The sequence below is a fragment of the Chiloscyllium punctatum genome, chromosome 13 (assembly GCF_047496795.1).
Source record: "Chiloscyllium punctatum isolate Juve2018m chromosome 13, sChiPun1.3, whole genome shotgun sequence".
NCBI classification, from domain to species: Eukaryota; Metazoa; Chordata; class Chondrichthyes; order Orectolobiformes; family Hemiscylliidae; genus Chiloscyllium; species Chiloscyllium punctatum.
Window position 1 is genome coordinate 80,307,844 of NC_092751.1, and position 233,640 is coordinate 80,541,483.

General features: G+C 43.9%; 2 protein-coding genes and 1 non-coding gene across 6 annotated transcripts in view; 2 read left to right on the top strand and 1 right to left on the bottom strand.

The window, feature by feature from the left end:
- Positions 1 to 44,152: 44,152 nt before the first annotated feature.
- On the top strand, positions 44,153 to 165,545 carry LOC140484567 (serine/threonine-protein phosphatase 2B catalytic subunit beta isoform). 4 transcript variants are annotated; one of them, XM_072582949.1, is made up of 14 exons: positions 44,153 to 44,382; positions 97,743 to 97,943; positions 106,294 to 106,418; positions 116,091 to 116,202; positions 117,878 to 118,023; positions 131,853 to 131,992; positions 132,092 to 132,169; positions 139,055 to 139,149; positions 139,665 to 139,790; positions 139,909 to 139,986; positions 140,870 to 140,951; positions 141,615 to 141,712; positions 158,526 to 158,555; positions 163,936 to 165,545. In XM_072582949.1, the coding sequence occupies exons 1-14, from the start codon at positions 44,334 to 44,336 to the stop codon at positions 164,112 to 164,114; spliced, it is 1,539 nt and encodes a 512-aa protein (XP_072439050.1). In that variant the 5' UTR covers positions 44,153 to 44,333; the 3' UTR covers positions 164,115 to 165,545. The 4 variants fall into 4 exon arrangements, with proteins under 4 accessions (XP_072439050.1, XP_072439053.1, XP_072439052.1 ...); XM_072582953.1 differs by lacking the exon at positions 44,153 to 44,382 and adding an exon at positions 76,854 to 76,916; XM_072582952.1 differs by lacking the exons at positions 158,526 to 158,555; positions 163,936 to 165,545 and adding an exon at positions 142,397 to 142,689.
- LOC140484777 (small nucleolar RNA SNORA84) lies at positions 116,315 to 116,452 on the top strand. Its single transcript, XR_011962327.1, has one exon. It is a non-coding gene; the product is annotated as a small nucleolar RNA SNORA84 (small nucleolar RNA).
- A 4,885-nt stretch (positions 165,546 to 170,430) lies between the features above and the next one.
- Positions 170,431 to 233,640, bottom strand: part of LOC140484568 (annexin A7-like) — a 72,233-nt gene continuing 9,023 nt past the window's right edge. The window contains exons 2-13 of the mRNA XM_072582954.1: positions 211,209 to 211,292; positions 204,200 to 204,710; positions 203,235 to 203,471; positions 201,149 to 201,207; positions 199,258 to 199,381; positions 186,810 to 186,904; positions 182,589 to 182,702; positions 177,658 to 177,828; positions 176,025 to 176,195; positions 174,655 to 174,730; positions 173,793 to 173,905; positions 170,431 to 172,720 (exon numbers count right to left, since the gene is read on the bottom strand). Coding sequence (XP_072439055.1) covers positions 172,598 to 172,720; positions 173,793 to 173,905; positions 174,655 to 174,730; positions 176,025 to 176,195; positions 177,658 to 177,828; positions 182,589 to 182,702; positions 186,810 to 186,904; positions 199,258 to 199,381; positions 201,149 to 201,207; positions 203,235 to 203,471; positions 204,200 to 204,710; positions 211,209 to 211,244 — 1,830 coding nt within the window. The 5' untranslated portion in view covers positions 211,245 to 211,292 and the 3' untranslated portion in view covers positions 170,431 to 172,597. The remainder of the gene's footprint in view (positions 172,721 to 173,792; positions 173,906 to 174,654; positions 174,731 to 176,024; positions 176,196 to 177,657; positions 177,829 to 182,588; positions 182,703 to 186,809; positions 186,905 to 199,257; positions 199,382 to 201,148; positions 201,208 to 203,234; positions 203,472 to 204,199; positions 204,711 to 211,208; positions 211,293 to 233,640) is intronic.

Genomic DNA, 233,640 nt, shown 5'->3' on the forward strand with positions numbered 1-233,640 from the left:
CACATGCTCAGATATCCCCATACTCTCACTCCGAACATTACAATGTCCCTCACCAGCCCAGTCCCAGTAACAACACAACCTCAGACATCCTCATTCTCACACTCTGAATATCACACTGTCCCCTCACCAGTCCAGTCCCAGCCACAACACAACCTCAGTTATCCTCACAGTCACACTCCGAATATTACACTGTCCCCCCATGAGCCCAGTCGCAGCCACAACACAGCCTCAGATATCCTCATATTCACACTCCGAATATTATACTGCCCCTCACCAGTCCAGTCCCAGCCTCAGTTATCCTCACAGTCACACTCCGAATATTACACTGTCCCCTCACCAGTCCAGTCCCAGCCACAACACAACCTCAGTTATCCTCACAGTCACACTCCGAATATTACACTGTCCCCCCATGAGCCCAGTCCCAGCCACAACACAGCCTCAGATATCCTCATACTCACATTCCGAATATTACACTGTCCCCTCACCAGCCCAGTCAGAGTGACAACACAGCCACAGATATCCTCGTAATCACACTCCGAATATTACATTGTCCGGTCACCAACCCAGTCCCAGGAACAGCACATGCTCAGATACCCTCATACTCACACTCCAAATATTACACTGTCCCCTCACCAGCCCAGTCAGAGTGACAACACTGCCTCAGATATCCCCCAACAGACACTCAGAATATAACACTGTTTCACGAGGCCAGTCCAAGTAACAACACAGCCTCAGATATCCGCATACTCACACTCCAAATATTACACTGTCCCTCACCAGCCCAATCCCAGCCACAATACAGCCTCAGAATACCTCATTGTCACACTCCGAATATTACACCGTCCCCTCACCAGCCCATTCACAGCCACAACACAGCCTCAGATATCCCCATAATCACACTCTGAATATTACTCTGTCCCCTCACCTGCCCCGTCCCACTAACAACACAGCCTCAAATATCCCCATACTCACACTCCAAATATCACACTGTCCCTCACCAGCCCAATCCCAGCCACAACACAGCCTCAGATATCCTCATATTCACACTCCGAATATTATACTGCCCCTCTCCATCCCAGTCCCAGAAACAACCAAGGCTCAGATATCCTCATACTCACACTCCAAATATTACACTGTCTCATCACCAGCCCCGTCCAAGTAACAACGTAGCCTCAGATATCCCCATACTCACACTCCGAACATTACACTGTCCCTCAGCAATCCATCCCAGTAACAACATGACCTCAGATATCCTCATTGTCACACTCCAAATATTACACTGACCCCTCACCAACCCAGTCCCAGCCACAACACAGCCTCAGATATCCTCATACTCACGCTCCGAATATTACACTGTCCCCTCACCAGCCCAGTCCCAGGAACAACGAAGCCTCAGATATCTTCAGAGTCACACTTGGAATATTACACTGTCTGTCATGAGTCCAGTCCCAGAAACAACACGTGCTCAGAAATCCTCATACTCTCACTCTGAATATTACACTGTCCCCTCACCATCCCAGTCCCAGTAACAAAACAGCCTCAGATATCTCCATTCTCACAGTCCGAATATTACACTGGCCCCTCACCATCCCAGTCCCAGTAACAAAACAGCCTCAGATATCTCCATTCTCACATTCCGAATATTACACTGTCCCCTCACCAGCCCAGTCCCAGGAACAACGCAGCCTCAGATATCCTTATTCACACTTGGAATATTACACTGTCCGTCATGAGCCCAGTCCCAGAAACAACACATGCTCAGATATCCTCATACTCTCACTCCGAATATTACACTGTCCCCTCACCAGCCCAGTCCCAGGAACAACACAACTTCAGATATCCTCATTGTCACACTCTGAATATCACACTGTCCCCTCACCAGTCCAGTCCCAGTAACAACATAACCTCAGTTATCCTCACAGTCACACTCCGAATATTACACTGTCCCCTCACCAGTCCAGTCCCAGCCACAACACAACCTCAGTTATCCTCACAGTCACACTCCGAATATTACACTGTCCCCCCATGAGCCCAGTCCCAGCCACAACACAGCCTCAGATATCCTCATACTCACATTCCGAATATTACACTGTCCCCTCACCAGCCCAGTCAGAGTGACAACACAGCCACAGATATCCTCGTAATCACACTCCGAATATTACATTGTCCGGTCACCAACCCAGTCCCAGGAACAGCACATGCTCAGATACCCTCATACTCACACTCCAAATATTACACTGTCCCCTCACCAGCCCAGTCAGAGTGACAACACTGCCTCAGATATCCCCCAACAGACACTCAGAATATAACACTGTTTCACGAGGCCAGTCCAAGTAACAACACAGCCTCAGATATCCGCATACTCACACTCCAAATATTACACTGTCCCTCACCAGCCCAATCCCAGCCACAATACAGCCTCAGAATACCTCATTGTCACATTCCGAATATTACACCGTCCCCTCACCAGCCCAGTCACAGCCACAAAACACACCCTCAGATATCCCCATAATCACACTCTGAATATTACTCTGTCCCCTCACCTGCCCCGTCCCACTAACAAGTCAGCCTCAAATATCCCCATACTCACACTCCAAATATCACACTGTCCCTCACCAGCCCAATCCCAGCCACAACACAGCCTCAGATATCCTCATATTCACACTCCGAATATTATACTGCCCCTCTCCATCCCAGTCCCAGAAACAACCAAGGCTCAGATATCCTCATACTCACACTCCAAATATTACACTGTCTCATCACCAGCCCCGTCCAAGTAACAACGTAGCCTCAGATATCCCCATACTCACACTCCGAACATTACACTGTCCCTCAGCAATCCATCCCAGTAACAACATGACCTCAGATATCCTCATTGTCACACTCCAAATATTACACTGACCCCTCACCAGCCCAGTCCCAGCCACAACACAGCCTCAGATATCCTCATACTCACGCTCCGAATATTACACTGTCCCCTCACCAGCCCAGTCCCAGGAACAACGAAGCCTCAGATATCCTCAGAGTCACACTTGGAATATGACACTGTCTGTCATGAGCCCAGTCCCAGAAACAACACGTGCTCAGAAATCCTCATACTCTCACTCTGAATATTACACTGTCCCCTCACCAGCCCAGTCCCAGTAACAACACAGCCTCAGATATCCCCATACTCTCACACCGAACATTACAATGTCCCTCACCTGCCCAGTCGCAGTAACAACACAACCTCAGTTATCCTCACAGTCACACTCCGAATATTACACTGTCCCCTCACCAGCCCAGTCCCAGTCACAACACAGACTCAGTTATCCTCTCACCCACACTCTGAATATCACACTGTCCCCTCAACAGCCCAGTCCCAGCCACAACACAGCCTCAGATATCCTCACAGTCACACTCCGAATATTACACTGTCCCCTCACCAGCCCAGTCCCAGCCACAACACAGCCTCAGATATCCTCATATTCACACTCCGAATATTATACTGCCCCTCTCTACCCAGTCCCAGAAACAACATAGGCTCAGATATCCTCTTACTCACACTCAGAATATCACACTGTCCCCTCACGAGCCCAATCCCACCCACAACACGGCCTCAGATATCCTCATACTCACACTCTGAATTTTAAATTGTCCGGTCACCAATCCAGTCCCAAGAACAGCAAAACCTCAGAGATCCTCACAGTCACACTCCAAATATTACACTATCCCTCACCAGCCCAGTCAGAGTGACAACACTACCTCAGATATAAGACCATAAGACCATAAGACATAGGAGTGGAAGTAAGGCCATTCGGCCCATCGAGTCCACTCCGCCATTCAATCATGGCTGATGCGCATTTCAGCTCCACTTGCCAGCATTCTCCCCGTAGCCCTTAATTCCTCTAGACAACAAGAACCTATCAATCTCGGCCTTGAAGACATTTAGCGTCCCGGCTTCCACTGCACTCCGTGGCAATGAATTCCACAGGCCCACCACTCTCTGGCTGAAGAAATGTCTCCGCATTTCCGTTCTGAAATGACCCCCTCTAATTCTAAGGCTGTGTCCACGGGTCCTAGTCTCCTCGCCTAACAGAAACAATTTTCTAGCATCCACCTTTTCAAAGCCATGTATTATTTTGTACGTCTCTATTAGATCTCCCCTTAATCTTCTAAACTCCAACGAATACAATCCCAGTATCCTCAGCCGTTCCTCATATGCTAGACCTGTCATTCCAGGGATCATCCGTGTGAATCTCCGCTGGACACGTTCCAGTGCCAGTATGTCCTTCCTGAGGTGTGGGGACCAAAACTGGACACAGTACTCCAAATGGGGCCTAACCAGAGCTTTATAAAGTCTTAGTAGTACATCTCTGCTTTTATATTCCAACCCTCTTGAGATAAGAGACAACATTGCATTCGCTTTCTTAATCACAGACTCAACCTGCATGTTTACCTTTAGAGAATCCTCGACTAGCACTCCCAGATCCCTTTGTGCTTTGGCTTTATTAAGTTTCTCACCATTTAGAAAGTAGTCCATTCCTATATTCTTTTTGCCAAAGTGCAAGACCTCGCACTTGCTCACGTTAAATTCCATCAGCCATTTCCTGGACCACTCTCCCAACCTGTCTAGATCCTTCTGTAGCCTCCCCACTTCCTCAGTACTACCTGCCTGTCTACCTAACTTTGTATCATCGGCAAACTTCGCTAGAATGTTCCCTCATCCAAATCATTAATATATAATGCGAACAGCTGTGGCCCCAGCACCGAACCCTGCGGGACACCGCTCGTCACCGGCTGCCATTCTGAAAAAGAACCTTTTATCCCAACTCTCTGCCTTCTGTTAGATAGCCAATCCTCAATCCATCCCAGCAGCTCACCTCGAACACCATGGGCCCTCACCTTGCTCAGCAGTCTCCCGTGTGGCACCTTATCAAAGGCCTTTTGAAAGTCCAGATAGACCACATCCACTGGGTTCCCCTGGTCTAACCTACTTGTTACCTCTTCAAAAAATTCCAACAGGTTTGTCAGGCATGACCTCCCTTTACTAAATCCATGTTGACTTGTTCTAATCAGACTCTGCTCTTCCAAGAATTTAGAAACCTCATCCTTAATGATGGATTCTAGAATTTTACCAACAACTGAGGTTAAGCTGATTGGCCTATAATTTTCCATCTTTTGCCTTGATCCTTTCTTGAACAAGGGGGTTACTACAGCCATCTTCCAATCGTCCGGGACCTTTCCTGACTCCAGTGACTCTTGAAAGATCTCAACCAATGCCTCTGCTATTTCCTCAGCAACCTCTCTCAGAACTCTAGGGTGTATCCCATCGGGGCCAGGAGATTTATCAATTTTAAGACTTTTTAACTTTTCTAGCACTATCTCTTTCGTAATGGCAACCATACTCAACTCAGCCCCGTGACACCCTTTAATTTTTGGGATATTACTCCTGTCTTCCACTGTGAAAACTGACGCAAAGTACTTGTTAAGTTCTCCTGCTATTTCCTTATCTCCCATCACTAGGCTCCCTGCATCAGTTTGAAGTGGCCCAATGTCTACTTTTGCCTGTCGTTTGTTTCTTATGTACTGAAAGAAACTTTTACTATTATTTCTAATATTACTGGCTAGCCTACCTTCATATTTGATCCTCTCATTTCTTATTACACTCTTTGTTATCCTCTGTTGGCTTTTGTATCCTTCCCAATCTTCTGATTTCCCACTGTTCTTAGCCACTTTATAGGATCTCTCTTTTTCTTTAATACATTTCCTGACTTCCTTTGTCAGCCAAGGTTGTCTAATCCCTCCCCGGTTAATCTTTCTTTTCTTGGGAATGAACCTCTGTACAGTGTCCTCAATTATACCTACAAACTCCTGCCATTTTTGTTCTAGTGTCTTCCCGGTTAGCCTCTGCTTCCAGTCTATTTTAGTCAGTTCCTCTCTCATGCCCTCATAATTACCTTTATTCAACTGTAACACCATTACATCAGATTTCGCCTTCTCCCTTTCAAACTCCAGACTGAACTCTACCATATTATGGTCGCTACTTCCTAAGGGTTCCCTTACTTTAAGATCTTTTATAGAGTCTGGTTCATTGCAAAGCACTAGGTCCAGAATAGCCTGCTCTCTTGTGGGCTCCATGACTAGCTGTTCCAAAAAGCCATCCTGTAAGCATTCCATGAATTCCCTTTCTTTAGATCCACTAGCAACATTATTTACCCAGTCCACCTGCATATTGAAGTCACCCATGATCAATGTAACCTTGCCTTTCTGACATGCCTTCTCTATTTCCCGGTACATGTTGCGTCCCTGGTCCTGACCACTGTTAGGAGGTCTGTACACAACTCCAATTATGGTTTTTTTGCCTTTGTGGTTCCTCAATTCCACCCACACAGATTCCACATCATCCGACGCTATGTCATTCAATACCATAGATTTAATTTTGTTCTTAACTAACAAGGCAACTCCACCCCCTCTGCCCACCTCTCTGTCTTTTCGATAAGTCGAAAAACCATGGAGGTTTAACTGCCAGTCCTGACCCCCCTGTAACCAAGTCTCTGTGATTCCTACTACATCATAATCATTCACTATTATCTGTGCCATTAATTCATCGGCTTTGTTATGAATGCTACGAGCATTCAGGTAAAGTGCCTTAATGCTAACTTCCTTATTAGAGATGTTGTAAGTCATATGTCCTAAGTTATCCTTGCTTTTTTCTGCATTCTCAGTTTGCCTCAATTTTAAATCCGCCTGGAAACATGCTATCCTGCTGCTTATCTTTCCATTTACCTCCATACTCCCTGTTGCTTTCACTTTCCCTTCCCCCCAACTCAGAAGTTTAAAGTCCTACTGACCACCCTATTTATCCTCTTCGCCAGAACATTGGTACCTGATCGGTTCAGGTGGAGACCGTCCCAACGGTACAGATCCCCCCTGTTCCAAAACTGATGCCAGTGCCCCATGAAGTGGAATCCCTCTTTCCCACACCAATCCCTTAGCCACGTGTTTACTTGCCTAATTTTCTTGTCCCTATGCCAATTGGCACGTGGCTCGGGCAGTAATCCGGAGATTATGACCCTTGAGGACCTGTGCTTCAATTTCCTGCCTAGTGCTTCGTAATGCCCAAACAGGTCCTCCACCCTAGACTTGCCTATGTTGTTGGTACCAACGTGGACCACAACAACTGGATCCTCCCCCTCCCGCTCCAATATCCTTTCAAGCCGGTCAGATATGCCCCAACAGATACTCAGAATATAACACTGTCTGTCACGAGGCCAGTCCAAGTAACATCACAGCCTCAGATATCCTCATACTCACACTCCAAATATTAAACTGACCCCCACGAGCCCAGTCCCAGCCGCAACACAACCTCAGATATCCTCATACTCACACTAAGAATATTACATTGTCCATCACCAACCCAGTCCCAGTATCAACACAACCTCAGATATTCTCATACTCACACTCCAACCATTACACTGTCCCCTCACCATCCCAGTCCCGGTAACAAAACAGCCTCAGATATCTCCATTCTCACAGTCCAAATATTACACTGGCCCCTCACCAGCCCAGTCCCAGTAACAACACAGCCTCAGATATCCTTATTCACACTTGGAATATTACACTGTCCATCATGAGCCCAGTCCCAGAAACAACACATGCTCAGATATCCTCATACTCTCACTCTGAATATTACACTGTCCCCTCACCAGCTCTGTCCCAGCTACAACACAGCCTCAGATATCCCCATACTCTCACTCCGAACATTACAATGTCCCTCACCAGCCCAGTCCCAGCCACAACACAACCTCAGATATCCTCATCACTCACACTCTGAACATTACACTATCCCTCACCAGCCCAGTCCCAGTCACAACACAACCTCAGACATCCCCATACTCACTCCAAGAATTATACTGTCCCCTTACCAGCCCAGGCCCAGCCACAACACAACCTGAGATAGGTTCATACACACACTCCGAATATTACTCTGACCCCTCACCAGCCCAGTCCCAGTAACAACACAGCCTCAGATATCCTCATACTCACACTCTAAATATTACACTGTCCCCTCACCAGCCCAGTACCAGCCACAACACAGCCTCAGATATCATCATACTCACAGTCCGAATATTACACTGTCCCCTCACCAGCTCTGTCCCAGCTACAACACAGCCTCAGATATCCCCATACTCTCACTCCGAACATTACAATGTCCCTCACCAGCCCAGTCCCAGAAACAACACAACCTCAGATATCCTCATATTCACACTCCAAATATTATACTGTCCCTCTCCAGTCCAGTCCCAGAAACAACACATGCTCAGATATCCCCATACTCTCACTCCGAACATTACAATGTCCCTCACCAGCCCAGTCCCAGAAACAACACAACCTCAGACATCCTCATTGTCACACTCTGAATATTACACTGTCCCCTCACCAGCCCAATCCCAGCCACAACACAGCCTCAGATATCCTCATACTCACACTCCGAATATTACACTGTCCCCTCACCAGCCCAGTCCCAGCCACAACACAACCTCAGATATCCCCATACTCACACTACGAATATTACACTGTCCGTCAACAGCCCAGTCCCAGTAACAACACAACCTCTGATATCCTCATATTCACACTCCAAATATTATACTGTCCCTCATGAGCCCCATCCCAGAAACAACACATGCTCAGATATCCTCATCACTCACACTCCGAACATTACACTGTCCCTCACCAGCCCAGTCACAGCCACAACACAGCCTCAGATATCCTCATACTCACACTCCGAATATTACGCTGTCCCTCACCAGCCCAGTCCCAGCTACAACACAGCCTCAGATATCCTGTTACTCACACTCCGAATATCATATTGTCCCTCACCAGCTCTGTCCCAGCAACAACACAGCCTCAGATATCCTCCTACTCACACTCTATATATTACACTGTCCCCTCACCAGCCCAGACCCAGTAACAACACAGCCTCAGATATCTTCATTCTCACACTCCGAATATTACAATGTCCCTCACCAGCCCAGTCCCAGCCACAACAAACCTCAGATATCCTCATCACTCACACTCCGAACATTACACTATCCCTCACCAGCCCAGTCCCAGTCACAACACAACCTCAGACATCCCCATACTCACACTCCGAGAATTATACTGTCCCCTTACCAGCCCAGGCCCAGCCACAACACAACCTGAGATAGGTTCATACACACACTCCGAATATTACTCTGACCCCTCACCAGCCCAGTCCCAGTAACAACACAGCCTCAGATATCCTCATACTCACACTCTAAATATTACACTGTCCCCTCACCAGCCCAGTACCAGCCACAACACAGCCTCAAATATCATCATACTCACAGTCCGAATATTACACTGTCCCCTCACCAGCTCTGTCCCAGCTACAACACAGCCTCAGATATCCCCATACTCTCACTCCGAATATTACACTGTCCCCTCAACAGCCCAGTCCCAGAAACAACACAACCTCAGATATCCTCATACTCACACTCCGAATATTATAATGTCCCCTCACCAGCCCAGTCCCAGCCACAACACAACCTCAGATATCCTCATATTCACACTCCAAATATTATACTGTCCCTCTCCAGCCCAGTCCCAGAAATAACACATGCTCAGATATCCTCATAGTCACACTCCAACTATTACACTGTCTCCTCACCAGCCCAGTCCCAGTCACAACACAACCTCAGATATCCTCATAAGTCACACTTCAAATATTACACTGTCCCTCATGAGCCCCGTCCCAGAAACAACACATGCTCAGATATCCTCATAGTCACACTCCGAACATTACACTGTCCCTCACCAGCCCAGTCCCAGCCACAACACAACCTCAGATATCCTGTTACTCACACTCCGAATATCATATTGTCCCTCACCAGCTCTGTCCCAGCAACAACACAGCCTCAGATATCCTCCTACTCACACTCTATATATTACACTGTCCCCTCACCAGCCCAGACCCAGTAACAACACAGCCTCAGATATCTTCATTCTCACACTCTGAATATTACACTGCCCCCTCACCAGCCCAGTCGCAGTTTCAACAAAGCCTCAGATATTCCCATACTCACACTAGCCTAATCCCAGCCATAACAGAGACTCAGACATCATATAGTCAGAGACACACACTACTGTCAGAGTCAGAGACACATGCCTATCAGGGACAAAGACATGCACACATATATCAGAGACAGAGATACACTCACCTGTCAGTCAGAGACACACACCTGTCAGAGACAGAGAACACATGCTCAGATATCATATCGTCACAGACACACATCTGTCAGAGTCAGAGACACACACACATATATCAGAGACAGAGACACACATGTCAGACACGGAGACACACATGCCAGAGACACACACACACATATGTCAGAGACAGAGACACACATGGCAGGCACATACTCATACACATATCAGAGGCAGACAGACACACACACGTCAGAGACAGAGAGACACACATATCAGAGACAGAGACATACACACACATCAGAGACAGACACATACATGACAGGCACACACAAGACAGAAACAAATGTGAAACACAGAGACACGCATATCAAACACAGAAACACATGACAGACACACATTTGGCAGAGATATGCATGTCAGAGACACATACATAGAGACAGAAATGCATGACAAAGACAGATATACACTCCTATCAGAGTTAGACACACATCAAACATAGAGACACACATGACAAGAGACATATTTCAGAGACTGAAACACATATATGACAGAGTCAGAGACACACAAGTAGAGCCATACAGCACAGCACCAAACCCTTCAGTCCAACATGTCAAACATAATCCCAAAACAAACTCGGCCCACCTGTCTGTTCCTTGCCCATATTCCTCTAACCTTTCCTTTTCATGTACTTATCTAAGTGTCTTTTAAACATTGTAACCTTGTCCGCATCCTCCACTTCCTTGAGACATTCAATTCACACATAAACCCTTTTCTGTGTAAAAAAATTGCCTGTCATGTCTTTTTTAAACTCTCTCCTCTCACCTCAAACATATGCCCCTAGTCTTGATAAAGACACTACATCTAGTATAAAGACACTACCATTGTGTTCGAGACGAACACACACAACAGAGACAGGAGCACATATGACAGAGACACACACATCAGAGACATAAACACATGACAGACAGACACTTGTCAAAGACAGAAACACACGTGACAGACAGACACACGTCAGAAACAGAGACACACACATGACAAAGACACACATGTAAAATACAGAGAAACCCACATGATAGAAACAGAGTCACACATGACAGAAATGGAGACACACACACGTCAGAGACAGAGGCACATGTGTCAAATACAGAAAGACCCACATGACAGAAACAGAGACACCCGTGACAGCAATGGAGATGCACACATGTCAGAGACAGAGACACAGACACACATGTCAGAGACAGAGACACACATGTCAGAGCCAAATACATACATGTCAGAAGCAGACATATTCATATGTGAGATGAAGACATACACCTTACAATTTTAGGTTCCAACACATGCATGTCAGTTCCAGAGATACAGATCTCATATATTACAACCAAACACATGAATGGTAGAACCAGATGTACGTGTATTACAGTTTCGAATCAGATGTCTGTTTGTCACATGCAGACATTTGTTTAAAAACCAGAGCCACACCTGTTACAAATGCAGACATATACGATGTTACATAAGGCCTCATTACACACACAACAGAGAGCCTGTTACATACATGTTATATGTAGACTTATTTCAGATGCAGCTATAAAATATTCTATTTACACTTCAGTTTTCTGTGACTGTGATCATACAGTTCACTGCACTTCTGTTTTTAGAAACAATGCAACTGAAGTGGAACAGTGCATGAAATCACTGAGTTGAAAATGAATTGTGCATTGCACCTAAATGGCACAAACAGATTGACCCCTACCCATCAGATTCCATTTTAGGTAGTCAACTTTACCTTCAACGTCATTCTCTCCAGATAGCTTCGTGTCCACGCTTTATTTTGTTGATCCCCAGAGACCGTTGTCCCCAAAGACTCCATGGCACTCTTTGTCCCATCTCACAACATCTTTGTTCCTATTGTGTCCTTCAGATATTCTTGCCTCCGTCTTCCACCCACCTTGATAGCCCACTCCTGCATAGCTCACTCTGTCACTGCCATTGAAACGAGTTCTAAGTTCCTCAAATTGCAAGCATGTAATGCTGACAAGTATGATCCATGGCTGGAGTTATTATAGTGGCTCTTTGTGCTCGAGTGACATTATTGTTACACCACCAAAGAATTTACAAAATATTACAAATGTAGGCTTCCATTTCCAGTGAGTGTCACCTATGTTACCTTTGTGCTTTCAGTAGGTTTTCATTTGTTTCCGCCATACTATGTGCACTGTGAAGGACTGTTTGGAGCTGGCAGCACTTAACATGGTGTACAGCTGGGCTTTAAATATGGCACTGGGGTTCTGAATCTTGAAGGGGCTTGGCAGCACAGAGTACATCCATTGCTGCTGAGTAAATGATAACGTGGGCACAGTGCCTTGGGAGCGTGGTGCATAGATAATGAGGTGAGCAGCATGAGAACTGCATGAGAAAATTCACTGGAGCTCACAGAGAGAAACCCTCTATGATACTGAATGAATGCTGAGCCAATGTTTAGTAAAATTCATCCCAAAAGAGAAATCATGCTTAACCGGTTTATTGGAGTTCTTTGAAGAAATTGCGTATTGTGGATGAGGGGAGCAGGGTTATTCTTAGATTTACAGAAGGCATTTCAAAACGTCATATCAGCGGTTATTTTCATAGAATCCCCACAGTGTGGAAACAGGCCCTTTGGCCCAACAAGTCCACACAAACCCTCCGAAGAGCAACCTTCGCAGACCCATTACCCTACCTTATTATCCTATAATCACCCCTGACAGTGCACCTAACCTACACATCCCTGAACACGATGGGCTATTTAACATGGCCAATTCACCTAATCTGCACATCTTTGGACAGTGGGAAGAAACCGGAGCACCCAGGGGAAAAGCACGCAGACACGGGGAGAATGTGCAAACTCCACACAGACAGTCGCCCAAGGCTGGAATCGAACCTGGGGCCCAGGTGCTGTGAGGCAGCAGTGCTAACCATGCTGCCCATGGAGATTAAAAGCTCCTTGTGCAAGGAGCATATCAGAATGGATATAAAATGAGCTGGCTGACATAATGCAGTGCAGGCATAAATGGTTCCTTTTCAGGTCGGAGGGTGGTGCGTCATCGGGATCGATGCTCAGGCCTCAACTCTTCATCCAAATTATTTATATAAATTAGAAAACGATAGAAAGTATGGCTGCAAAATGTGCTGACAACTTAAAGAAAGGCAAGAAAATAAGTTGTAAAGAGGACATAGGGAGATTAGAAAGGCTAAAAGATTGGCAAGGATTTGCCAAATGAATCATTATCTGAGAAAATATGGAATTGTCCATTTTGACAGGAAGAATAAAAAAGAAGCATAGTCTGTAAATGGAGAAAGATCGCAGAACTCTGAGATGATCTGTCTACCGTTAGTATGCAGGAACAACAAGAAATTAGGAAAGCTATCAGAATGTTATAATTTACAAAAGTAGGAAAATTATACTCTACTCATTGGTCTCCCTATTTAATGAAGGATGTCAATGCATTGGAGGCAGTTCAGAGGAGGTTTTCCACACCAATCCTGGAATGGATGAGTTGTCTTATGAGGGAAGTTGGACAGGCTAAGCTTGTATCTACTGGAGCTTAGAAGAGTAAGGTGTGACTTGATGTAAGATCTTGAGTAGTCTTGATAGGGTGATGTGTGGATGATGTTTCTCTTTGTTGGACAATCTGGAATTCTGGGTGACTGTTTTAAAATAAGGGATTGTCCATTTAAGACTGGAGATTTTTTTTTCTCACAGTCTTGAACTTTTGGAATGGTTTTCCTTAAAAAGGTAGAAGAAGCAGATTCGTGAATATCTTTAAGGCAGGATGGATAGATTTTTGATCAGCAAGAGGATGAAAGATTATCCGAGTAGGTGAGACAGTGAAGTAGTTAAATCATCCATTAACATATTCGATGGTGGAGCAGATTCAAAGTGCTGAGTGGCTGACTCCTATCTCTAATTTGGCTGTTTGTTTAGTCATATGGTGGCTGAAAAAGAAGGTTGAGAGTTCCGTATTGTTTAAGAAATCAGCTCACACCAGGACAATTAGGGATGTGCAATAAATGCTGACCCAGCCAGACACACCACATCCTGGAAACAAATAAAACCACTGTCTGAAATCTTTGACACAGCTAGTTGTGAGGATCAAAAATGGCATCTGAGGACTATGGCAAAGTTGCACTGTCCAGTAACATTTATCATTATGGGATGGTGATTGCATGATGACAGATTGGCTCATATCCAGGACAATGTGGAGCTTTCAAAGACTTTTCCCATTCCAAAATGGCATGAAACAGGGCTGTCGAGTGTTTTCAGAGAGATGTTATCCACCAAGCTTTCTCAAACATTGCACTTTAAAAAGGTATGTCCACTTCTCCTGGGGTTCATCATAAATGAGACATCAGAACTCCAGTGATACTGACACCAGTGAGAGAGTAACAGTTAAGATACTGCTGGAAATCCCAAACCATACCAAGAATGCTGGAGAAACTTAACAGGTTTCAATGTTTCAAAATTGAAGCAGAGTCTTTGGACTCAAATGTTAAATCTGTTTCTCTCTCTACAGCGGCTGTGAGACCTGCTAAGTTTCTCCAGCATTCTGTGTTGTACTTTGAAATGTTTGTAATCTGTAAATTTGCAATTTCTCAACAAGAACAACATGAAAGATATTATTCATTGATGATAACACATTTCATTATATCAAATTTCTTTGACTGAGTAGAAGCTTTATTATCTGTACCTATATCTGTAGCTGAGTAGACATGTAGGCAAGCTGTTTTAGAAATTATTCTAAAATCCAAAGGGAAGCTAAAGACCTTGGGTCCAACCAATCACCAGTGAACTAAATATTGATCTCATTGTACAGAAAACATCAAGATATCTTCAAAGAATCAAAAGGGCTGTGAAACCAAACCGCCCAGTTTTGTGATTTTTATTGGTCATAGAGTCATAAAGTCATACAGCATGGAAATATGCCCCTCGGTTCAACCAGTCCATGCCGAACGTAATCCCAAATTAAACTAGTCCCAACTGTCTGTTCCTGGCCCATATCCCTCCAAACCCTTCATGTATCTATCCAAATGCCTTTTAAACATTGTAATTGTACCCGGATCCACCACTTACCTCAGGAAGTTCATTCCACATGCTGACTGTCCTCTGTGTAAAAACATTGTCTCTCATGTCTTTTTCAAATCTCTCTCCTCTTAAAAATGTGCCTCCCGCCCCAAGTCTTGAAATCCCCTAACCTAGGGAAAAGACAACTACCATTCGCTCTATCTATACCTTTCATTATTTTATAAACTTCTTTCAAATCATCTCTCAATCTCTTATGCTCCAACGAAAGATGTCCCAGCCAATCCAAACTTCCTTTATAACTCAAACCTTCCATACCCAACACCATCCTGGTAAATCTCTTCTGAACCCTCTTCAGTTTGATGATATCCTTCCTATAACTGGGAGACCAGAAGTGGACATAAGTATTCCAGAAGAGGCCTCACCAATGTCTTATATAACCCCAACATTACTTCCCAAATCCTATACTCAAAGGACTCAGCAATGAAGGCAAGTATGCCAAACGCCTGTCTATATGTGACGCAAACTTCAAAGAATTATGTATCTGCACCTGTAGATCCCTCTGTTCTACAATACTACCCAAGACCCTACCATTAACTGTATAAGCCCTATCCTTCTTTGTTATACCAAAATGCAATACCTTGTATTTTTCCAGATTGAACTCGATCAGCCATTTTTCAGCCTGTTGACTCATTTGATCAAAATCCCTTTGTAATCTTAGAACACCATATTTACTGTGTAGAGTTTGCACATTCTCCCTGTGTCTACGTGGGGTTCCTCCTACAGTCCAAAGATGTGCAGGTTAGGTGAATTAGACATGCTAAATTGTCTATAGTGTTCAGGGATGTGTAGGTTAGATGCATTAATCAGGGGCAATGTAGATTAATAGGGGAGGGGAATGGGTCCGGGTGGGTTACTCTTTGGAGGGTCGGTGTGGACTTGTTGGGCAAATGGCCTGTTTCCACACTGTAGAGATTCTATGATGATTCAAACCTTTAACACAATGGTAATCCCAGTCAATGTTTGGAAAACTAAAATCTCCCATTATTGCAACCTTATTATGCTTACATATATCTGAGATCTCACTCCATACTTGTTTCACAGTTTCCCTTTGCTATTGGGGTGCCTATAGTACAAGCCCATCAAAGTGATCTTTCTTATTTCTAATTTCTATCCATATATTTTCACTGGACAGTTTTTCAGAAATATCTTCTTTAGTTACAGCAGTAATGTGTTCTTTAATCAAAAACACCACTCCCTCTCATTTCTTACCACCATATTATCCTTCCTGCAGCATCTAAAACACAGCACATTGAGCTGTCAGTCTTGTCCATCTCTCAGCCAAGCTATGACCTCCCAATCCCATGTTTTCAGACATGCCCTGAGTTCATCAGCCTACCTTTAAAACCCCTTGCATTGAAACAAATACTTCAAGGTATTACACACTCTGACTCTCCCATGTCTTTCTTTTCTAATTGATGTGCTCTCTTCACATTCAGAATCTTCCCCATCAAAACCCTTGATTTGTACTGCTTAGACCCCTTTCCCCATCTCTATACTTCTTCTTTTAAAAGGGTGGTATGATGGCTCAGTGGTTAGCTCAGTTCCAGGGACCTGAGTTCATTTCCCACCTTGGGTGACTGTCTGTGTGAAGTTTGTAGGTTCTCCCTGTGTCTGTGTGGGTTTCCTCCCACAATCCAAAGATATGCAGGTTAGGTGAATTGGCCATGCTAAACTGTACATAGTATTAGGTTAATTAGTCAGGGGTAAGTATAGGGTAGGGGGATGGGTTACTCTTTAGAGGGTTGGTGTGGACTTGTTGGGCCAAATCGCCTATTTCTATACTGTAGGGAATCAGTATAAAGTCTCCCTTAATGGAATGAGAAAATTCCTCTGCTTACAGCACGGGGTGGCACGGTGGCTCACTGCTTGGCACCAGGGACCCGGGTTCAATTCCCGCCTCGGGCAACTGTTTGTGTGGAGTTTGCACATTCTCCCCGTGTCTGCGTGGGTTTCCTCTGGGTGCTCTGGTTTCCTCCCACAGTCCATAGATGTGCAGGTTCGGTGAATTGGCCACGGTAAATTGGCCGTAGTGTTCGGTGCATTAGTCAGGGGTGAATGTAGGTGAACGTGTCTGGGTGGGTTGCTCTTCAGAGGGTCGGTGTGGACTTGTTGGGCTGACGGGCCTGTTTCCACACTGCAGGGAATTTAATCTAAAAAAAAATATATTGCTCCCTTTCAAGTTCAGGTTAGAGGCATTCTTTTTTGAACAGATCTTCTCTATCTGAAAAGAAATTCTAATTGTCCAAAAACCTGAATCCCTGAACTATACACCAGCTCTTCAGCCATTGATTTATCTCCCTTATCCCTTTGTTCCCTCTCCTTCATTTGAGTTTGTCATTGGGAGTAAACCAGAAATTACTATTTTTAAGGTTTTATTTTGTAATCTTCTACCTAACCTCTTAAATTCACTCTGTACAGCTTTAATATTTTCTCTAAAAATGTATTTCCTACCAAGGTGTACAATAATTTCTGGCTTCTCAATCTCACCTTTAATAACGTGCTTGAAACGGTTAAGGACGTCCTTAATTCTAGCATCAGGAAAGCAGCAACTTACACTCACTGCCATAGAATCCCCTGTCTATGCCCCTGACAGAAGAGTTCCCACAACAATAATTCTATTTCATTTTGTCAAATGCTGTTTAACAATAAGAATCATTCCAAGTGTCCAAAGACTGACTGCCCCTTCCATTTTCTCTCTCTTTTTCTAACACATAACAGACGCACACACTCACAAACAGATATGAGTGGAGTGAAAGGAAATCATCAGGAAAACATAGTTCCACATCAATTCAGTTTTTTGAAATATTGAAGTCTCTCTTAGGAAAATGGAAGAGGTAGTTGGTTTTTGGACACTTGGAGTGATTCTTATGTTAAGCAGCATTTGACAAAATGTAATACAATTATTGTTATAGGGACTCTTCTGTTTGGGGCAGAGACAGGAGATTCTGTGGCAGTGATTAAGTTGCTGCGATTGTAATGCCAGGGTTAAGGACATCCTTAAACATTTCAAGGGGTGTGTGCATGAGCCCGTGTGCCAGGGATTTTTAAAAGTGATAAATTTTAAGTTACATAAAGTAGAAATCAGTTTCTTTTACTGTCATTGTTAAAGTCAGATGTATTACAAAGAACAGAGCTACTTTTTTTTTACAGCTACTGAAGAAGCTGGTGTGGTTTGCTTTTGCCCTGGATAGCAGTCAGTCAGAGGTAAATTAGAATTTTGGTAGTTTCATTGAATTTTCACCTTTGTAGCGACTCCCGGAAAAGCAGGAGTTGATTTCCACTGCAATATTCCAGTCAGTTGTGTGACTGCAAGTGACTCTTTGTGGGACTTAGGAATCATAGAACATTTACAGTGTGGAAAGGGGGGTCATTTGGCCCATCAAGTCTACACCAACTCATGGAAGAGCACTGCACCCAGTCCCTTATCCTATTCCCATAACTCTGCATTTACCATGGTTAATCCACCTAGCCTACATGTTCCTTGGACACTATGGGCAATTTAGCAAGGCAAATTCACTAATCTGTGCATCTTTGTGGGATTGTGGGATGAAACCAGAGGAAACCCACACAGGCATGAGGAGAATGTACAAACTCCATGCAGTCAATCACCTAAAGCTGGGATTGAACCTGGGTGCCTGGTGCTGTGAGACAGTAGTGTTAACCACTGAGCCACCATGCTTCCTGTAAAGAACAGTGCCAAAGCTGATATCATGAATGGACTCCTCCACTTTCAGTGCAAGTCTCCCCACTATCTTAGAGAACTCTCTCATATCTTCATGTGCCTCCCAATACTCCTCCTCAGAAATCCATTTTATATATAACCCACATCTAGTTCCTGCCCATACCCCAGCCCTCAGTAGCTCCAGCTATGTGATTATGGCTGGATTTGTCCTAACAGACTGGAAGCATCAACTCTCTTTCTCTTGCAATAGATGCTGCCGGACCTGCTGAGTTTTTACAAGTTTGTTTTGTTTTTGTTTCAGTTTTTTAGGATCCACTGTATCTTGCTTTTATGATGGTTACTAGCCCTCCTGTCACTCAGAGTGCATAAATTAGGAAGTTACTCCGCCTTCGTGAAACAGACCCTCTTTTGGCCAATGCCAGCCTTGCCCTACTGACTGCCTGGCATTAACACCTCCTTCCTCCATTGACCTAAGACTGCCAGGTTGGCCACTCTAGCCCAAGAATGGCTCCACCTTCTGAGCATTATGTGATCTTTTCTCTTGTTAGATGAAGAATTTTACAAATTCTACATGTTATAAGATTGACTTTATCCACAAGAGCCTCAGTCATTTATTCACCGTGCAATCCTGATGCTGAAATAGAACAAATCAAAGCCAATCTGCAAGATAATAGCTACGTTGATCATTCTTGCTAAATATCTCACAAACTCATGAATGGGCCTAAAGATGTTACCTTTGGTGCTGAAAAAAACCCCATATTATCTCATATTACCTCATATGGGGGTTAAAGTGTTTCAAACATTTGAGAAACAGGTGGAGGTAGCTGTTTCACACTGGTACTAGGCAGTAGCAATACAAATGGTGTTTATCATTCATATGATTCTGTAATTAAGCTAAACAGACTAATTAATTTTGACTAATTAATGTGGTATATGAATTTTAGTGTTAGTATGATAACGGGTATACAAGTCACAAGTCCCCAAGACTAAACACCCAAGGATATGTCACCTATCAAAAAGACAGCAGGTGGGCAGAGGGGGTTGGATGACCCCCCCCCACCACCCTAGGTAAGAAATGAAATTAAATCAATAGCAAGAAACAATGTATGGTCAGATGGTATAGAATCTGTGTTGGTAGAGTTGAGGAACCATAAGGTAAAAGGAAAAACCATAATAGGAGTTATTTACAGGCTTCCACTATACAGGATGTGGGGCACAAGATATACCAGGAGATAGAAAAGGCCTGTAAGAAAGACAAGATTACAGTGACAATAGGGGATCTTGATATGCAGGTGGACTAGGAAAATCAGGTTGGTAGTGAATCACAAGAAAGGGAATTTGTGGAATGTCTATGAGATGGCTTTTTGGAGCAGTTTGTGGTGGAGCCCACTTGGGAACAGGCAATATTGGATTTAGTGTTGTGCAATGAGGCAGACTTGATAAGGAAGCTTAAGGTGAAGTGCCTTTGGAGGCAGTGACCATAACATGATAGAATTTACTCAGCAATTTGCAAGGGAGAAGGTGGAATCACATGTAACAGTATTACAGTTGGATAAAGGCAACTACAGAGGCATGAGGGAGCAGCTGGGTAGAATTGACCAGGAGAGGAGCCTAGCAGGAAAGACAGTGGAACAGCAAAGGCAGGGGTTTCTAGAAGCAATTCAGAAGACACAGCAAAAATTCATCCTTAGGCAAAAGAAGCATTGTACAAGGAGGATGAGGCAACCGTGGCTGATTAGGGAAGTTAGGGACAGCATAAAAGCAAAAGAGAAAGCATAAAATATGGTGAAGGGCAGTGGGAAATCAGAGGATTGGAAAACTTACAAAGACTGACAGAGGGCAATGGGAAAAGAAATAAGGAGGGAAAAGATTAAATATGAGGGTAAGCTAGCCCGTAATGTAAAAGATATAAAGGGCGAAAGAGTGACAAAAGTGGACATTGGGCCATTGGGAAAATGATCCTGGTGCAGTAATAATGGGGAACAATGAAATGGTGGAAGTGAACAAGTATTTTGTGTTAGTCTTCAGGATGGAAGATAGGAGTAACATCCCAAAAGTTCAAGAGAGTCATGGGGCAGAGGTGAGTATGGTGACCATCACCAAGGAGAAGGTGCCAGAAAGACTGAAAGGGCTGAAGTTGGTTAAATAACCTGGATCAGATGGGCTACACTCCAAAGTTCTGAATAAGATTGCTGAAAGAAATAGTGGAGGCTCTAGTAGTAATCTTTCAGGAATCGCTGGACTCAGGCACGGCCCCAGAGGATTGGAAAATCACTGATATAACCCCTGGTTAAAAAGGGAGTAAGGTAGATTACTGACTAATTAGCCTGACGTCAGTCGTGGGTAAGAGTTTGGAGTCCATTGTGTAGGCTGAGATTTCTGAATACTTGGAAGTGCATTGAAAAATAGGACAAAGTCAGCATGGTTTCATCAAGGGGAGGTCATGCCTGACAAATCTATTAGAATTCTTTGAGGAGATAATGTGCAGGTTAGACCAAGAAGAGCCAACGCATGTTATCTACTATATTTCGAGAAGGCCTTTGACATGATGCCGCACAGGAAGCTACTGAGTAAGATAAGAGCCCATGGTATTAGAGGCAAGATGCTAAAATGGATAGAAGATTGGCTGTTTGGCAGAATGCAGATGAAAGGGTCCTTCTCAGGATGGGAGCTAGTGGTGTTCTGCAAGGATCAGCATTGGGACCACAACTTTTCACTTAAAGAACTAGATGGTAGAACTGAGGGCATTCTGGTTAAGTTTGCAGATGATACAAAATAGATGGAAGGACATAAAGTATTGAGGAGGTGGGGAGGCTGCAGAAGGATTTGATTAGAGTGGTGCTGGAAAAGCACAGCAGGTCAGATAGCATCCGAGGAGCAGGAAAATTGATGTTTCGGGCAAAAGTCATGATGAAGGGCTTTTGCCCGAAGCGTCGATTTTCCTGCTCCTCGGATGCTGCCTGACCTGCTGTGCTTTTCCAGCACCGCTCGAATGTTGACTCTAATCTCCAGCATCAGCAGTACCCACTTCTGCCTTGCAGAAGGATTTGGACAGGTTAGGAGAATGGGCAAAGAAGTGGCAGATAGAGTACAATGTGAGAAAGTGTGAGGTCATGCACTTTGGTCGGAAGAAGAGGGGCATGGACTATTTTCTAAATGGGGAGAAAATTCAGAAATCTGACATGCAAAGGGACTTGGGAGACCTAAACTAGGTTTCTCTTAAGGTAGACTTGCAGGTTGAGTTGGTAGTTAGGAAGGCAAATACAATATTGTCATTCATCTTGAGAGATCTAGAATATAAAAGCTTGATTTACTTCTGAGGCTACACCCCAAAGTTCTGAAGAAGATTGTTGAAGAGACAGTAGAGGCTTTAGTGGTAATTTTTCAGGAATCACTGAATTTGCTTCTGAGGCTCTACAAGGCTCTGGTCAGACCACATTTGGAATACTGTGAGCAATTTCAGGCCTCAAAGTTCAGGAAAGATGTACTGGCCCTGGAGCGAGTCCAGAGGACGTTCATGACAATGATCCCAGGAATGAAAGTCTTAACGTATGAGGAACGTTAGAAGACTCTGGGTGGATACTCAATGGAACTTAGAAGGATGCGGGGGAAATCTAATTGAAACTTACAGGATCCTGAATGGCCTAGTTGTTGGAAAGTTTAGATTTAGATTACTTACATTGTGAAAACAGGCCCTTCGGCCCAACAAATCCACACCGACTCTCTGAACAGCATCCCACCCAGACCCATTCCCCTACATTTACCCCTTCACCTAACACTACAGGCAATTTAGCCTGGCCAATTCACCTAAACTGCACATCTTTGGACTGTGGGAGGAAACCGGAGCACCCGAAGGAAACCCACACAGACACGGGGAGAATGTGCAAACTCCACACAGACAGTTGCCCGAGGCGGGAATTGAACCTGGGTCCCTGGCGCTGTGAGGCAGCAGTGCTAACCACTGTGCCACCGTGCTGCCCACAAAGCAGGAGAGACTATGACCTGAGGGCACAGCTTTTGAGTAAAAGGGAAGACCTTTTAGAAAAGAGGTGAGGAGAAACTCAGAGAGTGGTGAATCTATGGAATTCATTGACATGAAAGGCTGTGGAGGCCAGGTATTGAGTATATATAAGACTGAGATAGATAGGTTCTTGAATGTCAGGGGATTAAAGATTACAGGGAGAAAGCGGAAGAATGGGGTTAAGAAAGTTATGAGCCATGATTGAATGATGAAGCAGACTTGATGGGCCATATGACCTAATATGTTTATAGTCTTGTGGACAAAGACTGGTAGATCATAGCAAACAGCATATCCCTTCAACCACATTAATATTTGTAAAACTCAAAACAGTATCCAACGTTAAATACCATTTTGTGGTTGACATCATTTACTAAATAATCTTGAATGTGCCACTAATTAAATTGACAACTAATTTAGTATTATCAGTCGGGCTCAGAATGTGGCACAGTTGTACATACAGGAGGCTCTGTTAAGATGTGCAAAGACATAAGGCCTTGTTCTTTGCAGATAGAAAGGACCTGCCCCAGTTTCAACTCAACGAAAGAGGTAACAGTCATTCTCTGTTCATTTCTCAGGGTAATGCCTTTACCAAGCAGACTCCACTTGCCAACTAAGCAGTTTTTCCTCTCATACAGTCTAAATGTTGTGTTCCCTTTACTGTGCCATTTTTGTGAATTGTCCTGATGAGTGCAAGATGAAAAGTTTTGATAAAATGTGTCATTTTGCAGCAATACTCAACTTCTGAACTACCAACAATTAGGCTAATAAGTCAAACTGCTCATCTGGACTCCATGCGGACTTTGTGCGCGGCACAATGGCACAGTGGTTAGCACTGCTGCCTCACAGTGCCAGAGACCCGGGTTCAATTCCCAACTCAGGCGACTGACTGTGTGGAGTTTGCACGTTCTCCCTGTGTCTGCGTGGGTTTCCTCCGGGTGCTCCGGTTTCCTCCCACAGTCCAAAGATGTGCAGGTTAGGTGAATTGGCCATGCTGAATTGCCCGTAGTGTTAGGTAAAGGGGTACATGTAAAGGAATGGTGGGTTGTGCTTTGTTGGGTCGGTGTAGACTTGTTGGGCCGAAGGGCCTGTTTCCACACTGTAAATAATCTAATGCTTGCACATCCAGATGCTTTGATCTTGGCCTTGACCCTGGGTGTACCTGACAATCCTCCAAAAAGCTAGATTGAAGTGAGCCCTTTCATCAGGTAATGGGACATCCTCACTGTCTTCATCTACAAAACCTCTGTACAGAAAATCTGCTTTCTCTCTTCATTGATGCTGCCAGTCCTGTTGGGTTTCTCCAGCAATTTCTGTTTTTGTGTCAGAATCCAAGTGCTCTTGTCAAAATCCAGCCCACAGTGTCACCTAGTGGTGGAGCAGTGGCAGTTGCATGTTCTTGTTGATCATGACCATAAAGGTCAGAAAATAAACATTTATTGTGCCTCATTCAATCATAGAATAATTTCTCACAGAGGGAGACCATTCAGCCCATCAACAAAAGCAGCTAAATGAATCCAATTCCTTTCGCTAATTACTATCTAGTTTTTATGCTTCAAGCACTTATACAGTTTCACAGAATCGTAAATTCCTACTATGCAGATTGAGGCTATTCGGCCCATTGAATCTGTACCAAAACGTGAAAGAGCATCCCACTTAGACCTACCCCCTTGCAACCTCATAACTCCACATTTACCATGGCTAACCCACACTAACCTACACATTCCTGGACACCATGGTCAATCCGCCTAATCTGCACAACCTTTGGATTGTTGGAAGAAAATGGTGCATCCAGAGGAAACCCACACATGCAAGTCTCATACAGACAGTCACCCAAGATTAGAATTGAACTTGTAAGATAGCAGAGCTGACCATTAATTTCCTTTTGAAAGTTATTTTTGAATCTGCTCTCACCTCCTTTTCAGGCAGTCATGCTAATTTGCTGTGTCGAAACACCTTCTCTTCATCTTGCCATTGATTGTTTTGCATTTCATCTTAAATCTACGTCTTTCAATTCTTGACCATACTGTCGCTTGGAACAGTTTTTTATATTGTTTTGATTCACAGTCAGTGTGTTTTTAAGAAACACATTCATGACAGCATCACTGTATCATTACAGCACATGACCTGAAGGTATAAAGGTCTCGAACTCCATCTTAACTTAAGCCACTTGAAATAGGAGGCCAAAACTCACAGGACACTTGTTATAGTCCAACAAGCTTATTTGAAACCACAAGCTTTCAGACTGCTACCCCTTTGTCAGATGAAGTGGAGAAGGGCATACAAACGCAGAATTTATAGGCAGAGAGATCAAAAGATCGTACAAATTTTATGATTGGAGTGTTGAATAATAAGTCTCTGCAGGTAATCAATAATGTCGGATGGCGTGAGTAAAGTATCAACAGTGAATATCAAGTGAAGGGATGACCTATAATCCAATTACCTGAGATAGAGTGATAATGACAAAAAATTAAAACTAGGGTGGTGCTGGAGACAAACCAGATAGATGGAATTACACAAAGTATGACACACTGATGTAAGTATCCTACTGATGAAGTTGAATAGCCTAATAAGCCCTGACACTGTGTGTGAATCTCATGTTTATATATAAAACAATGAACTTAAATAAGTTCAAAGTTTGTGGGAAGATTTGTAGCTCGGGTGCTTGTTGTTGTGGTTCTGTTCACCGAGCTGGGAATTTGTGTTGCAGACGTTTCGTCCCCTGTCTAGGTGACATCCTCAGTGCTTGGGAGCCTCCTGTGAGGCGCTTCTGTGCTGTTTCCTCCAGCATTTATAGTGGTTTGTCTCTGCCGCTTCCGGTGGTCAGTTCCAGCTGTCCACTGCAGTGGCCGGTATATTGGGACCCAATATTTCCAGCTCGGCAAACAGAACCACAACAACTTAAGTAAATGTTCTGTTGAATTCTTCAAGGCCACATTTCCCACGTCTCGGTCTTTATGCTAACTAAAATCAATGATAATAATGTATCAAGTAGAGATACCTTGATGGAGGTAAAATCATGGTTAGCAGTGGTGACCATGTTTTCTTACAAGAATCCAAGTTCTTGTTGACAGATAGTTTGGAAATCTAATTGAAGATCAACTGGTCAACAACCTGGAAAATCAGAGTTTGGAGCTTTAACATTATCAGTTTCTGTGAGTGCAGAAGACAGATTTAATCCCTTCTGATCAAAATCTAACTTCTTTTAAGGCAGGAAGAAATGTTTAACAGGGTTGTGGGAAATACAATCAAGGCTGAAGGTTACAGTTGTGAGCTGAGGCAGCAAACATTTTCTTGATCCCTGTCTCTCTTTTTAAAAAATTACATACCCATTGTTTTGATTTTTTTTTAAAAAAAGGCACTTTAATGCTCCTCACAGCCGAGCTGCAAAGCCTTCCTGAAAAAAAACACAGCTAAAAAGCGACTTTCTACACTTAAACCCTCGCCTGTATCCAAAGGTCGATCAGTTCTGACAATTTTGTCTCTCCAAAATGACAGAAAAACAGTGTGAGGTTCTGTGATTCCTGATGAAGGGCTTATGCCCGAAACGTCGATTCTCCTGCTCCTTGGATGCTGCCTGACCTGCTGCGCTTTTCCAGCAACACATTTTTCAGCTCTGATCTCCAGCATCTGCAGTCCTCACTTTCTCCTCGAGGTTCTGTGATTGATTATTGACAGTGTTTGGTGACACTGAAACTTTGGGGTGACTGAAAATATGCGCTCAACACACATTTGAACATGTACAGGCCCTGTATATTGTGGTGTCATACGAGAATGGACCAGAGATAGGTGAGGGGTTTGGGAGAGAGAATGGATGGAGTTGGGAATAGGGGATGATTGGGTCCACAAGAGAAGGGAGAATGCAACCTGTCTGTTCTCTTTTTCCCTCCCCCTTCCCAACCACAGTACTATCTAATTCTCTTTTCTCCCAACTCATCTAGTGTCAAACCATTCAAATATTCTATGTTCTATTCCCTCTTTATGGTCATTTAAGTGGGCATTGGAAAAGCATATGGAGGTTATTGGGCTTCGGTCGGCGCAACATCGCGGGCCGAAGAGCCTGTACTGTGCTGTATTTTTCTATGTTCTATGTTCTATGTTCTATGTTCTATGACACGTGTACTAAGAAGTGAAGGACCCATATCACCTTGCCACCACACTGTCCACACCCGGTCTAGCAGAATGTATGGTACATAATGTCAAATCTATGATTTTCTATTGCATTGTTACATTTTTATGCAATTCTGATAGAGAAGGGATCACCACCCTCAGCATAACCAGGAGGGAAGTGCAAATGACCTTGTCCAGCAGTCTGAATGTTGAGAAATAGAAAGTTCTTCTTTAAGACAGGGGAGAGTGAAAGACAAGTGAACTACAGATCGGTGATCTTGACATCAGTGGTGGGCAGGTTGTTGGAGAGAATCCTGAGGGATAGGATGTACATGTATTTGGAATGGCAAGGACTGATTGGGGATAGTCAGCATGGCATTGAGCATGGGAAATCATGTCTCACGAAATTGATTGAGTTTTTTGGAGAAGTAACAAAAAGGATTGCTGAGGGTAGATCAGTGGATGTGATCTATATAGGCTTCAGTAAGACATTTGACAAGGTTGCCTATGGGAGATTGGTTCGCAAGGTTAGAACTCATGGAATACAGGGAGAATTAGCCATTTGGATACAGAACAGGCTTGAAGGTAGAAGACCTTTATATAAATGATTTGGATGTGAGCATATGAGTATAATTAATAATTTTGCAGATGACACAAAAATTGGAGGTGTAGTGGACAGCAAAGAAGGTTACCTCAGAGTACAACAGGATCTTGATCAGATGGGCCAATGGGCTGAGGAGTAGCAGATGGGATTTAGTTTAGATAAATGCAAGGTGCTGCATTTTGGAAAGGCAAATCAGAGCAAGACTTTTACACTTAATGGTAAGGTCCAAGGGACTGTTGCTGAACAAAGAGACCTTGGAGTACAGGTTCATATTTCCTTAGATAGGATAGTGAAGAAGAGGTTTGGTATGCTTTCCTTTATTGATTCGGAGTGTTGAGTATCGGAGTTGGGAGGTCATGTTGCAGCTGTACAGGACATTGGTTAGGCCACTGTTGGAATATTGCATGCAATTCTGGTCTCCCTGCTATAGGAAGGATGTTATGAAAGGGCTCAGAAAGGATTTACAAGAAAGTCTTCAGGGTTAGAGGATTTGAGCTATAGGGAGAGGCTAAATAGGCTAGGGCCGTTTTCCCTGCAGCATTGGAGGCTGAGGGGTGACCTCATAGGGGTCAATAAAACCATGAGGGGCAGGTTCAAGACTCACCTGCTCTAGAGGCATGCAATAGCATCTCTGAACAGGTGCAAAACACCTATAAACATGCCACAAGGCCAAGCTCTTCCCAACATTTGGGGAATACCGTGGTATAGTGCATATGTTATGAGATTAGTAATAGTGATACAACCAGGCTAATGTTGCCTGCAGATGGTGAAATGTGAATTCGATAACAGTCTGGCATTAAAAAAGGTGGCCCTGTAACTACTATTGATTCCATTCTAAAAAAATCCTGTTCACTCATGTTCTTTGACAGCTCTTGTGGTGCAGTGGTAATGCCCTTACGAGGAGGCCTGAGTTCCAGTCTCTGCCTGAATGTATGCTATAACATGTCTGAATTTTTACAATCAAAAACACTATTTAGAGGACTCTTGTGGTATTGTGGTAGTGTCCCTGTCTCTGGGCCACCTGCTCCAAAAGAGTGTAATTCCTCCAAATAGGAATATACATGCCTAGACTCTGTTGAAGCAACTGTTGGTCTCCAGGACCTATCCATAGAAGCAAAGAACGGTTAACTGTTTGCAAGCCCAAGTTAGAAAAAAAAATTACTCCAACAAAAACCGTGATTGGCAGAAAACCTCAAAGGTGGCTGAATCACGATCAAGAGTAATAGGATCCAGCCCATTTCTTGAGAGCAAATGTTCTGACCACTGGAAGCACAGAGTAACTATGAGGACCAGAGTTCTTTACTGAAAGGGAATCAAGGCTATGTCTTTGGCACTTTCCCTACCATCCCAAAGGATCTATGATGGCCAGACTGCTGCAATTGAGTTTGCTAATGAATAACTAATACCAAAAGTGGATAAGGAAGTCAACTATTTACCAGAAGAGTTTAGTGAACAGACTATTATTAGTGGAGAAGAGAAAACCACTTTGAAAAATATGACTATAAAGCTGGCTGAATGTACAGGATGAGGGCAGCAAGTTGGGCCTACAGATTAGAAACATGAAATGCAAACATGGAAGGGAGGAAAGCACAGTTTAAGCATGCACATTGGCTTTGGGGATGAATTTGCTTTTAGGAAAACCAGTGAATATACCATTGAAAGGAAGATGGGGAGGAGACAGGAGAATGGGGTTGAGAAACGTGTCCGACAGGATCGAATGGCCTAATTCTGCCCCTATATTTTATGGTCTAAGATAGTGGATCAAAATACAACAGACCAGAAAGTGATAGAAGCCAAGATAGAGGATGTGGTTTAACAAGGTCACTTAGTCTTTTTTGAGATTTCTCAAGACTGCAACTCGAGTTCATATGGAGGTTACATGACACAAGGATGGTCTCTGTCATCAGGGCCTCATCACTTTTTAGAGCAGCATTCCGAGTGTGTGTTACCATTAAAGAGGCTGAGAGTGTACCTTCACTATGGAAACACCATGAGAGAAGCCTTGATTGCCTTCAGCCTGCTCTTCCTCTGAACAATAGGGCTTCACATTTCCTCCTGTGGTTGCCTGGAGTGGCTCAGCTCCTGACGATGATGGGATACTTGAGTTAAACTATCTCATCCACCTAACTGACAGAGCATGTTCTGGGTGTCTCCTCAGAGCCCCTGCATTGACTTGGTTCTACAGTGCATGTGTCACACCATGAGACCTGGCAGTTCTTCAGTAGAAGATGACATTCATTCACATGCTCGAGATTGCAGAGCCTCTCAGGTTATGGATGGATTACACCATCATTTGTGCATTGAGAGTCCTCTCCCTTTGGAAATTCCGTACAACATTCACCTCTTTGAGACTCTGACACTTTGCTGAAGATGCCTGAACCTCTCTTTACTGGGTCTCCTCTTACCTGCTGCCACAATTGTCATTGACTCCATGATCTTCTCTTGCCAATCTGTGATTTGCTCATCAGATTGTGCCACCCATTCTACACACACATTGCAGCCATCCACGTATATCTCCCTGTCACTTGCATTTCGCCTTCACCTTAGTCTCTGGACTGTGGGCTGTCTACCTGAATCTGTGGCACTCAAAATATTGCCATCAACTATGGCAGCCTTGTCCCCAGTCAGTTAACACCCAGACTACCTGGTCCAGTATACAAGCCATATCCAATTTCTTTACAGTGAACTACTTTACTAAGTAGTCTCAGTCCTGGCATTGCCTTCCCAGTGAAATCTCTTTCTGTTCAGGCAGATCTGTCAGTCTTCACATCGCAACTTCATAAAATTAGCCTTTACCCAAAGTCAGAAGTTTTTAGTCCTGGTCTAACTTTGTCCCTTATACTAAATCAAAGTGAATAAATAATTTTGAGAGCATGTGATCACCCTATAAAGATTTACTTTGTTTCAAAATGCTTTTATAAAACAGTTGAAACAGTGAAATGTGTAATTTCCAAACCAAGGTTTGAATAACTGGTGTACAAGATAATGGATGTGACAGGGTTAATCTGAGTGGAGCTGCAGCTCCACCCAGTGTTATGTAACACTGGGGGCAGCATCAGGCAGTTCTGGGTAGTTGTGCTTGGAGACAATGCTTCTCACATTACAATCAGTACAACATAACCTTCACATAATTAATAAGATGTAATAAAAATATGAGTCTCTTTTGCTGGGATTTACCTGCGGTTTAATTCTGACCACAGACTGCGAGAGAGGACCTGGTCTGCTCCCATAAGCCACCCAGGCACCCCATCACGTCAGAGTATTTACCTGACATTAGCTTCTTGAATTTTAACATGTTTCTTCTCACCTTGATAAATCTCTATTATCCTCATCCTTTCCTTATCACCTCTCAAGCTGTCCTCCCTCACCAGTTTTGTCTTCTCAGTCACATTCCATTTCCAGCACGTAACTACCTCCCAAATATTTCATTATTTGTATTTCTTCCACTGTCAGTTACTTATGGTTAAAGCTCTTTGTTAAGACTAATTATTCAGCTGGTCTTTTTCCTCAGTAAGCTGCTGAACTGTGCTATTGTTCATTCTTGTAACTCCTACTTCCACACACTAACTCGCCAAAATAGACAATACTGGAGGAACTCAGTAGCTCTGACAGCATCTGCAGTAAGAAAAGCAGAATTAACATTTTGAGTCTATAATAAGACTCTTCTTCAGAATTTTTGAGCAGAATCCTATAGAGGGCTAAGCAATGTTGGCTCTGACGAAATTTGTGCTGGAATCAGACAAGATGTCTGCAAAGACCTATCTCAACCTCAGAAGCTTTTTGCTTTTTGATGAGTGGTCTGGTTTCTCAATAGGAAGCAGCAAGATTCCAATTCAGGGAATTGTTGCTTGTTAAACACTACATTTACATTACAACTCACCTAGCTTCCACCAGACTTCCTATTTTACATCAGACACTGAAGAATCTCAGTATGGAAATCAGCATAAATACCTGACAAATTCAACTTGCCCTGAAGTACCTCCATGTTGGATACCAGCCATCAACATCTCTGGGCATGCACCATGTACACCACGACCACATCGTCCAACATGTGCTACATCTCTGATTCACATACAAGAATCATAGAATACCTACATTTGGCACATCAAGTCTGCACTGAGCCTCCAAAGAACATTCACCCAGACCCCTATCCTAACACTCTAACTCTACATTTACCATGGTTAACCCACCAAGCCTGCATATCCCTCACACAATGGGGCAATTTAGCATGGCCAGTCCAGCTCACCTGCAAATCCTTGGACTGTTGGAGGAAATCAGAGCTGCCAGTGGAAGCTCACACATACATAGGGAAAACATGCAAACTCTACACAGACAATCATGCAAGGCTGGAATCGAACCCAGGTTCCTGGCGCTTTGAGGCAGCAGTGCTGGCCACTGAGCTATCATGCCGCAATTCAATACTGCACCTTAGGCTGCACTGGTAACTCTTGTAATGCTCCAGCAAGGCGACTGTATGCTTAGGGACACATACTCAGATACTGCATCTCCAGGCTTTTCACTTGGTCTGCCCAGTGCTCAATCACTCTGGGTTTACCTGGATGTTCACAGCACCCTTATCTTGCCTTTTACACTTTGCCCCCTCAGCCAGAGATGCTGTGTTACTGTGTTATTTAGCACTGACAGAAAGCCAGGAATCATGTCATCGTTGCTAGCTGTCCTCAGTCAAGTCAAAGATAGGTAGGATTCGGGCAGGGGGTCCCAACACAACAAGTCAAGGGCAGGGCATCCATCCATGAGCTTGAGTATGGCCAGCCAGCTGCTTGGTTCAGTGAGAGTCAGGGTGCTGTTCATGAAAGGTGTGAATAGCTGACTGTTGGACAACTTACACCCATCCTCGCCTTTTGCTCCTGGAATGCGAGACAAGTAAGTATTAAGGGAAATGAAAGTTGGTGACTCAATTGGTGCAGGTGGGAAGGTGGTCTGAGTGAGTGAGAAGGCAACAGAGGGGTTAGTGGTGTCAGACGGGGTTGGTGGAATGGGTGATGGCCAATGAAGAAGATGTTGCAAGCAATATTGAGAGTGGTAGAGCATGCACCTTAGTGGGAGATTGGTGGGGCAGCAGAGACAGAGTGAGTGTGAGGTATTGGAGAGAAGATGGTGTATTTATGCTGGTGGAGTGGAGTTGGATGTATAATTGAACATATACTGTATACCATAGTCTACAGTTACTGACAGTGCATTCACCATATCTAGCTGTTTCCTTTAATACCCTTGGAATCAAACCATCAGGTCCAGGATTTCTATTGACCTTTACCCCCATGGGTTTCCTAAATATTTTTTCTCTCGTGACAGATTAGATTCCCTACAATATGGAAACAGGCCCTTCAACCCAACAAGTCCACACTGACCCTCTGAAAAGTAACCCACACAGACCCATTCCCCTACTCTGTATTTACCCCTGACTAATGCACCTAACACTGTGGGTAATTTAGCATGCTCCTTGGATGCTGCCTGAACTGCTGTGCTTTTCCAGCACCTCTCTAATCTAGACTCTGGTTTCCAGCATCTGCAGTCATTGTTTTTACCTAGGTAATTTAGCATGGTCAATTCACCTGACGTGCACATCTTTGGATTGTGGGAGGAAACCGGAACACTCAGAGGAAACCCACACAGAACCCGGGTCACTGGAGCTGTGAGGCAATAGTGCTAAGCACCGAGCTACTGTGCCACCTCCATGGGATGGGTGATGGCTAATGGGAAAGATGTTGCAGGCAATATTGAGGGTGGTAGACCATGCACCTTAGTGGGAGATAGGTAGAGCAGCAGAGACAGAGTGAGTGTGAGGTATTGGAGAGAAGATGGCGTAGTAATGCTGGTGGAGTGGAGTTGGATGTATAATTAGACATATATACTATAGTTTACAGTTACTAACAGTACATCCACTATCTCTAGCTGTTTCCTTTAATAGCCTTGGAAATAAACCATCAGGTCCAGGGTTTCTATTAGCCTTCAGCCCCATGGGTTTCCGAAATATTTTTTCTCGAGTGATTGTTAATGTATTTATTTCCTCCTCCTTATTTGCCTCTTGAACATTTAATAATTGTGAAATACTATTACTGTCATCCGCTGTGAACATTGATGTAAAGTATTTATTGAACTCCTTGGCCATTTCCTAGTTCACCAGTATTACTTTCCCAGCCTCATTCTCTCAGAGGCTTATGTGCACTTTCCCCTCTTTCATCCTTGTTACAGACTTGGGAATACCCTTCATGCTCATTTTGATATTACTTAATTACTAGTTTACTCTCAAATTTTATGTTTTTCCTCTTTATCTTTTTTTTGGTCTTTCTATGTTGTTAAAAACTTTCCCAATCTTCTGGCTTATCACTAACTTTTGCTTTATTTTGTGTTTCTTTTCTGTCAATGTTACAATTCTGAACTTGCTTGGTTAATCGTGGTTGGTTTATCTGCCTCGTAGAGTCCTTTTTCCTCATTGGGATATACATTCATTGTCCACCATGACCTAATTTCTTAAACATCTGCCGTTATTCATCAACCGTCCTTTTTGCTAAATTTCTTTCCCGGTCTATTCCAGCCAATTCTGCCCCCATTTCTTTATAATTACCCTTATTGAGGTTTCCCGCATTGTTTCCAACCCAAGTTGCACTCTCTCAAACTGGATGCTAAATTCGACCATGTTGTGGTCACAGTTTCCGAGAGGATCTTTCATTCTGAGATCTTTTATTAAACCTGCCTCATTACACGTTACCAGATCCAAATCCACCTGATCTCTGGTTGGATCCACAACATATTGTTCAGGAAACTGTCCCAAATACTTTCTATGAATTCTTTCATCTTTGCCAATTTGATTTTCCCAATCATCTTGACGGTTAAAGTCATCCATGATTAGATTCCCTACAGTGTGTAACAGGCCCTTCGGCCCAACAAGTCCACACTGACCCTCTGAAGAGTAACCCACCCAGTCCCATTTCCCTCTGACTAACGCACCTACCACTATGGGCAATTTAACATGGCCAATTTACCTGACCAGCACATCTTTGGACTGTGGGAGGAAACCAGAACACCCGGAGGAAACTCACGCAGACACAGGGAGAATGTGCAAACCCCACACAAATAGTCACCCAAGGCTGGAATCGAACCTGGGACTCTGGTGCTGTGAGGCTGCAGTGCTAACCACTGAGCCCCATGCCGCGACAATGTACTTCCTCTTTTATATGACCTCATTACCTCCTAATTTAATCTCTGTCCTATCACACACTGTTAGACTAGACACTATTCCGCCAATGTCTTCTTCCCCTTGTTATCTTATCTCTAGTCATTTGGATTCTACATCTTCACATCCAAGGTAATTTCTTGCTATTGTACTTGATCTATTTTGTACAAAGACAGCTATTCCACTACACTTTTCTTCCTGCCTGGAGAATGTGAGGACTGCAGATGTTGGAGATCAGAGTCGAGAATGTGTGGTGCTGGAAAAGTACAGCAGGTCATGCAGCATCTGAGGAGCAGCAAAATCGACGTTTTGGACATAAACCCTTCATCCTGATGAAGGGCTCCTGCCCAAAACATCGATTCTCCTATTCCTTGATGCTGCATGACCTGCTGTGCTTTTCTAGCACCACACACTTTCCTGTACTTTTGAAAAGTTATATTCTCCTGAATATTTAATTCTCAATTTTGATCTCCTTGTAACTCATATACTTGTTTTTGTCAGATCACAGTATTTCTTCTACTCGTTCATTGAATGCTGGCTTTGCTGTCAGGCCTAGAATTTGTTGGACAAGATAGATAGTGAACTTGCTTCTTGAGCTACTGCAGTCTACTTGGTGTTAATAGACTCATAATACCACAAGGAAGGGAGGTCCAGAAGTTTGACCCAGTGACCCAGGAACGGCAATATATTTTCAAGTCAAAATGGTGAGTGGCTTGGAGAGGAACTGGCAGGTAGTGATATTCCTATGTATCTGCTGTCCTTGTCCTTCTAGATGGAAGTGGTCTTGGGTTTGGAAGGTGCTATCTAAGGAGCCATGTAAATATCTGCAGTGCATCTTGTAGATGGTACACAAATATAACCTCAACCCTTACCAGGTTGGTGGTGCAAGAAGAGAATCCTGCCACTAATGTGGATCCAAGTATTCTAGCCATTATAGCTCAATTTGAATATGCTGATCAAACAAGCATTAGTAAACAGTCACGGTGTGCTACGTGTACTTTGCGGGATGTCAAGTCTCGAGTAGGGAAATGTATAATGGAGCTTCAAACAGCAGGTGATAATGGTGAGGCAGGACACTAAGCAGGGTAAGCTCAAGCAGTTAGATGGATCCTCTCTGGAGCAAAGTTCCAGGATGCCAATGCAAGTGGAACACCTTGTGGCTGAAAGGGTTAGTCAGTTTTCCACCAAGAATATACCAAAATGTATTTGCAGACCAAAAGCTAGGGTTTTCTTGTACACTTTATCCTGTAAATCTGGAATCAAAAGATTGGAGAGAGAAAATTCTTACAGAACTGGCATAACTTGCATGGAGACTTATTAGGTGGGATGTGAAATTTCAATTTCCCAATGGCTGGCTGATATGTCGCAACAAAGATGCATTCTTTAGAGCAAGTTGACTATTAAACTGGTCTGCGGCAGATCCATACTTTGTGCTCCATTTGCTTGTCATGAAAAATCATTTGTGTAAAAGCTCTTTTTTTTTCTTTGAGTCCTTCCCTCGAGATAAAGTCAGACTTTCATGGCACACTTATAGCATGTGATTTATGATCTTTTTAAAGCAGGTACCAAGGACTCAAAACAGCAAAAGCCCGAGAGGCATACTATATGTGCAAGAAGAAAATTAGGAGAGCTAAAAAGAGACATGAAAGAACAATGGTAGGTAAACTAAAGAAAAATCCATTTGTTATTTTAGAAGTACATTAAGGACAACTAGGGAAAGAGTACAGACATTAAGGACCACATTGATAATTTGTGCGTGGAGCCAGAGGATGTAAAGAGAGTTCAAATGAACAATTAGTGCCAGTGTTCACGAGTGAGAGGGATATAGCTATAGAAATAAAGACGTATGTAAAGAAATTATCACAGAAATAGAGGAGGCTCTGAGTTGTCTGGTAGGTTTATAGATACATAAATCTTCAAAGCTGGATAAAACGTCATGGAGTCATGTAGCAATGAAAAAGTCCGGCTATATCTATGGTGACCGACAAGCACCAAACTACTAATCTTATCTACGTGCACTCTGTCCATAATATACTATGGTCTGGCATTTTAAGTGTTCATCCAGATTTTTCAAAAAATATTGTGAGAGAATCTGCCTCTACTACCCTCTCAGGCAGCACATTCCATATTTCTATCATCCTCTGGGTAAAAACATTTTTTCTTGGATCTCTTCCAAACCCACTTACTCCTCACCTTAAACCTGCATCCTCTGGTCTTAGGAATATCTGACATGGGGAAAAGACTCTCACAATGTATTCTGTCTTTGCCTCTCATAATGTATATTTCAGTCAAATCCCCCCTCAGCCTCCTCCAAGGAAAACAAACCCAGCTCATCCAGTCTCTCTTCACAACTGAGAATTTTCATCCCAGGAAACATTCTGCATTTCCTATATACCCTCTCCAGCTATATCCCAGATTGTTGAGTAAAGCGGGGGAGGAAATAGCAGGAGCACTGGCAATAATTTTCAATTTCTCTCAGCTGCAGGAGAGGTACTGCAGGACTGGACAACAGCCAATGTGCTACCATTATTTAAGACGTGAGACAAGGATAAACCAAGAAACTACAGGCTGGTAAGATCTCAGTGGTGAAGAAACTATTGGAAGCAATGCTGAGAGACAGAATTAATCTGTATTTGGAGAGGCAGGGATAATCAGCATGGCTTTGTTATGCAGAGGTCAAGTTTGACCAACTTGATTGAATTATTTTTGAAGAGGTGACTAGATGAGGGCAATGCATTCGATTGAAATGTATAAAATTATGAGGGGCACAGACGCCAATGTTTCCCTTTGGTGGAGGGATCATTGACCAGAGTGGGGGGAGGTTGTTAAGGCAGAAGGTAAAGAGGAAGTTAGAATCATAAGATCATAGAAACCTTACAGTGTGAAAAGAGGCCATTCGGTCCACTAAGCCTGCACCAATTCTCTGAAGAGCATCCCACCCAGATCCAGCCTCCCACCCTATCCCTGTAATTCCACATTTACCATGGCTAACCCATCTAGCTTGCACATCCCTGGACACTAGGAAAATTTTTTTCACCCAGACAATGGTGAGAATCTGGAACTCACTGCTTATAAAGGTGACAGAAACAGAAATCCTCATAACATTGAAGAAGTATTTAGATGTGGTATGTCAAGGCAAACAAGGTTATGGGCCAAGTGTTGGGAATTGGATTAGAATACCTGTGGTTAGGTGGATGTTTTTGACGAGTTGGGTTCAAGAGTGTTTTTTACTGCTGTCAGCTTCTACGACTAGCCCTTACACTCTCAAACCCTTCTCTCTCTCTCTCTCTCTCTCTGTGCCCCAAATCCCCTTATCCTCCTGTCTCCCTCCAATTCTCACTGCATGTTTCCTCCTCCCTATCTCCCTCTCACACACCCCTCCCTCACTAGTTACCTCCGTTTGCCTCTATTGCTCTCTCAGCTCAGTACATCCTCTACCACTTTTAAATCCTCTGTACTGCTATTATCACTGTCAATCAACATTGTCCTTGCACCTCATCCTATCATTCCTTGCAACCTTCACCACCAGATATCCTATCTCACTTTCTCCATTCCCCATAATTCTTACCCATTATTAGCCCTCTCGAGTCCAGAACCAGAGGACACAGTTTAAAAAATAAGGGGTAGGCCATTTAGAACAGAGTTGAAGGGAAACTTCTTCACCCAGAGAGTGGTGGATATATGGAATGCTCTACCCAGAAGACACTGAAGCCCAAGTATCTGGGTACTTTCAAGAAAGCACAGCAGGTCAGGCAGCATTCAAGGAGAAGGAGAATCGACGATTTGGGCATGAACCCTTCTTCAGGAATCCGAAGAAGGGCTCATGCCCGAAACGTCGATTCTCCTGCTCCTTGGATGCTGCCTGACCTGCTGCGCTTTTCCAGCAACACATTTTCAGCTCTGATCTCCAGCATCTTCAGTCCTCACTTTCTCCTACTTTCAAGAAAGAGATGGATAGAGCTCTTACAGGTAGTGGAATCAAGGATTATGGGGATAAGGCAGGAACAGGATACTGATGATCAGCCATGATCATAATGAATGGTGGTGCTGGCTCGAAGGGCCGAATGGCCTACTGCATCTATTGTCTGTTGTCTTCCCTTGATACCCCCTCTCCTGTGTTTAACAGAACTTCAATTCATTCTCCCTCCCCTTCCCACATTACCCAGATGTTCATCGTACTTTTGGTAAGAGGGCGGTAGAGTAGGTCTTCTGAGCTCAATGCTTGGCCCCCTCCATTCACTTTTCTTTTAGTTTTTCTCTCTCTTTGTTTTCTCATTTTTTTTGACTTGCCTCTTGTTGAAGAACTTGGTCATGGCAACAGCATTAGCTGCGAGTGGGCCCAGTAGCACAGACTCCAGTGGACCCAACAGCATAGACTGATGGTGGTACCGCCAGAATCAAGATTGGTTTCCTGGCATTTTCTGCATGGTCGAGGTATGCCTAGCGCCAACTTATGGCTGCTGCAGCAGAGGCAAGTTTGGGTTCCTGACGGAGTTTGTGACCGACACAGATTCATGGAGGTGAGTTTGGGCCCACTACAAGAACTGGCGGCATCAACAGAAGCTTCAATGGTGATGTAGGCTCAAAGCAGTCTCATGGCTATGGCAGTGGAGTCATGTTTGGACTAATACAGTACCTAGCAGAATCAGTGGTATTTGGATTGGTGAGGCCCATCAAGAATTCATAGTGGCAAAGGTGTTGGTGGAGAAGAATTGTAACTTTTGTTCCAGCAGTGGCAGCATGGTGAAAGGGACTTGTGGATTGCCACCATGCCCAGGGCTCATGGCAAAGCACTTAACAAACAGTTAAACACTTTTTTTCTCTATTTCTTCATTTTTCTACATTTATATTCAATATTTTGATTTACTTTTCTGTGTTTTAAGATGGTGCCAGAGAGTGGTGAACTATACTTTTCACTATATTTTGTTACAAAATACATGTGACAATAAATAAATCAAATCAAATAGCACAAAACTTGGTGGGAATGTGATTAGTGAAGGGAGTGCAGAAAAGCTTAAAGGTGACTTGCATAAAGAGGGAAAAGTATCCATTATGGAGAGATATGAAATTGTCACGTGTCAGGAAAAACTGAAGTGCCGAACATTTCTTAAAGGTGAGAGATTGGACAATCAAGCTGCGCAGAGATTTGAGTCACTAAGAGCAAGCAATGCCGGTGACCTTCAACAACATAAGTGGGTTTCAATGCAAAATTAAACATTTTCAGTACCACCAACAGAGACAACTATGTAAACTTCCGGCCCCCTCGCTTGGTCCCGCCCCTTCACTCTGACCCCGCCCCAACCTCTTACTCTGACACGGCCACTCACTCAGACACCGCCCCACACACTGACATCACTCCGTCACACTGACCCCGCCCCCTCACACTGATCCCACCTCCACAACTGACCCCGCCCCCTCACACTGATCCCACCTCCACAAATTGACCCCGCCCCCTCACTGATCCAACCTCCTCACACTGATCCCACCTCCACAAACTGACCCCGCCCCCTCACACTGATCCCATCTCCACAAACTGACCACGCCCCCTCACACTGACCCCGCCCTCTCACACTGATCCCACCTCCACAAACTGACCCCACCCCCTCACACTGATCCCACCTCCACAAACTGACCCCGCCCCCTCACACTGATCCCACCTCCACAAACTGACCCCGCCCCCTCACACTGATCCCACCTCCACAAACTAACCCCACCCCCTCACGCTGATCCCACCTCCACAAACTGACCCCGCCCTCTCACACTGATCCCACCTCCACAAACTGACCCCGCCCCTCACACTGACCCCGCCCTCTCACACTGATCCCACCTCCACAAACTGACCCCGCCCCCTCACACTGACCCCGCCCTCTCACACTGATCCCACCTCCACAAACTGACCCCACCCTCTCACACTGATCCCACCTCCACAAACGGACCCCGCCCTCTCACACTGATCCAACCTCCTCACACTGATCCCACCTCCACAAATTGTCCCCGCCCCCACCTCCTCACACTGATCCGGCCCCCTCGCTTGGCCCCGCCGCCTTCTGACCCCACCCCTTCACTCTGACCCCGCCCTAACCTCTTACTCTGACACTGCCACTCACTCAGACACCGCCCCACACACTGATATCACTCCGTCACACTGACCCCGCCCCCTCACACTAATCCCACCTCCTCACACTGACCCCCCCACCCTCACACTGCCCCCGCACGCTCAATCTGATCCCGCACCTTCAATCTGACCCCGCACCTTCAATCTGACCCCGTACCATCCCTCTAACCCCGCCCCTCACACTAACACCACCCCCACACTCTGACCCCTCTCCTCCCCAACTCTGAAACCCCCCAATTCTGAACCCCGTCACCACACCCCACACTCTGACCCCTCCCGTCACTCTATCACTGCCTCACACTGACCCAATCCCCTTACTCTGACACATACACACTCTGACTCCATGCTCCCTGCCTGACTCCACCCCCTAACTCTGCCCTGACCCCTCCTTCGCCCTGACCCCGCTTTCTCTCTGACACTGCCCTCTTAAACTGACCCCACCTCCTCACTCTGTCACCGTCCCACACTCTGTCTCGACCCACCACACTATCCCCGCACCTACTCCATCCCTACCAGTCCGACCACTTACATTAACTCCGCCCCTCACACTGACCCCGCCCCTTACACTGACCCCTCTCACACTGACCCCTGACCCACATTCTGGCCCCGACTCTCACTCTGACCCCGCCCCTCACTCTGGCCCCGCCCCTCAACGTGATACTGACTCACACTGGTGGCATCGCCTCTCACACTGAACCCGCCCCCGCCCACGTCCCCGCCCCCGACCACGCCCACACTCTGGCCCCGCCCCTCACTCCGCTCCACACCTTCACTCCACCTCTCACCCTGACCCACCCCATCATTTTGATCCCGCCCACTCACTCTGACCCCCGTACACGCTAATCCCACCCCATCACACTGACCCCGGTCTTCCCCCTAACCACTCGCCCTCACTCTGACCCGACATATTACACTGACCCCGCCTCGCACTCACTCTGACTCCGCCCCTTCAAGTTACCCCCGCCACTCACATTGTCCCTGCCCCTCACATTGGCCCCGCCCCCTCCCACTGACCCCGCCCTTCTCGCTCATCACTCTGATCGAACCTCTCATTCTGATCCCACCCTGATCTGGGCCCCGCCTCACACTAACCCCGCCCATCATGCAGACCCCGCCCCTCTCACCTACATCACGCAGACCCCGCCCCGGCCACCATAATGACGCATTCAATCTTCAATCTGACCCCGCCTCTATCTTGGCCACGCCCCCGGCCCGTCAAGTTCCGGCTTTTGCCTGAAACGTTGATGTTGCGGCTCTTGGGATGCTGCCTGACCTGCTGTGCTTTTCCAGCACCACTCTAATCTAGACTCAAGTTCTGTTCGAATGTAAAGAATAATTTGGAGGGGTCAGTGTTGGACTGGGGTGGACAAAGTTAAAAATCAACTCCCAGAAAGTGAGGACTGCATCTGCTGGAGATCAGAGTTGAGAGTGTAGTGTTGGGAAAGCACAGCAGCAGGTCAGGCAGCATCTCAGGAGCAGGAAAATCGACGTTTCGGGCATAAGCCCTTCATCAGTTAAAAATCACGCAACCCCAGGTTAGAATCCGCCAGGTTTATTTGGAAGTACGAGCTTTCAGAGTATGAGATCATAAGACGCAGAATTTATAGCAAATGCTTATAGTATAATGCAAATGAAATTATATATTGAAAAATACCTGGATTGTTTGTTATGTCTCTCATCTTTTAGAATGATTATGTTGGTTTCCGTTCTTTCATAGGTAAATCCCAGAACATTTTTTTTAAAGTTACATTCTCAAGTGAACTTTAACAATAGGTGCCATGTCAGCTTAGATAATGCATTGAAGGTGTGAGGTATATGAGGCTGTCTGTGCCCCAATGTTCAGACTGATTTAATTTTTAAAATGGTATTTACAGAATCGTACATGGATGCAATGCAGTTTTTGAGCAATATAAAATATAATTCTGCAAGTGTGTATGGTGGTGGGGAGGGGTGAGTGTCTGTGAGAGAGTGTGTGTGAGTGTAAAGGTGCATAAGTCTGTGAGAGGGTGCACTTGTGGGTGTGCGTGTGTGAGCGTATGAGAGAGGGTCTGCATTAGTGTATGCGTCTATAGGAGTGTGTGTGAATGTGTGAGAGAGAAATAGTGTTAGTGCAGTGGGGTCACCTGTAGTGTGACATGAACCTAAGGTCCCAGTTGAGACCAGACCAATGGATACCGAAATTCTGTGTGCTCACAGCGCCAGCGATCGTGGGGATGATTGTCTGTGTGGAGGTTGCACAGCTTTACTGAGTCTGGCCTCTTGCAGTTCAAAAATGTGCAGTTTAATTTGACTGGTCATGCTAAATTTCCCCTTGCACTCAGCACCACCTCACCATTCTGCCCTTCACCCCACTCAAAACTCCGCTCCCCCTCTCTTTATCTGCAGCTACCCTACCCCCCAACTCCATTTCTGAAGAAGGGTTGTACCTGAAACGTTGGACCTCTCTACCTCTTGATGCCACCTGGCTTGCTGTGTTCATCCAGGCTGCTTCTTGTCTAAATTGCCCATAGTGTCAGGGAAATGGGGGCCATGGGAAATTCAGGGCTCTTAAGGAAGTTGGTCGAGGCAGGACGTTTTTTTAAAGGGTCGGTGTTGATTCGTTGGGCTTCCATACAGTAAGGATTCTGTGATTCCTCGAGGAAGGGTTACTGGACCTGAAAGGTTAACTCTAAGTTCTCTTCACATACTTTGCCAGATCTGCTGAGTTTTTCCAGCAACTTCTCTTTTTTTTATCTATGATTGTCTCTTCCTTGCCAGGTAGCCATGGCTCTGGGCACCACCCTCACTGACGTTTTTGCCCTGTCCTTGCCATTCTTCCTTCCCACCCTCCCCTGAGCCCTACTGACACCGCCCTTTTCCCTTTGACCCCATTGGCTATGCTCCTTTCCCTTTGACCCCGACCTTTCCCGCTGGCCCCATTGACTCCGCACTCCCCATTGGCCGCGCCCCTTTCATCTGACCCCGCCTATTTCTAGTGACCTCAAATGTCCCCGCCCATCTCCCTTACACTTAACCCCCGCCCTTTGGTCCCGCCCATTACCTTTTCCCCGCCCCCCCATCTGATGTAATGCTTGGCCCCGCCCATTGGATCATGCCCCGCCCCTTCCCCGCGCTGCACTCTGGTCCCGCCGCCATGTTCTGATGCCGGAGCCGCCGCCGTTACTAGAGGCCGAGGCTGTGGAGAAAGTGAGGCCCGGGAGCAGGAGCGAACGGCACGGCAGGAAGCCTGAAACAGAGCCTCGGCCGAGCCAGGGAGCCGCCACTCCCCTCGGAGCGGTGCCATGGCAGCTCGGGATGGGAAGCTGCCGACCGCCGATCGGGTGGTGAAGTGTGAGTAACCCGGGGTTCAGGCCGCGGCCCGGTAAACGGGGCTTGGGGCCCCTGCCCATCGTCAGGGAGAGAGAGGGTCAGGCTTTCGGCTTCCCCTGCTGTAGCTCGGCATTGGGACGAAGCGTCGAGTGAATGTGCTGTCCCGGGGTGAGGGAAGGGGATCATGAGGCATGGGGGTAGAGGTAGGCGGGGTATGCTTCCCATTGTCAGAGAACCCCTTCTGGCTTTGGACCCGTGGGATCTGGGGTGGGTTCTGCCAACCAGAGCCGAATTTGAGGAGCCTCAGTGCCACCTGCTCTGAATTCATACTCCTATTCATGGGTGGCTGAGTTCATTTGACCTCAACTCTCAATATTCCTCACCGTGCTGCAAGATCGTTTTCTCCTCGTTTCCTCTCCATTGCAACAATTCTCTAATTGATAGTTAAATATTTTTGGATATTCAATCACTGAAATGCGTTGTGTTGGCGAATACCACCTCGTAGACTGCTGGCAGCCATTTGACTTGTTCGGAATACTGAAGTTTGCCTTCTTTTAAGTTCAGGTGTACCCAAGGGCGGGGTAGGTGTGCAGAGTTTAGAAGAGGACTGCAGAAGACATTTGTGACTGAGTCAGTTGAGAGGAGAGAAAAAAATGTCCACTGTATATAATGCTGTGCATTATTAAGGGAGTCTGTGTTGTCAGATATGTTTGACACTTGGCCCTTGGTACGTTCTCAATGATCTGATGGCATCCTTTGGGGACCTAGCAGTGTTCCATTGGTGCCCTAGCCAGCATTTACCCTTACAAGCACCAAAGACAGATGTTGTTAATCTTAGTGTGTGCTCACTTGGCTACTGGGCTCACCTACATTACACCAGCGAGTAACTGACTGTGAAGTATGTTGACAATAAGCTGATGTAAACACCACTATGGTGATCCAAATTAATCATTTAAAGTTCTGCTCTGCTTAATTAGTCTCTTGAATTGATGATAACACGTCTTTGTGACCAGACTCTGTTCTCAACTGTGGATGAAACCTCAATGTGAATTACGTCCTTTGCAAACATATTCCACAGAATAAGCTTCAAACGCAGAAAAGGGGAAAGCAAATATTTTAAGTTCCATAGCTGAGTTAGGTGTTTAATGATTGTGAATGGTCAATGGTAATTACTTTTTTTGTGAGACATTGAAGAGTGATGAAATGCAGCAGTTATGGTTAACAAAAAGCTTCTATTGTAGGCTCATCTGCTTTAAGAATCTGTTTATTTTTAATTCCATAATTCTGGTTTGGTAACTTTGCTTTGGTTATATAACACTTGTAGTGAATTACTCATGCTGTACATGGAAGCAGAGCTCTTGTTTATGAAACACCAAACAATTGTACTGACCCTGTGCTTGTGGGTAAAAGTTTGATTTGGGATGAATCCAGATGCTTGAAATCTCATTTGTATCTGTGTTGCCATATTCTTCACTTTGATGAGCTCTTCGTTTTGCCGAAACTAATATTCAGAGATGATTTTTTGATCTCTTTTAAAACAAGAAATTGTTAGTCGCAGTTTAGCATTTTAATTTAACCAGCTTCTCTGCTTAAATGAATTTTTAACTTTGCTTCCCAGCAAGTACTCTTCAGTCAGGTTTCTGTCTTTGCTAGCCTGAGACAAACTTGATTCAGGGCCCCACCCCCAGAGCTAAGCAGATCGTATTGCTGGGAAGATTTGTATGCCAAACATGTGGAATGGTTTTCCAGGGTTGGGCAGCGCTTGGGTTGTTTGGAATCAGTTTGCACAGCAAGTTGAAATTCTGCAGGCCCTTCCCATGAATGGTGCTTCCGGGTGAAAGCCAATTCTGATTGTTTTTGTCTTTGTCTGGCAAAAAAATTTATAACCGATGAGGCATTACTTTTATTCAATATATTAAGACAGTTTGAAACCTTTTTCATGTCCCCAACCTATCCTTGTGCTACTTTGGTTAAAAGACATTTTGATTCTGAAAATTGTGAAAACTATAGAAATGTACTTGAGCAAGGGTTTATACTTAGAGAAGAGATTAAGTGGAGAGAGAAATGAGAACTCTGAAGTTAGGTGATGGTTTCAGTCCATTTTTCTGATAAAACAATCAGTTCTCAGAAAGCAGCAGCATTGTATTCTATGGCCAGATATTTTGCATTTTTCTACATAAAACATCTCAGTATTTCTTTTCATTTTGTTTACTATGTACTGGCTTCAGTTTTTGAATATTAAAACGTGTGTTATTATGCAAACTGCTTAAATGTCAAGTGGGCAGTTTATAATTACTGTAATTTGAGGCAGATGAGCCATTGGACATTCTGTACCTTCATCAGTTTTTCTAAATTTCACTCAAACACATCATAACCTAATTTTTAAAATCACTTTGTGCTCTGAAACCAGTTTATATTCCTGTGACATTTGTTTGAAGAAGTAGTGAGACCTACTAAATTCCACTTGTTTGTTTCACTAAACTCATTAAAATTAAGCAGGCCTCAAAAACTGCTTCAGCTAGCTGGCAAAGTTCACTGCACTAAACCACAAAGGCCAGACATTCCCAAGTCTGATTCCAGCTCTGCTGAGTTAGCTATCTTGGCTGTGGCAGCAGGTGAGGCACTACTATTAGCTTCAACATCCCTGTGCCAGGAAGGGGGAGGGGAGGAGAGGCAGGGCTCCAGCTTATCTAGTGACCCTGGTGGTAAGAGTGTGTCATGACAGTTTTGCAGTGATCCAGTAGCCATTGAAGAGTATCCAAATGAGTAGGAGAACTTTCGGGGAATTTTAAGTTCTCTCATTTATTGAGAAATACCTTGACTATCATACCTGATTTCTCCTTGTTCACAACAATATTGTGTATAAATTACCTGCCAAGTTACCCACTTAACAACCAAGATTATAATTTCAAAATTATTCAATTTGCTGACAAGCACTTACTTACAAAATGTAATTTGTCTGCCTGTCAGCATTTGAATTTAAATTTATTCCACTGACTTGCTGATATATCTAATTTAAATTTATGAATTGGAATTTAGTCCCATAAATCTTCAAGTGAAAAAATTAAATTGCAAACAGGGCCTTTTTGAGGATAGGGTGGGGGCGGGTGCTTCTAAGTTGATAGAATTTTTTATGGTTTATAGACAAAAGATTTGTGACATGATAAAGACATGATAGTACACACGGACTTGTTCAACTTTATCATCAAATTGTCACTTTGCCTTCTGTGAAGGCTTTACGTGGCTTTGTTTCGATACTTACCCTCCTCAGAATTGTTGCATATTGAGTTGAAAGGGGTTGGAGCAGTAACTTGGAGGGTAAAATGGAACGAGATTCATGTTTCTTCCAATTATTTGAAAAGAAACTCCAAATTGAATTATCCAGATGTTAATTTATTGTTAATGGCCTTAGTTCAGAGTGACAGATTAAGCTAGAGATAGGAAAATGATTTGTGCTGCTTTTCAAAACATAAACTAAGCTGCAATAGAATTCTGAAAGGTAAACATTACACCATGACACAAGATAATTACAGACAACAAAGCATTCTTTGTTTATACCTCTCTGAAGTGTGTAATTAATACAGCTCTGTAGGGAAGGGTTCACAGTTTGTGGGAAAAATAGAATTGTAGAACTTTCTTGGGTTGGGTGGGAACCTTTGCTTAAGATGCATTGTGCTTGTAAGAAATCTGTGCTTTAGGAGATTAGCTTGCCCTCACAGTGAAGTGCTAACCTTGTATTGTCCACTTTATGTTCTCTGAATGTCTTGAGGCTAGCTTTGTGAGGAAAGTAATTAGACATCCTACAATCTTAGACCAGCAGTACTTAAATAACAGGTCTTAAAAACATTTTCAAAGCAATTTCATAGGTATAAAAATGGTTGCATGATTTTAAAATAGTTTCAAAGGTCAGTTCTATAATCATGTGGATGGTTCAAGTTACAAGTGCCCTTCATATTTTAATTTTTTACTCTTTTTTTTAATCATAGGGGCATTGGTGTGTATATTCACAGATCTCTGAAGATAGGATGGGTAGATATGTTTATGAAAGTATTGGGGCACTTTCATTTCTTAGCTGAGACATAGAATAGGTGTTTTGCTGGAGCTGTATACAATGATGGTTAGGTGACGACTAGAATAGTACTTGTAGTGCTGGCCACCACATTATAGGAAGGATGTAATTGCACTTGTGTCCAGAGGAGATCGACCAGGATGCTGCTTGTTCCTGGAGGGTCTGAGATATAATGAGGAAAGATTGGGTAGATGGGGGTTCCTTGGAGCAGTGAAATTTGAGAACTTGATTAAAGGTGTGTTAGGGGCATTGACAAGATGGATAAGAATGCACTTTTTCCTTCAGTAGAAGGGTTAGTAGATTTAATCCAAAGAGTAGAAGGTTGAGGATGAGGAGATTTGAGATTTTTTTTTCTTGGAGAGGTGGTGGGAGTCTGGAGCTCAGTGAAATTTCTAGCATGACTTGATTCTGCTCACGCCCACACATACACACCACACCACCCTCCCTTCCTGCAGGGCAAAATGTCACCCTCCAGCATCCACTGCATGTATGTACAAACAACTGATAAGCATTGAGCATCTCAAATGCATCTCACCCCACCAAATGCATCTTCTCCTCTCATTTACTTTCAGCTCTTGGAAAGGACTCTTATGTTCATGGCACCTTCCCACGTAATCACAGTAAGCTTAACCCTTACACATTCGCCACCTTCATTGAAGGCGTCTAATGGACCTTCCAGTAGAAGTTGTGATTCACAGGTACTTTCAATCAAGTTTGCTGCATTCACAGCTTGCATTGTTGTCTCCTTTACGTTGCCAAGTTCAGACTAGGTGACTGTTTTGTGGCTGTAGGAATGAGCCCACATCCCAGTTGCTTGTCACTACAATAAACCACTGCTCTCATGCAGAAATTGCAGCAGACCCAAGTCAGAAATGTTCCAGCAAAGCACATGCAAGCTGGAATAATACCTTTTTCCGCTTAATACGTTGCAGCCTTGAGGTCTCAACCTTGACTTGAATAACTTCAGAAACTGAACACTTTGTCTACCTTCTGTTTTTCTTAAATTCTCAACCATATCCTCCTCCTACCCCCCAAGTTAGCCATGTTTTGTTTACTTTGCACTTTGTAGCAAGGGCTAATCTCTCCCCTTACACCTTGAATTTACACCCCTGTTTTTCTTTACATCTTTTTTTCCTCAACCTCTTTGATTTTTGCATTGGGCCTCTATACCATCTGTCCTCTTGCTGCTCCTCTGCTCCTGCCAAAAGAATAAAGACTAACCACAACTTTCAATTCTGATGAAGAGGCATACCAAACTTCAAACACAAAGTCTGTTTCTCTCTCCACAGATGCTCCCTAGACCTGATGAGTTTCGCCAGTAGTCTTTTTCAGAATTTCACCAAAACTTTATCTTTATTGCGCATCTCTGTTTGATAAGCTTAACTTTCTGTGCTCCCTATCAATCACAAGTTTGAGCCAGCTGAAAATGTCATTACAAGTTGAGGAACAAGCTGGCCTTATTTTTTTTCTTGCATGACAGGAGCAGGTTGATACAGAGCGAGGATATGTTTGGAAGAGTTGTAGTTCAGTGTAGCATTGGCAAGCCTTTAAAGCTGGATGCTCACTTACCAAGTGTCAGATGATTGAAAACCTTCATCTTTAATCCTGCTTGAAAGCTTGGTTAAATAAATCTCAAAGAAACCTGTCTGCCGTCATCAAGAGGCAGGGAATTGATAGCAAACAATATTGGGGTGACTGCATTGTAAAACTTATGTTCTGTCTCTAAGAACCGCCCTGTGCTTCCAATTGCCTGCCACTTCGTTACCCCAGTGTGTCCCTATGCCAACGTTTCTTTCTCAGGCTTGCTGCAGTAATCCCGCAAAGCTGAATGCAAGCTGGAGAAACAACATCTCATCTTCCATTTAGGCACCTTTTATAGCTTTCAGGATTCAGTGTAGAATTCTACAATCTTAGAATATAAGTATCCCCTTTCTTATCTATTACCTACTTCAATACTGTAATGAAATAGGTTGCTTTCAATTTGGCTAATCCAATTTGTATTTGTTCCCATTATCTCCTATCTAGCTTCTCCTTTTCCTGTTATCAAAGATTTCTTTGTGTTCTAGATGTGAGTTTGTTCAATGAGCTGGAAGATTTGGTTTCACACGTTATGTCACCGTACTAGGTAACGCCATCGGTGAGCTTCCGGTGAAGTGTTAGTGTTATGTTTTGCTTTCTATGTGTATTTAGGTTTCTTTGGTTTGGTGATGGCGTTTCCAGTTCTTTTTCTCAGGATGGTAGATGGGGTCCAAATCGACGTGTGTGTTGATGGAGTTCCGATTGGAATGCCATGCTTCTAAGAATTCTTGAGCGTGTCTCTGTTTGAGAGAAGAGCAGAAGAAAATCACCTATACAGTGTATTCAAGAAGAATGGGTACCCAATAAACAGTCTGCCGATTTTCTCAGCAACAAACCCAAACAAAGAGACCATGCACCCAGGTACTCTAGCTACGCCAAAGATATCTCTGAAATGACTGCCACAGTACTCCAACCTCTTGGTATCATGGTAACCAACAACACACTAAAACTGCAACTAATGAACTTGAAAGACCCAATACACACAACAACCAATATAGACGTCACTTACAAAATATCTTGCATGGATTGTAAGAAACACTACATTGTTGAAACAGGCAGAAAACTAGCCATTGGATACGTCAACCAGCCACAAAAAGACATGACCCACTATCACTAGTATCCTTACAATCAGACAAAGAAGGACACCATTTTGACTGGGACAACACACCCATCCTAGGACAAACCAAACAGACACGCATGAGAATTCCTAGAAGCATAGCTTTCCAACTGGAAATGACATCACTGACCCAAAGAAACCTAAACACATAAATAGAAAGTGGGCCATAACACCAGTTCTTCACTGGAAGCTCACTGATGTTACTTAGTATGGTGATGAAACGTCTGTAACCAGACCTTCCAGCTCAGCGAGCAAACTCCCATCCAGAACCTCAACCTGAGTTAAAATCTCTTCAAAACTCACTAATTCCTTTGTGTGCCTACTCTTTTATTTTCTCTTTCTCTGGACTTCCCCTCTCATTGTCAGTTTAAATACCACTTTCCAAGTTGATTCTAGTTCTGAAAAAGGGCACTGGAATTAAAATGTTAACTCTGTTTTCCATCCACAGATGTTGCCAGCCTGTTGAGTTTCCCCTGCAATTTCAGTTTTTGCTTTTTCAGATGGCCACCATCTGCTTTCTTTTTTGTTTTATTCCACTATGGAATGATTCCTGTTTTTGTACATTGACTAGTATCTGTCTACCTACTTAACTTTCCAAATTTGACACTTCAGGTCTTTTAACTGCAAATAATATCAGTACTTTTGAGAATCTGACCCCCTTTAATTTTTGTACCTTTTGTCCTCCAGTGGAAAGCTTTAATTAACTGTATATACCACTGCTCAGAAAAGTTATGAAAGTATTTTTGTCCAGATATTTATTGATGGTGTGCAGTTTCTTTGTGGGGTCACCCCTCCGTGTTGTATGTATCCTCAAATGTTTGCTCGTGAAACCAGTTGCTGTTAAGAAAATGTGACCGGCCATTTGCAAACTTAAAGATCCCGTGAGCAAGCATGGTGAGTTATCGTTTTTTTGGTTATGTAAGTTGAGGGCTGAGTGTTGGCTCGCATGTTGGAAAAATTTCCTGCTTTTGGGGCTTGAACCCTCACTGACATAAAATCACTTGAGAACACGAAGTCAAGCAGATGCTTAAAGGGAGGCTTTTGTGCTTTTGAAAAAAAATGCCTTTGGATTTTCTGTCCTTTTGCACACTGTGGCTGATGGGTTACATTGTTTACTAGGTCCCAACAGTGTGTGACATACTACAGGTAGAATTGATTTGGTTGGTTAAGCTGTTGAGTTAATAAGAATTCTTTAAGTTCAAGATGTCAGTTTTAGTATTGTGGGATTTGAGATGTTTTAGTTTTGTATGCTTCTTACTTTTTGTATGCTTCTTCCTTTTTGTAGCCTTCTCTCTAACATTTTCTATTGTTCAGCATATAATTCACTAATATCATTTAAGCATGTATGCATTCCTAATTGCTCCTGGAGGGATTCACTCAATTGTCCCAGGTTTAGTGGGTGGGAGGTGGGTTAAATGTTGCGCAGTTAGACAATGATGTTGCTAGGATAAAGCACAGTGGTAGGCGTGTAATTTTTTTGTATTCTGTCTACTTGAAGCTGAAAAAACGCCCACTTATAGTTCTAGGTTATGCATAATGGAGATAGTGCTCCCTCCAGGCAGTTTTGAATTGTATATTATGCTTGTATGTGCAATTGCTATTAGCATTGTTACTGATAGAAACATTTGGCAGTATGAGTGAAGAATATCAACCAAGAAGCCCATCCACAACATTAATATCGCAGCCAAGCTACTCGCTTAAGATTAACTTTTATGTGGAGGACTTTTTTTTGTGCTGATGCTCCTGATCCCATTTCTGTTTTGTGTCCCTTTTACACAAGTTTGTTATCTTGAATTTGGTAGAACTGGAAGTCTCCGAAGCCAAGCTGCCTCTATGTTGCTTACTCATTGGTCAATAACTTCTAAATTCCCCACCTTTGACACAACCCTGAGAGTGGACTTTCCAAACTCAGTCCTTTTGTATTCTCAAGGGCAGCCTTTTATAGACGAGCACCATAGAATTCTATAACTTCTATAACATCTATGTACATTTCAATTCTACAGTTTTAATTTCACTGCCGTTGTAAAATATGCCTCCATTTCTATCATGGCATTTGGTTGATTGCTTTTTGTTTGTCAGTAGGAGCAGGATGGTATTCCGTAATTAAACCATGTGCTGACAACTTAAACACCATGGCAACAGTTAGTTATTCAGCTTTGTTCTGATGTGCAACCTGGCATTTCTAATGTTGATGCACATAGTTTTTGTTGTACTGATTCTGCCTTCACCTGATGTCCAATATATAGTAATTGGTAGTGGGGACTATGCCTTATTTAACCCTTCTTGGGCTGTGCACTAGATATCACGAAACAGGTACCACATTTCTTGCAATCATGGTTGATGATTTATGGTTCTAATCTGGTTAAAACAGTAATGACCCTGAGACAGAATTCTTGCTTCATGCGCTGGCAATTGTAGTTCTACGTGTCTCATGGTGGGCATTCACCTGCCTTCACTGAAGGCAGAAAAGCACTCATGTGACAAGACAACTTTAAACCATTTTAAATGAACTACTTGAATCAAACGAATAAAAGTTATTGCAGAGACCCATTCATGAAAGTCACGAAAGTGCAAATTCATCTGACCCCTGTGGGGACAATAGCACTTTTGGGCAAGCTAATCTTGAGCTTACTATTCTTAATTGACTGCCAAATAGTTCTTTATTGTAGTGCATTAACCAAACAGGGAGAAGAATCTATTAAAATAAAGCAGGGCCAGACTGTGGCGGTTTGGCCCACCAAGCTGTCAATAAAAATTATCAACTTGGTTGAAATAATTCCCTTTTGGGTGCAGGAGAAGTAAGCATCCAAATCATTAAGGTCAGCTTCTGCCAGATGCCTTGAATGAACCAATGTATCACTATTAGATGCTGTAAGGACATTACTGCCACAATGATGTATTGTTTACAAATTAACATTTCCAGATAGTTGTCAGCCATTTGGTTTCAAGACTGCTTTATTTAGGCAAAGTGTTGTTGTCTGAGAAAAAGTACTGTAAACTTAAAAGAAGCAAAATCTTTGCAGAGAACACCATAAGCATTGCTCAGAGGTTCCCTCTTTGGGCATCAAGGGAGATTTCTTCATTCTGAAGCTACAAGCATTAGTTGCTGCTTAATAATACACAGATCTCTGTGCGTTCAATAACATACAAAGTCGCAGATACAGTCACATAGGTTAGCTCTAGAAAAGGTAAGAGAGGTAGGCAAGTAGTGCAGGAATCTTCTGTGGCTCTCACTATTTCAAGCAAGTATGCTGTTTTGGAAAATGTAGGGGGTGATGGATTCTCAGGGGAATGTAGCATGAACAGCCAGGTTTCTGGTAGTGAGACTGGCTCTAATGCAATAAGGGGTATGTCGGCTTCCAAGAGATCGATGGTGTTAAGTGACTCTCTACTCCAAGGCACAGACAGATGTTTCTGTGGCCAGCAGCGAAAAATCAGTGGTGTGTTGCTTCCCTGGTGCCAGAATCAAGAGTGTCTCGGAGCGGGTGTAGAATGTTCTCAAAGGGGGGAGGGGCCAGCAGGAGGGCCACTCTGTACACATTGGAACCAATGATATAGGAAGGCAAAAGATTGAGGTTCTGAAGGGCGAACATAGAGAGCTAGGCAGAAATTTAAAAAGGAGGTCCTTGAGAGTAGTAATATCTGGATTACTCCTGGTACTATGAGCTAGTGAGGGGAGGAATAGGAGGATAAGGCCAATGAATGCAAGGCTGAGGAGCTGATGTATGGAGAGGGATTCATATTTTTGGATCATTGGAATCTCTTCTGACGTAGAAGTGACCTGTACAAGAAGGACAGATTACACCTGAATTGGAAGGGGACTAACGTACTGGCAGGGAGATTTGCTAGTGCTGCTTGCTCCTTGGGAGGATTTAAACTAGTAAGGAGAGGGGGTGGGGCCCAGGGGGATAGTGAGGAAAGAGATCAATCTGACACTGGTACAGTTGAGAACAGAAGTAATTCAAACAGTCCGGGCAGGCAGGGACAAAGCAGAGAACGAGGTAGGACTGATCATTTAAGCTGCTTTTCCAGAGCAACTCTGATTATCTGAATATCAATTATTCAAATATAGGATTATCCGAAGGAGATCTTGAGGTCCCGATAGAAACATTGCGCTGTTACAACCCTGATCGTGTCTTTTGTTTACAGGTACAATGATTAAAAACTGACTCTGCTCCCTGAAGTGCTGCCGAGAGCAGTCTGGGCACCATCTTCAAAATACTGGCCTCCTGCCCTTTTTTTTTTCCCCCTGCACTTTTTTGCCTGGAGATCTACACTGGTGTACCCTCAACCCCCCTTCACAGGATAATCTCTTCCACAATGTCCTGGACAGGGCAGAGGTGGAAAGTGTCAAAAGGCTGCAGTAAAAAGGTGTGTGTGTGCGCGCGCATGTGCACGCTATTTGGAGACTTAACTCACAAAGGCAGCAGCAGATTTACTGTTAGTGTACAGTCCGGCTGGGGGGTGGGAGGGGGAGGCTCATGCACGGTGTGCTGCTGCCTCGTTCTCTGAACGGGGAGCAGACTTCACAGTCCCAGAAGAAATCAATTAACCGAATATTCAACTACTTGAACGAAATACTGCCCATCCATCTCATTCAGATAATCGAGGCTGTTCTGTATTTCAATGCAAGAGGGCATGGTTAGGAACATGGGACTGGGATGTCATAGCAATTACAGGATGGCTCAAGGATGGATAGGACTGGCAGCTTAATGTTCCAGGGTGCAAATGTGACAGGACAGAAATGGAGGCAAGAGAGTAGGGCGAGTGGCATTTTGATGAGGGATAGCTTTGCAACTGTACTGAGAGGGGATATTTCCAGAAATATATCCAGGGAAGTTATTTGGGTGGAACTGAGAAATAAGAAAGGGGTGATCACTTTACTGGGATTGCATTGTAGACCCCCTAATAGTCAGTGGGAAATTAAAAACGCATTTGTCAGGTTATATGTAAGAATAATAAGTGGATATGGGAGGGGATGTTAACTTTCCAAACATCGACTGGGACTGCAATAGTGTTAAGGGTTTAGATGAAGTGGAATTTAAGTGTGTACAAGAAACTTTTGAGTCAGTATGTGGATGTACCTACTAGAGAAGGTGCAGAACTTGACCTAATCTTGGAAAATAAGGCAGGACAGGTGTCAGTGGGGGAACACTTTGGGGCCAGCGACTATGATTCCGTTAGTTTTAAAAGTAATGGAAAAGGATAGACCAGATCTAAAGGTTGAAGTTCTAAATTGGAGCAAGGCTAATTTTGATACTATTTGGTAAGGGTGGCATGGTGGCTCAGTGGTTAGGCACTGCTGTCTCACAGCACCAGGTTCCCAGGTTTGATTCCAGCCTCGGCGACTGTCTGTGTGGAGTTTGCACATTCTCCCTGTGTTTGCGTGGGTTTCCTCCGGTTTCTTCCCACAGTCCAACGATATGCAGGTCAGGTAAATTGGCCACGCTAAATTGTCCATAGTATTACGTGCATTAATTAGAGGGAAATGGGTCTGGATGAGTTACTGTTCAGAGGGACAATGTAGACTTGTTAGGCCAAATGGCCTGTTTCTACACTGAAGGTAATCTAATCTAATCCAATCTGATGTTATGAAATTATTTAAGGCTCCTTTTTCCTTTCTTTGACCTTGAGTAAATTTTAATCATTCAGTTGTATAAGTAAAAGAGTATGCTGGATACTGCCATCAAGGTTGAAGCAAGATAAAATGATGCCTACAGCTTGGATTAAAACCTGTTGCTCTTTAAAAAGTCAACAGGGGTAGATTGCTCTTCGGAGGGTCGGTGTGGACTGCTTTTATCCGAAGGGTCTGCTTCCACACTGTAGGGAATCTAATTTAATCTAATCTAAAAACTTTCAAAAGCTGACTGGGGTAGATGTTCACGGGTAGAGGGCTGGCTGGAAAATGGGAAGCCTTCAGAAGTGAGATAATGAGAGTTCAGAGACTGTATATTCCTGTTAGGGTGAAAGGAAAGGCTGGCAGGTGCAGGGAATGCTGGGTGACTAGAAAAATTGAGGATTTTTAAGAAAAAGAAGGAAGCATATGTCAGGTATGGATAGATCGAACGAATTTTGGAAGAGTATAAGACAATAGGAGTATACTTAGGGAAATCATGAGATAGCTTTGACAAATAGGGTTAAGCAGAATTCAAAGGGTTTTCAAAAATACATTAAGGACAAAAGGGTAACGAGGGAATGAATCGGGCCCTTCAAAGATCAGTAAGGTGGCCTTTGTGTGGAGTCATACGGGATGGGGGAAGATACTAAATGAGTATTTTGCATCAGTGTTTACTGTGGAAATGGAAGATATAGAATGTAGGGGAATAGTTGGTGACTTCTTGAAAAATCCTCATATTACAGAGGAGGTAGTGCTAGATGTCTTGAAACGTGTAAAAGTGGATAAATCCCCAGGACCTGATCAGGTGTACCCTAAAACTCTGTGGGAAGCTAGGGGCATGATTGCTGGGCCTCTTGCTGAGATATTTGTATCATTTGATAGTCACTGGTGAGGTGCCGGAAGACTTGACGTTGGGTAACGTGGTGCCACTATTTAAGAAAGGTGGTAAGGACAAGCCAGGGAACTATAGGCCAGTGAGCCTGACATTGGTGGTGGGCAAGTTGTTGGAGGGAATCCTGAGGGACAGGATGTACATGCGTTTGGAAAGGCAAGGACTGTTCAGTGATAGTCAGCATGGCTTTGTGCATGGGAAATCATGTCTCACAAACTTGACTGAGTTTTTTTTGACTAAGTAACTAAGGGATTGCTGAGGGCAGAGAGGTAAACATGATCTATACAGACTTCAGTAAGGCGTTCGACAAGGTTCCTATGGGAGACTGGTTAGCCAGGTTAATCTCATGGAATACAGGGAGAACTCACCATTTGGATACAGAACTGGTTCAAAGGTAGAAGAGACAGGACGATGGTGGAGGGTTGTTTATCAGACTGGAGGCCTGTGACCAGTGGAGTGCCACAAGGATCAGTGCTGGGTCCACTACTTTTCGTCATTTATATAAATGATTTGGATGTGAGTATTGAGGCATAGTAAGTTTGCAGATGCCACCAAAATTGGAGGTGTAGTGGTCAGTGAAGGAGGTTACCTCAGTACAATGGGATCTTGATCAGATGGGCCAATGCGCTGGGGAGTGGCAGATGGAGTATAATTTAGATAAATGTATGGTGCTGCATTTTGGAAAGGCAAATCTTAGCACGACTTGTGCATTTAATGGTAAGGTCCCAGGGAGTGTTGCTGAACAAAGAGACCTTGGAGTGCAGGTTCATAGCTCCTTGAAAGTGGAGTTGCAGGTAGATAGGATAGTGAAGAAGTCGTTTGGTAAGCTTTCCTTTATTGGTCAGAGTATCGATTACAGGAGTTGGGCGGTCATGTTGCGGCTATACAGGACACTGGTTAGGTCAATTTTGGAATATTGCATGCAATTCTGGTCTTTCTATTGGATTAATGTTGTGAAACTTGAAAGGGTTAAGAAAAGATTTACAAGGATGTTGCCAGAGTTGGAGCATTTGAGCTTTAGGGATGTTGTCCTGCTTCTTTGACCAACACGCCCCGCCCCGCCCCGCCCCGCCATGAGTTCTGTTCAGAGACGTGACTTCTGTCTCTTCTCTGGAATAGCAGTTTCTCAATGAATTGTATAGTCATTTTACAGGGAGGAACATCCACATAAGGCAACATAGATATTAATTGGGTGACTGTGGCAGTCAATGAGTATCAGTAGCAGACACCAAGCACCTTTTACTGTTATACAATGAATGTTCTTAATTTTTTTGATTGGAATTCATAAAATAGATATTTTTCCCCTTGTTAGCTGACCTTGCATTCTGAATGCTTCCAATATTGTTAAATGGCTTTACAAAATGACTGTGTTTTTCCACCTTGTTAACCCACTACCCTCACCTCCAGCACCTGATTGTTAATTGCAAGTTCTTATCTGATCTGAATCATGCTCAGCTGAACCTCTTAAGTTCTGAGTTTTGTGAAACTCTTTCCCTGCCTGCTTATACCCCTGCCTGCTTATACCCTATGCACATTCTCAGTGAGAAGTTGAATAGGCTGGGGCTGTTTTCCCTGGAGTGTCGGAGGCTGAGGGGGTGATCTTTTGAACTTTATATAATTGTGAGGAGGATGTATAGGGTAAATAGACAAGTCTTTTCCTTGGGGTGGGGCAGTCCAGAACTAGGGAGCGTAAGTTTAGGGTGAGAGAGGAAATACATAAAAGAGACCTAAGGGGGCAACCTTTTTCACGCAGAGGCTGATGCGTGTATGGAATGAGCTGCTAGAGGAAGTGGTGGAGGCTGGCATAATTGCAACATCTGGATGGGTATATGAACAGAAAGGGCTGAGAGGGATATGGGCCAGGTGCTGGCAGGCCGGACGAGATATCTGGTCGGCATGGACAAGTTGGACCAAATGATCTGTTTCCGTGCTGTACATCTGTATGACTCTATGACAAATCTGCGATTTGTTTTGATGCTGATAGTCACTGTCAATTATTTTTAAACTAAGTGTCTTAGGACTTGGAAAAAGTTGGTGCCCTTCATTTTTTTTAAGGAACAGTCTACAATTTGTGAATGTTTTCTTTGATCATAGTTTCTCCCTTTTGAAAATATGGGCTTCAGCTACAATAAGGTTCCGTAGGCATCTAAAAGGCCCTTCTTTATAGAATGTAATAACACAAGGAACCACTTTCATCAATTTCATACTCTTAAAAACAGTTGATACTTATTTCCTTTCCATATTTTCTAGTTTTTTCTTTTTTTTTTCCAAATTCTATTCCGATTTGGCTTCCACTATTCCTATTCAGTACGAAGTCCTTTAACCAACTTCATATCCATGTTCCAAACTAACATTATCTACCTTCATTTTATCAATAGGCTTTCCCTTTGGCATGTTACCAAACTCTTGTTGAAAATCCAGACACTTTATTTATTGTGTTTTGAGGAAAACGCCCAGTAATAAGGTAACTTGCCTAAATGTGTTCTGGCTATTCTTGATTGGGTTACATCTTCATACATAAGTATTAATTTTATGTTTATATTCTAGTCTATGGAAACTGACCCTTTACTGGTGTTGAGCTGTATAGTTCATAGTTTCTCAGCTTGTCCCTTCACCTTTCCACTAAAAGATTACTTTTACAGGTTTCTAATCCTTTGGTATAACTTCCACACAGCCTTGCTATTGAGTCGGCAGAAGTGGGTACTGCAGATGCTGGAGATTAGATGTTTCGGGCAAAAGCCATTCATCAGGAGGCTCCCTGGATGCTCCCTGGATGCTGCCAGACCCGCGGTGCTTTTCCAGCACCACTCTAATCTTGGCTCTTGCTCATTGGGTGTCAACTGTTCGAGAATTTGCTTTTCTTCTGTATTCTGTTCGATGCTACCAAAAACTTTGTGGTCTTATCTGTGGGCCAATTAGCTCATTACTTCACTTCATCCTTTTACATCCTTTGTATTCCCACACCCATAGATATCTGTAAAATTGGGATCCCTTATGAACGATGAGCTGGGTAATGTGGAACTTCCAAAGGATATTGATATGTTGGTAAAGCAGGCAAAGTAGTAGTCAGTGAAATTCAATGCAGAGGAATTTGAAGTGACACGTTTTGGGAGAAAGAACAGTGACAATATAGAACAAGAGATATGATTCTAAAGGGTTTGCATGAGCAGAGAGACCAGGGATACATTTGTGACAGTCAACGTGGATGATAGCACAAGTCGAGATCACAGTCAACGCATACAGTGCCCTGGGCTTTATTAATAAGCACGGAGTACAAGAACAAGGATTTTACTTAGATGAAACACTGGTTTGGCCTCAACTGGAGAATTTGCTCAATTCTACGTGCCATGCTTTAGGAAGGATTTGAAGAACAAATTCATAAGGTTTCCAAGGATAGATTTGAGAAATTGAGACTCTTTTCCTTAAAGAGTTGAGATTTTTTAGAGCTATTCAAATTCATTAATCATTTATGCAGACTAATCTGGAAAAGTGCTCTCATTGTTGAAAAGATCAAGAGCCAAAGGACACATTTAGGGCAGTTGATAAAAGAAGTAATTACAGTTTTTATAGAGTTGCAAAAAATGGTTGGTAACATGCCACATAATAGACTTGCCAACAAAGTTAAAACCAATGGATTAAAGGGGAAAGTAGTAGTATAGATGTGAAGTTGGCTGAATGACAGGCAATAGTGTTTTCTTTTTGGAGCTTGTGGAAACATAGTGGAGTCTCCAGGAGTTGATATTAATACTGTTGCTTTTGTTGATGTACGTTAATGATTTGGGTCTGCGTGACACAATTTAAATACTTGCAGATCATAGAATGGAACCATTAGGCCTGCCCTGTCTGCACCAGCATCTGAGCAATTCAGCTCATGCCCTCCTCCCTGTATCCTTGCACATTTTTACTTTTTCAGATAATGATCCCAGGTTCCTTCAGATGTGTCAAGTAAATCTGCCTTAATCACACTCCTATATGTTAACCGTGCTGTGCATGAAAACGTTTCTCCACTACTTTTGACAGTTACCTTTCAAATCTGTGTTGTCTTGTTTTTGATCCTGCTACTTAAATGAGCAGATTTTCCTTTTCTCCCGTCTGCAGCTTACTCATTCTTTTGAATAAGACTATCAAATCTCCTCTCATCTGCTTCTTCAAGGAACAGATTCCCAACTCTCCGAGCTGTCAGCTAAACTGAAGTTCTTCATCCCTGTAATGTTTCTCTGAACATTTTCTACACTGTTCACCTTGGCATATTCCGTAAAGTGTGCTACCCAAAGTAGTTGGCCAGTAGAGAGTGAGCCACTGTCCTATACAAGTTTCAGGCCCTCTGCTCCTGTACCTCCATCTACCATTCTACTAACTTACCTATGTCCTCTTCGTAGTTTACAATGTATCCGTGCTTTGTACCATCCAGAAATTTTGGAACTGTGCGCTAAGGTCAAGGCCATTAATATAATCATTAGGGCGAGTAGGCGTCCCCTGGGCATCTCTGCAACAAACCTTCAAGTCCAAAAAATTCATTAACCACTCCAGCTTCCTAATACTCAACTAATATTATTTCCATGTTGCTTCTGTTGTTTATATTCTGCACTACAGTAAGTCCCTGTTTAACATTTCCAAATATTACAATTTGTTATGAGCTGTATGGTTTTCATTGATAGATTTCAAGAAAGAAGTGGCTGGCAGATACTGATGAGACTTAGCAATGTATGACATAATGTATTTTTGTAGGAAGAATGGTGGGATAATATAAAATATACTATAATTCAATTCAGTGCAGAAACAGACTTGGGTATTTACTGTGAAAACACAAGAGGCCTGCCCACAAGAGTTTTAGATTAGGTTAGATTCCCCACAGTATGGAAACAGGCCCTTTGGCCCAACAAGTCCACACCGACCCTCTGAAGAGTAACCCACCTAGAACCATTCCCCTACCCAATATTTACCCTTTACTAATGTACCTCACACTACAGACAATTTAGCATTGTCAATTTACCTGACGTGCATGTCTTTGGGTTGTGGGCGGAAACCCATGTAGACAGTGGGAGTATCTACAGAGACAGTCACCCGAGGCTGGAATTGAACCTGGGTCTCTGGCGCTGTGAGGCAGCAGTGCTAACCACTGAGCCAACGTGCTGCTCTGTATGTGGAGTGTTGAGGTAGTGGCAAGGAGTTTGCCTACAAACATGCTGTCTGTGAAAGAAAATGAAAACTCAGTGACCAGAAACATTCACTATGGCTACTTAAAATGGACTGATCTTGCGCAATAAGCCCTCTGAGCTCCATCTCCACCTGTTGATTCATACTCCTTCCTGCCACCCCACCTTCAGCATATATACAAAGCTTTTTCTGAACTAAATCAGTTTTGAAGAGTCACTGCATCCAAAACGTTAACTGTTTTCTTTTGACAGATGCTGCCAGACCTGCTGAGCTTTTCCAGTGCTTTTTTTTTTTGGAGATATTAGAATGCTATTTTCCAATCATTTACATTCCAGTTTTCCCAGAACTATGACGCTGTGACAACCTTTCCAGTCTCCATTCTCTACATTAAGAATTAAAGCATAGTCAAATAGGCTGCATAAATAGTTGCCAATCACCAGCTATTATGACTCATTTTCAATTTGACTGACATCACCTGTTATGATCTCTGTTTCAACTTCAATCTGAACATTTAATTTGAAAATAGAGGAAAGGTTTGTTTGGTATAGGTCAAGCATGGAGCAGTGAGGATGGAAAACCTGTGATAAGCCTTGTATGAATGAGAAGTGCTAGGGGAGATTTAAATGGGATCACTTAATGTTGTACCAGTAATCTAGATTAGTTTAGATTCCTTACAATGTGGAAACAGACCCTTTGGCCCAACAAGTCCACAGTGACCCTCTGAAGAGTAACCTCCCCTCCCCTCCCCTCCCCCCACCACCCCACCACCGGCCTAACACCTATGGACAATTTAGCATGGCCAATTCTCCTGACCTGCACATCTTTGGAAAGTGGGAGGAAACCGGAACACCCACATAGACACAGAGAATGTGCAAACTCCTCACAGACATTCGCCTGAGGCTGGAATCGAACCTGGGACCTAGCGCTTTGAGGTAGCAGTGCTAACCAATGAGCCAACTTGTAAGTGAGCAAATATAAAAATATTCAAATATTTGGATCCTCTTCTGTATCTTTTTACCGTAGGTTGGTTTCACTGCTCAGGATAGAGTTTTATCGTTCACTCTTATTTGAGTTGTAAAACACTAGAGCTGTGGCTTTCACACATTTCTGTATGGGCGAAGGCTTGTTGCTGCACACCATCTGTCATCCTGCTGTCCTGAATTGTGAAAGAGAAGTGTTGACTGAAGGCAATAGCATTATTAATATGACACAACTTTCAGTTGGTTTGGAGGAATAAGTAGCGTAGTGGTAATCAACAAAATGCTAAAGGTACTTGTAGAATTGACTTATTTAATGGCATTGGAAAGGTTTGCATGATTCTCTTTAAAGATCTACATCAGGAAATGTGAGATAATAAATGAATATTTCATGTCCGTTTTTACTGTGGAGAAAATAAATGGAAGCAGGAGAACTCCAATATTGATGTTTTGAAAACTGCTCATGTTACAGAAGAGGAAGTGCTGGAAATATAAAGGTGGATAAATCTCTTGGACCAAATCTCACTTATCCCAGGATGCTGTGGGAAGTTAGACAGGAAATTGTGGGGCTTCTTGCAGAAATATTTCTATACATATAGGTGAGATTCTGCATGACAGGAGAGTGGCTAATGTTGTATCTTTGTTTAAGGGATGTTAGAAGCTTGGGAACTAGAAATCTGAAAGTATGACTTTGGGTAGGCTGTTGGAAGTGACTTTGAAAGAATGGATTTATATGCATTTGGAGAGGCAAGAAATGATTAGGGATAGTTAGCATTGTTTTGTGCAAGAGAAATAGTGTCTCTCAAATTTGATCATTTTTTGAGGAAGTAACAAGAAGATTGAGGGCAGAATGGCAGACAATGTTTATTTGAACTTCTGCAAAACCTTTGTCAAAGTTCCACATAGTAGACTAATTAATCAAGTTGGATCATGTGGGATTCAGAGTGAGCTTGCTAATTGGTTGCAAAATTGGCTTAATAGCAGGAGACAATGATTGTGGAGGGTTGGATTTTAGACTGTGGCCAATAAGGATTGGTGCTGGGTCCACGTTTGTCATTCTCTCAATGATTTAAGTGAAAATATAGAAGACATTGTTAGTATGTTTGAGGATGACATCAAAATTGATACAGTGGACATTGAACATCATCTAAGATTACAAAGAAGTCTTGATCAATGGGCTAAAGAATGGCAGGTGGAGCTTAATTTGGATAAATACGAGATATTGTCTGTTTTTACCAAAATGCAGGGGCAACACTACAGTTAAAAGTGGGCCCTTGGGTAGTGTTGTAGAACAGAGATCTAGAGGTTCAAGTACATGACTCTTTGAAGTGTGCGTCACGCCTCGGGTGTTTAAGGAACTTGTCTTCATTACTCACTCCTTCTGAGTATAGGAGCTAGAGCGCTATGATGAGGTTGTGCAAGATATTGGTGAGGCCTCTTCTACAGTACTGTGTCCAGTTCTGGTCAGCCTATTATAGGAAGGATATTAAGCTGGGGAGGGTTCAGAAGAGATTTACCCGGATGATGCTGGATTTGTAGCATTTAGGTTATCAGGAGAGACTGGATTGGCTTGGACTTTTTACTTCCTTAGAAGGTGGGAGGTTGAGAGTTGAACTTAGAGGTTTATAAAATCATGAGGTATAAATAGAGTTGATGGTAGTTATCTTAAAAACATAAGAACTAGGAGCAGGAGTAGGCCATTGGCCCTTTGAGTCTGCTCTGCCATTCAATAAGATCATGGCTGACCTTTTCATGGTTCAGCTCTGCTTATCTGCCCTCTCACCATAACCCTTAATTCCTTTATTGTTCAAAAAAAATCTGTCTTGGTTTTAAAAACATTTACTGAAGTAGCATCAAATACTTCACTGGGCAGGGAATTCCATAGATACACAACCCTCTGGGTGAAGAAATTCCTTCTCAATTCAGTCCTAAATCTGCACTCCTAATTTTGAGGCCATGCCCTCTTGTCTTAGTTGCATTTGCCAGTGGAAACATCCTCTCTATATCTAGCTTATCTATTCCTTTTATCATTTTATGTTTCTATAAGATCCCCCTTCATTCTTTTAAATTCCAATGAATGTAATCCCAGTCTACTCACTCTTTATAAATCAAAACCCCTCCGCTCTGGAAATAATCTCCTCTGTACCCCCTCTCGTGTCAGTACCTCCTTTGTCAAGTAAGGAGACCAAAACTGCATGCAGTACCCTCAGTGTGGCCTTGTCAGCACCCTATATAGCTGCAGCATAACCTCCCTGCTTTTAACCTCGATCCCTTTAACAATGAATAGACAAAATTCTGTTTGCCTTCGTAATTACTGTTGCACGTGCAGACCAACCTTCTGTGATTCATGCGCAAGGACACTCAGGCCCTGCTGCACAGCTGCATGCTGCAATTTTTTTACCATTCAAATAATAGTTCTTTTTACTGTTATTCCTATCAGAATGGATGCCTTCACATTTAGTAACATTGCACTCTATCTCCCAGACTCACATCTGCCCATCACTTAAAGTACCTATGTTCATCTGCAAAGTTTCAGTCCTCTGCACATTTTGCTCTGCCACTCGTCTTCATTTCGTCTGCAAACTTTGACACACTGCACGTGGTCCCCAACTCCAGATCATCTATGTAAATTGAGTAATTGCAGTCGTAACGTAGATCCCTGAGGCACACCAGCAGTTACTGATTGCCAACCAAAATAGCACTCATTTATCCCCACTCTTTGCTTCCTGTTAGTTAACCAATCCTCTGTCCATGCTAATACTCTACCTGTAACACCATGCATATTTACCTTATGCAGCAGCCGCTTGTATAGCACCTTGTTGAAGGCCTTTTGGAAATCTATGTCCACCGCATCTACTGGGTCCCCATTGTCCACCATGTTCATAATATCTTTATTGAATTCCAAAAGATTAGTCCTTCATGTCCTTCATGAACCCATGATGCGTCTGCCTAACTGGATAATTTCTGTCTAGATGCATGACATTATAGGTGAAGTATTAGCACGGATAGAGGATTGGTTGACTAAGCAAAGATGGGGAAATTCAAGACCAGGGAGTACATTAAGGTGAGAGGAGAGAGAACTAAAGACATGAAAGGCAAATTTTTTAAGAGGGTGGTTTGTGTGTTGAATGAACTGCCAGAGGATGCGATGGATGAGGGTACAATTACAATATTTTAAAAGATATTTGGACAGGTGCATGAATAGGAAAGAATTGGAGGGATATTGGTCAGGCACAGGCAGGTGATTTAGTTTAGGATTTTGGTCGGCATGGACTGGTTGGACCGAAGGGTCTATTTACGTGCTGTATGACTCTTAAGATGACTGGCAGATGTCTTTTCTATTAGGCTGGGAAATTTTAAGATAAGGTGGCATAATTTTAAGGTGAGAGGAGAAAGTTTTAAAGAAGGCATGAGGGGCAGTTTTTCGAACGGTATATGTGTGGAATGAACCTCCACAGGAAATGGTGCATGCGGGTTACAGTTAGGACATTTCTTAAAAAAAAAATTAGAAGTTTAAGAATAAGAAATATTTGGTGGGATATAGACCACTCACAGGCAGGTGGGGCTAGTTTAATTTGGGATTATGGTTGGCATGGACTAGTTGGACCAGAAGATCTGTTTCTATGCTGTATGACAGTAGGATGCTCCTACCAGAGCTCCTCTGCTCCACCTGTTCGTTTTTGTTTTGTTTCTTTTTTTTCTTCTTTAGCAGTCCCGGAGCAGCACGAGGGGAAACCCGGGTCCCGGAGCAACGCAACTTGCCTTGGTGCAGCTGTGTGTCAGTGTGGAGGGGACTGGAGGCTTGGCGTGGACCAGGGCAGTTGTTGGACTGGGGCCTGGCACGGGTGATCAGACCACGTGCTGAGTTGCTGCTATTTGACTGTAAGGTCAATCTTTTGGCTGTTCTAACGACCTGATTTCTAATTTTTTTTAGACACTAATGTTACTACTTTTTCTTATTCCTCTTTTGTATCTAAGATTTGTACCTTGGTACTAGAACCTAAGATGGTGTCATTAAAATCGGCCATTGTAAAAGCTTTTCACTGTGTGCCTGTACTACAGTACATGTGACAATAAAGGATATTCTATGATCCCAGGGTGCAGAGCCCCCAGTCAGAAGTCATATAGCTCTAATTCAGTTTGCTGTCTCAATTTAATATTGCAAAGGGAAAATCAAGATGTTTCATTTCAAGCAGACGTCTAGTTATTATTTCACATCTTTGTACTTCGCTGCCTTTGTAATTACATAGTGTACAGTTTCCACAAAAGATAGTGGAGGTGTTTGGGCTTTGAAAAGTAATCGCTGGTGGATACATCAACACAAATATCAAATGTCATGTCCTGGCTATTTGTAATTTTAGAGTAATTATTTATGTCAGCAACATGTGTAAAGGTAATGAAATTAATTTTGATCTTGATCCTTCTCTATGATTTGGGATCAGTTAGGACAGGCTGCAGCGTGAAATTCAAGTTGCTGATCTGTGACCGAGATGAATACTGTGGTCAATAAAAGCGAGAGTAATTCTTTCACTGGATGTGGGTGTCTTTGGAGAAAAGTATGGCCAGCTGCAGAAGTCTTTGACCATAAGATATAGAAACAGAATTAAACCATTTGGCCCATTGAGTCTGTATCATCATTCAATCATAGATGGTTTGTTTCTCAACCCCATTCTCTTGCCTTCATTCAATACTTCTTGGTCCCCTTACAAATCAAGAATGTATCTGTCTCTGTTTTAGCTATAATCAATGGTTTGACCTGCACAGCCTGAAGCAGAGATAATCCACCATTTGAAGTGTCGCCTGCCTATGGAGCATAAGACCTCAGCAATTTTAATGCAGTGCTGTAATGTGAATAGGGACTGAAAGTTATGAGTGAGAGGAAATTTTTGCTTTGGTTAGTAGAGGCTCCTGTGTTTACAGTTTAAATTAGGATTGACTTTGTATGAGCTTGCAGCACGAAAAAAGGCCATTCAGACCAACTCGTTTATTTTGCACCTGTACCTTCTCTCATATCTGTTTTTTTCATCTTAGCATTTTTTTCCCTATTTCTCCATGCTTATTTAGTTTAGCCCTTTATGCCTCAATGCAGTTGTGCTCCACTCCTTGTGATAGAATGTTTTATGTTGTTTGGTTTATTTTGTTCCTGAGCCCCTATTGGATTTACACGTAACTTTGAATTTATTGACTGAAGGACAATAAAAAGTTAACTTTTTTCAGAAGATGTAGCACTATATAATATAAAAATCCTTTTAATAGGTATTGGCAGTCTCTGCCTTGTGTTTGGAAAGGATCTGTATGACGAATAGCAATATGACAGCATTGCTGTAGTAGCAATTCACACATGGCACTGAAATCCTTTAGAGCAAGTTGGCACCAAATCCATTCAACTTAGACAAGTCAGAGCTTGACAGTGTGCAGCAATGCATTTCCACTGTTATTTTTTTGATTTAGACAGGTGTAATGTTTAGCAGAGTCTTTAGACAAAGTGAGAGCTTGAGAACTGGTTGACAAAAAGTTAATTTGTGACCATTTTCAGAATTGATTAAGCATTGCTGCTTAAACTTGCCATCCTATAGATGCCTCTGGTAACTTAGTTCTGATTCTATTTTACTTGCACTATTAATTGTTGAGTGTGGATTGGCCATTCATGTTGGGAAGTAGCAGACAGAGCACTGGGTTTTGGCATTTGCCTGACAGTTAATGTCCTTGAGTAGAACTTGAGCAATCTCAATCCATTTGCTTCTGTGCAGCATAAAGCCGAAGTCTAAACAGTTTTATATTCCCAGTTAACATTACAAATGGAAGAGTGCTGTAATAGTACAGCAGCTGCTTGACCATATACAGTAGTTGGGTTGAGGTACATTAATGGTAAAGAGGAGGTGGTTTTACTCTACTGCACTTACTATGAGTCTGCCTAAACTGTGAAGCACTGCATTAATTGGCACAAAGCTCTTGCAATGTAATAAGTTCCAGGTGTGAAAAAATCATGTCACCAATCAAATTGTACAAATTAAATTCTGCCATCAAATAGAATAGGTTTGGAAGTGATCAAACAACTTAAGACTGAGTACGTATGAGACATATTGGGCATTAACAACTGCAGAATTGTATTCCAGCACTCGTCCTGTCCTGGTCTTTCCTCCACTACCACTAGTCGGGAGACCAACCCTGATTCAATGAAGAGCACAGGGAAGCTATGCCAGGAAAAACACCAAAAATGAGGCGTCAACATGTTGAAGCTACAATCCAAGACTAAGGCATGTGAAGTGCTTTAGTGGGCGGCACGGTGGTTAGCACTGCTGCCTCTCAGCGCCGGAGACCCAGGTTCAATTCCTGCCTCAGGCGACTGACTGTGGAGTTTGCACGTTCTCCCTGTGTCTGCATGGGTTTCCTCCCACAGTCCAAAGATGTGCAGGTCAGGTAAATTGGCCATGCTAAATTGCCCGTAGTGTTAGATAAGGGGTAAATGTAGGGGTATGGGTGGGATGCACTTCGGCGGGTCGGTGTGGACTTGTTGGGCTGAAGGGCCTGTTTCCACACTCTAATGTAATCCAAAAATCTAATCTAATCTTTAGAAGCAAGTGTTGGACAGAGCTGAGTGTTTCCGCAAGCGCTGGACCACTGGATCCTGCCCCAACCGGTCATGGACAGTGGTAGATATATAAGCAACTCCATGGAGGAGATGGCTCTGTGCATATTCTGGTCCTCAAGGTGGGCCCCACCATGTTTCACAAGGTAGAGCTGATGCATTCATTGTAATGTTCAGTGAGAAGTGTTGAGTGGAAATTGACCTCGGTCACCGCCTCTGAAGATCTCAAGCCTCACAAATGTCAGTCTTCAGTCAGTGTGATTCACTCAATATGATATAAAAGGTATCAGATGCTGCAAATGCTGTAGACCCTGGCAATTGTACAGAAATAATGTTGAAGACTTATGCTGAGGAACTTCCCATTCCCCTGACCAGCTGTACCAAGACAGCTGCAACACTGGCATTTATCAGGCAATGTGAAAAATTGTCCCAGGTGTCCCCTGTCCACAAAAGGCAGGACAAATGCAGCCAAACCACTTACCACATCAGTACTCCATTCATGATCACCAATCAAGTCATGGAAAGGGTCAGCAACAAGTCTATCAAGCAGCCCTTGGCTAGTAACAACAAACTGAGTGAGTAGTTCTCGGTTTGTGCTCCTCCAGGACTATTTAGTGCTCAGTTCAGCAATGGATAAAAAGATCTTGAGGGGTAGGCTTGCCTGCTGTTGACACCAAGATTACATTTGACAATTGTGGTATCAAAGAGCCTTTGCAAAGTTGGAATCATTTGGAAACACTCTGGCTGGTGCTAGATCTAGCACAAAGGAAAGTGATGGTTGGAGGTTAATTCTGTCCGCTCCAGAACATCTCTGCAGGAATTCCTCTGGGTATTATCTGAATCCTAGCCATCTTCATCTGCTTCACCTTTGCTCCATATTAAGATCAGAAGTGAAGGTGTTATGTTCAGCACTGTTTGCACCTCCCCTTCGTTAAGGCAGTCTTTGTCCAAATACAGCAATACCTTTACCATATCTAGCTTGGCCTGACAAATGGTTAATAACATTTGCACTTCATTGATGTCAGACAATGATTATGTCCAACAGGAAATGAAAATGATTGAGGGCAGAGCGGTGGAACTGATTGAAATGGACTTCAGTGAGCTGTTCGACAAGGTTCCTCATGGTAGACTGGTTAGCAACGTTAGATCGCATAGAATAGAGGGAGGACTGTGACCAGCAGTGTACCATAAGGATCAATGCTGGGTCCTCCGCTTTTCATCATTTATGTAAATGATTTGGATGGGAACATAGGTGTAGTTAGTTGCAGTTGACATCAAAATTGGAGGTCTTGTGGACAGTGAAGAAGGTTACCTCGGTACAATGGGATCTTGATCGGATGGGCTGAGGAATGGCAGATGAAGTTTAATTTAGACAAATGTGAGGTGCCTGCTTTTTGGAAAGGAGATGGGGAGATACCAAATGAGTATTTCGCTTCAGTGTTTACTGCGGAGGAGGACATGGAAGATATAGAATGTGGGGAAATAAATGGTGACATCTTGAAAAATGTCCATATTACAGTGGAGGAGGTGCTGGATGTTTTTAAAATGCATAAAGGTGGATAAATCCTGAGGACATAATTAGGTGTACTCTGCAAGTCTGTGGGAAGCTAGGCAAGTGATTGCAGGGCCCCTTGCTGAGATATTTGCATCATTGATGGTCACAGGTGAGGTGTCAGAAAACTGGAAGTTGGCTAACACGGTGGTAAGGAAAAGCCAGGGAACTATAGACTGGTGAGCCTGACGTTGGTGTTGGGCAAGTTATTGGAGGGACACCTGAGGGTCAGGTATTTGGTTCCAGTCTGGCTCAATGTCCTAAGGGGTGCTTTTGCTAACGCTGTTGGGGACGGTTTAAACTAAAATGGTAGGGGGGTGGGAACCAAATGAGATGGTTAGTGGACAGTAAGGAGATAGTAACTAAAACCTGGAAGGAACTTGATAATGAAGTCAGCATGTATAAAGGGAAAGTAAGCAGGGAGCAGATGATGAACGCAAAGGAACACATGGCCTGAGGTGTATTTGTTTTAATACAGACAAGTAAAGTAGGTAATGCAGATGAACTTAGGGCTTGGGTTAGTACCTGTGAGTATGATATTGCTATTACTGAGACTTGGTTGAGGGAAGGGCATGATTGGCAACTAAATATGCCAGGATATAGATGCTTAATGTGAGATAGAAAGGGAGGTAAAAGGGGTGGAGTTACATTACTGGTCAGAGGATATCATAGCAATGCTGAAGGAGGGCACTATGGAGGACTCTAGCAATATGGGCAGAGTTCAGAAATAGGAAGGGTGCAGTAACACTGTTGGGGCTATACTACAGGCCTCCCAACAGCGAGTATGAGATAGAGGTTCAAATATGTAGACAAATTATGGAAAGATGTAGGAGCAACAGGGTGATGGAGATCGGTTTTAATTTTCCCAATATTGTCTGGGATTCACATAGTATTAGAGGTCTAGATGGAGCAGAATTTGTAAGGACCATCCAGGAGGGTTTTACAGAGCAGTATGTAAAAAGGCTAACCCAGGAAGGGGCCGTACCGGACCTGGTATCTGGGGAATGAGCATGGCCAGGTGGTTCAAGTTTCAGTAGGGGATTACTTTTGGGAGTAGTGATCACAGGTTCGTAAGTTTTAGAATACTCTTTTTGACAAAGATGAGAATGGTCCTAAAAGAAGAGTGCTAAATTAGGGGAGGCCAACTATAGCAAAATTCGGCAGGAGCTGGGGAATGTGGGTTGGGAACAGCTGTTTGAAGGTAAGGGTGAAATTTTTAATGAGTACTTTGCATCAGTATTCACCATGATGGATGTTGAGGTTAGGGATGACATGATGGATGTTTGATTATGCTAGGTCAAGTCAGGTGTAAGGAGGGAGGAAGTGTTGGGTATTCTAAAAAGCATTGAGGTGGACAAGTCCCCATGTTCAGATGGGATCTATTCCAGCTTATTGAGGGAAGTGAGAGGGGAAATAGCTAGGGCCTTAACAGATATCTTTGCAGCATCCTTGAACCCAGGTGAGGTCCTGGAGGACTGGAGAATTGCTAATGTTATCCTCCTGTTTAAGAAGGGTAGCAAGGATAATCCAAGTAATGATAGACTGGTGAGTCTGACTTCACTGGTAGGGAAGCTGCTGGAGAAGATGCTGAGGAATAGGACCAATTACCATTTGGAAGAAAGTAGGCTTATCAGTGATAGGCAGCATGGTTTTGTGCAGGGAAGGTCATGTCTTACCAACTTAATAGAATTCTTTGAGGGAGTGACAAAGTTGATTTGATGAGAGGGTTGTAGATGTCATATACACGGACGTCATTAAGGCTTTTGGTAAAGTTCCCTATGGTGGGCTGATGGAGCAGCTGACGTCGCATGGGGTCCAGGATGTACTAGCTAGATGCACAGAACTGGCTGGGCAACAGGAGACAGTAGTAGTGGAAGGGAGTTTCACAAAATGGAGAACTGTGACTAGTAGTGATCCGCAGGGGTCCGTGCTGGGACCACTGTTGTTTGTGATGTGCATAAATGATTTGGAGGAAGGTATAGGTGGTCTGATTAGTAAGTTTGCAGATGACACTTACATTGTGGAGAAGCAGGTAATGAAGGGGACTGTCCGAGAATGCAGCAGAATACAGATAGATTTGAGTTGGGCAGAGAAATGGCAGATGGATTTCAATCCGGGCAAATCTGGGCAAAAAATTGGAAGATCCACTTAGAGTGAACTATATGGTACATGGAAAAGCCCTGGGCAAAATTGATGTACAGAGAGACGTGGGTGTTCAGGTTCATTGTACCCTGAAGGTGGCAACTCAATAGTGGTCAAGAAGGTATGCTTTCCTTCATCGGGTGGGGTATTGAGTGCAAGAGTTGCTAGTATCATGTTACAGTTGTTATAGGACTTTAGTTTGGCCACATTTAGAATACTGTATCCAGTTCTGGTCGCCATATTACCAAAACAACGTAGATTTTTTTTGGAGAGGGTGCAGAGGAGGTTCATCAGGATGTTTCCAGGTATGGAGGGTGTTAGCTATGAGGGGAGGTTGAATAGATTAGGATTATTTTCATTAGAAAGAGGAGATTGAGAGGAGACCTGATTGAGGTCTACAAAATCATAGACAGGGTGGACAGCAAAAGCTTTTTCCCAGAGTGGGGACTCAATTACGAGAGGTCCCGGGTTCAAGGTAAGAAGGGAAAAGTTTAGGGAGATATGCATGGAAAATTCTTTACACAGAAGGTGGTGGGTGCCTGGAACCCGTTGCCAGTGGAGGTGGTAGAGGCGGGTCCGATAGCATAATTTAACATACATCTAGACATGTACATGAATGGGCAGGGTGCAGAGGGATGCAGGTCCTCAGAAAATAAGTTTATATAGAGGATCTGGATCAGTGCAGGCTTGGAGGTTCCTCTGCTATAATTTTCTTTTGTTCGAGGAAAGGGACTGGTTAGGGATAGTCACCATGGTTTTGTGCATGGGACATTGTGTCTCTCAAATTTGATTGGGTTTTTTTTGGAAGAAGTAATGAAAAGGGCAGAACGGTGGACTTGAACTATATGGACTTCAGTATGGTATTTGACAAAGTTCCTTATGGCAGACTGGTTACTAAGGTTAGATCACGTGGAAAAGAGCCTGAACTAGCCATTTGAATATGGAACCGGCTCGAAGATAGAAAACCGTGGGTAGGGGTGGGGTGTTGCTTTTCAGACTGGAGGCCTGTGGCCAGATATGTGCCACAAGGATCGGTGCTGGGTCTGCTACTGTTTGTCATTTATATAAATGATTTGGATATGAACATAGAAGGTAAAGTTAGAAAGTTTGCAGATGGCACCAATGTTGGACCTGTAGTAGACAGTGGTAAAGGGTTACTTCAGTACAACAGGATCTTGATCAGATGGGCCAATGGGTCAGGGAGTGGCAGACGGAGTTTAATTTAGATAAATGTAAGGTGCTATGTTTAGGAAAGGCAAATCAGAGCAGGGCTTGCACATTTAATGATAAAATCCTGGGGATCGTTGGTGAACAAAGCGACCTTGGAGTGCAGGTTCATTGTTGCTTGAAAGTGGAGTCTCTGGTAGATAGGATAGTGAAGAAGGTGTTTAGTATGATTTCCTTTATTGATCAGAACATTGAGTATAGGAGTTGAGAGGTCTTGTTGCGGCTGTACAGGACATTGGTTAGGCCACTTTTTGGAATATTATGTGCAATTCTAGTCTCCCTCCTATTGGAAGGATGTTGTGAAACTTGTAAATCTTTTCTGAACCCTTTCAAACACGTTGCCAGAGTTGGATGGTTTGAGCTACATGGAGAAATTTAATAGGCTGGTGCATTTGAGGCTGAGGGGTGACCTTATCGGGACTTATAAAATCATGAGGGCATGGATAGGGCTTCCAGATCTAGAGAGCATTGGTTTAAGGTGAAAGAAAAATTTAGAGGGGACCTAAGGGGCAATGTTTTGACACAGAGGTTGGTGTGTATGGAATGAGCTGTCAGGACAGCATGGTAGCTCAGTGGTTAGCACTGTTACCTCACGGCGCCAGTAACCCGGTTCAATTCCAGCCTCAGGTGACTGTGTGGAGTTTGCGCATTCTCCCAGTGCCTCTGTGGGTTTTCTCCGGGTGCTCTGGTTTCCTCCCACAATCCAAAAATGTGCAGGTTAGGTGAATTGGCTATGCTAAATAAATAGCCCATCGTGTGTTGGGATATGTAGGTTAGGTGCATTAGTCTGGGGTAAATATAGAGTAATGGGGAATGGGTTTAGGTGGGATGTCTTCAGTGTGTCCATGTGGACTTGTTGGGCTGAATGGCCTGTTTCCACACTGTAGGGATTCGAAGGAAGTAATTGGGACTAGATTGGGGTGGGGTATCTGATTGGCATGGACGAGTTAGACTGAAGGGTCTGTTTACATGCTGTACATCTCAATGACTCTGACTCTTTAAGTGGTGGAGGCTGGTACAAATGTAACATTTTAAAAAGCATTTGGATGGGTATATGAATAGGAAGGGTTTAAAGGGATATGGGCGAAGTGCTGGCAAATGGGACTAGATTAGTCCGGATATCTGGTTGGCATAGGCGAGTTGGACCAAAGGGTCTGTTCCCGTGCTGTATGTCTCTATGACTCTATAACAGATGTTTTAACGGACATTCGTAAAAAAAAACTTTAACATGATTAGTATTAGATTTTAATATTAGTTTTCAACACTTAGGTGATTATGCTCAAGTCAGTCCCATCATTCATCTCAACTAATATGATTAACTGGTCATTGATGTCATTGTTATTTTGTTTGTAGATTCATATTTGTCTTGTTTACTGACAAAGCAGCAGTGATGTTAATTTCAAAACAGTTTGCTGTGAGCTGCTTTGGTATATGAAAGAGTGGCTGCATTAATACGATTCTTTTTGTTTCTTTTCCATTTGAGTCAATGGCCGCTGATGTTGATTAGACACTGGCATGAAATTCTCCATCTTTTGGATTTTCAGGTCCCGCGCGAAACCAAATCCTCAAATTGCCAAAGTACAAAACAGTTCCAAATTCAGGACTACATTTTCACATGGCTGCAGAGGTCACAAACAGGTTTGTGTCGTGGGAATTGATGTCTCTTGGGAGGCGATAGTGCAGTGCTAATGTCACTGGACTAGTAATCCAAAATTTAAGGTAAATTTTCAGGGGAATGGGTTTGAATCTCTCAATGGCCAGTGGTGAAATTTATATCCAATAAAAAATTTGAAATTGAAAAACGGTGACCATGTAATCATTAGTAATTGTCATGGTTCGTTAATGTCACTTTTGGAAGGAAATCTGCCATCCCTAACTCCTCTGGACTTCATACCCATAGCAATATGGTTGACTCTTAACTGCCTCTTGGAAATTAGGAATAGGTAATTAATGTTGACCCAGCTAGCGATGCCCACATCCCAAGAATAAAAAAATTTTGGGGATGATGCATTATTTTTGCTGCTGTATAATTTTGCACCTTGTAAATACTACTGATATCAAACCAAAGCTAAACAATAGTCCTGTATTGAAGTACATCTATTTGTCTCATTTAATTCTACTGATGATAGTTAGAACAGCCAGTCCTTTTGCACTATGCAGACTCTGAAAATTATGCAGAAGCACTTGAGGTCACATTAATGTGCATGCAGAGGCTGTCAACACTGATTCAGGAAAATAAATTTACAGAGATTGGTGGAATAGTCAGGTACCATTACTATTTCTGGACTGAGGGTGCAGGAATAGACCCTTAAAAGGAAGTAATGGTAATAGTGGGCTCTTGCCAACTGCCAATGAAACAATGATAGACATGGTTGGGATTAAACCACTGACCTGTGGGCTCTCAGCAATCCATGAAATGCCTGAAGTAACACAGTCTTGATGGCTTCGGGATGGGGACAGGCTTGCATAATCCTCTGTTGCCTTCACTATCCTAATTAAACCTGGACTTTCAATTAAGTTGTTGGGGGCAATTGTTCTGCTCCAGTTGTAATTATTCTGAGTGCCTACAGGCCAATCGCTGGTCTGTCTTCATGAATGTGAAGCTTCATATTATAATGTTCAACAATATTTGACAAATAAAACATGCAGTTTTTTTCGTGTATTGCTTAAGTGTTTATCCTTTGGATCTAAGTACTGCAACTCCCAGAAAAGATGATGTAATTATTGGAGGCTATGCTCATCACAGCAGTTACTGGCACCTCTTTGATTCCCAATTCTCATCCTGAACAAAATTTGTTGGAATGCTGGTTCTAACTATAGGAAAACCTGTGTCAAGATTTTGATTATAGCTGTGTTCAAGCACTTCGTATTATAAACAACCCAAGATTATTGATCCGTAATTCCTAGACATCTGTTTTGTGTAAAGTACTTTTTCTATGTTGCTGCCACCTTCTCCATGTTCTTTTGCATTTAGATTGGTGCTAAGTCATTTGGAGAATAGCTTTTAAGGGGAGCAATCTTCACAGCTATGCACCATCCTCCTGTTTCTGTCTACTAGTATGCTGATCTCTTGGCTATTAGAAAGGAACCCTGCAGTTTCTGCTGACACTGATTATGCTTAGGTCCAGAAGATGTCTGGCTTTGGAAATTGCTGACTCCTCCATTGTGATGTGTCACCTTTGGCGGAACATCTGGTGGTGTAGGCAGACTGTGATTGTAACCAAACCCAAAGCAACATTGTAAAAACCAGTAAATTTATTCTTAAGAAATTGCTCGTGATTATCAGTTCCAGTAAATTGCTGATATTGCTCATCTTTAACCATTTGTGAACTGCACCATACCTTCTTTGATAGCACCTTCTGAGCCCATGACCTCTATGGTTAGAAGGGCAAGGCCAGCAGATTCATCACCACCTGCAAGTCTTGCCCTCACCACATGCCTGTGCGCACACGCACATACGCACGCCAAGTTCATGCCATCTGACCTTTTTATTTTGAAAACCATTATTAGTCACTTATGTGGATGTCGCTGACTGGCCAACATTTATTGCCGTTCCCCAATTGCTATTGAGAAGATGGCAGTGAACTGCCTTCTTGAACCAATGCAGACCATAGGAAACAGAACAAGACAGCACAGGAACAAGCCCTTCGGCCCTCCAAACCTGCACTGACGTGTGCTATTGGTAGAACTACGCTGCCCTTGGGAAGAAATTTCAGGGTTTTTAACCCAATGACAGTGTTCGCATAGAGATACATTTCCAAGTTAGGATAGTAAGTGGCTTGGAGAGAAACGTCCAGGTTAGAGAACACAGAAAAGTACAGCACAGAACAAGCCCTTTGGCCCACGATGTTGTGCCGAGGTTTAATCCTAATGTAAAATATAATAACTGCTGTCCATGTGCATGTCCTGCAGTCGCTTAAATGTCCCCAATGACACTGCGTCCACCACCATAGCTGGCAATGCATTCCATGCATTCACAACTCTCTGCTTGAAGATCCTGCCTCTGACATCTCCTGTATACCTTTCTCCTAATATTTTCAAGCTATGACCCCTTGTGCCAGGCAATCCTGCCCTGGGGTAAGGTCTTAGAATCAATAGCCAATCTGTTCCTCTCATTATCTTGCATACCTCGATCAAGTCTCCTCTCTTCCTCCTCCTTTCCAGAGAGAAAAGTCCGAGCTTATTCAACCTTTCTTCATAAGGCAAGCTCTCCAGTTCAGCATCCTGGTAAACATTCTTTGCATCCTCTCCAAAGCCTCTGTATCTTTCCTATAGTAGGGCGACCAGAACTGGACACAATATTCCAAGTGTGGTCTCACCAGGGGCTTGTAGAGCTGCAGCAAAACCTCGTGGCTCTTAAACTCGATCCCCTGTTAATGAAAGCCAAAACACCATATGCTTTCTTAACAGCCCTATCCAGTTGGCTGGTGACTTTGAGGGATCTATGTACTTGCACACCCAGATCCCTCTGTTCCTCCACACTGCCAAGGATCCTGTCTTTAATCCTGTATTCAGCATTCGAGTTTGACCATCCAAAATGAATCACTTTGCATTTATCCAGGTTGAACTCCATCTACCATTTCTCAGCCCAGCTCTTCATCCTGTCTGTCGCGCTGCAGCCTGCAATAGCCCTCGATACTATCAATGGCACCTCCAACCTTTGTGTCATCTGCAAATTTACTAACCTACTCCTCAACCTCCTCATGCAAGTTATATATAAAAACTACAAAGAGCAGAGACCCAGGAACAGAGCCCTGCAGGACCCCACTCATCACTGACCCCCAGGCAGCCAAATCTGAACGCACATAGCCAAATCTCCCTGTATGCCATACTTCCTGATTTATGAATAAGCCTACCATGGGGAACCTTATCAAATTCCTTGCTGTAATCTGTATACACCACATCCACTGCTCGACCTTCGTCGACCTGTCTTGACACCTCCTCAAAGAACTCAATAAGATTTGTGAGGCATGACCTGCCCCTCACAAAGCCATGCTGACTGCCTTTATTCACACTATGCTTTGCCAAATAGTCATAAACCCTATCCCTCAGAATTCTTTCCAAAACTTTGCTGACTGCAGACGTAAGACTGACTGGTCTGTAATTGCCAGAGATTTCCCTGTTGCCCTTCTTAAAAAGAGGAACAACATTCGCCTCCCTCCAATCCTCTGGCACGACTCACGTGGAGAGTGAGGAGGCAAAGATCATCACCAGTGGCTTAGCAACCTCCTTTCTCGCTTCCCGGAGCAGCCTGGGATTAATCTGGTCTGCCCCTGGAGACTTATCAATTTTACTGTTTTCCAAAATTTCCAGCACATCAACTTCATCAATCTTGATCTGGTTAAGCCTGTATCCCAGCTTCTCAAAGTTCTCATTCACAACAAGGTCCCTTTCCTTAGTGAAAACCGAAGAAAACAGAGTCTGCTCAGACTCCACGCACATATTCCCTATGCTACCTCTGACTGGCCCTACCTTCTCCCTGATCAATCTCTTATTCCTCACATATATGAGAAAAATGCTTTTGGGTTCTCCCTAATCCTTGCCCCCTCCTGGCTCTCCTCCGACCATTTCTGAGTTCATTTCTAGTATCCTGGGTAATCCTCGAAAGCTGTGCTAGATCCTTGCTGCCTCCACCTTACGTAAACTGCCTTCTTCCTTTTGACGAGAAGCTCCTCTGTTCTCGTCATCAAAGGTTCCTTAATCTTACCCCTCCTCACCTGTCTCAGACGAACAAATTTGTGCATCTCCCACAACAACTGCTCCCTAAATAGCCTGCACGTATCTGCTGTGCCCCTTCTGTGGAACAATTGCTCCCAGTCTGTACTTCCAACTCCTGTCTGATAGCGTCATAATTTCCTTTTCCCCAATTAAATATCTTCCCTCGGTAACTGCTCCTTTCCCTATCCAAGGCTATGGTAAATGTGAGGCAGTTGTGATCACTGTCACCAAAGTGTTCTCCCACCGCGAGATCTGGCACCTGACCTGGCTCATTGCCGAGCATCAAATCCAAAATGACCTCTCCCCTCGTCGGTCTGTCTACGTACTGAGTAAGGAAAGCCTCATGAACACACCTGACAAAATTGGCTGTATCCAATCTATCTGCATTTAAGAGATTACAGTTGATATTGGGAAAGTTGAAATCACCCATAACAACCCTGCTACATCTGCATTTTTCCAGAATCTGCCTGACTATGAGATCTTCAATCTCTCTACTGCTATTAGGTGGTCTGTAGAAAACTCCCAATGCGGTGGCTGCTCCCTTGCTGTTCCTAACTTCCACCCACACCTACTCCGTAGACAAACCTTCCTCAACAACCTTCATTTCTGTAGCTGAGATGCACATGCCGGTTAGCAATTCTACACCCCCTCCTCTCTTTCCATCCTCCCTGTTCTTTTTAAACATTCTAAACCCTGGAACATCGAGCAACCATTCCTGCCCCTGTGAAACCCACGTCTCTGTTATGGCCACAATATCGTAGCCCCAGGTACTGATCCATGCTCTAAGTTCATCACTCTTGTTTCTGACACTCCTTGCGTTAAAGCAGACACGTTTTAACTGACCCCTGTTTCATCGAGTGAGAAACCTTCCCGATATATTCACTACATCCTGTCACTGCCCCATCTGCAACTGTCACCCTCTCAGATATGTGGCTCTGTTTTCCACCCCCCTGCCAAACTAGGTTCAACCTTCCCGAATCACACGAGCAAATATCCTATCCAGGGCATTTGTGTCCCTCCAGTTCAGGTGCAACCCGTCCTTCATGTACCGGTCCCACCTTCTCCAGAAGGTATCCCAATGTTCTAAGGATCCGAAGCCCTCCCTCCTGCACCAGCCTCGCAGCCACGTGTTCGGCTGCATTCGGTGTCTGTTCCTCATCTCACTATTTTATGGCACCAGTAGTAAACCTGAGATCACTACACTACTTGTCCTGCTCTTCAGCTTCCAAACTAACTCCCTGTAGTCTCTTTTCAGATCCTCAATCCCTTTCCTGGCTATATCATTGGTGCCAATATGTACCACTATTTCTGGCTGCTCACCCTCCCCCTTCAGAATCTTGTAAACCCGATTGGCGACAACCTGGACCCTGGCACCAGGGAGGCAACGCAACTTCTGGGAGTCCCGTTCCTGACCACAAAATGTCCTGTCAAGCCATCTAACTACTGAGTTCCCTACCACTAGCTAGTCCCATTTGCCAGCACTTAGCCCATATCCCTCTTGGCTCTTCCTATTCATATACCCATCCAGATGCCTTTTTAAATGTTGAAATCTTACCAGACTCCTCTACTATTTCTGGCACCTCATTCCATACATACCACCCTCTACATGATAAAGTTGCCTCTTCGGTCTCTTTCAAATCTTTCCCCTTTCACCTTAAACCCATGCTGTCTGGTATTGGACTCTGCTACCCTGGGGAAAAGACCCTATCCTTGCTCCTCATTTTATCAACCGATTTAAGGTTACGCCTCAGCCTCTGACACTCCATGGCCCCAGCCTATTCAACGTTGTCCTGTACCTCAAACCCACCAATCCTGACAACATCCTCTTAAATCCTTTCTGAAGGCTTTCAAGCTTCACGACATCCTTCTAAAAGCAGAGAGATCAGAATTGAATGCAGTATTCCAAAGGAGGCCTAACTAATGTCCTGTATAGCTGCAACATGACCTCCAACCCCGATACTTAATGCACTGACCAATAAAGACAAGCATTCCGAATGCTGCCTTCATTATCCTGTCTACCTTTGACTCCACTTTCAACGAACTATGAACCTGCACTCCAAGGTCTCTTGTTCAGCAACACTCCCCAGAACCTTCCTATTAAGTGCATAAATCCTGCCCTGACTTGCCTTTCCAAAATACAGCACCTCCCATTTATCTAGATTAAACACCAACTGCCATTCCTCGGCCCATTTGAACCTGCACTTTGTAGTCTGAGTCTCTTTGTACTCTAAGGTAACCCCCTTCACTGTCCACTCCATCTCCAATTTTACTAACTATACCTCCTTTGTTCACATCTAAATCATTTATATAAATGATAAAAAGCAGTGGACCCAGGACTGATCCTCTGCCACACTGCTAGTTACAGGCCTCAGTGTGAAAAGCAACCCTCCACCAGAATTGAGCACAGTATTCATCAGTCCTCTTTGACTTTTTCTGAAGAAGTAACAATCAAGTTACTGAGCCATGTTGATTATCCCGAATCAGTCTTTGCCTTTCCAAATACGTGTAAATCCTGACCCTCTGGATTCCCTCACTGATGTCAGACTCACTGGTCTGTAGTTCCCTGGCTTTTCTTCACCATCTTTCTTAAATAGTGGCAAAACATTAGCCAATCTCCAGCTTCCGGCACATCGCCTGAGGCTATCAATTATGTAATTATCTACCACCATTTATGACTGGATGTGGCAGGATGCAAAGCTTAGACTGATCCATTAGTTGTGGGGTTGCTTAGCTCTGTTATTTGCTGCTTATGCTATTTGGCATGCAAGTAGACCTGTTTGGTAGCAACACCTGATTGACAGGAGAGATCCTGGTGATGGTGGTGTCTGGAACATAGTCATACTCTCACAATCATGCATTACAGGCAATGTCAAACTGGTGCTTGACTAGGCTGTCAGACCGCTCTCCCAATTTTGGCACTAGCTCCCAGATGTTAAGAGCATTTTGCAGGGTCAACAGGGTTGTTTTTGCTATTGTTTTATCTAGTGTCCAGGTCAATGCCAAGTGTATTGTATTTAAATTCCACCACTATGAATTGGTGAGATTCAAACCTGTGTTCTCAGAGCATTTATCGGTTGTCTGGATTAATAGTATAGCGATAATACCACTGGGCCATTGCCTCCCCTGCTTTGAATGATATCTTCACTTTTTTCTATTTGGGTTAAATTCCAGGCACATCCTATTAACAACTGTAGTAAATCTAATCATGCAAACTGGAGCAGTTTAAGAAGGCATCTCACTGTCACCTGTGAGGAACTTAGGGATGTGTGATAAATGCTGGTCTTGCCAGCAATATCCATATTTTTGTGACTCCTCTTTTAAAATGTTTTCAATGTTAATTCACCTGCTCCCTCAAAGCCTCCACATGAGCTAAAGGGATCAAGTCAGGAGTACACTGGAATACTCAGTTTGCATGGTTGGGGCCATTGTAACAGCACTTGAGACACTTAACCAGGAAAGAACAGTTCATTTGATTATTCTGTATTCATCCCCTTCACAGTGGCATGTTGGGGGTGTTCATCTGCAAAATGCATTACACTCAACAACGTAACTGCAGCATTTTCTTCCTTGTGACCTCTACCACTAAGAAGGACAAGTAACATGAGTTGTGTGAAAACCCATCGTCTCCAAGTTCCCTTTTCTGCCACAGTGCTCGTGACTGGGAATAGGCAATAAACTTAACGCTGTCAGCGTCAATTCCATTCTGAGAAAAAAATACTCAGCCCTTGCATGGTCACACAGCCTTTCAACACTGTCTGGTCCGTGAGTTTCTGAAAGTTTTCCATATAAAGTTGAAATGTTTTTATCAGCTTGCACAGATCAAGCTGCTAATGCTAACATGACTTAGTCATGCAGTTAAATCTCTCACTATTGGCTTACTCAATTTATGATGCATATACATCCTTTCATACATTGTTTCTTTATCCTTTCCCAAATAGGTGTTACGGTAGTCAATTTTTGGGTCCCATTTGCTTTGCTGAGAAGAGAATTTTCTAAAATTGTTCTAACTAATTGTACATGCACTTTTTTTTCCAAGTACTTTGCAAATGGACTTGTCACTTGAAACTTAGCTGGATTGGGTCAGCAAGATACAGCAACAACAATAATGAACACATCTTAGCTGCTTTTGAAGAACAGATTTCAGTGTAGTCAACTCACTCATTCATGGATTCTGCATCACAAAGCACCTTTAGGCAGCAGCTGAAAATGTGTTGTTGGAAAAGCGCAGCAGGTCAGGCAGCATCCGAGGAACAGGAGAATCGACGTTTCGGGCATCAGCCCTTCTTCAGGAATGAGGAAAGTGATGCCTGAAACGTCGATTCTCCTGTTCCTTGGATGCTGCCTGACCTGCTGCGCTTTTCCAGCAACACATTTTCGGCTCTGATCTCCAGCATCTGCAGTCCTCACTTTCCCCTCACCTTTAGGCAGCAGCAAAGTGGCATCTTTTAGGTTCTTGGTGTACATAGAATTGTCTATGTAATTGGTTTCCATGTTTGCTGCATTACAAGGTTGATAGATTTAAGGCATGGTTATCCAAAGAAAATGTGTTGGTGATCCCACACTTCAGACCCTTAAAATTAGTACAAGAGAGGTCCATTGGAAGAAATAATTGCAAGTGGAAAATGGAGTTGAATAGCAGACCAAGTATCATATCTTGGGGGCAATCCACATCACAGTAGAGGTGGTGTTGGATGTATTAGAATGTATGAAAGTGGATAAATTTCCAGGTCCTGACAAGATATAGCCAAGAACACTGCACGAGTCTAAACAAATAGTTGTGGGGACCCTGGCTGATATTTTCACATTGTTGTTAGCCATGCATGAGGTCCTGGAAGACTGGCGGGTAGGGAATATTCAGGAAGGGCTGCAAAGAAAAACCTAGGAACTGAATGTGTTTACGAAGATTCTGTGAGATAAGATATATGTGCATTTGGAAAGACAAGGTTTGATTAGGAATAGACAGCATAGCATTGTGCATGGGAGATTATGCCTTATAAATTTATTGGAGTTCTTTGAAGTGACCAGGAAAGTTGATGAGGGCAGGACTGTAGACTTGGTCTATATAGCTTTCATTGTAAGGCTGCTCTGGAAGATTAGATTGCATGGGATCCTGGGGAAGCTGGCAAATTAGATACATAATGAGCTTGATGGTAGGAAGCAGAGAGTAATAGTAGAAGGATGCTTGTTGGACTAGAGGCCTGTGACTAGTGGAGTACCTCAGGGGTCTGTGCTGGGCCCATTGTTGTTTTGTTATCTATATCAATGATTTCAATGAGAATGTACAAGGCATGATTAGTAAGTTTGCAGATGACACTAAAATAGGAGGTATCGTGGACAGTGAGGAAGGTTATCAGAAATTGCAGCAGGACCTTGATCAGCTGGGGAAGTGGGCCAAGAAATGGCAAATGGAGTTTAATATAGATTTTGACATCTTGCATTTTGGCAAGTCACATTAAGGTGGGAATTTTATGGTGAATGTTAGGGCCTTAAGGAGTGTAGTGGAAGAGAGGGACCTTGGAGTTCAGGTGCACAGATCTTTGAAAGTGGAGTCACAGGTAGATAGGACAGTGAAGAAGGCTGTTGGCTCACTGGCCTTCATCAGTCAGGGCATTGAGTATAAAAGTTGGGAAGTTATGTTGCAGTTGTACAGGATGTTGGTGAGGCCACACTTAGAAATATTGTGTTCAGTTTTGGTCACCTTGCCATAGGAAGGATGTTATTAAACTGGAAAGAGTGCAGAAGAAATTTACAAGGATGTTGCCAGGACTCTAGGGTCTGAGTTATTGGGAGAGGTTGTACAAGTTAGGACTTTTTCTTCAGAGTGTAGGAGACTGAGAGGTGAATCTTATACAAGTATATAAGATCATGAGAGGCATGGTTATGGTGGAAGCACTCAAGTCTTTCTCCCATGGTTAGGGAATTGAGGACTAGAGGGCATTAGTTTAAGGTTAGAGGGAAAGAATAAAAGAAATCCTGAGGGGCAACTTTTTTACATAGTGAAATTCATGTGGAATGAACTGCCAGTGGAAGTGATTGAGTGTTAAAATATTAACAACATTTGAAAGGCATTTGGGCCAATACATGGAAAGGAAAGGTTTAGAAGGATATGGGGTAAAAACAATGACTGCAGATGCTGGAAACCAGATTCTGGATTAGTGGTGCTGGAAGAGCACAGCAGTTCAGGCAGCATCCAAGGAGCAGTAAAATCGAAGTTTCGGGCAAAAGCCCTTCAGGAATAAAGCTTTTGCCCGAAACGTCGATTTCGAAGCTCCTTGGATGCTGCCTGAACTGCTGTGCTCTTCCAGTACCATTGATCCAGAATCTTAGAAGGATATAGGGCCTAGTGCAGGGAAATAGGGTTTGTGTTGATGAGCGTTTTGGTCAGCATGCACCAGCTTGGGCCAAAGGGTCTGTCTCTGTGTTGTAGGACTCTGACTCTAAGTAACCCCAAGATTAGTAGGGCATAGTTTGGATACCTCAGTTTGAAAACTGAGTCTTGCACGTAAAGATTGACTATCTGGGTGATGGTTTGGTGAACTGCGGTATTGATGGACCTGTACCCCAGCAAGGAAACAGAACTTTCAAAGCTTGAATGAAAGGAACATTTGTTTGTATCTTTGCAGATAACAGCAATATACCACATTGGACAGCTGCATTCAATGCTTGGGCTTCTTGGCAGGATGCATTGTTTTCTCGTGCTCCTTCAAATATGTCTGCATTGCATATTTTCTCATAATTACAATATTTTCAGTATCGTTGCACAATTTTTTTTTTCTTCCCTGACACCCTCCCCATTCCATCACACAGCAAACATATAATACAAAATATCTGGTCAGATCCTTCCCAGCAATATAATTAGAAACACTATATTCTAAATGTTATATGATACAATAAACAATCAGCCTGTCGACTAGTTTATATTTTAGGCTGCAATGATTTCATCTCGTGATGTTGTGATTGGTGTAATGCAGCAGCAGGGGTTCCCCAGTAAGGTCATCCTTGGTTTCCCTGTGCTGCTGGGATCCGTTTCCTGCATCGGTTTTGTATACCTGGTTTTGTGGCAGAGATTCCAAATCCATGGAAAAACTGCCTGGAAATGAAAGGCTTGAGGTGACAGCATGAAATTCTATTACAGCACTTGTCACAGCCATCTTGAGGTCTGCCTACTGGGCATAATGTCAGTTTATTATGCTGAAGTAGTACAGGGGACTTCTGAGGTGTTCTGGCCATTCTTTTTTGGCACTTCATATCACTAAATCTGATCTCATCTACGTCACCTTGTTATTTGGAGAGAGCTTGCTGCGCACAAGTTGGATACCACATTTCCTGTGTTGCATTAGTGATTGGTCAAAAGCACTTCATTGGTGATAAAATGTTTTAGCCTGTCCTGAGTTTGAATAAGATGCATGTAAATGACCTGTCTGTCTTCTGTTGTCTAGTGCAGTCTGCTTCTGACAATTTAGTCATTTTTGCAGTAAAACATTGAAATTAGTCACTGAGTTGAGGGCAATATAATGCAACAAATTCCAAAATGGAAATTGGTATTCCTTCATTGTCTTTGGGTCAAAATCACGAAACTGCACGTGTTGAATTCTAAGGGAAACACTTTCACCATAAAGACTGTAACAATTTGATGATTTTGAGGGGTTGGTGTTGAACTGGGGTGGACAAAGTTAAAAATCTCATGACACACCAGGTTATAGTCCAGCAGGCTTATCTGGAAGCACTAGCTTTTGGAGTCCTATTCCTTCAGGTTGTTGTAACAAAGGAGCAGTGCTCCAAAAGTTAGTGCTTCCAGATAAATCTGGTGTTGTGATTTTTAAGTTTGAGGATGAGTGACCATCACCACTTTGAGTGAAACGAAAGGTGGGTAACAAATGCTAGACTTAATTCAGTAAGCCACATTTCAAAGAAAATATTTTAAGATTCGTGTTCAAAAACTTTTTTAATCTGTCAACTTTGCAAAGTAGATTCTTTTGACATCTCTTTTTTTACATAAAGCTGACTTGTGAAATTGAGGCTGAGGGCCACTAAAGATGCAGACAAGGAATCTTTTTTTGCATATAGCTATACAAGGGAACCTCGGTTATCCGACATTTGGTTATCTGAATTTCGGATTATCTGGCAAGATTGCAAGGTCCCGATGCTTAGCTAAACTGTTATCTGGCATTCAATTATCTGGACTTCGATTAACCAAACAAAATAATTCCCGGTTGTGTACTTTGGATAATCGAGGTTCTTCTGTACTGTGTGTCACTCATCTGGGAGTATTTGCAGTTGCTCGTGATTGTCAAACTAAAGTCCTGAACTTGATGAACCCACAAATTTGCTAGAGAAACAAGAATTAGTGTGAGAGCACTGAATTGTAGCAATGCTATTCATAGTGCTTGAAAGAAGAGACAACTGTCCTTTTTTCCACAGTTGTAGATGGATAGTTCTCGAGTTCACTACTGTTACTGTAGACCTTCCTAACCTAGCATGTAAAGGGCATTTATTATTTTTATGCTCCTCCAGTCCTCAACTGTACTCAATATAGTCAACAGATTGTCTGAGTAATAATTTGGCGGGACATTTTCCATGAACACAAACATTTTGAGACAGCAGTTGGAAAAGGGCTGTGCAATAAGTATGTACAAACACAAGCACTTTGCAGTTGCCTCCTTTTAATACCTATTAAGGTTTGAGCACATATCAGTTATTAATTGTTGTTCCAACTACCCATCTCATCTTATTTGGTAAACAACTAAATTGATGTGTATTGCCATGTGTTGACAGATGTTGAAACGTAATGTGTTTTCTATTTCTTTTATAAGCATATAAACAGAGAAACAAAGAAGATAGGAGGAAGACATTTGGCCCTCCGAGTCTGGTCTGTCATTCATCACAATCATGGCTGATCATCCAACTCACCCTAATCCTGCTTGGTCCCCATTACCTTTGGTCCCATTCACTCCAAGTATTATATCTGGTCGCCCTTGCATGTATTCAATAGTTTGGCATCAACAACTTCCTGTGGAAATGAATTCCATAGACCCACCACTCGTTGGGTGAAAAGATGTCTCCTCATCTCCATCCTAAATGGTCCACCCAAGTCCTCACTCTATGACCCCAGGATGCACCCACCATCAGGACCATCCTCCCTGCACTTATGCTGTCTAGTCCTGTTAGAAAATTTTGTAAGTCTCTATGAAATCCCCCCCCCCCCCTCAGTCCTCTGAACTCCAGCAAAAACAATACTAACCTAGTCAATCTCCTTGTACGTCGAATCAGCCTGGTAAACCTTTTGCTGTCCTCCCTCAAAAGCAAAAGCATCATTCCTCAGAAAAGGAGACGAAAACTGCACGCACACTATTCCAGGTGTGGCCTCGCCAAAACCCTGTACAACTGCAACAGCACATCCCTGCTCCTGTGCTCAGCCTCTTGCAATGAAGGCTAACATACCATTTGCCTTCACTCGCACCTTCCAGTTTAAGCCAGTCAGGAAGCAATCTGCTGCCTTGGTTTTGCTTGCAAAGTGAATAAGGATATTGTGAAACTTGAAAAGAGTTCAACAAAGATTTATGAGGATTTTGCCAGGGTTGGAGGCTTTAAGCTATGGGAAGAGGCTGAATAGGCTGGGTTTTGTTTTTATCTGGAGCGTTGGAGGCTGAGAGGTGACCTTCAGATTTATAAAATTCATGAGGGGCATGGTTAAGATAAATAGTCTTTTTCCTGGGGTGGGGGTATCCAGAACTAGAGGGCATAGGTTTAGAGTAAAAGGAGAAAGATATAAAAGGGACGGAAGGGGCAACCTTTTCATGCAGCGGGTGGTGCGTGTATGGAATGAGGAAGTGGTGGAGGATGGTACAATTACAACATTTTAAAAGGCATCTGGATGGGTACATGAATAGGAACGGTTTAGAGGGATATGGGCCAAGTGCTGGCAAATGGGACTAAATTAGGTTAGGACATCTGGTTGACATGGATGATTTGGACCGAAGGGTCTGCTTCTATGTTGTGCATCTCTATGACACAATGAAATAGCCTTGCGTTTATCCAAATTATCCTGCATCTGCCATTGATTTTGTCCACTCACCCAGTCTGTCCGGATCATGCTGAAGCATATTTGCACCTTCGTCACAATTCACCCTCCCATCCAGCTTGGTATCATCTCCAAACTTTGAGATGTTACATTTTGTTCTTGCATCCAAATTGTTAATATATTGTGAAATTGCACTAATAGGACCTAGCACTGATCCCTGTGGAACCCCACCAGTTACTGCCTGCCAATTTGAAAAGGACCCATTAATTCCTACTGTTTCCTTTCTACCAACCAGCTTTCGACCCATCTCAATGTACTTCCCCAATCCTTTAATCTTGCTCAGAAATCTCTTATGCAGGACTTCGTCAAATACTTTGTGAAAGTCCAAATATACCATGTTGACTGGCTCTCCCTTGTCAACTCTACTCGTTACATTTTCATAGAATGCCAACAGACTTGTCAAGCATGATTTTTCCCTTCATAACTCCATGCTGACTCTGTCTGATCCTGCCACTTCTTTTTAAATGCTCCGCTGTGAAGCCCTTTAATGGACTTAAGAATTTTACGACTAGCGAAGTTAGGTTTACTGGTCTATAATTTCCTGTTTTCTCTCTACCTCCCTTTTTGAATATTGGAGTAACATTAGCTACTTGCCAATCTGAATGGAGTCTCTGAGGTGTAGAATCATGGAAGATGACTACCAATGCATCTACTGTTTCAAGAGCCACTTCCTTAAGTACTCCGAGATTTAGATAATCAGGCCCTGGGGACTTATCCACCTTCCATCTCCTCAATTTTCCCAGCATTCTTTCTTTACTAATATTGATCTCCCTTCGTTCTTACCTCTCACTGCATCTTGTATTCTCCAACATTTCTGATATCTATCTTGTTTTCTTTCCTGAAGGCAGAGCCAAAATATGTACTTTGATTGTTCAGCCATTTCTTTGTATATTATACCTCTTCCCGTCCCCAGCCCCCACCCCACACCCCACACCCGGCCTCACCATGTTTCTGTCCCTAGAGGACCTATATTTGTCTTCACCAATCTTTCTCTTCATGTACATGTAGAAACTTTTAGTGTCAGTCTTTATGTTCCCTGCAAGCTGACTTTTGCTCTTCTTAGTCAATCACTTCGTCCATCTTTGCTGAATTTTTAAACTTTTCCCAATCCTCTCAGCTATTTTTCTTTGGCCAATCTGTATGCTTTTCCTTGGATTGGACACGATCTCTAATTTCCTTTGTAATCCATGGATTGGCCCTCTTACCCATTTTGCTTCTGTGCCAGACAGGAATAAACAGTTGTTGCAGGTCCTCCATGCATTCCTTGAATGTTTGCTGTTGTCTATCCGCTGTCATCCCTTTAAGTAACTCTCCCAATCTATCTGTGTAGTTGTGTAATGGTCAGAAAGTTTGTTTTGATGATATGAATGTTAATTGAGAATTTATGTTGGTGTGTCTATACAGGAGAAATTTGAATTTAGTGTCTTGTCTCATTGTCAGCATCGTCCTGTTTCCCACCATCAGTCGAAGCAAAATGCTCAGACGCTTAATGGTTTTACCTCCATCTTTATTCCGGGCCCTCAGAGAGGAATGACTGCCCAAGTGCACAGAGACATGCATTCATGGTCTTCTCTGGAATAGCAGTTTCTCAATGAACTATATAGTCATTTTACAGGGAGGAGCATCCAGATACGGCAGCATACATATAATTGGGTGACTGCTACAATCAATGAGTATCAGTAGCAGAGGCAAAGCCCTTTAATGTTATATAATGAATGTTCTTAACCTTGTTAACCGGATTCACACAATAGATACTTTTCCCCTTGTTAGCTGATCTTGCGTACTGAATGCTTTCACTATTGTTAAATGGTTCTGCATAATGACTACTTTAGCACCTTGTTAACCCATTACCCTTGCCTCAGCACCTGATTAAGTGCAAGTTCTTATCTGATCTGAGTCATGCTCAGCTGAACCTCTTGTTTCACTAAACTCAGAACTAACTACTATTAGTTAGGAACTAGGGCGTCTAAATTGAGAACAGATGTTCTCAGGGAAATGCACGACAGAAGTGTGGAGGTTGTTTAAGAATCACTTGCAGGACGGCAGGGAAAGATTTAAGTTCTGAATTTTGTGAAACAAGAGGTTCAGCTGAGCATGACAGGTTTGTCCGACTGAGGCAAGGAAGGGGTGGTAGGTTGAAAGAACCTTGGGTGGCAAGTGATGTGGAACAGTGGTTAGCACTGCTGCCTCAGAGCGCCAGAGACCTGGGTTCAATTCCCGCCTCAGGCGACTGACTGTGTGGAGTTTGCACGTTCTCCCCGTGTCTGCGTGGGTTTCCTCTGGGTGCTCCGGTTTCCTCCCACAGTCCAAAGATGTGCAGGCCAGGTGAATTGGCCATGCTAAATTGCCCATAGTGTTAGGTAAGGGGCAAATGGAGGGCAATGGGTGGGTTGCGCTTCGGCGGGTTGGTGTGGACTTGTTGGGCCGAAGGGCCTGTTTCCACGCTGTAATGTAATCTAATCTAAAAAAAAATCTAATCTAATCTAAAAACATCCAGTCCAGAGGAAGAAGGAAGCTTAAGGTTGAGGAGGCAAGGATCAGACAGGACTTTGGAGATTTGCAAGGTAGCCAGAAAGGAACTGAAGAATGGACTTGAGAGTGAGAAAGGGACCTGAAAAAGCTTTAGTGGGTAAGATTAAAGACAACTCTAAGGCATTCTACACACTTATGTGAGCATCAAGAGGATGGCCAGAGCGAGGGTAGGGCCGATCAGGGATAGTGGAGCAAACTTGTGCCTGGTCATAGGGGAGGTCCTTAATGAATACTTTGCTTCATTACCCACTACGGAGAAGGACATTGACAGTTCGGAGGACAGTGTGAAACAGGGAGATAGGCTTGAACGGGTTGATGTTTGGAAGGAGGATATGCTGAAAAATTTGAAAAATATAAGGATAGATAAATCCCCTGGGTCAAACAGGATATACCCTGGGATACTACAGAAAGTGAGGGAAGAGATTGCTGCGCTTTTGGATATTATCCTTGCATCCTCATTGTCCACTGGAGTAGTGCCAAATGATTGGGGGGGGGGGGGGGGTGACAAGAAAGGGGATAGGGATAACTCTGGGAATTATAGACCAGTCAGTCTTAGGTGGGCAAATATTGGAGTGGATTCTGAGAGACTGGGTTTATGATTACTTGGAAAACCATGGTTTGATTAAAGATAGTCAGCATGCCTTTGAGAGGGGTAGGTCATGCCTCACAAGCCTTATTGGGGATGTGACAAAATGCATTGAAGGTAAAGAAGTGGATTTTAGCAAGGCATTTGATAAGGTTCCCCATGGTAGGCTCATTCAGAAATTAAGGAGGCATGGGATACAGGGAAGTTTGACTGTCTGGATACAGAATTGACTGGCCCATAGACAGAGGGTGGGGTAGATGGAAAGTATTCAGCTTGGAGCCCAGTGACCAGTGATGTTCTGCAGGGATCTGTTCTGGGACCTGTACTCTTGGTGAATTTTATAAATGACTTGGGTGAGGAAGTGGAAGGGTGGGTTAATAAGTTTGCCGATGACATGAAGGTTGGTGGAGTTGTGGATTGTGTGGAGGGCTGTTGTTAGTTACAATGGGATATTGTCAGGATGCAGAGCTGGGTTGATAACTGGCAGACGGAGTTTAATCTGGAAAACTGAAGGCATTCACTTTCGAAGGTCAAATTTGAATGCAGAGTACAGGGATAAAGTCAGTATTCTTGGCAGTGTGGAGGAACAGAGGGATCTTGGTGTCCATGTCTATAGATCCCTCAGAATTGCCACCCAATTGGATGGGGTTGTTAAGGCGTTTGGTGTGTTGGCTTTCATTAGCAAGGGAATTGAGATTGAGTTTGAGTCCTGAGGTTATGCTGCAGCTCTAGAGAGCCCTGGTTAGACCATACTTGGAATATTGTGTTCAATTCTCGTCATCTCATTTTGGGAAAAATGTGGAAGAGGGTGCAGAGGAGATTGACCAGGATGTTACTTGGACTGGAGGACATGTCTTATGAAGAAAGATTGCGGGGCTAGGACTTTTCTCATTGCAGCAAAGAAGCATGCGAGGTGACTTGATCAACGTGTACAAGATGGAGAGGCAGAGATAGTGGATAGCCAGAGACTTTTTCCCGGGGTGGAAATGGCTATCACAAGAGGGCATAATTTTAAGGTGATTGGAGAAGTGTTTAGACGAGGTGTCTGAGATGGGTTCTTCACACAGTGTGATGGGTGCGTGGAATGCAATGTGAGCAATAGTCATAGACTTGGATACATTAGGAACATGTAAGGAACATGATAGGTGTATGAAGGCTATGCAGGTTAGTTTGATCTTCGAGTAGGATAAAAAGTCGGTACAATATTGAAGGCTGAAGGACCTGTCCGTGCTGTACTGCTCAATGTTCTATGTAGATGTTGGTCAGCACACCAGGATGTTCAAGTGATGGCATGAAATCTTTTTCTTCCAATGACTAGGCAGTTGAAGCCTCCAATTAATAGCTTTTCTGAGAGATGGCACTGACCGTTAATGTGTTTGTGTAGAACATGTGTTTAAGGTGCTCAAGTGGGACTGACTCCATAGCTTTGTGACTCTGAAATTTGTGTGAAACCCTCCGAGGCTGGTGTGAGTCATATTTAAGAGCTTTATTGGGAAAGCATCAAAATTAGCCAATTTACGAGTGAGGGTTTGAACATATATTTCACATGCAGTAAAATAATACATTCTTAAGGCTGTATAGGAGACTTTTATAAAAACTGTAGTCAGTGTGTTGGTTGGGCGGGGGGGGGGGGGTGTAATCTCTCCCTCTCCCTCTCCCTCTCCCTCTCCCTCTCCCTCTCCCTCTCCCTCTCCCTCTCCCTCTCCCTCTCCCTCTCCCTCTCCCTCTCCCTCTCCCTCTCCCTCTCCCTCTCCCTCTCCCTCTCCCTCTCCCTCTCCCTCTCCCTCTCCCTCTCCCTCTCCCTCTCCCTCTCCCTCTCCCCTGTCTGTCTGACTCGCGCTCTCTCGCTCGCACTCACTCTCCTGTTAATACCAAGTGCTAAATGAGGTGTTTGTAGCTGTTGATTGCCCTCTGCAGGGGTTCCTCAGTGTAGTATCCCGGGCCCATCTGTTTTCAGTTGTTTTATCAATGACCTCTTCATAAAATCAGAAATGGAGCTGTTCTCTGCACTTCTGCTTGGCTACTGAAGCAGACTGTGTTCATGTGCAGCAGGACCTGGTCAACACTCATGCTTGGGCTCAAAATTGGCAAATAATTTGATCCATAGGTGCTAGCCAATTACTGTTTCAAACAGGAGATAATTTAATCATCTTGCCTTGATGTTCACTTGTATTACCATTGCTGAATTTCCCTCTGTCATCATCCTGTGGAGTTGCCATTGACGACCTGATCTGAACCGGAGAAGCCAAATAAATGCTGTGGCTGAAGGAGCAGGCCAGGCGCTAGGAATTCAGTGTGTGATTCACCGCCTGTCTTCCTATGCCTGTACACAAGTAGGGTATAAATCAAGAGTGTGACAGAGTGCTTTCCACTTGCCTGCATGAGTGTAGCTCCAAAAACATTTGAAGCTTGATACTATCCACACACGTTGGCCCACTTCCACCCATCACCTTCGATATTCACTGATGGACAAATAAACAGTACAATAACTGCTGTTAAATATGCACAACGGCAACTCACTAAAGCTCCTCTGATAGCACCTTCAAAGCCTGTGTTCACCTAGAAGCACAAGGCCAGTAAGTGCATAGAACACAGTGACTTCTAAGCCACATGCCATTCTGATTTAAAACTATTCTTGCAGATTTTTCACTCTTGAACTCCTTGAACTCCCTCCCTGACAGCATGGTGTTCCTACATCCTAAGAACTACAGTGGTTTAAGACCACAATGTCAGGTCAGTTAGCAATGGGTAATAAATGCTTGCTTAACCAATAATAGCCTCATCCCATGAATGAATAATCTAAAAGATAAGTTTTTTTTTCCTTTTAATTTTGGGTGAAAATTTGCAAATAGACATTTCAGCTGCTTCAAGAGGTTTTTCATATCCCTGGTTTCATGGAATATTGTTTTTAGATATTTTGTCCTTCCCCCTTTTTACTTCATGGATGACCACTGCCTTGGAGTACTTTGCTCATGTATCCACCTAAGTGATCAAGGTTATTGACAAGTTATTTTAAAGGTGGAACCTCATAACTGATTGCAATCATTTTTTCATTCAGTGTGATTGCTGATGCCCTATATTGTGAGCACTTCACTGGTCATTGTTCTTTTCCTTATCTCTGGTGCACTGAGCTGTAGGCTTCTGTTGCTGACATCAGACTTAGTCTAAACCGCAGATTAAGTCTATGCTGCTTGGACAGTGTGGCTTAGAACAATACTTGCAGTTTCATTATTTGCTAAACTGTCATAGCTTCCTGAGATCAATCGCAATTGAGAACAGATGGCAAACTGAGGAACAAACTTTTTCTTGTTGATCACTTGAACTGTCAGAATTTGTCAGTATTTAATGCAGAGAGATCTGTTGCAATACATTTTTGTCTTTAGTTCCTTTTTCCCTCTCCCACATTATATTAGTCCAACACCAAATTAGTTGCCAAATCTTTGTATTACTTTGATTTTTAGATCAATGTAGTAAATCAGTGCCAGTTGTCTGTTTTTGTTCAAAGTAATTGATGAATTTTACTTTTTCTTTGACTCCTTCCCTGCAGCTGTCCCCTTTCCACCAACCCATCGCTTGACATTTGACGAGGTCTTTGACACCAATGGAAAACCTAGGGTAGATGTTCTGAAAAATCATTTAATTAAAGAAGGTCGGGTAGAGGAAGAAATTGCACTTAGAATTATTAATGATGGAGCTGAAATCCTGCGAAGAGAAAAGACCATGATTGAAGTGGAAGCACCAATAACAGGTAAGGAGCCAGATAGCTTCCTGTGCTGTGGTATACACTCAGTAAATCTCTTGCTGATTTAAAATGTTGTTTTCCTCATCTCACTTTTCTCTCACCCATCAGTAGTCAAATAAAGACAAAACCAAGTTGGTGTGTGCGCCCATATGTCTGTCGGGTGAGAATCCCTATTGGAGCTTCAATTGGGTTTGATGCTGTCCTCTGAATGTAACAGGGTGAAATTAATGCCAAATATGTAAAACAATTTTATAAACTAATCTATAAATGGTCAGATAAAAATCCAAATGAAGGATAATTTTATGAAAGAAAGCAAGCACTTTCTTTGCTATAAAGAAGAAAGAAAATGTTACAAATATTATGTCACAAACAATAACTTGAATTGGTCTGTTGAAGCCAAATCCCTAAAATGATAAGAACCTTAAATTGGCTTGTTCCTGACTGCTCCCTATGAATAGTATTTTTTTCTCGATGCATTCTTCACCCATCTTCCAAATGATTGTACACAGGTTATAGGCCTATATACTGTAATGCATGGTGGCACAGTGGTTAACACTGCTGCCTCTCAGTGCCAGAGACCTGGGTTCAATTTCTGCCTCAGGCAATTGCGTGGAGTTTGCACATTCTCCCCGTGTCTACGTGGGTTTCCTCCGGGTGCTCCGGTTTCCTCCCACAGTCCAAAGATGTGCAGGTCAGGTGAACTGGCCATGCTAAATTGTCCCATAGTGTTAGGTGAAGGGGTAAATGTAGGGGAATGGGTCTGGGTGGGTTGCTGTTCGGAGGGTCGGTGTGGACTTGTTGGGCCGAAGGGCCTGCTCCCACGCTGTAAGTAATCTAATCTAAATGATATTGTGGAACTTGCTCCTTTTTCTAAATCGAGACATTAAACTTAATAATTTACTGGTTAATTAATTGTAAGATGACTTAGTGGGAGTAGGAGCCGCACTGTACAAACCAAAAGTTATTGATTGAAGGTCAGTATGGAATTAGCTAACTTAAAAAAAAGTTTCCATGAATTGAGTAAGACTAGCAAGGTCAGCATTTATCAATCCATGCTTGCCCTGGAAAAGGTGGCGTTGAGCCACATTCTTCAGTGCATCTGTATATGTGTTGTTAGGAAGGGAGTTCCAGGATTTTGGCACAGTGCATCAAAGCAATGGTGATAGCTCAAAGTTAGTGATGTGTGGCTTGGAGGATGCCTGCAGGTGTTGGTGTTCCCATACATCCGTCACCCTTGTGTTTTCTAACTGGTAGCTATCACGAGTTTGAAAGACATTTTAGAAAGTTTGGTTAATTCCTGTACTGCATCTACTTAGTTATATACACTGCTACCACTGTACACCAGTGGTGGATGGGGTGCCAGTTAAACAAGCTGCTGTTGGCCTAGATATGTCCAGCTTCTTGAATTTTGTTGGAGCTACATTCATCCTGGTTAAATGGGGAATATTCCATCACAGAAATGATTTGGACCCTGTTAATTACGGCTAAGCTTTGGGTTTGAAAGGAGGGGAGTTACTTGCTGCAGATTCCCAGACTTTGACCTGTCCTCATAGCCATTGTCTTCATATGGCTATTCCAGTTTATTTCTGGTCAGTGGTGAGTGTTAACCTCCAGCTTGTTCATAGTGGGTGGACTCAGTGTTTGAAACGTCATTTAATATGAATGAAGATGGTTAGGTTCTTCCGTATCTTGAGATGGCATGAATATTACTTGCCACTTAACCAATCTGGATGTCGTCCAGGTCTTGCTACATAATGGTGCAGACTGGATGAATTTCAAAAAAATGCTAAACTTAGTACAATCATCAGTGAACGCAACTTGTGGGTTTCTGCTGAAGGGATGTTCACTGAAAAGTTTGAAGATAGTTGGATCTCGAACAGTACTCCTGAAAAACTCCTGTAGCAATGTTCTTGGGCTGAGATGATTGAGCTCCAACAGCTGCATCCATTTTCCTTTGTGTTCATTATGACTTGAACCAGCAGAGAGTTTCCTCTTTGATTCCCATTGACTTCAATTTTGCCAGCATTCCTTAACATCAAAACAGCATTTAGAGTCATAGAGATGTACAGCACGGAAACAGACCCGTCCATGCCGACCAGATATCCCATCCCAATCTAGCCCCACCTGCCAGCACCCGGCCCATATCCCTCCAAACCCTTCCTATTCATATACCCATCCAAATGCCTCTTGAATGTTGCAATTGTACCAGCCTCCACCACATCCTCTGGCAGCTCATTCCATCTACGTACCACCCTCTGCGTGAAAAAGTTGCCCCTTGGGTCTCTCTCATATTTTTCCCCCCTCAACCTAAACCTATGCTCTCTAGTTCTGGATTCCCTGACCCCAGGGAAAAGACTTTGTCTATTTATCCTATCCATGCCCCTCATAATTTTGTAAACCTCTATAAGGTCACCCCTCAGCCTCCGACGCTCCAGGGAAAACAACCCAGCCTGTTCAACCTCTCCCTGTAGCTCAGATCCTGGCAACCCTGGCAACTTCCTTGTAAATCTTTTCTGAACCCTTTCAAGTTTCACAACATCTTTTCGATAGGAAGGTGACTAGAAATGCATGCCGCAACATGACCTCCCAACTCCTGTACTCAAAACTCTGACCAATAAAGGAAAGAATACCAAATGCTGCTTTCACTATCCTATCTACCTGCGACTCCACTTTCAAGGAGCTAGGAACCTGCACTCCAAGGTCTCTTTTCTGGATTAGTGGTGCTGGAAGAGCACAGCAGTTCAGGCAGCATCCGAGGTTTAGCAATAAAATCGACGTTTCGGGCAAAAGCCCTTCATCAGGAATAAAGGCGGAGAGCCTGAAGTGTGGAGAGATAAGCTAGAGGAGGGTGGGGGTGGGGAGAAAGTAGCATAGAGTACAATGGGTGAGTGGGGGAGGGGATGAAGGTGATAGGTCAAGGAGGAGAGGGTGGAGTGGATAGGTGGAAAAGATGATAGGCAGGTAGGAAAAGTCATGGGGACAGTGCTGAGCTGGAAGTTTGGAACTGGGGTGAGGTGGGGGAAGGGGAAATGAGGAAACTGTTGAAGTCCACATTGATGCCCTGGGGTTGAAGTGTTTCGAGGCGGAAGATGAGGCGTTCTTCCTCCAGGCGTCTGGTGGTGAGGGAGCGGCGGTGAAGGAGGCCCAGGACCTCCCTGTCCTCGGCAGAGTGGGAGGGGGAGTTGAAATGTTGGGCCACGGGGCGGTTTGGTTGATTGGTGCGGGTGTCCCGGAGATGTTCCCTAAAGCACTCTGCTAGGAGGCGTCCAGTCTCCCCAGTGTAGAGGAGACCGCATCTGGAGCAATGGATACAATAAGTGATATTAGTGGATGTGCAGGTAAAACTTTGGATGTGGAAGGCTCCTTTAGGGCCTTGGATGGAGGTGAGGGAGGAGGTGTGGGCGCAGGTTTTACAGTTCCTGCGGTGGCAGGGGAAGGTGCCAGGGTGGGAGGATGGGTTGTAGGGGGGCGTGGACCTGACCAGGTAGTCACGGAGGGAACGGTCTTCGCGGAAGGAGGAAAGGGGTGGGGATGGAACTATATCCCTGGTGGTGGGTCTTTTTGGAGGTGGCGGAAATGTCAGCGGATGATTTGGTTTATGCGGAGGTTGGTAGGGTGGGAGGTGAGCACCAGGGGCGTTCTATCCTTGTTACGGTTGGAGGGGTGGGGTCTGAGGGCGGAGGTGCAGGATGTGGGCGAGATGTGTTGGAGGGCATCTTTAACCACATGGGAATGGAAATTGTGGCCTTTAAAGAAGGAGGCCATCTGGTGTGTTCTGTGGTGGAACTGGTCCTCCTGGGAACAGATACAGCGGAGATGGAGGAATTGGGAATATGGGATGGCATTTTTGCAAGAGGTAGGGTGGGAAGAGGTGTAATCGAGGTAGCTGTGGGAGTCGGTGGGTTTGTAAAATATGTCAGTGTCAAGTCGGTCTCATTAATGGAGATGGAGAGGTCCAGGAAGGGGAGGGAGGTGTCAGAGATGGTCCAGGTAAATTTAAGGTCAGGGTGGAATGTGTTGGTGAAGTTGATGAATTGCTCAACCTCCTCGCGGGAGCACGACGAGGTGCCAATGCAGTCATCAATGTAGCGGAAGAAGAGGTGGGGAGTGTAATTACGGAAGATCGACTTCTATGTAGCCAACACAGAGACAGGCATAGCTGGGGCACATACGTGTGCCCATGGCTACCCCTTTGGTCTGGAAGAAGTGGGAGGATTTGAAGGAGAAATTGTTCAGGGTGAGGACCATTTCAGCCAAATGAATGAGTGTCGGTGGAAGGGTGCTGTTGGGGACGTCAGGAGAGGAAAAAACGGAGGGCTTGGAGGCCCTGGTTGTTGCGGATGGAGGTGTAGAGGGATTGGATATCCATGGTGAAGTTGAGGCATTGTCCCATTGACCCATTGTCTCAGCATGCTCCTGCCCCAGTGAACTCATCTCTACCTACCTCGACACTGTCCTATCCCCCCCTAGTCCAGGAACTCCCCACATACGTTCGAGACACCACCCATGCCCTCCACCTCCTCCAAGTCTTCCGTTTCCCTGGCCCCCAATGCCTCATCTTTGCCATGGCTATTCAATCCCTCTACACCTCCATCCGCCATGACCAGTGTATAAGTCCTGCTAAGATTTGCTTTCCCAAAATGCAGCACCTCGCATTTATCGGAATTAAACTCCATCTGCCACTTCTCACCCCATTGGCCCATCTGGTCCAGATCCTGTTGTAATCTGAGGTAACCTTCTTCGCTGTCCACTACACCTCCAATTTTGGTGTCATTTGCAAACTTACTAACTGTACCTCTTATGCTCGCATCCAAATCATTTATGTAAATGACAAAACGTAGAGGGCCCAGCACTGATCCTTGTGGCACTCCACTGGTCACAGGCCTTCAGTCTGAAAAACAACCCTCCACCACCACCCTCTGTCTTCTACCTTTGAGCCAGTTCTGTATCCAAATGGCTAGTTCTCCCTGTATTCCACGAGATCTAACCTTGTTTATCAGTATCCCATGGGAACCTTGTCAAATGCCTTACTGAAGTCCATATAGATCACATCTACTGCTCTGCCCTCATCAATCTTCTTTGTTACTTCTTCAAAAAACTAAATCAAGTATGTGAGACATGATTTCCCACGCAGAAAGCCATGTTGACTATCCCGAATCAGTCCTTGCCTTTCCAAATACATGTACATCCTGTCTCTCAGGATTCCCTCCAACAACTTGCACACCACTGAGGTCAGGCTCACTGGTCTATAGTTCCCTGGCTTGTCTTTACCGCCCTTCTTAAGCTGTGTCACCACGTTTGCCAGCTTCCAGTCTTCATTGAGTGTGTGATATCAAAATCAGTCACTCATCACCTCACTGGCCAAAGTCAATTCTCTTGTCCATGCTTGAGCCGAGTGGCCCTGCTGAATCCCAAAAAGAACATCAGTTGCCAAGTTATTGAATTGTAAGGCACCACTTGATAAAAGGATGGAAGGTGTTGCCAATAATTCTGTTAATGATCAAGGGGAGCTTGATTGTGCAAAAAATGGCTGAATTAGATCTGTGCTGCTTTGTCGGTTAGAGATTTATGCAGGTATATGAATGGGAAAGTTTAGAGGGATAGGGACCAAACACTTGCAAATGAGACTAATTAATTTTGGGATACCTGGTTAGCATGGATGAGTTAGACCGAAGGGTCTGTTTCCAGGCTCTATGACTGTCGATTGGATTGACTTTCCTCAGGGCATTACTATTTTTGGATCTCAAATCACTTATTCGTATTGATTAGCAAGGCCTACAATTACTTGTGAAAGGATACATATTTTATGGCTGTGGAAATAGTTGTTTGAAAGAACCAATGTAGGATGCACCAAATAATTACCTCCTGTATTGTAAGATTCTATTGTCAGAACTAAATATTCACACATCACTTTTCATCAGAGTCAGAGTGTGGTTCTGGAAAAGCACAGCCAATCAGGTAGCATCTGAGGAGCAGGCGATTCAACATTTCTGGCATAATCCCTTCATCAGGAATGTTGACGTTTTGGGCATAAGCCCTTCATCAGGATGCCTGCCTTGAAGTTCTCTTCCTCCCTCTACAAGGATCTCAGTGAATCTCTCTCTCACTGCACCCCTCAGGTCATCTCTTCTGCCCTGAAGCTCTTCAGCCATGTCCTGATGCGACCACAGCCGCATCTACTCCTTCAGTGCCTACCTACGGAATCTGCAGTCTGCACTTTGTCCTAGATATTTTTAATCAACCTGTTTAGATGTGTTATGACATAACTTTGGAGCAGGGCGGACTTGAACTAGTTCAGAGGGGCACTAGCACTGTCCCACAAGAGCCCCACATCATTTATATAAGCTGGCCGTTGGTTCCGAGAGATAATAAAATATATATATGTATAGTAACAAACGGCTATAAAACAGTGATGGTGGGGGAGATTTGTGTCCCATTCCTAGCAAGATTGATTATTTCTCTGGTAAGTATGCAACCTCAAAAATGGTGGCAGAAAATGTCTTGCCTCTTCTTTTTCTTGACTGAAGGAAGTGACTGAGTAGTCTGTCCCATTGGAAAAAGCAAATATCCTTTTGTGAATTGTTCAAAACGTAATCAGATTCTTGACAAAAAACACATTCCCTTTCCCTTTAGTTTCAGCAGCCTGCATTTCCCAAGTATCTTATCAATTCAGTCTTGAGCCCAATCTCTTTTTGTGAAAATGGTTTAACTGATTTTTGTTATGTGTTCTTTAAGGTAAATTCTAGTTGAATTGTCAAGTTGGACATTTTGTTTGAACAAATGCCTTGGTGAATGTAGCTAACTTAATTACAATTCACTTTCCAGTGCTGTTTTGTTTTAGCAAAATTGAAGTTAAAAAGATAGTGTATTTTGGAAACTTCAAAGTAGAGCCAGAAATTATTGCAAGTATGGAGAAAGTTATTATTTGGAAGAGTAGTTAAAATTTTGGCATCCAGTGCTAGTTTAAATACATTTTACAAAGGATGCATGGTTCTATATCCAACATCTTGTTGAGGCTGGTATTGAGAGAGTTCAATCAAGTCGGGTGACCTTGATTAACTTATTTTGCAATAATTATGTTCCTTTGAGCAAAGATCTGATAAAGCTGCAAAGGTTCACAGTATCGTACAAATAATAATTTAAGGTGAACCTATGTTTTGACACCATTCTAATGCTTTTCATCTTGCTCCAAGTTTACTGAAAAGTTGGTCAGCAAGATCAATCCTGCAAGGAACTATAGGTGCTCCATCAGCTGTCATGAGTCTAAACCCTTGTAACTAATTGAAAATGTATTTAATGTTAGCTAAACAGTTAGTTTTAGTTAAGTGATTATTGTTGTTGTCACTACCACGCATGCGCAATCTAGTGTCAGCCTCTTATGATAAACAATTATTAACTGCTATCTTATTAACCAAAATGATCATTTTACATTAAAATCGTTCAGCAGGTATTGCTGTGTGAGAGATGAATAGCAGCAGCTGAAGGTTAACATTCCTTCATCCATTTTGTTCAGGGTTATTTTCAGCATTATTTCCAGGTTTTGAAGTTCACCTTTGTAAATGGTAATGTCATGAAGAAAAGCAAACCACCTTTTATTGTTTAAACTGTAAATTTACCTGTACTAATAAGATTTAAACTTTGTGGCTATTTAGAACCATAGAATTCCTACAGTGTGGAAACAGGGCATTTGACCAAAAAATCCACCAACACTTCGAAGAGCATCTCATCCAGACTCATTCCCTATTACTCTACATTTCCTCTGACTAATGCACCTAACCTACACATCCCTGAACACTATGGGCAATTTAGCATAGCCAGTTCACCTAACCTGCACATCTTCTGGACTGTGGGAGGAAACCAGAGCACCTGGAAGAAACCCACGCAAACATACGGCGAATGTGCAAACTCCACACAGACAGTCGCCCGAGGCAAGAATTGAACCTTGGTCTGTGGCGCTTTGGGGCAGCAGTGTAAACCATTTCTGTGGAGTATTTTTAGACTTTTTAGTTTTGTTTATTTAACTGTAGTCATTGATTAATTCAGTTGGTTAGATGACTAAAGGGCAATACAGAATTACGTTAATAGAACAAGTTGAATCCAGCTTGGTTTATGGAGGCATGTCCCTGTGCTTTGACCTACATTTGCAGAATCATGTCCCCCCCCAAGCTGTATAAATCAGTGTGGTCAATCTAATAGTGATAAATGCCTAATGTCTTTTTATGGATTTTTGCTAATTGCCATCACTCCTTGTTGAGGCCACAAAATGGCAGTATTTCTGTGCACCAAATGTTCTGGATGAGTGTTTGAATGGTACATTTTGGTTTGAGTCTAAAATGCAGTTGTTCTCTTTTTCTAGTATGTGGTGACATTCATGGTCAGTTCTTCGACATGATGAAGTTATTTGAAGTAGGAGGGTCACCAGCCAGCACCAGATACCTCTTCCTTGGTGATTATGTGGACCGAGGGTATTTCAGCATAGAGGTAAGCAGGACTGTAATTCTGTCAGCAGACTTTGCTTTGCTCAATAGGTGGGAAAGAAAGGACTTAAGATGAGATGTGTTAAAGTTAAAATTTTCATTCTTGAATTAGATCATGTACCAGTTTCTTTTGTTCCCTTTCCAAAACGTACGTTTTAAGTTCTCCGGTCCCATTCAATATTATCAGATATTGATGAACTGTTAAACTACACAGGCTTTGTGCTACAGTTCAGGATAAAGTGTTTAGCTGCATTGAAGGATACTATACTGCTGGGACTCAGATGAAACTGAGCGTGACGTTAAATTGGAACACCGTATTCTGATCTTTGTCCAGCTGGCAGGTGGGTTCATACATTTTTTTCTGATCGTGAGTTAGGGTCATTGCTTCTAATTGTTTGTGCCTCTGATTTAGGTGCATGTTGAGCAAAATGGATACAGAAAGATTACCCCCTAATCCTGCAGCAGTGAATAGTCTGCAGTCGAAGCTCTTTAGTGAGGAGTAACTAATTGTTCAAGCACAGTATTACAGTTGATTACTTTGCTCCAGCAACATTGGAGAAACGCGAGAAAAAGTGGTGCTGATAGCCTGTCGATGCAGTTTTTTTTCAGCTTTAGTAAAGCATATATGCAACTGTGGTGTTACTCGGGGTTTCTCATGGAGGAAGTCACAATTCTTCAGGGAAACACTAACAATCTTTATTTTTAAATCACGTATTTTTTGCTGCTATTTAGAGGCTGCTGATTACATCAGTTTTGTTTTTAAATGTTCAAATCTTCTCTTAAATATGCCTTTTCACATTAGAGATTTTCAGTTTCTGTTGGTCTTGAGTAAGTTGCAGAACCTGGCTGGCAAATTTCAGTAATAAATGCAGAAACCGCATTGGCTGATTGTTGTTGTCAGTGGGAAAGAAAAAATGTCTGTCGTTGATGCTCAAGGATGTCCAGAGATTTTATGCAGGCTTTTACATGACAACTGATGGTATGTGGTGATTAGTTTTAGCGTGGTGGCCTGCATTAGGGGTTTGTGAGTTGGAGGTGGGTACTGCAGATGCTGGAGATTAGAGTCAAGGTTAGAATGGTGCTGGAAAAACATGGCAGTATAGGTAGCATCCAACGAACAGAAAAATCGAAGTTTCAGACAAAAGCCCTGCATCAGGAATGAGGCTGGGAGCGTTGGGTGGAGAGAGAAATTGGAGCGGGTGGGGTGGGGGAGAAGGTAGCTGAGAGTGCAATAGCTGAATGGAGGTGGGGATAATGGTGATAGGTCGGAGAGGAGAGTGGAGCAGGTACATGGGAAAGAAGATTGACAGGTGGGACAGGTCATGAGGACAGTGCTGAGCTGGAAGTTTTGAACTGGGATAGGGTGGAGGGAGGGGAAATGAGGAAACTGGTGAAGTCCACATTGATGCCATGGGGTTGAAGGGTCCCAAGGTGGAAGATGAGGCATTTATGAATACAGCAAGCAGCAGCATGACTCTTCAAACAATCAAATTGAAGAATCCCCATTGAGAGATGGTGACTAAATGAAGTGTAAATTAAAATAATCCATTGTAAAATTATACATAGGCAAAGTAAAGAGAGGGAAAAAAAGAGACACAAAATAAGTCTGTGTCCCATAATTAAATTCTTAGAAACTGAGCCTTCACACTTGTAAAATTTAGTTTTCCATGCCAGAGAAGTTATTTGCAAGTTATACATACATATATTGTCTTTGAAATTTCATTTGTACCTCTTGTGCCAGCCCTAACTTTCTCCTGTGTATTTAGTGGATGCATTTCAATGCTGGTTCTTTGAACAAAGTAATGTTTTAGGGTGGTTTGAGGAAGAACAAAGGAAACCTGGCACAAATGCTCAAGATATCTGTCAAAAAGCAAGAAAATGCAGATACCAGAAATCTGAAATAAAAACAGAAAATACGGAGGAGATTTTTACCAAGATGCTGTCTGGACTGGAGGGCATGTCTTATGAAGAAAGGTTAGGGGAGCTGGGTCTTTTCTCATTGGAGCAAAGAAGGAGGAGAGGTGACTTGATAAAGTGGATAGCCAGAGACTTTTTCACAGGGCAGAAATGGCTATCACAAGGGGCCATAATTTTCAGAGGTAGGTTCTTTACACAGGGTGGTGGGTGTGTGGAATGCACTGCCGGCAGTGGTGGTAGAGTCAGATAAATTAGGGATATTTAAGCAACTCGTGGGTGGATACATGGATGATAGTAAAATGAAGATTATGTGGGTTAGCTTGATCTTGGAGTAGGATGAAAGTTGGCACAACATTGAGGGCCAAAGGGTCTGAACTGTGTTCTAACTCTTCTTGGTACACTGATGATGGTATTAGTGCAATGTCTGATCCTCTCCCTGAACTGGGATTTCCATGAATTCTCCATTTCCTATTGTCCAACTCTGACTGCACCCTTCCTTAACTTCTGCTATTTCGGGCAATAATATAGAAACTAATATTCATTAGAAGCCTATTAACTTTCACAGCTACCTCAGCTGCTTTTCTTCACATCCGACATCCTATAAAACTCCATTCCATTCTCCTAGATCCTCTATCTCTACCAAATCTATTCTGATGTGAACTCCAAGCAGCACTTTACTCTCAACTAAAAGTTTCCCAACCATAGTTGACAATGCCCTCAACTCTGCCTGTCACATTAGCCACACTTATGCTCTCACTACTTCTCTTTTTTTGTTTCCTAGAATCATGATAGAGTTCCCTTCATCCTCCTCTTCCATCTCAAGATTTTCCATCTCCAGATTATTCACTTCAGAAATTTCTGCCACCAAACTTAATCTCTCCGCACCCCCCCCACCCCCCCCCCCCACCCAAAAACCACCCCTCTCCTTTCAGCATTCCAAAAGGACTGGTCTTCCACGATACCCTGCTGTACCACTTTTCATGGTACATTCCCATGGGAATGCTAATGTCGTATCTGCCTTTTTTTTTAATCTCTCCACTGCACAAGGCCCCTTATATCATTCTATATGAGACAGTGACTTAAGTGCACTCACAACTCAGTGTGGTCTTCTCTGCATTGGGGAGGCAAACCAAAAGTGTATTCCATGCACCCACCACCCTCTGTGTAAGGAACCTACCTCTGAAAATTATGGCCCCTTGTGATAGCCATTTCCGCCCTGGGAAAAAAGTCTCTGGCTATCCACTCTATCTTTGCTTCTCATCATCTTGCACACCTCTATCAAGTTACCTCTCATCCTTCATTCAATTGAGAAAAGCCCTAGCTCCCCCAACCTTTCTTCATAAGACAAGCCCTCCAGTCCAGGCAGCATCTTGGTAAATCTTCTCTGCACCCTCTCTAAAGTGTCCTTCGTATAATGAGGTGACCAGAGCTGAATATAATATTCCAAGTGTGGTCTATGTGGCCTAACCAAGAATTGCAAAGGAGACTGAGTAGGTTTGGAAATGTGAATGGTCCACATATGCCAAAAAATAACACAGGCGCAGCTAGAATCCATGTAGGTACACTTAGCAGCACTTTTTATTTGGAGAGTAGATTTTTAGATTTATTTTTATGTACTAATGGTAAATACATCCATACAGATGGTGAAAACTGATAGTATCATGTTCCTCTGCCCATAACTTGCAAAAATTAGCTGTGTCACTCTATATTGTATAACTGCTAAATGGCCAAAGAATATTTTTCCAGCACGATAGTGACTACCCTAATCAAAACATTATTCAATGTATAATTCACAAAAAGGCCTACACCAGCTCCTTTTCGCCTTCAATTGTACCCAGTTTACCTCATTACCCTGGAAGGGAATAGTGCCTCAAAAATGTGAAAATCAGGTGAATTTAGCGGTCTCAAGCTGCTACATGGCAATAAACTGATGAGTGTTTTTCTTCATTAACGGGAATTTGCAGTATAGCCAAACGGACATTGTCCCTAACCATACAAATGAGTATTGGGATGCAAGTTTCACCACCAATGTGATGCCAAGTATATGGGCTATACATCCCATTGACTGTTGGACTGTAACAAACAGCATGTTCTGTTCAATTGCAAAGGCTAGCATGTTGATCATGCTCAACCAGCCTGTGCTGGCAACCATGTAAACAACATATCCATCAATTGATGTGATTCTGTGATTGGACACGTGTCAGCAATTATACTGGAACCAAATTTAAAATGTCAGCAAAGTTCACTGACAGAGAGGTAGCTTTTACAGATGAGGGATGCCAATGTATTGCTCAAATCCTGGCCCACATTTGACAAGAGTATAGTTCTGCAGATTCTGCTCTGAACAATCAGCCTCATCGGCTTCTCAGTTAGTGCTCTCCCAAGTAGTCTGTGTAGAGTTTAATACACAGTGTTCAAGAATGGAAGCGCTCTGACTATATTGATCCTGGCTCCAGAACTGGCTGTAAAGCTCCAACCACATCTTAAATGAATTGAACCTTGTCTTTTTGGGACAGTTTCCCAGGTTGAACAGAATCTTTGCCCTCATACACTGGTTAAGGTACTGCTTGAAGTAGTCCTTGCATGTTTTTGTTACGTTATTCTCTCTTCCATGTTTAATCTCACTGTCTCAATTAATAAGAGCTAATTAAAGTCTCCCAAACAATTTTATTTCCCTTCATGTTTCTAGCCTGACTGCAGATGTCCTCTTTGATTCCATGTTCACAATTTGGAGATTGTAAAACACCCTTTTTTTAAAAAAAGACCTTTTTATAATCTTTGAACTTCTATGTCATTCTGTATTCCTTCCTTGCCTACATTGGCATAACAGGGAACATATGCCAGTGTTGCAACTCCATCTGTTAACTTACTTTTTCCATACTTTCTCCATCCCATCTGAATTGAATTTTTGTGCCAGTTTTTCTTCCCCCCCCCCCCCCCCCCCCCCCCCCCCGCCCCCGCCCCCTTTTCATCTAGTTTGGAGCCAGATTTTGTTTGAAGTCTAGATCTTCCTGTAATGTATAAATAGGAGTCAGCTATTTAGGTGATTTAGATATTTCCTCTATTAAATGAGATTATAACTAATCTGTGATAGAATTCCTCTTTTATGCTCTAAAACTTAATATCTTAAAATATCAGCAGTCTCAGATTTTAAATTCGCATAGCTGACGTCAATTGCTGTTTGTGAAAAATAGTAAAATGTTTGCTTGTATTTTGTCCAGTTTATTTGACTTTTACTTTATTAAACACAGCATTTTTAATGACTATTGTACTCCCTGTCTTCTCTTCAGTATCTCCCTGTTCATATATCACCCATTTGTTTTATTCCTCAGCCCCTTGACTAAATTGTTTCTGCATGAAAATTGTCGCTAATTATTTCACCTGTATCTGTTAACTGTTCCTGGTTGGTTGTTTCTTTCCAGATCTTGTCCATTTTAATCTAATACCTTACCACTTGCATTTTCAAGCATGTTGCTGTTTGCACTATCCCTGTTCTGATGTAGCTGTCCTCACAGAGGAGGACCCATCTGTCTTAGAATTAATGCCAAGGCCTAACAGTGAGCTCCTCTCCTGTCGTAGCTTATTAGTCAAGCATTAACTCCCCTTTCTAATCTCAAATGTGAATGGGCAAGTAAATCCGATATTGCCACCTGTCAAGTCCTGATCTACTGTTTCCTAATCTACAAACAGCTTTCAGGACTTGCAGATATCTTTGCTTACACTGTCCATTACCATAGACCACAACAGCTAATTGCTGTCTCACCTCTGAGAAAATTATCTCCAGTTTATACAATATTAATATATCTAAGCACTTCATTAACGGAAGACCAGAAAATTGCTCTTAATTCTACTTGACAGACAGTTAAGTGTCAACTGACCTGTAGGTACAGAAATTTAAATTTGAGAGTTTGAATCCTGAGGATGATTATGCCAGCTGCCTGCCATTTCTAGACTCAGTCATACAGTGTGGCAACATGCCCTTCAGTCCTCCCAATCCATGCTAACCATAATCTCAAACTGTCCCACCTTCCTGTGCTCCAAAAGTTTATTATTCATGTACCTGTCAAAATATCTTTTAAATGATGTAATGGTGGTGGAAAAGCGCAGCAGGTCAGGCAGCGTCTGAGGAGCAGGAAAATAGACGTTTCGGGCAAAAGCCCTTCATCAGGAATAGAGCTGAAATGTTGATTTTCCTGCTCCTTGGACACTGCCTGACCTGCTGTGCTTTTCCACCACCATTACATCATTTAAAAGACATTTTGACAGGTACATGAATAATAAACTTTTGGAGCACAGGAAGGTGGGACAGTTTGAGATTATGGTTAGCATGGATTGGTCTTGCTTCTTGGATGCTGTGCTTTTCCAGCGCCACTCTGATTTAAACTCTAGTTTCCAGCATCTGCAGTCCTCACTTTTGCCATTTAAATGATGTAACTGTATCTGTAAACACTGCTTCCTCTGAAAGTTCATTCCACTCATGAACAATTGTGTTTAAAAAAAAAAGCCACACATGTCTCTTTAGTTTTTCTCCTCTCACCTTTTTAAAGAAAAAACAAAAGCCTCCTAATCTTGAAAATCCCCCACCCGAGGGAAAAGACACCTATTCACTTTATACTCTCTCCTCATCTTATAAATCTCTAAGGTGGCCCCTCGACATCTTACGCTGTAGTGGAAAAATGTCCTAATTTATCTAACCTCTCCTTAACTCAAACCCTCATTTCTGCCAACATCCTGGTAAATACTGGACTAGGTGTGGCACGGTGGCTCAGTGGTTAGCACTGCTGCCTATCAGCGCCAGGACCAGAGTTCGATTCTAGCTTCAGGCAATTGTCTGTGTGAAGTTTGCACATTCTCCCCGTATCTGTGTTTTTCCTCTGGGTGCTACAATTTCCTCCTACAGTCCAAAGATGTGCAGGTTAGGTGAATTGGCCATGCTAAATTGCCCATAGTGTTCAGGGATGTGTAGGTTTGATGCATTAGTTAGGGTAAGTGTAGGACAATAGGTTAGGGGAATGGGTCTGGGTGGGTTACTCTTCAGAGGGTTGGTGTGGACTTGTTGGACCGAAGGGCCTGTTTCTATACTGTAGGGATTCTATGAATTCTCTTTGGTTTAATAATATCCTTCCTATAATAGGGTGACCAGAAGAGGCCTCCTAACATCCTGCCCTTAGGAGCCTGGATCACCTTTGGAATAGGATGACACTAAGTTTTCCGCAGTCAACGTTGCTAATCAAATCTGACTTAAATTTCTTTGCATGCATTTTTGTTTTCATACATTTTAACTGTGCCCACTGATATTGGTGGCATGCTTCTCTAAAGAGAAACTGTTCTGGAATCATAGTACTGAACGAGGGCGTTCAGCCCCTTATTTGAAACAGCTACCCCTTAGACTTTCCTGTTCTTTCCTTTAGCCCTGCTAATTTTCTTTTTCATTTGTATGCCTGTTTGTCTTTCTGAAAATTGCTACTGAATCATCATCCACCACCATTTTCAGGAAGTGTATCCTAGAACACCCTCAATCGTGAGGAGCTGCCGAAGAAGAACAATTTGATACATTTAGAACTAAATTCATGTCTCACTTTACTGGTTCTTTTGCCATTTATCCTAATTACGTTTTTCTGGTCACCTGGCAGCAAAGTTTCTCCATATAGAACATAGAATATTACAGGGCAGTGCCAGCCCTTCAGCCCTCAATGTTGCGCTGACCTGGGAAATCAATCTGAAGCTCATCTAACCTACACTATTCCATTCTCATCCATATGCCTTTCCAATACCATTTAAATGCCCTGAGAGTTGGCAAGTCTACTATTGTTGCAGGCGGTGCATTCCATAACCTTACTACGGAGTAAAGAAACTACCTCTGTCCTTTATCTATCATCCCTCAATCTAAAGCTATGTCTCCTCGTGCTAGCTGCCATAATCCAAGGAAAAAGGCTCTCACTGTCCAACCAATCTAACCCTCTGATTCTTACATCTCAATTAAGTCACTTCTCAACCTTCTCTCTAACAAAAACAGCCTCCAGACCCTCAGCCTTTCCTCGTAAGACGATACCAGGTAACATCCTAATAAATCTCCTCTGAACCCTTTCCAAAGCTTCCATATTCTTCCTATAATGGGGTGACCATTATCTATTAAAACTTCTCAACTTTGAACTCGTGTGGGATTTGCACATTCTCCTCATATCTGTGTGGTTTTCCTCCCACAACCCAAAGATGTGCAGGTTAGGTGAATTGGTCATGCTAAATTGCCCATAGTGTTCAGGGATGTGTAGGTTAGATGCATTAGTCAGTGTAAGGTAAGGGAATGGATCTGGCTGGGTTACTCTTTGGAGGGTCAATGTGGATGTGTTGAGCTGAAGGGCCTGTTCCCACACTGTAGGGAATCTATGAATCATATCTGCTAATCTTCCCTAAACTTGTCTGAAATAAATGCTACGTTAAAGTAGTTGACTCTTCTTAAAAATATATTTAATGTCTCTGGGTAGTTTGTGCCCTAAGGTCATAACAATGTTATATAATTAGAAATCTTTTGTCTGATCAGATATCTATTTTAAAAGTCATAATTCACTGTTTCCATCTCTCCAGTATTGGCACACTTTTTTTTTCTCTCCCTACTAGAGGAAGCTTCACCCATATCTGACCCATGCTGTGTCTGTCTTAGGACAGTAAAGGGACCTTCATGCTGTTTCTAACTAGTGCTGTACCTGTGCCAGGAGTATTTAGTGGAGGAGTTCCTAAATAGCAGTGCAATTGCAAGATCCAGTGCAACATTTTTCTCACACATGTAACATAGTCTTAATGTTTTTTGCTCTGTGAATCCAGAAGGATCTTCAAAACTTTTTTTTTAATTCAATCATGCGACGTAGATGAAATTGGCTGGACCATTTTCTCCCTGTACCAAATTCCTTTGAGAAAGTTAGTGTTGTGCTGCCTTTAACTACTACAGTCCTTTGTAAATATGCATAGTGTTGTTAAGGAAGTAAGTGTCAGGATTTTGACCCAGTGGTGATGAAGAAACGACAAGATAGTTCCAAGACTGGATGTTGTGTAGCTTGGAGGGAAACTTGTAGGTAGTGGTGTTTCCACGTACTTGCTGACTGCGGCTTCCTCGGAGATAAAGGTCGCAGGTTTGAAGGGCACTGTCAAATAAGCCTTGGTAAGTTATGACAGTACATCTCGTGGGTGGTGCACACTACCACTGTGCATTAGCGCTGAAAGGAGTGAACATTGAACGTTTGTGGATGAAGTAACAATCAAACCTGGTTGTTCTAATGGTGTCAAGTTTATTATTACAACTGCACCTATCCAGAAAATGAAGGGTCTGTGACTCTATTCCAATAAACCTCTATCAGCCACCTTCAAGGCTGAAGTCAGATGAGTTGTTAACTGCAGAATTCCTAGTCTGAGTTCTTCTTCAAAAACCATTTGTCCCCATTCCCTCATTCCTGGAAGTGGCTTGGAGGGCACTGTCAAGTAAACCTTCGTGGGACTAATTTATGCTGGTGTTAATGACTCGAAGACTAGGAAATGCTAAGTCTTTCCCACTGTCTGGCACTGGTATCCATCAACAATTTTTAAACAGAAGTTTGACACAAATCACCAGTCAAGTGTAAAGTGCAAGTTAAATATATATTGCAGCATCTGAAGTATTGAAGTTAAACTGTATCTTGTTGTAACTCCTGAGTTAACTTTAACAGTAGTTTGAGGCAAGCTGTTGAATATGCTAACCTGAATCCTAATTAGGTGTTTTTCTTTGCAGTGTGTACTCTACTTGTGGGCTCTTAAAATTCTGTACCCAAATACGTTGTTCCTTTTACGCGGGAATCATGAATGCCGACACCTCACAGAATATTTCACCTTCAAACAAGAATGTAAGTAACTGTTAAGTTCTGTTGCAGTATTTTGAGCCTAAGTTCATGACTTGTATTCTGTAGTTGTACCAAGTTCTAGATGGTAGGTGAATAGATCCTAATTCTAAGGTATGCCCTGTGGTTACTGTAGACTGGGAGGACTGTACAGTTCTGCAGTTGTTAAAAATGGGCAAACAGTAACACTGTGATATTTGCTTAGAGCCTGAAATGGTTAATCTTCAGTCTCCATAGCCCGGTCACAGAAACAGTGAATTGAATAATTAAGGTTGTTTTTCCAATTTGAGTTGCCTTAACTTTTATGGGGAAGGTTTTTGCCATATGGTTGATAACAACTGTATTGGATAGCTCTTTGATACTTGTGCATCCAAATCAAATTTTTGAGGGTTGCCTTTTAGTCTGGTCTTTGGGACACTGGAGCAGCTGTTGGTGATTGGCCTCCGAGGTAGAATAGTTCATAGTGGAGTTTCCTCTCCTTATGGGATGGGAAAATTATTTCTTGTGACGGGCCATAAAGTGTATAGCTGAGCTGATTTGCATCAGAGTGTGCCCATTTCACAAAAAATGGCAGGACCTTGCTTTTAATTCCAGTCTCTTTTGAAATTAATTGGTTGTGGTTGCAATGACGCTTGGCCTTTGTCAGGCTGTCAGTCCTGGAATGTTAGAATGCAAGTTGAGGATAACCTCGAGCAAGGCTGTTGGGTGCCTTGTGCTTGTGTGTCTTGGCTCACTCCCACTACCCATTTCCTACATGGGAAGTATTATTTTAGACCATTGTTCCTGCTTTTTTCCCCATACCCTTTGATATCTTAAAACCTAGAAACTGTTGTTTAACTCCTCGAAAACATTCAATTCTGTGGCAGAGAATTTCAACTTACCACACTTTGGGTGAAAACCTTTTTGTCCATCTCAGTCCTAAATTGCCTACCCAGTCCTTAGATTGTGACCCTTGGTTCTGGACTCACCAGTCATTGAGAATATCCTTCCACATTTACCCTGTCTAATCCTGTTAGGATGTTGTAGGTTTTTATAAGGTCAAACTTTTCTTCAAGCTCCAGTGAATATAGTCCTAACTGACTCAGTGTCTTGGGTTATTTGGGAGTTATATCACTCAACAAAAAAATGTCATGAGGGCGGCATGGTGGCTCAGGGAACAGGGTTCGATTCCTGCCTCAGGAGTTTGCATATTCTCCCTGTGAGAGTTTCCCCTGGGTGGTCCAGTTTCTTCCCATAATCCAAAGACGTGCAGGTCAGATGAATTGGCCATGCTAAATTGCCCATAGTGTTAGATGACTTAGTCAAGGGTAAAAGTAGGATAAGGGACTGGGTCTGGACGGGTTACTCTTTGAAGGGTCGGTGTGGACCTGTTGGGCCGAAGGGCCTGTTTCCACACCGTAGGGAATCTAAATCTTAAAACAAAAAGGGGGAAAGAGGAAGAAGAAACACAAACTATTGTCTGGTCATGACGTTATTATAGTAGCAAGATCTATGCAGTTGAAGCTGTCTGTTTGGAAACCCTATGAGTAAATATTACAAAAGATCTCCTAGTGGGAGGGGAAGAGGAATGTCAGAAATGTTACCAATGGTATGCAGATAAATATGAATATTTATTTATAGTAGTTTTTAATAAGCACAAATGCAAGACTAGGTTATTAATCTATCCTTTTTTAAAAAATAGGTAAAATCAAGTATTCCGAAAGAGTATATGATGCTTGTATGGATGCTTTTGACTGCCTTCCTCTTGCTGCGCTTCTAAACCAGCAGTTTCTTTGTGTTCATGGAGGACTTTCTCCAGAAATTCATAGTTTAGAAGATATTAGAAAAGTAAGTACTTTATCCTTTGATCATGTCCATACTGTATATGGATGTGCAGTGGCTGCACCTCAGGAGGGTATGAGGAGAAATTATTTTTTTTTAAAGTTGCAAATTTCAGAGCTTGTGTTGTTAATTTTAATCACTATTTTGATCTTTCCCATGGACTTGTGTTACGACATGGAGGTGAACCCCTCTTAATTAAACCAAACACCCAGGAAAGTTCACCTTGCCTCGTGGTTTGTGAGAATGAGTGACAGAACTCTCAAATTCCACTATGTAAAGAAAATAACATCAATTTATTTTTTAACTTTCACAGTGAACATTAAACAGCTATTCACAACTCTAAGCCCCTCTTTTTCTCTTAACTGCTTCTTCTATGCTTCCAACTCTGTAACAATACAATGTTCCCATAAGACACTTAGTAAAATTAGACCAACTTAAATTTCAAAGCCACACAGCTGCTGTTGTCTTCTGTGTATTTCTTGTGACTGAAGATCTCCCTGGTTGCTGTCTGTCTTTTTACTGCGAATATGTTTCAGATGAAAAGGTACCTTTTGAAAGTGTGTATTTCCTTATTTATTGGGGAGTAAGCTGTTAACTCTCCGTGCGTTTCTCTCTTGATGGTAGTTGCTCTCTGACCAATTTTTGAAAGGTTTACACCCCCCCCCCCCCCCCCCCCCCCCCCTAAAAAGCATCAGACTGTCTCTGGTTTGACATTGGCAAAACAAATTTAAACTCGATTGGGTTTTAGTATCCTGTGAGCAGCACGGTGGCACAGTGGTTAGCACTGCTGCCTCACAGCGCCAGAGACCCGGGTTCAATTCCCGCCTCAGGCAACTGACTGTGTGGAGTTTGCACATTCTCCCCGTGTCTGCGTGCGTTTCCTCCCACACACCAAAGATGTGCAGGTAAGGTGAATTGGCCATGCTAAATTGCCCGTAGTGTTAGGTAAGTGGTAAATGTATGGGTATGGGTGGGTTGTGCTTTGGCGGGTTGGTGTGGACTTGTTGGGCCAAAGGGTCTGTTTCCACACTGTAATGTAATGTAATCTAATTTAATCCTGGGGCATAATTTTAAGATGGTTAAATTCAATTTGTTATCAAAATTGCAACCAAAACTCAGGTATACATTTAACAGCCAAATGTTACATATTTTCAGTTTTCCAGTACGCTGTGGGACTGCCAACTAGTCTTATACACAGGTGCTTGTAATCTCAGTTCAGAACAGCATTCATTCTCTCTTAAAGGTACAGTACAAGTACTTCATAACACTTGGGTGATAACCAAAGTTCAAAAATTAGTTCTTTATCAATTGTTCAGCATTTATGTTTGAATAAGTTACTACTTCCATCCCACAGGGGTGAAAGCCCCTTGAAATTCCTCCTTCGGAAGTTTATCTTCTAATACAGTCCATTGAGTAATAGCTAATCAATGTTTATTTGTTGATCCATTCCCTCAATGTCTTGTAGATTTTACTGGTTTCCATAAGAGGGCCATAAAATGTAGGAGCAGTAGTGATAATTCTCAACTCCATTTTCTGCTTTATCCCCTAACCTTTGATTCCCTTTTGATTAAGAAATCTATTTACCTCCGCCTTGAAGAAACTGACCCAGCGTTCTGCCCCAAACCAATCCTCTGTAGTAAAGAATTGCTTAGGTACACTACCTTCTGAGAGGGAAATTCCTTATCTCTGTATGTAATGAGAGGTTCCTTACTCTGATCCTAGACTGTTCCACAAGGAAAAACAACCACTCTGCATCTACACTGTCAGCCCCCTCCACCTCAAGAATATTGTGTATTTCGAGAAGTCAACTTTATTCATTGAGCTCCAATGAGTACAGGCCCAAGCTACTCAATCTCTCATCATATACCTTCCTATCTGGGCTCAATGTAGTGAACCTTTTCTGGATTGTCTGCAATGTCAGTATATCTTTTGTTACATAAGAGTACCACAATTGTTCAGTGAATTCTAGGTGTAGTGAACACTAGATGTAGTGTCAGTAAGTCACTTCACTTGAATCCTTGTGACATCAGTCAGGTTCAGCTTGTGGTAGCTTGTGTACATGTTTAGATAAGCTCTTCAACACTGTCTGTCACGTCACGTAACCCTACTAGCAATAGAAACAAATTTAACTTGCATGATTTGAACTCAAGCAGATAAGCTGTTTTCTTATATTTTTAACTGTCATATGACATTGGTTCAATCTCAGTTTGCTTATATCCCCACATGCTAACACAATCAGAAAATGCCGGAGAAGCTCAGCAGCTCTGACAACGTATGTTGAGGAAAAAAGAGTTTATGTTCTGGGTTTGATAGGGCTCTGCATCCCTGTGTGCAGCACTTTTTCTCTGTAGGCTTTCTCCATTTGAATAATATTCATCCCCTCCCTTCCTTCCAAAGGGATGACTAGAGAAATTGAGTTTTTGATTAAAAAGAAGGAAGCAAATGTCAGCAGAGATCAAGTGAATCTTTAAGTATAAAGGCAGTAGGAGCATACTTAAGAGGGAAATTAGGAGGACAAAGAAGGGACGTGAGATACTTTGTCACATAGGGTTAAAGAGAATCCAAAGGGATTTTGTAATAACATTAAGGACAAAATGGTAACTATGGAGAGAATAGGGCCCCTCAAAGATCAGCGAGGCAGGAGATGGAGATACTAAACGAGTATTTTGCATCAGTGTTTACTGTGGAGGAGGGCATGGAAGATACAAATGTGGGGAAATAAATGGTGACGTCTTGAAAAATGTCTATATTGTATTGGAGGTGATGCTGGATGTCTTAAAGCATAAAGGTGGATAAATCCTTGGAACCTAAACAGGTCTACCTAGAAGTCTGTGGGAAGCTAGAGAAGTAATTGCTGGGCCCCTTGCTGAGATATTTGGATCATCAATAGTTGTAGCTGAGGTGCCAGAAGACTGAGGTTGGCTAATATGCTACTATTTAAGAAAGATGGTAAGGAAAAGCCAAGGAACTATAGACTGATGAGCATAACATCAGTGGTGGGCAAGTTGTTGTAGGGAATCCTGAGGGACAGGATTGACACGTATTTGGAAAGGCAAGGACTGATTAGAGATAACCAACGTGGCTTTGTGCATGGGAAATAATGTTTCACAAACTTGAGTATTTTGAAGAAGTAACAAAGAGGATTCATGAGGGCAGAGTAGTAGACGTGATCTAGATGGACTCCAGTCAGGGGTTTGACAAGGTTCCTCATGGTAGACTAGTTAGCAAGGTTAGATTACAGGGCGAAGTAGCCATTTGGATTCCAAACTAGCCGTTTGGATTCAGAGCTAGTTCGAAGATAGAACAGAGGGTGGTGGTGGAGGGTTGTTTTTCAGACTGGAGGCCTGTGACCAGTGTTGTGTCATAAGGATTGGCGCTGGGTCCACTGCTTTTCATCATTTACACAAATGATTTGGATGTGAACATAGGAGGTATAGTTAGTAAATTTGCAGATGACACCAAAATCTGGAGGTGTAGTGGACAGCGAAGGTTACCTCTGATTACAACAGAATCTTGATCAGATGGGCCCATGGGCTGAAGAATGGCAGGTGGGATTTAATTTAGATAAATGTGAGGTGCTGCATTTTGGAAAGGCAAATTAAGACTTAATGGCAAAGTCCTGGGGAGCATTGCTGAACAAAGAGACCTTGGAGTACTGGTTCATAGTTTCTTGAAAGTAGAGTCTCAGGTAGATAGGATAGTGAAGAAGGGGTTTAGTATGACCACTTAGATTTTCAGCATCAGTCAAGCGATTTCAAGTGCTTGGAGCGATTAATTCTCAGACCTCCCTGAGTCTGAGGTTCCTAACTTGTTAAGAAGTGACTATCACTGATGTGGCGATTTTTTTTTTTGCCTGTTGCTAATTGGTACTCATTCTGGGCTAGGTGGGACCTCTATAAACAGGATGGTCTACACCTGAACCAGAGGGTTACCAATATCCTGGGGGTGGAGGTTAGTTAAACTAATTCAGCGAGGGGATGGGAACCTAAATTGTAGTTCCAGTGTCCAGGAGGTTGAGAGTACTGAGATCAGAAATATGGTTTCAAGGTTATAAGAATTCACTGACAAGCAGGAAGGTGGGTTGAAGTGTGTCTACTTCAACGCCAGGAGCACCTGGAATAAGGTGGGTGAACCTGCAGCATGGGTTGGTACCTGGGACTTCGATGTTGTGGCCATTTCGGAGACATGGCTAGAACAGGGACAGGAATGGTTGTTGTGGGTTCCAGGATTTGGATGTTTCAGTAAGAGCAGAGAAGATGGTAAAAGAGAGAGGGGAGTGGCATTGTTAGTCAAGGACAGGGTTACAGGGGCAGTAAGAATGTTTGAGGACTCGTCTGCTGAGAGAGTATGGGCTGAGGTTAGAAACAGGAAAGGAGAGGTCACCCTGTTGGAAGTTTTCTATAGGCCTCTGAATAGTTCCAGAGATGTAGTGGAAAAGATAGCAAAGATGATTCTGAAGAAAAGAATAACAAAATAGTTGTTCGGGGGTCTTTAACTTTGAAAATATTGACTGGAAGTACTATTGTTAGAGTATTTTAGACAGGTCAGTTTTTTGTGCAATGTGTGCAGGAGGGCATCTTGACACAGTATGTAGACAGGCCAACAAGGGGTGATGCCACATTGGCTTTGGTACTGGTTAATTAACTCAGCCAGGTGTTAGATTTGGAGGTAGGTGCGCACTTTGGTGATAGTGACCACAACTCAGTTATGTTTAGTTTAGTAATGAAAAGGGATAGGTATATACTACAAGGCAAGAATTAGTGCTGGGGGAAAGGCACTTATGATGTAATTAGGCAAGATTTAGGGTGGGGATAGAAACTGCAGGGAGTGAGCATAATTATGGAGCTTATTCAAGGAGCAGCTACTGCGTGTCCTTGATAATTATGTACCTGTCAGACAGGGACGAGTAAGGGAGCTGTGGTTTACTAAAATAGTAGAATCTCTTGTCAAAAGGAAGAAGAAGGCCTATGTTGGAATGAGATGTGACGGCTCAGTGAGGGTGCTTGAGTTACAAGCTAGCCAGGAAAGACCTAAAGAGAGAGCTAAGAGCCAGGAGGGGACATGAGAAGTCATTGGCAGATAGGATCAAGGAAAACCCTAAAACTTTATATAGGTATGTCAGGAATAAAAGAATGACTAGAGAAAGATTAGGCCCAATCAAGGGACAGTAGCGGGCAGTTGTGCATGGAGTCAAAGGAGGTAGGGGAAGCGCTAAATGAATATTTTTCATCAGTATTCACTTCGGAAAAACAATGTTGTCAAGGAGAACCGAGATACAGGCTACTAGACTAGACAGGATTGCAGTTCACAAGGAGAAGGTGTTAGAAATTTTGGAAGGTGTGAGAATAGCTAAGACCCCTGGACCGGATAGGATTTTTCCTATGATTCTGAGGTCAAGCCTTTGGCTTTGATCTTTGTCCCCGTTGTCTGCAGGAATAGTGCCGGAAGACTGGAAGATAGTAAATGGATAGGAAAATGAGACAACCCTGGTAGTTACAGACCAGTGAGTAGTGTGTTCGAAAGGTTCTAAGAGATAGGATTTATAATCATCCAGAGAGGAATAAATTGGTTAGGAACAGTCAACATGGTTTTGTGAAGGTAGGTCGTGTCTCACAAACCTTAGAGTTCTTTGAGAAGGTGACCAAACAGGTGGATGAGGGTAAAGCAGTTGATGTGGTATATATGGATTTTGGTAAGGCGTTTGATAAGGGTCCCCACGGTAAGCTATTGCACAAAATACGGAGGCATGGGATTGAGGTTGTTTTAGCGGTTTGGATAAGAAATTGGCTAGCTGAAAGGGTGATGGTAGATAGGAAATGTTCATCCTGGAGTTCAGCTACTAGTGGTGTAATGCAAAGATCCGTTTTGGGGCCACTGTTTGTCATTTTGACAAATGACGTGGATGAGGGCATAGATTGATGAGTTAGTAAGTTTGCAGGTGACGCTAAGGTCAGTGCAGTTGTGGGTAATGCTCTCGAATGTCACAGATAACAGCGGAGCATAGATAAGCTTCAGAGCTGGGCTGAGAGGTGGCAAATGGAATTTAATGCGGATCTATATCCCTTTGCTCCCTGCCCATTCATGTATCTGTCTAGACATATCTTAAATGTTAGCAGGTTTTGAGAAGATTTGTAGCTCAGGTTGAGGTTCTGGATGTAGGTTTGCTCACTGAGTTGGAAGGTTTGTTCTCAGACATTTTGTCACCATATTAAGTAACATCACCAGTAAGCCTCCAGATGAAGCACTAGTGACATGGCCTGCTTTCTATTTGTATGTTTAGGTTTCCTTGGGTTGCTGATGTCATTTCCTGTGTTATTTCCTGTTCTTTTTCTCCAAGGATTGTAAATGGGATCCAAGTCAACGTGTTTGTTGATTAGAGTTCTGGTTGGAATGCCATGCTTCTAGGAATTCTCATACATGTCTCCAACTGGCTTGTCCTAGGATGGATGTGTTTTCACAGTCTGTTAGATGCAATGTATTCAAAAAGGACGGGTACCCAGTAAATATAGTCCGCCGATTTCTCAGAACAAATCCCAACAAGCGGGCAAAACCTGTCCAGAAACTCTAGCCACTCTCCCCTATGTCAAAGACATCTTGAAAATGACTGCCAGACTATTCAGACCTCTTGGCATCATGGTAGCCCACAAACCCACCAACACAGTAAAACAGCAGCTAATGAACTTGAAAGACCCTATACAGTAAACAATCAAAACTAATGTCATTTACAAAATACCTTGCAAGAACTGTGACAGGCATAAAACTAACCACTAAGGATACATGAACATCAACTAGCCACAAAAAAAGACATGACCCACTGTTATTAGTATCCTTACATACAGATGAGGAAGGGCACCACTTCGACTGGGACAACACATCCATCCTAGGACAAGCCAAACAGAGACATGCACAAGATTTCCTAGAAGCATGGCATTCCAACTGGAACTCTATCAACAAACACATTGACTATGATCTCAATTACCACTCCCTGAGAAAAAGAACAGGAAATGCAGTCACACTGAAGAATGCTGTCAGCCAACCCAAGGAAACCTCAAACACATAAATAAAAAGCAGGCATACCACCAGTGCTTCACCCTGAGTCTGACTGGTGATGTTACCTCGTATGGTGATGAAATGTCTGAAAATGAACCTTCCAGCGAGCAAACCTACATCCACATCTTAAATGACACTCTCGTTCCTGCCCCCACCACCTCCACTGGCATTCCAGCCACCCACCACAGTCTGCTTGAAGAATTTTCCACGTATATCTCCCCTAAACCATTCCCCTCTCATTAGATCGGATGGACAGAGAGAGCTTTTTTCCTTGGATAGTGATGGCCAGCACGACGGGACATAGCTTTAAATTGAGGGGTGATAGATATAGGACAGATGTCTTTACTCAGTAGTAGGGGTGTGGAATGCCCTGCCTACAACAGTAGTAGACTTGTCAATTTTAGAGGCATTTAAATGGTCTTTGGATAAACATATGGATGAAAATGGAATTGTACATGGGAGGTAGGCTTCAGATTGGTTCCACAGGTTGGTGCAACATCGAAGGCCGAACTACCTGTACTGCGCTGTTATGTTCTATGCCCTTGAACTGAGGTCAGATACAAGGCAACCACTTGTGCATGTGGATAATTTATGTAGGCCAGACTGGTTAAGGATAGCAATCTCCTTTTCAGAAGGGCATTTGTGAACCTGATGGGAGTTTTAAAACAATCAGATGATGGTCACCATTTTGAGACCAACTTGCAATTCCAGATCAATTGAATTAATCTCCATCAGCCATTATAATGTGACTTTTGTGCATGGCACCAGAACAGGTATTCAGAGATAGAAGTTGGGAAAATGTTGCAGCTGTAAGAATTCTTTTTTAGGTATTTTCAGTGTTGGAGCTGATATCCTCAAATTTTTGAGCAGTAACTACTGTTTTATAAACTGTTGTTTTGTTTCAGAACTTGGTGGGGGGGAAAAGGAGAGGAAGTTAGACAAAAGCTGTGGCAGTGACCACATGGGAAGGGCTTCAAACAGAGAAAGAAACTGACACTGCTGTCTGACCCAGCAGTGTCTGCACAGCTACTGCCTCTGCTTTTGATTTCAAGTATCTGTGGACATCCCAGTTCTTCTAAGAAAAATTAATAACAGCGAGATTCACAGCTGACCTTGATGAAACCTGATGTGGGAGAGCTCACAGCAGGGGAGCAGCAAAGTGGCTTTTTAAAGTGTAGCCTTACTGTGAACTTTGAAAAGCTACAATAGTCAGTAGAATGGGTTCTTTTTTATTATGCGTTTTATTGAGATCTGCCTCTTAATTAAACTTCAAAAATATAAAATATAGATACTAAGGTAGCCTGGAACTGTGCTTTTTAGAGCAGTAAGATTGTGCATTATTTTCTGGGCCTATAACTAGTTAAGGTGCAAAGAGGGCCTTAAATAGAGTGGTGTGTTCTTCCTGTCGGATATGTGAGATTAGGAAGAGTTTCCATGTTACTGATGATTACGCCTGCAGGAAATATTTGCTTGCAATTCCTATCAAATTGCATGAATCGGTTGGAGTGGTAGTTAGCGGCAATAATGAATTTACAAAAGCTGTGGGGTATGATGGATGGCAGTTGTAGGAAGGGAGAAAAACCAGATACAGTGAGGTTATGGCTAGGAACGGTAGGAAAGGGAGGCAGATCTTGCAGGAGTCTGCTGTGGCTATCCCCATCTCTCACAAGTATGCTGTTGTGGGAAATGTTGGCAATGATGGACTCTGGGTGGGTGTGGGGGGGGGGGGGGGAGAATGTAACATGCATAGTCAGATTTCTGGTACCAGGCTTGACTCTAATATAAAAATGGATGTGCCAGGTTCTAAGTAATCATTTGTGATAGGGGACTCTCAGTCATAGGCAGAGACAGACATTTCTGCAACTGATGCTGAGAGATCAGAATGGTATGTTGCCAGCCTCGTGTCAGGATCAAGGATATCTCTGAGAAGGTGCAGAATATTCTCAAAGGGGAGAGGAGCCAGCAGAGTGTAGCCGTACACATTGGAGCTAGCGACATAGGAAGAGAAAAGGATGAGAATCTGAGGCAAGAATGCAGGACGTTAGGCAGGAATTTTTTTTAAAAAGGCGTATCTGCATTACTCCTGGTGCCACGAGCTAGTGAAGATAGCAATGAGAAGATGGGGCAAATGAAAGCATGGCTGAGGAACTGGTGCAGGGGGAGAAAGGTTCACATTTTTGGGTCATTGGAATCTCTTCTGAGGTAGAGATGATCTGTTTTGGAAGGGCAGATTGCACCTGAATTAAAAGGGGACTAATGTGGTGGGGAGATTTGCTCGAGCTGCTCAGGCAGATTTAAACGAAGTTGTGGGGGTGGGACCCAGAAGCACCCAGATATAAATGTGAGGTGCTGTATTTTGGAAGGGAAAATCAGGGTAGCACTTACACACCTTAATGGTAAGGTCCTGAGGAATGTTGCTGAACAGAAACCTTGGAGTGCATATTCATAGTTCCTTGAAAGTGGAGTCACAGGTAGATAGGACGGTGAAGAAGGTGTTTGGTATGCTTCCTTTTGTTGGTTAGCACATTAGTATGTGAGTTGGAATACCTGTTGGGCTGTGCAAGATGTTGGTTCGGCCACTTTTGGAATGCTATGTACAGTTCTGGTCTCCCTCCAAAGGAAAGATGTTGTGTGAACATGAAAGGGTTCAGAAAAGATTTACGAGGATGTTGCCAGGGTCGGAGATTTTGAGCTATAGGGAGAGGCTGAATAGGCTGGGGCTATTTTCTCTGGAGCATCTGAGGCTGGCAGAGGGGTGACCTTATAGAGGTTTATAAAATCATGAGCGGTCTGGATAGGTTAAATATCCTGGGATAGTAGGTCTTTTCCCTGGGATAGTGGAGTCCAAAACTAGAGGGCGTAAGTTTAAGATGAGAGGGCAAAGATTTTAAAGGCATACACTGGGCAACTTTTTCATGCAGAGATGGTGTGTACATGGAATGAGCTGCCAGAGGAAGTAGTGGAGGATGGTAAAATTACAACATTTCAAAGGTGTCTGGATGGGTGTATGAATATGAAGGGTTTAGAGGAATATGGGCCAAGTGCTGGCAAATGCTGACTAGATTAATTTAGAATATCTAGTCAGCATGGATGAGTTGGACTGAAGGGTCTGTTTCTGTGCTGTACATCTACCTCTCACACTCCCCACATTATATGCTATCTGCCAATTTTTTTCACCAATCATCTAACTTGTCCAAATACCTCTGTCAAGTCTTGTTATCCTCATGACTTGCTCTCCCACTCTTTTTGTCATCTGTTTCCCATGACCAAAATGTTTTGTAGCTTTTTTTTTGTTTTCATGATTTCAGTAACTGAAACAGGAATTCCTGCTTTCCTGGGACTCAAAAATTGACATCGTAACTGCCTCCATTTTTTTCTTCTTGCTCCTAAATAAGCTCGTGCTGGAGACCCCCATCCTCAGAAATGTGTGCCCAATCTTTGTTTGCCTTTCCCTCATGTGCCAAGAATATGTTGCTTCCATCCATCTAAATGCTCAATTTTCCAGGTTCTGGAGTGAACTTGAATCCCACCCTCTGATATTTGGCCGTGGCCCCCACAAATACACTTTGACTACAACTGTAGTGCACTCTTCCCTTCTATAATCATAACAGCTTTACTATTCCTTTATCTTTGTCTACCTCTGTGGACAGACATGCTGTGCTTTCATTCTCCTCTGCCCCAATCTTGCCAATACATTTCTGATAGCGATGCCTGTTCCTCTTGTCAGACCCCATGCTACATTTTTCCAGAGTTTGTTTCTGAATGATATTCTAAATAGCACCTCACCACTATCTTCTCAAGCAGCTAGGGATGGGTAATAAATACTGGCTCATCAACGGTGCCTCTGTCCCATGTGTGAGTAACAAATAAAGCACTGATATCCACTTTGTAGCCAACAGGGTTCTTGTAGTTCATGCTTGAGGCGTTCACGCTTGGGTTTCATGCAGCCTGCTTGTCATGTCTGTCCTTGCTGCCCCTCAACTTTCCTCCCTGACCAACCTTGTCCAACCTCCCTCTCACTCCATCCCTTAATTAAAGTTAAATAAAGGCAGTTATAAGAATATGAAGACAGAATTCTAGAACAATAGAACAGTGCAGTGCAATACAGGCCCTTCGGTCCTCAATGTTGCAACGACCTGTGATACTGATCTAAAGCCCATCTAACCTACACTGTTCCATTGTCATCCATATGTCTATCCAATGGCCATTTAAATAGCCTTAAAGTTGGTGAGTTTACTACTGTTGCAGGCAGGACATTCCAAGCCTTACTACTAAGTAAACCTAATTCTGACATCTGTCCTATACCTGTTATCCCTCAATTCAAAGCTAAGTCTTTTCGTGCTAGCCATCACCATCCAAGGAAAAAGGTTCTCACTGTCCACCTTAGCTAAAATGGATTGGATTAAAAAGAAAAATGAAGAAGCATTAGCTAAAACAGATATTTAAAACTCATCAAAGATATATTCAATTTAGAAAGAGAGACGCTACAGAATGGTGCATGATTTGTTCAGGGTGTTAAGGATGTTAAGGGTGGTATCACATTGAAAGAAATGGCATACAATCCTGCAAAAATTAGTGATAGGCAAGAAGTTTTGGAAAACTCAAACTAAAAAACAGGCAAATGGAAATATAGGCGGAAACCAGCTAGGAATGTTAAAAAAAAAATTGGCAGTAAAGTTTCAAAAAATCTGTAAAAAGGAAAAGAACTGAAGTGACCATTGGTTCCTTAAAGGGTGAAACTGGAATTAATGGAAAAGAGAGAGTTGGAAACTTTCAGCAAGTGTTTTTCATCCATCTTCCATAGAATACCTGCAAAGCACCACAAGTATAGTCTGAGATCAAGAAGCAAAAGGGAGGGAGGAACTGAAAATCGTTACTAACGGTAGAGAAGAAAATATTATTACTAATCGAATGAAAGGCTGCCAAGCCTCTAAGTGCCAATGGCCTCTCTGGTGGTGTCTTAAAAGAACTCACAGCAGAGATAGTAAAGCATTGATTGTAATAATCCAAAATGTCCTTGATTTTTGGAAGGACCTAGTGGATTGAAAAATGGAAAATACACATTTCTCAAGAATGCGGCAATGCAACCCAGAATACGTTTATAGACTAGTAAACCATCTTGTAAATGGGGAGCTGCTGAAATCCATGAAATGAAGAGCATTTACAAAACAATCACTCACGCAGTCTGTGGTTTCATGAAAGGGAAAACCTGTTTGACAAAGTTATTAGCATTCTTTGGAGGGTGTAATAAGGTCAAGCAAGATGAGTAAGGGGAGCCAGTAGATATAGTATATTTGGATTTCACTATTGATAAGGTGCTATGTAATAGGCTAATGCACATGGTAACTGTTTATCGTGTTGAGTCTGCTTTGTTAGCATGGTTATAAGGTTGTTTTATGCTAGTTAGTCAAGGCTGCGATAAAGAAGTCATTTTCAGATTGGCAAATTGTAATGAGTGAAATGTTGGGCTTCAACAATTTACCGTCTAAATTATAATAACCTAGATGATACTGGCTGTTGCGATGATATTTACACATTTACTGAAATGTAGGAAACACATTGCACCGTTCACACAATGAGGTTAAGTTAGGTAATTGAACAGACATTTGGGAAGTGGAGTGCAATATGAAAATATGAGAAGTTGTCTACTTTGGCAGCAAGAATAGAAAAACTAACTATTATTTAAATAGAGAAGCTACAGAATGCTGTGGTGCAAAGGAATCAGTGTGTCTTGTATATGAACAATAAAAAGGTGGCATGTAGTAATGAGGAAGACCAATGGAATGATTAGGCGAAAGTGTGGACTGCAAATCCTGAAGATTAGAGTTGAGTGTGTGGTACTGGAAAAACACAGCAAGTCGGGCAGCATCAGAGGAGCAGGTGGAATGATTATCTTTGTTGCAAGGGGGATGGAAAATAGAAATAGGGAATTACAACGGTACTGGGTAATGGTGAAATTGCATCTACAATTTTTATCTCTTGAAATAAGGATGAGGCTGTACTTGGAGGTTGTTCAGAGAAAGTTCACTTGGCAGGTTCCTGAGATTATGGGTTTGCTGAGTGAAAGTTTGTGCAGATTGGGATTTTAACCATGAGTGAAAAGTGGTCTTATTAAGTGTAAAATATTTGAGGTGGCTTGATAGGATAGATGTGTGCTTCCTTTTGAAGGAATCAAGAAATAGGTAATACAGTTACAAATGGAGATGAGAAATTTCTTTAAAGTTGGAATGAAGGCTGAACAACCAATTACCTTGAGAAGCAGGCTATTATCATTTGAATGTTGCTTGCCTTCACTTTAACAATCATTGCACTATTAACCACAGGCTTTACCAGGACTCGGGCAAACTGAAGGTTAAAGGAGGCACTCTATAATCTGTCTGACTTTCTTTCCTCCCATAACATTTTTACAACACAACTTGCTATCAATAATTCAAGCTCATGAGGTCCAGGATGCAGGCTAAGTAACACAATTCTTTGTAACAATGTATGACTTGATTGAAGATAAATTGTAAACCAGATATTGTAAGCTCATCGGCAAAAGGACAATGTCCACAGGCTCTTCACCCAACCACTAACTCCACTTCCTCAATTAGTTATGCCTTTACATGTGATGAAAGAGGTGCCGCCTGTATCCCATAAAGAACTCTCCACAGATCAAAATCCAACTCTGGTCAGTTTTGTAGAGCTGTCTAGTCTGGAAGTAATTACTGACTTATATCAATTGAAGCAACTTTGTTTTACAAGTGATACTGACTCTCTAGTTTTCCCAACTTGTCTCTTTACAGTTAGATAGGTTTAAGGAGCCACCTGCATTCGGGCCAATGTGTGATTTGTTGTGGTCAGACCCTTCAGAGGATTTTGGAAATGAGAAAGCGCAAGAACACTTCAGTCATAATACAGTGCGAGGATGCTCCTACTTCTACAGGTGCAGTTTGTGGGCAGGTGCACGGCTTTGTCAATGTGCATTCAGTTTGAGTTCTCTGCCATTTTAAATGGATATTAATTGGACACCTTTGTATTTCAGTTACTCAGCTGTTTGTGAATTTTTACAACACAATAATTTGCTATCCATAATTCGAGCTCACGAGGCCCAGGATGCAGGGTAAGTAACACTGAATTAAACCAGTATCATTGTCATGACAGAACATATGGTTTGTTGCAAGTTAAATTGTAAATCAGATTTCAAGGATGTGAAAACAAACAGGATTTTTGATTTTATGATTTGGATTGGAAAGCAATGGGCTCGAGAATTGATATGTTGCCAGAGGGTCTAAGCTGCTGGGGTGAATTACTCTATACAACTTACCCAATTCACGTATTGGTTGCAGCTGAGAGCATTAAATAATAGTGTGATGTGGAGGGAAAAACCCAGCAGTATGTGCCTGTCATCCTTCCCTGAAGAGAAGAATCTATATTTTGCCTCTATCATTAGACTAGAGAGTGGTTAAAATCAGTCAAAGTTAACACTCCTGGGTGCTATCTGGCTTAGGATATGAACTTGCATGACTTATGAACTGAATTATATTATGCCTTTCTAATAGAGGGATATCCCACAAACACTGTAAAAAGTCTGGCCTTAAAATGACCACTTTGATATTTAGAATCAGTGGAACTATTTCAAGTGCTTGGAGCATTTAATTTTTGGGCTTAAGCCCACTTTACATTTAGAAAACTAATTTCATACGATTGTGAATTGACAAGTTAGTGATGATTTGGTTAGTCAGGATTTTCAAACATTTTGTAGTTATAGTGAAGATGTCAAAATGACTGATTTCTTGAGTTTTACTATATGTAGTGTTTACTCTTGAGTTGGCCGCCTCCTGAGTCTGAGGTTCTTAACTTGTTACAATGTGATTATCATTGATGTGGCGTACATTTTTTTGCCTGTTGCTAATTGCCCTTGAATTGAGGGCAGATACAAGGCAACCACATGCGTATGTGGACAATTTATGTAGGGCAGACTGGTTAAGGATTGCAATTTCCTTTTTGATGGGGATTTAGTGAACCTGATGGGATTTTTATAGCAATCAGATGATTGTCACCATTGAAACAAGCTCTCAATGCCAGATTAATTGAATTAAATTCCACCAGCCATCTTAATGTGATTTTGAGGCATGGCCCCAGAGCAGGTAATCTGAGATGGAGGACAGGGAAAAGTTGTGGCTGGAAGCATTGTTCCTTTTTTTTTTGGAGGGATTTTGTGTGGGAGCTGTTTTCTTCAAATTTTTGGAACAGTAATTACTGTTTTACAAGCTGTTGGTTGCATTGTTTTTGAACTTGCGGGATGAAAAAGGATCAAAACCACAGCATTTTAAAAGCAGAGGAAATCAGACTAAGGCAGTAGCAGTGACCACATGGGAAGGGATTCAAACAGAGAAAGAAACTGACACTGCTGTCTGACCCAGCAGTGAGTCTGCACAGCTCCTGCCTCTGCTGTTTAATTTCAAGTATCTGTGGAGTTCCTCTAAGAAAAATTAATAACAGCGAGATTCACAGCTGACCTTGATGAAACCCGATGTGGGAGAGCTCACAGCAGGGGAGCAGCAAAGTGGCTTTTTAAAGTGTAGCCTTACTGTGAACTTTGAAAAGCTACAATAGTCAGTAGAATGGGTTCTTTTCATTATGCATTTTATTGAGTTCTGTCTCTTAATTAAAATTTAAAATATAAAACATAGCCTGGAACTGTGCTTTTTAGAGCATTAAGATTGTGTGGTGTTTTCTGGGTCTGTAAATTGTTAGGGTGCAAAGAGAGCCTTAGGGAGAGTGATGTGTTCTTCCTGTCTGATATGGGAGATTTGAGAGAGTTTCCATGTTACTGATGATTATGTCTGCAGAAAATGTTTGGTTGCAATTCCTATCGGATCGCACGAATCGGTTGGAGCGACAGTTAGAGGCAATAATGAACTTACAAAAGCTGTGAGGTATGCTGGATGGCAGTTGTAGGAAGGGAGAAAAACCAGATACAATCAGGTAGATGGGTTATGGCCAGGAAGGGAGGAAGGTCTTACAGGACTCTTCTGTGACTATCCCCATCGCACACAAGTATGCTGTTTTGGAAAATGTAGGAGGTGATGGACTCGGAATGTAACATGCGCATGTTCCTGATACCAAGACTGGCTGTAGTGTAACAAGGGGTATGCCAAGTTCCAAGTAATCATTTGTGGTAAGGGAATCTCTAGTCATAGGTACAGACAGATGTTTCTGCAACTGTTGGTGAGAAATCAGAATGGTGTGTTGCCTGCCTGGTGTCAGGATCAAGGATATCTCTGATAAGGTGCAGAATATTCTCAAAGGGGAGAGGGCCGGCAGGAAGTACTTTTACACATTGGAGCTAACGCCATAGGAAGAGAAATTGAGAATCTGAGGCAAGAATTCAGGGCGTTAGGCAGCAATTTAAAAAGGAGGTCCTCTAGGGTAGTTGTATCTGGATAAAACTAGCTATGAATTAGTGAGGTTAGGTAGAGGAGGATGGGGCAAATTAATGCATGGCTGAGGAGCTGGCGCAGGGGAGAAGGGTTCACATTTTTGGGTTTTTCAGAGTCTCTTCTGAGGGGGAAGTGATCTGTTTCAGAAGGGCAGATTGCACCTGAATTGGAAGGGGCCTAACATAGTGGTGGGGAGATTTGCTCGAGCTACTCAGGTGGATTTAAACTAAGTTGTGGGGGTGGGACCCAGATATAAATGTGAGGTGCTGTATTTTGGAAAGGAAAGTCAGACTAGCACTTACACACTTCATGGTAAGGTCCTGGGGAGTGTTGCTGATCAGAAACCTTGGAGTGCATATTCATAGTTCCTTGAAAGTGGAGTCACGGGTAGATAGGATAGTGAAGAAGGTGTTTGGTATGCTTCCCTTTATTGGTTAGCACATTGGTATGTGAGTTGGAAAATCATGTTGGGCTGTGCAAGACATTGGTTCGGCCACTTTTGGAATACTATGTGCAGTTCTGGTCTCCCTCCAAAGCAAAGAAGTTGTGTGAACTTGAAAGGGTTCAGAGAAGATTTACAAGAATGTTGCCAGGGTTGGAGAGTTTGAGCTATAGGCAGAGGCTGAATAGCTGGGGCTGTTTTCCCAAGAGCATTTGAGGCAGGCAGAGGGGTGACCTTACAGAGATTTATAAAGTCATGAGGGACGTGGATAGCATAAATAGCCAAGATCTTTTCCCTGGGCTAGTGGAGTCCAAAACTAGAGGGTATAGGTTGAAAAGATTTAAAAGGCACACATTGTGCAACTTTTTCATGCAGAAGGTGGTGCGTATGTGGAATGAGCTGTCGGAGGAAGTGGTGGAGGCTGGTGCAATTACAACATTTAAAAAGCATCTGGATGGGAATATAAATAGGAAGAGTTTAGAGGGATATGGGACAAATGCTGGCAAATGAGACGAGGTTTATCTCTGATATCTAGTCAGCATGGATGAGTTGGACCGCAGGGTCTGTTTCCATGCTGTATGTCTTTGATTCTATTAGCCTGGGCCTCTGCATTACTAGACCAGTGATGTTATCTATACACCACCGTCTCTTGCCAATTTAGTAAATTTCAGTGTTAGTTGAAATCCTGAAATCCTTAGCTTGCCATACATTGGGATATGATGAGCAGTTCCAAGTAGTAGCTCTCTAACACATCTATTTATCTGACTGAAGTACAGAAATAACATTTTTGACTATTTCTATTATCATGTCACTGGTTTCCAGACACATGACTGCATATGGTTCGCTGGGTTCGTGCTACTGTAATACAGCTCAGTCTGTCATCCTTGACTGAGTTTAGTTTAATATAGCATCTCCTAATTCCCCCAAACTAATAGCTGAATTATATTACAAATAGTTTCATACAATTGTTTCTATTCAAACTATATATTCAAGAGTTGGATGTTAGTGAAAGATATGAAAGCAATACTCAGGAGTTCAGACTCTGAACTGTTCAGATTAGCGGATCATTACTGCATCTGGATTATTTCTTGCATTTGCCCGTTGCAATCTTTTCACTCCTGGCTTCTCGGGAATATTTTCTGCTCTGGTTAACTGTTGCTTATCCTTCAAGAAATTGCATTCCTAAATTGTCCCAACAGCTGCATCTCTCTGAATTATTTTTTTTCCTGGTGTTTTTAATGCTTTCCAATTCCCTTCCCTTTTTCTTCTGTTCATTGTTTAGTTTGTTTTGTACCTAAACTATAGACTTTGTCTCAACCATCATCAAACTCAAATTCTTTAACCTCGAACTAATCTATCAAAAGATTTGTTTCACCTGCTTTAGCTCCAGAAATAATGAAGGTTCATGAAGGTTTTCTGGACACTCTCTCAATGTGTCCATTGGCATTAATGCTGTGAATTATTATTACGCATGTGCATTGAGCTTAAGTGGTCAGTGGCCCTTGTGTTGTGGGAATAGGGTACTGTGCTTCTGCTTGGTGTTGGCTCTGCTCCACTGCCTTTGGGTGCTCCAGAGTCAAAGGACTGTCATCAAACCCTGATGTAATACTCTCCAGGGTACCATGTGGCGGGGTCCGCCCACTTGTCTGCCAACACAAAGAACTGCACAACCCCTCCAGGAAATGAATGTAAATCGTGTTTTCATGTTCTGAGTTTTAAAAGCTAGTGTGCCAGAAGTATGGTGATAGAGCAAGAGAAATTTAACATTTATAAAGCCAATTTTTATTGACGGTTGGGATTTGGAAGGTTAGTCATTTGTTTATGTTATTTAAACTGCAATAACATTATTGTTCAGAATATCTCAATATTAAGCAAGATGGGATTTTAGCCTGGTCCTAGCTAATGTCCTTAGTTTCATTATAGGTGTGGTAATGGACTTTGGATTCTAAATACAGTCAAACATTATGAAGTAATTCATCAATGAAACAATATTACTACAAACATGCTGTAAAAATAGTGATAAGCTCTTGGGTCCCATTGGCAGTCTGATTTGATTGCACATTGATGTGGGAGAAATGAATCACTCAACATATTCAAGGGGTTTGGGTGCGTTTCGCAGATAGTATAATTTCAGTCTTCTGGAGTTGTATATGTCATAGAATTGAATGTCTGATGCTGAGCTCAGTAATCAACTGTATTTCAATGCCCCATTTTACTCAATTGATTAAGAACAGTTTCCTTTCATTTTACTGACAATTCTTTGTTATGATGTGCATCTGTGTATTACTCAGCACCCTTCAAAAATATTTGCTGTCCAGTAATCTGTAGTGTGCATAGTCCAACAATGTCTGCAATTCTGGAGTCCAATCATGTCCAGAACATATGCAATTACTTTCCACAAAGCAAATGACAGCACTGTAGAAGACTGTGATTAGTGTTAACAGTGCAATGAGAAATCTTTCAACTGAGAGAACTCCAAAGTGTATTACAAATTTTTTTTTTAAAATGGAAGACCTAAACCAGCTTTCATTGGTTTTATTCTTAGGTGAGTTGATAAAGTGTGGCGCTGGAAAAAGCACAGCAGGTCAGGCAGCATCGGAGGAGCAGGAGAGTATGTTTTGGGCATGACCCTTCATCATGCCCTCGATAAAGGGTCGTGCCTGAAACGTTGATTCTGCTGCTCCTTGGATGCTGCCTGACCTGCTGTGTGTTTTTTTTGAGCACCACGCTTTATCAACTCTGACTTCCCAGTATCTGCAGTTGTTACTATCTCCTTATTCTTAGCTGAGTCCCAATAGACCAATAATTTGGACCCTGCTGTCTTGAGTTGAATATTTCAGGTGGCTTCAGTGCATATCATGCAGCCTCAGAAGTCACATTAATTATAAATATATATGCTCTAATTATTTTGAATTGAGTGAGAGCTTATCCACCAAAGAAGCGGAGATTTGCTTCAAGTAATAGATTCTTTGTTTCGGTTTTCTAAGCGCAATTTGTTTCAAACCTTCATGGTCCCAGAATTCAAACCGGATACTCCATACTTCAAAGTCAGGGAGAACTTGGGTTTTAAGGCCCTGAATTGCCAAGAAACCAGCACAATTTTCCCATCCTTTGGAGGTGAGGCCAGCAGCAAAACTAGAAAATAATGCATCAGATGCCCTTGCTTTCAGGCACATGAATGCATGTGCTTTCAGGCTCCCCTGCCAAAACTTGGGTCAAGTCAGCACTGGCAGTTTGGTGATGCTATCGGGATTTTCCTAGATTGAATAAGTGTCCTATTATTGCTGGAGTCAGACTCGTGCTGCAAGGTGAATGGAGCTGAGAGTTCATAATTAGCAGCCATGAGGATCAGGAGGGTCACAGCCACAATTGCCAGCATTCCTGTGGAGGGCACTGACAGCTTTTCTAATCTTTATATTTTGACTTCACTGGACAGTTCAGTGTGCCTCCATCTTAAGGTGCTCTCACACAACTGTCCCCCTTCCCCATCCCCTCACCCACCCCCCACCCCAACTCACCACCACCCCCCCGCTTCTTTCTACCTGATCTCTGAAAGTTGGCTTATCTTAGTGCACTTCATATCTTTAATTCGACAGTGAGTGCGGGCATAACCACTCAGGATGTTAGACCCCCCCACCCAAGATGGGGACATTGGGCATCCTCTCAATGTCTGCAGACTAAAGTACAGTAATCCCAATATCAAGGTCTTGAGGCCGATATATTATCTTTATCTGCATTTCCCACATCTGCCTTTCTAGAGGATTTTGTTCATGGTACTTTTTGGCCTACACAGACTAACGTCATTTGGATTCTTTCCATCACACTGTACTGGATTTATTTTAATCTGACAAACTGCAGTAGCAATATCGCCATGGTCAAGGTTCCCCGCATAATAAGGTGACATTGAGCTACGAGTCTTCTCAAAACTCGCTAAGTGACATTGTATTAAAAATACCTTGTTGTTAGAACAGAGACTGAGATTTTCAAATGCACCACATAAATGAAAGTTATTTCTCTTTGGTTACTAAGTTCTGACAATTGTACAGGGATTATTTTATATACAGGTTTTAAATTCAAATGTGAGTATCTATAATTGCTTTCCATATTTTTATTTGTACAGCTATAGAATGTACAGAAAAAGCCAAACCACTGGGTTTCCATCATTAATTACAATCTTTTCTGCACCAAACTACTTAGACGTCTACAATAATAAAGGCAAGTTATTTTAATCTTATTTTATTAGCTTCCACCTTCTTTCAAAGAAAAGGCTTTCTTTTATCTGTTGCTGACAGACTGCTGCAAGTTGCATGCTCCCAGGCCATTGTCATCTGCACATCTAAGTAGCCTAGTGAAGAATTCTTGTAGAGGGACACCATGATCAACTGTGCTTTCACTCTTCCTATCTCAAATTAGCTCACGCACTATACTGCAGGGGCAGCTAATAGTGATCAGCATTGGGAAACCTGATTTTAATTTTCTTTTCAGGCATGTGAGCCATTGAGGCCAGTAGCAACATTGTAAACTTCTGTTGGGCGCACGAGCTAATTTGTCAACTGTTCAAGTATTCAGTCGATTTGCCTCTGCCTGGTCCATTTTACAAACTTGGTCCTCGGAGTAAAATCAACATTTCTTTCAGGCTGTTTACTCGGGTGCTTTTACTGTTTGAAACAACTCTCTCTGTTGTACCCTGCAATATTTAGCACATCACTGAGAAACAATTTTCATTTCAGCTGCTGTATTGAAGTATGAAAACAATGTGATGAATATTCGACAGTTCAACTGTTCTCCTCATCCCTACTGGCTGCCTAACTTCATGGATGTCTTTACATGGTCGCTGCCATTTGTCGGAGAAAAAGGTATAGCTATTGAACACTCATTTTACTGAAGGTAAATTTAAAATATTAGCAAAGTAAAATTGTAACATGTGGTACAGATGAAAAATAAAATCTAAATAAATTTATTTCTTTTGTACAGTAACGGAGATGTTGGTTAATGTCCTCAATATCTGCTCTGATGATGAGCTTATGTCTGAAGGAGATGATGCTTTTGATGGTAAGTGGGCTTTGTATTTTAATGGTGTACAGGTTATTCCAGTGATCGATAAATGTCCTTAAATACCCTCAACAAGTTCTTAGAACATGTTATGTGTTTCAAAAACACTATTTCTGGAGAATTTAAATAGGGTCTTGGAGAGTTGATTTGTTGGCATTGCTTTTTGTAAGGCAGCTTCACTCGTTCGGGTCTCCCAATCAAAGATTTCAGGAACCTTTTGTAAAACCTTCAGCTCCAGTCTCAATACCGTAGTTCATCCCAAGCATTGATATAGCAATGATCCTCCTGCGAAGAAAACATTGGCAGGTTAACTGTAAGAGTCTAATTTGAATCATTAGTTCAAAGTCAGTGGACAGATCACAGAGCTAAGTATAAATGGGAAAAATGCCCTGCAGGAAAATTGCTACAAAATGTTTGTTGAAGTGGTATCAAAAAACATTGACGGCAAAACACATGTTGTTTACATGGACTTTGATAGAGCCTTTCACAAGGTTCTGCATGGTAGACTAACTAGTAAAGTTAGATCACATGGGATTCAGGGAGAGCTAGCAAATTAAATACAAAATTGGCTTTATGGTAGGCGATGCATGTTTAAGGTGAGAGGAGAAAGATGTAAAAAAGATGAGAGGGGCAACTTTTTGTTTTAGTGGTTGATGTATAGAATGAACAGCCAGAAGAAATGGTGGATGCAGATACAGTTACAACACTTAAAGGACATTTGGATAAGTACATGAATAGGAAAGGTTTGGAGGGATATGGGCCAATGCAGACAGGTGGGATGATTTTGATTTGGGAACGTGGTTTTCATGGACTAGTTGGACTGAAGAGTCTACTTCCATGCTGTATTACTCTAAGCTTCAAGTGTGGTTTATTTTTTAAATAGGTACAGCTGCAGCTCGGAAGGAGATCATTAGGAACAAGATTCGAGCAATTGGCAAAATGGCCAGAGTATTTTCTGTTCTCAGGTGAGAATTCCTTTTGTCTTCTAATTGTTCATAGTGTAAGAACCAAATGTGAGCATCTATTTCAATAAGTCCTCTTAAGGAAAGCTTTTAAAGAACACCTTGATCAAACCTTTTGGTTATTAATCACTTAACGTTTTATATGGCTTGGTGTCTCTAGAATCTACAGTGGTTTTGCTAATTATTTTGTAAACCCATTGTTTTATTGGATTTATAAGATAGCAAATGTCTCCCTGCTCCGATCTTGGCTTAATGAATAATTGGAGTGTAAGGTGTGGTATTGAATTGGATGTTCATAAGTCACTGCTTTCCTGATCACAGTGCAAACTCTGGAATAGATCTTATTGCAATGTTGGCTGGGGAGGGAGTATTCAACCCGATCACAACCTGATTGGGATTCAGTGGTCTGCAGTTCACAGCACTGCACCACTTGCCACCCTCCCTGGAAACTTCATACTGTTGAATAGTGTCATTGAATTTGGCAGTTACTTTCAGGTGAAAATTGGTAATTTCATGGATCTAAATCTTCAACAACACGTGAGGGTCAGAGGGATGTTGTTGTGGTTATTTAGGTAGCAGTTTCTCACCTCTGTTTATATTAGGCAGAATTTATTTCCTTTGTATTCAGAACTTCTGCATAATATTCTCCATGTTTCACATTTACAGAGAGGAGAGTGAGAGTGTGCTGACACTGAAGGGATTAACTCCCACCGGAATGTTACCAAGCGGGGTGTTGGCAGGAGGACGACAGACCCTACAAAGTGGTAATGATGCATTGCCTCTTCCTGTGCCTCAAGTGGATTGGGGCATATCTCACTGTTTCACTAGCACTGCACCTAATGCATGCTGGGAGTTTGTGATGCTTTTTAGCTCCTGTCTCAGTGGCTGACCTAAGCACTGTTACATGTAACCAGGCAATATGAATGCACGCTAACCAAGGTCTACATATCAGATATCAAAGCTAAATATTGGTCATGTTTTATTTCCTGACCTTTGCTTTTGCTTAGATGCTTCTTCAGGTCGGGGGTATTTTTAAAGGTGACTATTTTAGGAGAGCTGCCTTGTATGTTGTAAATTCAGACATCCAAATAATTTAAATCGTGTAAACCACAGCTCTTAGTCTCATAAACAGTCAGGCTGCATATCCTGTTGACTTCAGGTGACCATGACCAAACAAAACCAAGCTTCAGTGAAAAGAGCACAAATATTTTACAGGCCATGTCCTATTACTAGAAGTCAATTTGTTTACGATCATTCTATGATATTCAGTCTTAACTTGAGAAAACCAATAAATGAGGCACAGTAAGCATGGAGTATATCACATATACCCCATGAAATGGCACCAAAGTATTTATCCTCTGTTCCTATTTGTGTACTGTGTATGCATGTTCACTCCGCTTGCTTGAATTGTCTTCAGATCTTGTAACGTGCTTTTCCTTCCTCCACAGATAAAACAGTCTTCTGTGGCTCTGTGCATCAATGTTAGAAGTAGTTATGTCTGTGTAACTTTCCAGAAGTATCTTTTCAGGAAATATTGTGGAGTCTGTTAATTCATATTGGGACTTAAGATGCTTGGTTGTGTAAGAGTGAGTGTTTGAAATTGTGATCAAGTCTTTTTGACACCATTGCAATTGAATGGGAGGAAACTCATCCCAGCATTGGCTTGTGATTAAACTTCCTTTGAGTGTTCATACTTGTTTTATTTCAAAATAAAAATAGCCTATGGAATTCCAACTGCAAACTGGTTTGATTCAAATACTTTGCAACACTGGGAGGAAGGGGCCCAAAATATTTTGAAAGTTCATCTGGAATCAAATTCAATATTTGAGTATGTATGACAACAAAAGAATGAGTGACTGCTGATATGAGTTGCTGAACCAAAACTGCCTACCCTAACTCTATTTCCTCATTCTTACCCATTATCATCATATTTTTTCCTTATTAAAATACTGAGATTGTGTTACACTTTGTAATGTCTTTGCCTCATTAGCTACTTGTGAAATATTCTATATTGTAATAGTCCTCTGTGAGAAACAAATTATTCTGACTTCTCCATTTGTCCTGTTGATATCTTTTCGGCCCCTAATTAATTGATTTACCAAACAGTTATAGCGGTCTATTATCATTCGTGTCATAATCACCTCTCATTGCTTTTCAAACTTTTAATAGGTTGTTCTCAACCTTTGTTCAGCTGGAAAAGTAAACAGTTTTAGAATCTTTTGGCGTTGTTATAATCTCTCATTTGGTATAATTCTTTCTGAACCCTTTGATTCTGATATCCTTCTACGTTGTCCCTGTCATATTGTTCTCTTGCTTTTAAATACATGGGCAGTGGGTTTAATTTAATGAAATGAATTTGCCAATCTATGGCCTTTGCTACCTACAATCTTCCACCTTTTAAAAATCTGTCTGCTCTGTTACATCTATCAGTTTTGCAATCTGTTTAGGATCTTGCTGGCTTAGCATGTTTATCTTTCACTATTTTCAAAAATGTATCAGTTATTTCATTGTACTGAGTTGCATCTGTCATATTTCTGTTCATTGCCACCTATTTGTGGTCTTCACAATAGTTTGCATTGATGCCTAAGTTAGTATACTCAACAAACCTTTACAGTATTTCTTCTACACCCCAGGTGCAAGTCAGTACTGTAAATGGATAATGGAAATCCCAGTTGCCTGATAGCCACATCTCAGCAATCTGAAAAAAATATCTAATTATCCCAAATTTTGACTTGTATTTGCTTTCCAATTTTGTAGCCTGACTAGCTATAGTCACTTAAGACTTTTTTGTTACAAGTTATTAAATGTCTTTGATTTTTATGGATACGTATTTTCCAATGTGTTATCTCTATAACTTAATTTTATCAACTAATTAATTTCATCAAGCACAGTCTGTCTTTCAAAATCATTTGCTGTGTTTTCATGCCTAACCCTTGCCTTTCAAAGTGATTACTACCCTCATCCCATATTATGGGCTTTTAAAGTTTATCAACAACTGAGGTAAGATTAATTGTATTCTCGTTTGGTCAGTTTCCTAGCAGACTGTTGACAGTGATAGATTGTTGTAAGATCTCAGGATTTTGTGGCATCTATGTAAAGTCACTTCTTGACATGAGGCACTAATATTTCATCCCAGTGCTGCATAATGATTGTTCACACAAGTGTTCTTTCACAGAAAAGTATGTTCTTAAAAAGTTTGGATTTCGGTAAATTCAATTAGAAACATTTAAATCATATATAATTTGTACATGTGATGGAAACTTTCACGTGCCATCATTATAGTACTGAACCCTGAGTAATCACACTGGTACATCTTTGAAAATACACGTTTCTAGACTCAGTAGTTGTTTCATTGATTTTTGTAGTGTGGTGATCATTCAACTGTGCAGATCAAATCTTTTCTGTTCTCTTACATAATTGGCTAACTTTGATTTGAGAGTCAAATTAGTTTATTTAGTGTTTGGAAAGGAAGGAAATTTAGCAAGAAAAATGAAGTACTGAGAAAGGTCTAGCAGCATCTGTGGAGAGAGCAACAGATTAATGTTTCACATCCAATAGTAATCTTTGGCTCTGAAAAGGTCATAACAAAACGTTAGTTTTGTTTCTCTCTGCACTTGTACTGCCCAACTTGCCAAGTTTTCCAGCACTTTGATTTTGTTTCATATCTCTGACATTTGTATTCTACTTCTAAAGGCATTTTGTCAGTGTTCCATTTAGAACTTGAGTTCCTTGGTGGTAAGTTAGGTTATATGCTTCAGTACATCAGTTCAGAGCATCAGTTTCTTCAGGCAACAAATATTGCACATGGAATTGATCTAGGCTGAGAGGGAAATTGTTGAGTCGTGCGAAGAAAATTGTAATCCAGTGGCCTTGTTAATGCTCTGGGAACACTGGTTCAGATATCAGCTTGGCAGCTGTCAAATTTAAATTCAATTAATGAAATCTAGAATTGTACATTAATCTCCAGAAGAGTACCTATAATGCTGTCAATTTCTTTCCTCAAAAACCTCTATATGGTTCATTCATGTCCTTTAGGGAAGGAAATTGGCTGTTCTTGCCAGGACTGGCCTACAGTGACTCCAGGCTCTTAGCAATGTGGTTGACTCTTAACTGTCCACTGAAATGGCTGAACAACACACTGTTCAAGGGTAATTAGGGTTTGGCTATGATATGTCATGAAATAATAAAGTGTTGACATCCCATGATAGAATTGTTAAAAACAGTACATTATCTATTTGCACCTCCTGGTTACACAGAGCAAACATTATGCCCCTCGATATTTTAAATGAGATGTTTTAAATTCAAAGTTGGCCTTCATTAATAATGTAAACAATCAGGCATTCTCCAAGTTTAAAAAATCTCACAACACCAGGTTATAGTCCAACAGGTTTATCTGGAAGTACTAGCTTTCACAGCATTGCTCCTTCAGGTAACTTCAGCTTCCAAATAAACCTGTTGGACTATAACCTGGTGTTGTGAGATTTTTAATTTTGTCCATCCCATCCAACAACAGCACCTCCACATCATGGTATTCACTAAGCCCAGTTTTCTTTTCAATTGAGGTTAATGATCAAGAAAATTGAACAAGATATAAAACTGACTACCATTATGCACCAGACTCATTCTGCACTTTTAGCAGAGATCAATTTCATTCTCCATGTCATCTGCCAGAGTTGTAATCTTTTTGAGGATGGAGAAGGAAATCACTTGGTTGGATGAGGACATTTTGGAGCTACTTTATTTTACATCCATAGAGTTAAAAATCGTTATGTTTGGTACAAATTGTCGTCTTGCAAAATAATGAAAATATTATACTTGCTCACATGGGTTCTTTACTTTGGCAAATGAAATGATCATTAACCTTACTCTAATCTTCTCTCCGCCTTTGCTGGAAACCATGGCGGTAAAAACAATGACTGCAGATTCTGGATTAGTGGTGCTGGAAGAGCACAGCAGTTCAGGCAGCATCCAAGTAGCTTCGAAATCAACGTTTCGGGCAAAAGCCCTTCATCAGGAATAAAGGTAGTGAGCCTGAAGCATGGAGAGATAAGCTAGAGGAGGTTGGGGGTGGGGAGAAAGTAGTATAGAGTACAGTGGGTGAGTGGGGGAGGGGATGAAGGTGATAGGTCAAGGAGGAGAGGGTGGAGTGGATAGGTGGAAAAGAAGATAGGCAGGTAGGACAAGTCCGGACAAGTCAAGGGGACAGTTACTGAGCTGGAAGTTCAGAATTAGGATGAGGTGGGGGAAAGGGAAATGAGGAAACTGTTGAAATCCACATTGATGCTCTGGGGTTGAAGTGTTCCGAGGCAGAAGACGAGGCGTTCTTCCTCCAGGCGTCACCTGCGCCCACACCTCCTCCCTCACCTCTATCCAAGGCCCTAAAGGAGCCTTCCACATCCATCAAAGTTTTACCTGCACATCCACTAATATCATTTATTGTATCCGTTGCTCCCGATGCGGTTTCCTCTACATTGGGGAGACTGGACGCCTCCTAGCAGAGTGCTTTAGGGAACATCTCCGGGACACCCGCACCAATCAACCAAACCGCCCCGTGGCCCAACATTTCAACTCCCCCTCCCACTCTGCCGAGGACATGGAGGTCCTGGGCCTCCCTCACCGCCGCTCCCTCACCACCAGACACCTGGAGGAAGAACGCCTCATCTTCCGCCTCGGAACACTTCAACCCCAGGGCATCAATGTGGACTTCAACAGCTTCCTCATTTCCCCTTTCCCCCACCTCACCCTAGTTCTGAACTTCCAGCTCATTAACTGTCCCCTTGACTTGTCCTACCTGCCTATCTTCTTTTCCACCTATCCTCTTCACCCTCTCCTCCTTGACCTATCACCTTCATCCCCTCCCCCACTCACCCATTGTACTCTATGCTACTTTCTCCCCACCCCCACCCTCCTCTAGCTTATCTCTCCACGCTTCAGGCTCACTGCCTTTATTCCTGATGAAGGGCTTTTGCCCGAAACGTAGATTTCGAAGCTACTTGGATGCTGCCTGAACTGCTGTGCTCTTCCAGCACCACCAATCTGGAAATCCATGGCCTCCGCTTTCTTTGGAAAGAGCAACCTGACTGACAGCTCATGTATCTGTCTCTGAACCTCACTCTGTATGTTCACAACCTTGATGAGCACGTGGAGCCCAGGCACTTCTCCACATGATTAACTTGACATGCTTACCAGTTGCCAAGGCACACATATATATTTTCAGGAGCTGTGGCATGAAGCAACATCAAAGCTTAATCCATAATAGATTTTTAAAAGAAGAGTTATCAAGGGTGCAGGAATGGAGATGTGAAGATCACGCGTGCACAGTTATGATGAGAATGTGGTAATTGGCGAATCTCTGTTTAATAACAAGAATGTGTCACACATTTTTTTGTAATAGAACTTCCGAAAGTGCTTCATAGGAATGTTATAAAATAGAATAGTAGAAACGGTAATGAAGCAGTCAGATTGTGAATAAATGCACAACTAATTCATACCTGGGAACTCTTGTTTCAGGAAAGAAACACATTATTATGTGACTCCAGTCTGACATCAAAGTTGTTGACTGACAACTGAAGTGGACTAGTAAGAAATTTTGAGGGTATGTAGGGTTGAGCATTTATTGGTAGCCTTGCCAGTAATACCCTTTATCCTTTATTGGAAAATAAAATTTGAACCTATATTGTATATACAACCTTGATAAAGACCCAAATATTGAAACTGTTCCTCAAAGCTGCTTTAAAGATTTCAGGCAGAGACTTGCGTCTAATGTTTGCTGTGCAACATGCTTGACCTATTTCCCAGAAATGAATGGAGGGCCTTGCTGCTTGGAATTATGCAAGGATTAGCTAGACTGTAGTGAAGGGTTAACCAAATTTCACACAACATGATGCAACCCAGATATCAGATATAATACATTTGTTTTATTTAAAGTTTGAAATTTTTAATTTAGGCATTCAGGATTATAAACGTACCATGTAGAAGCATGCAAAAAGCTAGTTATACATTTTTTAATTCCAGATTTTTATAGTCAGAAATCAGACCTAAATCTGTTGCATTGTGCTTTGATTTATTTAAGCAGATATTGGGCAATGCAACATCATCTTGATAAGAGTGGTTAGTATTTTGAACAGTATTTTGTGATTAGTCCCCCATGGTTACTCCATGTTAATCTGCACTCTCTACCAACTGCAGTTTAACCAAAGAGCTTGACCTCATCTGCATTTAAGCCTATTATCGCCATTGTTCCTTTGAAGACTCCACTGTTGCCTCACGCCCCAGTAGAATTAAAGATTCCAATGCTTGCTTTCGAATCCATCTATAGCTTCTCCTTCCCTAATCTGTATATGTGTATTGTAGCCACACCTTTGGTATCTGTCTACTCTGTGTTCCATGCACTCCCCCCATCACTTTGGATTGTTGACAACGCACTTTCACCGACAGCTGCCTTCCCCGAAGAAGGCCTCCCTGAATCCTTGGGTCTTCCCATCTCCTTCTCATTTTCAAAATCTGAAAAATATTTCCCATGCTGTACTTTCATTGTCACCCTTCAAAGATGCATATTTTTCCGCTTTGCTGTGTACTCAGCGCCGACAATGTGAGAAGTTGGATATGAAAGGTGAGATTGTGGGTTAAATTTTAGACTCCTTCCACCATTGATTTAGAGGACTGCACTGAGTCCAGAGTCTCAGTACCTTAAAAGTATCTAATTACCTGCACGTTCTCTCCCCAGCTGTCTTCAACATTTGTCTGAACATCTACCTTGTTGGAAAACACGGTTGTAAAACCATTATTTGTGACGCTCTTTTGATTAGATAAACTAAAATGTATTACTTCAGATTTAATGAAAACGTGCTTTTCTATATCAATGTAGTGGGTTTGAAATAAACCTGTGCTTTCCTTATAATACTTATTAACGTTTGGATTGAGAGTGGTTCATTCGCATCATGGAAAGCTGATTTTAAACCACAGAGCGCACAAAGGCAAAACACTAAACTGGATGGTCTTCTGTGCTCAGAATTGCAAAATAGCCCTGGGTATCTTAACTGGTACTACCATTGGCAACCTAATTTATGCTGCTTCTCACAGCACTCGGATCATCTGATGTATTTTGGAGTCTGCAGCTTACCTTGTGTGCTGATAACAAGCAGGCTGAGCACTGAGACTGTTTGTACAGGACAGCTTCTTGGTGGGCATCTACCTTTTTAATCCAGTAAGGACATTTCACATGTTGCCTGAGCCCTCTTCCTGTTGCTGACTGAATTTTTCACTGCACAATGAAGCAGTTGGACCCCTCTAATATTGCAGAGTTGCTTTGGCCATTAAATGAACTCCTCAAAAGACTTAAAGTATGTACTTCCTTCAGTCATTCAGAAATTCAGCTGCAAATGTCTTTTAAGTGTTGTGATTGTATCTGCATCTACTACTTCCTCTGGCAGCTCATTCCATATATGCACCACCCTTTGTGAGGAAAAGGTTGTCCTCAAGTCCCTTTTAAATCTTTTCCCCTCTCACCTTAAACCTATGTCCACTAGTTTTGAACTCCCCTGCCGTAGGGAAAATAAGTTTTCTTTGCTGCACCTTTTCCAATTTAATAATCTTCTTCCTATAGAAGGACAGCCAGAACTGTACATAGTACTCAAAAAGTCGTCTCACCAAAGTCCTTTACAGGCACAACATGACATCCCAACTCGTTTACTCAGTGCACTGATCAATGAAGGTAAGGGTGCCAAACATTTGGAATTCTAGTTGCCCTGCTGTAAGAAGGATGTTATTGAACTGGAAAAGATGCAATAAAGATTTACAAAGATGTTACCAAAACTAAAGGTTTGAGGAATAGGCTGGGACTTTTTTTTGGAGGGGTGACCTTATAGAGATTTATAAAATCATGACAGGCACAGATAAGGTGAATAGGCAAGACCTTTTCCTCAGGCTAGGGGAGTCCAAAACTAGAGGGCAAAAGGCTAAGGGGAGAGATTTAAAAGGGACCTGAGAGGCAACCTTTTCGCACAGCTTGTATGGAACAAGCTGCCAGAGGAAATAGTAGAAGCAGTACAGTTAAAACATTTAAAAGGCATTTGGACAGGTACAGGGATAGGAAATGTTTAGACGGATATGAGCCAAACGTAGGAAAATGGAATTAGTTAAATTTTGGAAACCTGGTCAGCATGGATGAGTTGGGCCGAAGGGCCTGTTTTTATTCTGTATAACCCTAACTCTAAAACACCTACTTTTCTGATCCTCACCCAGCAACCTAAAAGCAGAGCAAAAACATGTAACTAGTACAGTGGGTGTTGTTCATTTTATTCACTAAATTAACAAATAAAAAACTAGGTGAATGTGCTATACTTGTAAGGAACACCCTGGGTTTGCCTTCTAAATTTAGATTTTCTTCAAAAATTCTATGAAATATATCAAATGTTTTAGACTTGGCTTAGCAGTACACATGGAAATACCCATGTTCAACTTCTGATTCTTCATGAATTTAATGCAGATTTTTATGCAGTTGATCCATTGCCTGTCATTCTGCTCAGTAGTCCAGATTAGTCCAGATTGTCAACTCCAGAGGTGAGGGGGAATGGACTTGCCTGTGATCACTCCCTCTTCGATTTAATAATCCTATTATGTCAAAGTTTGTCTGCATTCGTCCATGTGTTGAAGTAACCTGGGTGAGGTATATCACCCACAGAACTGTACCCGAGCAAAGAGGAGAAGTCAGGGATTGGGAGTTGGCTGGAAAGGAACAAACTGATTTGAATTGCATACAGGTGTCCTAATGATGGTTGTTTCCAGAATATTATGTAGCATCTGGAACAATGAAGAATATCTGTAATCACTGCGGACAGAAATATAGAATTAACATTTCGACTTGGTATCCAGTTTTGATATGAAGTTGGTACCTTAACTCTGTTTCAAGGTGCCATCTTGACCTGCTGAGTCTCCATATCTAGTTTCTCTTGCCCCAAATATTCCCCTCTGCTTTGCTGCCAGTGTTATGTTCTACTCACTGATCAGTGGAAATAAAATTTGCTTTTGTAATACTTTGTCCTTGAAAGCTATTTGAAATCTTGGGGGCAAAAAAAAAGCACCAAACCCATGAGATTGAAACAGTTTAAAATAAATGCAAGGTTGTCCATTTTGGCTGGAAAAATGTCAGGGCAAGTTATTATTACTTTAAATGAGAAGCCAATTCAAAATGCGTCAGTGCAGAGGGATGTAGGTGTTTTTGAACATGAATCACAAAGTGGGTATGTAGTTACAACTTAAAGGCAAGTGGAATCCTGGCATTCATTGCAAAGGGTCTGGAGTATAAAAGTAAAGAAGTGTTGTTATTATATAAGGTGTTGGTGAGATCGCACCTGGAATAGTGTCCAGTTTTGATCTCTATTTGGGGAAGGATGTGGTGGCACGAGAGGTAGTTTAATAGAGATTCACCAGGTTGATTCCAAGGATGAAAGGGCTGTTGTACGAGGAGTGATTGAATAGTTTGGGCTTGTATTCGCTAGAGTTCAGAAGAATTTGGGAGGGAGAGGGAATCTGATTGAGATATATCAAATGCTAAATGAAATTGATAATGTGGACATTGAAGATGTTTTCTCCCCTTGAGGAACAGTGCCAGTATGACTCTTCCTGTACTGTGGTGTCTGGTACAAGCAAAGCCTGTATTCCCCTGTATGTGGGATGTTGCTTACTGGAGTAGTTAGTGAAATAGGCTGCAGCATTCGTATAACAAAAATGGAGAGTTTTAGAAGTGATGGACAAAAACATTTGCTCAGGCAATATTAGCTTCCCAGAACTAAATGTGCCCATATGGTAATTGGACAAATACAAGAAATATTGAAAATGCATAGCTAGATGATCAGTAAGGCCTCTCTGCCTTTAACTGAGCATTCAGCTGTGTTTTTAAAGAAAACCAGTCGATATATCTATAAAGTATGTTACTAATCTTTCCTTTTGTTTCCCATCGTGCAGCTTTTGCAATTTATTTGATAAACTATCAGCTTTAATAGCTGATAAATCTATTTTAATTAAAACTTAGTTCGCAATGTGACATTAACCAATCGCAAAAGCTCCCTAACGTGGAATAATTCTCTGTTGGCACAACTAAATGAACTTGCTTTTTAAATATGTGGAAACTTAAAGCCACCTCCTTTGAATCAAAAGCATTTTTTATGTAAAATCATGTTGGTCCCAATAGCTTTAGTGCCAGCAATTTCATCTATAAAACAGTTGCTGCAATGTCACAGACCCTGATTTACAATGAACTGTTTTGCATGTCGTAAACAGAGTTTTAATTTTAAGAGACTGTACTCTTCTATCTTTATATTTGTGTTGAGGTGCCCTTGTCGAGGACTAACATGTAAATCTAATATGTTGTAATGGAATGAGTGTAGATATTTCCTCATCAACCTGTCAGGTGTGATTACAAACCTCTGCGTCAGGAGTGTGAGGGAATGCTATTCACTTGCCTGGATCTCTGCAACTCCAACAACCTTCAAGCTTGACACCATCCAGGACAAATGCAGCCTTATTGATTGCACATCCATAACCAACCACTCTTTACTACTAAAGTTCAGTGGCAGTAGTGTGTATCATCTGCAACGTGCACTGCAGAAATTCACCAAAAATTCATTAACAGCACCTTCCAAACCCATGACCAAGGACAAGGGCATCAGGTACATGGGAACACTGCCACTTGCAAGCAGTTCACTACTTGATGTGGAAATTTATCACCATACCTTCAGTGTTGATGGACAAAAATCTTGGAGTTCCCTCCCAAATGACATTGTGGATCTACTTACAGCGCAAACTGCAGCAGTTCAGAAAGGCGGGTAACTAGGGACAGGTAATTGATGCTGGCCCCGTTAGTGTCCCACGACTGGGGGGAAAAAAAAATTCAAAGTTCCATACCTAAAATTCATTCTATGCTCTTGCCAACCTCAGTTCTTCTTCCAAGTTGTGCTTAGCTTAGAGAAGTACTGATTACCCCCTACTGCAATCTCAGCTGATTATTCAGCAGGGTGCTTCCTTGCTCTTGAAGCTGAAACTTCACCAAACAAGGATAAAGAACAGTACAGTGCCAGAATAGGCCCATTGGCCAACCAAGACTGTGTCTTTCTAAACTAAGCCTTTTGCCTCTATGCTATCCATAATCCCGAGTCCCTAACTATTCATGTATCTGTGAAGATGCCTTTTAAATGTTGCTATTGTCTGTCTCCTCCACTACCTCTGGCAGCTCATTCCACCACCCTCTGTGTTTATATAAAAAAAACTCTTGCCTGTCACATCTTTAAGCTTGACCCCCTTTCACTTATCCCCATATCCCCTAGTAATATTTCTACTCCAAGGAAAATGATTTCCACTGTCCATTCTATCCATGCCTCTCATGACTTTGTTAACTTCTATCGGGTGGCCATTCGTCCTTTGGTGTTCAAGTGAAAACAAAGAAAGTTTGTCGAGTCCCTCATTCGCTGATATCCTTCAAAACTTGCAACATCCTGGTGAACTTTCAGTATCTTCTCCAAACCCTCCACATTCTTCTGGTAGTGTGGCAACCAGCACTGTCCACAGTATTCAAATGTGGCCTAACTTAATTGTTGTACAGCTGCAACATGACTTGCCAATTTTTGTACTCTATGCCGTGGTGATGAAGGCAAGCTTGCCTTATGCCAGCTTGACCACCGTATCATCTTGTTGCTACTTCCAGGGAACTGTAGACCTAAATTCCTAGATTCTTCTGCATGCTGGTTCTGCTAAGGTTATGTCATTTATTATATATTGTACACTGTTTATTTCAAAAGATCCAGAATCTATGTTGAGCATTCCTAGGACAAAATCTACCCAGCTGTATGTGTATTTGATGATTTCTGGGCCATTGTGAATGTCGCAATCATACATAACTTACTGGATTAACTAGATTGCATCAGATCTCCTAATTTCGATACAAGACCCCAGATCTCAGTAAGGTCACTTCCTGTAGCAGGTTAATACTTGCTGTCTTATCCCATTTCATTCCTACTATCAGATTTCATAAAGATTAGACAAAACTGAGCAGCTTCTAGGTCATTACAGAGGGCATTCAAGAGTCAGCCACATTGCTGTAGATCTGAAGTTGTGTATAGGCCAGACCATATGAAGACAGATTTTTCTTTCCTAAAGGAATTAGAGGGACAGGGGGCATTTTACATCAATTGACAATGACTTTGTGGTCACCACTAGATTCATTTTTAATTCCAGATTTACTGATTGAAATCCAGTTTCACTATTTGCAGTGCTGGGATTCAAACCCATATTCCTGGAGCCAGGTTCCATGGATTGCTCGTTTAGTGATAATACCATCTCCCTCAACCCTCAATCCCTTGTCCCTAAAGTCCAGGACAATTTGAGAACATGGTTTAAGAAGCATATGAATCCCACAAATCCATAAATTGAGGAACAAATTACACTGGTTTGGCCTCCGCTAAAGTATTGAGGCTGATTCTGAGCATACTTCAGCGAAAGGTAGAGGATGCTGACCAGGATGTTAGCAAGAATGAGTGACTTCAGTTGTGAGGTGATCTTAAGTAAGATGAACGTTTTGGAGTGAGTAGGCAGAGATAAATTAGCCTCCATCTGAGTCACTCAGTATCCAAAGGCTATTAATTCAAAACCATTGGCTCTTAAGAGAAGAGTGAAGAGAATTTGCTTTATTGAGTTGTTGGCTCTGTGAATGATTCCTCATCCCTGAAACCATTTTTGTGAAATGCTTCTGCAATACCTTTTGCATCCTTGCTAAGATGTAGTGCCTAGAACGTGGTGTATTAACTCCACTTGAGGCCAAACCAGAGTTGAAGTTAAACATAATTTACAAGCTCTTGTATTCTATACTCTAATGCTAAATCCTGGCATCCTGCATGATTTACAATTCTACATTCTCTCAACTTGTTTCCAAGTACCGATGCCCAAGGAATTCTATTAACCGGAGCATCCCCCTCTCTGGAAAACAGCAATTAATCTGCTGACCTGTTAGTCAGCCAATTTCTTATACGAGTCTAAACGAGTCCCTTTTGGAAATCTATGCGTACCATACGAACAGCATTACTCTCGTCAATCTCTGGCCTTTCATCAAAATGCAGTTTTAGTCAAATGCAGTTTCCTGTTAAGTCCATGCTGGCCAAGTGACTACTCATTTTGTCCTGAATAATTGTTTCTCAAAGTTTCCCCAACACAAAGATTAAATTAAAAGGACTGTAATTTTTGGGTTTATTTTCACACCCTTTTTGTGAATAAAGGTATATCATTTGCAGTTCATCAGTCTTCCCAGTACGCCAATTTGAGGGTTAAAATCCACTTTGACCTTGAATAATCAGACAACACTTAGGTAACCTCAATCCAATTAATAATCCAGAGTGATGACACTCAGTTTCCATATGTTGCCCTAGTTGCTACATCTTAAAGCTTCCTAAAGAGGTGTAAATTATCCCCCAAATCATGTCGCCATTTCTATTCCGCTTGGGCTGAGGGACTAAAACGAAGCACAGCAATCTGAATGAAATCATATCAAATAAATAGTTAAATGTAATTGAGGAAATACTGTGGTTTCATAGTGGAACTCTCCTCTCTCTTAGAGTATCTCAGCAGTTTTGCGCACAAACTATAGGCCAAAACTCTGATCTGCCACCATGGTTCAGAGCTTTACCTCCAACACGGTATTTGTACCTGCTGTGTGAATAATACTGCTATGGTACACTGATAATATCATGAGCATGACCTTCAAACATATACTGACTATGAGACACAAAACAATACTTTCTGCCAAGTGGGGAGTTGTAAAAGGACCCGTGATCTGATCTGAAAAAAAGAAGAGAAGTTCTCCTGGTGTGTTGGGCAGTATCTACCCCTCAGTAAATATCACAAAAAAAAATTGTCTGGGCATGTGTGTCATTACTCTTTTGAGGGACCTTGCTATATAGTAATTAGTTGCCATGTTTTCCTGTATTATAACAGTGGTGTCTTTTCACTCCTTACCTGATTGGCTGTAAAGTGTCCTGGGATTGCCTGATTTCACAAATGGTGCTGAATAAAGTGCAAATAATTTCTGGAGTGGCAAATTGAGTTAGAATCTAGAGATAATATTGCTGAGGTAGATGAGGCAGTGCCCTGGGTTACAAGGACATGGTGTGTATTTGCATTTAAAAGGCAAGAGACCCTGATAATGGAAGCTGAATAATGTTAGAGGGAGCTCACTGGCTTGGTGAAAGCAAAATTTGACTTACTTTGCCATTTCAGTCCATATCCATTCTAACTTGACACTGTTTTGTGGCTGCATTGTGATGTGTTTAATCATGCAGGTTTTCCTCATTGAAACAGATGTTTGTATATTTTATAAGAATAGTGCAAGTGGATAAAAAACTTGAATCAAGACCTCTTTGAAAGCTGCAGATGCTTCTTGCATTGGATAATTAGAATCCTTTTCCTGATTTATGGACACTGTCTAGGTTAAACATCAAGTGTGATGCCTCCAAGGGTGAATAACTTGCAGAATGTGGAGGATGGCCAATTGAGTGAGGAACTGAAAAGCTACCAGAGTGTTTATGGCGAGGGTGAAAGTTTAGATAAAGATATAAAAGTTGAATATTTTTTCTAAGGATTGGGATAGAAATAATACACAAGATAAGTTTGGGATTTTTACACAGAAATTGAAAGGGGCTATCCCAGATTGGGTATGAGCTGACTAAATTGTTGCATCTGTTGGATTAGTAGAATATTTGTTTACAGCTGAAGTCATCACATTACTCTTGGGCTTTCTTACCTGCAGTGTTGACATTCCCACTGTGAAACAGTTGAATTGATTATTTTTCAGCAGTCCTCTTTATCTTTTGGATTATTGAATCCCAGTTCTGAGTATAACATCGTTGTTCCACTACCCCTGTTTTGAAGTTGGGACAGGGCAAGATTGAAATTGAACAACAAAATCATTAATCCTGGATATTTTTGCGTTCTTGCCAGCCCCTCTGAGTTTACATCTGAGGCAGTTTGATTTAGTGGAGGAAACTTTATCTAAAAGGATGCTTATCAGTGGATGTCTGAAATGGAATTTAGTGATATACTTCACATTAACAAAGGTAGAAATAATCCACAAATGTTTGAGGGATAAAAATGTATCAAAAATCAGATAGATGGAATTGACAAATGCTTGAGACAAAATTATTTGGCTTGTCTATAAATTCCTGTGTTTGTTCTTCTTCTTAGACCTTTCAACTTGCAGATTTTTATAGCTCAGAATCAGTGCAACCAATGCCCCAATCAATCTCTCTCAAAGATCTGGCCGAGTTTTCTTCTCAACCAATTTTCATACTTAACACTTCTGTGATTCTGATTTTAATTGGTATCTGCCATCTGATATCTACATGGGCTGTCCAGTTGAGGGGAATAACTCAGTGCCATTCTCCAGACTTTTCCCCATACCCTTGCACATTGTTTCTTTTTAAATAATGTCCAATATGCGCTTGAATGCCCCAGTTGAAGCTGCTTCCAACCACACCTCCAGGCAGTACACTTGTGTAAGAAAGATTTTTTCACATTACATTTGTTTTTTGTCACAAATCACTTTAAATCTGAGCCGTTTTATTCTTGATCCTTTGAAAATGGAGAATGGTGTCTTCCTATCTCTCTCTCTCTTTGCCCCTATTAATGAGAACACTTTTTTTTAACTACTGTCTTCGCCATGTCCTGCTATCTTCAGTGATCTGTCCACACATGCACCCAGGTTCCTCCGCTCCTCCAACCTCTTTAGAATTGTGTCCCCTATTTTATGTTGTTTGTCCATGTTCTTCCACTTCTGCACTTCAAGGTTCTCCTCTGCTTTACCCACAGTTTATAATACTTTTGAGTTTCATATCATCTGTAAACTCTGAAATTGTGCTCTGCAGACCAAGATCCAAATCACTAATATATATCAGGAAAAGCAAGAATCTTGTTAACAACCTCTGGGAAACTCCAGTACAAACCTTCCTCAGCCTGAAAAATATCCACCAAACATTACTCTCTCTTTCCTATCAGTCAGCCAATTCTGTATTCATGTTGCAGCTGTCACATGTAAAGGTTTTTCCAATCTTGGTGCAGATTTCTGGGTGTGTAAAGTTTGCTTCATTCTGAGTTACTCAGGTGCTGGCATGAGTGTTTTATACATAAACTGATTTTCAGATATTAATCCTTCTCCACACCAACAATGCTTTGTTACATGTCCATTACAATATAAAATTATGCATGAGCTGTGATCTGTTCTTTTTCTCTCGAGCCAAGATAAAAAGCAAAACCAAAGTAAGAACTGAATTGATTGATATCCATATTGTTTTGCATTACAGTGCCAGTATCATCTATGCTTTGAACAAATGATAAATTGTACACTGCTGAAATTTCTATTTCCTGTGTTGTGTATTAACACTTTTGCATACTAAAGCTGCCGCCCTGAATCTGGAGTTAATTATGGTTCTGTCTGGGGAATAATGTTATGCTGCTGTTTGTTCCTTACTATTTCTATGAAATACTACGCTACTCATCTCTCTCATTCATTTTTGCATGCAACTGCTCACTTCTGTACAGCCACAATTGAGGCAATTGAGACTGATGAAGGTACGCCCAGTGTGTCAGAATTCAGAGATAAATGGCAGAATTCTGGGGATATGGGGTGAAAATGATGTAGATTTTGGATGGATCTTAACTTGCACAACAGAAATTGAATTGGTCTCTCATTCACGTTTATTGTGAATAGAGAATTGTTTTGAGGAATATTGTGTTTTTCCTTTTGTAAAGGTGAGTTAGGTTTAGTCATCTCACTGTCTGCATTACCTTGTATGAGGTGATATTGTGGAAGTGAGTTGATAGATGAATAATTTCTTTAACAAGCTTGTCAATTTATATGGAGCATGTTTCATTAGTTTAAGTTCTGCATGTTAGAGTGCAGTCTTTCCAGTGTTTGAAGTTACTGCATGAGTGCTGAAACAATTTGCATGTTTGTTAGATTCTTAAAGACAAATGCACCACCATCTTGGTAGTAAGTGAGCTGAAGGATGATTTCCTATTCCAGCAATCTTTTTTTTTTCCCCTTGGAACTAATTTGGATGATCTCATTGGTCTCTTTCCGATCTTTGCCTCAGAAATGCTCATTCCTACTTGTTTCAAAAGCAGATGGTTCAAGATTGTTCTAAGATGTTTACAAAAAAGTACAGATCATCCTCCTGCCCATGAACTGGTCCAGGGAGTGGCCGAGCTCAGGCACACCATGTATTGAATGATGTAATATTTATGGATTCATAAATCTGTAGCATTCAAATGAGCGTTAGAAGGGGCAAGAGGAAAATAGTTCATGACTCCCAACGAGGAGTGAAGAAGGATTCTAGAAATGGAGATAAAGCGCTATCGTGGTCAACCAAAGAAGTTGACAAGAGTCACACCTTGAATGGAAAAAAACATACAGTATGGCAAAGATTAGTGGTAAAGTAGAAGATTGAGGAACTTTTTAAAAACCAAAATCTGGGGGACGAAATATAGAGGGTAAATAGGGATTCAATGTGCTTCTTTATAGAAAGGAAGAGAAGACAAAGTGAAGTTAGGCTCTTTAGAGAATGAGACTGGAGGAAAACAAAAGGTAAACCAGTTAGCTTAACACGTGTTAGTGGGTAAAGATTTGAGCCTATTATAAAGAATGTAACAGAACATCAAGAAATGCATAATATAGTCAAGCAGAGCCCTTGTAGCTTGCTTCATGCCTGACGAAGTTAATAGAAGTCTTTTGAGGATGGAGAAGGCTGGATGAAGGGAGAACTAGTAGATGTAATGTATGTAAATTTCCAAAACACAGTGAAAAACATATCACAAGTTAGACTACTTAACCTTACTCAGGTAAGAACCAGTGGTGTTGGGAGTAGTCTGTTAGCATGGATAGAGAACTGGCTAATTAGAGTCATAGTGATATATAGCACGGAAACAGAACCTTCGATCCAACTCATCCATGCCGCCCAGATATCCCAACTCAATCTAGTCCCACCTGCCAGCACCTGGCCCATATCCCTCCAAACCCTTCCTATTCATATACCCATCCAGATGCCTTTTTAAATGTTACAATTGTACCAGCCTCCACCACTTCCTCTGGCAGCTCATTCCATACACGTACCATCCTCTGAGTGAAAATGTTGCCCCTTAGGTCTCTTTTATATCTTTCCCCCCTCACCCTAAACCTATGCCCTCGAGTACTGGACTCCCCCACTCCCGGGAAAAGACTTTGTCTATTTATCCTATCCATGCCCCGCATGATTTTATAAACCTCTATAAGGTCACCCCTTAGCCTCCAATGCTCCAGGGAAAACAGCCCCAGCCTATTTGGTGAGGGTCGGTGTGGACTGGTTGGGTCAAAGGGCTTGTTTCCACACTGTAGGGAATCTAATCTAATGTATTCAACGTCTCCCTATAGCTCAAATTCTCCAACCCTAGCAACATCCTTGTAAATCTTTTCTGAACCCTTTCAAGTTTCACAACCTCTTTTCAAGCAGAAGGAGACTAGAATTGCGCACACATTCCAACAGTGGCCTAACCAATGTCCTGTACAACTGCGACCTCCCAACTCCTGTACTCAGTACTCTGACCAGTAAAGGGAAGCATACCAAACGCCGCCTTCACTATCCTATCTACCTGCAACTCCACTTTCAAGGAGCTATGAACCTGCACTCCAAGGTGTCTTTGTTCAGCAGCACTCCTTAGGACCTTACCATTAAGTGTATAAGTTCTGCTAAGATTTGCTTTCCCAAAATACAGCACCTCGCATTTATCCAAGTTAAACTCTATCTGCCACTTCTCAGCCCATTGGCCCATAATCCCATTGTAATCTGAAGTAACCTTCTTCGCTGTCCACTACACCGCCAATTTTGGTGTCATCTGCAAACTTACTAACTATACCTAACTATACCACATCCAAATCATTTATATAAATGATGAAAAGTAGAGGACCCAGCACCGATCCTTGTGGTACTTCACTGGTCACAGGCCTCCAGTCTGAAAAACAACCCTCCACCACCCTCTGTCTTTGAGCCAATTCTGGATCCAAATGGCGAGTTCTCCCTGTATTCCATGAGATCTAACCTTGCTAACCAGTCTCCCATAGGGAACCTTGTCGAACACCTTACTGAAGTCCATATAGATCACATCCATTGCTCTGCCCTCATCAATCCTCTCTGTTACTTCAAAAAACTCAATCGAGTTTGAGAGATATGATTTCCCACGCATAAAGCCATGTTAACTATCCCGAATCAGTCCATACCTTTCCAAATACATGAACATCCTGTCCCTCAGGATTCACTCCAACAACTTGCCAACCACTAACGTCGGGCTCACTGGTCTATAATTCCCTGGCTTGTCTTTACCACCCTTCTTAAACAGCGCACCACGTTAGCCAACCTCCAATCTTCCAGCACCTCACCTGTGACTATCGATGATACAAATATCTCAGTAAGAGGCCCAGCAATCACTAGAATTTTAGGGTACACGTTTGGATATGGGGGCATTTTAGGGTGGCAACCTGTATTGCTGTAGAGATTGATGTTGGGGCCACAATTCATTTTAATATATATAGTAATGACTTGGTTGAGGAAAGTGTGCAATCTCCATGTTTGCAAATGGCGCAAAGATATTAGATTAGATTACATCACAGTGTGGAAACAGGTCCTTCAGCCCAACAAGTCCACACCGACCCGCCGAAGCGCAACCCACCTATGCCCCTACATTCACCCCCTACCTAACACTACGGGCAATTTAGCATGGCCAATTCACCTTGCCTGTGGGAGGGCAAGTGGTGAGGATGCAAAGGGATTTAGACAGGTTAAGTGAATGGTGAAAATATGCCAAAAGGAAAATGAGATTATGCACATTGATGGGACGAATAGAGGAGCTGAATGCTAATTAGGGAAGGCTCCAGAGTACACAACAGAGAAACAATATGGAATGTTGGCTTTTATTTCAAAGGGAATGGAATAAAAATGTGGAAGCCTTTCTAAAGCTATGCAAAGCACTAGTCAGATCACAGCTGGAATACTGTGAACAGTTTTGGGCCCCTTATCTAAAGAAAAATTTATACTGGTGGTCCAGAGAAGTTTTAGTGGGTTGACTCTGGCCATGGAAGAAATGACTTATAAGAAGCATTTGAGTTGGTTAGGCCTGGAGTCACTGGAGTTTGGAAGGATGAGCGATGACATTACTGAAGTAGAAGATTCTTAGGGGATTGACAGGATAGTTGTTTCCCTTTATGTGAGAATCTAGCATCAGAGGGCATAATCTCAGACTGGCAGGTCACCTATTTAAGACAGAAATGAGGAAGAATTTCTTTGGTTAGAGAATCTGTGGCATCTTTTTTACCAAGGCTGATTTTTACCAGGTAGACTGATTTTTAAATGGGTTAGTAGATTGAAGATTTGGGGATAATGTAGGAAAATGGAGTTGAGTATCAAATTAGCCATTGAATGGCAGACTCAATGGGATAGAAGGTTTACTTCTGCTCCTGTGTCTTATGAGGCAGTTTCCATTCATACTTATAAATTATGGTTGAATTTGTGCATTTTATGAATTCATTTAAAGATGTAGTTGTTTAAATTGTGAATGCTTGAACAAATTAATCCATCCGTTCTTGGCTCTAAGAAATTAGCCAAGAATTTCCAAATAAGCTTTCTGTGGTCTCCTTACTGAGAGCTGCAATGAAATAGGCCTTCAGCTTGCTTACAGTCTGTGAACAATAAGGTTGCTCCTTTGTCTTTATATATGTATATTAGTGTTCACAACGCATCTGCCTGGTTGTGCAAGATTAATAGTGATTGACTTAAAACTGCAAATTTCATGCAGGCCCTCTGATTAAAGGGCTTGGTGTTGATATTTTCAGCTGTCTTCAAGTAAGTTAACAGCTAAGGTAACAGCACTGTATTCGAGAGAGCTTATTTTCCTGTGACAAACTAATTTAAAATAAACTTTTATCATTGTTAAATGTGGTATTGACTTAGATTTGGCATGGAGATTGATACATTAATCAAAAAGCAAAGTATCTTTCAAATTCTTATGTAGCAAATTCTTGTGTATTAGTCTATAAGCTCTGACAAGTCCTTAAACAGCAGTCAAACAATAATGGAGCCAGCCATTTCACATGATTGCATTGTAACTCTTTAAAAGTATACTTTTAGCTCAAAAGTCATCTTTTGAGTAAAGTTATTGGAAATCAAACTCACCAACATAGTCGTCTTTTAATTAAAATTATTTGTTGGAAGTGATGAGCTTCCATTCCTCCCCCCTCCTTCCTGAAGACTGATCTGGGTCTGATGTTACAATAGGTTCCAGTCAGCAAAAAAAATGGTGGGGAGGCTTCCAGTTATTGGCATATATTTGGAAATTTGATCCCGAAGATTGGCTTGAATTCTGATTGCAAAAGCAAAAGAAAATTAATTAAAAGTGAACTTATTCATGCACTTGATATTTTCTTCAAACTGTGAAAAAAGACGAAAACTGTACCAGATCCAGTAAAGAAGAATCCTGGTCTCACTGGCCACAAGATGAATCAAATGTCAGTTTTTAGATGCTGGACTTTATGTTGCTGTCTGTCAAATTTCTTATTTGATTTTCCGACTGTTTTGCTGTACCTAGCAGGACAGACGCAGATCACTACCCCAACATACAGGGAAATTCATCCCTTATACGAACTGTAGCTTTTTCTGATTGTCCTCTGATAGTTTGCTTCGTAAGGATTTTGGTGCTCTGTAGTTTCTTCAGGTATTCAGTCTCCTATTTCTGTCCTGTAAAATGGAGAACTGTCTGGCAACAGATTTATGTTGGTGAATGAGGGACAGAAATGTTTCACTGAATACACATTAAATTTTTAAAACGCCATTACCTCTGATATTGAGCTGACCATTTTTTTTTGCTTATAAGAAATCTACTTTGTCCCATTTCCACCACTCATTCATTTATTCTGTATTTCATTAAGCAATCCGAGGATTCTCACCACAACACAAAATCTGTAGTTTTGAAGAAGCTAAAGGGCTGGACAGGATTAATGAGCGAATGCCTCCAAGGAAGGATGCTACCCAGCAAGATGGCATCAACTCTGTGAATGCGTCAAATACTAACGAGAACAATGGAACTGGCAACAGCAACATACAGTGACTGTCTCTCCCCTTATCATTCTCTCATTGCCTGAGATCTCCCTGAATCACAGCTTCTGAAATGGCTTCAGTTTCTTGGCCAAAGCGATCTATCCATATGTTTTTTTGAACGACTGAACAAATTTGGTGACTTTTAAATGATCAGATATGGTAAAGCCATCCTGCTTTTGAGAGAACGGCCTGTGGTAGATGAAGATTCATGTGCATGCAGCATATACTCAAGACTTCTGGACCCTTGGAAAGGCATAACTGTTTTCACTAAATCACGTCTAGAATAGCATCTCACGCCCATCGACTTCAACACCTGTTAAGTTTACAATCTTTGTTGAATAGCTTTAGTTGATTCCAATCAAAATTTGAACAGAAACCCTAATTAATGCTGAAGAGCCACTATTTATTGCTGAACATTGTTTCATAATGATGTCTACTAAAGACAAGTTTTTAAATGGTAGAATGGTCTTAAAAAGTAATTCTGAGGCTGCAAAATTATGTATTTTAAATTTAGAAAATGCCAAAAATAAATCTATTGGATGGCAAGGCCTGATAACATGCTGACCTCAGCTTTATTCCTTCTATCGGACGTTATTAAGCCTGTGCTACAATTGCTGCATTCTAGTTTGTAGAAATGTTTCTTGCTTTAAAAGAAACCAAAGCTATTTAACCCAGAAGGACACTGGCCCATAGACCCCAGCTTTTGTTAAATTTACATTTCTGGCCCCTTTTTAAGTTTTAACCTTATTTTGAATTACTAGCCCACACACAATGTTAATTGAAAGGTACTTTAAATTGGATTTTGTACATTGTGAAAAGACATTTGATTCATATCAAGTCTGTAAAGCTTAGCTGTGTAATTTGTGTATGCATGTTTTTTTCATTTTGCAGATATTTAATATATTAGACCTATTATGTACAGGACAGCATCCTAGGGTTGCATAAATGTAATGGGTACCTTTTTAGTGCATTGTGAGTATTCGATTGGCTTATATTGCACCAACCCCCAGGGTGGAAGAGCTTCAGGCGTTTTGACATGTTTCTGTTTATGCGATGCAAGCTATTGTCCAGTTTAAAACCAGGATCGTGGTGGCAGTGTCAAATCAAGGTTGCATGTGAATTTTTTTTTATAATATTGCTCTGTTCAAATACATTGTGTCAAAAAGTTAATGTTTTATTTGATTGATAACAATATTGATTGTCACAGTACTTGGCTGCATTTTAATGCACTTGCAACCAGATCCATTTCTCAATCCCTCGCCCACCAAACTCGAAACATCATCATGGGAAAGAAAAGTAATTGTCTCCCCTCTTTGTTTGCCATGAGCACATGTACATAAGTCTGTCTCAGCTGGAAGCTGTACACTTGCTCTGACATATTTAAATATTTTCTAAGATGGTACACAATAAATGTTGTGTATGGGCCACGGCTTTTACCGGACAGTGTGGATTTATTCTTTCGCCCCTGTTGGAAATCATAAAATTCCTTCATCGGAAGCAAACCAGATGCTGCACAGCCCCTCAGAGTATATGGACTATTCGGTCAGTCTCCTTGCATTGATTTGATTAGAATTCAATTACTTAAAATACCCTGGCCCCTTCATTGCGTGCTAAGTGTTACAGATATATTCATTGTCTTGCATGAAATGTTTCCTGCCCAGTGGTGATGAGAAAGCAGATTTTCTCCTTTTTATCCCTTTCCTGGCTCCACTCAAATTAATCAGCTTTGCATTTGATGTTTGTTGTCTAATTACAATGAAGTTTTAAATTTACTACTTACAATCTTATTTTTCATTTGAATTGACTTAAAGAAGTTTAATTTGAATTAACTTTTTTTTTTGTTCACAAGTTGTTAACAATCATGGAAATAGTTTCTCTGAACATTCCACTTTCATTCAGTATCCTTCATGCTGTGCTGTGGGTATTAGCTTTGGCCGACATTGAGAATATCGCTGGATCTCCAAAACATTCTAACAAGAGAATCTCATGGTCTTACTTTGCAAAAGTAGCTAAGTGTCAACCTTGGTCCAGTTGATAACACACTTGCCACCGAGTCACCTCAGAGTTCAAGTCCAGTTCTACATGCTTCAGTCTTAGTCTCATTTAACATTCTAATGCATACTGAAGGTGCTGCATGAAAGATGGAGCATTAAACTGAAGTCGGTGTCCACTCAGTGAGGTGCATGTAAATATCTGTTGGCATTAATACTGAAGGAGGAAAATTCTCCCTGGTGACTGTGAATATTTATCCCGCAGCCAAATATAAAACCAGATTAGTTGGTATTTAGCAAGTCATTGCTGCTGTGATCCTGCTGTGGCTGACATATTTGCTATATTAAAAGTGATTAAACATCAAATTGATGTTATTAGCTATAAAATGCTTTGCAGTATCCTGAGGTCAGGGAAATAATATAAATGCAAGTCTTTACTTGTCTAAAGATCCCTCTTTTGGATTGATGCCGAGGTTTTGTTTTGGAAAAACAGGAGTTGGTCGAACATTCACAGTGCAGGATATGCTTGGAACCTGAAGAGGAAACTAAAAGATAAAGTCAGTAGATGATGAGATGGATGACTTGCTTGGATTTATTTTTTTAAAAACTGCAAATGCAGTCAGGCAGCAAAACTGGAGTTTTGTGTTTTGAGAAATAGGAAAATAGGAAGTACAACAAATCCAAAAGGTGACTTCTGATATTCGGTGATTTTAACCTGCATTTCAATTCAGCATGGCTTCTGTCTTCACTGTTCTTCTTTCATTCCTCGTGTCTCTCTTTTTATAACCAGCCTGACCGATATTTGTGGCCTTCAGGTCTCTCTCGGCCTCACTCCTCTCAATACAATAATCCTTGCCTTTGTACCCATTCACTGTCATCCCTATCACAGAATCAGGACTTGCATGACAGTCACCAGAGCACAGAGCAATTTCTAATGACTGCTGCCTTTGGGCTGTAGTGGTAACTTCCATTGACTGAGATGTGTGGATTCCTGATGAAGGGCTTTTGCCCGAAACGTCGATTTCGCTGCTCCTTGGATGCTGCCTGAACTGCTGTGCTCTTCCAGCACCACTAATCCTGTGTGGATTCAGGGGCAAGTGAATTACTTATCAGCATCTTCATTGTTTGGAGACAACTCAAATGCTTCTGGAAGGTGGGTTATATAGTCTCGGCATTAAATTGACTATCCATGCCAGCAACACAAAATAAATCTCTTACTCCTTCCAAGTTGCAATTGAAATTAAAAACCCTGAAGGATTCTTTTCTGAAATCTCCAGAAATTGAGAACACATCTACCCAGGTATTGGTGTCAGAAAACACCTATGGGAAAAACTATGGAGGTTTCAAACCTAATTGGAAGCTTCTTTGAACATTACCATTTAAGATTAATGACCGTATTGGAGATGGGAATCAAAAGGTTATGTCTCGACAGGGTGGTTAGTCAAACAGAGCGTGCACAGCCCATTAAACCTGCTGTGACACTCGGTGTGGCCGAGACAGGTTGTTCTGCTATAATGATTGTTTGGTTAATGTGAATTCGCTGTAAGGCGATTGACAAATTGGGGGCACTGTTTTGAAAGCAAGAACTTTTAAAACATATTGGCTGTAACACAATTATGTCATCAACACTTTGAGCGCTGTTTCTAAAGCACAATTTTTCTATAATGTGGGGTTGCACAAGAATGCAACCATCACGTTTTTGAACTGCCTGTATCCTTTGATTCCTGAGAGTTTTAAAAATGTTTTAAAACATCAATAACCTTCTGGGTAGAAACTTCTGAAACACCACAAATGAAGACATTTCTCCTCCATCCCACTCCTAAAAGATCTGGTTGCGTAGCAAAATCTCCAAAACCTGTCCAATTATCGAGTTGGCAGTGTTAAATTTAATTGTTTGTATGACCTGCCTGGGTTTTGATATTAAGACAAGTATGAAGAAAAGGGTAGATGTTTTCAGTGGAGGAATTCCCTATAGACTGCTATCCTTTAGACCCCTCTGTCTGTAGTCGCTTGAATTTCTCATCTGAATTTCCCCATCTAACCAATTATAAGAATTTGCAGCTCTTGAGATTATTGCTAGGAAGTCTCGCAGGTTTATGACTAATCTGACATGCTGAGCAGCTTCAATGTGTTGTGGCTTGATTTTGAACATATGCTTCCAGGCTTTGATAGGCAGCATTTCAATCTTCGAAAACACTTCCAGCCATGTGTTGTTGCTATAGTATATCACATTGAATTGTCTCACTACTATCTGGGGTAGAATTATACATGGAATCTACCAAAACCAGATTTGTGCACCCACTGCCTAATTTGGCAGGGGTGAGATAGTGTCATAGTTAGCTGGAGAGAAAGTATTTGCAGGTCAGAGAGGCATTAAGGGTTATGAAGGAGGCAGTTGTGGATGGATTTTGACTTGGTGGGGGTGGGGGTGGGGGTGGGGGGGGGTGGAGAAGAGGGACAGGGGAAGTGTTGTGCAGACTGCAGGAGTTTCCACATGTTTGGTGAAATTTCAGTCTAGAGTTCTCAATGTATTTCTGCCTAGGAACAAGTCACTACTTTGAGAAGTGACTGGAAAACACGTTTTTGATTGTTGTCTCTAAGCAGAGCATTTCTCAGCAGCTTTAAGGATTGCTTTCCATTCCTACTCTTGTCTCAGGGGAGAAGAGCATGAGAACTCTGTCACTGTAATCACAGCCTTCAGGCATTCTATTCAAATGTGATCCCCATCTCATAGCAGATGGAGCCAGAGAAGGATCAGAGTTCCTTCTCACTTCCTGCTGACATCAACAGCACTAGGTGGCAGTAATCCAAGATTGGGAACAATTTCTGAGCTTCCAAAAAGCTGGAGGGCAGGTTGAGTGTATGTGTGTGAAGTACCAGACTCTCGTAAGACTCCTTGAAGGACAGTGAGATTCAGGGATGTTGCTACATGGATTTAGTTGAGACGTTTGAGACCTAACAGGGTCTTGGCACAGCACAACCAATGCCTGGGTTTTGCACCACTCTGCTTGGTGTCTGAAGGTCAATTACACCAGAAATGCTAAGCTGTTAGGAAGAGATCTTAACCTCTGAAGCACAAGATCTATTAGGCGGAGGAGGCATTTGAATCCTGGTCATTAACTACAGAGAAGCTGTTTGCCTTGTTCTAATGCAAAGGGAGTTGTTATTTAGTTAATGTTTTATGAAATGATCTGAAAAATTCCAAAGCCGCTGCACTCCTGCTATTCTTGGACTTTGAGTGTGCATCCCTAATTGTCCATGAGTGAGTCACTCAGCTATTTAAGGGGACAACTGAGAAAAAGCACATTGACATAAAGGTAGAGACTAATATAGGACACCAGGTATGGATAGCAGATGTCTTTCCTTAAAAAGGCGTTAGTGAACTACGTGGGACTTATCAACAGTCGTTCTTATTGTCACGGTTTGAGATGAGCATTCAATTCCAGATTTTATTTATTGAATTTAGATTCAATCGGCTACCAAAGTGGAATTTGAACCTTTTCCCCAGTGAGGCACCTTAATTCTGGTTTACTCGTCTACTACCATCTTGAGTGCAATGAGTAATATTTTGCTCCTAAATTAGTGTTTTAAGTCTAATTTCCTTGCAGTCTTCCTAAGGTAACTGCCATTTCTGCAGCAGCTCAACTTTTAAATGTGATCATACTGCCTAGTACATCACAGCACAAGCTAATCTTATTCTAATCAATCAGAAGCCAGATTGCTGGTCCAAACTTAAAGTTTCATCTGAAAAGCCAACCCCACATACTCTACAACCTAGACACCAACTCCTGAACCCACCATATGTATCATTATTAGTTAGCCCTTTGAATGACTCATGTTATTCAGTAAACTCGAAGTCTGTATATTGCTAATCCACAAATATGGGAGAGGACTGGCCTTGGAAGTGACTCTCAGTCTTGCATTTTCATCCTTTCTCAAGAATCTGTGCTTCATTAAGTTGAAGACAATTTCTGCAGAGAACACATTCTTCACAATGTGGAGACCAGAAAACATGCACTTCGGTCACAAAAACAAATTCACCAGAAATGATAATGACATAGGGTTAACCCTATCTGGAAACTTTAAATCGGTTCAGGCTCTTTTCTCTGTGAAAGACAAGGGCTGGCTTGATGAAGGTCTTTACCTCAGCAAACCCTTATTATAAACAGAGAAGCTGTTTCCCTTGTGTAGACCAGCAGTAGGGGTAATATTATAAAACAGTCACAGGACCAAGACTGATGCAATGAACGTGTGTATTTGAGGGCAATCTAGATAACTGTGGTGTAGGGACCAATGTTTCCTCTGCACTGTACACATCACACAAGACAAGAAAACTACACCGCTCAAGGTCACTTTTATTTCTGTATTGGCAAAACATTTGACAATTTGAACCAGCATCAGGTCAGGATGCACAAATTCTTGTACAGCTTCCTGTCATGAGCATTTTACAGTGATTTCATTTTACTGACATTGAACTTTTTAAAAACATCTAAGAATATTAGCAACGTAATTTTAAAGTAGAAAACTATAATCCAGCATGAGCAATGATAATCAGGATTACGGGTTATAGTGTGGCCCACCATTCAAGGCTGGTTAGTGGTTGCAGTGATTCACAAGTCCATGGGGTAAAGCCAGCCTTCATTTCATCAGATTCTAAATAATAACCCAGCCCCTTGCCAGGAGGGGTCACGAGAGCAACCCCAAGTTCCTGGGAGAATTTACTAGGCCACAGCCTCCAGTCAACAATTTCCTCTTCTATTCCCTGAGCACTAGTTTAGCAAATACCAGCATTTCTGCAAATCAATGGTCTTTACTACCCATTCCTGGATGAGAAGTGGGACAGATTCATGCAGTGTTGCTGTGGGAGGGGAGGTCATACGATGTGATGGAAAAGAGAGACTACTTCACGATAGCTCAAAAGCTTTCAAAATCAAGTGAAATGAGGCTAAGAAGAAGCATACTTGAGTTCTGGAAGTCTACCAGTATCCAGACAGAAAACAAAATTACAAAGTTAATGCTCAGACTCAGTAAGGGTGACACACACTGACCCTCATTGTAGAAGAGACACATTTACAATCAAAGTGCAGGAACAAGGATTATATTCTTTATTTTCTACTTTAAAAATATAAAATAGAATTGCATTCAGTATATAAGGCAAATATTGTATAAGTGAGAGCTATATTGTAGAGTAAATATATGTTATTAATATAGAATTTTTAAATATATCTTAGTGCAGATAGCATACCACCCTGCCACCAAGCTGAGAATAAAGCAGTGAAGTGCACGGGTTCATAGGGAGCAAGGCAATAAAGCTGGAGAAACACAGGAGTTCTGACAGCATCTGTAGAGAGAAAAACTTAACATTGTTTTTCTGTTCAGATCTTCAGTGCTGCAGCTGTTTTTATTTCAACAGATGAGCATCTCCAGTGGATTGCTTTCAGAATTCAGCCAAATTTTGAGCTATATTGGGTGGAGTGAAGGTCCTTTGAAGAGACCTCCACAGCATATCTCCATCATTAGTATGTAAGTCTATAGCATTATGTTGCAATCAACGTCATGTTTGGAGGGTGAACATATTTCATCCATTAACAATTTCAGGGAATACAATGGAATACAATCTTATGACAATTCAAATTACTAGACTCCACAGGATTAATGATACCACTGTTCAGAAATATTCCCAATTTTTAACAGTTTCTTATATTTGAAATTTCAGAGACAATATTTCTTCACATTAATCAAGTCAAAACCTTTCCACATGGTGCACTGACTAGGTTGAGAAAACTCATGAGAGACGAGAGCACTGTTTGAGGTAGTATTGAAAACTCTAAGCTACTTCCTGTAGCTGCAGTCCAGACATCCTCAGCAGAAGTAAGGGAAAGAAATTGTAGAATAGTAAAAACTGGCACGTGAGTATACTGCAATTCAATAATGGGCCATGAGCAGATAAGGTGAAATAGGAAGCAAAATCAATTTGTACTTTTGTTCCATTAAAATAAAAAGAAAACAAATCTTACCATTACAGCACAAACTATTGCTTAGCACTTGTCACCAGAACATCCACTTTGGGTTAATAGTTAGTTAACAGTGTTAAACAGCACTGAAAGCTGTTTAACACTTAACTAACTATTAACCCACTGTTTGAAATCCTACATGAACTACTAGAAGCTTATTCCAAAAGCCTGGATTTGTTTTCTCCATTATGGAAAGTGACTGTGAGCAGATTGTTCTCCTGTCACGTGGGGCAGCTGATTGCATCAGCCAAGTAGCTTGAGCAGGAGTTTCCATCCAGCTGCCTTTGGCTGGACAGGAAAGTCTAACATTAAAATGGCTTTGTGTGGGACGTTATGTCATATCATCACTTAAGTAGACCAAATTTATCAAGTGAGAAATGATTCAAGAAGGAATGTTGTCTCTTTCTCCTTTCACTAATAATGAAGTCAAGATTGATGCAATTGTTAAGAAAAACTCATTAAGTCACCCAGAGGCTATAATTTCAGAACTAGTTCCCAATAATTGACACCAACAAACGTTTATAGTCTCCGCTCGTGTCACTCTCCACCATCGAACGTAAAGTCTTCTGGTACTTCTCCCAAAACGCTTGCTTGATTTGAACAAGATCAACCTGTGGAGGACACATTCATAATCAAAATAGAGTGAGATGGATTCATACATTTTGCTTTCGATTTCAGAACTATAAAATAAAATTTAAATTTGTATTTGGTATAATAAATTATAGTTCAAGAAAGAAAGCTGTAGTAATGTTACTCAGACTCTATGAAACAATTATACAACTGTAAGCAGTCAGAGCTGGTCTGCAGGTTGTGGAGAGCTGGATTCTGCTGATGGGACACAAACTAAGACAGAATGAATAGCACTGTCATGGTGAGCTGAATAGCAGAGAGAAGAGGGCAGGGTAAGGCCATATTCAGCCACCAAGTGAGGGCAGATTGCTGGGAGTAATGGGCAAGTGCAAAACCTACAAATATAAATGTAACCAATGAATAACAATGGTGATTGCAGTATGAGTGAAAGGACATTAAAAATTAGAATGCACAATGACATGAAATGGAGATTGCAGCTGATCCAAAATGCATGAGAAACCTGCATCACTTTTCACTCAATGAAGTGAAGGCTTTCAGTTTATGTACTGCAGAGATGTCTTTCACATCGTGTAAGTGAGTCTAATGTATAGCTCTGAATACACCACAGGGCAGGGGTGGAGCAAATAGATCCAATGGTCTCAAAATTTATACCTAGTCCGTGTCATTTGATTTCTGAAAAAGCTCCCAATCCAGAGTCACAAACATGTAACCCAGGTAAATAAATGCTGCAGCTGCTGGTTGAGATCACTCAATATTGCTGCACAGAAAGAGGCTTTTTCAACCAGCTTGTCTGTGAAAGAGTCATCCAGTTAACCCCACACCATGGCTCATAACTGCCCATTGGCAAGTATTTCCTTTACAGATGACCATCCAATTTCTCAAAGTTATTATCGAATGAGTTGGTGCATTCAAGAGCAATTTGGTCAATAAACTCAGGATTGAATCTAGAACTTGTGCATTTGGACGAGGATGGCAGCTTTGTAAGAGAATAGCACCAACCCAGTTAAACACAGTTACTATTTGCATGATAAAAGCATCCGCCAGGAACAGAACAATGCACAGAAACTCTCCATCTCGGACATGCCTTCATACCTCGCTGCGAGTGACAATACATCGGATGAGAGTAGAGTCACTGGTACCAACGCCTTTCATGGCCTTGTAGAGCTTTTCAGCAAAGAATGCTGGGCGGTTGACCACACACTGAACTAGAAGGGAAAGGCAAGAGGGTAAGCCTTCATAAACAGCAACAGCTTGTAACAAGACAATCAAACACGAAAATACTGACGGCACGTCATGGCTACCCATGAAATAAGAGCTGCTTTTACCCAACACTCGTCCTTCTCCCTCCAACTGAATCAGCAATCACTGTTTTTGTTAAACAATTTTGATACATTTTACAGACTCCACTGTTTCTATTCTGTGCCACTAAGACAGATAAACATTCTGAGGAGTCTCTCAATACAATAATAAAAACAAATTTCAAACTAGAGGTGGTGAGACTCCAGAAGATAAAAACTTGGTGAAACTGGGTAATCAGTTCGAAGGAAAGACTCAAGAGAATGTTGTTATCAAATGGAGTGTGCTAATTTTAAAGGCAGGGAGACCAGAACCAGGTCCTGGCCTAGTGCAGCAAGAAAGCGCGAGGAATCATGGTAATTGTGCAGGATAAAGCAGGCAGAGTGTGAATAGCAGATGGGCTGGGTGGAGGAGATGGAGGAGAATGAAAACAGAGCTGGCAGTGGGATACAAGATTCAGAGGGGATGGTACAGACATGAGGAGAGTGGAAGAAGGGGAGGGTAATAGAGAGGGGAAAAGAAGGGCCGAGAGGAGCAATGTGCAAGACAGGAGGTGAGAGACAGCGAAAGAGGAAAGAAAGGTAGTATATGATCCTCAACTGAAGAAGCCAAGTTCAAGTTGTAGGGTATTGCTGATAATTGTAACAGTCAAACCTACCAATAGCATGCATTCCATCACGCACATCTCCCGAAAACTCCCGGTCAACAGCCTTCAGCAATTCCCTTTTAGATAACTGTGGAGAAATCACTTTTAAATCAAAGCTTCAATTCAACAAAATGCAATCTGCTGGGTTTGGCTTAAATTGGACAAGGAGGAAAAATCTGTTCATCTTGGAGGTATTCAAAGAAACATTTGTCGGAAAACCATTATCATCATCTACAAGGACCAAAATGCAGGTCGGCACATGTGGTCAAAGATAAGAAATACGTCAAATGAAAAGAAATAATAAAATCTGGCAGACTGTACAAAACAATAAAAAAGGAATATAAAGCAAGTATTAAAAAGGTTCCAAAGATGAACATGAAAAATACAATGTTCATAAAAAGTAAGGTCCCTGAAGAACAAACATAAGTGACACTGTCATTGACAAGGAGGAAATTACAAACTGATTGAACCCTCACTGTTGAGCAAACAAATAATGATTGACACCAATAATATGGGAGAGGATCCAGTGATAATGACTCTCCTTAAAAGGTGAGAAATAAGGAGATGCAGAAAAGCAACATGATTTGAATATTAAACAAAAACCCGGTGGATGCTGGAAATCTTCAATGAAAACAAAAATGGCTCGAAAAAACTGAGCAAATCTGGCAGCATCTGTGAAGAGAAAGCAAAGTTAGCTTTTCAGATCCAAGTGGCCACTTCAGAAGGCATTATGCTGCCAGACCTGCTGAGTTTGTTCAGCTATTCCTGTTTTTGTTTGAAAGTGATTTCATAGAATCCCTACAGTATGGAAACAGTCCATTCAGCCCATTATGCTCATTGCTAACATTGCATTTCCAATAAGCTAATCCACCTAGCCTGCACACCTCGAGACACTATGGGCAATTCAGCACGGTCAGTCCACCTAATCTGCACATCTTTGGATTGTGGGATGAAACCAGAGCACCCCGAGGAAATCTCTTTTGATCTGTTTCAATCTTTTATTTCAGAACCTAAAGTCAGACTACAGGTGATGACCATTAGGCCCACTATGTCTATTCTTGCTCTTTGCAGAGAACATTGCAAACCATTTCCAGTGTTCTTGCCCACTCCCCATGTCAAGCAACGCACACTGCTTTAGGATAAGACAGAGCTGTCAGGAGACTCAGCAGCTGCATAAATAGACTAAAGGACTCCTGAGGCAGAGAGTTTGGTTTGTTTAAATTGATTAGCTTTTACCCCTTAACTCCACTATCACAAGCAATAGGAAAGTCCATGAAAACTTTTAATAAATTTAAACCCTTAAATAAATCCACACAGTCTCGGTCAATTCCATCTGTCCCTTGTTCAGTATGCTGACAGAGGGGAGGTTTACACTGGCTTACCCTGCCGTATTCCTGAATAGTTGCCCTTAGCTGGGGGAAGCTGCGAGTTGCAAGAATCATGTTGAAGGTCGATTCGTCTGTGCCAAGCTTCCCTTCCCCAGCCCGGAATAGTCTCTCTGCATCTGCAGTCGCTTTTGCCATGTCCACCGTCTGATTCTCATCGCGGTTGCCCTGTGAATAGAAATCAAGAGATGATTCCAGTGGGTTTTAAATCAGGCTCACACTTTAGTTTCCAGTCTGGGGCTCATCTCCAGCTAAAAGGAGATCTCTACACGGAGGCGTCTGATCCTCATTACCTTGGATATTGTTTCCAAGGTAACAGCAGCTCCTGATAACACACTCAGTGTGCACTATCCTGTCACACAGACACATGTACACACACTCCAGTGGGAGTTGCTGCTTTGTTCTCATAAGTGTTAGGAAGTGGTCAAAGTTGATGTGAACAGTTATTTCTTCTCTTGGTTGTCCTGAGAGAATTATCAGCCACCCATGCAGTGTGGGTTTGGTATGTTGGGTAGACTAGATAGTGGTGGCAGGTTTCAATCCTGGAAATACTTCAGTGCATTAGGGTCCAGATGCCAGGCCACACTTTTACCAGTTTCATCAGATCGGGCAGGATTACTGAATTCAGTTCCACAAAGTGCAATCTGAGCATCGCTGGTTCATTACAGATGCTCCAGGCTAATGCACACCCTCCATCTCCCTGGCTTTTTATTCTTTAATCCTCTACACCCAAGGGAACAAAGTTGTCACAGCAACATTCACATTAGTTCTCTGTTTGGAAGCAGCTTATTCAACACAGATTGGGGCCGGCCAGGCTATGTCTGTACCCATACAGGAGTGAAAACCTAACTGGTTAAAGATACTTGAATGTGTGGAAAACATGGTTAATATTGTAAAGTAGCAACAGATTTGCAACTGTGAAACAAGTGAACTTGCCCTCTTTCAATTTTCAGATAGCTGAACTTTACAAAAAAAACCTAAAGCCAGAGCTCCAGATTTCCTCGTGTGCCACACAGACACACAACCTACTCCCAGGCCAACCTCCGACACTGCACTGTTAGCAAGAGAAAATACTAAGGAGCTTTCATCGGCCTTAAGACTTTCTAAAGGGTGTGGTAAATCTCCGTTGCTGCAGCGAGAAAATGCACAGATTATAGAGAGAGGCATGAGGGAGAGGAGAGTGGAGGGAGGAGCAAAGGGAAACAGGAAGAATATGTGCATCATGTTAAATTCAGTGGATAGTGCTGAGCAACCAGACCCCCACACTGTACAGCCAAAAGTGTGAATGCATAGTTCAGCAAAGAGGCTCTGCTCTCACATGGTCATCCTCACTGGAGCAGGGAAAGAAATATCTAAGCTAGCTCAGTTTAAAACTTCATTACCTGGAATAGGGTCTTAACCCGTTAGTGGTTGATCATACATTGCACCAATGCACAATAGCTTGGAGGAGCATCCCAGGCAGCTTAAGAACCAGCCCGAGACAGTCATGGAGGGGAACATCCGTACATGACAAGACAATGACTAGGAGCTCCCACTTCCTCACCAGTAGATTATCTAATTTGTTGGATTGAAAACACAGACAATCAGATGACCCCTTGGTAAGTCCAAGCAAGCTCTTCACATCACTGACCTGAGACATGGAGATCAGCAATCTCCTGAAATGACCGCTCGTATCCTTCTTCAAATCCTTCTCCAAATCTCGACCCAGCTCCTCCTTATAACAGCGCACAATGTCTCGGATCTGCTGGTTACCCCTGGTGCAAAGGATCTCAATCAGAACCCGATCTTGTGTTCCAGCTCCCTATGGGAGTGAAGGGAGAAAAACAAGAGGACTTAGAAGCAATTATTTCTGCAACACAAGGTGGTGTAACTAGCATTGAGAGTGTCAAACCCACATTGCAACTTCACCTTCACCTCCTGCCCCCCCCCCCCCCCCACAACCCCTTCCATTTAGTCATTCTGCATATTGTGAATGGTGTAGAGTCCATCATTTGATCACAGTATACCATTACCCATTAGTACGATACACTATCCACTTCACTCGGCGAGAAAAGCTGACTCAAGCCCTACTCCGGAGACCTGAACGTCTAACCTAGGCTGGTGCTTCAATCCAGCACGGAGGATCAATAAGGTCATCAGGCAGGATGACTGTCCCTCACTACAATGCAATGGTTCCAACTAAGCAGCACACAAATTAGCGCTGCCTCGGATATTCTTGAAGTAAATACAACACGCCATTTCTAAACTTCTGTGGGGCAGAGATATTTTGCCAAAGGCACAGGAGTGGAAACACAGTGATCGTACCAACACTGAGTAAGGCAGTCAGCATTATTCTGAAATCATAACAGGAACCTCAAAACACCAGGCACAGTGAACAGAAATGAACCCATTATACAGGAACATATGTAATTCCAATTAATTTGCAAATCAATAAATTTATAAAGAGATTTACATCCCCATATATTCTCCATAAGATGGGAAGCTGGGATGTGGTCTAGAGGCCAAGAGAAGTAGATAATGAAGGTTCATCACAGGGCTTGAGCAAGAGTAAAACTGAAATTACAGAAACTTCAGCCTGGAGGTAGGGGAAACAGCAATGTGATTAAAATCAGTTTGTTTTAGCCATGTTGAGTGAGGGGAAAATGGGTCATAACTCCACAGGGAAATCTGTGATCAGTGTCATAGAATGCATTGTTCAACCAAAAAAGGCTAAGGTAATTTAATGTCTCCTCCAAAAGACTGTCCAACCCACAGTGCAGCATACAAACACACAGTTAGGAGATGAAGTACATAATTTGGTTCCCCAGGCCTGACCATGCTCTCAACTACATGCTGTCTTCATTCCGGATGAAGAGCTTATGCCTGAAATGTTGACTCCGCTGCTACTCGGATGCTGTCTGACCTTCTGTGCTTTTTCAGCGCCATATCATTCAACTCTGACTGTCCAGCATCTGCAGTCCTTACTTTCTCAGTGCTCTCAAATACACTTTCCTGCTGACCCTCCCAGTACTGCTTGTGAATTCTGTGTCATTCAGGAATCTACCTCTGCCTTAAAAAAAAGTTTAATGACATTGCCTACGCGACTCTGGAGGAATTGCATGCCAAAGGCTCACAAACCTCAGAAAAAATTCTCATCTCAATCTTAAGTGAAAGATCCCTTATTTTTAAACTTTGTCTCCTAGCCTCCATTCTGCATCTCACTCATTCAAGTCCCCTCAAGATCCTCTATTACTCAACAGGATTTCCTTTTATTCTGCTAAACTCCACTGAATACAGGTCCAGCCTGTCAAACTTTTCCACACAAGATGATCTGCCCAACCCATGTGTCAGTTTTTTGAAGCTTCTCTGAATTGCTTCCATTGCATTTATATCATTTCTTAAATAAGGAGACCGAAACTTTACATGGTACAACAGATATAGTCATACCAATTCCAAGTATTATCCTTTTGCAATAAATAACACCATAAGAAATAAGAACAGGATTTGCCCCTCGAATAGGATTATGACTGATCAGACTTTCCGCGGTTTGCCTCACTAATCACTTGCCACATTTGCAGTCAAGGGGCCCTGAACTACTCCCTCTGACTTGATATTTGCAGAGTCTGTGAATAGACAGAGAGAGAAACCACAGTTGCACTGTAAACAACATATAAAGACAATTACCAATCTCTCTGCACAACACTACATTCAAAAGCTGCAAAGTTACTACTTGACTGTCACCATCGCAAGGGCTCCCCCTAGTTTAATTTATTTAATTTTTTTTATTACATTCATAGAATTTGGGGATGACCATGTGGCCCATCATGCCTGTGCTGGCTCTTCAAATGTGTTATCCAATTAGGCCCTTGTTCTCCTTGGTCGCCAAAGCCCTGCATTTTTTTTTCAAGTCTATAAGTAAATTCCCTTTTGGAATTCTTCACTGAATCTTCCAGTAGCTTTTCAGGCAAAATAGCCCAGATCACAATAACTCACTGTGCAAAAAAAAATTAATCGGCTCCATTCTGATTCTTTCACCAACCATATTAAGTCCACATTCACTGGTTAATGCTTGCTAGTGGAAACAGTTTGACTTTATATTTACAGTCCACTTATCCACTTTGAACAGCACTAATAAATCTCTTCTTCACCTCAATCCCATTTTGTCTAGTCTTCCCACATAACTAAAAGTACTCATGCACAGTCCCATTCTGGCAACTCTCCTCTGCACTCAAGAACCTTGATTTTTTAATTCATTAATTCCTTCATATTCATAAATCTTTGAAGTATATTATATGATTTACCACTTAATGCAATAGTTGACTACTGCACCTTTGAATTTCCTGATCACTGATTTGTACTTGACAGTCCAATCTATTTTGTCATGAGGCTCTAGATTAGCATGCACATTTGTACAAATATCCACTACCCCAAACACCTGCAGGCGCCCTCTGTATTATCCCATCAAATATTCCCAGGACAGGGTTAAATACAAAATAAAGTTCCCTCTTCACTCACTAATCAAGCACTCTGAGGGCGCATTCGTTCAAAGAGGAAAAATATTTTAAAATAAAACATTTAAATTAAAACCAGCAGTTGGTGTCTCTCATTTTCCAAACACTAACATTTTCAAGCCTCCACCCAGTACAGCTGTAGCTACCAAAGTGAGCTCAGTTTGGGCGTGGACATGGAGACAGCAATTTAAACACTGAGGTTTCTCAAACTCTCCATTTCAGAATGTGCAGTGTTGTGTATCTGTGGCAGAAGCTGGACCTTGAAACAAGACAGGTTTCTTCATCACACTTCAGTTTAAAGTCTGAAATCCAGACCAAAATGCCCAAACATTAATCCAGGGAACTTTGAAAGGGAAGCTGAAATACATTTTCCATTTCCTGTTACAGCAGCGCTAACCACAGGGGTATATGCTGCAGGAAGAAATCCCAGGCAGCAACTGAGTAATTAAATGCAGCTCCAAGTCTTAAAGTAACACTGCCTACAAAATTAGTCATACATCTTTAATGCACTTAAATCAAAACATCTCACTCATCCACCCACTCCCCCCCCCCCCCTTACCCTAGACAGAAAAGCAAGCAAACTATTTGCCTGAGGAATGCATTCCAAAAAAACCTTGATGTTGTCCTAACAACTTCCATGAGAATTGATCAGATAATGATGCAGAACCTGATTCCTGCATTTACCACAGCTACTCTCCAGCTCCAACATCCTGGGGTCAACAAGAATAATGTTAAGATGTACAATGCAGCAATCACAACACACAAACATGTGATACAGCACTATTTGTGCTGTAATATTCCCTCCAACATAGCATTCACTGAAAAGAAGATATTGAGTTATTCTCAATGTGAAGGCGGGACTTCATCTCCACAAGGACTATGCGGTGGCCACTCTTACCAATACTGTCACTGACAATTGCATCTGCAGCTGGCAGATTGTTAAAGATGAGGTTAAGAATGTTATTCCCTCTTGTTGGTTTCTTCACCAACTGTCACAGTCCCAGTCTAGCAGCTAGGACCTTTAGGACCTGACCAGTAGTGCTGCTGCTGAACCTCTCTTGGTGGTGAACACAAATCGCCCAGAGTGCAGTTTGTACTTTTGCCATCCACTGTGCTTGCTCTAAGTGTTGTACTACATTAAGGAGTACCGGTTCATCAGCTGAGGGAGGACAGTATGTGGTAATCAGCAGGAGGCTTCCTTGCCCATGTTTGACCTGGAGCCAGAAAACCTCAGGTCTTAAAGTCTTCAATGTTGAAGACTCCCAGGGTAACTCCCTCTGTATGCCACTGTGCTGCCACCTCGTCTGGGTCTGTCCTGCTGGTGAGACAGAACATATGCAGGGGCAGTGATGGAGGTGTCTGAGACATTGCCTGTGAGGTACGATTCCGTGAGAATGACTATGTCAGGCTGTCGCTTGATTGGTCTGTGAGACAGCTCTCCCAGTTTTGGCACTAGCCCCCCCCAAGATGTTAGTGAGGAGGACTCCACATGGTCAGCAGAGCTGTTTTTTGCCGTTGTCTTTTCTGGTGCCGAGGACAATGCCAGGTGATCCATCTGGTTTCATTTCTTAGAGACTTTTAGCCCCAAATTGATTTCCAATGAACAGCATCCATACACAGTCCATATGTTGACACTTTGTGGGGTGATGAGGTAACAATTGTTACTCCATAGACCTTTCAGAGTTAAACTCCTTGTTCTCTATTCCCATGGCCATCAAATTGTGAACTCAGAGATATTTTGTTCTGTTCCAATGCTCAGTGACACCACAAATGGATCCTTTGTCACTGATCCTCTTTTATCCAGAGAATATTAGTCTTAATAGGGAGATTGAAAAACTATATTATCATCTTCATCTACGGGAACGCAAGAAAGAGGATGCATTCAGTCATGTGACATGGAAGAGGCTAAACTGCAAAATAAACGCCAATTCATTAAATAGTTTAGACATTACAAACAAAGTGTTAAGAAACAGAACAATCTGAATTGTTTGTGGGAGAGACAGTTTGGTATTAATAGCATTTCCTCAAATGCATGGATACATTTCACTGCACAGTGCTACAGTCAACAAACCTCCATGGCTTTTCTCAGACTCCATGCATCGTAGTAAGTGGTAGGCATGAAGAGGGCTAGAATGATCTCCTCCATGTTTCCGGTCAGTTCTGATTTCAGGTCCTTAATCAAATCCTTAAAAGGAAAGCAAATTCACAAAGAGTTGTCCATCAGTAAGAGAATATTGTAACTGGATGCTTTGTGGCAGGTCCCACAAAGAGTACATTTTGAGCAAAACACAAGCAGTTCCTATCGGTCATTAGCTTCATATTTTGCTCAAATGTCATCTCTTTATTTCAACCTAAAAAGGCAAGATCAGCCTCAGATGTATGTTATTAACATTCTCATTCCCAAGTTGGAAGGTAGTGGGTTCAATCTCCATTTGGAAGACATCCTGCAGGCTGACATATCACTGATGAGAGTGCTGCATTGTCCTAGATGCTGCAGAAGGACAGGATGAGTTAAAGATCTGGAAGGAGGTAACATTCAAAGATATGGGCCTACTGCAGGAAGCGGAATTAGTGTAAGGAGTAAGATATTTTTGGCAATACATACTTGATGGACTGAAAGGTTTCTTATGTACTGTATTATTCGATGATTTTAAGTTCAGCCCAATACCCAAGCTAATATTTCTTCAATACTGAACACCATTAAAGTTGTTTAGCTGATCCTTCCTCACAAGGGCAGGTGATGATGTAATGGTATTATTAGTAAACTATTAATCCAGAGACCAAATAATGTTCTGGGGACCAGAGTTCAAAGCCTACCATGGCAGATGATGGAATTTGAATTAATTATTTCAAAATCTAGAATTAAGAATCTATTGCTGAGCATAAATCCATTGTCGATTGCTGGAAATGCCCATCTAGTTCACTGATGACATTTAGGGAGGGAATTTGCCAAACTTACCTGGTCTGGCCTAAATGGGACTCCAGACCCACAGCAAATGGGTTGACTCTTAACTGCCCTCTGGACAATTAGGGATAAGCAATAAATGCTGGCCTGGACAGTGATGCTCAAATCCCATGACTAACTAAAAAAAAAACAAACATTGTGGTTTGGAGGATGTGTGCCTTTGTAACAAATTTCACCCCATTCAAAGGGAACCTCAGTTTGCAAAGAACATGGAAATCTTCCCACAATGAAAACTCTTATTGCAGAATGTCAACCAATTCTCCCATAGATCATGCAGACTTTTAGGGTTCAAGGGTTAACATCAAGTACATGTGAAATGAACAGATCAGCCAACTAACTCCTACAATCAGAACAACAAATAACCAAGTGTTGCACTGTCTGCCATCGGCCGGCTATGCCACTCGTGGGGAACCCACGGGTCCTGCGATAAGCAGCAAGGTTGTTGGGAGAGGAATGCATGCAAAACACTGGGCGGGGGGGGATTTCTTTAGGAAAAGGTAATTGTAATATGATAGAAAACAAAGTAATCCAACCCAAACAGAAATTTCATTTTCTATCACACGAGCTATAGGGAGAGGCTAAGTAGGCTGGGGCTGTTTTCCCTGGAGCTGTAGGGTGATCTTATCGAGGCTTATAAAATCATGAGGGGCATAGATAGGATAAATAGACAAGGTCTTTTCCCTGGGGTGGGAGAGTCCAGAATTAGAGGGCATAGGTGAGGGGAAAAATCTAATAGGGACCTAAGGGGCAACATTTTTATGCCCAGGGTGGTGTGTGTATGTATTGAGCAGCCAGAGGAAGTAGTTGAGGCTAGTACAAATTACAGCATTTAAAAGGCATCTGGATGGGTATATGAATAGGAAGGGTTTAGAGGGATATGGGCCAAGTGCTGGCAAATAGGACTAGATTAATTCAGAATATCCATGCTGCACATCTCTATGACTCTATGTTATGGTTACGTTTTCCTAAATGAAGAAACTATTAATGTTGTGAATATGGTGACTCTTCATCAGAACGGAGCTGTGTTTTCTCCCCACAGAATTCTGATGAAAAGTCATATTAAGTCATAAAAAAAATAGCAAGCCTGGAGGACTGGAAATGGTTCAGAATTCAAAGAGCCAAGATGTTCATTAGGAGGGAAAAAATGTGAGGAAAATTGCAAAGAACAGTAAAACAGACTAAGAGCTTTTAAGCATGCAAAAAGAAAAAGATTAACTGAATCAAACCCTTTACAGTCTGAAAGAGAACTGTTAATGGAGAATGAGGAAATAACTGCAGTTATTTTAGCTCAATCTTCAAAGGTGATAGAAGTAATTTTCCAGGAATGTCAGGGAGCAAAGGTCAATTACTAACAAATAAATTGTACTGGACAAATTAATGGAACTGAAAGCTCAAATTCCCAGGGCCTGATAATCTACACCCCAGTATTAAGGAAGCTGGCCACTGAAATACTGAATAAGTTAATTGTAATCCTCCAAAATTCTGTAGGTTCTGTAACAGTTCCTGCATGTTGGAAGATGGTAAATATAACCCCATTATTTGGGAAGGGAGAGAAACAGAAATCCGGAAATTACAGAGCGGTCAACCAAACGTCCATAGTCGGGAAAATGTTGAAGTCTATTATTATTTGATAATAGGATACTTAAAAAATACCAAAAACATTACATAAAATCAACATGGATTAATGCAAATGAAATCATCTTTGACAAACCAACTGGATGTTTTTGAAGACACGGAGTATAATAGATGGGGAGAACCAAGAAATGTGGTGTATTTGGATTTTCAGAATTTTTGATAACATCTCACAACGGATTAATGTGCAATCTCAAAACACATGGAATTAGGGATAATACTATGACATGAACTGACAGGAAACAGAGTAGGAATAAATGGATCTTTTTCAGAGTGGAAGGCAGTGAGTAGTGAGATACCAAAGGATTAGTTCTTTAGCCCCAGTGTTTCACAATGTGTGTCCATGATTTGGATGATGGAATCAGATGCAAGATTTTCAAGTTTGTTGAAGACAAAACTGGATGGGAGTGCAAGGAGTGAGAATGAGTTAAGAGGCTTCAGGGCAAATTAGAGAAGTGAGTGGGTGGGCAAAATGCATAACAGATACAATAAAGTATCTGTGTGAAGTTATCCATTTCAGTAGGAAAAATAGAATGGCAGATTATTATTCCAATTGTGACAGGTTGGCAAATGCCAGTTTACAAAGGGACATGGGTGCCTATGTACACTAGTCAAGCTTTACATTGGCCTTAACTGCGAAAGGGTTTGAGTAGGGGGTACAAAAGTCTTACTGCAGCTGTTCTAGGTCTTGGTGAGACCACACCTAGAATATTGCGTGCAGTTTTGATCTTATATAGAAGACGATATACTTGCTATAGAGGGGCCTTGTGGCACAGTAATAGTATCATTACCTCTAGGCAAGGGTCCTGGACTCAAGTCCTACCTGCTCCTGAGGTGCCTCCCTTCTGGGAAGGTGATGGCCTGGGTGGTTATTATTGCTGGTCTGACATACAGCGACCCAGATAATGTTCTGGGGATAACAATTCAAATCCTGCGACAGCAGATAGTGGAATTTGAATTCAATAAAAACTCTCCAATTAAAAGTCTCATGATGACTATAAAAGCATCGTCGCTTGTTGGAAAAAACCTATCTAGTTCATTCGTGACCTTTAGGGAAGGAAACTGCCATCCTCACCTGGTCTGCCATACATGTGACTCCAGACCAATAACAATGTGTGATCAGCTCTCAACTGTGCTCTGGGCAGTGCGAGACAGGCAATAAATGTCAGGGACACCCACATTCCATGAATGAATACTAGCCACAGAGGGAGTGCACCCAAACTGATTCCTGAGATGGCAGGTTTGTTATATGAGGACCAAATGACTCAAATACTCAGTACAGCTTAAAAAAAAATCAGTGAAGGGAGATTTAGAAACAGAAAGAGGCAGTTTGGCCCTTTAAGACTGCTGTAGCATTTAATGCAATCACAGCTGATCATCCTCTTCAGCACTCTGTTCCTGCTTTGACCACGCGCACCCCCCACTTCCCTGTGTGACTCACACACACACACACACACACACACACACACACACACCCTTTGATCACTAAGCTCTAAGAATTGTATCTTCATCTTGGAGGAGGAGATAGAATTTTATACGTTTTGATGACTTAACTGGACTTGGCACACTGGATCAAGTGAATGATGATATCCCTGTCCAGGTGGGTCCATCACAAGTTGTCAGGGGATGTGGAGAGATGGCAGGAATGGTGCAGTGGGCTCAAAGGGCAAAATGTTTAATAGCTTATAAACACACCTTGCCATAGAGGGTCTTGAAAGCCAATTTGATCTTCTGTCTTTGCTCATTTGAGCGGTTGGAGACAACGTCAATTATTGCTTGTTCATTAGTCCCTGTGGAGAAAAATTAGTGCATTTTGTTACGTGTTCACTAAAACAAATTAATTGTTCTTTGGTGTCAACTGCAACATGTTACCCATAATATCAGCAACTTACAATCACAACGTTCGAAAGCACAAAACAGATCATGAGACCTGTCAAGGCTGTCACATGCGTGTTTCCATGTTTCACCTAGTCAGATTACACCTTCCCTCTCATTCACTATAGTCAGTAATAGCACATCCAGTCTAATCCCAATCTCCTCTCACTCATGCCCAGCAATATCCCATCCCCTCCCTCATTCCTATAGCCAATAATGTCCCACTCTTCCCCTCATTCCCCATACCTAGTAATATCCCAAACAGCATAATTCCAATTTCCTCACATTCCCCAAATATAGTCATATCAAACATAGTCTAATTGCAATCTTCCTTCACTACTCTCACCTAGTATTAGCCCACTTGGTCAAATTTCACTCATCCCACTATCTTCACGTCCAACCTGGTCTACTTCCAAAGTCCCCCTCATTCTCCATATCGAATTCCACTCTGCAATTAATTCGTTAAACAGGTAATATGAAACCCAGCAGATGCCCAATCACAAGACACCATTTCCACCACCTGGAACAGTCGTCACCACCAGTCCCCTCCCTTGTAGGATTTTGCAGCGACCATTCCCCAATAACCTCTCCACACTCCACTCCCACTTCCCATGTCACACCCACCTAGTTACATTCTTTCCTCTGACTGTGCAAAGCTCCAGGTTCACCTTCCATTTGAAGCAACGCTTTACCTTCATTTCACTCAATCTAGTCTACTCTATTTGTTGCTCACATTGTGGTCTCCTCTACATTGGGGAGATAAAACAGGAATATCTAAAAATACCAGCCCCTTCAATTCACCACTGTGCTTCCCCAGCCAATATTGGTGTCCTGGTCTACAGCATTGCTCCAGTGAAACTTAGTGCAAGCTGAAAGGACAGCATCACATTTTTCGTTTGAGCCTTCAGGACTCTGTACAGAATTCAATAATTTTAGAAATTGACTATATCCTTTACCCATCCCACACCCCTGTTATGACATGGGCTGCTTTCAGCATAGCCAACCCATTTTCACTGACTTATGGTCTTCATTATCAACTTTTCTTTCTCCTTGGCATACAATCATCTAAGTCTTTGTCTGTTGTTCTCTCTCCCTGGGCTCCATCTCTACCTGTCAGCACTACTTGAATCCACCCTCCCGACCCCACCCAGTCTTTAACATACACACCAGCTTTTCACACCAGCAATTCTGAAGGGACACTGGGCTCGAAACATTAACTCTTCTTTCTCCCCACAAATACTACCAGACCTGCTGAATTTCTTCAGCAATTTATAGAGTCAAAGAGTCATAGAGATGTACAGCATGGAAACAAACCCTTCGGTCCAACTTGTCCATGCTGACCAGATATCCCAACCCAATCTAGTCCCACCTGCCAGCACCCGGCCTATATCCCTCCAAACCCTTCCTATTCACAAACCCATCCAAATGTCTCTTAAAATGTTGCAATTGTACCAGCGTCCACCATTTCCTCTGGCAGCTCATTCCATACACGTACCACCCTCTGCGTGAAAAAGTTGCCCCATAGGTCTCTTTTGTATGTTTCCCCTAAACCTATGCCCTCTAGTTCTGGACTCCCCCACCCCAAGGAAAAGACCTTGTCTATTTACCCTATCCATGCCCCTCATGATTTTATAAACCTCTATAAGGTCACCCCTCAGCCTCCGATGCTCCAGGGAAAACATCCCTAGCCTATTCAACCTCTCCCTATAGCTCAATTCTCCAACTCAGGCAACATCCTTGTAAATCTTTTCTGAACTTTTCAAGTTTCATAACATCTTTCCCATAGGAAGGAGACCCGAATTGCACACAAAATGCCCTGTACAGCCACAACATGACCTCCCAACTCAATGCTCTGACCAATAAAGGAAAGGATACCAAACACCTTCTTCACTATCCTAATTACCTGTGACTCCACTTTCAAGGAGCTATGAACCTGCACTCCAAGGTCTCTTTGTTCAGTAACACTCCCTAGGACCTTACCATTAAGTGTTTAAGTCATGCTAAGATTTGCTTTCCGAAAAGGCAGCACCTCACGTTTATCTGAATTAAACCCCATCGGCCACTTCTCAGCCCATTGGCCCATCTGATCATTTCAGTTTTTCTTTCAGATTTCCATAATTTGCAATTCGTTGTTTGCTTTAACTGTAACCCCAATCTCCTCTCGCTTCCCAAACTCAGTAATATCCCACCCCCATCTAAACCAACCTGGTTGTTCTCTTCCCTTACCGACTAATATTCCTTTCTTCCAAGCAACTATTTTCTTTCCTTTACAAACCATTAAAAGATTCTGCTTCAACATATAGGAGCAAGTGAGGACTGCAGATGTTGGAGATCAGAGGTGAGACCGTGATGCTGGTAAAGCACGGCAGGTCAGGCAGGATCCGAGGAGGAGAGTCGACATTTCAGGCACAAGCCCTTCATCAGGAACAGTCCCAGGTGGTCATGACAGGGTCTGAGGCTGAAACTCTAGTTTAACTCAAGGTACCACCTTTCTAAAATGTACATATTTTTGATAAATCTTTCATGGGAGATGAGTATCGGTGGCTGGCCAACACTTATTGCTTGTCCCTGATTGCCACTGAAAAGGTGGTGGGAAGCTGCTTTCTTGGACCTCTACAGTTCTTGCTTCATAAGTAGACCATTTCCTTGGGAAGGAATTCCAGAATTCCGACCCAGCAATATTGAAGGAAAGGTGATATATTTCCAAGTCAGAATGGCGAGTGACTTGGAGGGAACTTGTAGGTGGTGACATTCCCATGTATCTCCTGCCCTTTTCCTTCTAGATGGAGGTGGGTGGGGATTTAGAAGGTGCTGTCTAAGGATCTTTGGTGAATTTCTGCAGTGCATCTACACACTGCTGCTATTGAACCCCAGTGGTGGAGGAAGTGCATGCTCCTGATATGGCGTCAATCAAGCAGGCTGCTTTGTCTTGGATGGTGTCAAGGTCAAGTTCCTTGAAAGTTGTTGAAGCTGCACTCATCCAGGCAAGTCGGGAGCATTCCATCACACTCCTGATAATGTCTTCTAAATACAGTGGATTGGCTTTGGGGAGTCAGGTGGTGAGTTACTCGCTGCTGTATTGTCACCCTCTGATTTGCTCTTACTTCATTTAGACGGCGAGTCTAGTTGAGTTTTTGATCAATGGTAACCTGAAGGATGTTGATACTGGGCGAATTCAGTGATGGTAATACCATCAAATGTCATGGGGGCAGTAGGTCAATTGCTTCTTATTAGGTGAGGGTCATTGTCAGCCATTAATGTGACAAGTGTTATTTGCTACTTGTTGGCCCAAACCTGTATTCTTTCCAGAACTTGTTGCATTTGAACACGGACTGCTTCAGAGTCTGAGGGGTTGTGAATGCTGAACATTTTGCAATCATCAGCAAATATCCACACACTTCTTATTTTAAGAAGAAGGGAAGGGTGTTGAAGATGGTTGGGCTTAGGACACTATTAAGAGGAACCCCTGCATGGATGTCCTGAAGCAGAGATGACTGACCAATGACCACAACCTACGTCCCACATATGACTCCAACCAGCAGAATTTTCTCCAATACTCACTGATTCCAGTTTCGCTCAAGCTCCTTTATGCCACACTCAGTTAAACAAAACCTTGATTTCAAAGGCGGTCTCTCTCATCTCGCCTCTGGAATTCAACTCTTGTCTACACTTGACCGAAGGCTGTAACGAGGTCAGAAGCAGAGTGCTCCAGCAGAACCCAACCTGGGCGTCAGTGAGCAGGTTGCTGCTGAACAGATGCTGCTTGATCGCACTGTTGATGACATCTTCCAACAAGTTGCTAATTATCAAGAGTAGACTGACGGAGCAACAATTATTCAGGTTGGACTTGTCCTGCTTGGTATGCATACAGGACATATCTGGGCAATTTTCCCCCTTGTCAGGTAGATGCCTATGTTGTAGCTGTACTGGAATACCTTAACCGGAATATGGCAAGTTCTGGAGGACAAGTCTACAGTACTATTGCTGGAATGTTGTCAGGGCCCATAGCAGTTGCAGTATCTAAATGCCTCCAACCATTTCTTCATATCACACGAATTGAATTGGCTGTAGACTGGCGAGAGAGACACTGGGGACCACTTGGAGTGGCCAAGATGGATCACTTCTTGCTAAAGGTTCTTCCAAATGATTCAACTTATCTTTTCTACTGATGTACTGGGCTCTCCATCACTGAGGATGAGGATGTTTGTGGAGCTCCAATCTCCAGTGGGTTAGTTAACTGTCCATCACCATTGACAATGGGATGTGCCAACATGCAGAGCTTAGATCTGATCTGTTGGTTGTGGGATCAGTAAGCACTGCCTATGCTGTAGGACATGCATGTAGTCCTGTTTGATAGCTTCGCCAAAGTGAGACCTCATGTTTCATGCCTCTTGCAGCTCCTGGCATTCCTTCTTGCACTTTCCATTGAACCAGTGTTGATTCCATGGCTGGACAGTAATGGCTGAGTTGGGGATATGCCGAGAGAGTGTCGGTTTTGTTGGGAGGATGATTCTGCTGCTACTGATGGGTCACAGAACCTCATGGATGCATAGTCTTTTTGTCTGTTTGATGTCTTTCCTATTTAACTCAGTGATGGTGTCACACAAGAAATGAAGGGTATTTTCAATGTCATAACCTTGTCACCACAAGTATTCTGTGGTGGGCATTCTTACCAATACTATTGTGGACTGATGCATCCCCAGGAGACAAATCAGTATGGATGAGGTCAACTATGTCTTTCCCCTCTTCTTGGCTTCTTTGCCACCTGCTGCAGACCCAGTCTTACAGCTATGTCCTTTCGAAATCAACCAGCTCAATCAGTAGTGCTGCTGCTGAGCCACTCTTGGGGATGCACAGTGAAACACCCTATCTGTGCCCTCGACACTCTCAATATCCAAGTATTGTTCAACATGGAGGAGTACAGATTCATCAGCAAAGGGAGAATAGTATACGGTAATCAGCACAGGGATTTCTCGCCCATTTTTAACTTAGCGTCATGAGAGTTCATAGGGTCCAGCATCAATGTTGACGACTCCCAGGGCAACTCCTAGCTGACCATATAGCACTGTGCCTCCAACTTTGCTGGGTTTGACCTGCGTGAGACAGGACATATCCCAAAATGGTGGTATCTGGGACATTCCCTGTAAGTTATGATTCTGAGTAAGACTATGTCAGGCTGTTGCTTGAACAGTCGGTGGGACAGCATTCCCAATTTTAGCACTAGTTGTCAGACATTAATAAGGACTTTGCAGGGTTAACAGGGCTATTTTTGACTTTGTCATTTCCGGTGCCTAGATCAGTACCAAATGGTCCATCGGTTTTCACTGCTTTGATAAAACCTGTTCAGATGTGTTATGGCACGTGTCTGCAGGAGGTGAGAGTTAAACCTGGACCTTCTCACCTAGAAGATACTGCACCTCAGGAGCCCTCTAAATATGACTTGCCAACTTCTTGGTTTATTTAAGGATTTTGCATCATGCTGTTTGCAATTGTTGAGACACCTCCAGGACAAGTGAGACTTGACACTAGATCTTCAGGCCTAGAAGCAAGGACATTACCACTATGCCACAAGAATCCTAAAAAAAAGGAACTGCGGTTTGAACTGGAAAATGCTGTGTGGAGGATTGTGATATAGCTGATCGCTAATTAAGCTACCAGACAGCACTTGTGAAGGAGGTGCACAGCACTTTGTTGACCCATGTTTGACCTAACATGCTCGTAAAAATTGATCAACTCTTTAAAGGTGTACCAACTTTCACTGTTCACTTGCTGGTGGACAGCTGAAGAGAACTTTGGACACATATTTCTGTGGATACACACTTCTACATTACTCAAGATTTAACCAACATTCTAACATGAATTATTTTGCAAATTCTCGAGGACCTCATGACTCACCAGGAAAATAGGACTGTTTTGATATCAGTATCTTGCTAGGGGTCACCCTAGATCTAGAAGGAATGGGAGGAGGCTGGGAGGGCAGGCAGAGCTGCACCAGCTGCTGCAGGACAGACAGGACACTAGTGTGAGGTAGACACCACCACCATTGGGATCACTAGGATCTCCAGTGCCGTACCCACGAACATGCCACTGATCCACCTTCAAATGTGGCACACTTTATCAGTTTGGACACTACACTTTCAGTACATTTGCTCCGTAAAAATTTCACCAAATCGGTACTGAAGTGGTAAAACTATAATGTCCATTTATAAAGTTCACATTTAAATCCATCTTATATTATGGTAATCAGCAATCAGGATCAGAATTCTGTGCAAACTAAAATTTTGAACAGGCATGTCTTTTTAACATAGCTTGGTGTCTCTTTTCACCATAAAAACCCTAAACAGACCTGCCAGTTTTAGAACAGAGAACACAGAACAGTACAGACCCTCTCCCCTTGATGGGCAGCATCCAAGGAACAGGAGAATTGACATTTGGGGCATAAGCCCTTCATCAGGAATTTTCCAGCACCAGACTCTCAACTCTGATCTCCAGCACCTGCAGTCCTCACTTTCTCCCCGGCTCTCGATGTTGCGCCGATCTTTTATCCTACTCTACGATCAAACTAACCTACATACCCTACATTTTATTATCGTCCATGTGCCTATACAAAAGTCGCTAAATGTCCCTAATGTATCTGAGTTTACTATCACCGCTCGCAGTGCATTCCACACACCCACCACTGAGTAAAGAAGTTACCTCTGACCTTTCCCCTAAACCTTCCTCCAATCACCTTAAAATCATGCCCCGTCGTGATAGACATTTCTGCCCTGGGAAAAAAGTCTACAGCTATCCACTCTATCTCTGCCTCTCATCATCTTGTACATCTCTATCAAATCACCTCTCGTCCTTCTTCGTTCCAATGAGAAAGGCCTTAGCTCCCTCAACCTTTCTTCAGAAGACATGCCCTCATCGACATGCAGGATTGGAGCAGTTTCAGGGCAATCCCCAGTTTTAAAAAGGAAAGACTGGAAGAAAATGGCCTTTTGTGAAAAACTGGTCAACCTGGCATCTGTGCAGGCAGGATTTCCCAGCAGGCCTGCAGAATAAAGATATACCTTTTTCTGGGGACAGAGATCCTCAGAGGTAGGAGACAATTCGACCAACAAAATGGTGCCTGCCAGACATCGTCTCAAGGGACAGGCACAGAAATGTTAATGAACCCGAACCCATGAACAATGGAGGCTATCGAATTAATGGGATAACGATTTACTCTAATCTGAAAACAGTTTGGGAGGCTCCATGAAGTCATCAAAATTTCAGTTAAGTATATTTAGGATAGTATTGACCCTTTTGTTTCCATAAACCATGAGATTATAACCGGCCCCAGCAATCACCGGAGATACTTTGCGAAATGGAGGGGCGGAGCCGGCCGGCCCTTTGGAATCACAAGGGTCAAGGGGGAAGCAGGGCCAGCTATCGGGGCTCTTTTCTTCTTCACTCTCCTCACTGAGCTCGTTGCTTCTCTGGATGCCAACCCTTTGGGGTGGAAGACATCAACCCAGTCTGTGACTTTGGAAGTCCACAACAACACCTGAGGCAGAGAGGGAGCCCCACTGGATAAGCAACAATTTCCCCCCCGAGACTGTAAGAACCCTTTTCAGGTCTCTGACACTTGCACTGTGGAGTAGTTGGTTAGGCATAAGGGGGAGGGTGGTTGTGTAATTCTTAAAGTATAACTATCCTGTAAATTGTGTAGGTTAAAGATTTATGTTGTGTCCGTTCCAGTTTTCTTATATTTTAATATAGAGTACAAGTTTCATCAAAGTATTGTACAGATTGGACAAGTTGAACTTTTTACTGTAATAAAGTTCACTGGTAACTCTGAACTTGTATATGAGTCAGTGTGCCCCCACTTCTGGGTACACCAATTCCGGCTGAGTTCACAGCAGACCCCAAACTACAATTCCAGTGTCAAGGACCAAAAGGTGATCCGGGCGATTTGAACCGCCCACTCAAGGGGGATTGCTGGCCAGGATATGCAGTTTGACCTCTCTTTTTCTCTCTCTTGGGGATACTGCCCAAGTGGATAGGTACCAGGTAGCCACTGTTCCCCAACGAGAGGGGCAAATGCCCAGGCATTGGTGGTGGTCGCAATTACTGTGTGGAGATAAGTTCCGACTCACTGGTCAGGTTATAAACAATGAGTTTGGTTCAGCGCTCTCTCTCCAGCGGGATTGCCCTACTGCAGCATTCCGGGTCTTTGAAATTTCACAGCCTGCTGGAGAAACCCCACCACAGTAATCAATGAACTCCAGACACCGGCTTCAGTGTGGAGTAAAGGAAAGAGGCCCCTCCACGGCATCCTAGTGGATCTCCTCAGCATCCTCTCTAAAGCTTTCACTCCTTCCTATAATGAGGTGACTAGAACTGAACACAACATTCCAAATGTGGTCTAAACAGGGCTTTATAGAGCTGCAGCATAACCTAGTGAGTCTTAAAATCAATTCCTATGCTAACAAAAGTCAACACACCATTGGCCTTCTTAACAACCCTATCAACGTGGGTGGCAATTTTGAGGGATCTATGGACATGGACCCCAAGATCCAACTGTTGCTCCACACTGCCAAGAATCCTGCTTTTAACCCTGTATTCTGCACTTAAATTCAAACTTCCAAAATGAATCATTTCACACTTTTCCATGTTGAACTCCATCAACCATTTATCAGCCCAGCTCTGCATTGTGTCAATGTCCCTTTGCAATATTCCATACTATCCACAACTCCACCAACCTTAGTGTCATCAGCAAGCTTACTAAACCATCCTTCTACTTCCTCATCCAAGTCATTTATAAAATTCCCAATAAGCAGAGGTCCCAGAATAGATCCCTGCAGAACAGCACTGATCAATGACCATTAGGCTGAATACTTGTCATGTGCTACCACCATCTGTCTTCTATGGGCCAGCCAATTCTATATCCAGACAGCCAAATTTCCCTGTATCCCACGCATCCTTAATTTCTGAATAAACCTACCATGGGAACTTTATCAAATGCCTTGCTAAAATCCATGTACATCACATCCACTGCTCTACCTTCAATGTGTTTTGTCACATCCTCAAAGAATTCAATAAAGCTTGTAAGGCATGACCTGCCCCTCACAAAGCCATGCTGACTATCTTTAATCAAACTATGGTTTTCCAAACAATCATAAATCCTGTCTCTCAGATCCTCTCCAATAATTTGCCCACCACAGATGTAAGATTGGAATTCCCAGGATTATCCCTGTTCCCTTTTATGAACAAGGGAATAACACTTGCCACCCAAAGTTTTGACGCAAAAAAAAACTACAAATTAAGCCCTTCAAGTCAAGAATCCCAAAACTTCTAAGAGCTAGTTGCAACTGAGCCATTAGGAATAGCAATAAAGAAGGCTGCCTGTCTGGATGTATCACTACCTGGTATGGCAACTGTACCATTCAAGATCAGAGATGGTTACAGAGAGTGGTGAACTCGGCCCGGTCAATCACAAAGGCCAACTTCCCATTTATAGAATTCATCTACCAAGCCCACTGTCAAGGAAAGGCCATTCCACTGATTGAGTCCAAACTGATGTTCCAAATAGCATCTCAGCCAGACCCACCCCGGCTACCCTATCCCTGTACCCTGCAATTCCCACGGCTAATTCACGTTGCCTGCACATCCCTGGACACTATGGGCAATTTGGGATGGCCAGGTCACCTGACCTAGACATATCTGAACTGTGGCAGGAAACCCATACAGGCATGGGGAGAATGTGCAAACTCCACACAATTGCTCAATCAAACCTTGGTCCCTGGCAACAGTGCTAACCACTGAGCCACCGCGTCATTAACAGAAGACATTTTGCATTCTTTACCCTGACTTTCACAAAACATCTTCAAATAAAAACTTAGGTCTTGATGATTCACCCACCTTAAACCAGAATAGCTCTTTGGAACCAGTTCTTAATGTGTAACAATTGCCACAAACTGCTCTAAATCCGGACAGTTCGGCATCTCTGCAATGAACTATATGGCAATTCCTTAATATCTGGTCACCTCCAACTCACCACTGCAATCTTGTCACCAATTTGACTACTCTGAAATCTCTGTTGACACTGCTCGATGCTGAGTTTTTAAATGCACAGTTATCACAGCTATAATAGATACTATCATTTCCTAGATCATTCAAGTTAGGTTAACAGCTCTATAGCACCAGGCTTAGTCTCCTTTCTCACATACTAGGATTAGGTTTGCTTCCAATCCACAGAGACATTTCTAAGATCTAGGGAACACTGGAAAAATCAACATTAACATATTCAATATTTCTATGGCTATCACTTTTCAAATCCTGGGACATTGGGTCCAAAAGTTTGTTGACATTTAGTTCCATTAATTCCTCCAGAATCATTTTTTTTAAAAACTCAATCGTAAGTCCCATAGATCAAGACATGCACAAAATTTTTAAAACACTGCACCTCTTAATATGGATAAAGTATTCACATAATGTATCTATAACCTTATTTATTACAGCAATATCTCCTGTTTTTGCCAATAAGTATGAAAGCTTTTACAATGTTTTCATTCTTTTACCCCATTTCCCAATTTATTTCTCTTTTTCATCAATTTCTAGTTTAAAATGCCCCCAATATGGATCAAAATAATATTTTTTTCAAGTGCTCCTCTTGAGATTTCTCAGACCTGCATTAGGACTTTTGGGAACCTTTTTTTTTGGTTGTCAGGGTCTCTTTTTCAGTCTTACTAACTCCTTCGTTAGGTGATGCAATCATTTAGTAATCTACCTTCTGTAATTGTGTTGATAGATTAGGGATGCGTGCTCCCAGGGGAAAGCAAATCAGAAGTTTTAACCAATACCCTCAATAATCATTACTATTCCAATAAACTTCAAGCCCCCGCGACGCACAAGGAAGGCATTGATTTCAAGAGACCACAGTATTTAAGTTAGTACAAGACAACAAATGCTCTTTTTGAAAAATAACTGACACTTCTACACACAAGAGGCCATCATCCCAAACATGCTCTCCATGAACTGGTGAAGGCACAATTCAACTTTTGCATGTTTGTCTCTAACACAGCCATTGCTTTTCAAGTAATTCACAGTACACAAATCACTTTGACAAGTGATAACACAGGAATGCGTATTATCACGAAGTAACGTTAATTTAAATTAACACATTACCCATTACAATCATATCTTTGACATTTCGTCCATATAGGAGCTTCTACAGTTTTAATCCAGAGACTCTAGTTTGCAAAGGAAGTTTTCTCTGGTTTCCAGTTCTCAGTTCGGTGAGTACTGTATTTCTATACTGAAAAGTTTAAAATTTGTTGTCTCACATTCACAGCCCTGGTCTCATCGCTTTGCAGCCTTATCCTATCACTTGAGTTTCTCAAACTCACTCCCAGGGCCTCCCACCCCAACATCCCTGGCCTTCTTCACTGGTCTCACTCCTTGCTGCTGATCCCACTCCCTCTTACCTTACTGAATGGCGCCACACACCTTGTTTCTCTAAACACAGCTGACTCTCACATCTCCTTCTGATTGGCTGATTATGCGGCAGCAGATGTAGGAGAGCTTGTGATTGGTAGAGTGGCTCCTCTTCATATCCTCCCATTCTGTTGACGGGGGCAACTTTTCTCTAATTGGTCTAACTGGGGAGATTGAATTTTCCCAAGCAATTTGGGATTTTGAGCACTGCCTCCCAACTCTTGAGCTTGCAGTTCTTTTTTCCTTTCTCTTTTCTTTCTTTCAAAATCTAATACAATCATTAATTTCTTGTTCCAAATGGAAGGACCTCTACATTTTGCAAAAGAGAACTGATCAAGTTCTTGTGATTTATGAGGGCCAATATGATTCAACGTGGGGCAGAGTTAGACTGCAAGAAGGATAAACATAACACATCCAATAAACAGATCAAGTCAAACATTTTGGTAAAAGATGTTAACACAGAGTGGCAGAATGTGGAACTCCCTGCCAGATGAAGTGATCGAAGCAAAGGTAATTGATGATTGAAGAGGTCAAATAACATATATGAGGGACAAAAGAATAGAGAAATACAGGGATAGACACAAAATGATAATGTTTGGCAGTTAGACCCTTGAGACCTATAAAGACTGGCATATTTGAGTTCAATGGCCTGTATCGGCAACAAGAATCCCCAGGAACTGATAAGCAACCTCACTGCAGAAAAGGTTCTTACAGCATATTACATAAGCAGTGTGTACATGTTGGCAGAATGTTTTTTTCCTTGCATCCATGGTTTATCCAATTTTTCTGTCACTACACAAGTTACCTGCTCCTTTCATGGCTTGACGCAGAATCTCCGCATCAGCTTGTGCGTTGAAGTTAGCAACAGGCTTAATAGTGCCCTGTGTCGCACCCCCAATCGTAAGGCCTCCAATATTCGGCATTGAAGGCTACAAACCAAGGACAAAAAAAAAGAAGCAGCCTATTACTTACAAGCACATTTGTTTCCTGGTAGTTTAAATTATTCATCATAACCAATGGCCACAAACTGCACCGTAGGTTATTTTCGGATTTTACGTTTTGCTCCATATGGGCTTACTCAGATTGTTAGTTAAAGGGACAGTCAGTGGTACACACGTTGTTGCTCTTCATTGCAGCATTGTTGGGCAGCAATAATTTCCTGTCACTCATTAAGGGGCAGTGCATCGGAGATTGTCTGGAGGCCATCATAACTATGAAAGCCTTTAATCTGGAGCACCGACGAACCAGAATTGTTCAGAAAGTACAGGATGACAAGGTGAAAGACAATCGCAGATCCAGGATACGAGCAGCAGAGTCCATAAAGGATGGAAAGTGGGAGGCCTGCAGGACTGGAACAGTCAAGTCTAGAGGTCACAATGGACTGGATTACAATTTCAGCATCTGAAAGGTTTTAGAAAAGTAGTGCTCTCTCTTGGTGGTCAGATGGCCTTCTAGTTTTTGTAATAACTGAATGCTCAAACTATCAGCTGAATAAAACAGCAAGTACAATTATCCTGCCGAGAAGTCAGCATAGCAGCATGTTAATGATAATCAGAATCTACTGATTTCACTCAGTGCTTGTGGGGAAACATAGCATTGGAAAGTATTTTATTGAAACACAGGATTTGAAGATGTAAAAAGACAGAAGGTAGCACTTTGCCTAGTTCCCATCGCCAGATTTCAATACAGCATAATGGGTTGTGTGGAGATTTTTATATCTCATCCACCTTAACTGTGCAAAGTGCTACAACTGTGGCCTTCGAAACAGTGGTCATTCAGAGATGTATTAAAACTGGGACATAGTCATTCAGAGATGTATTAAAACTGGGACATAGTACTGGTACGGACAAATCTGTCTCTCTGGGGGGTACAGTACTGACAGGGATAGCTCTGAAAGGGTATAACACTGGTGTACAGTACTTGTGGGAACAATGTCATTAAATTACACTGCAGGACAGCAGTGGTGGGGAGAGGTCTGTCACTGTATAACATGAATATAGTACTGATGGGTATGAAGTCTAGTGCTGTATAATACTGGGTTACAATACCCAGTGACTACAGTTTGTCACTATACATCACTACATTGTACTAGTTAAATACATATCTATCAATTTATAACACACATATAGGACTGGCAGCTAAAGGTCTGAGTGTTCACCACCAAGGTACAAAGCTAGGTCTAATACTGCAAGCCAAACTGCTCACGTTCACAGAGCAAGTAATAGACATAATAAGGGCTCAGTGGTTAGCACTGCTGCCTCACAGCACCAGGGACCCAGGTTCGATTCCAGCCTCGGGCGACTGTGTGAAGTTTGCACATTCTCCACGTGTCTGTGTGGATTTTCTCCATGTGCTCCAGGTTCCTCCCACAATCCAAAGATGTGTAGGTTAGCTGAATTGCCCATGCTAAATTGCCCATAGTGTTCAGGGACATGCAGGTTAGGTGCATTAGTCAGGGTTATATGTAGATTAACAGGGTAGGATAATGGGTCTCAGTTGATTACCCTCTGGAGGATCAGTGTGGACTTGTTGGGCCAAATGGCCTGTTTCCACACTGTAGGGATTCTATTAGATCATAGATTCTATGATCTATAATAATTAATAACAGTGTTAAAGTACATTGATTCATACACTGACAAAGGATGCCAAGGGACCCTGCTGGCATTAAGTAAACAGGAGGCATTTTGGTAATATACCTGTGATGGGGTTGGCTGTGGGCCAGTCGAGCCGGGTGCTGGACCAGATGGATACCCTCCTGGAAGTCAAGGCAAACAAGTAGTTTAACTTCCATATTAATACAGTGGCATCATATAGTTTTACCATTTAAACAGAGCCAGTTAGTTTATGGAACAACCTACCCCAGTCATTTGACTCTCATGAAGCAGTTTAGTGGATTCTAAGAGTCCACCAGTCCCTCCCTAAATAGGTTATTCTTCATATAGTCTGCAGGCTGTTTTATGGCAAGATTGTGTCACAGCCAAGACCAAATCAAGGGAGATAGTTGCTTTTGTAGTTTTACTTCCACAAAGGCACTATTGAATTTAAAATGAAACATTAAGTTCAGCTAAAAATCTGGAATCAAAAGTTGGTCAATAATGGGTGACCATGAAAATATCATTGGTGTAAAAACCCACAAGGAGTACTCATGAATCTTTGGGGAGGAAAATCTAGCCTACATTTGTCTCCAGACCCAGAGTAATAACTGCCCTGTGAAATGGCCTTGCAAGGTGATTGGGTGCATCAAACTGATACAGATAAGTCAAACCAGGTGGACTGCAGTGATTCAAGAAAGTGTCTTCCCACCACCTTCTCAATTAGCAATCAGAAGGTTTCCTTGCCAAGATTAGGGATAGTCAACATGGCTTTGTGTGTGGGAAATCATGTCTCACAACTTAATTGAGTTTTTTAAAGAAGGACCAAAGAGGAATGATGAGGGCAGAGTAATGAACACGATCTATATGGACTTCAGTAAGGTGTTCGACAAGGTTCCCCATGGGACACTTGTTAGCAAGGTTAGATCTCATGGAATACAGGAAGAACTAGCCATTTGGATACAGAACTGGGTCAAAGGTAGAAGACAGAGGGTGGTGGTGGAGGGTTGTTTTTCAGACTGGAGGCCTGTGACCAGTGGAGTGCCACAAGGATCAGTGCTGGGTCGACTACTTTTCATCATTTATATAAATGATTTGGATGTGAGCATAAGAGTTTTGTTAATAAGTTTGCAGATGTCACCAAATTTGGAGGTGCAGTGGACAGCGAAGAGGGTTACCTCAGATTACAATGGTATATTGATCAGATGGACCAATGAGCTGAGAAGTGGCAGATGGAGTTTAATTTAGATAAGTGAGAGGTGCTGCATTTTGGGAAAGCAAATCTTAACAGGATTTATACACTTAATGGTAAGGTCCTGGGGAGTGTTGCTGAACAAAGAGATCTTGGACTGCAGGTTCATAGCTCCTTGAAAGTAGAGTCACAGGTAGATAGGATAGTGAAGAAGGCGTTTATAGTATGCTTTCCTTTACTGGTCAAAGTATCGAGTACAGGGGTTGGGAGGTCATGTTACAGCTGTACAGGATATTGGTTAGGCCACTGTTGGAATATTGCATGCAATTCTGGTCTCCATTCTATCGGAAAGATGTTGTGAAACTTGAAACGGTTCAGAAAAGATTTACAAGAATGTTGCCAGGGTTGGAGGATTTGAGCTACATGGAGAGGCTGAACAGGTTAGGGCTGTATTCCCTGAAGCATCGGAGGCTGAGGGGTGACCTTATAGAGGTCTATAAAATCATGAGGGGGGGGGGGGGAAAAAGAGTCCAGAACTAGAGGGCATAGGTTTAGGGTGAGAGGGAAAAGATATAAAAGAGACCTAAGGGGCAACTGTTTCACACAGAGGGTGCTACATGTATGGAATGTGCCACCAGAGGAAGTGGTGGGGGCTAGTGCAATTGCAATATTTAAAAGGCATCTCGATGAGTACATGACTAGAAAAAGTTTGGAGGGATATGGGCCGGATGCTGGAAGGTAGGACTAGATTGGGTTGGGATATCTGGTTGGCATGGTCAAGTTGGACCGAAGGGTCTATTTCCGTGCTATACATCTCTATGACTCTATAAGATCTCATATCATAACTAAGAGCTTGATACAAAACGGCAGAAGATACCCAGAAAGCTAAGGACCAAATAACCATCCCTTTTAACAATATCAACGATATAAACCTTCTGAAAACAAGAAGTTGTTCCAATATCTCAAGACAGTTAAGTTAATGTATTTCTACTACAATACCTGAAGGAGGAGCACCACCACCAGAGTAGTTTTGTCCAGCAGGCTGAGGGCCTCCTCCATAACCTGGGGCTCCATACCCAGGGGCAGAGCCAGGGCCACCTCCTCCATAACCAGGGGCAGAACCAGGGCCACCTCCTCCATAACCAGGGGCAGAGCCAGGGCCACCTCCTCCATAACCAGGGGCAGAGCCAGGGCCACCTCCTCCATAACCAGGGGCAGAGCCAGGGCCACCTGGACCTACAAGAGAGAAGTCCTCAAGGGTTGAAAGAGTGTTCCAATGTCAGACTGTATACTTCAGTTGTCATTTGGTACGCACTATCATTTTTATCCCTTATAACTGTTCTTGCCTCTTCCCTGATCTGATGCTTCTCATTGGGCCTGGTTTCAGTGATGCTAGACTCCCTTATCTGTGACTCATCCTCATGCACACACATCCTCATGAACACAGCACGTGTTCTGGACACTGGAGCATGATCAAAATGCAACTTGACTAATGCCTAAATGACACCCATGCATGGATATTTCCAATAGGTGGTACTGTCCAGAGCCGCCTGAGCCACAGTTGATCTTTGTATTGCTGAGCAGAGACATCAATGTGCAAACTTTCCCTCGACACACATGTGCACCCACTCTTGTTGTGCATTTGTGCACGTACACACTCGCTCCAACTCCCATGCACACAACCTATAATCAACATAAACACAGGCATGGCCACATTTAACCAACACACACATGCACAGCTAGCCAAACAATTAACCCCTTCGCACCCACAAGAACTGACCATATGCATATTTCTTCTATAAACATAAAAACACATACATAACACAGACACAATATAGAGACACACTTGACCTCAAATATATAAATCCTCACACAATGATGCATAATTTGTAGTTGTAAAGGTAAACCAATTAATTTGTGGCACCACTAAAAATTATAATGCTGATTAAAAAAAGGGAGCTTACCTGTGGGATAAGATGGATATCCAGAGCCGCCAGATCCCCATCCTGACTGGTTACCTTGGGGTGCAGGGTAACCCCCTGATGCTGGGTAAGTACCACCACCAGACTGATAAGGACCACCAGATCCCTGGGGATAACCTCCAGCTGGTGGCTGGGGATATGAACCCGGAGCCTGGGGGTAGGCCCCGCCCGGTCCCGGAGCCTGGGGGTAGGCCCCGCCCGGTCCCGGAGCCTGGGGGTAGGCCCCGCCCGGTCCCGGAGCCTGGGGGTAGGCCCCGCCCGGTCCCGGAGCCTGGGGGTAGGCCCCGCCCGGTCCCGGAGCCTGGGGGTAGGCCCCGCCCGGACCAGCTGGATATGCACCTCCAGGACCAGACGGATACGCACCCCCAGAACCAGGCGGATACGCACCCCCAGCACCAGGTGGATACGCACCCCCAGCACCAGGTGGATACGCACCACCAGGGTACGGGTACTGTCCCCCTGCTTGTGGATAGCCAGACTGTTCACCCGATTGCTGAAATAGAAAGGAGAGCTGCAGTCAGTTATACAACATGTTATTCATTTCAATCAATGAGTGAGCAACATAGTGACAAATGTGAGATACAACATTATTAGGTTTAAGCAATGCATCCACATAACTTACATGTGCCAATTGCAGGAGCCAACTGCACTACCTCAACCAATTCAGCTGACAGCAACAACGAAAACTCTTGTCAGAAAATCTCAGGTGACCAAAAGAGAAGCCCATTTTTCCCTGCTTTGATCATGAGGTTGTGGATGCGCACATCCAAATAGAATGTCTACAGTTCTTCCCATGGCAGAATCCAGTTCATTCTTAGATACCTCCTCTGTTTTATTTAGGTGCTCATCTTTGGTGTTGATCATCTCAATAGTAGTCCTAAACTTGCCTTTCCTTGGAACCCAGGTTTTGGGGTCTTTCCCTCAGAGTTTAGTTATATTTTCTCAATATGATTGTCAATAGTTTGCTCATGAATTGCCAAGGAAGCTATAGTGAAGTTATACAAAGTACAGCAGAGATGAAGCCCAACCTCAATTCATTAACTAGGAAAACTCAAAATATTGGAGAAAAGCAAATCTGAAATAGTTATTGTCCATTCGCTGGTTCCTGCCTAATCACCAGAGACTGTTCAAAGTCACTTTGTTGTAGTTCACTGGACACAAGAACTCCCAAAGGAACTACTTGTGGCACAGTGGCAGTGTCCCTACCCCAGACTGGGAGGCCTGGGCTCAAGTTCCACCTTCAAGGTCCATAGGTGCATAGTAATGTCTCTGGAAAGGTTAATTATAGAGTCAAAGAGTTTTACAACATGAAAACAGATCCTTTGGTCCAATTCGCCCATGCCAACCAGATATCCTAACTCGAGTCCCATTTGCCAGCATTTGGCCCACATTACTCTAAACCTTCCTATTCATATACCATCCAGATTAAATATTGGAATTATACCCATCTCTACCACTTCCTCTGGCAGTTCACTCCATACAAGCACCACCCTCTGCATAATAAAAGTTGCCCCTCAGGTTCCTTTTAAATCTTTCCCCTCACCTTAAACAAATGCCCTCTAGTTTTGGACTTCCCTACCCTGGGAGAAAGGCCTTGGCTATTCACTCTAGCCTTGCCAGTCCTAATTTTACAAACCTTATTAAGATCACTGCTCAGCCCCAGCCTCTTCAACCACTCCCTATACCTCAAACCCTGCAATCCCAGGCAACACCTTTCAAGTTTCACAATATCTTTCCTATAGCAGGGAGACCAGAACTGAACATAAACAATTCTAAAAGTGGCCTAAATATTGTTTAGAAAAACAGATTAATAAAAAAAAGGAACCATTCTGCACAGAATCAGATGGAACCCTGAACTTAAGTTCAGCAACTTAGTGACAATAGACTTGGTCTGGGTGTACAAATAGCATTACACCCAATCTCACCAGTTTCCAAAATTTGGCAGGTTGGGAGGGGGTAACTTAAAACTGCTCTCAGCGACGCTCAGTTTATACAGCAAAGGGGTTTCAGAGTTTGCCCAACTCTGTCTCTAGCTTCCGTTCGTTGACAAAGCAAACATAGTTAGCAAGGTGAGAAATGTTAGCATGGAATCATCTAATCTGTGTGGCTCAGTCTGAGCAGGGGAAACCATTCCCACGGTGCAAGGGATTTCAAGCAGCAGAGCTTTATTTCCCCCCCCACAGTCAGTAAATCCCACTTCCAAAAGCTTCTTCCACATTTTCTTTTCCTGAAGTTTTCATTCTGCTTTCACCTCCCCCTTTCAATAGATTCAACCTTTATTCTTCAGTAAAAACACAAAAAGAATCAAGATTTGGAAAATACGTTTTAAAATAAATCCAAAAAGCATCACACTATGAAGAAATCCAGCGGAGTCAGGGGAGGAGCACTTTGGTGCCAGCAAATTCTATTAGTTTTAAAATAGTGATGGAAAAGGATAGACCAAGTCTAAACATTAATTTGGACGAAGGACAAAGTTGACTGTGCTAGGCAATCAACAAAAGTTGTTTGGGGGTGGAAGCTTGGATGGCTGGAAAAACAGGAAGCCTTCAAAAATGAGATAAAAGAGCTTAAAGACCGTATGTTCCAGTTAGGGTGAACAGCAAGGCTGATAAGTATGGGGATTACTAGATGACTAGAGAAATTAAGGTCTTGATCAAGAATAAGAGGGAAGCATATGTCAAATATAGACAGCAGAAATCGAGTGATTCCCTCAAATAATACACAGGAGTAGGCTTTAGAGGGAAATCAGGAGGGCAATAAAGGGACATGAAATAACTTTGGCAAATAGGGTTAAGGAGAATCCAAAGGGATTCTATAAATACATTAGGGTCAAAAGGGTAACAAGCGAGAGAATAGGGCCCCTTAAAGATCTGCAAGGACACCTAAGTGTGGAAATGCAGGAGATAGGGGAGATATTAAACAACTATTTTAAATAAGTATTTGCTGCGGAGAAGGATAAGGAGAAATAAATAGCGACAGCTTGAAAAAGGTCCATATTACAGAGGAGGAAGTGCTGAATGTCTTGAAATGCACAAGGGTGGATAAATCCCTGGGACCTGACCAGGTGTACCCAAGAACTCTGTGGGAAGCTAAGTGATTGCTGGACCCCTTGCGGAGATACTTGTATCATTGATAGCCACAGTGAGGTGCCAGAATACTGGAAGTTGCCTAACAAGAACGAAGAACATTACAGCACAGGAACAGGCCCTTCAGCCCTCCAAACTAGTGCCGATCCAGATCCGCTATCTAAACCTGTCGCTTATTTTCCAAGAGTCTGTATCCCTCTGCTCCCTGTCCATCCATGTATCTGTCTTGATTCATCTTAAATGATGCTATCATGCCTGCCTCTACCATGTCTGCTGGCAACACGTGTCACTATTTCAGAAAGGTGGTAAGGAAAAGCTAAGAAACTATAGACAGGTGAGCCTGACATCAGTGCTGGATAATTTGTTGGAGGGAATCCTGAGGGACAGGATTTACATGTATTTGGGAAGGCAAGGACTGATTAGGGATAATTAGGCTTTGTGCGTGGGAAGTCACGTTTCACGAACTTGATTACGTTTTGTTTGAAGTAGTGACGAAGAGGATTGATGAGGGCAGAAATCTATATGGACTTCACTAAGGTGTTCGACAAGGTTCCTCATGGCAGACTGGTTAGCAAGGTTAGCTTACAAGGAATAGACTCAGGACTAGCTACTTGTTGTTATCTCTGGTTTGTTACCCATGCCACGCGATAGCGAGGCAAGGAATAGGGAGAGATATCAGCTGAACATGTGGCTGCAAGGATGCTGCAGGAGGGAGGGTTTCAGGTTCTTGGATAATTGGGGCTCATTCTGGGGAAGGTGGGACTTGTACAAACAGGACGGTCTTCACTTGAACCAGAGGGGTAATAATACTATGGGTGGGAAATTTGCTGGTGTTTCTCAGGTGGGTTTAAACTAGTTCAGCAGGGGGATGGGAACCGGAGGTGTAGTTGCAGTGCACAGGAGGATGAAGTAGGAAGGACAGGGACAGGATTTCAGGGTCACAGGAATGTGCTGGCAGACAGCAAAGTGGTTTGAAGTTGTTTACTTCAATGCCAGAAGTATCCAAAATAAGGTAGGTGAGCTTGCAGCATGGATAGGTACCTGGGACTTCGATGTTGTGGTCATTTCAGAGACATGGATAGAGCAAGATGAGGAATGGATGTTGCAGATTCTAGGGTTTAGATTTTTTGTTAAGAACAGGCAAGGTGGTAAAAGGCATGGCCTTGTTAGTCAAGGATAGTATAACAGTGGCTGAGACAACTTTTGACAAGGACACGTCTACTGAGGTAGTGTGGGCCGAGGTTAGAAACAGGACAGGAGAGGTCACACTGCTGGGAGTTGTTTTATAGGCCTCCGTAGAGTTCCAGGGAGGTGGAAGAGAGGATTTACAAAATTATTCTGGGTAGGAGTGAAAGGAACAGGGTGGTCTTATGGGGGACTTTAACTTCCCCAACATTGACTGGAAATGCTGTAATTCTATTACGTTGATGGATCAGTTTTTGTCCAATGTGTACAGGAGGGTTTCCTGACACAGTATGTCGAAGGGCCGACAAGAGGGGAGGCCACACTGGATCTGGTGCTTGGCAATGAACCAGGCCAGGTGTTTGATTTAGTTGTAGGTGAGCACTTTGGAGAGAGTGACCAAAAATCAGCTACGTTTAGCGATGGAAAGGGATAGGTACATGACACAGGTCAGGAGTTATCGATGGGGCAAGGGCAATTATAATGCAATAAGGCAAGAATTAGGATGCATAGAATGGGGTAGCAAAATGCAGGGGATGCAGACAATGGAAATGTGGAGCTGGTTTAAGGAACAGATATTGCGTGTCCTCGATAGGTATGTCCCTGTCAGGCAGCGAGGAAGTGATAAGGTAAGGGAACCGTGGTTTACTACAGACATTGCATCTCTTGTTAAGAAGAAGAGGCTTATGTGTTGATGAGTCAAGATGGTTCAGATAAGGCAATGGAGAGTTACAGATCAGCTAGGAAGGAGTTAAAGAGAGAGTTAAGAAGAGCAAAGAGAGAACACAAGCAGTCTTTAGCAAATAGAATAAAGGAGAACCCTAAAGCTTTCTATAGGTATGAGGGGAATAAAAGGATGATTATGGTAGGAATAGGGCCAATCAAAGACAGAAGTGGGAAGTTGAGTGTGGACCTTGTGGAGATCGGAGAGGTGCTAAACAAACATTTCTCATTGGTTTTTACTCAGGTAAAGGATAATATTGTAGAGGAGAAGATTGAGGTACAAGATATTAGACTGGAAAGGATCAAGGTTAGTTACGAACTGGTGTTATCAATTCTAGAAGGAGTGAAAGTAGACAGGTCCACGGGGCTGGATGGAATTTATCCGAGGATTCTCTGGGAAGCTAGGGAAGAGGTAGCAGAGCCTTTGGCTTTGATATTTGAGTCGTCATTGTCTACAAGTTTGGTACCAGAGGACTGGAGGATTGCAAATGTTGTGCCCTTGTTCAAGAAGGGCAGTAGAGATGACCCAGGTAATTATAGACCAGTGAGCCTTACTTCTGTTGTAGGAAAGGTTTTGGAAAGGATTATAAGAGATAAGATTCATAATAATCTAGCGAGCAACAATTTGATTTCAGATAGTCAACATGGTTTCGTCAAGGGCAGGTCGTGTCTCACAAACCTCATTGAGTTTTTGAGAAGGTGACCAAGCATGTAGATGAGGGTAGGGCAGTTGATGTGGTATACATGGACTTCAGTAAAGCCTTTGATAAGGTTCCACATGATAGGCTGTTGGAGAAAATGCAGAGGCATGGAATTGAGGTTGATTTAGCAGTTTGGATTAGAAACTGGCTTTCTGAAAGAAGGCAGCGAGTGGTGATTGATGGAAAATATTCAGCCTGGAGTCCGGTTACGAGTAGTGTGCCACAAGGATCTGTTTTGGGACCACTGCTGTTTGTCATTTTTATAAATGACTTAAGACACAGGCATAGGTGGATGGATTAGTAAATTTGCAGACAACGGTGGGGCAGTGGACAATGTGGAAGAATGTTACAGTTTGTAGGGGGACTTGGATAAACTGCAGAATTGGGCTAAGAGATGGCAAATGGAGTTCAATGCAGCTAAATGTTAGGTGATGCACTTTGGGAAAAATAACAGGAAGGCAGAGTACTGGGTCAATGGAAAGATTCTTGGTAGTGTGGATATGCAGAGGGATCTTGAGTCCATGTACATAGATCCCTGAAAGTTCCACCCAGGTGGATAGTGCTGTTAAGAAGGCATACGGTTGTTAGGTTTCATTCGTAGAGGGATTGAATTCCAGAGCTGCAATATCATGCTGTAACTATACAAAACGCTAGTGTGGCCGCACTTGGAATATTGTGTACAGTTCTGGTCCCTACATTTCGGGAAGGATGTGGAAGCATTGAAAAAGGTGTAGAGGAGATTTACCTGGATGTTGCCTGGTCTGGAGAAAAGGTCTTAAGAGGAAAGGGTGAGAGACTTGAATCTGTTCTCATTGGCAAGGCGGCGGCTAAGAGGGGATTTGATAGAGACATACAAGATGATCAGAGGATTAGATAGGGTAGACAGTGAAAGTATTTTTCCTAGGATGATAACGTCAACTTGTATGACTACAAATTGAGGGGTGATAGATTTAAGACAGATGTCAGAGGCAGGTTTCTTTACGCAGAGAGTGGTATGGGTATGGAATGCCCTACCTGCTAATGTAGTCAACTTAGCCACATTAGGGAGATTTAAACAATCCTTTGATAAGTACATGGATGATTTTGGGATAGTGTAGGGGGACAAGCTGAGAATAGTTCACAGGTCGGCGCAACGTCGAGGGCCAAACGGCCTGTTCTGCGCTGTATTGTTCTATGTTTACACACAAACACCAATGACACCAGCTATCAATGGTGTCTTATTTTCTAAAGACCTATACAAATAATACACACATACTTGCGAAGTGACCGTAGTGAGCAGTGTATAGCAACGTGACTTACAGGATAGCCGGATGAAGGATAGCCAGGATACGACATGCTGCAAGATGAGACAGGCTAAGGTACCTAGTGAAAAATCCTCAGCTTCTGAAAGCACAAACAAGAAACGGTCACAGCGTTAATACAGTAATTTGGTCAATTCATTTGGTTGATACAGAATATAAAAACTGAATGTATCATATTAAATGGCTTTGATTTTATTCGATTTACAGTTGATGCAATATAAAAATGGTCAAGATAAAATAAAAACTAACCATCTGGGCCAAGATACACTGTTTAAACAATGACACAGTTAATTAGTGCTATTTACAAAGTAAAATATTTCCAGGTGTCGCAAAAAAAATGTGATCCAACAAAACGAGGCCTTTTCTGGAGTACTGTGTGCAGTTCTGGCAGCCCTGCTATAGGAATAATATTAATAAATTGGAAAAAGTTCAGAAAAGATTTACCAGGAAGTCGCCAGGAATGGAGGGTTTAAATTATAGGGATAGGCTGGGACCTTTTTCACCGGAGTGTCAGAGATTGAAGAGTGACCTTATAAGGTTTATAAAGTCATGAGGGGCATATGTAAGGTGAATAGCAAGGGTTTTTTTACCCTAGGTTGGGGAAGTTCGAAACTAGGGGGTATATTTTTAAAGTGAGAGAAGAAAGATTTAAAAAGGATATGAAGGGCAACATCTTTACACAGAGAGTATGTGGAATGTCAGAAGATATGGTGGATACAGGTACAATTACAACATTTAAAAGACATTTGGATAAGTTTTGGAGGGATATGGGCCAAACACAGGTTATTGGGCCCAGTTTAGTTTGGAAACATGGTCTACATTGGACCAAATGGTTTCTTTCCATGTTCTATAGTTTTGACAGGGGTGAGCCACATAATGAGATATTAGGATGAATGCCAAAATCTTGGTCAAAGAGGGAATGGGGGAATTCACAAGGGATTTCCACAAGGCAGAAAGGGAGGACAAATTAAACCAGAGTCCCCTGGATGACAACAGAGTTAGAGGAAAAACAAAGCAGCAAAGTAGTACCTACAATAGATGTCAGGTTTATTAAACAAGAAACAATCAGGCCAGAAATAGGTGCAGAGGGGAAATAAAAGAAAGGTAAGCAAAGAGGATTATGAAACTAACATCAAAGGGAAACAAAAAGCTTTATAGGAGCATATATCCAAAAAGGAGCACAAGATCAATTAAGTCTTTAAACCAAAAAGGAAAAAGCAAGGTGGGAAGAGTTGCTATTGCAGAGAAAGTAAGGACGCACAAGCTGAATGACTAGTCCTGGTGAAGGGTCAAGCCCAAAATGTTGACTCTCTTGCTCCTCAGATGCTTCTGTGCCTTTTCCAGCACCACACTTTATAAACTCTGACCATTTTGTGGTTCTAATTCAACATCTGAGTGTTTCAGAACAGTGCCACCAAACCAAATTGCACAGCTTGGTTAAACAGGTCAGTTTTAAGGAGCATCACAAGGAATTAAAAGGAGGAACAGAGATGGAGAGATTTAGGCAGGGCATTTCAGAATTCTCATCCCGGGCAGTTGAAGCTATGGATGCTAATGGTGGACTGAGATTAACTGTGGATAGATCAGAGACTGGGTTTAGAGGTACACAGAGTGCAACCTTTAGCACATGAGGATTTAGATGTAGGGAAGGTTGAGTCATGGAGCAATTTGAACTCAAGGTTTAAAATTTCAAGAATGGAGGTGTTCCTTTGAGCCATTGTTGAGGCCCCAAGATTCTGTATGAGTTTCTCCCAGGCACTGGCTCATAGTCCCAATAACAAAGTATAGACCCCACTGTCAATAAATGTACAGGAGATTAGGGCTAAGATATTTGAAGACTTTCAGTCAAGTGTTAAGTCTCAACATCCGGAAAAAATTAAAGATGCAAATGTATTGTTAAGTAAAGGATTCTGTCCAAACACAGGTAAACCATAGATCAGCTATGATCTCACTGAATGATGAACAGGCTCAATGGGCTGAATGGCCTACTCCTGTAGTTATGTCCTATACAGGAAAAGTGTTGCACGGTCAGTTGCCAAACCAAGGAACTTCAGTTTTATATGGGACGTGAATGTCACTGGCAAGATCACAACCTGTCACCCATTAACGACTGATCTCCAATTGAGTAGCCATTTCAGAAGGCAGTGAAGAGTTAACTACATTGCTGTGGGTCACGATAGGCCAGATTGGCTAAGGACAGTATTGTCTTTCATGGCTCTAGTGAACTAGATGGGTTTTTACAATAATGGATTTCAATTCTAGATTTATCAATTGGATCTAAACTCCACCAGGTACTGTGATGGGAACTGCCAGAGCATTAGACTGGGCCTCTGAATTATTGGTCCAATGAAACTACCACTCCGCTACCTAGCTTGCTAAGCTACTTCAGGAGCATTCCAATGTTAAAGTCACTATTTACAGGCCAGACCAGGTTTCCTTCCATCAGGGAGCTGCATGGATTTTGTAGCAATTCAATGGATTCTGTTACTATTGCAAATTTAACTTGGGCTTTTTCCAAAAATTCTAATTCTCAAATTAACACGGACTAACACTGTCTGATCACTAGGCCAGTACCAAAACCACTATATTGTACAGCAACAAAGAATGAGTTCTGAAGGAGGACCAACCAGAGCCCAGGAGTAAGCTGAGAGGGGAGAATGAAAGTAGACCAATTTCTCTCCACTTCTAGCCCCAACTACAATGCACCCCTGGCATGAATTGTCACAAAGGCAAATTGCACACAAACTGTTGTGCCCCTTCCAAAGAGAGGATATGCTCTCGCAAATCTCATCCGACACTTCTCAAAGCCACATTAATGCAAGAGGTGTGGTTATTAGACCGAGAAAACATTTCTATTTATATTGCACTGTGTGTCTGGGTTGAGCACTGTTTTGAGCAGAAATGTTTTCAAACTAAATTTTGGCTATTGTCTTTGGGTCTGGCCACAAACACTGTTCAGACACCACATCTCCATCCTCCTCCCTGTTGGACTGACAGGGTCCTTCATAACTTTGGTGTTGTTTCCAAAACTTACAACCTCCATAAAATTAATGCGAACCAAAACTTTGCTGCACATGTCCTAACTCGTACCAAGTCCCATTCTCCTTACATCCCTATGGAATTGTTTCAATCCCATTGTAGGAAAGTCCAAAACTAGAAGTCATAGGTTGAGGGTGAGTGGGGAAAGATTTAAAAGAGATCCATTGGACAACATTTTCACGCAGTGTATGGTGTGTGTATATGAAATGAGCTACCGGAAGAAGTGGTGGAGGCTGGTACAATTACAACATTTCAAAGGCATCGGGATGGGTATATGATTAGGAAGGATTATGGGCCAAATGCTAGGATCCTGTTGGCATGGATGAGTTGGACCAAAAGGTCTATTTCCATGCTGTATATCTCTGACTCTATACTGAAGTTGTTCAAACTGGGTGTAGCATATAACAAAACAGATTTTAACAGTTCTACCATTGTCCTGCACTTTGTATGTACAACTGGATTCAATATATTCTCCAAACAGGGCACTTGCACTTCTCTATCCATTAGTATTGCATTGGGAGTGTCAACCTAAATGTATTAGTCTCACCTCAATTCACAATTTACTGAACAAAGGGCAAAATTCACAATTGCTCCTCGCATTCTTAAACAGTGCCACTGTCAGACATGAAGAACATTCACTGTTACAAAACTACCTATTAGTTCACATCATTAAGCCAGTCAATGAAAAATAAAATCCAATTTTCAGCAAAAGCTAAGATTAAGCCAGGGCACTGGGTGGGGCAATGAGTCACAGAATCACAACTGTTCCAGTGGAGAAGGCACTCATTCGGTTTGCTAAGTCTGTGCCAGCTCTCCGAATGAGCATTATGAACTAGTTCCAGCCTCCCACCCTTTCCAGGGAAGCCTGCACTTTATTTCAGTAGAAACAATCACCTAATCAATCATTGCCTCAACTGAGCGTACCTCCAAGACTTCCAGGCAATGCATTCCAGACCTATACCACAATCTGAAAATTTATTTCAAACAACATTTCAAGTCTTTGCCCTCTTATTCTTGATCATTTCATGATCAGGAAAACGTTCTCCCTGTTTACTCTGCCCAGTTTCCTCATGACTTACAGAACTTAATCAAATCAGCTCTGAGCCTTCACCTGTCCAAGCCCCAATTTATCTCAACCAGCATCATAACTGAAGTTTCTCATTCCTGGAATCATTATCTTTTGAATTCCTTTCACCTCCTTCCTGAAATGTAGCACCCAGTACTGTACACAAAACTCCAGCTGACAGACATCTAACTTCTTATAAAAATTCAGCTCTTCAGGACGCAGTCTGTCAGTTGACAGTTCAGTTTGAACCACACTGACAGAATAAACATGGCCGAAGTGTTGCTGTCTGTGAATGCTATGCAAGATTCATCTTAACCCAAGTTTAGGTGGGGTTATGATTTAGCAGAGAGTTGTGATTAGAAGAGGTCCCACATCAGAGATTGACAGCTCCACGATTATAATGTTTACAAACTGAGTAGTAATTCCTGACCTGCCATACATTTATGAACCAACTTTCACTAATCTGTCCAAAAACTGAGATTATCAGACTGGAACAATGTTATTATCTCTGCACACTCAATGTCATCACTTGATTTTGTTCTAACACCATTCAATTGGATACACGAAGTGGATTCAGCACAGGGTAACATCCACTAACTATCCCCTACCCACATCCATCCCATTCCAGAACCTTATCACCCCTACCCAAACCCAGTTACGGATTAGACTATTTTACAGATTAAGTCCAGACACTGCTGTTAAACAACTAACACTACAGTCATACAGATGCATAGCATGGAAACAGACCCCTCAATCCAACTCGTCCATGCCAACTAGATATCCCAACCTAGTCTAGTCCCACCTGCCAGTACTTAGCCCATATCCCTCCAAACCCTTCCTATTCATATACCTGTCCAGACGCCTTTTAAATGTTGCAATTGTACCAGCCTCCACCACATCCTCTGGCACCTCATTCCATTCACGTACTATCCTCTGTGTGAAAACGTTGCCCCTTAGGTCCCTTTTATATCTTTCCCCTCTCACCCTAAACTTATGCCCTCTAGTTCTGGACTCCCCCACCACAGGGAAAAGACTTTGTCTATTTATCCTATCCATGCCTCTCATGATTTCATAAACCTCTATTAGGTCACCCCTCAGCCTTCGATGCTCCAGGGAAAAATAGTCCCAGCCTATTCAGCCCCTCCCTGTAGCTCAAATACTCCAATCCTGGCAACATCCTTGTAAATCTTTTCTGAACCCTTTCACGTTTCACAACATCCTTCTGATAGGATGGAGACCAGAATTGCATGCAATATTCCAAAAGTAGCCTAACCAAAATCCTGTACAGCTGCAACGTGACCTCCGAATTCCTATATTCAATGTTCTGACCAATAAAGGAAAGCATACCAAATGCATTCTTCACTATCCTATTATACCTGCGATTCCACTTTCCAGGAGCTTTGAACCTGCCCTTGAAGGTCTCTTTGTTCAGCAACACTCCCCAGGACCTTACCTTTAAGTGTATACGTCAGGCCCTGATTTGCTTTCCCAAAATGCAGCACTTTGCATTTATCTAAATTGAACTCCACCTGCCACTCCTCAGCCCATTGGCCCATCTGATTAAGATCCCCTTGTAATCTGAAGTGACCTTCTTCGATGTCCACTACACATCTGCACCCAATCAGCTTTTGAAAGTTCTTGCCTAATACCGTCAAAATTAGCCTTCCTCCAATTGTGAGGTTCAACTGTTAGATATGGTCTATCTATCTACTGACTCAGAAAAGTTTCTTGTACACTCTTAACAAATTCCTCCCCATCTAAACCCTTAACACTACGGCAGTCCCAGTCTATGTTTGGAAAGTTAAAATCCCCGACCATATCCACCCTATTATTCTTACATATAACTGAAATCTCCTTACAAATTTGTTTCTCCATTTCCTGCTGGCTATTAGGGGGTCTATAATTCAATCCCAATTAGGTGATCATCTCTTTCTTATTTCTCAGTTCAACCCAAATATGTTCCTTGGATGTATTTCCAGGGAATATCCTCCCTAAGTACAGCTACAATGCTATCCCTTATCCAAAACGCCAACACCCCCTCCACCCCCCACTTTGATTTTTTTTTATTAGATTCCCTAAAGTGTGAAAACAGGCCCTTCAGCCCAACAAGTCCAAACCGACCCTCCGAAGAGCAACCCACCCAGACCCACCGCCCTCTGACTAATGCACCTAACACTATGGGTAATTTAACATGGCCAATTCACCTAGTCTGCGGGAAGAAACCGGAACACCTGGAGGAAACCCACGCAGACACGGGAAGAATGTGCAAACTCCACACAGACCTTCGCCTGAGGCTGGAATCAAACCTGGGACCCTGGTGCTATGAGGCAGCACTGCAGCACCATGCCGCTCTCTCTTGCCTTCCTTTCTATACTTCCAGCATTTGTATCCTGGAACATTAAGCTGCCAGCCCTGTCCATCCCTGAGCCACGTCTCTGTAATTGCTATGATATCCCAGTTCCACGTTTCTAACCATGTCCACATTTCATCTGCCTTCTCTGCTAGGCCTTTCGTATTGAAAGAAATGCACTTTAATTTACCAGTCCTACCTGGTTCTCTGCTTTCTTCCTGCCTGCCCAGACTATTTGACTCGCTTCTTTTCTCAACTGTACCAGTCTCAGATTGATATCCTTGCTCAGTATCTCCCTGGGTCCTACCCCCTCTCCCTACTAGTTTGAATCCTCCCGAGCAGCTCTAGCAAATCTCCCTGCCAGTATAACAGTCCTCTTCCAATTCAGGTGCAATCCATCCTACTTGTACAAGTCACTTCTACCCCAAAAGATATTCCAATGATCCAAAAATGTGAATCCTTCTCCCATACATCAACTCCTCAGCCACGCATTTATTGGCTCTATCGTCCTATTCCTGCCCTCACTAGCTCATAGCACTGGGAGGAATCGAGAGTAATCCTCCTTTTCAAATTTCTGCCTGACTTTCTATATTCTCCCTTCAGAATCTCGTCCTTTTCCCTTCATTGGTACCAGTGTGTACAATGACCTCCTGCTGGGTCCTCTCCCCTTTGCGAACATTCTGCACACTCTCTGAGACATCCTTGATCTGGCACCAGGGAAGCAACACACCATTCTGATTTTTTTTCACTGCTCACCGCAGAAACGCCTATCTGTGCCCCTGACGAGAGAGTCCCCTAATACAGTCGATTACTTGGAACTTGATATAGCACACATTACCTTAGAGCCAGTCTTGATAACAGAAACTTGGCTGTTCGTGCTACATTCCCTTGACAATCTGTCACCCCCAAATTTCCAAAACAGCATAGTTGTTTGAAATGTGTATAGCCACAGAAGACCACTGTACTATCTGCCTTCTTCTCCTACCTATCTTGGAGTTAACACATCGACCTGACTGTATCTGTTGCTTTTATCCCCTTCCTATAACTGCCATCCATCACAGCCCTTAGCTTTTGTAAATTCCTCATTGCTTCTGTCGCTCCAACCAATGCATTCAATCTGACAGGATTCACAACCAACATTTATTGCAGATATAATCCTCAATAACCCTTAAACTCTTCCAAAACTCCATCCATGACCTATTCAACCAGATCCTGACCAGACAATGATACCTGAAACCTACAATCATCAGTAAATGTTATAACCAAGAACCACCACAATCTATACTGGTTAACGTAACCAAAACCAGAATGAGTAACACCCTGCATTAGTTAGTGTTAAAAAGTGCCTGCTGTCTAAGAGACCAGAATCCAGACTGGGCCTTAGCTTCTCACAACAGTCCTGACCCCAAGCCCTCAAATGCATGTGTGTGTGTAAGCAAGGATGTCCGTTTGTTGTCTTGACACACTACTGTGCAGAAATGAATTATGTATAGATAAAGTTCTTTTTATGAATAAAGTATCTTTTTGAAATTTAAACAGAGCAGTCCTGACTCCCCCTCCCCTGCCCCAATGCTATGATCACAATCCCAGAACACGGTGCAAACCAGGAGGTGATCTACAGCATCAGGCCCCAGCTGTACCCTTCCCCCTCTCCTCTCCCCTCCCGGGGATACGCTCCGCTCTGTTTACCTACTTTCCTCAATCCCCACCCCCACAGGTTTTGTTTAACTCATCCCTCACCCTCACCCTCCCCCTCCCCCTCCCCTACCACTCCCGGGTTTACCTCCTCCTCCCACTCTCTCCCTCTCTCCCCCCCTCCTCCTTCTCCTCCTCCTCCCCCTCACCCTCTCTCCCACTCCCCCTACCGTACTCCCTCTCCCCACTCCCACTCCCCCCTTACCCCTTCCCCCTCCCACTCCCCCCTTACCCCTCCCACTCCCCCCACCACTCCCCTCCCCCCTCCCACTCCCCCCACCACTCCCCTCCCCCCTCCCACTCCCCCCACCACTCCCCTCCCCCCTCCCACTCCTCCCTCCCCCCTTACCCCTCCCCCCTCCCCCCTTACCCCTCCCCCTTACCCCTCCCCCCTTACCTCTTCCCCTTACCCCTCCCCCTCACCCCCTCCGCTCTTTCCCCTCCCCGCTCCCCTCTTTCCCCTCCACCCTCCCCTCTTTCCCCTCCACCCTCCCCTCTTTCCCCTCCACCCTCCCCTCTTTCCCCTCCCCTCTCCCCTCTTTCCCCTCCCCTCTCCCCTCTTTCCCCTCCCCTCTCCCCTCTTTCCCCCCCTCCCCTCCCCTCTTTCCCCTCCCCTCTAACCCCTCCCCCCTCCCCTCTAACCCCTCCCCCCTCCCCTCTAACCCCTCCCCCCTCCCCCCTCCCCTCTAACCCCTCCCCCCTCCCCTCTAACCCCTCCCCCTCACCCCTCCCCCTCCCACCTCCCCCCTCACCCCTCCCCCCTTACCCCTCCCCCTCCCCTCTTACCTCTCCCCCCTCCCCTCTTACCTCTCCCCCCTCCCCTCTTCCACCTCCCCCTCACCCCTCCCCCCTTACCCCTCCCCCCTCCCCTCTTCCACCTCCCCCTCACCCCTCCCCCTCCCCTCTTACCCCTCCCCCCTCCCCCTCCCCTCTTACCCCTCCCCCTCCCCCCTTACCCCTTCCCCCCCTCTTACCCCTCCCCTCTTACCCCTCCCCCTCCCCCCTCACCCCTCACCCCTCCCCCCTCCCCTCTTACCTCTCCCCCCTCCCCTCTTCCACCTCCCCCCTCCCCTCTTCCACCTCCCCCCTCCCCTCTTCCACCTCCCCCCTCCCCTCTTCCACCTCCCCCCTCCCCTCTTCCACCTCCCCCCTCCCCTCTTCCACCTCCCCCCTCCCCTCTTCCACCTCCCCCCTCCCCTCTTCCACCTCCCCCTCACCCCTCCCCCTTACCCCTCACCCCTCCCCTCTTACCCCTCCCCCTCCCCTCTTACCCCTCCCCCTCCCCCCTCTTACCCCTCCCCCTCCCCTCTTACCCCTCCCCCCTCCCCTCTTACCCCTCCCCCCTCCCCTCTTACCCCTCCCCTCTCCCCCCTCCCCCCTCCCCTTACCCCCCCCTTACCCCCTCCCCTCTTACCCCTCCCCCTCCCCTCTTACCCCTCCCCTCTTACCCCTCCCCCTCCCCTCTTACCCCTCCCCCTCCCCTCTTACCCCTCCCCTCTTACCCCTCCCCCTCCCCTCTTACCTCTCCCCCCTCCCCTCTTCCACCTCCCCCTCACCCCTCCCCCCTTACCCCTCCCCCTCCCCTCTTACCTCTCCCCCCTCCCCTCTTCCACCTCCCCCTCACCCCTCCCCCTTACCCCTCCCCCTCCCCCTTACCCCTCCCCCTCTTACCCGTCCCCCCTCCCCTCCCCCGCTCTTACCCCTCCCCCTCCCCTCTTACCCCTCCCCCTCCCCTCTTACCCCTCCCCCTCCCCTCTTACCCCTCCCCCTCCCACCCCTCCCCCTCCAAACTCTTACCCCTCCCCCTTACCTCTCCCCCCTTCCTTACCCCTTACCCCTCACCCCTCCCCCTTACCTCTCCCCCTTACCCCTCCCCCTTACCCCTCCCCCTTACCCCTCCCCCCTTCCTTACCCCTCCCCCTCCCCATTCCTTACCCCTTCCCCCCCTTCCTTACCCCTTCCTTACCCCTTCCCCCTTACCCCTCCCCCCTTCCTTACCCCTTACCCCTCCCCCTTCCTTACCCCTTACCCCTCCCCCCTCCCCCCCTTCCTTACCCCTTACCCCTCCCCCCTCCCCCCCTTCCTTACCCCTTACCCCTCCCCCTTACCCCTCCCCCCTTCCTTACCTCTTCCCCCTTCCCCCTAACCCCTCCCCTCTTCCTTACCCCTCCCCTCTTCCTTACCCCTTACCCCTCCCCCTTACCCCTTACCCCTCCCCTCTTCCTTACCCCTCCTCCCTTCCTTACCCCTTACCCCTCCCCCTTACCCCTCCTCCCTTCCTTACCCCTTACCCCTCCCCCTTACCCCTCCCCTCTTCCTTACCCCTTACCCCTCCCCCTTACCCCTCCTCCCTTCCTTACCCCTTACCCCTCCCCCTTACCCCTCCTCCCTTCCTTACCCCTTACCCCTCCTCCCTTCCTTACCCCTTACCCCTCCTCCCTTCCTTACCCCTTACCCCTTCCCCTTAGCCATCCCCCTTCCTTACCCCTTACCCCTCCCCCCTTCCTTACCCCTTCCCCCCTTCCTTACCCCTTACCCCTCCCCCCTTCCTTACCCCTTCCCCCTCCCCCCTTCCTTACCCCTTCCCCCTCCCCCCTTCCTTACCCCTTCCCCCTCCCCCCCTTCCTTACCCCTTCCCCCTCCCCCCTTCCTTACCCCTTCCCCCTCCCCCCTTCCTTACCCCTTCCCCCTCCCCCCTTCCTTACCCCTTCCCCCTCCCCCCTTCCTTACCCTTCTCCCTCCCCCCTTCCTTACCCCTTCCCCCTTCCTTACCCCTTACCACTCCCCCCTTCCTTACCCCTTACCGCTCCCCGTTCCCCCTCCCCCCTTCCTTACCCCTTCCCCCTTCCTTACCCCTTACCACTCCCCCCTTCCTTACCCCTTACCCCTCCCCCTTCCCCCTCCCCCCTTCCTTACCCCTTACCCCTCCCCATTCCCCCTCCCCCCTTCCTTACCCCTTACCCCTCCCCCTTCCCCCCGTCCTTACCCCTTACCCCTCCCACTTCCCCCTCCCCCCTTCCTTACCCCTTCCCCCTCCCCCCTTCCTTACCCCTTCCCCCTCCCCCTTCCCCCTCCCCCCTTCCTTACCCCTTCCCCCCCCTTCCTTACCCCTTCCCCCTCCCCCTCCCTTACCCCTTCCCCCTTCCCCCTCCCCCCTTCCTTACCCCTTACCCCTCCCCCTTCCCTACCCCTTACCCCTCCCCCTTCCCCCCTTCCTTACCCCTTACCCCTTCCCCCTCCCCCCTTCCTTACCCCGTTACCCCTCCCCCTTCCCCCTCCCCCCCTTCCTTACCCCTTACCCCTCCCCCCTTCCCCCTCCCCCCTTCCTTACCCCTTACCCCTCCCCCTTCCCCCTCCCCCCTTCCTTACCCCTTACCCCTCCCCCTTCCCCCTCCCCCCTTCCTTACCCCTTACCCCTCCCCCTTCCCCCTCCCCCCTTCCTTACCCCTCCCCCTTCCCCCTCCCCCCTTCCTTGCCCCTTACCCCTCCCCCTTCCCCCTTCCTTACCCCTTACCCCTCCCCCTTCCCCCTCCCCCCTTCCTTACCCCTTACCCCTCCCCCTTCCCCCTTCCTTACCCCTTACCCCTCCCCCTTCCTTACCCCTTACCCCTCCCCCTTCCCCTTCCTTACCCCTTACCCCTCCCCCTTCCCCGCCCCCCTCCCTTACCCCTTACCCCTTACCCCTCCCCCTTCCCCCTCCCCCCTTCCTTACCCCTTACCCCTCCCCCTTCCCCCTCCCCCCCTCCCTTACCCCTTACCCCTCCCCCTTCCCCCTCCCCCTTCCTTACCCCTCCCCCTTCCCCCTCCCCCCTTCCTTACCCCTTACCCCTCCCCCCTTCCTTACCCCTTACCCCTCCCCCTTCCCCCTCCCCCCTTCCTTACCCCTTACCCCCTCCCCCTTCCTTACCCCTTACCCCCTCCCCCTTCCCCCTCCCCCCTTCCTTACCCCCTTACCCCTCCCCCTTCCCCCTCCCCCCTTCCTTACCCCGTACCCCTCCCCCTTCCCCCTCCCCCCTTCCTTACCCCTTACCCCTCCCCCTTCCCCCTTCCTTACCCCTTACCCCTCCCCCTTCCCCCTTCCTTACCCCTTACCCCTCCCCCTTCCCCCTCCCCCCTTCCTTACCCCTTACCCCTCCCCCTTCCCCCTCCCCCCTGCCTTACCCCTTACCCCTCCCCCTTCCCCCTCCCCCCTTCCTTACCCCTTACCCCTCCCCCTTCCTTACCCCTTACCCCTCCCCCCTTCCTTACCCCTTACCTCTCCCCCTTACCCCTCCTCCCTTCCTTACCCCTTACCCCTCCCCCTTCCCCCCTCCCCCTTCCCCCTTACCCCCTCCCCCCCTTCCTTACTCCTTACCCCTTACCCCTCCCCCCTCCCCCCTTCCTTACCCCTTACCCCTCCCCCTTCCCCCTCCCCCCTTCCTTACCCCTTACCCCTCCCCCTTCCCCCTCCCCCCTTCCTTACCCCTTACCCCTCCCCCTTCCTTACCCCTTACCCCTCCCCCTCCCCCCTTCCTTACCCCTTACCCCTCCCCCTTCCCCCTCCCCCCTTCCTTACCCCTTACCCCCTCCCCCTTCCCCCTCCCCCCTTCCTTACCCCTTACCCCTCCCCCTTCCCCCTCCCCCCTTCCTTACCCTTACCCCTCCCCCTTCCCCCTTCCTTGCCCCTTACCCCTCCCCCCTTCCTTACCCCTTACCCCTCCCCCTTCCCCCTCCCCCCTTCCTTACCCCTTACCCCTTCCCCCTTCCTTACCCCTTACCCCTCCCCCTTCCTTACCCCTTACCCCTCCCCCTTCCCCCTCCCCCCTTCCTTACCCCTTACCCCTCCCCCTTCCCCCCGCCCCCCTCCCTTACCCCTTACCCCTCCCCCTTCCCCCTCCCCCCTTCCTTACCCCTTACCCTCCCCCTTCCCCCTCCCCCCTTCCTTACCCCTTACCCCTCCCCCTTCCCCCTCCCCCCTTCCTTACCCCTTACCCCTCCCCCCTTCCTTACCCCTTACCCCTCCCCCTCCCCCCTTCCTTACCCCCTTACCCCTCCCCCTTCCTTACCCCTTACCCCTCCCCCTTCCCCCTCCCCCCTTCCTTCCCCCTCCCCCCTTCCTTACCCCTTACCCCTCCCCCTTCCCCCTCCCCCCTTCCTTACCCCTTACCCCTCCCCCTTCCCCCTTCCTTACCCCTTACCCCTTCCCCCTCCCCCCCTTCCTTACCCCTCCCCCTTCCCCCTCCCCCCTTCCTTACCCCTTACCCCTCCCCCTTCCCCCTCCCCCCTTCCTTACCCCTTACCCCTCCCCCTTCCCCCTCCCCCCTTCCTTACCCCTTACCCCTCCCCCTTCCCCCTCCCCCCTTCCTTACCCCTTACCCCTCCCCCTTCCCCCTCCCCCCTTCCTTACCCCTTACCCCTCCCCCTTCCCCCTCCCCCCTTCCTTACCCCTTACCCCTCCCCCTTCCTTACCCCTTACCCCTCCCCCCTTCCTTACCCCTTACCTCTCCCCCTTACCCCTCCTCCCTTCCTTACCCCTTACCCCTCCCCCTTCCCCCTCCCCCTTCCCCCTTACCCCTCCCCCCCTTCCTTACCCCTTACCCCTCCCCCTTCCCCCTCCCCCCTTCCTTACCCCTTACCCCTCCCCCTTCCCCCTCCCCCCTTCCTTACCCCTTACCCCTCCCCCTTCCCCCTCCCCCCTTCCTTACCCCTTACCCCTCCCCCTTCCTTACCCCTTACCCCTCCCCCTCCCCCCTTCCTTACCCCTTACCCTCCCCCTTCCCCCTCCCCCCTTCCTTACCCCTTACCCCTCCCCCTTCCTTACCCCTTACCCCTCCCCCTCCCCCCTTCCTTACCCCTTACCTCTCCCCCTTACCCCTCCTCCCTTCCTTACCCCTTACCCCTCCCCCTTCCCCCTTACCCCTCCCCCCCTTCCTTACCCCTTACCCCTCCCCTCTTCCTTACCCCTTACCCCTCCCCCTTACCCCTCCTCCCTTCCTTACCCCTTACCCCTCACCCTTACCCCTCCCCTCTTCCTTACCCCTCCCCCTTACCCCTCCTCCCTTCCTTACCCCTTACCCCTCCCCCTTACCCCTCCTCCCTTCCTTACCCCTTACCCCTCCTCCCTTCCTTACCCCTCCCCCTTACCCCTTACCCCTCCCCCTTACCCCTCCTCCCTTCCTTACCCCTTACCCCTCCTCCCTTCCTTACCCCTTACCCCTCCCCCTTACCCCTTCTCCCTTCCTTACCCCTTACCCCTCCCCCTTACCCCTCCCCTTACCCCTTACCCCTCCCCCTTACCCCTTACCCCTCCTCCCTTCCTTACCCCTTCCCCTTAGCCATCCACCTTCCTTACCCCTTACCCTTCCCCCCTTCCTTACCCCGTACCCTTCCCCCCTTCCTTACCCCTCCCCCCTTCCTTACCCCTTACCCCTCCCCTCTTCCTTACCCCTTACCCCTCCCCTCTTCCTTACCCCTTACCCCTCCCCCTTACCCCTCCTCCCTTCCTTACCCCTTCCCCTTACCCCTCCTCCCTTCCTTACCCCTTACCCCTCCCCCTTACCCCTCCTCCCTTCCTTACCCCTTACCCCTCCCCTTACCCCTCCTCCCTTCCTTACCCCTTACCCCTCCCCCTTACCCCTCCTCCCTTCCTTACCCCTTACCCCTCCCCCTTACCCCTCCTCCCTTCCTTACCCCTTACCCCTCCCCCTTACCCCTCCTCCCTTCCTTACCCCTTACCCCTCCCCCTTACCCCTCCTCCCTTCCTTACCCCTTACCCCTCCCCCTTACCCCTCCTCCCTTCCTTACCCCTTACCCCTCCCCCTTACCCCTCCTCCCTTCCTTACCCCTTACCCCTCCCCCTTACCCCTCCTCCCTTCCTTACCCCTTACCCCTCCCCCTTACCCCTCCTCCCTTCCTTACCCCTTACCCCTCCCCCTTACCCCTCCTCCCTTCCTTACCCCTTACCCCTCCCCCTTACCCCTCCTCCCTTCCTTACCCCTTACCCCTCCCCCTTACCCCTCCTCCCTTCCTTACCCCTTACCCCTCCTCCCTTCCTTACCCCTTACCCCTCCCCCTTACCCCTCCTCCCTTCCTTACCCCTTACCCCTCCTCCCTTCCTTACCCCTTACCCCTCCTCCCTTCCTTACCCCTTACCCCTCCCCCTTACCCCTCCTCCCTTCCTTACCCCTTACCCCTCCCCCTTAACCCTCCTCCCTTCCTTACCCCTTACCCCTCCCCCTTAACCCTCCTCCCTTCCTTACCCCTTACCCCTCCCCCTTACCCCTCCTCCCTTCCTTACCCCTTCCCCTTAGCCATCCCCCTTCCTTACCCCTTACCCCTTCCCCCCCTTAGCCATCCCCCTTCCTTACCCCTTCCCCCTCCCCCCTTCCTTACCCCTTCCCCCTCCCCCCCCTTCCTTACCCCCTTCCCCCCTTCCTTACCCCTTCCCCCTCCCCCCTTCCTTACCCCTTCCCCCTCCCCCCTTCCTTACCCCTTCCCCCTCCCCCCTTCCTTACCCCTTCCCCCTCCCCCCTTCCTTACCCCTTCCCCCTTCCTTACCCCTTCCCCTTCCTTCCCCCTCCCCCCTTCCTTACCCCTTACCCCTCCCCCCTTCCTTACCCCTTCCCCCTTCCCCCTTCCCCCTTCCTTACCCCTTCCCCCTCCCCCCTTCCTTACCCCTCCCCCCTCCCCCACCCCTTCCCCCTCCCCCCTTCCTTACCCCTTCCCCCTCCCCCTTCCCCCTTCCTTACCCCTTACCCCTCCCCCCTTCCTTACCCCTTCCCCCTCCCCCCTTCCTTACCCCTTCCCCCTCCCCCCTTCCTTACCCCTTACCCCTCCCCCCTTCCTTACCCCTTACCCCTCCCCCCTTACCCCTCCCCCCTTCCTTACCCCTTACCCCTCCCCCCTTCCTTACCCCTTACCCCTCCCCCCTTACCCCTCCCCCCTTCCTTACCCCTTACCCCTCCCCCCTTCCTTACCCCTCCCTTACCCCTCCCCCCTTCCTTACCCCTCCCCCCTTCCTTACCCCTCCCCCCTTCCTTACCCCTTACCCCTCCCCCTTACCCCTTACCCCTCCCCCCTTTCTTACCCCTTACCCCTTCCCCTTACCCCCCCTTCCTTACCCCTTACCCCTGCCCCTTACCCCTCCCCCCTTCCTTACCCCTCCCCCCCTTCCTTACCCCTCCCCCCCTTCCTTACCCCTTCCCCCTCCCCCCCTTCCTTACCCCTTCCCCCTCCCCCCCTTCCTTACCCCTTCCCCCTCCCCCCTTCCTTACCCCTTACCCCTCCCCCCTTACCCCTCCCCCTTACCTCTCCCCCCTTTCTTACCCCTTACCCCCCCTCCTTACCCCTTACCCCTGCCCCTTACCCCTCCCCCCTTCCTTACCCCTTACCCCTGCCCCTTACCCCTCCCCCCTTCCTTACCCCTTACCCCTGCCCCTTACCCCTCCCCCTTCCTTACCCCTACCCCTCCCCCCCTTCCTTACCCCTCCCCCTTCCTTACCCCTACCCCTCCCCCCCTTCCTTACCCCTCCCCCTTCCTTACCCCTTACCCCTCCCCCCTTCCTTACCCCTCCCCCCTTACCCCTCCCCCCTTCCTTACCCCTTCCCCCTCCCCCCTTCCTTACCCCTTCCCCCTCCCCCCTTCCTTACCCCTTCCCCCTACCCTACCCCTTCCCCCTTTCCTTACCCCTTCCCCTCCCCCCTTCCTTACCCCTTCCCCCTCCCCTACCCCTTCCCCCTTCCTTACCCCTTCCCCCTCCCCCCTTCCTTCCCCCTTCCCCCTTCCTTCCCCCTTCCCCTCCCCCCTTCCTTACCCCTTCCCCCTCCCCCCTTCCTTACCCCTTCCCCCTCCCCCCTTCCTTACCCCTTCCCCCTCCCCCCCTTCCTTACCCCTTACCCCTCCCCCCTTCCTTACCCCTTACCCCTCCCCCTTACCCCTTACCCCTCCCCCTTACCCCTCCCCCTTACCCCTCCCCCCTTTCTTACCCCCTTACCCCTTCCCCTTACCCCCCCCTTCCTTACCCCTTACCCCCTGCCCCTTACCCCTCCCCCTTCCTTACCCCTTACCCCTCCCCCTTCCTTACCCCTACCCCTCCCCCCCTTCCTTACCCCTACCCCTCCCCCCCTTCCTTACCCCTCCCCCCTTCCTTACCCCTCCCCCCCTTCCTTACCCCTTACCCCTCCCCCCTTCCTTACCCCTCCCCCCTTCCTTACCCCTCCCCCCTTCCTTACCCCTTACCCCTCCCCCCTTCCTTACCCCTCCCCCCTTCCTTACCCCTTACCCCTCCCCCCTTCCTTACCCCTCCCCCCTCCCCCCTTCCTTACATCTTCCCCCTCCCCCCCTTCCTTACCCCCTTCCCCCTCCCCCCTTCCTTACCCCTTCCCCCTCCCTTACCCCTTCCCCCTCCCCCCTTCCTTACCCCTTCCCCCTCCCCCCTTCCTTACCCCTTCCCCCTCCCCCCTTCCTTACCCCTTACCCCTCCCCTTACCCCTCCCCCTTACCTCTCCCCCCTTTCTTACCCCTTACCCCTTCCCCTTACCCCCCCTTACCCCTGCCCCTTACCCCTCCCCCTTCCTTACCCGTTACCCCTCCCCCTTCCCCCTCCCCCCTTCCTTACCCCTTACCCCTCCCCCTTCCCCCTCCCCCCTTCCTTACCCCTTACCCCTCCCCCTTCCCCCTCCCCCCTTCCTTACCCCTTACCCCTCCCCCTTCCCCCTCCCCCCTTCCTTACCCCTTACCCCTCCCCCTTCCCCCTCCCCCCTTCCTTACCCCTCCCCTTCCCCCTCCCCCCTTCCTTGCCCCTTACCCCTCCCCCTTCCCCCTTCCTTACCCCTTACCCCTCCCCCTTCCCCCTCCCCCCTTCCTTACCCCTTACCCCTCCCCCTTCCCCCTTCCTTACCCCTTACCCCTCCCCCTTCCTTACCCCTTACCCCTCCCCCTTCCCCCTTCCTTACCCCTTACCCCTCCCCCTTCCCCCGCCCCCCTCCCTTACCCCTTACCCCTTACCCCTCCCCCTTCCCCCTCCCCCCTTCCTTACCCCTTACCCCTCCCCCTTCCCCCTCCCCCTCCCTTACCCCTTACCCCTCCCCCTTCCCCCTCCCCCCTTCCTTACCCCTCCCCCTTCCCCCTCCCCCTTCCTTACCCCTTACCCCTCCCCCCTTCCTTACCCCTTACCCCTCCCCCTTCCCCCTCCCCCCTTCCTTACCCCTTACCCCTCCCCCTTCCTTACCCCTTACCCCTCCCACTTCCCCCTCCCCCCTTCCTTACCCCTTACCCCTCCCCCTTCCCCCTCCCCCCTTCCTTACCCCGTACCCCTCCCCCTTCCCCCTCCCCCCTTCCTTACCCCTTACCCCTCCCCCTTCCCCCTTCCTTACCCCTTACCCCTCCCCCTTCCCCCTCCCCCCTTCCTTACCCCTTACCCCTCCCCCTTCCCCCTCCCCCCTGCCTTACCCCCTTACCCCTCCCCCTTCCCCCTCCCCCCTTCCTTACCCCTTACCCCTCCCCCTTCCTTACCCCTTACCCCTCCCCCCTTCCTTACCCCTTACCTCTCCCCCTTACCCCTCCTCCCTTCCTTACCCCTTACCCCTCCCCCTTCCCCCTCCCCCTTCCCCCTTACCCCTCCCCCCCTTCCTTACCCCTTACCCCTCCCCCCTCCCCCCTTCCTTACCCCTTACCCCTCCCCCTTCCCCCTCCCCCCTTCCTTACCCCTTACCCCTCCCCCTTCCCCCTCCCCCCTTCCTTACCCCTTACCCCTCCCCCTTCCTTACCCCTTACCCCTCCCCCTCCCCCCTTCCTTACCCCTTACCCCTCCCCCTTCCCCCTCCCCCCTTCCTTACCCCTTACCCCTCCCCCTCCCCCCTTCCTTACCCCTTACCCCTCCCCCTTCCCCCTCCCCCCTTCCTTACCCCTTACCCCTCCCCCTTCCCCCTTCCTTGCCCCTTACCCCTCCCCCTTCCCCCTTCCTTACCCCTTACCCCTCCCCCTTCCCCCTCCCCCCTTCCTTACCCCTTACCCCTTCCCCCTTCCTTACCCCTTACCCTCCCCCTTCCTTACCCCTTACCCCTCCCCCTTCCCCCTCCCCCCTTCCTTACCCCTTACCCCTCCCCGTTCCCCCGCCCCCCTCCCTTACCCCTTACCCCTCCCCCTTCCCCCTCCCCCCTTCCTTACCCCTTACCCCTCCCCCTTCCCCCTCCCCCCTTCCTTACCCCTTACCCCTCCCCCTTCCCCCTCCCCCCTTCCTTACCCCTTACCCCTCCCCCCTTCCTTACCCCTTACCCCTCCCCCTCCCCCCTTCCTTACCCCTTACCCCTCCCCCTTCCTTACCCCTTACCCCTCCCCCTTCCCCCTCCCCCCTTCCTTCCCCCTCCCCCCTTCCTTACCCCTTACCCCTCCCCCTTCCCCCTCCCCCCTTCCTTACCCCTTACCCCTCCCCCTTCCCCCTTCCTTACCCCTTACCCCTCCCCCTTCCCCCTCCCCCTTCCTTACCCCTCCCCCTTCCCCCTCCCCCCTTCCTTACCCCTTACCCCTCCCCCTTCCCCCTCCCCCCTTCCTTACCCCTTACCCCTCCCCCTTCCCCCTCCCCCCTTCCTTACCCCTTACCCCTCCCCCTTCCCCCTCCCCCCTTCCTTACCCCTTACCCCTCCCCCTTCCCCCTCCCCCCTTCCTTACCCCTTACCCCTCCCCCTTCCCCCTCCCCCCTTCCTTACCCCTTACCCCTCCCCCTTCCTTACCCCTTACCCCTCCCCCCTTCCTTACCCCTTACCTCTCCCCCTTACCCCTCCTCCCTTCCTTACCCCTTACCCCTCCCCCTTCCCCCTCCCCCTTCCCCTTACCCCTCCCCCCCTTCCTTACCCCTTACCCCTCCCCCTTCCCCCTCCCCCCTTCCTTACCCCTTACCCCTCCCCCTTCCCCCTCCCCCCTTCCTTACCCCTTACCCCTCCCCCTTCCCCCTCCCCCCTTCCTTACCCCTTACCCCTCCCCCTTCCTTACCCCTTACCCCTCCCCCTCCCCCCTTCCTTACCCCTTACCCCTCCCCCTTCCCCCTCCCCCCTTCCTTACCCCTTACCCCTCCCCCTTCCTTACCCCTTACCCCTCCCCCTCCCCCCCTTCCTTACCCCTTACCTCTCCCCCTTACCCCTCCTCCCTTCCTTACCCCTTACCCCTCCCCTTCCCCCTTACCCCTCCCCCCCTTCCTTACCCCTTACCCCTCCCCTCTTCCTTACCCCTTACCCCTCCCCCTTACCCCTCCTCCCTTCCTTACCCCTTACCCCTCACCCTTACCCCTCCCCTCTTCCTTACCCCTCCCCCTTACCCCTCCTCCCTTCCTTACCCCTTACCCCTCCCCCTTACCCCTCCTCCCTTCCTTACCCCTTACCCCTCCTCCCTTCCTTACCCCTCCCCCTTACCCCTTACCCCTCCCCCTTACCCCTCCTCCCTTCCTTACCCCTTACCCCTCCTCCCTTCCTTACCCCTTACCCCTCCCCCTTACCCCTTCTCCCTTCCTTACCCCTTACCCCTCCCCCTTACCCCTCCCCCTTACCCCTTACCCCTCCCCCTTACCCCTTACCCCTCCTCCCTTCCTTACCCCTTCCCCTTAGCCATCCACCTTCCTTACCCCTTACCCTTCCCCCCTTCCTTACCCCGTACCCTTCCCCCCTTCCTTACCCCTCCCCCCTTCCTTACCCCTTACCCCTCCCCTCTTCCTTACCCCTTACCCCTCCCCTCTTCCTTACCCCTTACCCCTCCCCCTTACCCCTCCTCCCTTCCTTACCCCTTCCCCTTACCCCTCCTCCCTTCCTTACCCCTTACCCCTCCCCCTTACCCCTCCTCCCTTCCTTACCCCTTACCCCTCCCCTTACCCCTCCTCCCTTCCTTACCCCTTACCCCTCCCCTTACCCCTCCTCCCTTCCTTACCCCTTACCCCTCCCCCTTACCCCTCCTCCCTTCCTTACCCCTTACCCCTCCTCCCTTCCTTACCCCTTACCCCTCCCCCTTAACCCTCCTCCCTTCCTTACCCCTTACCCCTCCCCCTTACCCCTCCTCCCTTCCTTACCCCTTCCCCTTAGCCATCCCCCTTCCTTACCCCTTACCCCTTCCCCTTAGCCATCCCCCTTCCTTACCCCTTCCCCCTCCCCCCTTCCTTACCCCTTCCCCCTCCCCCCCCTTCCTTACCCCTTCCCCCCTTCCTTACCCCTTCCCCCTCCCCCCTTCCTTACCCCTTCCCCCTCCCCCCTTCCTTACCCCTTCCCCCTCCCCCCTTCCTTACCCCTTCCCCCTCCCCCCTTCCTTACCCCTTCCCCCTTCCTTCCCCCTCCCCCCTTCCTTACCCCTTACCCCTCCCCCCTTCCTTACCCCTTCCCCCTTCCCCCTTCCCCCTTCCTTACCCTTCCCCCTCCCCCCTTCCTTACCCCTCCCCCCTCCCCCACCCCTTCCCCCTCCCCCACCCCTTCCCCCTCCCCCCTTCCTTACCCCTTCCCCCTCCCCCTTCCCCCTTCCTTACCCCTTACCCCTCCCCCCTTCCTTACCCCTTCCCCCTCCCCCCTTCCTTACCCCTTCCCCCCTCCCCCCTTCCTTACCCCTTACCCCTCCCCCCTTCCTTACCCCTTACCCCTCCCCCCTTACCCCTCCCCCCTTCCTTACCCCTTACCCCTCCCCCCTTCCTTACCCCTTACCCCTCCCCCCCTTACCCCTCCCCCCTTCCTTACCCCTTACCCCTCCCCCTTCCTTACCCCTCCCTTACCCCTCCCCCCTTCCTTACCCCTCCCCCCTTCCTTACCCCTCCCCCCTTCCTTACCCCTTACCCCTCCCCTTACCCCTTACCCCTCCCCCCTTTCTTACCCCTTACCCCTTCCCCTTACCCCCCCTTCCTTACCCCTTACCCCTGCCCCTTACCCCTCCCCCCCTTCCTTACCCCTCCCCCCCTTCCTTACCCCCTTACCCCTCCCCCCCCTTCCTTACCCCTTCCCCCTCCCCCCCTTCCTTACCCCTTCCCCCTCCCCCCTTCCTTACCCCTTCCCCCCCCTCCCCCTCCCCCCTCCCCCCTCCCCCCCCTCCTCCCCCTCCCCCCCTCCCCCCCCTCCTCCCCCTCCCCCCCTCCCCCCTCCCCTCCCCCTCCCCCTCCCCCCCTCCCCCCTCCCCCCTCCCCCCTCCCCCCCCTCTCCCCCTCCCCCCCCCCTCCTCCCCCCCCTCCCCCCTTCCCCTTACCCCTCCCCCTCCCCCCTCCCCCCCCCTTCCCCCCTCCCCCCCCTTACCCCTCCACCCCCCCTCCTTACCCCTTACCCCTCCCCCCTTACCCCTCCCCC

What these genes read in the sequence shown, in the direction of transcription:
- LOC140484567 (XM_072582949.1), top strand. Translation starts at nt 44,334, where the DNA reads ATGGCAGCTCGGGATGGGAAGCTGCCGACCGCCGATCGGGTGGTGAAG. An exon ending in AGTGGAAGCACCAATAACAG is followed by an intron (nt 97,944 to 106,293) that starts GTAAGGAGCCAG and finishes CTCTTTTTCTAG; the next exon opens with TATGTGGTGACATTCATGGT. An exon ending in TTTCACCTTCAAACAAGAAT is followed by an intron (nt 116,203 to 117,877) that starts GTAAGTAACTGT and finishes TTTAAAAAATAG; the next exon opens with GTAAAATCAAGTATTCCGAA.